Here is a 265,388-nt window from a genome sequence, read left to right on the forward strand (position 1 = left end):
ATGTAGGCTGAGGCCTTACCGCACGGCCTGGGGTCACGCTGAGGCCTTCCCGCGTGGCCTGCCTGGGGTCCAGCTGAGGCCTTACCGCACAGCCTGCCTGGGGTCCAGCTGAGGCCTTACCGCACGGCCTGCCTGGGGTCCAGCTGAGGCCTTACCGCACGGCCTGCTTGGGGTCCAGCTGAGGCCTTACCGCACGGCCTGGGGTCCAGCTGAGGCCTTACCGCACGGCCTGGGGTCCAGCTGAGGCTTTAACGCACGGCCTGCCTGGGGTCCAGCTGAGGCCTTACCGCACGGCCTGGGGTCCAGCTGAGGCCTTACCGCACGGCCTGGGGTCCAGCTGAGGCCTTACCGCACGGCCTGGGGTCCAGCTGAGGCCTTACCGCACGGCCTCTCCTTTCCTGTCAATTTATTTTGTTTTGGGTTAGGAAATTATCTAAATAAAGGCATATAAAGCAGGAAATATTGCTAAAAAGACAACCTCAAAAGACAGGGAGGGATGCATATGACTGTAGCTCAGAATGTGTTGCATGATGATGGAAGATTGTGTTCCTGTTTCAGATCTGCGTCCCTGCTCCAGCCCTGTTGGCTGACATCAGGACAGAGTTCACCTACTTCAGATCCCTAGGCCCATTCATGGCCGTCGTGATGTCATTTATTCTTTCAAAATATACAAAATATTTGTGTTTATGTAACAATATGCCAATATTAATGTATGTATATCGAGCCATTATAAACGTACTGAATCTCAATGAAGATCCACAAAGTTTATTTCAACACATCATTCAGTGATACATGACTGTCCATAAATGCAGCTCAGGTATGGAACATGACAACAACTTAGAACAGATTGTCGTCATGCTACATAACACCATAGTCCTCACAACTTGTGATATAAGATCTGATATCTAATAATTCCTACATCAGCTTGAATATTAAACCTAAGACTATTTACAATTAAAAACTATTTCTTTAGAATTAAGTAAATTTAGTTCAAGTACACAAAGACAGTTCTATATGGAGCTTATGGGACCATAGACTTTGCTGCTTGGTGTTCAATGGAAAAAGTGTTATGTAAGGACCAACAAAGTGCACTCAAAACTGTACATCCAAACATCCTGGTCAAACTGCATTCAAGCCTCTTGGCTTTAACAAAGACCCAGCACAATATATAGATACATGTTACTCAACATGAAACATGATACTCTCGCTCATGATTACAAATTTGGCAGCATTTTCTCATTCAATAGAAAACGTGCATACACGTCTTTCTCGCAACACAACATTCCAGAAAACAGTCAATAGAACAAACTCCAACTGCATTTTCAATGACAGTTGGAGGAAAATGAGGTTTGTAGGATACAGTTCTGGTTTATCAATAATTGCCCTTTATGTTTGACAGCAATCAAATTAGAAGTCATGAACTTTGAAAATCAGCTTCAGTAACAATAGCTGTTTTAAGATTTACCCGTGAAGAAGATGATAAACTACTTATTTGCGATCAACAGGTGCCGTGCCTAGCGTCAGGAATGTTACCGCACTTTAAGCAGTGATGCAAAAACATTCGGCCAAACGAAAAAAAGTCTAGATGTGACAAGTCCAGGCAATCCTGTCAAAGAATCCATACACACATTCATTCTGGCATAGCCACTGTCCTTGAGTCAAATCTGCATTTGGCTTTAAAGAGAAAACAGTACATCATGTTTTCCTAAACCTGCCCAAATTTCAAGTGTCTCAGAATATGCACTTCAGGAAAGAATTTGGTTTGGAGTTGAATTGAGCACCTCAAAATGATGTTTCAAGTGACTTTTTCCCCGTGGTCAAAACCACAGCCTGCTCACTAACGAAGTTGATGAAGTGCGTAATTTGAAATTCCGACCCAAAAAATTGTGAAAGGACTGAGAGTATTAAAATGAGACCACTGGCTAGTTTTTACCGTCAGATATGAATATGAAATAAAACAGAAGCAGTAACATAATGACCAAGTTTAAGTGTAGCTGCTAAAACATAGAGATGGTCCATGGTTGGAATTCCCAAACGCTCAAGCCTTTGATCAAATGTTAAATATATGATATATGATAGGCTACTTATCACTGAATTTGTCTATATATCCTCAAAATGTATTTTGCTATCAAAGTATTCGCATTTGGACTAAAATCCCTGACTTTGAAAAAGAATTTAGCCTCATTCCCATTCCGCTGTGTGAGCTGCACACTAAAACAGTGCTACAAGTTTGCATAGAGCCTAAAACCCAACCATAACCTTGTCAAAGTAACCGGACGAAAAAAAAAAAAAAAAATTCTCTGAACAATTATATTTCACTCTTTGTAATTCCATTAGAGGCATATCATTTTTTTGTTTAGAATTACATTTGTTTACATGTAAACATGTTTGTTTACAACAGTAACTCAATGTTGCTTGAGGCAAATATTTAAGGAATGCTCTTTTTAAGAGATAAAATGGTGTGTAGTGTTTTAAGCAAAGTGTTGTTTTCAGTACCACCACAGACATGAGCAGACCAGGAGGTGCTTCACTGTTAACCACTGTCCTTCAGGCACACACAACAGGACTAAAGAGCACATATTTTATTAAGAAGCACAAAGAGTGAAAGACACGTTTCAGAGATTAAAACAATCAAACAAGGAGGTACAGGAGGACATGTCCATATGTGTGTGTGTGGCATCGGTCGTCTCCCAGTAATAAAAGAGTAAAACACTATCCAGTCTGGGGGGGAACCTAAAAGTTGTGGTCGCAGAATTCCACTTTAGCTCGCAATTTTCTCAATTTCATCCAGATCGTCTGTGTCCAGTTTCTCAATCTTCTTGTCTGTGGAAAGCGTGGAAATGGAGAGTCAGAGCTTCTGAAAACACTTCCAGTGAATCTAGGCAGCTGCCTGGGAAGATTCTGTTTCCCAACCAACACACAGTAGTCCCCTTTCTACCAACTACATTTCACTAAAGTTGCACTCTTGTAAACACTAATACGCTTCACACAGGAACGAACACAGAGTTCTCCTAGCAGCAACTAGCTTAAGTTTCTACTAGACTAGCTGTAACATTATTTTAAAATTAAATAATAATAATAATCAGTTGGCCATTACATCAAACATTAGGCCTACATTGGGAATATTAATTTGAACTAAAATATAGCTAACTTAAAGGTATGTCATATTAGCAAAAGGTAACTTCACGTCTTGATGGCAACCAATATATCTAAAGGTTTGACAGTAATATGACATTCTGACATCTGTGGTCGTACATACTGTAATAAACAGGACCAATGATGAAGGGGTACCCTGACTATTGATTGGAAGGGCTAGCTGTCTTTAACCGGCCTGTGCGCACTCTGCCCCTCCACTCAATGCTCGTTACTAGGGCTGGGGGGGGAAATAGATTCGCGATTCAGTGTTCTAGCTATTCATATCGATTCACATCTTCAAAAATCTCGAGTTTACTAAACTGCAAGAAAAACTATACATTAAGGTTTTGATTAGGGGTGGAATGGTACACTGAACTCACGGTTCGGTACAATGGAGGGAAAAGCAAAACAAACCAGGTTCCTCTAGGAGTGAATACGGGTGCATTGAAGATGACGTAAATTCCGATTGCTTCAGTGATTTTTTGGGCCCTGTTTGTAAGTGTATCTAAAGGCTGGTTAAGCACTGTAGGGAGGAGAAGTTGGACAGTTTTTTTTGTCTCTTTCCAGTGATTGGCACACCTGGGTGATGGCGTCAGATATTTTTGGTCATTTAGCACACGCTCTTATCCAGATGTGTTACATGTGTTAGCATGTTAGATGTATTTCCACTCACATACCCCACAACTGCTGAACAACGCCGACACACAGTGCTTGTCTTATCCACCACTCTCTCGCCTGTACTACTGGAACTGAATGGGAAACCTACGTTTTTCCCAAACTTGCGATCTTAAAGAGGCCGGTCGGTCCTCCATCTCTCGTGGGTCGCCACCACTCGCCATACTCGTCCTTAGTGCTGCTAGCCTACCTCTGACTAACGACGGCCCAATCAGAGCTTCAGAGCTTAAGCGGGGCAAAAGGTTAGGTGTCCCTAAAGAACACGAGTATCTAACAGTAGGTCCACATTACATTAATTAAATTGCACGCAACTTTATTTTTATATCGTGTATTCTCTGTGTAATTTCATGCACCGAACCGTGACGCCCGTACCGTTTCGGTTCAATATGAATACATGTACCGTTCCACCCCTAGTTTTGATGCATTGGGATTTTTTTCTTCAACACTTAACTGCCTATCACAGTCAAATAGAAACAAGTAACACTAAACAGCAAACTGGAATCAAATGTAAGCATATATTGAATCGAAATTTGATTACGAATTGAAAAAATCAGTTTTTTTATCGAATCGTGACCCCAAGAATCGAATTGTGAGGTACCAAAAGATTCCCACTCCTACTCGTTACTGTAGTTTCATGGGAGTGGCTTTGAAGGGAGGAGGTGGGATATTTCGGTTTGAATCATGTCAAACAGAAGCAAAAATAGCTAGCTTCCCGCAACTTGCCTACCCCCTGCCTTTAACGTACGCTGAAAAATGCATGTAGAGGAAACACTGAACACAGTACAAATAAATGAGTAGTAATTAAAAGCTATTTGCATTTGCTCTTCACAATGTATGCTTCATGTTTTGGCTACCCGCAATGTTTTTGAAGCCATATCGTTGTTTATGATCAGTGACCTATGCACTTTTGTAAAGCTCTCTCTTGGAAGTTGCTTTGGATAAAACCGGCTAAATGAATAAATGTAAATGTCTAGAAGGCTCATGGTTGTCTGGTTAATTTGGTTAGGGGTGTGTGGAGGCTGTGTGTGGAGGCTGTGTGTGGTCAGGGGTGTGTGGAGGCTGTGTGTGGTCAGGGGTGTGTGGAGGCTGTGTGTGGTCAGGGGTGTGTGGAGGCTGTGTGTGGTCAGGGGTGTGTGGAGGCTGTGTGTGGTTAGGGGTGTGTGGAGGCTGTGTGTGGTGGCTGTGTGTGGTTAGGGGTGTGTGGAGGCTGTGTGTGGTTAGGGGTGTGTGTGGAGGCTGTGTGTGGTTAGGGGTGTGTGGAGGCTGTGTGTGGTTAGGGGTGTGTGGAGGCTGTGTGTGGTTAGGGGTGTGTGGAGGCTGTGTGTGGTTAGGGGTGTGTGGAGGCTGTGTGTGGTTAGGGGTGTGTGGAGGCTGTGTGTGGTTAGGGATGTGTGTGGTTAGGGGTGTGCGGAGGCTGTGTGTGGTTAGGGGTGTGTGGAGGCTGTGTGTGGTTAGGGGTGTGCGGAGGGCTTACTGAAGTGATCCTGGATCCGGTTAAGAATGTTCATACTGAACTTGCTGTCCACCATGTTGATGGCCAGCCCCCTTTTCCCAAAGCGGCCCGTACGTCCAATCCGGTGCAGGTATGTTTCGTTGTCTGGGTTACCATCCCGGTCCACCGGCAGGTCAAAGTTGATTACCACAGAGACCTGCTCCACATCGATACCTGGAAGTCAGGTTCAGGGTTAGCCTTGGTAAACAGGTAAAGCCTTGTTTCTATTGCAGCCATTTGTGCTCAGCCATGTTTAGTATCTATCTAATCTGTTCTGTTGTCAAATACTAAGAGGGGAAAAATGCTCTGTTGTGGTTAACCAATCAGATTTGTCACTTTAAACTGCCACTGTGAACAAGACTTATCATCTTGTAGTTCCACAAAACTGTCCAACTCAACCCATTACACAAGCTGGACATGTAATGGTTTGGTACGTGTACATAATTTAGAACATACTAGTTTACTGAGCATTATTATTAGCATTTCTATAATAACCTGTATTTGAGGTCATAGGATTACATGAGGTGCCAGCAGGCAGTTTTTCAGAGCAGAGCACCAGGATGTGTCCAGGAGCAGGCAGTACCTCTGGCACAGACGTTGGTGGTCACCAGCACCTTCTCCTTGCCGTCGCGGAAGCGGTCGATGACGGCGGCCCTCTGCTCCACCTGCATCTCTCCACTAAGCAGCGCCACCTGGTGGCCCTCCCTGGACAGCTCCCCAGCCAGCCAGCCGGCAGTCTTCCTGGTCTAAGACAGGAATGGACAGGTTCACACAAACTCTGGACAACTTTCAGAAGCTTTTTTTTCAGCAAACTGAGTAACACAATAGCTGGAAAATCACAACCACCCAGAACCACCCGTAATTCAGGCTGACTTGCATCCAATCAAGAAATGAACAGGTGAAGACAAACAAACCTGACAACACAGAACAATACCCCTGCCCTCCCTACCACGCACGCAATCTCACACACTCACATGACAGAAGATCATAGCCTGAGCGATAGTGATGGCTCCGTAGATGTTGCAGAGGGCTACAAACTTCTCCTCCTTGCTGTTGCAGAGGACGTAGTACTGCTTGATGGTGTCCAGGGTCTCCTCCTCGCGCTTCAGCTTGATGATGTTGGGGTCGGGGACGATCCGCTGGGCAAAGTTCCACACCGTCTCCTCGAAAGTGGCAGAGAACAGCAGCATCTGGCAGACCTTGGGCAGCATCCTGGAGAACCACACGTCACACCCATCGGGGACGGCTCATGCATCAACTGCACACCTTTTAACTTTTATTATTCTATCTTCTGATCAGTGAAAGGAAACTCGGCTTGATATACAGGGTCAGTGTGTCAACAACAAATGGTTTGTTCTTGTTGACATGATGTATGAGAGACGTAAGATACATTAAGCACGTTAGGTTGTGTGGGCTGAGACATTAAGCATGTTAGGTTGTGTGGGCAGAGACATTAAGCACGTTAGGTTGTGTGGGCAGAGACATTAAGCATGTTAGGTTGTGTGGGCAGAGACATTAAGCATGTTAGGTTGTGTGGGCTGGTGCTCACCTCTGGATGCGGATGCTCTGGTCCTGGTGACCCTGTGTGGCGATCATCACATCAGCCTCGTCCAGAACAAACACCTTGATCTTCTTGGGGTCGATGAACTTGAACTTGAGGCACCAGTCCAGCATCGTGCCGGGGGTTCCTATGACGACCTGCTCCTGCAGCTTGACTCCTCTCTGTACTGGACGAGGACAAGGATGGACTGACATTCTCTCCATGCCAATTCTCTCCCGTCACCATTGTTATGACGATCATAGCTAGTTACACATGGCTGCTACTGTTCACACACAGCAAATCCTCCACTACACCAACATACTGAACATCCTCAAAAGAAGTTACAATGCATAAATAATAAAAGTGCTGTTACGTTTGTTGCCTCTGATAGCGTAGACCAGCTGAACCTCAGGGTAGAACTTCCCCATCTGCTCGATGACCTTGCCAGTCTGCAGGGCCAGCTCATAGGTGGGTGACACACACAGGCACTGAGGAGAGAGACACACACTGAGGAGAGAGACACACACACTGAGGAGAGAGACACACACTGAGGAGAGAGTTACACACACTGAGGAGAGAGTTACACACACTGAGGAGAGAGACACACACACACTGAGGAGAGAGTTACACACACTGAGGAGAGAGTTACACACACTGAGGAGAGACACACACACTGAGAAGAGAGTCACACACTGAGGAGAGAGTTACACACACTGAGGAGAGAGTCACACACTGAGGAGAGAGTCACACACTGAGGAGAGAGTCACACACTGAGGAGAGAGTCACACACACTGAGGAGAGTTACACACACTGAGGAGAGAGTCACACACTGAGGAGAGAGTTACACACACTGAGGAGAGAGACACACACACTGAGGAGAGAGACACACACACTGAGGAGGGAGACACACACACTGAGGAGAGAGACACACACACTGAGGAGAGAGTTACACACACTGAGGAGAGAAACACACACTGAGGAGAGAGACACACACACTGAGGAGAGAGACACACACACTGAGGAGAGACACACACACTGAGGAGAGACACACACACTGAGGAGAGAGACACACACACTGAGAAGAGAGTCACACACACTGAGGAGAGAGTTACACACACTGAGGAGAGAGTCACACACTGAGGAGAGAGTCACACACACTGAGGAGAGTCACACACTGAGGAGAGAGTCACACACACTGAGGAGAGTTACACACACTGAGGAGAGAGACACACACACTGAGGAGAGAGACACACACACTGAGGAGAGAGACACACACACTGAGGAGAGAGACACACACACACTGAGGAGAGAGTTACACACACTGAGGAGAGAGACACACACACTGAGAAGAGAGTCACACACTGAGGAGAGAGACACACACACTGAGGAGAGAGTTACACACACTGAGGAGAGAGACACACACACTGAGAAGAGAGACACACACACTGAGGAGAGAGACACACACACTGAGGAGAGAGTTACACACACTGAGGAGAGAGTTACACACACTGAGGAGAGAGACACACACACTGAGGAGAGAGACACACACACTGAGGAGAGTTACACACACTGAGGAGAGAGTTACATACACTGAGGAGAGAGTCACACACACTAAGGAGAGAGTTACACACTGAGGAGAGAGTCACACACTGAGGAGAGAGTCACACACACTGAGGAGAGAGTCACACACACACACACACTGAGGAGAGAGTTACACACTGAGGAGAGAGTCACACACACTGAGGAGAGAGTTAAACACACTAAGGAGAGAGTCACACACACTGAGGAGAGAGTCACACACACTGAGGAGAGAGTTACAGACACTGAGGAGAGAGTTACACACACTGAGGAGAGAGTTACACACACAGGCACTGGGGAGAGTTACAGTCAGGGGTAAGGCTCACCTGGGGCCACTTGTTGTTGGGGTCAACATGACTGAGCATGGCCAGGACGAAGGCAGCTGTCTTGCCCGTGCCAGACTGGGATTGGGCAATCAGGTTCTGAGGTCTGTAACACAATAGGAGACCATGTCATGACAAAGGGGGCAGGGGGGGAATAGAAAGTGAGAGAGATGGAGAAAGAGAAAGAAATAGAGAAGGAGAGAAGCAGAAAAAAAGAGCTCCAGAAGTGGATGAGCATTGTATCTCCTGCAAGCATGTGGCATTATGTCCTCACGGTTCAGCGAGCATCATGGGTAAAGCGTTCTCCTGGATCTTGGAGGGCCTGTTGAAACCCATGGCATACACACCTTTCAGCAACTGAGGTTTGCTGTTGAGGAAGAAGATCAATAAGAGAAGAACAAGAAGAAGAATAACCAGCTAAAGGAAGAGGATTGTCAACGATTCAAAATAATCTTTGTATCAACAGGTGGACATTGTTGCAGGGCAACTCACAGTCTCAGTTCCTCAAATGACTTGACAGAGTAGAGAGGAGAATTAGGATCCCTCTGCAGCACTTCCACCTGATTGGTTGTGTTGACCAGATTACTGCGTATCAACTTATTCAACAACGACTGTGCTGCCTTGTCATCTGAAAATAGAGAAACAAGTGTCATTTTGATGGTACATTATTACAGATTTGTTATACTAAGTAATTACTTCCTGACATCAGCTTTAATGAATCACAAAATTTGGAGAAACCTCCAGAACTCTCAGGAATAACCTTTATCATCCTCCTCCGTCTTGTCTCCTTCGGCTCTGTCTGGCTTCGCAGCGCTGCTTGCTTCCGTTGAGGTCTCTGTTGTTGAGGTGCCTTTAGAACAATGTTACCCATTGACAATTATTGAGGGACTTGTTGGCTAGTTGTAAATGATTTAACTATTTGTACTAGCTGTGAATTATATTATTGTTGCTTGCTTTCCTCCAGGTACACTAGCGCGTTTGATGATCATGTTGATTCATTTTATTTTGTTTAACTGCATGTTCCTCTGGTTCTACCCATTTACATTTACATTTAGCAGACGCTCTTATCCAGAGCGACTTACAGTAAGTACAGGGACATTCCCCCCGGGGCAAGTAGGGTGAAGTGCCTTGCCCAAGGACACAACGTCAATTGGCACGGCCAGGAATCGAACCAACAACCTTCTGATTAACAGTCTGACTCCCTAACCGCTCAGTAATCTGATCCCTGCTTGGATACCCATTGGCACTTTCACAATGTATGTTTCATGTTTTGGCTACCCGCAATGTTTGGGGCTGTCTCGCTGTTTATGATCATTGACCTATGCACCTTTTGTAAAGCTCTCTTGGAAGTTGCTTTGGATAAAAGTCTGCTAAATGAAAACAATGTACTGTTACCCATCAACTCAGGCTACGGCTAGTTCAGGGTAAGTTCCTCATTTACTTTTGGAATATAATATATCATGTGATTTACTCTCACCATTTTCTTCTGGCTTGTCGTTGATTTGAAGGGTTCCAATCTGCAAAAGAAGTACAGAGGCTGTTAACTAATCTCCTCAAAAAAGGTTTGGAAACGTTATTTTAGATGATTATTCCTCCCCTTCAGTAATACCAATTGGTATTGTTATGTATATGGTTGGAATGCCTGATTAGTCAACTTTACAACGAGGTACAACTTGTAAAGATTGTGCATTCATGGAATGAGCAACACAGCTAACCGTGTGGGTAGTGGCCCAAACAAATTGCCCAAATCCTCTGCAATATAGTTGGTATTCACTCTGGTTTTAAGCTTCAAGTGGGATCAGCTTGGGCGTGCTGTATGTGCCATAGTGACCAACGCAAACATGTTGAATGACTTGTGACAATTCCTGTTTTAGGAATGGGATGCCATCCCACAGCGGTGTGTGACCAGGCTGGTGACCAGCATGAGGAGGAGGGGCCAAGCTGGTGTGGCTGTGTATGGACCTTCCACACGCTACTGACATCCCTAACAGTGTAAAATGAACAAAGTGTAAAAATGGCCAACATGGGTTGTTTTTTCCTTATTACTGTGGGAGAGTGCAATTATCCAATCCACCAAGTAACTTAAAACGAAAGTGAACACCAACAGAAAAATATTGCAGAGGATTTTGGCACATTTTTTAGGGCCGCTACCCGCACGGTTAGCTGTGTTGCTCATTCCATGAATGCTCGATCAATACAAGTTGTACCTCGTTGTAAAGGTGACTAATCAGGCTTCCCAATGATGTAAAATACAATACAATACCAATTGGTATTACTGAAGGGGAGGAATAATCGACCGAAATAACGTTTCCAAACTTTTTTTGAGGGGTTTAGATTTGAGGCGACGTCCGATGTCATGATTGATGGGACTCGCTGTAATGTCCACATGTTGTGATTGCATGCAACCTAGTAGGGCTGGACACGAGTCTTGTGTCAGCGTGCTGGCTTTAAAGCGATGTATAAAACATTTAAGTTAGAGGTTATAACTAACACAGACGGCCTGGGTTAATTGGAATACATTGGGTCAAGCCAAAAAATACTCTTAAGCCAGCAAACTCACGTTAGTTAACGACACTGATTAAAGTTAGTTGGATAGCATGCCTATTAGCTAGCGCAGCCACTGCTGCGTCAGCAAGCTAACCTAGTTTGCTATAAGAGCAAATAAATGACAGAGACAAACACTTCAGGTAGCTATAATACGTTGAATAACAACCTAAATAAATTGCAAGTGGCCACACAACGGGCCCATGGTCAGACACATTTCACAAAGACAAGTTCGGCTTGTACGACTTACTGATTCCGCCGCGGCTTCCTGCTCGTCCACCGCCAGGGCCCAAGAGTCTGTAGCCATGATGCCAGCTGTTCTCCGTGTGCCAATGCTTCAATTTCTCCACCAAAACTGCTTTCGCTTCGGTGCAACCAGATAACCTCGCTAGGAAGCCTAGCTATAAGTTTCGAAAGTCTGTGAAAGAAACGAATTTGTACAATGGCGTGACGAATTCAGCTCCGAGTGCCCCAGTACCACCGGCCAGCCTTCCGGGTGGAGAGACGATACAACATAAGATGTGTTCCCCCTGAAAAGCGCTTCATCCTTTCTCACGACAATTATTTAAAAAAAAGTCTGTTTACGGTTTATTTTAGAATCCAATAGTTTGTAGCAAATGTTTTATGCATTTAGATGTATATCAATATATTTCTATTTTATATTTGGGTATTTTAGGACATACTTCTTAGCAGTGAGAATACCTGACTCGGTCTGTAGATGTCGCCCAAAACGTCAAACCTGAAGAACTCTTTCAAGAACTATTTCATATCTGCAAAATTGCATAGAATGCAGTGTAGCGAGTTAAACGAACACCATAGTCCCGAATATTGGGGAAAGGTCTGGTGGATTCAACAAGAAAGGAGGATGAATGCCAATTTACTATTATGTAACATCCTTCGACATGTTCATGAATCTCCCGTTCAAGGACAAGGGCATTCCTGATCATGAATAAATCATGTTCAATAGAATGCTTACTTTAAATCTCAAATAAAGGTAACGTAACTCTCTAGATTGCCCCCAAGGTAATGCTCGGTCTTTAACCAAGGCCAACCAAGACTATTCTGAACCGTATTAGCTAATCCCAACGTTATAACAAAATAAGCCATGTTCTTGCAAATAGCGCACTCCCCCCCCCCCCCCCCCCCCCCCCCCCCCCCCCCCCACCCCCCCCCCCCCCCCCCCCCCCCCCCCCCCCCCCCCCCCCCCCCCCCCCCCCCCCCCTCAAGAGCCCCTGGAGGCCGGAGGACCTCGTGCCCTGCATTGACCAGGTCTGCATCAGTTAAGGACGGGAGGCCCAAAGGTCGCCTCTGTAGCCAGACTTGCGCTCCTTAATTAAATCCAGAATTGATTTCACACCTTCCCTGCGTTCCACTGTGGTGGATAGATAGATGATGACAGTAGCTTTGGATTGTGCTGAGGAAGATTACATTGATCTCTGTTCCGCTGTCACTCGATGACAATCGTGTGAGCGGGTGTGTGTGAGCGGGTGTGTGCGGGCATGGGTGTGTGCGTGCGTGTGTGTGCGGGCGTGGGTGTGTGTGCAGATGTGTGTGTGCGGGCGTGGGTGCGTGTGTGACCCAAGGAAAAAAGGAGACTTGTCAAGCTTCAGTTTAGAGACACAGTTGTCTAATGTTGCTTCCAAATCTGCTGCTTTGCTGGAGGTATCCATGGCAACTAAAAGCGTAAAAGTAAGGTTTAGGTCCCCTGAGAGAGATATAACACCAGAAGACTCATTTGAAGGATCGAATAACACGTTAAAATACTGTGTGGAATCGTGACAGAGTAAAGGTTATCTGTAAGTTAGGCACAGAGAGAGAAACCATATATATAGATGGTTGCCAAACTGATTATACAACATCATTTCATATTAATGAAAACATGATTTATTATGAATGCAACAATACTATTCCAATGTTCCTTTCTTCACACAAGCTTTTAACCAACTGCCTTTTTCTCTGTATGCCTGAGAGGTGATGTAGCTTGGTGTAGATGTGGTGTAGATGTGGTGTAGCTTGGTGTAGATGTGGTGTAGATGAGGTGTAGCTTGGTTTAGATGTGGTGTTAGCTTGGTGTAGATGTAGTGTAGATGTGGTGTAGCTTGGTGTAGATTTGGTGTAGATGTAGTGTAGTTTGGTGTGGATTTGGTGTAGATGTAGTGTAGATGTGGTGTAGCTTGGTGTAAATTTGGTGTAAATGAGGTGTAGCTTGGTGTAGATGCGATCATTGCAAAGTAAATGTTGTTACCTTTTACTGAAACATGTCTTTCCTTTAATGCACATGTGTCACTCATCACTACCACTGTTACCCCCCCCACACATCTTCTCATGATGTAGTTGCCACACAAACAAACTGCATTTATTCCACTCTGGGGTTACATTTGTGAGTGTGTGCAAGTGTGTGTGTGTGGCACTTGTGGCAATACTAGAGCCTTAGAATGTACACAAACCTATGTGGAACACTTCAACCCCATTGGGTTCCAGTCTGATCCCCTTCTAAGACGTAGAGCCCTGGTCCTTTGTTGCTTCTCGTCCGCTAATTAATCAGAATCAAAGCAACAGACTTTGGGTCCCTGAGCAGACAGGGAGGGGGATTAGGGCAGATTCTCCCCAGACCCCTGCTCTCCTCCTCCTGACAGTCATTAAGATTCAGCCCCATGAGGCTGTTCCCTGGCTCCAGCACTCCCACGCCACAATTAAAATGGTGATGCAGCACTTGTTTTCTGTCTTTGGGAAAAGAGAGGGAAAAAGAGAGAGAGATGGCGGAAGAGGGGAGAAAATGAGAGAGGGGGTGAGTGGGCAGCAAGAGAGAGAGAGAGGTGAGGAGAGAGGGGGTGGTTGGTATTCCTGGGGCTTAGCTGGCAAACCAACCGATTCAGAATAGACACCTTCTGGAATTACAATGGGCATGAAACAGTCCTGCTATTGGTTCATAGTCCTAGGCCAGACCAAGGATTTATGGGATAAGGAGACCCTTAATGGAAGTCTATGTACCTGAGGGTTCATTGGATGTGTGAAATAAAATGGGTAGTGGGGTTATCCTTGTCGATGACTTGGACCATAATATTATGGACTTACTACACAGTACCTTTCTACAGGGTATAGGGTAAGGGAGAGGGGTGGGAGAGAGGGGGTGAAGGTGGGAGAGAGAGAGAGGAAGGGAGAGGGTGGGGGTAGGGGAGAGGATGGGGTAGAGGGGGTGAGGGAACAGTTGAGGGGGAGAGGAAGGGAGAGAAGGTGAGGGTGGGTGAGAGGAAGGGAGAGGAGGTGAGGGTGGGGGAGAAGAAGGGAGAGGAGGTGGGGTGGGGGAGAGGAAGGGAGAGGAGGTGAGGGTGGGGGAGAGGATGGGAGAGGAGGTGAGGGTGGGGGAGAGGATGGGAGAGGAGGTGAGGGTGGGGGAGAGGAAGGGAGAGGAGGTGAGAGTGGGGGAGAGGAAGGGAGAGGAGGTGAGGGTGGGGGAGAGGATGGGAGAGGAGGTGAGGGTGGGGGAGAGGATGGGAGAGGAGGTGGGGTGGGGGAGAGGAAGGGAGAGGAGGTGAGGGTGGGGGAGAGGATGGGAGAGGAGGTGAGGGTGGGGGAGAGGATAGGAGAGGAGGTGAGGGTGGGGGAGAGGAAGGGAGAGGGGGTGGGATGGGGGAGAGGAAGGGAGAGGAGGTGAGGGTGGGGGAGAGGATGGCAGAGGAGGTGAGGGTGGGGGAGAGGATGGGAGAGGAGGTGAGGGTGGGGGAGAGGATGGGAGAGGAGGTGGGGTGGGGGAGAGGAAGGGAGAGGAGGTGAGGGTGGGGGAGAGGATGGGAGAGGAGGTGAGGGTGGGGGAGAGGATGGGAGAGGAGGTGAGGGTGGGGGAGAGGATGGGAGAGGAGGTGAGGGTAGGGGAGAGGATGGGAGAGGAGGTGGGGTGGGGGAGAGGATGGGAGAGGAAGTGAGGGTGGGGGAGAGGATGGGAGAGGAGGTGAGGGTGGGGGAGAGGATGGGAGAGGAGGTGAGGGTGGGGGAGAGGGAGAGGATGGGAGAGGAGGTAAGGGTGGGGGAGAGGATGGGAGAGGAGGTGGGGTGGGGGAGAGGGAGAGGATGGGAGAGGAGGTGGGGTGGGGGATGGGAGAGGAGGTGAGGGTGGGGGAGAGGATGGGAGAGGAGGTGAGGGTCGGGGAGAGGATGGGAGAGGAGGTGAGGGTGGGGGAGAGGAAGGGAGAGGAGGTGAGGGTGGGGGAGAGGGAGAGGATGGGAGAGGAGGTGGGGTGGGGGATGGGAGAGGAGGTGAGGGTGGGGGAGAGGATGGGAGAGGAGGTGAGGGTGGGGGAGAGGAAGGGAGAGGAGGTGAGGGTGGGGGAGAGGATGGGAGAGGAGGTGAGGGTGGGGGATGGGAGAGGAGGTGAGGTGGGGGATGGGAGAGGAGGTGGGGTGGGGGATGGGAGAGGAGGTGAGGGTGGGGGAGAGGATGGGATAGGAGGTGAGGGTGGGGGAGAGGATGGGATAGGAGGTGAGGGTGGAAGGACAGGCAGGCTGACTGCAGGCTCAATATTCAAGCAGCACAGAGCCATCGCCTGGCCCCTCCAGTCAATAAACAGCTGGATTATTCCGTAACCATCTGAGGAGAGGGAGCGAACAGAGACTGGTCCTTGGGAGAATGAGGGTGTTCAGGGCTCAGACTCGATCCCCGCCAAATTTAAATTCCCTCATAATTTATTGATGCGGGCAATCAAATTGAGTATCAATAATGTAGAAGGGCTCAGAACAGTGTTGATACAAAGTACCGTGCTTGTGTTTATTCAGATCTGCAGACCTGCAGACATATGTGCTATGTTTAGTCACATGTGCTCTCTCTCTCTCTCTCTCTCTCTCTCTCTCTCTCTCTCTCTCTCTCTCTCTCTCTCTCTCTACCTCTCTCTCTCCCTCGCCAGCACACTGATGCATGATTTATGTCTGCATCAGTGAGTAGTAGAACAAGACCTCTATATTGCTTCAGAAATGTCTCTTGTCTCCGATGATTTTCCTTCCATAGATTTATGCAGAATAAACCTCCCTGAGGTGAATAATCCCATTTTAGAGGGGCTGTGAAACAGTGCAGTACATGCAATGTAACACATCTGTGGAAACCGTGGAAACCGTGGCTGTAAGATAGAAGAGAGATGACCAGGAGACATCGTGTCACAGCAGAAGATCAGTGACAGTTTTGACGTGGAAGAGCGTTCTGTCCCTCGACTCCTCCGCTGGAAGGGGGAGGTCAGCAGACGATGGGAACAGCTGTCCAATGACATACATGACCACCTTTAATCATGCCTCATTGGATGGTACACTGTTGTGTTTGGACGCGGGCCAATCACGCATGTAGGACAAATTAAGTGACCAATGGCGGATTTCCATCTAGGTCACCATATTTTATTCAGGAGGCACACGTACACAGTTACATGCCATCTCGCCTGGGGGCCTCATGGAGTCCCACTCCGCCATGGAGACACGCGCCTCCATTTTGTTCTGTTTTGAAAATGATCTCCATGCATGAGGGAGGCTGGAGGGAGACTGTAGGGAGGCTGGAGGGAGACAGGAGGGAGGCTGGAGGGAGGCTGGAGGGAGACTGGAGGGAGGCTGGAGGGAGGCCGGAGGGAGACTGGAGGGAGGCCGGAGGGAGGCTGGAGGGAGGCCGGAGGGAGGCTGGAGGGAAGCAGGAGGGAGGCTGGAGGGAGGCTGGAGGGAGAATGGAGGGAGAATGGAGGGAGGCTGGAGCGAGGCTGGAGGGAGGCTGGAGGGAGAATGGGAGGCTGTAGTGAGGCTGGAGGGAGAATGGAGGGAGAATGGAGGGAGAATGAAAGGAGGCTGGAGCGAGGCTGGAGGGAGGCTGGAGGGAGAATGGAGGGAGGCTGTGTGTGTGTGTTTCCTTGAATGTTGGAAGGGGGGATGTCTGCTCATTGCAAAACGGAAAAGGATCTTTGTGGAGATTCTCATTTTCTGTATGGGAGGCTAGAGGCTGTCCTAGAGGCTGTCTGTCCTAGAGGCTGTCTGTCCTAGAGGCTGTCTGTCCTGGAGGCTGTCTGTCCTAGAGGCTGCCTGTCCTAGAGGCTGTCTGTCCTGGAGGCTGTCTGTCCTACAGGCTGTCTGTCCTAGAGGCTGTCTGTCCTAGAGGCTGCCTGTCCTAGAGGCTGTCTGTCCTGGAGGCTGTCTGTCCTAGAGGCTGCCTGTCCTAGAGGCTGTCTGTCCTGGAGGCTGTCTGTCCTAGAGGATGTCTGTCCTAGAGGCTGTCTGTCCTAGAGGCTGTCCCTCCCTGACACAGCATCCATCAACAGAGCCACTGACCCAACACAGTTGTCCTGGCACAGGAGTGCTTTTTCTCAACAATCAACAATGAGTCAAACAGTAGAAAACAAACTTACTAACTAACTCTCAGGTACAGCTGTTCTGGTACACATATTACCGTATTTTAAAGTAACTGCAATAAGCGAAGACAGAACAGTAGAAGAGTCTAGAAGGTCTGTGGTGATGCCCCTCGTCTCCCTCCCAGACTTCACAGCAACAAAGCCGGCAAGAGCCGGGAACGGTTGCCATGACAACCATCCGGTGGGTCTGAACTGTTTCTCTCTGGCGCACGTTTCAACATACAGAGTCTGGATCCCTCTCTCTCTCTGTCTCTCTCTCCATCTCTCTCCTTCCGTCTCTCATTCTCTCTCCATCTTTCGCTCTCTCCCTCCATCTCTCTCTCTCCCTGTCTCTCCCTCCATCTCTCTCTCTCTTCCTCCATCTCTCTCTCTCCCTGTCTCTCCCTCCATCTCTCTCTCTCCCTGTCTCTCCCTCCATCTCTCTCTCTCCCTGTCTCTCCCTCCATGTCTTGTCTCTTCCAGTCCCTCCCTCTATCTGTCTGTTCGTCGCTCTCTCCTTCTCTCTGTCTCTGTCTCTCTCTCCATCTCTCTCCTTCTCTCTGTCTCTGTCTCTGTGAGCTCCCCTATATTCCTGTTTGATGATAACACACTGTGGCCTCTGCCTGCCTGTCTGTCTGCCTGTCTGTCTAACTGTCTGTCTGTCTGTCTGTCTGTCTGTCTGTCTGTCTGTCTGTCTGTCTGCCTGTCTAACTGTCTGTCTGTCTGTCTGTCTGTCTGTCTGTCTGTCTGTCTGTCTGTCTGTCTGTCTGCCTGTCTGCCTGTCTGTCTAACTGTCTGTCTGTCTGTCTGTCTGTCTGTCTGCCTGTCTGCCTGTCTGTCTGCCTAGTATCCGCAGCAGTATAACTGGTAGCTAGTATCCGCAGCAGTATAACTGGTAGCTAGTATCAGCAGCAGTGTTACTGGTAGCTAGTATCCGCAGCAGTGTTACTGGTAGCTAGTATATGGAACTATTCCCAGGTAGCTAGTATTTATGGAACTATTCCCAGTATAATTTCCATCCAAACCAGACTTTCCGAGTGCGTAGCAGCAGTGAATTCCCTGCCTCGCTCCTGCTGAGCAGAAGGAACAGCTGATTAGCACACAGGCAACCTGCAGACACCAGACACCAACATTTATATGCAAATCTGTTCACATGCAGCTATTTGCATGCTCCACCTCGCCATGCCCGGAGGACAAGCTGCCAGGCCCTCGTCCAGTCTGCAATGACTGTCTGTCTCTCTGCAACGCCTGTCTGTCTATCTGTCTGCAACGCCTGTCTGTCTGTCTGCAATGCCTGTCTGTCTGCAACGCCTGTCTGTCTGCCTGTAATGGCTGTCTATCTGTCTGCAACGCCTGTCTGTCTGTCTGTCTGTCTGCAACGCATGTCTTTCTGTCTACAATGCCTGTCTGTCTGCAATGCCTGTCTGTCTGCAACGCCTGTCTGTCTGTTGGCTCACAGGTGACAGCTTAATGGGATGTTTTAGAAGTAGTGTGAGTTTGTGAGCAGAGCATCAGGGTCTGTTTTTGAGTTTTTTATTGAAAAGTCTGAATGTCACATCATTGTTTGTGTGTCTCTCATGCCAGAGTGAGGTTCCCCTCATGTCAGACTGACCTCTGAACGCTCTCTCTCTCCCCAGCCTGTCTACCTGTCACAGCTTACATAACCCGACACTGATACACACTCCTGCCAGCCCTCTCAAGAGTCCAGTGATTGCACTCTTCTCAGAGTCCTCCAACACAAACCATTAACTACACAATCACCCAGATTACAATGGATTCTTTTTAAAACCCTCCAATTGCAGAGTATCTCAGTGCAAATCCCGACCCTTTAAATAAGCTCAATCATTCCATTCCTTCTAAACATTAGAGCTGTTCACTGGTAGATCTCTGTCATAGATGGCAGTTATCTACCAGGGAGTAAATGGCAGTGGAGCTGAAGAGAGAGGTGGATGTGAAGGGGGAGGGTTGAGAGGGAGGTGAATGGGGGAGAAAGATGAGGAGGTGAAGGGGGAGGTGGGCCATGGAGGGAGAACTGTTTGTTAAAGAAAGAAGGAACGCCAGGTACCGGAGACTTCCACCAGCTCCGCTCATAGCGGTGTGTTGGAACTGTGGGATGAGGGTGGAGGGAGAGGGATGTTTACCAGGACAGAAGAAGGAGGAAAACATTCCAGTAAAGATCCAGATGGTATTGAGAAGCCAGCGCTCCGCTGAAGCGTCTGGTGAACACAAGGTGCATCCGTTACCATGGCAGCCAGCCCAGACAGCTTCTTTCATGTCTGTCAAGACTGGAGAGAGAGGAGAGGAGAGAGGAAGAGATAAGAGGAAAGAGGTAAGGAGAAGAGAGGAGAGAGGGAGAGAGGACAGGAAAGAACAGGAGATGAGGAGAGAGGAGAAGAGGAGGGGAGAAGAGAGGAGGAGGAGACACAAGAGGTGAGTGGTGAGATGAGAGGAGAGAACCGAAGCTGAGCCAGCCCAGGTGAATGTGCTGTTGTGGCCTACAGCAGGAAGAGGACTACTGTGAGAGACAGAATGTTCCTGGTATCTACAGCAGGAAGAGGACTACTGTGAGAGACAGAATGTTCCTGGTATCTACAGCAGGAAGAGGACTACTGTGAGAGACAGAATGTTCCTGGTATCTACAGCAGGAAGAGGACTACTGTGAGAGACAGAAAGTTCCTGGTATCTACAGCAGGAAGAGGACTACTGTGAGAGACAGTGTTCCTGGTATCTACAGCAGGAAGAGGACTACTGTGAGAGACAGTGTTCCTGGTATCTACAGCAGGAAGAGGACTACTGTGAGAGACAGTGTTCCTGGTATCTACAGCAGGAAGAGGACTACTGTGAGAGACAGTGTTCCTGGTATCTACAGCAGGAAGAGGACTACTGTGAGAGACAGTGTTCTTGGTATCTACAGCAGGAAGAGGACTACTGTGAGAGACAGAATGTTCCTGGTATCTACAGCAGGAAGAGGACTACTGTGAGAGACAGTGTTCCTGGTATCTACAGCAGGAAGAGGACTACTGTGAGAGACAGAATGTTCCTGGTATCTACAGCAGGAAGAGGACTACTGTGAGAGACAGTGTTCCTGGTATCTACAGCAGGAAGAGGACTACTGTGAGAGACAGTGTTCCTGGTATCTACAGCAGGAAGAGGACTACTGTGAGAGACAGAATGTTCCTGGTATCTACAGCAGGAAGAGGACTACTGTGAGAGACAGTGTTCCTGGTATCTACAGCAGGAAGAGGACTACTGTGAGAGACAGTGTTCCTGGTATCTACAGCAGGAAGAGGACTAATGTGAGAGACAGAATGTTCCTGGTATCTACAGCAGGAAGAGGACTAATGTGAGAGACAGTGTCCCTGGTATCTACAGCAGGAAGAGGGCTACTGTGAGAGACAGTGTTCCTGGTATCTACAGCAGGAAGAGGTCTACTGTGAGAGACAGTGTTCCTGGTATCTACAGGAGGAAGAGGACTAATGTGAGAGACAGTGTTCCTGGTATCTACAGGAGGAAGAGGACTAATGTGAGAGACAGTGTTCCTGGTATCTACAGCAGGAAGAGGACTACTGTGAGAGACAGTGTTCCTGGTATCTACAGCAGGAAGAGGATTAATGTGAGAGACAGTGTTCCTGGTATCTACAGCAGGAAGAGGGCTACTGTGAGAGACAGTGTTCCTGGTATCTACAGTAGGAAGAGGACTACTGTGAGAGACAGTGTTCCTGGTATCTACAGGAGGAAGAGGACTAATGTGAGAGACAGTGTTCCTGGTATCTACAGGAGGAAGAGGACTAATGTGAGAGACAGTGTTCCTGGTATCTACAGCAGGAAGAGGACTACTGTGAGAGACAGTGTTCCTGGTATCTACAGTAGGAAGAGGACTAATGTGAGAGACAGTGTTCCTGGTACCTACAGCAGGAAGAGGACTACTGTGAGAGACAGTGTTCCTGGTATCTACAGCAGGAAGAGGACTACTGTGAGAGACAGTGTTCCTGGTATCTACAGGAGGAAGAGGACTACTGTGAGAGACAGTGTTCCTGGTATCTACAGGAGGAAGAGGACTACTGTGAGAGACAGTGTTCCTGGTATCTACAGGAGGAAGAGGACTACTGTGAGAGACAGTGTTCCTGGTATCTACAGTAGGAAGAGGACTACTGTGAGAGACAGTGTTCCTGGTATCTACAGCAGGAAGAGGACTACTGTGAGAGAGTGTTCCTGGTATCTACAGCAGGAAGAGGGCTACTGTGAGAGACAGTGTTCCTGGTATCTACAGCAGGAAGAGAACTAATGTGAGAGACAGTGTTCCTGGTATCTACAGGAGGAAGAGGACTACTGTGAGAGACAGTGTTCCTGGTATCTACAGGAGGAAGAGGGCTACTGTGAGAGACAGAATGTTCCTGGTATCTACAGGAGGAAGAGGACTAATGTGAGAGACAGTGTTCCTGGTATCTACAGGAGCAAGAGGACTACTGTGAGAGACAGTGTTCCTGGTATCTACAGGAGGAAGAGGACTACTGTGAGAGACAGTGTCCCTGGTATCTACAGCAGGAAGAGGACTAATGTGAGAGACAGTGTTCCTGGTATCTACAGCAGGAAGAGGACTAATGTGAGAGACAGTGTTCCTGGTATCTACAGGAGGAAGAGGACTACTGTGAGAGACAGTGTTCCTGGTATCTACAGGAGGAAGAGGGCTACTGTGAGAGACAGAATGTTCCTGGTATCTACAGCAGGAAGAGGACTACTGTGAGAGACAGTGTTCCTGGTATCTACAGCAGGAAGAGGACTACTGTGAGAGACAGTGTTCCTGGTATCTACAGGAGGAAGAGGACTACTGTGAGAGACAGTGTTCCTGGTATCTACAGCAGGAAGAGGACTACTGTGAGAGACAGTGTTCCTGGTATCTACAGGAGGAAGAGGACTACTGTGAGAGACAGTGTCCCTGGTATCTACAGGAGGAAGAGGACTACTGTGAGAGACAGTGTTCCTGGTATCTACAGGAGGAAGAGGACTACTGTGAGAGATAGTGTCCCTGGTATCTACAGGAGGAAGAGGACTACTGTGAGAGACAGTGTTCCTGGTATCTACAGCAGGACAAGGACTACTGTGAGTATGTTCCTGGTATCTTGGTGGGCGCAGCTTACTCTGACAGATCACATGAATCACATCACATGAACCATTCAGTCTCCAGAGCCGAGCAGAACGTCAGGTCTCATCATGCTTCCCTGGGCTGCAGGTCAGGGTGCAGCGCTGCAGGTCAGGGTGCAGCGCGGAGTTAAAGAGAGGAGGAGAGAGGGGCTGAGATTGCAGTTCACAGCAGGAGCTGGAAACGCCTTGACTCTTTTTCCTTTGGAACAGGAAAATGGAAGACGCTTTGTGGGCCTGAAGAGTGAGACGTCAGAGATGCAGGTCTACATACATGACCTCACATTAACTATGAAGGACTCTATGGCGAGAGCCAACACCAATTTGTACATTTTGTTAACTCAATATCCTGTCATGACAACCTTATTCCTCCAGTCAAATCATTTTTTGTTTCTTCTTTGTAGAAACAGGAATTCATGTTTGTCACAGAGAAACCTGCTGACTCGCCCCCTCTTGCTGTCACACACAAGCTGCCAGTCTGGGGAACAAGGATGGGGTTTATATCATTCACATGGAGTCTGATTTCCTTCCATTCTTCCCTGTCTTTCCATTTCATGGTTTTTTTCTCAGCATTTGGGAGACATCAGCATGCAGTGCGGACCACAATGAACACTGTAAACTGTAAAATAACGTCTTCAGATTCTTTATTTCAAGGTATTAGGCTACTGTACAAATAAGTGAATAGGTACAGTACTCAGTATTAAGACTGATCTCGAGGTTTGTCATTCAAAGCTGTATACGAGGTGTTTCAAACACAAGGTTTTCACAACGCTTTGCTGTGCATGCCTGATCCCACTAATTTGCCATGCATGAGCTGGTACTTTAGTGTGTTAAGAAAGAGCCCTGAAAAATGGCAACGCCCCCAAACAAATAAAGTGTACAGTAAATGTATAGAAAGCACAAAAGAACAAGTTGCAGGTATATCTCCCCATGATATTTGGCACACACGATAATATGCAATGCAATATAAATAGTTTTATGAACAGGGTGTATCAGTTTCAGTCCAGGCCTTGGCCTTGGAAGCTTACCATCCTGATGTACAGAATATAAACCATCCTGACGTACAGAATATAAACCATCCTGACGTACAGAATATAAACCATCCTGATGTACAGAATATAAACCATCCTGATGTACAGTATATAAACCATCCTGACGTACAGAATATAAACCATCCTGATGTACAGTATATAAACCACTCTACAGGATGGTAACAAAACACTCAGGCAACATCAAAATTCATCAGTAAAAAAAGGAAAATCCACTTTCATTCTCTACATAACAAACACACGCTCTCAGACCTTGAGCACTGCAAAAAGATGTATCCCAAGGATCAATAAATATTGTCTTCTATACAGACGGCTTGTGACTAACCATTTTTCTGTTTTCCACTTGTGCAAGGAAATGTGGGCTACTGTTTCAATATTTACAAACTTGGTTATGTCGTATTTAATTGCACTCGTCAAACTCAAGGGCAGAAAAACATGGTAACATGATTTGATTTAGTGTGTGCTTTAGTATCGAACGTTTCATATCCTATCTATCCTCTCCCTGACTATTGTAGCTGAGTTTCCCCCCGCTGCAGGAAGCCTTTCCTCTGTGTTCTTCAGGTGTTCTTCAGGTGTTCTGGAGGTGTTTGGAAACAACATGGATGAGGCGCCCACCCGGGTATCCCTCCGCTCCTCCTACCTGCTCTACCAGGCCTCCTCCTCCCACCTGCTCTACCAGGCCACCTCCTCCTACCTGCTCTACCAGGCCTCCTCCTCCCACTTGCTCTACCAGGCCACCTCCTCCCACCTGCTCTACCAGGCCACCTCCTCCCACCTGCTCTACCAGGCCAGCTCCTCCCACCTGCTCTACCAGGCCACCTCCTCCTACCTGCTCTACCAGTCCACCTGCTCCCACCTGCTCTACCAGGCCACCTCCTCCTACCTGCTCTACCAGGCCACCTCCTCCTACCTGCTCTACCAGGCCACCTCCTCCCACCTGCTCTACCAGGCCACTCCTCCTACCTGCTCTACCAGGCCACCTCCTCCCACCTGCTCTACCAGGCCACTCCTCCTACCTGCTCTACCAGGCCACCTCCTCCCACCTGCTCTACCAGGCCACCTCCTCCTACCTGCTCTACCAGGCCAGCTCCTCCTACCTGCTCTACCAGGCCACCTCCTCCCACCTGCTCTACCAGGCCACCTCCTCCTACCTGCTCTACCAGGCCAGCTCCTCCTACCTGCTCTACCAGGCCACCTCCTCCTACCTGCTCTACCAGGCCACCTCCTCCTACCTGCTCTACCAGGCCACCTCCTCCCACCTGCTCTACCAGGCCACCTCCTCCTACCTGCTCTACCAGGCCACCTCCTCCCACCTGCTCTACCAGGCCACCTCCTCCTACCTGCTCTACCAGGCCAGCTCCTCCTACCTGCTCTACCAGGCCACCTCCTCCTACCTGCTCTACCAGTCCACCTGCTCCCACCTGCTCTACCAGGCCACCTCCTCCTACCTGCTCTACCAGGCCACCTCCTCCTACCTGCTCTACCAGGCCACCTCCTCCCACCTGCTCTACCAGGCCACTCCTCCTACCTGCTCTACCAGGCCACCTCCTCCCACCTGCTCTACCAGGCCACCTCCTCCTACCTGCTCTACCAGGCCAGCTCCTCCTACCTGCTCTACCAGGCTACCGTCACAACCGGGAGGTCTGCTGCCGCATGAAAGTGCTTATATACAGTGTCTTTGGATTAAAACTGTTAATATTGAATAAAAAATTATGTATTTTCAGGGAGTGTGTGTGCGTGTGTGTGATGGAGGGGGGGGGGGGGGGTAATGGTTTAAGAAAATGTGTGAGGATGGGGAGGGGGGGTCATGGTTTAAGCCTCTGGAGGGGTCTTCTCTGTTCCATTTTTCTGTGTGTCGTCAACGTTCTCGTCCTCGATCACAACTGTGAGTGGCAGGAGAAAAGGTTAGGGTTAAAGGTCATGAGGAGCTGAGCCAAGTCAGCAAGTTAGTTTTCACACGCCATGATAACCCTGTGTGTGTGAGGGGGCTGTATGTGTGTGTGGGGTGTGTGTGTGTGGAGTTGTGTGTGTGGGGGGGTTTACTGTACAAGGACCAAACCTTAGGACAGTTATCTGTAATACACTTGAGTAAATTCTTTGAGATGTGTCATTAGTCATGCACGACACACACAAACATGCATGTGAGCCCACACGCACTTGAAAAACGATTGTATGGCGCTCAATAATAGGTTGCATTTTTCATATTCATAGATTGACATTAACTAATTTGCAGCAACCATGCATTTGTTATAGGGAGGTAGTCAGCACGACTTGGGCATCATTCGCATTTGGAGGCAATTGCACGCACGCACTGCGCATTCAATTGATGTTGCATTGCGAATAGAATTCGTGTAAGCCATAGTTTACATATATTATCAGAAAAACAGATTTTTGCGTCATTTCGCCAAACTGTGGTTGGCTGTGTAAGGTGAAGGTGTAGGGTTTCATCTGAGTGGTCCTACATCCATATGGTCCATACAGACATTGAAAATACCATCATGAAAACATGATAGTTATAGTTACCCCGTTTGCTCCTGCCTATTTGTCCGAGTTTCGGCGGGCGTTTGCCATTCTGTGAGCCACTGAAGAAGTTGTTGGTGTCTTGAAGGCGACAGGTGAAGGAAAGGTGTCCCTCGTCGCCCTCATTTCCATAATGACTCATTTTTTCTTCGTTGAAAGGCAGCACTTCCGACATTTCCAACGGCGTCTTTAATACCAAGGCGCACAAAGGCAAATAGATGGTTGACGTCTAGCCCTTTTGTGGTAAATAAACCAGAGAAAAAAATAGAACGTGCTGACACGATCTAGCGAGCCCTTTCTGTTTACCTCGAAGGCACGTGTCTCCGTTGATGCGCAACAAAACGTGATTAAAAAGAATTTCTTCAATTTCCCCCTTCGCCAAGATTCGGCAACATTATTCAAGATTTCCAAAGGTTTCTGTGCTTATATCTTTGGAAATGAAGTCGCATGTAGAACAGCCGTGATACGCCCGTTGATTTCGAGCGGCTGGATCGTCGCTCGGAAAATCTGAGTGAGAAATGCAAATTGGGGAGCGATGCAAAACACGGATCCCAGGGAGACCTGGGGAGAGAGCGCGTCACGCGGGCGAGCCGGGGCTTTTCTGGTGCAGCCCAGAGAAACATCCAGTTGTCCTCGGGCTGGCTGGATGTTCCACTCGCCAGGATCTGGTATTTTTCTAGCCATTAACGTGTCGACAAATTTAATTTTTTTCGTATTTTTGCAGGAACATTCCGTGATTACCAATAAAGACTGGGAATGGCCAAACTGAAATTGGGGAACCCAAACTCAGATTTGATCTCTAACTAAATATATCTGTTGGTGGAAATAATGTTTTGGAATGTAGGCAACATGGTATGGTCCCGATGTTCTCCTCTGAGAAGCCATAAACCGCTGTTCCATGGACCGATGAGAATACGCATGACGCCTAGCCAGATGATGGCAGTATTTTCTCAGGTTAAGACATGACTTATTTGAGACACCAGCGAATACCTTCCAATTCCCAAGTCAATTTAAACGTGCACCTGTTATCCACGATAGCTTAATTTTTGTTATTTCTTCTCCTGAGGGTTGAGACAATATAGATGAGTATGGGAAGGGTCTGGGATCAAATAGAAAGGAGTGGTAGAAAAGGAGAGATGGAGCAGTGTGACTATGTCGTCACTCTCCTCAACCTCATCTGATTCACTCAGTGAAGTTTTTAAGGTTTTAAACACAGGCTGAGTAAAAACAGAATAGGATGACTCTTGAAACTTGCAGTGTTCAGTGCCCCAGCTCCATGCACAGGGTTAGGGTTAGGGCAGTGTTCAGTGCCCCAGCTCCATGCACAGGGTTAGGGTTAGGGCAGTGTTCAGTGCCCCAGCTCCATGCACAGGGTTAGGGTTAGGGCAGTGTTCAGTGCCCCAGCTCCATGCACAGGGTTAGGGCAGTGTTCAGTGCCCCAGCTCCATACACAGGGTTAGGGCAGTGTTCAGTGCCCCAGCTCCATACACAGGGTTAGGGTTAGGGCAGTGTTCAGTGCCACATCTCCATGCACAGGGTTAGGGCAGTGTTCAGTGCCCCAGCTCCATGCACATGCGGTCAGCAGTGACAGAGGGTGGTGTCTCTCACTGATGATCTCACAGTAGTTCTTGGGAGAAGCTGAACATCCAATGTTGGGCATTTAGTGTTGATGTAGTTTCACCTGGTGACAGAACAGTAGCCTAGTCAGGCCCAGTGTAGCCCACTCACACGGAACAGGTTGTCCAGGTGGTCACACTCCTGTCAGACCCCAGCAGGAACAACAGTTCAATTAAAGATTTTGGCTGAAGCCGTTGCAGAAATCAGAGTGTCTCCTTCTTACGGCCCCTCTGGGCTCCTTTGTGTAGGAGCAGGTGTAGCGTGATGGGCTTTACATGACATATAAGAGATCGGGTGTTCATCCCTAAATATAGTTTCTCACAGTCTCTGTCTCCAGAGATCTTCTTACAGAGCCATGTCAAAGATGATGAAACGAGACACCTGTACAGGAGCCAGTGTGGACACGCCCCTGTTCTCACCTTAGGTACAGCTGGGACACACCCTGTTCTCATGGAGCTTCAGGTGGAGAGGTATAAGGCCTCCATCCTTCCTTCTCTCTCTCTCTCTCTCTCTCTCTCTCTCTCTCTCTCTCTCTCTCTCTCTCTCTCTCTCTCTCTCTCTCGCTCTCACTCGCTCTCACTCGCTCTCACTCGCTCTCTCTCTCTCTTTCTCTCTCTCTCTCTCTCTCTCTCTCTCTCTCTCTCTCTCTCTCTCACTCTCCCTCTCTCTCCCCCTCTCTATCTCCCTTTCCTTTTCTCCCTCTCTCCCTCTCTCTTCCTCTCTCTCCCCCCCTCTCTATCTCCCTTTCCTTTTCTCCCTCTCTCCCTCTCTCTTCCTCTCTCTCCCCCCCTCTCTATCTCCCTTTCCTTTTCTCTCTTTCTCCCTCTCTCTTCCACACAGACACTCACAACACTTTTCTATATCAATGTAGCACTACTGTGTAACACCATTACGACAGCACTTTGTAGCATGTAGTCTGGTATCCCATTCATAATAGAAGCTGTTTATATATTCTTGGTGTGATACTGTTAGGTTGTGCAGTCATGATGATCATGACATCAGGGCAGTGAGTGAACCCTTAATGATTCTAATAAATCTTTTCAGTTTAGAACCAAGCTGAAAATTCACAAAGATAAAAAATGTGGCAATTTATTAATATTAAATAATGGTATAATATTTCAAATCAAACCGATAAAAATCACAACTATTTTTGATTTGTTGTTTAAAAGATAAAGAACATCTAACTAATAAAACATATTTGATTTAGCTTTGGAAACATTTTTAAATATTTTCAACACAAGTAGGTGGTTTTTCTCACTGTAGTTGAGCTCTGCTGATTCAGAGAGACAGATGAGAATGACTTAACACAGACTATCAGTTTAATATGCTCTGTTTTAGGCTTCTCTCTTCTTCTCTCCTGTCTTCTCCTCTCTTCACTGAGAGTTTCAAAAGGTTGAAAAAATATTTGCGAAAATAGTTTTTGAAAAAAAGTTCGGAAGGTTGAAATCTTAAAAGGTAACCAGTAACCAGGTAAAAAGGATTCCTGTGTCCATAGTGTTTTGTTGTATTCATGTATTATAATATGATGTGAGGTCCAGTTACCAGTCTTTTTAAACATGAGTATCTGTACTACTTGAGTGAAGGATGTGTGTGCTTTTGCCATCTCTGACATGCTTCTCAGGAGTGTCATACCCCCTCCTCTTTACTGGGATTGTCCCATGGAAAGCTGAGCAAAGTTGAACTACTGGGGTGGTTTTGGAAACAGTGATGGGAGGTGCTGTATGTGTGTGTGTGGAGTACATTAATACTTCATGCAGCGTGTGTACTGGGTGTAGATGGTTCTGTCGATCCAGTGGCGGAACTTGGACACCGCTGTGTAGACTCCTGGAAACCTGGCATCCCCACAGCCATTGCCCCAGGAGACAACGCCATAGACACGCCCCTCGCACACCAGCGGTCCTCCGGAGTCTCCCTGGAATGACAAGGCCCCGCCCATCCCTCAGTACTGAGGTCTGTCTCATGGAAAGTTCACTAGTGTTAGGAGTGCCAGGTGAGGTAAGTGGTTTTGGAGACAGAGTTTAGAAAGCTCTCAGAAAGAGATGTAAGTATGCAGACAGGCAGACAGACAGGCTGACAGGCAGATAGGCAGACAGGCAGCCAGCAGGCAGACAGACAGACAGGCAAAGAGATGTAAGCATGCTCGTTACAGAAGCATATTTGACACACAAACGTGGGTTCTACGCTTCAAAAGTTGTCTAAAGACTGCACCGCAAATACATCAAAACACACCACACTTAGGGAATCCAAAAGTAAGTATATCTTTCATAAAGGAGCTACTTTAGTATCCATTTCCGAGTCCTGCTGAATGTCAGTGGGCCGGGCAGTAAGCCCAGGACCGTACCTTGCAGGCATCGCGGCCTCCAGATTTGGACCCAGCACAGATCATGTTAGCCGTGATACTCCCGTTAAAAGACTCGCTGCCGTTACATGTAGCCGTGGAGACGATGGGAAGCTTAACAGTTTGGAGGGTGGGGGGTGTATGGCCGCCCTCTGGGCTGGTGTGGCCCCACCCAGACACCCGACACACCCTCCCTGCTGCCACAGCCCAGCCCTGGCGTGGGAGCGGGGCCAGGGACACCAAGCTGTTCAGCACCATCGGCACTCGCAGCTGCAAGGAAGCACAGAGCTGATGGCACCACTTCACTCCACTAGCTGCTTCAAGCAAAGAGCTGTCACCACTTTACTCCACTAGCCGCTTCATTTTGAAGCGGCTAGTGGAGTTTGACCAGGGACTGGGGTTGCAAATTAGCCGTTTGGCTAAAAACCTTTTTCATTGTAAGCATAGAGACAGAGAGCTTGTGGGAGAGTGAGGCAGCAGTATTCTGCAGTGTACCTTGATGAGCATGATGTCTGCGTTGTTGGTGCTCCTGTTGTAGAGCGGGTGAGGGATGAGCGTGTGGGCTTTGGAGTACTGCTCCATCCCCTGGTAGCTGCCCAGAGCACGGTCTGCTGCCACCACCATCATGTGCTCTGGCCTGAGGACACGCCGGGAAACACTGCAAATTTTTGTCCAAATAGCAGGTTGGACAACCAAATAGGTTGCCATTACCCCCAAGGACAAACATTCCCAAGGTATATTCTACCCATTTCAACCCTAGGTCCCCCCCCCCCCCCCCCACAACAGAATATATTACCATGAATTGTGTTGGGAATCACAATCGGTGCAAACTGGTGGATGAGTAGCACAAGTGTGTGTGAGTGTTTGTGTGTATCTGAGGGGGCACAAAGGGGGCCTTGTGTGAGAACTTGGACAGAATGACAGTATCTGAGTCCTGCTTCCTGCAGTCACCTGTAACACACTCCACAACGACACAGCAAGGTCACCTGCCAGCCCACCTGCTTCCTGCTGCCCCCCCACAGCTTGCTGTCTGACACAACATGACCCAGCAACATGAAGACATCTGTGGCAACATCCCTCCTCTGCAGTGGGGAGTTGTGTGTTTACATGCATGATTATCAAGTATCAGGTCAACATAGCTTCTAGGAGTCGTTCATCCCTCTCCATTCACTTCACACGTTCAGTTCATCACTGAAGAAATTCCCAGAAAGTACACCTGTTTTGACATCTGTTTTGACATAAATTTTCCACTCGATGACTGGCTTGAAAACAACTGTGTTCTACCAATGCAACACCAATTCTCAACAAGGCGACAAGGAGAGTGGCTTTCCCTGACTGTGTCCAAACATCCAATCAAATTGAGAGCAGAGACCAAAATCCTCACCACCCTCTCTTGCACACCAGTACCTGTTGAGTAGCAAACATACCCAATGTTGCAGTGAGCCGCGGTCAGCACCCAGTACTTGTGGACCAGTGAGCCTCCACAGAAGTGTTGTCCTTGGGAGCTCTGGAGCGACACCATGTACCTCAGGGAGAGTGGGGCGGGGGGGGATCCTCCAACCACTCGCCCCTGCCCCAGGCTCTGGCCTCCCTGCCCCAGGTTCTGGCTTCCCTGCCCCAGGTTCTGGCTTCCCTGCCCCAGGTTCTGGCCTGCATGGAAAGAAAAACAGTGTCATTACTGACCGCCGATGTCAAGGGTGAGAAAGTGCGGAGTAAGGTTTGGGAGGTTGGACAGTGTTTCCTTTGAGCGATATGTGCTTTAGAGACTCAACAAGTGAATTCCAATGAAACGTCCATATCAAATGTATGTTTTTGTATATGTTTTTATGGAGATAGAATCAGGCTTGAGAGAAGTCGGTCGCAGCCTAGGTCATTAAGCTTTCACTTCAGTTGCAGTTCGAAACTTATTAATCACAAACAACTGAACGCTGAACAGGAAAACCCAGAAGCGTGTCGACTGTGTTGTAAAATGCTGTAGGACCACATGATAGGATGGCGTATTCATGCTTTTTCACGGCCATTGACCATTGGCCATTGTGTCATCTCCATGGGTTGGCTGTAATGAAGAGAATCCTACATGACCTGACCTTCTGTCTCTGTCACATCCCAGAACACTGGAGAGGGTTTGCCCTCGCCGCGTTACGCAACCACAAACTACTTTCCCCCAGGCTACAGACAACAACCACAAACTACTTTCCCCCAGGCTACAGACAACATGAAAGAAAGAAGTTTAGAGACAAGAGGAATTAAAAGCTCAGTCATGTTTATTCCGCAAAGTCACAATTAAAATATTCAGTGATTCTTGTCAGTTGTCAGGCTGTAATGATGGTGATGACAATGTGTGTCTATATCTGTTGTTTGTATTCGTAACATAGATTTTTTGGCATAATGCTTAAGCGATAGAAATTGATTTGAGATGTCTGCATTGGAGCTTTCAAAAGCCTATCTGCCAATGTCAGCAAATTTACACTGTCAATGACCTCATTGTCAATACAAACATGTACTACGCCTAATATAATAATACCATTACGTAAGTTAGAAGCCAAGCAAATCATTATTCTATAAACATGTGAACCAGTCTGGGGAATACTCACAGTTGGCAGCCGGAAGCTCAATGACCAGGCAGAGACACAGGAGGACCAGCATGCTAGCAGAGAGCATTTGTCTGAAGGCTAAGCTAAGCGCCCAGGGACCAGGAGGACGACAGTGTCCTACAGCAGAAGTGACTGTCTGGCTGCTTGAGGCTGACCCACTCTCCTGTCTGATCACAATCCACATCATCACGTTTCATCCAAAACCATGATTTCACTCTACAGGATCCACTGAAAAAAATGATTTTCATCTCAACAGTAAAGGATTGAGATTCCCCAACAAAGTGCACCTTTATTCAAGTCCAGACATGCACACCCACACACACACACACACACACACACACCCACCCACACACCCACACACTCAAACACACACACACCCACACACACACACACACACACACCCTCCCATTCCTGACCCTCTGTCAGAGGGCCCTTACGGCGTTGCCATGGTAACACCCACAGCGCCACACTCACTCTTCTCTATACCATGCTCTGTGTCATCGGCAAGCAGACAAAGCTTTGTGTGTGCCCGTGTGTGTGTGCGCGCGCGTGTGAGCGTGTGTGTGTATGAAGGAGGGGGTTATTAAAAACTAACAAGGTGCATTGAGGAGACAAACCAGCTAAGAAACCTGTATGTACAAATCAATATCACAGTTCTGTTTCTGTATATGTTTCAACTGGTGGAATGATCGGTGCTCCTTGTGGTAACTGGACTGATACAAAAGCACTCCACAGGAATTCTTCCTAACATGTAAGAAGGAGTAACGACTCACCCCTCACACATCCTCAGTAGAGGATCTCTGTTGGCCTCTCTTTGTCCTACGTTTAGGAGCAGCTGAATGGCAGGAGTCTGGCTCCTCATGGCTTCCTGTGACACGGCGTTGCTATCAGTGATGGGCTGCTTTACTTCCTGTGACACGGCGTTGCTATCAGTGATGGGCTGCTTTACTTCCTGTGACACGGCGTTGCTATCAGTGATGGGCTGCTTCACTTCCTGTGACACGGCGTTGCTATCAGTGATGGGCTGCTTTACTTCCTGTGACACGGCGTTGCTATCAGTGATGGGCTGCTTTACTTCCTGTGACACGGCGTTGCTATCAGTGATGGGCTGCTTTACTTCCTGTGACACGGCATTGCTATCAGTGATGGGCTGCTTTACTTCCTGTGACACGGCATTGCTATCAGTGATGGGCTGCTTTACTTCCTGTGACACGGCATTGCTATCAGTGATGGGCTGCTTTACTTCCTGTGACACTGCGTTGCTATCAGTGATGGGCTGCTTTACTTCCTGTGACACGGCGTTGCTATCAGTGATGGGCTGCTTTACTTCCTGTGACACGGCATTGCTATCAGTGATGGGCTGCTTTACTTCCTGTGACACGGTGTTGCTATCAGTGATGGGCTGCTTTACTTCCTGTGACACGGCGTTGCTATCAGTGATGGGCTGCTTTACTTCCTGTGACACGGCGTTGCTATCAGTGATGGGCTGCTTTACTTCCTGTGACACGGCGTTGCTATCAGTGATGGGCTGCTTTACTTCCTGTGACACGGCGTTGCTATCAGTGATGGGCTGCTTTACTTCCTGTGACACGGCGTTGCTATCAGTGATGGGCTGCTTCACTTCCTGTGACACGGCGTTGCTATCAGTGATGGGCTGCTTTACTTCCTGTGACACGGCGTTGCTATCAGTGATGGGCTGCTTTACTTCCTGTGACACGGCATTGCTATCAGTGATGGGCTGCTTTACTTCCTGTGACACGGCGTTGCTATCAGTGATGGGCTGCTTTACTTCCTGTGACACGGCGTTGCTATCAGTGATGGGCTGCTTTACTTCCTGTGACACGGCGTTGCTATCAGTGATGGGCTGCTTTACTTCCTGTGACACGGCGTTGCTATCAGTGATGGGCTGCTTTACTTCCTGTGACACGGCGTTGCTATCAGTGATGGGCTGCTTTACTTCCTGTGACACGGCGTTGCTATCAGTGATGGGCTGCTTCACTTCCTGTGACACGGCGTTGCTATCAGTGATGGGCTGCTTTACTTCCTGTGACACGGCGTTGCTATCAGTGATGGGCTGCTTTACTTCCTGTGACACGGCGTTGCTATCAGTGATGGGCTGCTTTACTTCCTGTGACACGGCATTGCTATCAGTGATGGGCTGCTTTACTTCCTGTGACACGGCATTGCTATCAGTGATGGGCTGCTTTACTTCCTGTGACACGGCATTGCTATCAGTGATGGGCTGCTTTACTTCCTGTGACACTGCGTTGCTATCAGTGATGGGCTGCTTTACTTCCTGTTACACGGCGTTGCTATCAGTGATGGGCTGCTTTACTTCCTGTGACACGGCATTGCTATCAGTGATGGGCTGCTTTACTTCCTGTGACACGGTGTTGCTATCAGTGATGGGCTGCTTTACTTCCTGTGACACGGCGTTGCTATCAGTGATGGGCTGCTTTACTTCCTGTGACACGGCGTTGCTATCAGTGATGGGCTGCTTTACTTCCTGTGACACGGCGTTGCTATCAGTGATGGGCTGCTTTACTTCCTGTGACACGGCGTTGCTATCAGTGATGGGCTGCTTTACTTCCTGTGACACGGCGTTGCTATCAGTGATGGGCTGCTTCACTTCCTGTGACACGGCGTTGCTATCAGTGATGGGCTGCTTTACTTCCTGTGACACGGCGTTGCTATCAGTGATGGGCTGCTTTACTTCCTGTGACACGGCGTTGCTATCAGTGATGGGCTGCTTTACTTCCTGTGACACGGCGTTGCTATCAGTGATGGGCTGCTTTACTTCCTGTGACACGGCGTTGCTATCAGTGATGGGCTGCTTTACTTCCTGTGACACGGCATTGCTATCAGTGATGGGCTGCTTTACTTCCTGTGACACGGCATTGCTATCAGTGATGGGCTGCTTTACTTCCTGTGACACGGCATTGCTATCAGTGATGGGCTGCTTTACTTCCTGTGACACTGCGTTGCTATCAGTGATGGGCTGCTTTACTTCCTGTGACACGGCGTTGCTATCAGTGATGGGCTGCTTTACTTCCTGTGACACGGCATTGCTATCAGTGATGGGCTGCTTTACTTCCTGTGACACGGTGTTGCTATCAGTGATGGGCTGCTTTACTTCCTGTGACACGGCGTTGCTATCAGTGATGGGCTGCTTTACTTCCTGTGACACGGCGTTGCTATCAGTGATGGGCTGCTTTACTTCCTGTGACACGGCGTTGCTATCAGTGATGGGCTGCTTTACTTCCTGTGACACGGCGTTGCTATCAGTGATGGGCTGCTTTACTTCCTGTGACACGGCGTTGCTATCAGTGATGGGCTGCTTCACTTCCTGTGACACGGCGTTGCTATCAGTGATGGGCTGCTTTACTTCCTGTGACACGGCGTTGCTATCAGTGATGGGCTGCTTTACTTCCTGTGACACGGCATTGCTATCAGTGATGGGCTGCTTTACTTCCTGTGACACGGCGTTGCTATCAGTGATGGGCTGCTTTACTTCCTGTGACACGGCGTTGCTATCAGTGATGGGCTGCTTTACTTCCTGTGACACGGCGTTGCTATCAGTGATGGGCTGCTTTACTTCCTGTGACACGGCGTTGCTATCAGTGATGGGCTGCTTTACTTCCTGTGACACGGCGTTGCTATCAGTGATGGGCTGCTTTACTTCCTGTGACACGGCGTTGCTATCAGTGATGGGCTGCTTCACTTCCTGTGACACGGCGTTGCTATCAGTGATGGGCTGCTTTACTTCCTGTGACACGGCGTTGCTATCAGTGATGGGCTGCTTTACTTCCTGTGACACGGCGTTGCTATCAGTGATGGGCTGCTTTACTTCCTGTGACACGGCGTTGCTATCAGTGATGGGCTGCTTTACTTCCTGTGACACGGCATTGCTATCAGTGATGGGCTGCTTTACTTCCTGTGACACGGCATTGCTATCAGTGATGGGCTGCTTTACTTCCTGTGACACGGCATTGCTATCAGTGATGGGCTGCTTTACTTCCTGTGACACTGCGTTGCTATCAGTGATGGGCTGCTTTACTTCCTGTTACACGGCGTTGCTATCAGTGATGGGCTGCTTTACTTCCTGTGACACGGCATTGCTATCAGTGATGGGCTGCTTTACTTCCTGTGACACGGTGTTGCTATCAGTGATGGGCTGCTTTACTTCCTGTGACACGGCGTTGCTATCAGTGATGGGCTGCTTTACTTCCTGTGACACGGCGTTGCTATCAGTGATGGGCTGCTTTACTTCCTGTGACACGGCGTTGCTATCAGTGATGGGCTGCTTTACTTCCTGTGACACGGCGTTGCTATCAGTGATGGGCTGCTTTACTTCCTGTGACACGGCGTTGCTATCAGTGATGGGCTGCTTCACTTCCTGTGACACGGCGTTGCTATCAGTGATGGGCTGCTTTACTTCCTGTGACACGGCGTTGCTATCAGTGATGGGCTGCTTTACTTCCTGTGACACGGCGTTGCTATCAGTGATGGGCTGCTTTACTTCCTGTGACACGGCGTTGCTATCAGTGATGGGCTGCTTTACTTCCTGTGACACGGCGTTGCTATCAGTGATGGGCTGCTTTACTTCCTGTGACACGGCGTTGCTATCAGTGATGGGCTGCTTTACTTCCTGTGACACGGCGTTGCTATCAGTGATGGGCTGCTTTACTTCCTGTGACACGGCGTTGCTATCAGTGATGGGCTGCTTTACTTCCTGTGACACGGCGTTGCTATCAGTGATGGGCTGCTTCACTTCCTGTGACACGGCGTTGCTATCAGTGATGGGCTGCTTTACTTCCTGTGACACGGCGTTGCTATCAGTGATGGGCTGCTTTACTTCCTGTGACACGGCGTTGCTATCAGTGATGGGCTGCTTCACTTCCTGTGACACGGCGTTGCTATCAGTGATGGAGCTTTACTTCCTGTGACACGGCGTTGCTATCAGTGATAGGCTGCTTTACTTCCTGTGACACGGCGTTGCTATCAGTGATGGGCTGCTTTACTTCCTGTGACACGGCATTGCTATCAGTGATGGGCTGCTTTACTTCCTGTGACACGGCATTGCTATCAGTGATGGGCTGCTTTACTTCCTGTGACACGGCATTGCTATCAGTGATGGGCTGCTTTACTTCCTGTGACACTGCGTTGCTAAAGGTGATGGGCTGCTTTACTTCCTGTGACACGGCGTTGCTATCAGTGATGGGCTGCTTTACTTCCTGTGACACGGCATTGCTATCAGTGATGGGCTGCTTTACTTCCTGTGACACGGCGTTGCTATCAGTGATGGGCTGCTTTACTTCCTGTGACATGGCGTTGCTATCAGTGATGGGCTGCTTTACTTCCTGTGACACGGCGTTGCTATCAGTGATGGGCTGCTTTACTTCCTGTGACACGGCGTTGCTATCAGTGATAGGCTGCTTTACTTCCTGTGACACGGCGTTGCTATCAGTGATGGGCTGCTTTACTTCCTGTGACACGGCATTGCTATCAGTGATGGGCTGCTTTACTTCCTGTGACACGGCATTGCTATCAGTGATGGGCTGCTTTACTTCCTGTGACACGGCATTGCTATCAGTGATGGGCTGCTTTACTTCCTGTGACACTGCGTTGCTATCAGTGATGGGCTGCTTTACTTCCTGTGACACGGCGTTGCTATCAGTGATGGGCTGCTTTACTTCCTGTGACACGGCATTGCTATCAGTGATGGGCTGCTTTACTTCCTGTGACACTGCGTTGCTATCAGTGATGGGCTGCTTTACTTCCTGTGACACGGCGTTGCTATCAGTGATGGGCTGCTTTACTTCCTGTGACACGGCATTGCTATCAGTGATGGGCTGCTTTACTTCCTGTGACACGGCGTTGCTATCAGTGATGGGCTGCTTTACTTCCTGTGACATGGCGTTGCTATCAGTGATGGGCTGCTTTACTTCCTGTGACACGGCGTTGCTATCAGTGATGGGCTGCTTTACTTCCTGTGACACGGCGTTGCTATCAGTGATGGGCTGCTTTACTTCCTGTGACACGGCATTGCTATCAGTGATGGGCTGCTTTACTTCCTGTGACACGGCATTGCTATCAGTGATGGGCTGCTTTACTTCCTGTGACACGGCATTGCTATCAGTGATGGGCTGCTTTACTTCCTGTGACACTGCGTTGCTATCAGTGATGGGCTGCTTTACTTCCTGTGACACGGCGTTGCTATCAGTGATGGGCTGCTTTACTTCCTGTGACACGGCATTGCTATCAGTGATGGGCTGCTTTACTTCCTGTGACACGGCGTTGCTATCAGTGATGGGCTGCTTTACTTCCTGTGACACGGCGTTGCTATCAGTGATGGGCTGCTTTACTTCCTGTGACACGGCGTTGCTATCAGTGATGGGCTGCTTTACTTCCTGTGACACGGCGTTGCTATCAGTGATGGGCTGCTTTACTTCCTGTGACACGGCGTTGCTATCAGTGATGGGCTGCTTTACTTCCTGTGACACGGCGTTGCTATCAGTGATGGGCTGCTTTACTTCCTGCGACACGGCGTTGCTATCAGTGATGGGCTGCTTCACTTCCTGTGACACGGCGTTGCTATCAGTGATGGGCTGCTTTACTTCCTGTGACACGGCGTTGCTATCAGTGATGGGCTGCTTTACTTCCTGTGACACGGCGTTGCTATCAGTGATGGGCTGCTTTACTTCCTGTGACACGGCGTTGCTATCAGTGATGGGCTGCTTTACTTCCTGTGTCACTGCCTTGCTATCAGTGATGGGCTGCTTTACTTCCTGTGACACGGCGTTGCTATCAGTGATGGGCTGCTTTACTTCCTGTGACACGGCATTGCTATCAGTGATGGGCTGCTTTACTTCCTGTGACACGGCGTTGCTATCGGTGATGGGCTGCTTTACTTCCTGTGACACGGCGTTGCTATCAGTGATGGGCTGCTTTACTTCCTGTGACACGGCGTTGCTATCAGTGATGGGCTGCTTTACTTCCTGTGACACGGCGTTGCTATCAGTGATGGGCTGCTTTACTTCCTGTGACACGGCGTTGCTATCAGTGATGGGCTGCTTTACTTCCTGTGACACGGCGTTGCTATCTCGTTGCTAGACATGCTCAGACAGGAGACAGGGTCGGATGGGACTGGGGACACACTGCTCACCAATTCTTTCCTCCATATTAAATCACAAGTTGGCGCAAAACCAAGATACAAAAACCCAAAGCAATCAATCTAATCCCTGAAACTTTTGTCCCACAACTAGTTAGCAGCCAACAAACGATCATATAAGACTAGAGCACAACAACAGCACGTCTGGAGATACTTGTTCAGGATGGCTATCCCCTCAGTATTAACGACGGATAGGATTTCACCTCCCTTGAGATTCACTTTCTTCCCACTCATAGAGGAAGCATGAATATCTGTACTCCACTGTAAGATAAGCTAGAGAAGAAAGAGGGAATGTAATAAAGAGGGTAGATGGTTTTTCTTTTGTGAGGTACTAGGTCAGTCACAGCTTTGTCTATCTCTCTCTCACTCCATCTCTCTTTTCTGTTTATCAGAACAGTCATGTGGTGGACAATGGGAGAGACAGTATAGAAAAGAGCAGATATGGTGACAGTATAAAAGCAGGGGCAGGGTCCCTGGTGTCTGGGTTTGGGAGGTGAGAGAGTGAGTGTGTCTCCGATAGAAAGACGGATCCTGATTATAGTGCACGGCTCGGTTAACTATTGGTACATCTTTAAGAAGGTGAGTCTGTAAGTCAACGCTTTTAGAGGGAGCTTTTAAGTGAGACATGATTAGTTAGTTTTTCTGCTTTTCTACTATTTGTGATTAATACTTATATGGGTGGAGAAATGGCTTTATGGGTGGTTACTATTCTGTTGATGACATGATGTCTGGATATGCTCATCTACTCACTTGTAGAGTCATTGATTAATACTCATAAATCATGGACGTTTATTGAGATTGATAAATAAAGTTTATGAGTAAAAGGAGGACATGAATGTTTCAAATGTTGATCCATGTTCAGTTTATGGGTTAATTTAGCTGAAATGTCCACGTGTATATATGTCAATGATTTTGGCCCTTGCTGGAGGATTTACAGACAATCAGCTGGTTACAGTTAGGATATGTACTTAAATGTTTGTTGATTGAGCACAGATTAGGTTTTGGTTGCAGGATTATAAAAGTTCATTCAGGGGTGAAAATAGTTCTCAACATGGGATGGGTCCTGTGGTATAGTGTATATATATAGGGCTGGGTCCTGTAGTATAGTGTATATATATAGGGCTGGGCCCTGTAGTATAGTGTAGGCTGGGTCCTGTAGTATAGTGTATATATATAGGGCTGGGTCCTGTAGTATATTGTAGGCTGGGTCCTATAGTATAGTGTAGGCTGGGTCCTGTAGTATAGTGTATATATAGAGGACTGGTTCCTGTAGTATAGTGTATATATAGTGTATATATTTAGGGCTCTGATTGGAGCTGGAAATACAGATATAAATACTTCTTGAGAATCAACAAAAGTTCATATTTACATGAGTTAACATTTCTGTATAAATGAAAGTGTTTGACTGTTCAGCCTTTACTCTCTACCTCTCCAGAGACCAGATGATCATGTCTCCAGTCCTACAACTGTCTCTGCTCTTCCTGGCTCTCCTCAGCATCAGAGGTAAACAACAACAGAACAACAGTGTTTCTATTAACCATGAAAACACCTCAGGAGAAGCTGAATAACTGATGTCTCATTGATCACCTTCCCCCCCAGGAGGGCAGGGCCAGCGGATCATCGGGGGTAAGGAGGTGGAGCCGTACTCCATCCCCTACCAGGCCTCCCTCCAGTACAACAAGAACCACTTCTGTGGAGGCACGCTCATCCACCCCCAGTGGGTGGTGTCTGCTGCCCACTGCTGGAGACCGTAAGTACTGCAGCAGGATCAGCGTGCAGGTTAGAGTGTGAATTGACTTGTAGGGGCCCATCACTTTTTAACTTTTAAAATCACCTCTGCCTTGATTCTGGTAATTATCATAATAATGATCAAAAGTGAGGAGTTGGCTGATGACAGTGTTTTAAATCTTTTTCATCTTACTGGCTCTGAGCTGCAACATGTCATGTTTCTCTTGATTTGAAAAAGCTCCATAATCTCTGAGACACAACTTCTGCTTCTTTCATCTGGATCTTAAAATCAACATATTAAATTCGACCATTATGTTTTATTTTCATACACAGACTGATGGACAGATGTAGGTTGCCAGATTGGTGGTCAACCCCCCTTTCCTCCCCCTTTTCACACACACAGAAACTACCTGATCCAGGTGGTGTTGAGTGAGCACAGTCTGACCCGTGTGGAAGGCGTTGAGCAGGAGTTCAACGTCACCATTGTCCTGGTCTACTACATGTACAATTACCGGACCTTCGACAACGACATCATGCTGCTCAAGGTGAGTTTACAGGTGTTAGATGCACAGATAAGGGTTAGGGTTAGCTAGATAAGATGTGCAAACTTGAAGTACTGCCTGTTCTGAATTCTCCAAACCTAAATTAGATCAGAAATCTACAATTCAAAGTAAAATATTTAAAACGTCCAAGGTTATTAACTAGAATCTGACTTTTGGGTTGGATGAAGTTAATACGTCAGTGGCCTGATGGTGTTTTACGCAGTGGTCACTCACCCCTCCCCCCCCCCCCCCCCCCCAGCTCAGCCGGCCTGCCACCCTGAACAGCTACGTGGCCCCCGCCAGCCTCCCGGACGTCAACACGCCGCCGCTGAGCAGCAGCACATGGTGCACAGTGAGCGGCTGGGGCGTGACGCAGCTCTACAACAACTTCCTGCCCCCCGCGCTGAGGGCCGTGGACGTGGACGTGATCCTCAGCTGCCAGTACTACTACTACTTCAGGATCACAGACAACATGCTGTGTGCCGGCTCCCGCTACGGCGGCAAGGACTCCTGTCAGGTGAGCCAGACGCTCTACATCATGTCTGTGGGAACGAAAGGTGGTTTGGTTGTTGGAGAGGGTTTAGTCGGTGCTGATCTGGCAGCTGTGATGGTCTTTGTGATGCTGCCGAGTCAGAATTTCCTAGAGCTGCCTGAAGGCTGACTGTGAACCAGCTGAACCTGAAGGCTGACTGATAACCAGCTGAGCCTGAAGGCTGACTGGGAACCAGCTGAGCCTGAAGGCTGACTGGGAACCAGCTGAACCTGAAGGCTGACTGATAACCAGCTGAACCTGAAGGCTGACTGTGAACCAGCTGAACCTGAAGGCTGACTGTGAACCAGCTGAGCCTGAAGGCTGACTGGGAACCAGCTGAACCTGAAGGCTGACTGTGAACCAGCTGAACCTGAAGGCTGACTGATAACCAGCTGAGCCTGAAGGCTGACTGGGAACCAGCTGAGCCTGAAGGCTGACTGGGAACCAGCTGAACCTGAAGGCTGACTGATAACCAGCTGAACCTGAAGGCTGACTGTGAACCAGCTGAGCCTGAAGGCTGACTGGGAACCAGCTGAGCCTGAAGGCTGACTGGGAACCAGCTGAACCTGAAAGCTGACTGGGAACCAGCTGAACCTGAAAGCTGACTGGGAACCAGCTGAACCTGAAAGCTGACTGTGAACATTTACATGTATTCATTTAGCAGACGCTTTCATCCAAAATGACTTCCAAGAGAGAGCTTTACAAAAAGTGCATAGGTCAAGGATCATAAAGAATGAGACAGCCCCAAACATTGCAGGTAGCCAAAACTTGAAGCATACATTGTGAAAAGCAAATAAGTGCCAATGGGTAGAACCAGAAGAGCAAGTAGTGAACCATCTGAAGTGGCCGATGTCGGTTTCAGTAGTGCAATTTTACAGTTTAAAAAAAAAACGACTGACTCCATCGTCAAAGTATAATTACAGCTGCATTTGTCCACTTCAGATAACTGTTCTTGGGCTTGCTCTCGCAGCTAGATACCAGACTGAGGCCGGTTCTGCTCGACTGTCTCTGAACAAAAAGACTAAAAGCATATCTTTAAAACAGATGATTGTTCTTGCGGTCAGCTTGTGTTTGTTGTGACTTGTGCCCCTCAGGGCGACTCAGGAGGGCCTCTCATCTGCAACGGAAACTTTGAGGGCATCGTCTCTTGGGGCATCAGCTGTGCTAACCCATACTTCCCCGGCGTGTACACCAAGGTCAGGAACTACGCCCAATGGATTAACTGGATCATCCAGAACAACAGCTAGTGGGCACTGCCACCATCCCACCATGCTAACAAGCCACCCTGCTAACATGCTACCAGGAAATGACTTCAGCAAGGAACAAGTTGCCAACACTGTAAAGACCACCATATTAGTTGGCTGCTGTGAAGTGTCCAGTAACTTTTAAATTAAACAATTAACATGTGGTCAACATGATCAGATGTTTATTAACATGAGGTCAACATGATCAAAAGCTGTTTATTAGGAGAATGTACTGTACTGACCTTTCCTCCTCTGAAAAACATACGGGAAAAAAAAACGAGGATTTTATTAAATAAAAAAATCTGTATATCAATGGACCTTATTCAACGCACTGTTGGGGATATTCTTTTTTTTTTATAAAATGTTCAAATATTCATGTGTTATACTACCTATACTTCTTTCTATATATATTTTGTAATCCACGACGCCATCTGTTGTGAGCTCAACTGGAGAGACACACGCCTCCTCAGACTGCAGGAGCTGCTGCTCCCTCTGGAGAGACACATGCCTCCTCAGACTGCAGGAGCTGCTGCTCCTTCTGGAGAGACACATGCCTCCTCAGACTGCAGGAGCTGCTGCTCCCTCTGGAGAGACACATGCCTCCTCAGACTGCAGGAGCTGCTGCTCCCTCTATAGGGACACATGCCTCCTCAGACTGCAGGAGCTGCTGCTCCCTCTGGAGAGACACACGCCTCCTCAGACTGCAGGAGCTGCTGCTCCCTCTGGAGAGACACATGCCTCTTCAGACTGCAGGAGCTGCTGCTCCCTCTGGAGAGACACACGCCTCCTCAGACTGCAGGAGCTGCTGCTCCCTCTGGAGAGACACACGCCTCCTCAGACTGCAGGAGCTGCTGCTCCCTCTGGAGAGACACATGCCTCTTCAGACTGCAGAAGCTTTATGAAAGCAATAAAGATTAATGTTCTGTAAGTCACACGTGCAGCTAATCAGTCCATGTATCAGTGTGTATTTTCCCCACGCACAGCAAGCCTGGCTTGGTGAACTTTATACATGAAGGGGATGATGATTAAGCTATTTGGATGGTCACAGAGTGCTGTTCAGCATGTTCACCCCCCCCAACAGAGTATTGTTCAGCATGCAATGTTCACCCCCCCCCCCCCCCCCCCCCCCCCCCAACAACATCCCTTGCCAGGCGATAACAATGTGGGAGTTAGGGGCGGACATCAAAGCCAACACGATTGGCCGGAAAAAAACAGCAACTCCCCCAACACTGTTCCCGGTTACAGGAACTGAACTCATTCAACCAAAACAAGCACACATACGCTCACAAACACACACAGTCTCACATTCAGGAGAACCACATAGTCTAACAGCCGCTATGGGAGACCTGGATGTGATGCCCCAGGCCAAGGCCCAGGGTGTGAGGATAGCCTGCCCAGCCAGAGGGCCCCAGGTGGGGGTGAAGGAGGGGCTGGTGGCTCGGTCCCTGGAGGCCAGAGGGCCCCAGGTGGGGGTGAAGGAGGGGCTGGTGGCTCGGTCCCTGGAGGCCAGACAGTTTGCCTACTGCCCCTACAGCAGCTTCAGGGTGGGAGCAGCCCTCCTGACTCCCGATGGCTCCGTGTTCACAGGTGAGATGGCAGCACTGGCGTTACATTTTTGTGAAATGCTCCCTTAAATGTATGAAGTTGCTATATGTAATATTATAAAACATGATTATATGTCACTATGCATGCTCTCTTTTTCTATGTTGAAATTAAATCAATGTCTGTTCCGAGATAACCACTAGACAAACATTTTGTTTTTGTTATTATAAGTTATTTACTTATTTACTATTCTTAACAGGACAGGATTTTATTGATTCCACTGACGAGACTGACAAAAGTCATCAATAGAGAACTAAAGACGGAAATAATCCCTTATATCGTCATCTGAAAACAAAATATAACTAGACGTTTTTTTTAAGTTCTGTTTTAAACAAGATACTTCTGGATTCCGCTGTGCAGCGTAGAAGCACACAAGATCAATGATCACATCTGACTCAGTTCAGAAACAAGTTACTGATTACCAACAGCAGGCCTACAGTATGTCATCACTTTGGACTTGAGACAAGATTTCAGAAAAAAAAAATTCACATAACATTTATCACTGTTAACAGAAATCTTGTTTCATGGTTTGAAATAAATGAATGTTAATCAATGTTAAGTTTGTTAACCAATCACTAAATAATTTACCCAAAATACATTTACTAATACATTTTTTATACTTGTATTATATGTTGCTTCAAATTTGGCTGTCATTGGGAGAATATTTTTGAAAAATAGGATCTGTAAATCTCTGAATGTAGATTTCAACAACCTTGCATTACAGGGACATTTCCATCATGACTCAATCCTGTCCAGGTCACACTGCAAGTGTGTCAACAACCACACCTGACCTCCTCGCTTTAGAAACCACTTCCTGATAGCTAAAAACATTGCTGTCGTGTTTCAGGGAAAAAAACATGTAACGTTAAGACAAAGAGGGAGAATGTGGAGGGATGACAGTAATAATCTTGATTGTGATATTGACATGAGGATCTCAGTTACTGGGTCTCTGTGGGGGAGGTGAGGAGGAACAAACCAAAGACTATATTAACTGAAAGACAACACTCGACTCAGCAAGGCTTGGATGACTGCTTTATGTTCCTGTCAGGGTGTAATGTGGAGAACTCCTGTCACAACCTGGGAGTTTGTGCAGAGAGGAACGCCATCTCTAAAGCTGTCTCAGAGGGCTACAGGAACTTCAAAGCAATAGCCATTGCCAGGTACAGGTCCAGGGGCCAACACTTTAGTAAAGAACAATGTTTTCATTATTATTGAATATTTAAAAGTTATATTACTTTTACTACGTGTGTTAGAACAACTGTGACATTAATTATGGAATCGAAAACTCTGTCAAATGACATCGCTGATATTCAAGTGCTCAGGTCTAATCCAGAATCCACATCTCAACCTTTCTAATGCTTCTCCCTGGTGGTGATGCAGAAATGTGACATTTCTCAATAAAACTATAAACATGTCTGAAATAAGTCCAGGTCAGAGTTCATCTCCTTCGGATGCTGTGACGAGACATTTGTGTGTTTACAGCGATCTTCAAGACCAGTTCATCTCCCCCTGCGGAGGCTGCCGACAGTTCATGAGCGAGGTCAGTCCGAGTCTGGACCTCTCTGACCACTGACCTCCAGTAATCTGAATCTCCCTGACCCCTGACCTCCAGTAATCTGATTCTCCCTGACCTCCAGTAATCTGAATCTCCCTGACCACTGACCTCCAGTAATCTGATTCTCCCTGACCTCCAGTAATCTGATTCTCCCTGACCTCCAGTAATCTGAATCTCCCTGACCACTGACCTCCAGTAATCTGAATCTCCCTGACCACTGACCTCCAGTAATCTGATTCTCTCTGACCCCCTGACCTCTGGTAATCTGATTCTCTCTGACCCCTGTACGGTGGCCCTGAAGTGCAAACCACACCCCCTAATATGAGTACATCCACCAAATGAAAATACTACCCCCCAATACGAGTCAACTCCCCCCAAAACGGATGACTTGTTCACCTCCCCCCAATACAAAAACCTGTTCCCCCCCAATAGAGTCAACTCCCCCCAAATCGGATGACTTGTTCACCTCCCCCCAATACAAAAACGCGCTCCCCAAATGGAAAACGACATTACATTATCTCAAAAACACATTACATTAACTCTGAACGGAAAGGGTAGGTACTACACTTTAGCGCTGATTGGATGCAGTAGGCTAACTAACAAGAAATAAGAAATTGATCGACAGAAGTACAAAATGCAATAGCCTGGCAGAGTTACGTGCACCAGAACATGTGTTTGGCTATAGAAGAATGTAGCAAATAGTAGGCTACTTAGGCAAAAGTATTTCGAGTTAAATGTAAAAATCGATAGCCAAACAACTATCCTGGTCCACGTTACTCTGTCATTGTGGCATTTCATTCTTCTGTAGTGGACTATTAGTTTTTTCTTCTGAAAAGTCCTGCTTCCTTCAACTGCGTTTTTAGCGTGCGCATAGGCTACATATTGTGAAACGTTAACAGCAGATCTAAGATTATTTCATAGGAATTACCCTGATTAAAATAAAGAGTAGTGTAATGACTCTGAATTGTAAACATTAATGTTTCCTCTTTCCTTCCAATCAAAACGATTAAGTTCATGATAATGACTGATAATGAGTTACTTGGACTAGTTGTTTGGCTATCGATGTTTACGTTTAACACTGCAATTTATGCTTTTGCATACATAGCCTATGCTACATGCTTCGATACCCAAATAAATGTTCTGGTGCACGTAACTCTGTCAGGCTATTGCATTTTGTACTTCTGTCAATCAATTTCTTATTTCTTGTCAGTTAGCCTACTGCATCCAATCAGCGCTAAAGTGTAGTACCTACCCTTTCCGTTCAGAGTTAATGTAATGTGTTTTTGAGTTAATGTAATGTCGTTTTCCATTTGGGGGAGCGCGTTTTTGTATTGGGGGGAGGTGAACAAGTCATCCGATTTGGGGGGAGTTGACTCGTATTGGAGGGGGAGCGCGTTTTTGTATTGGGGGGAGGTGAACAAGTCATCCGATTTGGGGGGAGTTGACTCGTATTGGGGGGGAATATTTTCATTTGGGGGATGTACTCATATTAGGGGGTGTCATTTGCACTTCAGGGCCACCGTACCCCTGACCTCCAGTAATCTGATTCTCCCTGACCTCCAGTAATCTGATTCCCTCTGACCTCCAGTAATCTGATTCTCTCTCGTCCCTGACGTCCAGTAATCTGATTCTCTCTCGTCCCTGACGTCCAATAATCTGATTCCCTCTGACCCCTGACCTCCAGTAATCTGATTCTCTCTCGTCCCTGACGTCCAGTAATCTGATTCTCTCTCGTCCCTGACGTCCAATAATCTGATTCCCTCTGACCCCTGACCTCCAGTAATCTGATTCTCTCTGACCCCTGACCTCTGTCTCCCTTGCTAGTTTGGGACGGACTGGGAGGTGTACATGTCCAAGCCTGATGGCTCCTTCCTGGAGACGCGGGTGAAAGACCTCCTGCCCCTCTCGTTTGGCCCAGAAGACCTGAAGATGAAGAAAGAAACCCCCAAGGAGTTCTGACTGTACACCTGTCCTGTTACACACCTGTCATACACCTGTAGCCTCAGTAATTCATCCTGCCATAGACCTATAGCCTCAGTAATTCATCCTGCCATAGACCTATAGCCTCAGTAATTCATCCTGTCATGGTCAGATATGGCATCAGGCATGGCATCCCACAAATATTGGAATTTATATTTACAAAAATATAAATTTATATAAACGTATGACTATTTATCTAATGATGCAGCATTAAGTCATATATTGTCAATAACATAATGTACTTTTTAATTGGTTTTATATTTAGATTTTATTTATATTTGGAATGGATAGAATCTTTAATCACTTGAGCTAAATGTTACAGGTAGCAACTAGAATGGTGCTAAGGAAACCACTTAAAGCTAACTTGACCTAACTCAGTGTGAATTTGAGAATTATTTGTGTATATTCAGATATGTGCTTTGATGGTTGTCGGTTAATAATGTTACGGTTTTATGTTCATGAATCATTTCCTTGAGTTGTATTTGTTGACTGTAGCTTTGGTTTGTAACGTGTTTTAGTCCTGCTCCAGTTCTCTCCCTCGGCAGTTTGTCTCCATGGTAACGAAGTAGTAAGTCAAACCTGTAGTGCGAATCCAAACGAAAGAACAATTTAAATCAACTTAATTTTATTTGTGTTAAGAAGCACATGAAAAACAAGAAATAAATATCTTACAACACTTTATTCTATATTATCGACAACTTCATAAATATACCTTACGCAGACGTTTTCAAAAATTGACTTGCTACCGATAATTTCCCCTTTCAACACAACATTTCAAACCTGACAGTTTTGTTTTCAAAGATGTTGAAGGTCCAGTAACCGTCCATTAACATGATAATGAGACAGATATTGTGTATCCATTTAGTAAGCAGCAAATCATTCAGTAAAGACAGTGGATAAAAGAGGCATTTTACCTATTTATTAACAGCGTCAGCTAGTATAACGAATAGTGTACCGTAAAGTTCTGCTAATCTTCCATGCATTAAGATACGTAGTGGTTAAGAGCACTGGCTGGAAATGAAGGATGAGTGAAAAAATTCAAAGATATTGGGAGATGGAACCATCTAGTCTGATTAAGACATGATAACAGAAAACATATTCTGAAGAAATAAAAACAAAACGCTGTTGAGATCCAGCCTGATAGCTAGGTCTGAGCAGAACTTGTCCCAGTTCAATCACAGTCAAGTTGCCAGGTTTTATTATTTTAAATAATCTTGTTAAACTTTTACAATTTAGTTCACAATTCTCCCAAATCACCCCTTCACTCAGAAAATGGTAATCTGAGAATTGGGAGGATTTTTTTGCAAGCAACCTGGCAACCTACATTGATTGAAAAGTGACCTTTACACTCTGAACAGCTCCAGACAGAGTCAGTGCATAACAGTGCAGCGGGTTCACATCCCTGAAGCCCAGAGACACTAACCAGCATCAGTGCAGCAGTCAAGCCCAGAGACACTAACCAGCATCAGTGCAGCAGTCAAGCCCAGAGACACTAACCAGCATCAGTGCAGCAGTCAAGCCCAGAGACACTAACCAGCATCAGTGCAGCAGTAGCAGTCAAGCCCAGAGACACTAACCAGCATCAGTGCAGCAGTCAAGCCCAGAGACACTAACCAGCATCAGTGCAGCAGTCAAGCCCAGAGACACTAACCAGCATCAGTGCATCAGTCAAGCCCAGAGACACTAACCAGCATCAGTGCAGCAGTCAAGCCCAGAGACACTATCCAGCATCAGTGCAGCAGTCAAGCCCAGAGACACTAACCAGCATCAGTGCAGCAGTAGCAGTCAAGCCCAGAGACACCAACCAGCATCAGTCAGTGTGCAGTGACAGGACACCACCTGCCTGCACCCTATGTTATATATTAAACGGTTGCCTATGCTGTTGTCAGAGATCTCCCTCATTGTACCATTACTAAGATCCGTCTCCCTTTGCTAACATGAAGGCATTGTAAGGGCTAGATTCAAATCAGTTAAGTTGGAAAGTCACATTTCCTGAAATTCAGCACACAACGGAAGGTGTCTGGTCACCAGGTTGTAATGAAGCCTGCAGCTCCAGGAGGCCACATCTCAACAGACTGAAGCTGTTTACTAGCCTTGTCCCCTGCCCTTTATCTACAGACAGGTTTGAAGAGAGAAGCCTGATGTGTAGAGGTTGGCACGCAGGTAGGACTCTACCATGTACCCTTCAGACCTGTGAGGCCCATGCAGAACAGCAGGACAGGAAGCTGGAGAGAGCAGCTCACTACTGGTGGGTATCTGGTGGAGGTGGGGTCAGGGTTTCAGGTGGAGGTAGTGGGGGGTTGGTGTTTCAGGTGGAGGTGATGGGTGGGGTATCAGGTGGAGGTGATGTGTGGGGTTAGGGTCAGGGTCTCAGGTGGCAGGATGGTCCTCCAGGCTGGGCCAGGCCAGCACATGCAGCCTGGGCAGAGTTCCCTCAACCAGCCTCTCCATCCACAGACCCAGCCGGTCCAGCTTGTGCTGCACCTCCAGGCTGGTGGCCCTTCCCGCCCTTCCCCCTTCCTCCCTTGACCGGGACCGGGAGCGTGAGCGGGACTCTCTGCGGGAGGATCCCCCGGTGTAGGCCAGGCCCTCACCCGCCTCCCCGGTGAACACGGGCCGGAACAGGCAGAAGTACTTCTTGTGGCCGTTGAGGGCGAGCACGTGGCCGGTGTAGTCTCTGGGCCGTCTGGGTGTGGCGTTGCTCCCCTCCTCCTCCTCCTCCTCCTCGTCCTCCTCACCGTGGCCCCGCGCCCTGTTCGGGGAGCGGCTCAGCAGCGAGGGCAGCCAGGAGTGGTGCTTGTCGGCATTCAGGAAGGAGAAGTGCAGCGTGGGAGTCCTGAAGGAGGAAACAGCGTCAGGGGTGGAGCGAACAACTGAGGTGCTGAGTTTCACTTGATCAACTGAGTTTATTGTCCAAAAGGCACAGAACTATGACACTTCTACTTGCAAGTAGCTCTCAACAATTACAAACAGAAAATAGTTAATATGATGACAAGCCCCACGGCTGTATGGATTACTTAAACCTAGACCCATGTCAGAACGTCAAAATGCAAAACACAACAATTTTGGGACAGGTCAAGTTCAGTTTGGGACTGTTAATTTTGCACTTCGGGACAGTACTGGGACAGTGAGAGAAAAAGCTAGTTGCGAGCCCTGTGTGAGGGTGTGTCTGTGTCAGGCCTCACCCAGAGAAGGAGAACACCTCCTTGGCGTACTTCTTGAGCAGGGCGTTCTTGGAGGCGTTGGAGAGCACCAGCACCACATTGATGTGGCCGGGCCGCAGCTTCACCAGGTTACTGCTGTAGGTGATGTCAGTCAGCTCCGTCACCTCCACAAAGTCCTTCTTTGGGGGACGACTGGAAAAACAGGGAGAAAGAGAAAGAGAGAGAAGGAAGGAAGGGAGGAGAGTTATCAAGAGGAAACACAACAGCATGCTGAGGGGAACTGTCCAGCTTGACAGTATGGTGACAGCAGTTTACAATAGAAAGACTAAGATAAACACCCCAAAACTAAGCCCTCTTGATAATACTGACAATATTCCCTCTGTCTTGCTACCTGGAGGTGTCTGGGGGCTACCTGGAGGTGTCTGGGGCTACCTGGACGTGAGTTGTCCGGGGGCTACTTGGAGGTGAGTTGTCTGGGGGCTACCTGGAGGTGAGGTGTCTGGGGGCTACCTGGAGGTGTCTGGGGGCTACCTGGAGGTGTCTAGGGCTACCTGGAGGTGAGTTGTCTGGGGGCTACCTGGAGGTGAGTTGTCTGGGGGCTACCTGGAGGTGTCTGGGGTCTACCTGAAGGTGTCTGGGGTCTACCTGAAGGTGTCTGGGGGCTACCTGGAGGTGTCTGGGGGCTACCTGGAGGTGTCCGGGGGCTACCTGGAGGTGTCTGGAGGTGTCTGGGGGCTACCTGGAGTTGTCCGGGGGCTACCTGGAGGTGTCCGGGGGCTACCTGGAGGTGTCCGGGGGCTACCTGGAGGTGTCTGGGGGCTACCTTGAGATGGCTGGGGGCTACCTGGAGGTGAGGTGTCTGGGGGCTACCTGGAGGTGAGGTGTCTGGGGGCTACCTGGAGGTGAGGTGTCTGGGGGCTACCTGGAGGTGAGGTGTCTGGGGGCTACCTGGAGGTGAGATGTCTGGGGGCTACCTGGAGGTGAATTGTCTGGGGGCTACCTGGAGGTGAATTGTCTGGGGGCTACCTGGAGGTGAGATGTCTGGGGGCTACCTGGAGGTGAGTTGTCTGGGGGCTACCTGGAGGTGAGGTGTCTGGGGGCTACCTGGAGGTGTCTGGGGGCTACCTGGAGGTGTCTGGGGGCTACCAGAGGTGTCTGGGGGCTACCTGGAGGTGTGGTGTCTGGGGGCTACCTGGAGGTGTCTGGGGGCTACCTGGAGGTGTCTGGGGGCTACCTGAGGTGTCTGGGGGCTACCTTGAGGTGAGGTGTCTGGGGGCTACCTGGAGGTGTCTGGGGGTTAGCTGGAGGTGTGGTGTCTGGGGGCTACCTGGAGGTGTCTGGGGGCTACCTGGAGGTGAGGTGTCTGGGGGCTACCTGGAGGTGAGTTGTCTGGGGCTACCTGGAGGAGTGGTGTCTGGGGGCTACCTGGAGGTGAGGTGTCTGGGGGCTACCTGGAGGTGAGGTGTCTGGGGGCTACCTGGAGGTAAGGTGTCTGGGGGCTACCTGGAGGTGTGGTGTCTGGGGGCTACCTGGAGGTGTCTGGGGGCTACCTGGAGGTGAGGTGTCTGGGGGCTACCTGGAGGTGTCTGGGGGCTACCTGTGGTGTCTGGGGGCTACCTGTGGTGTCTGGGGGCTACCTGGGGTGTGGTGTCTGGGGGCTACCTGGAGGTGTCTGAGGGCTACCTGGGGTGTGGTGTCTGGGGGCTGCCTGGAGGTGTGGTGTCTGAGGGCTACCTGGAGGTGTGGTGTCTGGGGGGAGCTTCCGAGGAACCCTCAGTCTTGGGGGGCTCCTTGGCCATGGGTTTCTGGGGCTTGTCCTCACCAGAGTCACTGCACATCCAGGGGAGAGAGATTACATCCATCTTAACTCTTATTTACTGTCACCCTTCTACCGTCGACAGTCACAACAGGAGCTGACAAGGTCTCACCTGAACGCTTGGATGATGACAGTTCCAAACAGGATGAACAGAGCAGAGAAGATCAGGGACAGGATAGGCATCATCTCTCTCCTGACAAAATGTAGATGTTGAAAAAAATTCTAAAGATCAATAAATATATATTAAATAACAGTTTATTCTTTTTTTTTTTATAGATTTCCAACCTCAAAATCTATTTGGTTGATTTACATCCTTGGTATATTGACAACATGACACATTTCCCCCAGTTTGATTAGAGATATTACTACGCATCCACATGGATTCTCAGTAAACATGATAGTATTACCAATTGGAGTACAGCAAGTCATCATAGATCTGAAGGAAGTAATCTGAAGCTGTGTACATCCACTGGATGAGGAACACCTGGAAGAGGCAGGGAGAAGGGAGGGATGGAGTTTTTGGAGGATTTCACACATTAACCCTTCATTGGTTTTACTGCAAAAGACTGGGGACCCTTCCCAGATGGGTCTGTGTCAGTCAGTAAGTGAGTGAGTGACTGAGTGTGTGTGAGTGAGTGTGTGGTGTGTGTGTGAGTGAGTGTGCGCGTACTCACCGGGGCTAGCTCGTTGTTGAGCTGGGGTAGCGTGGTGTCATAGCTCAGGTAGGCGGGGTCTCTCTGCAGGAGCTCCAGCTGATCCTGGAGGCGGAGCTTGTCCTCCTCGCTGCCGTTCCAACCGCCAATCACAGAGCGATACATCACCCTGCCTGTCTGGCTCCGCCTCTCAAGCATTACCACCTGTTGGACATGGACCAATCGCATTTGGTGTAAAAACTCAACCAATAGTGTGTGTGTGTGTGTGTGTAGTGAATGTGTGTGTGCGTAGGGAGTGTGTGTGTATGGGGTGGTGAGCTAGCTGACCTGAGGTGTCAGAGAGGCCTGGTTGTTGAGCAGCACCTGGCAGAGCGCCTGCTGCTGGCGCTGGTGCACATAGGCAAAGCGGAGCACTTCTTTAGAGTTGGCCGCCGCAAACGCCAGGAAGGCCTCATTCCCTGGGACGAACGTCGGCTCCTCCCCGGTGATCAGCAGGACACAGAACCTGGGGAGGGGGGGAAGGACATCAGCGTCGCACAGGAACAGGAAATGTGGACGAGTGAGATGGTAGATTAAGGAGGTAGCCGTTTGAATCCTTTCCTCACAAACTCACCAAATAAAAGAAACAAATATTTATCTTATGTTTAAAAGGCAAAATCATATTTAATTAGGGACCAGTGAACCCTGACTCTTACTTCCTGCGCCTGTGGAACTGCTTGATGGGACAGAGTTCATCAAACAGCTTCTGGTTGAGCAGCCGGGGCACCTGCAGAAACTTGTTGTTGGAGACAAACTCATCCATAATCTGCCTCTTCATCCCTCTGGCCTGGGGGAGAGGAGAGGGCCGGATGAAAAAAAGGATGGAGAGATGGTGTGTGTGTGTGTGTGTGTGAGACTGTGTGAGTGAGACTGTGTGAGTGTGCTGACCTGGATGATGTCAGAAGGTTTCTCTGTATTTTCCTTGAACAGCAGCATGGTGGGGGCGTAGGTGTTGATGTTGAACTGGCGCAGCAGGCGGGACGTCTGGGTCAAACCCTGGTCTACGTAGCCAAAACGCACGTAGTCCCTGAAGGCAAACGCTGTGAGCTGGGGAGGGGAGGGTTAGAGGAGACGGTTAGAGGAGAAGAGAAGGGAGGAGGAGAGGAGATATTACTCTGGCTCACGCCACAGCTTTTGCTTCCATGTATATCATGTCTTCCTCCATGCACAAATCCCTCAGCATGCCATGACAGTAAACAAAGTGACTCATAGGTGAGTCAGTGGGGGGCGTGTCCTGGGATGTTGTGGTTCTCACCTTGTACATAAGGGACACAGCAGGAACCTGGTCAAACAGTAGCACGCTGGGCTTGTTCTCCACGCGCCAGCCACCCAGGAACGCCTCAGAGTTCTCATCTGTGATCTGGGAATGGGGATAGAGAATACAAAAACTACGATTAAATAATCCTTTTAATAAAACGTTTTTTTGACTGAGGCACCAAGATAAGACGTCACTGACATCAATCAGACACAGGTCACTTACTGTAAACAGATACTGTCAAATACTCAACTATACGTTTTATCCCACGCACAGCTACGAAACCAAACGCTTATTCCCATAACTGCAAATGAACTAAATCAAATCCAAAGTCTGGTGTATGTGATCAGTCAGTAGTTAAGGTCCCTACAGCCAGAGAGGTCTGGTGTATGTGATCAGTCAGTAGTTAAGGTCCCTACAGCCAGAGAGCTCTGGTGTTTGCCCCAGTACCTTCTCCACCTGCCTCGGGGGCAGCAGGTCGTGGATGAACTGGCGGAGGTTCTCGCGGACCACGGCCTGGTGGAAGAAGGTGACGCGGCCGTTGAGCAGGCCCAGGACGGAGGGCGCCCGGTGGGCCCCCAGCTGGCTGGCCAGGCGCCGCTCGTACCCCAGGTCCACGATGCCGATGCCGATGCCTGGGAGACGGGTCAACACATGGGGACATGACAGTATCAGAGTCTATAAGTTGTACTAAACGCCAACAATCAATCAATAACTCATGCACTGGAAGTTAGCTAATGTATGCAGGTAAATCCCGCTAATAAAAAGAATTAATACAGAATCACGCGGAGGCTGATAATTTGTCTGATCCAACTGGTAATGAGAAAGCATTTGACATCACTTCCTGGGAGGAGCTTCTCCTCTGACCTACCCAGTGCCTCCAGCTCATTAACCGTCTCCTTCCACACCGGCTCGATGTGAACACAGGCGAAACACCACTCGGAGGTGACCTTGATGAGGTAAGGCCTCTTGTAGCTGTCGGCCAGCACCTCGCTGTTGTACTGGGCGTGGCTCAGCAGGTATTTGCTGTCGGAGAAGTCGCGTCCCGACCGGGGGAAGTGGAAGAAGGACTCGTCGAAGTAGAAACTGTCGTGGAAATGTCTGAAGCCCTGAGGCTGCTGGCCCATCGGCTGGCTGGCGTCCATCTTGCCGTAGCGGTCGTAGTTGGACCTGCGCTCCTCATTGGACAGGATCTGAGGACTCAAGGGAATTAGAGGGAGCAGACTGATCCTGATTGGCCAGGATCTGAGGACTCAGGGGAGTTAGAGGGAGCAGACTGATCCTGATTGGCCAGGATCTGAGGACTCAGGGGAGTTAGAGGGAGCAGACTGATCCTGATTGGCCAGGATCTGAGGACTCAAGGGAGTTAGAGGGAGCAGACTTCCTCAAACACACGTTGTTACAGTAAACTCATCGTGCCAGGGATTGATGCTTCCTTTTGATGTATCGCCACATGGTTATATACTACAGCCCGACCGATAAAGGATTTTTAAGGCCGATACTGATATGAATATTTGGCGATTTAAAAATCAGATATTTGGCCAATATATTTAAAACAAATGTGTAACAAAACAAACTTATTTCCTAACATTAGTTATTTGTAGTTTACATTTTAGTAATTTTTTGCAGACTCTCTTATCCAGAGCGACTTACAGTAAGCAAAGGGACATTCCCCTGAGGAAAGTAGGGTGAGTGCCTTGCCCAAGGACACAACGTCATTGTGGAATCAAACCGGCAACCTTCTGATTAATAGCCCGACTCCTTAAACGCTAAGCCATCTGACACCTGTTATTATTTATAGTCCTAGAGTCCTCACTAAAGTAATATGATAATGCAGTTTAAAAATAAACTTGTTTGCTTTATTGTCACAACAGAACAGGGGAACATCAAAATATATTAACGATCCCATGACATGCTGTTTTTGGATGTTTTTATATAGGCCTTATGCTGTATCTGAAGTTTATTTCCCGAAATTCAGCCTTAGTGCAGAATTACAGCCACTAGAGCAGTCCCACAATGAACTTTCCTCAGGACGTGCTGTTTCTGTGTCTGTAGCAAATACTTTGAGGAAGAAAGAGGCGGGGCTAACTGCCATGCTTCGGTCGTTTGCGAGCCATGATGTCTCGAGGAAAAACCAATGTTGTAGTAGCTCATTTTTTCATTGGTGGGACAAATTCTCTGTGTGGGCAATGCATAGAAAGGGGAGGTAAAATTCGGTTTTATGACATCATAAAACCAGCATTTTCAAAACCGAGTGTTTCAGCTTTCATTTTCTCAAAGACGGAGAAGAATACCCAGGGCTTGGTTTACACCTATCAAAAATTCTAGCCACTGGGGACCAAAGGCAGGCTAGGGGGACTCATTTTAATGTTAAATAACCTCCTAAAGTGAACATTTCATGTCATGGGACCTTAGAAGTTCTGATAAATAAAATGTATAAAAATACAAACTTAAGATATGAAACTTAAAGTCCTTTGAACAAAAACACAATAACAAAACAAAAAAATAATATTCATTTATCGGCCATTATAAATGCCGATACCTATGGTTTGGAAAATGTCTAATATCTGCCAATCACATCGTCCCGCCGATATATCGGTCGGGCTCTATTATAAACCACTCACCTCATAAGACTTAGTGATCTTGATGAACATGTCCTCTGCTCCAGGGTCTTTGTTCTTATCTGGATGCCTACAAGACCAAGCAAAGGTGATCAGGTATATCTAACTAGGAAAAGGGATTCCAGTCACAACATTAATGAAGTGGAGAAACTCTACCACTCTGCTTTATGTGCGTGTCCCTCACCACTCTCTGACCATACGTTTGTAAACCTTCTTGATGTCGGTCTGGCTGGCACTCCTGCTCACACCGAGGATCTTGTACGGTTCCAGCTCGGGGCCACTCCGCACCTGGTCACCAAGCAGCAGCAGCAGGAGGATGGGGACGATGGTAGAGGTCCACCGTAGTCTGCAGAATCCCTCCATCTTATTCAAACGAATACGGCTAGCTAGATAGCTAGCTATTTAGGCACTGGCTAAATAGCTAGCTATCGCCACTCTAAATTAACACAGAAAAAGAAAAAAACAAATGAGCAATTATAGCTTTGTTGCATTAATAAAAGCCTTAGCTTATAAGGCCTTATAAAAGTCAACTAGCTAGAGATACTGCTGACCAGATCACTCAGCAAGCCAGCTCTCTGGCTGGTAGTAGCTAGTACAGTAGCTAGAGCTAATTGTGATGGAAGATAAATTCAGATGGCGGATTTGCTTTACATATGATCTCAAACACATTCAAATTAAATCAGGAGGCTTCTCGATTAACTGGCTTGAGAAATTAGCCAGGATAGCTAGCTAGCAACTACTAGCCTAGAAGCTAAACGTACGTAGGTTTAAAACGTGTCGACCGGGTTACAGTAGCTGTCATTGAGCTAGCTAGGTCTTCTAAGCTTTATTATTGGTAAAACAACAACACATTACAGATAACGTTGTGTAAATACCTCAAGTCTTTAAATTCACGAAGTCAGTTTACCACCATGTCGAGTAGTAGCCAAATGCCAAGCCGAGGCAGGGCATAAGAGGACAGCTTTGAGAGGTATGTTTGGAAACTACAACTCCCAACACGCACTGCGCAAAGAAGCAAGCGCGCCTGGACCAATGATCTGGCCACGTCACGTCGTCATTCAAACACACAGGATTGTCTGAGCTACTTTATGACCGCTCTTCGTTTTAATAAAAACAATTTAACAGTTTTTTCTCTGTGTAAAGATATGGTAAGTCTGCATGACACTTCTGTCCAACGTGTAGTTTCGTCAGAGTTATAGTTAAAGTTTTATAACGCAGAAGTGACAATTATACTATGGGAAAACACAGGCAGTACTAGCGTTAATACGTCGACAGTTGCTGGACGCCAGTTCGCTAGCTGGATAACTTGACCAGTGCTTAGTTGGGTACATGCTTATTTAAGTAACGTTAAGTTTTTAATAGTTAACTGTGTTGGTGAATTAGTATTCTGTTCATATGTCTTTATTATTGCGTAGTGTTAGTGTAAAAACATTAGTGTTATATCTACCTCTTGTTGATGGGTCATGTAGGGTTAATTATAAATTCATTTGGGGTGGCAGTGATATCCGTCGGGCTCGTGAACCTGTCAAGAAAACGAATATGACCAAGTTATCCATCTCAGAGCCTCGAGTCTACGGCTATGTGAGAGTCACATGTGGTATATTGACTCATCTGGCATGTGTTGCCTTCACGGCGTTAACTGCTGTAGTTTCACGACCAGGAAGTAGTAAGTATTGATAAAACAATTTTAGTAGCCTAGGCCTACATTCATGTGGTTCTCTGACTAAATTTTTCCTCGCCACTCTTACAATGACATGGCATTTACTTTTCAGGTTTGTTCTCTTGGCATCCCTTCTTCATGACACTAGCTGTAAGTCAACACTTCTCACAGCACAAAAACCTTGTCTATGATCACTCACCTCACAGCTAGCTCTTCGACAGTGCAGTATGTATACAGAGGAGTGAGTTTAACCAGAACAACAGTTAAACATGTTCTTCTCTTCCATCAGTTCTCACTGCTCATGACAGAGGCCATCCTCGTGTTCTCTCCCTCCACCTCTCCGATCTGGAAGCTTCCACACAAAACCAAGGGCCGCTTCCACTGGCTCCTGCAGGGGCTCTGTGCCACCTGTGCCACCCTGGGCGTGGCTGCCATCTGCTACAACAAGCACCTGAACGGCAAACCCCACTTCCGCTCCTGGCACGGTCTGCTGGGTGTGGTGACGGTGTGCGGTGTGGTGCTGCAGTCCCTGGCTGCCCTGCCCCTCATCTACACCTCTCTGGCCAAGGGCTGGTCCCTCGCCAGACTCAAGAGGTACCATGCCACCTGTGGCCTGGTGGTTTACCTGTTGGGCAGTGCCAGCTTGTTCCTGGGCACCTGTTCAGCGTGGTTCACAGGCTCCGTGGTGGGGCACACCTGGTACCTGGCCGCCCTGTGCCCCGCCCTCTGCGCCCTGGCCGTCATGAGCCAGGTGACCGATGCTTACATGGCCAAGAAACGCTTCCAGTCCTGATCAAGGCTCCGGTCAGCTTCACTGAACATGACCATAATCAGTTGGGTTACAACGGATTTACTTTACTGTAAAAGCGCCTAAAATGATTAACCTTTTATGCATTAGCAACCAGCAAACTTGCTGTGTATGTCTCAGTTTGTTTGTAGAAATTATTCTGCTCATTTAAATGATTACTTGAATATTATAAAATGTCTTGTTTTGAACATTATGCTGTTGAGTGTCCATGTAAATAGATTATGGAAGACTAAAAGTAATTCAGTTAACTGTGGCAGCAATTGTTCCCAAAGCTGCTTGATTACTGGATTGAAGCTATAATTATTTTTGTAGTGACCAATGCATTTTTCATTACATGTATTTTTTTTATTAAAAAAAATGTACCTAACTGCAAGAGAAGTGTTTTTATTCTCTGTTAAAATAACATTAATAACACAATTTTGATTCTCCTCTACGTGAAATACATGGGATGACTGAACGGCCAGGCGGTCTGGATATCTGTTCTCATCCTCAGTCAGTCATCATGAAGAGAACAGCATAAAAAACAGTGTAATGTACAAAAATAAAAACTGATGAATTAATCTTCCATCTTAAATAAATAATTTTGGTAAATCCATACATCGAAATAAGGAACCAACTACAAGAGGTGTGTTAACATTATTGAGAAGTTATAAAAGAACATTACTTAGAAAAAAAAGTCTTTATGACATTTGAAATTATACGTACAGTAACAACAGAGAAATAGCAGGTCTTCGTCCCCAAGTTGTCATGATCGAAGCGCCTACATAAAAAAGACATAAGAAAAACTGAGCTGATTGTCTGAATCACTCATGGATACAAAAACACAGTGAATCTGGTCCCCCAGCTAGGCTGAACACTTGATTGGACCCAAGATGGGAATCAAGTTCATCTGCCAAACTGTGAAACCAAATATCACCACATTTTCCAATCCATCAATGATTCAGCCAAATCAAGCAAAAAGCATCGAACGGTTTAGGAAATGAGCCTGACAGGAAACACAACTGTAGCCTGAGCAGGTGTTTCTGACAGAGCAGGTGTTTCTGACTGGACAGGTGTTTCTGACAGAGCAGGTGTTTCTGACAGGACAACAGTCAAACTAAAGCATGTGACGTTCAAGAGAGACTGACCATGATGTCATCACCAGAAATAAAAGCACACCGGATGTCGCTATATCTGGAACTAATAGTTAACATGTTATTTTTGCTCAGAACTTTTGAATGGGGGAAAAAAAAAATCATCTGATGGCATCAGCAGGTGACACCATGGTTGGGGACCACAGGGAACAGCAAGAGACACACCTACAGCTCTGTGAAACTACATGGACTGTACAGAGAAGCTACTTTACACTGCAGTGCTGTCAGGGGCACTGCTGCTTGTCATTTGGGTAAGGCCATTGCTCTCCGTTAGCACAGTCCTTCGTGTTCAAATAGAATCTGGTCTCCTTTTGACAACAGTGACAATGGTGGCTACGTACTTCTACCATGCTATACACTGAGACCTATACTATGAACACCACAACCTCAAAAAGAAGTGTGACCATGTTTGATCAAGAAAACAGCAGGTGTCTGTGGTGTTGGTGGACAGCAGCCGCAGGGTGGTCTGGGCCTCAGGCTTGGCGCCGTCTGGATGCTCAGGAAATCTGCTAACAAAATGAGGGCTGAGCCTTCTGATATAAACGCACTCAAGACCCTTTCCCGTGTCACTTTAAGGCTATACAAACGAACGAGTGTGTCCGAACCCTTGTTCCAGACCCTGTTATCAAAGGCTGACAGGAAAGTACATTCATTGAGTTTTAAGGTCTCTGAAAACAAAAAAAGTAACATTGCCCAGTAGAGGGTATGGTTTATCATCTTTAACTTGATCAGAATAGCGCATCAACTGACTAGGAACCTTTCCCTTGAACACCTAGCCAAATTTTCAATATAAACAATGAATGATTATAACCATCATTTACACAGAAAAAGAAAAAACTATAATACAATATTAGTTGTATTTGATCAAAAACATCCATGTCACATTTAAGGTCCTCCTTCTCCAACAGGGGGATGCTACAATGTCAAATATCTAACAACCACTCAAGAAGAAGCTCTTAAAGGAAAAGCTTGTTGTTGATATTGTTGTGCCACAATTCCAAACTGACAATAATCCAACAGTTCCTCTATGTCCATTGGTTTAAATGCAAGGCCAATCAAGTAGGAGAGGCCATGTTTGGTGAAGCCCAAGACCATCACGGTCACTGGGTCTTCTCTGTGTACAGGTACTTCACTCTGGATATTCAGCATAAGGATTTGATATTTTGTAGTTTGGGTAAGCGCTCCACGGTACTGCTTTGCTGTCCTGTGTCCACCCAGGGCATGGGAGAGCCCATGTGTGTTTAAAGAATGTGTCAGTGTGTGTGTGTTTAGGGGGCCTCCCTTGAGGGTCGAACCAAACAAAGGGACATCTCCTAGAGGGTGACCCCCATCAGATTTACACCCGTCATGGTCCCCACCCCTTTACTGCCCCGTCACCTCTATGACATCATCGTCCGAGCTGCTCCCTCCATTCTCGGCGGCAGCGAGATCATGGGGGTAGGAGTCCGGCTGGCTCAGCGCCGCCCCCAGCAGGCTGGAGGGAGAGCCGGGGTAGTGGGCCTGGTAGGAGGACACTGTGGAGCTGGGGGTGGCTGACGACAGCATCCCAGCCCCTGGGAGGTGCATGGAGCCTGGGTACATCCGGGGCTGGGACTGGCTGTAGGTGAGGGGGAAGCCAGACAGGAGACCGGCCATGCTGGGGTTGAGGAGGTAGGGAGGGAGGGAGGAGGAGGAAGCCGGGGGTAAAGAAGCCATGGTGGTTGTGGTGGAGGAGAAAGCTGAGGTGGAGGAGGAGGATGAGGGCAGGTGTCCGTTGCCTGTGGCTGGGCCCAGGAAGTTGGTTCCTGCGGTGGGGAACATGGCCTGCAGGTCACACAGTGCGTGTCCCGGGTTCTGGAGGTAGGAGGAGCCACTGCTGCTCCCGCCTGCAGCATCACCCCCACCGGCCCCAGCACCCATGAGCATCGGGTGGCTCATGTGCCCCAGGGCCCCCATCAGGGATCCCGGGTTCAGGCCCCCTGCCTGGGGGTAGCTGAGCCCCCCAGACAGAGACATGCCGGGGTACCGGGACACTGCAGAGCCACGCTTGCCTCGTTTGCCGCCTCTCTCGCCCACGGGTGCCACTTTGCGTTTGCTGCCGTGCACATCCAGAGGGGGGATGAGGATATCCAGGCCCCGGCTGAGGTCCACCATCTGGCCATGGCGTGAGTTGCCTCCAGTGTCTCCGGTGGCTGTGTTGGCAGGAGCTGGGTCCAGAGGAGAAGGGAGGTGGCTTCCCGTGGTGCTGCTGTCGGTGGGGGGCACGGGGTAGCAGCCCAGCTCTCTCAGGATCTCAGGGCTGTCCGGCGGGGACGGACGCTGCCCGCTGTTGGGGCTCTGCTCCGCGGGGGAGGAGCAGCCGTTGGAGTGGAGCAGGGAACCCTGGGAATCTGACGAAGGAACAGGTTGGAACTACACGACACCAGGCTGCCCATGGACACTTCCCATGAAACTTTCGAGATAAAGTAAGTCATGTTCTAGCACACCGTATACACTTTTTAGCCTGCCAGGATACCTTATGTATCTGAGGGTGTGGTGGAGTGCTGTTGATATGAACAGTACCTCTGGAAGAGGCTGATCCTCCATCTGCAGGCCGGCTGATCTTCCCTGAGCGGATGGCGAAGATCCTCCCGTCACTGGTCCTGATGTACGTACCTGCAGCAAAGGTGGAGGGTTAGCCAGGGTTAGGGTTAGCCTAGCTAGCCCAGGACACCAAACACCACCTCACACCACACAGCTGAGTGAGGGTTAGCCAGGGTTAGCCTAGCTAGCCCAGGACACCAAACACCACCTCACACCACACAGCTGAGTGAGGGTTAGCCAGGGTTAGGGTTAGCCTAGCTAGCCCAAGACACCTCACACCACACAGCTGAGTGAGGGTTAGAGGACAGGCCATGGGTCACAGCCATGCTGTGTGCTGTGGTGACTGATGTTCTCCTGACCTTTGGAGCCCTTGATCACGTGGATGCTCTCTCCCGCTCCGATGCGAGCCTGGACGTCGGTGGTGCTGTTGGCTCCAGGGATCACTATATCTGAGGGTTCAAACACAGGTCACACCAAGTCAACAACATCCAACTGCATGGCACAGCTGTGCCGTTACATCAAGTGTGTATCAGAGAGAAAGAGTGTGCTGGCGTGTGTGTGTACCAGTGGTGGTGACGATCCTCTGCACGTAAACGCCAGCCTTCTGCAGGTAGTTGACGGGGAAGGTGGAGCTGGAGCCAGCGTGCACCTGCCGGGGCATCATGGGCACGGGCGTGGCCTGGACCGGACGCACACTGGCCACCGGCTTGTCGTCTCCCCGCCCTGTTGGACGCCTGGGGACACGGGCAGTACAGCAGAAGGATCAGAAGGGTGGAGTTCTATTTTTTAGGAGTATTATTTAGGAGTATTTAGGAGGTCAGAGTCGAGGTGTATTTATTGGCAACTTCTGAGGTACCAGGCTACATGTGATGGACCTTTTGGTCCACTCGATTGGTCATACACTGATGACCTCCAGTACAGATCCAACTACAGCACAGACGTGTTCTTATCTACCCAATGAGGCCTTTTGAGAAAATAGGATAACTGCACAGTATTTCCCACAGAATGTGATTATATTTTTGTCAGTTGGCCGGGGAGGAGCCAGACGTTGTAAAAATGTTGGGCTCAGCCCAAACCTGTCCTAGTATCGGTTAGATGTGAGTGTAAATTGGGACTTCAACAAGTAGTGCAAGCGAACAAGAATGTTATTTTTCATTAATTTGAGTGCAGAGAGAGAGACAAAGAGAGAGACACAGAGAGAGAGAGACAAACAGAGACACAGAGAGAGACAGAGACACAGATAGACACAGTGAGAGACAGAGACCGGGGCAAGAAGGGGACACAATGCACAACTCTACAATGTTAAACAGGAAAAGAATATATGTATACTGTGTTTATATATATATATATACACATTACATTTGTGAGACAATTTTGAATCATGGCGGGCCACCACAAATACATAATGTATGGGAAACACTGCTTCATTTCTTCATTCTGGCCCATGAGCCGTTTATCAATGTTCAGGTTAAAGATCACTCTAGGAGACAGAAACAGTAGAAAGCAGGAGCATGGACGTGAGCTGCTGGGAGGACGGACCAGTTGCGCTGGCTGAAGGCGGGGATGTTGGTGAGGGGCTGGTCGCTGGTGGGGTAGTAGTGGGCGTAGGAGGGCCGGGAGTAGGGCACCGACGCCCTCTTCTCCTCCTCGTAGCTCTTCTTGGCTGCTCGCTTCTCTGCTTTGGTGAGCTTCATCTCCTTCCTGTCCACCAGCAAGGACTCGTGGTGGAACGGTGGCTACAGGAAGAACAGAGGGGAGAGGAATTACACTCTGACTATTATACAGTGTAAGAGGAGAATTATTACACAGTGTTTACCCAAGGATTCTTTTCAGGGAGTAAAGCTAATTATTAGTATTTAATGTTTAATCATCATTTGTTTCCGTTTTTGTGTGTGCCCCTCTGATTAAACACTGGCCCCCCTTGGGCCCCTCAGTAACATTTGTCTAGAACTGCCACTGCCTTCCATTCACTTTCAATGGAAGTCACGCGACAGCAGTGTGACACAACCCTATTTCAATGCATTTTTATGAGCATTTGTGGACAAGCAATGTCAGTATGTTGCCAGTCAAAACGAAACTAGCTAGCATAACACAGCTAGGACCATATATGCAAGGAAGTGAATGCTATTCCCAGCCCCACACAGTCTCTTCCAGTGGATCTAGTCTACTCATTGACAGGCGATCAGGTGTAACCAGGGCAATGTGTGTGTGTTACCTTGGTGATGAGGTGCGGGTACAGCAGGCAAGCTTGCTGCAGGACAGCCTCCGTGCCAGCAGGGGGCTCCAGGCTGGCGCTGGCTGGGTCCGGCTCCTCCTCCACAAAGTGCAGCAGAGACTCCACCTCCTTACGGGTGAAGTTCAGCACGGGGTTCAGGTCATCCACCACCCGGTCTGAACACACACACACACACACAGGTTAATTATAGAGTTTGCTACAGCCACACACACAGTCATAGACACACACACACAGTACCAGACTGGACAGGACTGTAATACAGGCATCCCACCCATCCCCAGATCTGCTGTCTCTCACCTGACATGCCCTGTTTGGAGACCTGCCGGTCATAGATCTTCTTCTCCAGGGTGAAGTCACACACCAGCCGGTAGATGTGGCAGGGCTTCCTCTGGCCGTAGCGGTAGACGCGGCACACGGCCTGGGCGTCGTGGCACGGGTTCCAGGAGGCGTCGAACACCACCACGCGGTTCGCCCCGATCAGGTTCACCCCCAGACAGCCCGCCCTGCACACAAACACATGTGGTTGTGTATCCTAGTGGGGCCCGACCAGTCCACAGTGTTCTCTAACCACTAACCCCTGACCCTAACCCCAAACTAACTTAGTTAAACAAGACCACACACACACACAAGATACACTTTGGTATGAAAAGGAGCATAAATCCGGCATGTGTGTCTGTATGTGTCCATGCAGACTACTGCTCCTGGTTTGCATGTTGCTTCCTAAAAGAGTAAACGGCTGAACTGAGCGGAGGGTGGTACCTGGTGGACAACAGGAAGACCCAGGCCAAGCTGTTGTTAGGGTCATTGAAGTGGTTGATCAGCCTCTCTCTCTCCGACGCTGATGTGCTCCCGTCCAGTCCTGTGGGATCACACCAGACTCTGACACCCCAGTGATGGAGCGGTGGAACTGCAGCGGTCATGCTGCTCACCAGTGAGGCTTCCTACTGATCTGCCCCCTACGTCCCCCAGGGTTCAAACTCAGGTCCTCTGATTCACAAACGCGACCACCACTTTAACAAACACTGCTTCAAACATTTGCACCACCAAAAAGCTAGCTCTACAATGAAGTGGGTTGGCGGTGTGAGTTTCAACTTGGTTACACAAGAATATCATCATGAACAAGAGATGGCCACACCCATGTCCATGGTAACGGGATGGTTCTTACTGTAGTAGTTGAGGTTGCGGACCCACGTCTGGCTGTAGTTGTAGTCGGCGGCACCACAGTGAGGCAGCGGCCGTTTGGACAGGAAGTCCTCGATGACTGTCAGGGTAGACAGACTCTGGCTGCAGGGTCAACACACACACACACACAAAGACTTTAGGAAACTGAAAAAACCTTTGTTGTCACGGACTAGTATTGGAAAAGGTTTCCATCTCTGCGAGGTGATTTACTTCAGTAAAGTTGTAGTATTCCACATCTCTTCAATATGACCTGAACACCAGGACCTCCTCACCTGAACACCAGGACCTCCTCACCTGAACACCAGGACCTCCTCACCTGAACACCAGGATCTTGTCTCCAGCACGGACGCTCTCGTCGATGAGGTGAAAGAGCAGCAGCATCTTGGCAGAGTTCTCCAGGACCCCCATCTGGTAGTTGGTCATGATGTCTTTCGCCTGAGGAGACAGACACAGAAGAGAGAACTTCTGACTTCAGGAACATTATATTTCTTTCTATCCCATCAGTGACATACTTTTACCCGCATATGTGGGACACCCACTAAATACAACCAAGTTTGACAGGCCCCTACTTCAGATGTTTTGGTTACTGGTGTTGGGGGTGCATAGCAAGGCGTACCCATTCGTAGGTGATGGTCTGGTTGGCCCTCTCCTGGATGGGGTTGAGTGGTGGCAGGGTGGTGGCGTTGACACGGGCGGCGGCATCGCCAGCCTTGGCCCTGGAGGCACAGCGGGCTGTGGAGGAGCTGAGGTCATCCAGGTCCAGGTCCTGCTCATTAGCCAGGTTCTCCTTCTGCAGGGTTTCATACAGAACGTCTGGATGGTTCCAGATCTGGAGGGACGGATGGGAGAGACAAGACTCTGGTCACCAACTGAAGGCCAGCTCACATGACCCCAACAAAGTCCAATGAACATCAAACATTGTGCTGTTGGCTGTTGATGTTTGTTGGTATTTGTTTGGGCAGTGTAAACTGGCCTTGAGTGCATCATAGTGTAAACTGGCCTTGAGTGCATCATTTATTTTGGAAGTGTACTATCTAAGTAGATACTTGAAGACATGTACTTTCTAGTAGGGCTGCTCAATTATGGCAAAAATCATATATCATAAATCAGGATTGGTCAATATTGAGATCACAATTATAAAACACAGGACATACATTTTGTTTTTTGTTCGTCCATCATTGGGTCATAAACCACTTTGTAATTGAACTTCAGATGATGAAACACATTGGTAGCATTTCCTACTCTGAATCCTCCCTTTGAATCCTCCCTGAATCCCAGAGGAACACTGTGACTGTACTGCACAGCAAAGACACCAAGCCTGTTGGGCCTCCCCTGGTGCTGGCTTGTGACAGGCCGGCTCCTGCTCACCTTGCAGCACACGCAGAAGGCCTTGAGAGGGTTGAGGCCCAGCCAGCCAGAGTTTCCTGCCTCTCTGAAGCGGTTCATGAACTCTGTGTAGAGCGCCCTCTGCAGGGGGGACAGCCTGACCAGGATCACGTGCTCGTCCTTGGAGGGCAGCTGGTCCCTCAGCACGTCATGACCACGCCTACAGGAACCACACACCACCATCAGTACACTCAGAACATGGAACTAACATGTTAGGGTTCCCTGTCAGGATGTCAAAGGGCGAGATTTAAACAAGACAACCCGGTTGGGAAGGAGCAGATTGGCCCTCACCACCTCCTCCTCCCCCTCACCTCTGAACGAACCCCTCCAGCAGGCTGTGCAGTACGTGGCTGCGGTATCGCATCAAGCGCATGTCCTGCGGCGTGCTGTCCATGCACTGGCCGTTCAGGATGGGCCTCTCGAACATGTTGCTGAACTCCTGCCGCGTGCCCAGGAAGTCGGGCCTGACGAAGTCCACCATGCACCAGTACTCGATCAGGTTGTTCTGCAGCGGGTAGCCGGTCAGCACCACGCGGCGCCGGGAGCGGATGTTCTTCAGGGCCTGGGAGGTGCTGGCGTGGTAGTTCTTGATGCGGTGGCCCTCGTCGCAGATCACCACGTCTGGGCCGGGACGCGCGATGGCCTTCTCGATCCCTGGAGAGGAGGGCAGAGAGAGACCAGACTGAGACTGAGACCAGTCTTCATGAAAGACTGACATGAAGGAAATTCAAACAGATCTGAATCAACCTCTTTTCCCACTCTACTGTTGTTCCAGGTCTCTCTAAAAGGGTTTCCAATCAATCCCTCAATACTGTATACTGCATGTCCAGTAGTCTGCAGGTGCATCCAGAGAACCAGTCCTCCCCCCCTCACCCTTCATGAGCTCCTGCTGCCTGTCCTCCTCATCCAGGTCTATGATGATTGGTCCAGTGGGCTTCTTGGACTTCCTCTTCTTGCCCCCCACAAAGCTCTTCTTCAGGGAGAGCAGGCGGTACATCTCATAGCCCATCAGCAGCACCCCTCCATCCCTGGACCAGTCCTCCACCACCCTGGCACGGGACACCGTGGTTCTGGAGACACACACACACACACATCAGCCTGGTGGTCGTCAGAGATGGGAAGTAACATAGCACAAATACGCTGTTACTGTTTTAATGTATATTTGTTGGCATGATCAATGTTTTTTTTTGGGGGGGGGGGGGGGGGGGGGGGGTTGGGAAAAAATATATTTTTTAATGTTTTGAAAAAAACATTAAAGGTAGAATTCTTTTTGAAAAAAAAAAAAACAACAACAACAAAAGGAGACAGCAGACAGGAGGGAGCAGACAGGAGGGAGCAGACAGGAGGGAGCAGACAGGAGGGAGCAGACAGGAGGGAGCAGACAGGAGGGAGCAGACAGGAGGGAGCAGACAGGAGGGAGCAGACAGGAGACAGGAGGGAGCAGACAGGAGGGAGCAGACAGGAGGGAGCAGACAGGAGGGAGCAGACAGGAGGGAGCAGACAGGAGGGAGCAGACAGGAGGGAGCAGACAGGAGGGAGCAGACAGGAGAGAGCAGACAGGAGGGAGCAGACAGGAGACAGGAGGGAGCAGACAGGAGACAGGAGGGAGCAGACAGGAGACAGGAGGGAGCAGACAGGAGAGAGCAGACAGGAGGGAGCAGACAGGAGGGAGCAGACAGGAGAGAGCAGACAGGAGGGAGCAGACAGGAGAGAGCAGACAGGAGGGAGCAGACAGGAGGGAGCAGACAGGAGACAGGAGACAGGAGGGAGCAGACAGGAGACAGGAGGGAGCAGACAGGAGAGAGCAGACAGGAGGGAGCAGACAGGAGGGAGCAGACAGGAGACAGGAGACAGGAGGGAGCAGACAGGAGGGAGCAGACAGGAGACAGGAGGGAGCGGACAGGAGGGAGCAGACAGGAGACAGGAGGGAGCAGACAGGAGGGAGCAGACAGGAGGGAGCAGACAGGAAGGAGCAGACAGGAGGGAGCAGACAGGAGACAGGAGACAGGAGACAGGAGGGAGCAGACAGGAGGGAGCAGACAGGAGGGAGCAGACAGGAGGGAGCAAACAGGAGACAGCAGACAGGAGACAGCAGACAGGAGGGAGCAGACAGGAGGGAGCAGACAGGAGGGAGCAGACAGGAGGGAGCAGACAGGAGGGAGCAGACAGGAGGGAGCAAACAGGAGACAGCAGACAGGAGACAGCAGACAGGAGGGAGCAGACAGGAGACAGGAGACAGCAGACAGGAGACAGGAGGGAGCAGACAGGAGGGAGCAGACAGGAGAGCAGGAGAGCAGGAGACAGGAGACAGGAGACAGGAGGGAGCAGACAGGAGGGAGCAGACAGGAGGGAGCAGACAGGAGGGAGCAGACAGGAGGGAGCAGACAGGAGACAGGAGACAGCAGACAGGAGACAGGAGACAGGAGACAGGAGGGAGCAGACAGGAGGGAGCAGACAGGAGGGAGCAGACAGGAGGGAGCAGACAGGAGGGAGCAGACAGGAGGGAGCAGACAGGAGACAGGAGACAGGAGGGAGCAGACAGGGGACAGGAGGGAGCAGACAGGAGACAGGAGACAGGAGACAGGAGACAGGAGACAGGAGGGAGCAGACAGGAGACAGGAGGGAGCAGACAGGAGGGAGCAGACAGGAGGGAGCAGACAGGAGGGAGCAGACAGGAGGGAGCAGACAGGAGGGAGCAGACAGGAGACAGGAGACAGGAGACAGGAGGGAGCAGACAGGAGGGAGCAGACAGGAGGGAGCAGACAGGAGACAGGAGACAGGAGGGAGCAGACAGGAGACAGGAGCAGACAGGAGACAGGAGACAGGAGACAGGAGACAGGAGGGAGCAAACAGGAGGGAGCAGACAGGAGGGAGCAGACAGGAGACAGGAGACAGGAGACAGGAGGGAGCAGACAGGAGGGAGCAGACAGGAGGGAGCAGACAGGAGGGAGCAGACAGGAGGGAGCAGACAGGAGGGAGCAGACAGGAGACAGCAGACAGGAGACAGCAGACAGGAGACAGCAGACAGGAGACAGCAGACAGGAGACAGCAGACAGGAGACAGCAGACAGGAGGGAGCAGACAGGAGGGAGCAGACAGGAGGGAGCAGACAGGAGGGAGCAGACAGGAGGGAGCAAACAGGAGGGAGCAGACAGGAGGGAGCAGACAGGAGACAGGAGACAGGAGGGAGCAGACAGGAGGGAGCAGACAGGAGGGAGCAGACAGGAGACAGCAGACAGGAGACAGCAGACAGGAGACAGAAGACAGGAGGGAGCAGACAGGAGGGAGCAAACAGGAGACAGCAGACAGGAGGGAGCAGACAGGAGGGAGCAGACAGGAGGGAGCAGACAGGAGGGAGCAGACAGGAGGGAGCAGACAGGAGGGAGCAGACAGGAGGCAGAGAAAAGGCCTGGGAAAGGTGCGTACTTGTGTTCGTCGTTGAGGATGTGGACTTTGAAGGAGCGCGGGGTGATGGAGGCCGGGTCGCTGTCTGGGGGCAGTGCTTCAGGGGCGGGGAGCCACAGGTTAAACTCAGCCAGCCAGTTCTGCAGCGTGTTCACCTGAGACACACACAACTGTTACTGTGTGGTACACCTCCAAATACACCATACACACACCAGACCAGTTCAACTTGCCCCAACAAACACCAACAGCTGTCTGTGTTGGTTTGGTGTGATGTGCCTGCTGGTGTTTATTGGGGAAGAGTGAGAAGGACAGTTCTGATCTTTCTAAACATCCTAAACCCAACAGTAGAATGTGTGGTGTTTATTGGACATTGTTGGGGCTGTGTGAACTGGCCTATACTCACATCTCCCTCTCTTCACACACACCACACACACCACACACACCACACACACAGAGCTCCTGTACTCACAGGGACGATGGCCAGCACGGTGTGAGCCTGGGTGTGCTTCAGCAGGATGTCTGTGAAGGAGATGACCTGCAGGGTCTTGCCCAGGCCCATGCTGTGGGCCAGGATGCAGCCAAACCCAGAGCTGCTCCTGTAGCGCTCCAGAGACTCCACCAGGTTATCATACAGGAAGCGTATCCCTCCCACCTGGGGGGGGGGGGGAGAGGAGGGGGGGAGGAGGAGGGAAGAGGAGGGGGAGGAGGGGAAGGGGAGAAAGAGGGACATAGATGAATGTAACGAGTGGATGAGCAGGTTAGGAAAAACTGGATTTGGGACCGAATTCTCACCATGATACACAAAAAATGTGTGTGTGCGTTTCTGTGTGTGATTGTATGGTGAGTGTGTATGGTGTGTAAGAGTCCAACCTGATGGGGTTTGACGGCCCGTGCCAGCTGGGGAGCCAGGAACAGGTCGTCCTCCTCGGCAGGGTGGTTGATGTTGACCAGGACTCGGCCCTGGGCGTCAGGGAGGTTGTGGGTGTCGTTGATGTGGGCACCACTGCTCTCCATGCCCCCCGCCCCCTCCACATCCTCCTCCCCAGACTCACTGCTGATCTGCAGCGCATCCTCGTCTCCAGAGCTCAGCTCGATCACGTCTGGAGGGAGAGGAGGAGGGCGAAGAGGAGGGAGAGGAGAGAGAGGAGAGGAGGGAGAGGAGAGAGAGGAGAGGAGGAGGGAGAGGAGAGGAGGAGGGAGACAGGAAGAGGGAGAGAGGAGGGAGAGAGGAGGAGGGAGAGAGGAGGGAGACAGGAGGAGGGAGAGGAGGAGGGCGAAGAGGAGTGAGAGGAGAGCGAAGAGGGAGAGGAGGGAGAGAGGAGGGAGAGGAGGGAGAGAGGAGGGAGAGAGGAGGAGGAGAGAGGAGAGGAGGAGAGAGGAGGAGGGCGAAGAGAGGAGGAGGGCGAAGAGAGGAGGAGGGCGAAGAGGAGGGAGAGGAGAGAGAGGACGAGGTAGAGAGGAGGAGGGCGAAGAGGAGGGAGAGGAGAGAGAGGAGAGGAGGAGGGAGAGGAGGAGGGAGAGGAGGGCGGAGAAGAGGGGGGAGAGGAGAGGAGGGGAGAGAGAGGAGGGAGAGGAGAGAAAGGAGAGGACAAGGTAGAGAGGAGGAGGGCGAAGAGGAGGGAGAGGAGAGGACGAGGTAGAGAGGAGGAGGGCGAAGAGGAGGGAGAGGAGAGAGAGGAGAGGAGGAAGGAGAGGAGGGCGGAGAGGAGGGCGGAGATAAACATTTATATTTACATTTAGACATTTAGCAGACGCTCTTATCCAGAGCGACTTACAGTAATTACAGGGACATTCCCCCGAAGCAAGTAGGGTGAAGTGCCTTGCCCAAGAACACAACGTCCATTCGCACTGCCCGGAATCAAACCGGCAAACTTCTGATTAATAGCCCAAGTCCCTAACCCTGCATGTTTGGGTTAGATTATAAGGTGATCGAATGGTAAAATTGTGAAGCTGCTTTGTAATCTAACCCAAACATGCAGGGTGTGAAGTGAGCATTTCTCTGCGGAGGGTTTATCAACAGCTCTGGATGGCAAGTCTGACGCAAGCCTTCCTCAGAGAGCGAAAGACTACAGCTGACCAAGATTTGGGGTATAAAGGACATTTCTGGTTCACTGGACCAAAGCAGGCTGCTCTGCAGTCTGCAGGTGTGGACACCTTTAACACTTCAGCCGTCCTCTCCTTCAACTTACCGCCTCCGATGAACGGGGCTGGGGGCTTGGTGTCCTCCTCCTCCTCCTCCTCCTCCTCCCCCCCAGAGCTGCTGTTGCTGCTGTCCAGACAGATGACTTCCTCTCTGGACAGGAAGCCAGACACCTCCTGGGACACATCCTCTGACTTGCAGGCTGTCTCTTCTGGAGGTGAGACAGGGGAGGAAGGAGATACTGACAGATGTTAATCGGTGGCCAATCCATTGTTGCATTCCCAGAACACACAAATCCAACCTGATGACCTGGATGGAGGGAGGTGTGGAGGCTAACCTGGCTGGGGCTCCATTACAGGTACAGGTGGGGGCAGGGGCGGAGGCGGGGGGGCAGGGAAGTCCTTCCTCTGTTGCTCCAGACGGCGGCGTCTCTCCATCTCCTCCTGCTGGGCTGTCTGAGTCACTGCCTCCAGCTGGTGCTCTTTCAGCAGCTTCCTGTGGGTCAAAGCAGAACGTCAGTCTGAGTGTGTAAGAGAGTGGGTGCGTGTGTGTGTGTGTGAGTGAGAGAACACAGGGTGGATGTTTGATCTGGACCCTGTCCTGAAGCAACTCCATGAACTTATCTATTATCACTAGGATGGCTTTAAGCAGATCTATTATTACTACAATGGGACTACAGTCAACCCACCATAGAAGGTTTTTAACATGTGTTACCTGATATTCTTCCTCATGTGAGCTGGCTTGGAGAGCTTGGAGGGTTTAGATGATTTGGACGACTTTGAAGATTTGGAGGACCTCTGTTTCTTAGGCTTGCCCGGTCGGGGTTTGTCTGGGCAGTGAGAGGGGGTGTGGGGTCTGGAGGTTGGCTGGGAGTGAGAGGGGGTGTGGGGTCTGGAGGAGGGCTGGGAGTGAGAGGGGGTGTGGGGTCTGGAGGAGGGCTGGGAGTGAGAGGGGGTGGTGGAGGTGGGCCTGGACGGAGGCTCAGACGAGGAGGGCTCTCCGGAGGGTGAGGTAGCTGAGGGAGAGTCCAGGCCTCCCCTGGAGGCATCAGCGTCCGACTCTGCAGCACTGGTCTGGCCACTGTGCGGCCGCTCTGTGAAGGAGGAGAGAGGGAGGAGAGGGGGAGGAGAAAGGCAAGGAGGAGGGAGAGAAAGGACAGGAGGAAAGAGGGGGTGAGGGAGGAGAAAGGGAGAGAAAGGACAGGAGGAAAGAGGGGGTGAGGGAGGAGAGAGGGATGGAGGGAGAAACACAGAAATGAACACAAGTGATTTAAGCAATAAGCCCCAAGAGGCCGTGGTTTACGCTGATTTTAGAACAGGTAAGGGGAGTTGTTAAGCACGACGCGAAGCGGAGTTTTAGAATCATAATTAAGTAATGATGCAGAGATTAACCAATTTTTTATTATCCGCTTTTTAAAACGTCTCAGTTTTGTAAACATAAAGGCTCAGCTACACCCAGTGTTTCTGTTCTCACTCAATAAAGGGACATTATGGTACATTATCTTTCTATGAACAACGGTTGTACACTGAGAAAAAATGTACAAACATATCTAGAGTTTGCAAACAGTTCTGAAGAATTCAATTCCCGTTTCTCCTTCAGCGCGCCTGCTCAAACAAACATTAACTAACATTGCGTATTTTAGTTAGTGTATCTACTTTCCATCAGAATAACGTACATTTCTTCATTGTTTGTTAGTTAATTGCAGCTTTAAAGTATAGAATGCATAGTTTTCAGATGTTTTATTTCTCAATCACCAATGACTCAACAGCCAGATGTACATGCTAATATTAGCTTTCGCTTGTTTTCAAAAGGTGTAACAGCTAATGGCTGCGCCTAGCGTAGCCTAATTTACAAATGTATTTACTAACGACAGTGACAGGTATTTTTGAGAAATAATAGGCTAGGTCTGGTACTTCCGGTGAAGTTACAAATGTCAAATCAAATCAAATCAAATTTATTTGTATAGCCCTTTTTACACGCAAGCATGTCACAGAGGGCTTCACATGCGCCCATAGAACTGCCCCTCAACCAACCTAAACCCTCAAGGAAGACAAGGAAAAACTCCCTGAAAAACTCCCACCGGGAGAAAAAATGGAAGAAACCTTGGGAGGAGCAATTCAGAGAGGGATCCCCTCCTCCAGAGACGGTTGGTAAGAGAGAGGAGCAGAACACAAGCTAAACATAGTCATACAGTGTCAATGGGTTTTGAAACACCAAAATCCATTGTTCGGCTTTATAGACGTTGGATGGGACCGGGAAACTCGCTGTAGGCCGTCATGGAGACTGGATTCCGGGTGACGACCTGGTTCAGCGTAGGCAGACCGACGACCAAGCAGGTCCTGACAGCTCAAACCCCCCACACCACAAACCCCCCCACACCACAATTACCAATGTAATTTTGCTGTTCAAATCTGTTAGCTACTAGTGATTGCTAGCTACTTTTACTGTGTGAGTTAGATACACCTTACCTTCGTAATTGTTGATGTAGCTCGAAACGTACAATTTAAACCCCTTGTCCCTCTTGTTTGAAGGGCAGCAACATAAAATCCTATGTACATCGTTAATTGTCGTTTTGAGCGGATCAACTAAACTCCTTGTAAGAAACTGCATTTTGTGTGAGAGAACTTGCATAACTGCTAGCTAACGGAAGTTGTTTACCTAGCTTACGCAATATGTGGAAGTGATGCGTGATTATAGTAAATTAGAACTGAAAATGCCTGGTTTTCCAGGAGCATTCTCTTGTTCGGACGGTCGTTTATATTTTAGTTAATTTTTAGCAGGAGGTTCATAGCTAGGCAGCAGCTTCATAACTAGGCAGCAGCTTCATAGCTAGGCAGCAGCTTCATAACTAGGCAGCAGGTTCATAACTAGGCAGCAGGTTCATAACTAGGCAGCAGGTTCATAACTAGGCAGCAGCTTAATTGGCCAAACCCAGCGGCCACAGGCAGACATCACTGCTCCTTCCTCACTCACCAGCAACGTCATCTTCATCGTCTCCATCATTGTCATCATCATCATCATCTTCCTCCATCTCCTCCTCCGCTTCGTCTTCCACATCCTCCTCCTCTTCCTCGCTGTTGACACTGGGTTCCAGGTCACTTCCTGAGATCGCCTCTTCTGACATGGCGTCTCGCAGGGCTCCCAGAGCACTACCTACACATCCTCACCGGGGTACCTGAAACAGCACAACACCATTAGACACATCCTCACCAGGGTAACTGAAACAGCACAACACCATTAGACACATCCTCACCAGGGTACCTGAAACAGCACAAGACCATTAGACACATCCTCACCAGGGTACCTGAAACAGCACAACACCATTAGACACATCCTCACCAGGGTACCTGAAACAGCACAAGACCCAGTGTTTCCCACAGATTTGAAAACTATATGTGGCGGGGGGGGGGTCGAAATAATTCACTAAATCAACAACAACAAACAAATAATTTCTGCATATGCAGGTAGTGACGCTGCATACAGGGTGCTAAATAACTATTTAACTGGTCGGCTCCATGACGCCGGGTAAGTAGCTAGCTCTTGAAACTTCTCACCAAAAGAACGAAGGGGAACCTTCGATTAAGACGTGTCCGTCGGTACCTAGCGAAAAGTAGCCTCAACTTTCCTAGACCTTTAGCTACGGCACTAATGCTGAAGGCTCTCTGATGTAGCTGTCGGTCTCACTAGAACGGCGTATGCATTGTTGCTAACGTGTGCTGACGTAGTGACTGTGTGTGTATGTGAGAAAGACGCGTGCGTGAAAGAGACGGAGGGAGAGCAGGGAAAGGAAATGCAGCTGAACGAATACGCTGCGTGTTTTTACCTAAATAGCGATAAAAAAAATGTTTTACGAAACGCAATGTGTGGCGGCCGGTGTTGATTCTGTGGCGCACCGCCACAAATTAGTCTATGTGTGGGAAACACTGAGACCATTAGACACATCCTCACCAGGGTACCTGAAACAGCACAACACCATTAGACACATCTTCAGCCTTAGGCCAAATCCCAATACTCTGTTTTACCCCAACTCCTTACCCCTAGCCCTTAGTTTACCCCTAGCCCTTAGTTTACCCCTAGCCTTGTGTCTCGAAACTGAGGGGTAAGGGCTACATAGCCCTATGAAATGAGACACCACTTGGTTATGGTTACGTATATCGATGTCTCCAAAGCAAGTAGTGTTATGCACTGATATCAAACGAAAAGTTTTATTTCCAGACCAATTGAGTTGAATTAAAACTGTAGACAGGCATGGAGTCCATTCAAGGCTAATCAGAGAAATGCGAGACTGCAATGTAACGTTAGCGCAGCAAACTAGCGATTTTTAAAACGTTTCAATTAAGAACATATGTTCAGGACTGTGTAGAGCACAAAACAAGACTGTCATAATAATGTTATCAATTATTCAAGCCAAAAATATTACATTTATGGGACTCTCTGGATGATCATGAGCATGTGTTGCAGGTAGCGCAGTATTAACATAGCCCTAGGTTTCAAGTAAGCTCCCGATGCTCACTTGGTTTTAAAGGGTGTATACCCCTTCGTCTTAGCCCTAGCCCTCAATCAAAAAGAGTATTGGGACACCACTTACTCTCACGGGAACGCGCAAAACTAAGGGCTAGGGGTAAGGGCTAGGGGTAAGACAGAGTATTGGGATTTGGTCTTATTCACAAGACCATGTTCCTAACAGAACCATCTTCTCTACATATGTAAACCTTCCTCCTCCCCCTTCTCAGTCAAATGTCAGAGAGCTGATTTGGATCTTAATGTAAAAATATGTCTGGCCAGAGAAGCAGCTCCATTATACCTCTGGTAGATATGGATGCATGAGATCTCTAAGCCACAATCCCAAATATGTTACAGTTACACACAATGTAGACTGTACACACAATGTACACTGTACACACTGTGACTAAAGCAGACAATGATTCAGAGACAAACTGGTGGAGGTTCGTGTGAATGTGAGTGTGTGTGTTTGTATGTATGTATGTACTGTATGTGCAAGTCAAAACAAAAGTGAGATTACCAATTACATAAGTGCTCAGTTACATAACTTCCAAGTGCCACTGGGCCTAGTAGCTGATACATTGTAGTTTAACCCATCAGACTGCAGGTCTCTGCATCAGTCTGCAACGTCGCTCTACAGACACAGCTTCCAGCCCTACAGACACAGCTTCCTGCTCTACAGACACAGCTTCCTGCTCTACAGACACAGCTTCCTGCTGTACAGACACAGCTTCCTGCTCTACAGACACAGCTTCCTGCTCTACAGACACAGCTTCCTGCTCTACAGACACAGCTTCCTGCTCTACAGACACAGCTTCCTGCTGTACAGTTCGTCTCTTCACACTGTTACACACTGCTGTGACAGGTTGTCCAAGTCACAACCTCCTCAAGCTTTGCGCTCTGGGTTACCCACACACACAGCAAGAGTCTCTCACACACATTAAGCAATGCTGGCAGAGAACTGGGAGCCAATTCTAAGCTATTTTTCATTCCATCCATTGTTCTTATAACAAAAATGAGGACCCGTAGGATGAAAATGCTGTTAGAACTATAATTTTAAAATAAATTCCTGTTCTGCCCGTGCTGATAGAAAACTTCAAAAAATTCAACGAAGATACATCGGTTTTCAATAATACATGCATGTCCAGTATCAAATATTTAGTTCCTTCAGCATTCGTTTATGAAACATTAACCGCATGTCCACGACACTGTGCAGACTATACCATACGATTCCCACTCGTCTACCAATTCATATAAACACACGCACGCTCTCCAAGCTTCCAGATGGATAGCAGCTACTTTTAATGGAAAATTAAAAGATAACTAGAATTTGAAGCTAGCACATGCGGACATTAAAATGATGTAGTCGTGACTTCTACTTGATAAACAACGCACAATACACTAATGCCCTGGCTTTTGCCAATAGCTAACAATTACATAACTGTTTGCTGGCTTGCCAATTCGAAAGCAATTCCTTTTACCCAAGCAACAAGCTAGACGATAACAACGCAAATTATTTACGAGCAAGTTTAAGTTGTGCTTTGGGCTCTCATAGCTAGTCTCGCTACATGATATCTGGACATGTTTATGTTGCCAGGCTAGCTAACGCCATTATTTATCACGGCCACACCACACTGCTAGCCAGCTACCAGCAAGGCTACCAAGCTAGTGATGGTTATCTAACGTTGCATGTTGATTTACGATTTCACAATTAACGTGTCCACTGGCGGACTTGGCTAAATAAATGGTTGAACACAGATCCAACTCAATCGCTCATATGCTATCTAGAAAATAGCTGGTAACACATTCAGCTTTCAACCAACAAAACTGAATTAGCTAGGCAAGCGTTACCCAAATAGTTGGCTAGCATAATGTTACACGGTCTCTTGCTAGCTAGCGCTATTCAGTAGCGTCTATTGTCCAGGGAAGGGGTCGGCTAGTCACATTTTTCCGCTTGCCACATAAAAGTGCCAAGATTAACTCGTGAAATCAATTAAATATATGCCTACCTGTAGCATTCCCTTTTTTAAGTCCAGTCGCAATGTGCAAACGACAAATGTATTTTAAACAAACTGTGTTATTATTCCATTTCCCTTCACAGTTTCTTCAATGGTAACAATTACAAACGTCCCTCACGCGCAAGGAAAAATAGCGTAAATGAAAGGTTCCGGGCAGGCACTCCACCGTCAGCACAACAGCGAAAACGGATACGTTAGCTCCAACGTTTTTGATAGCAGGGGGCGTGTTAGATGGTACTTTAAGCACTTGTGCACCTTGTTATTAGAGTGAAATGTGTCCGAGAAGCCACCTCAGGCATTTGAAGATGTTAGCCATGTTGGTACGGTGTGACAGTGACATACGTTTTAGGGTCACACGGTGCTTTTGGTTGTGGTCAATGCACCTTCCAATGCATTTTATAATATTTTTTATGTATTTAAAAACAGTGCACGCACACGAGCGTAAACACAAATTACTATATTCACCATATAAATATTTGTCTGCGTTTTGGTACACCACCTTTGACAACCCTCTCTGTCATGAAACCTCAATTCGACGACGTAAACGTCGCGGACTGATGACGCACAAGACACGCGTTTGCAGCTCTTTTGTGTTTATTCCGAAAATCCACAATCCACTTTCAATGTGTCATGTGTTTTTGTCTGTCTATAGATTATAAAGCAATGCGTTTGATCAACCTAGTAATTCCTATCGATGCGAACCGAGAGAACTCTTAGCCAAATGCAAAGGACAGCGCAAATATGAACAAAGGGTGGCTTGAACTCGAAAGTGATCCGGGTAAGAAATCAAGCCAATCTAGCTAGCTAGCTCGTTAGCTCACTATGTGTTAGTAACTGCGACAGCACTAACTTTGGCAATGTATCCTCATGCTAGGTTGCAACGTTGGCAGTAGAGTAGTTTGCTTGATTGTTTACTATTCTCTGAATTGTATGCGACTCTTCTATTGCACTGTAGGTGTAGCTAAGGGTGGCTGGGTCGTGTCTCTTGCACCGTTTTGTCAGTACCGAAGAGATACTGTTTCCAGCTATCACCTCACAAACGTATGATCTGTTCTCATTAGATTTTTTTGTCGGTTGCAGGGCTGTTCACACTTTTGGTGGAAGATTTTGGTACGTACATTCAGCATTTTGCCCAAAGAGAATGGCATGGTTGTTCCCATTTGGGTCCCAGAACCTTTACATGTAGCGTCTGCTTTCTAGGTGTGAAAGGAGTTCAAGTAGAGGAGATATACGACCTTCAAAGCAAGTGTCCAAGGTATGAAGCAATCGAACTTATTTTGTTGTCTGTAGGCTTTGTATGCACTGTAACCTGGTTAGTATTGTTAGGCTTTATACCACTGCATGTTTTGATTAGTCGTCACCATGAAACTGAGTTGAATTCTTTAAACTCACTCCTTAGTATAAAACTGCCCACCGTGCTATTGAATAGCTAGCTTTTCGGTGGCGCAGCTGGTTAACCGGTGTTTAACGGGAGGTGGTCGTCACGAGCGACGCAAAGACATCTGCTACACATGCATTCATCATGTCACATGCATTCATCATTTCACATGTATTCATCATGTCACATGCATTCATCATGTCACATGCATTCATCATGTTTTCATCCCGTCTAACCCCTCTCATCCTCTCCAGCCCCGTGTATGGCTTCATCTTCCTGTTCAAGTGGATTGAGGAACGCAGGTCCCGGAGGAAGGTGTCCACCCTTGTGGACGAGACCTCGGTTATTGACGATGACATCGTCAACGACATGTTCTTTGCCCACCAGGTGAGACTTCTCAGTCAGAGGGGGGCAGGGTTAGGGGGCCAGGGTTAGGGGGTTAGAGACTGCAGGGTGAACCACGAAAAGTCATTTAGAAAATGATTCCTGCTCCACAGTCTGGCATCTACACAATCTTTAGCTCATAAAAAAGAACGAGTCGTGCTAACCTACCAAAAAAAAGTTTGTCGCTGAAATTACAGTCGATTGTCGATGCGTCTGTTTTAGCTAGAACTAGTTTCTTCAGAGCGTAATAGGATTTTGGTGGCACGGTTTGACACGTGATCGTTCTACACCAATAAGGTAGCTGCTTTTTGTCAACATGGATGGATATGGTTGGCAAATAGAGGATGGGACCTTGCACGTCACCTGGATGACCTGAAATTCGGATTTGGGATGTCCCCCCCCCAATATGTATTATGATTACGGCCATGAAAACAACACTGATCAATCTTCATGAAAAATATGAAATATGATATATAAAACGGTACAAAACAGAATAAGTATAACAGATTAAGGACACTCAGTCCTCAATGTCAGTGTCAGGACAGTTATCTTCCAGTTCCTCAGTTTCTTTTGTTTTGGCACAATTACAACAACGACAGGAGTCGAGGGGGACAACATGTGTGTGTGATAGATGGTGTGACCCATCTGTACTCTACGTTAAACGCTATGATCCTTTAAAATGCATAGCTAAACTGGCATATGCCCTGCCCTAAATCAACCCCTGGTTCAGTCCTAAAGACCTGCGTCCTTGGCACTCTGAAAGGATTGGTCCAAAACTAAGCAGCAACAGTAGGAAATTTAGACTATCACATAAACTTGTCTCTCCTGCAAAGTACTGGATCTAGATTTGGGATTGATACTGAGCGCTTCATGCCAAAACTGATTTCAGCACATGTTCTCCTTTGCTGCACAGGACAGGCTTAGAATGTTTGCTTTTGACGTGTGTTGGTGGTCATAGTTTCCTACAGTTTGAGTATAGAGAAAGAGCCTCCATTCTTTTCACAGTGGTTTTTAAACAAGTCTTTGTTAGTGCTAAATGCAACAACATGTTATGTCACTGTTATTGTCAAGAGTTTAATACATTGTACTTTAGGGGTGTAACGGGGTAGACCTAGCTGTAAAACTAGCCTGGTGGGATAATTACTTGTATGTGAGCAGGCTTGTACAATAGCAAAGGTTTTACAATCAAGTTTTTATTATTTAGAATATTATTATTACTACAGATTTCTACCGGTATAAGTGAGTCAAAGACGGTCTTAATCTGTTAATATTTCATCTAACTGGCTGGAAGGGTAGTCCCTTCTGAGATGGCGCCAATCATAGCCTACACTTAAACGAACAACATAAGTCTGTGCATCACAGTCCAGCAGAAAAACAGGAACATCTGCCTGTCTCACAGGCACTTTTCCAGCCGCAGTGTATCACACTCAAAACACTGTCAGGGGCCAAAAATTCTGGTCATCCAGGTGACGTGCAAGGTCCCATCCTCCATATCCATCCATTCATGGCCAACCATATCCATCCATCTTGAAAAAAAGCAGCTACCTTATTGGTGTAGAACGATCATGTGTCGAACCGTGCCACCAAAATCCTTTTACGCTCTGAAGAAACTAGTTCTGCATAAAATATAGACTCATCGAAAATCGACTGGAATTTCAGCAACAAACTTTTTTTTGTTAGCTTAGCACGACTCGTTCTTTTTTATGAGCTAAAGATTGTGTAGATGCCCGACTGTGGAGCGGGATGAAACGATAACAGGGTTCACCTTACGGCCTAACAGGGTTGGTATTCATTGAGACCAACAGAAGAGATCTTAACGTTGGATATGTTATGTCATAATGTAACCCCAAGGCAAAAATGTAAGGCTATCTCAGGAGTTCCACAGAAGCCCATGCTACATGAGACCAGATTCCATGTTGTACCCAGTGCTACATGAGACCAGATGCCATGTTGTGTCCAGTGTAACTGTGGACTGCCATCAGCCTAATGGAAGCGAGCCCTGTGTTTCAGCTCATCCCCAACTCCTGCGCTACCCATGCTCTACTGAGCGTGCTCCTGAACTGCAGTGGGGTGGAACTGGGCACCACCCTGAGCCGCATGAAGGCTTTTACCCAGGGCTTCAGTCCTGAGGTGACTATATACACACACACACACTTTCTCTCTCTCTCCGTCTCTCTCTCCGTCTCTCTCTCCGTCTCTCTCTCCCTCTCCGTCTCTCTCTCTCTCTCTCTCTCTCTCTCTCTCTCTCTCTCTCTCTCTCTCTCTCTCTCTCTCTCTCACACACACCCACACTATGTACAGACGTTTAAATGTTGCACTTTTCATATTTTTGCACTGAGAAGTCCTGACCAACTGTTTCTTTTCCTGTTAGAGTAAAGGTTATGCTATTGGCAATGCACCAGAATTGGCCAAGGCACACAACAGCCACGCACGGTAGGGGTCTCTTATAGTTCATGTCCATTGCAGAGAAATGTCATGTTTGTAGAAGCTTCAATGAAAACATCTTCATTCATGACTCATGACTAGCAGTAGTACAAGTCACCCTCCACTCGGGTATTACATCAAACTAGACGGTATGATAACAACTAATTGAACGTAAAAAATACGCTGTTAAGCTGCTGGTCTTTTTTTAATGCAAAAAATAAAGATGGAATGTAGCATCTCTTGTCAGTTTCTTAAGTCTTTGTTCGTGTTCCTGTTTCCATGGAGACCGGAGCCCAGGCACCTGCCTGAGAAGCAAAATGGGATCAGTGCTGTGAGGACCATGGAGGCCTTCCACTTCGTCAGCTACGTGCCAATCAAAGACCGGCTGTTTGAGCTGGACGGACTCAAAACATACCCTATAGACCACGGTAAGGAGGCCCGGGGGTTGTCTGTCCTCAGGGTGTAAAGGGACAGTGTGTTCTCTGTCCTCAGGGTGTAGAGGGACAGTGTGTGTTCTCTGTCCTCAGGGTGTAGAGGGACAGTGTGTGTTCTCTGTCCTCAGGGTGTAGAGGGACAGTGTGTGTTCTCAGGGTGTAGAGGGACAGTGTGTTCTCTGTCCTCAGGGTGTAGAGGGACAGTGTGTTCCCTGTCCTCAGGGTGTAGAGGGACAGTGTGTGTTCTCTGTCCTCAGGGTCTAGAGGGACAGTGTGTGTTCTCTGTCCTCAGGGTGTAGAGGGACAGTGTGTTCCCTGTCCTCAGGGTGTAGAGGGACAGTGTGTGTGTTCTCTCAGGTCAGACATGGTGTTGAATGTGTGTTTGCTTCCACAGGGCCCTGGGGAGAAGAGGAGGAATGGACAGACAAGGCTCGGCGGGTCATCATGGAGCGGATCGGACTGGCTACGGCCGGGTGAGTCGGGGCAGAGTTAGAGTCAGGGAGCAGAGGGGCTAGCTAAAGTAGCTGCTAACTTCAAGGATTGGCACGCGTGCTCTAACCCCCTCCCTTACCCCTCTTCCTCCTCAGAGAGCCATACCATGACATCCGCTTCAACCTGATGGCGGTGGTTCCAGACCGGAGGGTGAAGTATGAGTCCAAGCTGGAGATCCTGAAGAGGAACCGGCAGACTGTTCTGGAGGGACTCCAACAGGTCAGCCTGGCACACACACACACACACACACATACACACACACACACACACACACACATATACACACACCTACACACACACACACACACACCTACACACACACATACATACACACACACACACACATACACACACACGCCTGGCATACATACAACACCACCCACCAGTGGCGGGACAGGAAGATCAGTGTTGTGTGACAGACCGGAATGTTCTTCCCAGCTGATCCGACTCACACAGCCTGAGCTGGTTCAGGACAAGAAGCCACAGGACTCCTCCCCCTTGGGGGACACGCCCACCATCAAGAAGGAGGTGGAGCCTGAGCCTGTCACCTCAGAACAGACTCATTCAGGTGAACGAGTAGTCAGGGGGAGGGGTAAATGGGGAGGCACGGGGAGGGAGTCATGCACATGATGTTGTCAGGTACACAGCCTGCCCAGGGTTGACTCCCAGATCCAGGCTGATGTGTTGTGTGTCCAGGCCCAGGAGAAGGGCAGGTGGCCCAGGCCCCGCCCCAGGCCCCGCCCCAGGCCCCGGCCCCGCCCCAGGCCCTGCGCAGCTCCTCTGGCCGGGCCCGAGCCGCAGGGAAGATTCCCGGACCTCCAGCAGGTCCCCCCGCCAGCAGCCCCCACCCCCTTGTCCAGCGCCTCCCTGCCTTCCTGGACAACCACAACTACGCCAAGTCCCCCATGCAGGTGTGTGTGTGTGACACCTTCTAGGTGCATATGGCACCATGCAGGTGTGTGTTTACAAGAGTTCTGAATATGAGAATCTAACAGATCTAAACCAGAAAGTGTGTTGGGATTGGCTGGTCTGTGTGACTGACAGGAGGAGGAGGACCTGGCTGCAGGGCGCTCCCGGGGGGTGGGGCCTCGGGGGGCGGGGCCTCCACAGCCCTCGTACTCGGACGAGGAGGACGACTACGAGGAGGAAGAGGAGGAGGAGGTGGCGGGTGCAGCTGCCATGCCCAGCAGGTTAGCATCTGTTAGCATCCGTGCATAGCTATATACGAACAATATACAACTGTTAGCATCTCTGGATCGCTATATACCTACAGTAGGTACTGTTAGCATAAATAGTATATATGGCTAAATACCAACAGTATATACTTTTACCATTTCTGAATAGCTGTTAACCTACAGCAGAGATGGAAAAAGAACACACATGCTTCACTCAAGTAGAAGTACAGATACTCGTGTTTAAATAGACTGGTAAAAGTTTAAGTACCGTAACTTTCAGACTATAAGGGGCACCTGAATATAAGCCGCATCAGCTAAATTGAATGATGTGTACATATATAAGCCGCACTGGACTATAAGCCCCAGGTGTTTTAATGTTTACTTACCATATGTAAGGGTTTGTGCACAGAGGGGATTGTCGGGAAAGAGATGGATGCTAGAGGAAGCTCCCATGTATTAACCGTTAGCTGTAAAAATCCATAGATTAGCCGCACCGTTATATAAAAAACAAAATGACAGAAAATGACGGTACACTTTTTCACTTAAGTTAAATTAAAGAAGTGTGGCTCTGACATATACTTCAGTAAAAAGTAGCCATGATAACTACCTGTTTTAGTGTCACGCGGTAATTGGACCTCACATCATATACATGAATACAAAAATACACTATAGACACGCAGTGCATTCGCCAGGAATTATTTTTGATCCAGACAATTTCAAACCTCTCCCTCATATATGGCCATGGGTGATCAGGAATGTCTCTATTCTCAGTCATGTCCACATCGCCTCTGTCTCATCCATAGCTTACTTTTTTTTTCACAAATATTTTTCCAACCTTTGAAAACGAAAAACTACATATTTTTTTCCAAAACCCTTTTTCAAAAGAAATTTCCAACCTTTTAAAACTTTCGAATACAATTGTTTTCATCGCACAACAAATGTAAACTAATCAACTAAGCTATCATGGATTTTTCTGTTGCCTTCTGCCTTGCTCCATGATTAGCTTCGTAGATTAGTTTACATTACAATATGTATACTGTTATCATCTCTGCAAAGCCCTATACCTACAGTACAGTGTATACTATTAGTGGTACAGTTGCCCCACACCACTAATGATTAGCTGTCTCCTCTGGATGGGACCTGTCAGGTTCCGGCGCAAGGCTGGCCTGCGTCCGCGGCCTGGGGGGGGCCAATCGGGGGGCCCGCTGGCCCTGAATGTCCTGACGGAGAAGTTGAAGAAGGAGGTGCAACTGCAGGATGCCATGACCACGCCTCTCTCAGTCCGCACCGAGGGCCGCAGCGGCGGGCTCAGCATCACTGCAGCATCGCAGCCCTCGCCTACACCCAGCAACGAGAGCACCGACACCGCTTCTGAGATCGGCAGCGCCTTCAACTCCCCGCTGCGGTCCCCGGCTCGCTCGCAGGCTGCCACGCGACCCTCCAGCCCTGTGGCGTCCCACCTGACCCGCGTGCTGTTTGGGGAGGACGAGGGCCAGCGGCTGGATGCCCGGCACCACCGCGCCGTGCGAGAGCTGGGCCCCTCCGTCTGCACCGCCCTGCTGCACCTGCAGGAGAACGGAGTACTCTATGCCCTGCCTCCACCTGGTACATATGCCCTGCCTCTGTACCCTGCCTCCACCTTGTACACATGCCCTGCGTCTGTACCCTGCCTCCACCTTGTACACATGCCCTGCGTCTGTACCCTGCCTCCACATTGTACACATGCCCTGCCTCTGTACCCTGCCTCCACCTTGTATATGCCCTGCCTCCACCAATATTCATAACTCCTTCATGTTCCTCCACAGCAGGGATGTCATCAGACGAGCCCAAGGCAGCCCCTCCCCCAGAGAAGAGGGAGCAGGAGGGAGGCCCCGGAGCGGGGGAGGGAGGGGGAGGGGAGGGAGGAGGAGGGCAGGGGGAGGTGAAGGAGGAGGACAGCAAAGAGGGGGTGAAGGTCAAACCCTGCAAGGTTGTCTCCATGGAAACCACAGGAAGCAGCAAACCTTCTGGGGAGAAATACAATCCTAAAGTTAGTCTGGTTCTGTCTTGGTCTTTTTCTGTTATCACCTTCAAATATTAAAATGTTCTTAATAATTTTGCAAGGATAATACACATCATAATCACACGTATTACATGCTGTGTTATTATCAGAATAATGTCTCCTCTCTCCCGTGAGAACAGTCTCTTCACTTCTCAGTCCTGTGTCTGACTCCAGCTTGAGAGTGAGGCAGTGCTAGTTAGAGGTCTGACTCCAGCCTGAGAGTGAGGCAGTGCTAGTTAGAGGCAGGACTCCAGCCTGAGAGTGAGGCAGTGCTAGTTAGAGGCAGGACTCCAGCCTGAGAGTGAGGCAGTGCTAGTTAGAGGCAGGACTCCAGCCTGAGAGTGAGGCAGTGCTAGTTAGAGGTGTGACTCCAGCCTGAGAGTGAGGCAGTGCTAGTTAGAGGTGTGACTCCAGCCTGAGAGTGAGGCAGTGCTAGTTAGAGGCAGGACTCCAGCCTGAGAGTGAGGCAGTGCTAGTTAGAGGTGTGACTCCAGCCTGAGAGTGAGGCAGTGCTAGTTAGAGGTGTGACTCCAGCCTGAGAGTGAGGCAGTGCTAGTTAGAGGTGTGACTCCAGCCTGAGAGTGAGGCAGTGCTAGTTAGAGGCAGGACTCCAGCCTGAGAGTGAGGCAGTGCTAGTTAGAGGCAGGACTCCAGCCTGAGAGTGAGGCAGTGCTAGTTAGAGGCAGGACTCCAGCCTGAGAGTGAGGCAGTGCTAGTTAGAGGCAGGACTCCAGCCTGAGAGTGAGGCAGTGCTAGTTAGAGGCAGGACTCCAGCCTGAGAGTGAGGCAGTGCTAGTTAGAGGCAGGACTCCAGCCTGAGAGTGAGGCAGTGCTAGTTAGAGGCAGGACTCCAGCCTGAGAGTGAGGCAGTGATAGTTAGAGGCAGGACTCCAGCCTGAGAGTGAGGCAGTGCTAGTTAGAGGTGTGACTCCAGCCTAAGAGTGAGGCAGTGCTAGTTAGAGGCGTGACTCCAGCCTGAGAGTGAGGCAGTGCTAATTAGAGGCAGGACTCCAGCCTGAGAGTGAGGCAGTGCTAGTTAGAGGCAGGACTCCAGCCTGAGAGTGAGGCAGTGCTAGTTAGAGGCGTGACTCCAGCCTGAGAGTGAGGCAGTGCTAGTTAGAGGCAGGACTCCAGCCTGAGAGTGAGGCAGTGCTAGTTAGAGTCAGGACTCCAGCCTGAGAGTGAGGCAGTGCTAGTTAGAGTCAGGACTCCAGCCTGAGAGTGAGGCAGTGCTAGTTAGAGGCAGGACTCCAGCCTGAGAGTGAGGCAGTGCTAGTTAGAGGCGTGACTCCAGCTGCTGTGTTTCTGCTGCAGGAGCTGCTGGCCCTGCTGCGCTGTGTGGAGGCCGACATCGCCAGCTACGAAGTCTTCCTGAAGGAGGAGGTGGAGAAGAGGAAAAAATACAAAGTTAGTTTGCATATCAACTCTTTTGTGTCACTTTGCTGGTGGTGTGTGCTTAAACACGTGTTAATTCAAACTCACAGGTTGACTGCCACATTAAACATGATAATGTATGAAACATGTGAGCCAGATATGAAACAATATTGGATTTTTTTAAATATAGATAAATGCATAGGGCTTTGAACCTAATGATGTTTTGACTCCTAGATTGATGACCAGAGGAGAACACACAATTATGATGAGTTCATCTGCACCTTCATATCCATGCTGGCCCAGGAAGGTAAGCTGACCCCCTCTCTCCTCCAGGCTGTTCCCTTCCTGTGCCCCCTCCCCCTCCGGCCCCCCCTCTCCTCCAGGCTGTTCCCTTCATGTGCCCTCTCCCCCTCCGGACCCCTCTCTCCTCCAGGCTGTTCCCTTCATGTGCCCTCTCCTCCAGGCTGTTCCCTTCATGTGCCCTCTCCCCCTCTGTCCCCCCCTCTCCTCCAGGCTGTTCCCTTCATGTGCCCTCTCCTCCAGGCTGTTCCCTTTATGTGCCCTCTCCCCCTCCGGCCCCCTCTCTCCTCCAGGCTGTTCCCTTTCTGTGCCCTCTCCCCCTCTGTCCCCCTCTCTCCTCCAGGCTGTTCCCTTCATGTGCCCTCTCCCCATCCGGCCCCCTCTCTCCTCCAGGCTGTTCCCTTCATGTGCCCTCGCCTCCAGGCTGTTCCCTTCATGTGCCCTCTCCCCCTCCATCCCCCTCTCTCCTCCAGGCTGTTCCCTTCATGTGCCCTCTCCCCCTCCGGCCCCCTCTCTCCTCCAGGCTGTTCCCCTCATGTGCCCTCTCCCCCTCTCTCACATCCCGATGTCAGACCGTTGTTTCCTGAGATCAGGGAAGGAAGAGGCCTTATTAGTATGAGCTCATGCCGTGTGTGCTGGAGTGTCAGGACAATCGATGATTTGAGTATCAAACTTCTCTTGTGGCGTTTTTATTTCTGTCTCAATCAGGCCTAACCTTAACCTTATCAGTGGGTTAGGACCTCTCGAGTAACAAACCTCCCAATGTAAACATGACTCCAGCATTTTGGGTGTAATCCCAGAGTGGGTGTAATCCCAGAGTGGGTGTAATCCCAGAGTGGGTGTAATCCCAGAGTGGGTGTAATCCCAGAGTGGGTGTAATCCCGGCCTTCAGCCAGGCAGTGGGGATGGAACGCATCAGCAGCCCAGTGCTGCTTTTCTGTGGAAGCATTTTAAACATGCTTTTCCACGTCTTATGAATTTTTTTTAGTTCATGAATATGGATGTGCTGTTTTACAAATCTATGAAGCGCAACATTGTATCTGTTCTTCCTCCCCCATCTCTCCTCCCTCTCTTCTTATCCCTTTTCAATTTCTCTCCACCTCTCTTCCTCCACCCCCCCATCTCTCATACCGTTCTTCATTCTTTCATTTGATATCGCTTCTCCATCCTTTCTCTCCCATTCTCCCTTCCTCTTCCTCTCTCCCCTCCTCCTTCTAATTTCTTGATGTCTTCCTCTCTCCTCTCCTCCTTCTAATCTCTCCCGTCCTCCTCCTCCTCTGCAGGTATGCTGGCCAGCCTGGTGGAGCAGAACATCTCTGTGCGGCGACGTCAGGGAGTCAGCATCGGCCGACTGCACAAACAGAGGAAGCCAGACCGCAGGAAGCGCTCGCGACCCTACAAGGCCAAGCGCCAGTGACCAATCACAGCCCTCCGTACTGTTGGGGCTACTCATGCGTTAGGTAGAGAACTAAGCTCTCTGAAGATACAGGACGCGGCTTCTCTAGGATCATGTGTACCGTTTCTATCATGTTGGTCTCCTTGGAAACATCCGGTTCTCCTGTGCCATGATGATCTGGAGGTTTGGGAGGATCTCTCCTTCGCCCTGCTTCAGGGACGTTTGCTCCTTTATGAATGTCTTAAGTAACAACTCTCAATGGTGAGATGTCATTCAGATTAGACGTATTTAAAGGACAGGATCCGTTGGCTCAGAACCTGTGTTGAGAGCTTTGTCAGAAAGGATGAATTTTGTGGTTTTGTATATATGAACTTGTTGGTGTTATCTCTGCATTGTAACTCTTGTACCATGGCCGCACAGTGGTTCTCTTCAAACCACGTCACGTATAATTCCAATAAAGTCCACTTCTGCACTGCTGACTTAATATCTCAACATCACAAGGTTGTTGGTTGATTGATTTGAGGTACACTTCAAATAAGAACTTGTCGACTGGATGTAGTTGATGTTATTTTAGCAGTCTGTGGCTGACAAGCTTGTTCATTTGGGGAATACGAGCTACTTTTTGACAGAATGGATCCAATGATTAGTCATGTAATTTGGTACAGCAGTCACTAGGCTTGTCCCGGATGTAGTGACACTGTGTCCGCTAGATGGAGCTGCAGCACCAGGAGATGTTCACGTGCAGCTATATTGTCGGTATCTATGGTGACACAGTCGATATTCGAGGCCCAATACAGCTGCTTTAAACTGGTATAACTTCAGATGTGTCTGCAAATACTATTACATTTGCATCAAATAATGTATTTATCTTTATGTCATTCATCGATCATATGTCATGTGTGTATGCGTGGCACAGTGTGTCTGCATACATGAATATAGAAGCACTTATTAACGCGTATAGTTGGGTGTCACTTATATGGCATGACACCCGGTGTCAGCAGTTTTTGTCAATTGTGTCTACAGTAGGCTATAGCTACACATTGATCTTGCCGCCTGCACATAACGCTATTAGACTCCCAAGTTGAAACCCCGGTGTCCAGTCATAGCAACCAGGCCTAAGCACAGTATGTTTGATTTGTTCTGTATAATTTAACGTTGAGATGTATGTGTTGGCCGTGTCTTATTGGGATGTGAATATCAATCAACGATGAGGAATCATCTTTTCAACAAAAAATGTATAAATGATTGCATGTATAAATGATTGTCATCGTGCAAACTGGTAACCCAGTTTCCGCGACGCCGGGTTCCACTACTGTGATTCTTCATGGTGAAGGTCTTTAACCAGTGAGCTTGTCCTGCTGCTTCAGTTTGACCGTCTAATCTCTTTTAACCCGACGTCGCTGTCACACCACCAGCACAGGAGCTGATTGCTACAAGTGCAGCCAAAGGCAAAACGTGACGGGGCTGACTTTGCACATAAGGTTTCAACGGTTCATATGGCTTGTATTTGTGGCTTCAATGAATGTAAAACTTATCAAGAGTAGATGGGCCGACAGACATTTAAATATTATTGCTTGCATTTTTTGGGTGTCACAACTAATATTTGGTGCCGGTTTCTCCGTCTCCAGTCTAACGCGCCTGGCCCTGGGGTCTGGCTGATCTCACACTCGGATGTAGGGCACGCGCACGTAGAATCACTCCCACTCCTTGCGTCAGCGCGCGTGCTCTGTCACCCTTTTCCGCGCGTGCTCCGTGGAGGATGCTGAATTGTAGGTGATGATGGCGGAAGGAAAAGCAGCGCTGAGTTCTATCTGAGTGTTTTATACAATAGTAGAACCCTCTTCAACATCGTTTCTCGCCTTCGAATCATCTCCAGAAACGATGGGGAACGAAGCCAGCCTCGAGGGAGAGGCCCAGGCGGGCCAGCCCGGCTCCGCTGTCCCGGCTACCGGGGCTTCGGCTTCCATTTCAGCACCACCGGGCTCTGGACAGCTCATCAAGCCCAGCAATGGAGCGCCAGCCGGAGGAACGGGCCCCGGAGCCGGGCCCGGGATTAACAGGTAGTCCACTATGTAGGACAGTTCTGTGCAGAACTGTGTCAGTGAGACAATACGATTTTATTCCGCTGAAACATCCTATTCTGGTGGATATGATGTAGCAGGGCGGATCTTAACGGGATCGTTGGAGTGTCTGTAGAGTAGCGGAGAGAAAATGCAGCTGGTGCGTTAATTATTTATTTTTAAATCGTTGTCACCATATATTCACCAAACAAATTATTTAAAACAGATTATTGGCTTTTATTGTGTATGGTGCAATATTTTATAAATGCATAGCGTGAACACCAGACAAGCTTTTATGGGCTAAAATAATGATGGTAATCTGGTTAAACTAGGTTGACATTTTTTATCCTAAAAAGGCATTGTGATGTTTCTTTATTTCTATATTCTCTATTTGTGTTCATATCCGTCTGAAGTCACTGATAGAGAATTCCACGCCTGCAAAAGGCAACGCGGAAAGAGTGGGGCAGCAGATCGTAGAGACGGTGGGGGTGGGGGGGGGGGGGGTTTGCCCCCTCCTGATTTTCTGATAACGATTGTCAGATATTACTTTATAGAAATGTTAGCCCGCTGAATGTCTGGTGTGTCACTAAAGCTGCTGTAATTCAGATTCATGTGATAAAGGCATACACAAAAAAGACTATAAAAGGCTATTTGTCCGCGGTTGGGAAAATGTGTACATTAAGGCTATAAAGATTCAAAGTCGACTTGATGGATCAATTGCCCATGTAAGTGCACGAGATGCTATCATCATATATGTCAGTGATTGTGTCTGCCACACCTTCTAAATGTCGCTGAAGCCCAGCGTTGTTGACATAAATGCCTACATGGTTTAGGCTTTTTTTTCCCATCAAGACAGAATTATTAACATATTGCGGGTGTGCAACCTAACATAACAATGCGTATCTGGTGAGTAGTAGCGATACTATAACGCTAAGGAGAACCCAGTCATATCATATGCCACCTGATCTACCGCTAGGGTTTGCTGATGTCAATGTTATCATTTTACCCATGAGGACACACACCCTTCTCTCTCCTCCTCTCTCTTCTCCTCTCTCCTTCTCTCTCCTCTAAACGGGAATTTGAGAGGCACATATATATATAGCTTACCATCTCTAAATACACAATGTGTATAGATGACCTGTATGTGATGTGTTTTGCTGGGTGGTGTCACATCCCAAGGCAGGCATCAGCTGGGCCGTATGGATGGTGTGACGGTTAGTGTGGTGCTCTCTGCATTTTATGGTGGCAAATCTGACAACGAGATCCGGATATTGAAATCTCAGCCCAGACATTCCAATATATCAGTCAACCGCCGACCCATTCTAATCAAGCAGTGTGTGACAGTGTGACACACTGTGTGCCTGTGCAAGCATGTTTGTGCCTGCCTGTCTGCCTGCCTGCCTGCCTGTCTGCTTGCCTGTCTGCTTGCCTGTCTGCTTGCCTGTCTGTCTGCCTGCTTGCCTGTCTGCCTGTCTGCTTGCCTGTCTGCTTGCCTGTCTGCTTGCCTGTCTGTCTGTCTGCCTGTCTGCCTGTCTGCTTGCCTGTCTGCTTGCCTGTCTGTCTGCTTGCCTGTCTGCTTGTCTGCCTGTCTGCCTGCTTGCCTGTCTGTCTCTGTACCCTGCAGATGGCTGAAGCTCCCTGTTATCACAGTGTCACATTCCTGACTTGAGCATTAACAACTTCAGAACGTGTGACCCCCATGCAGGGCTCCAGCCCTGAGTAACGTCCCCCTCTCAGTCCTGTAGCGTCACCATGGCTACCAGGAATCCGCCTCCTCATCAACCTCAAGGTGAAGGAACGGGCTGGAAAAGAGAGGCTGTAAATGTGCATCATCATTTCACAGGAAGTGGATGGTCATGAACTAGGAAGGAGGTAGACCGACTTCATGTAGAGTAAGGAAGAAGTGTAGTCTTGGATATTCATGTGAAACAGTCAGACAGGCAGGATCTGGATTGCTCTAGTGAACTAAGCTCCTTTAATGTTAATGTTATACCTCAACATATTTTACACTGGATTGTTGTAGTACTGGTAGTGTTTATATGTTCTGAGTTGTACCTGTGCAGAGATCTGATTGAGACGGTGGCCATGATGTGTTTTGTGCAGGCATACACACGCTCTGTGCAGGCATACACACGCTCTGTGCAGGCATACACACGCTCTGTGCAGGCATACACACGCTCTGTGCAGGCATACACACGCTCTGTGCAGGCATACACACGCTCTTTCTCCCACACTGTTGTTATCTTTCACACTCGCACACACACACAGACACACACACACAGACACGCACACAGACACACACACACACACAGACAGACACGCACACACACAGACACACAGACACACAGACACACACACACACAGACACGCACACACACACAGACACGCACACACACACACACAGACACACAGAAACGCACACGCACGCAATAAGAGCGCTACCCACAGAGGATTGCCTGATGCTGTTGACAGTACACTCACTATGATGCTCACTGGTAGCTTGCTATACCGATAGGCATGGTCACAATCAGAGTGTGAATTATACAAGGACCAACGGGGGGGTCAACTTCTTCTCCGGGCGTTTATCGACCCACCCAACCTGTTGTTCTTACCTTATTTGGGGCGGTCCAAGTCTTAATTAGGGGGGTCATACCCCCCCAAACCCCTCGTAATTCGCACCCTGGTCACAATGCTAAATGAGCCAAGCTTGTGTTTGCGTGGCCTGGTTCTGAGTGGGAGCAGTCTTTAAACAGGACTGTTGAGCAGCGTAGCTTGTTAAGCAGTACCGTGCTCCATTGGTTTCCTGTAGCTGCTCCAGGAACTGTTGCCATTCTGTTGTTTCTGAGTGAACTACAGTATCTTGCATCTCCTGTTGGATCTGTAAACTTCTAGGTCTTGTTTACCTGCTGCATGTCTTGCACTATTTGTACGTTGCTTTGGATAACTAAAAGTATAAGTATAAATATAATGTAAATGGGACATGCTACAGGACAACCGAGTGTATTGTCTTTGTTCACCAGATAAGGGGTGGATGCGATTGCTCACTGTAGGCGAGTAATGTCTCCATCTTCAACTACACCCACTCTCTTACTCCCACATAGCCACAACTCTATCACTCGGATTCTCACCATCCCTCTCTCTCTCTCACCATCTCACCATTCCCTCCTCTCTCTCTCTCTCTCTCTCTCTCTCTCTCTCTCTCTCTCTCTCTCTCTCTCTCTCTCTCTGTCTCTGTCTCTCTCTCTCTCTCTCTCTCTCTCTCACCATCTCACCATTCCCCCCCCCCCTCTCCCTCTCTCTCTCTCTCTCTCTCTCTCTCTCTCTCTCTCTCTCTCTGCTCTCTCTATTCTCCCTCTCTTTCTCACAGACACACACAAATGCAATTTTCCATCATCACTTACTCCCTCTCTCACACACTCAGCCCCACTTCCCTCTATCTAACACACACCAATTATGTCTCTCTCACACCCCCCAAATTCTCTCTCTTTCTCCCTCACAGTCTCAGCACATGTGAGTTCTCCTTGGACAGATAAGGGAGGTATGTGTAAATCTATGGGAGACTAATCTCTATAAGGTGGGAGATATCAGTCAGGAGGGAAGAGAAGAGAGGGAGGATATAGAGACTGGAGGGAAGAGAAGATAGGGAGGATATAGAGACTGGAGGGAAGAGAAGAGAGGGAGGATATAGAGACTGGAGGGAAGAGAAGAAAGGGAGGATATAGAGACTGGAGGGAAGAGAAGAGAGGGAGGATATAGAGACTGGAGGGAAGAGAAGAGAGGGAGGATATAGAGACTGGAGGGAAGCTTGCAGAAGAGATGAGCTCTGAGCTCTGCTGCTGAGGTCTGGTTGAATTCAGCTGCACTGACCACACTGAGAGGAAACGGAAAAGGCCTGTTCCATTTCTCTGTGAATGTTACATATTTCATAGTTAAAAGCCCCTGATCAGGATGTGATTAGTCTTCTGTCTGCTCCCTGGGCTGCAGTTTGTCCAACTCTCTCCTCATACTTCTGATAGTTCTTTCTCTTTCTCTCTCTACCTCCACCTAATGCTTCTACTTCTCTCTCTCACTTTTCATCCCCTCCTCTCTCGTTCAACCATTCCTCGTGTTCCTCCTCTCCCTCTGTCACTTTCTTAGAAAGACCGTGCAGCTCCTCCGTGTTTCCGCCGTCCTCTGAGGGTAGAAGCTGGGGCAGCAGCAACTCTCTGTGTGTGTATTTGTGTGTGTGCCTCTGTGTGTGTGTGTGTGTGTGCCTCTGTGTGTGTGTGTGTGTGCCTCAGTGTGTGTGTGTGTGCCTCTGTGTGTGTGTGTGTGTCTTTATGTGGGTGTGTTGGGAATGCATCTGTGGGCTCCCTGGAGTGGAGTGGGTCTGGAGTGGGTCTGCGGAGCAGGAGGGTGTGTTCTCGCTAGCTGAGCTGGTAATAATGCTGTAGTTGTGTGTCTGGACTGTGAACACTGTGGTATCCTGTAGTCTCCTCTTTCTTTCTCTGACAGAAACGTGTCTACATGTAGCAGATGGCAGAGCTAGCTTGGTACTGGCTAGTGTGCAGTATGCCAACATAGAACCTGGAATCGTAATAGCATGGTGAGCCTAAGTCCCGGTCGGACATTGATTTAAGATCTGGGAGACCATGCAGGGCTTGAATCCTGCCGTCACTCCTTGTACTGTGATTGGGTGTTTCTGCCAGAATCCTTCTAGTCATGTGACAGGAGTCCTCACAGCCACACAGCTCCCTAAGAGAAAGAACTGCCTGGAACAACAGAGCCACACCTCCGAGGCCATCCTCGTCATACAGCACTCATCCAGCACTCATCCATCCCTCCATCCAGCACTCATCCAGCACTCATCCAGCACTCCATCCAGCACTCATCCAGCACTCATCCATCCCTCCATCCAGCACTCATCCATCCCTCCATCCAGCACTCATCCAGCACTCATCCATCCCTCCATCCAGCACTCATCCAGCACTCATCCATCCCTCCATCCAGCACTCCATCCAGCACTCATCCATCCCTCCATTCAGCACTCATCCATCCCTCCATCCAGCACTCATCCAGCACTCATCCATCCCTCCATCTAGCGCTCATCCATCCCTCCATCCAGCAATCATCCAGCACTCATCCATCCCTCCATCCAGCACTTATCCAGCACTCATCCATCCCTCCATTCAGCACTCATCCATCCCTCCATCTAGCGCTCATCCATCCCTCCATCCATACCTCCATTCAGCACTCATCCATCCCTCCATTCAGCACTCATCCATCCCTCCATCTAGCGCTCATCCATCCCTCCATCCATCCCTCCATCCAGCACTCATCCATCCCTCCATCCAGCACTCATCCATCCCTCCATCCAGCACTCATCCATCCCTCCATCCAGCACTCATCCAGCACTCATCCATCCCTCCATCCAGCACTCATCCATCCTTCATGTATCTCTCCATCCTTCATGTATCTCTCCATCCAGTACAGGGAAATTCAGCTATATTTTAAAATTAATTTTATCCAATAAAATAGCTTCTCACCCCCCCGAGTTACGCGGCCAAGCTAACAGCTAACAAGCGGACAGCTAACAAGCTAACAGCTAACAAGCGGACAGCTAACAAGCTAACAGCTAACAAGCGGACAGCTAACAAGCTAACAGCTAACAAGCTAACAGCACAGATGAAAACCTTGGCGGTGCTGTTCCCAAGGAGCCCTGAAGATCTGGGCTCTTCTGTGACTGTCATGCCTGTCGCTCGGTGTGTGTTTCCATCCTGGTTTAGCGTTGGGCTCTGTACAACCACAGGAGGTTCCTCTCAAGGTCTTTGTTGTTCTAATCATTTGTTTTTTTGCGTCACAAATCTCTTGCTCAGATTCCCCTTTGATCTCTCTGTGGAGCAGGGATTTCTAGCATGCCATGGATAGAGGCAGGTTAAAGGTCAATTGCAATGCTAGTCAGATGCAAAGGTGTTTGTTTGGTTCTTTGCCATTTCGAAGTCAAGATGGCATGAAAGCAGCCTAACGCTCCCATCTAACCCTATCTAACCCTAACCCTAACGCTCCCATCTTCCTGAGAGGATTTTCTTGGGATGAATAGATGATTCCCAGGGAGAGGGAGAGAGGTAGAGAGATGGGTAGAAAGAGAAAGGGGGAGAGGTAGAGAGGGGGAGAAAGAGAGAGAGAGAGGTAGAGAGAGGGGGAGATGGAAAAAGGGAAAAGGACAAGAGTACTAGCTGGCCTTGACGGCACTGTTTCAATTTGCTGTCTGTTCATTTTTATTCCCCAGTCCCCACCATCATTGAAGCAATAGGTCTCTCTCTCCCCCCCTCTCACTCTCTCTCTCAGTCTCTCTCTTCTATCTCTCTCTCCCCCTCTCTCTCCCTCTGTACCCAACCTTTGAGGCAGGACAGGTCTATCTTCATCCCTCCCTTACTCTCACTCAGTCTTTGAAGCAGATGAAAGCTATAAAACAAGACTGTTGAGTCAGAGTGAGCCAGCCCTCCGTGCTACTTCCTGTTTCCTGGCACATAATCCCAGGGATGGCTGGTACTTCCTGTTTCCTGGCGCATAATCCCAGGGATGGCTTCTACTTCCTGTTTCCTGGCTCATAATCCTAGGGATGGCTTCTACTTCCTGGTGCACTGCCAGCCTCACTCTTCTGCTTAGGAGAGATATGAGGGCCGGCCATCAAGGTGAATACTGTATGAGTGTGTGTGTGAGTGTGTGTGTAAGTGTGTGTGTAGTGTGTGTGAGTGTGTGTGTAGTGTGTGTGTGTGCAGCGCTCTAGACACCACAGTTCACTGCCTGTGCTGTGTGACTATTCTTGCCTTACTAACCAGCTGTGTGTGTGTGTCTTTGTGTGTGTGTGATTAAACACATTAGGCGCATGTGTGTGCATGTGTAAGCGAGTGCATCTCTGCATTCCCACGCCAAACAGTGGTGTCAACCAAGCTAGTGATTTAGTGTGAGAGGGAGAATGAGAGAGAGAGAATGAGAGATAATAAGAGAGAGAGGGGGAGACTTGAGAGATAGTGACAAAGAGAGCGAGAGAGAATGGGAGAGATGACTTGTTGAGCTGCACTTGTCTCCATCTCCAGAGCTCTACAGACATGGCTCTCTCCTTTCGCCAGGGGGGACAGTGGACTGGGAGAGGAAGAGGAGGACAGGAGGAGGAGGGGAGGAGGAGGAAAGGAGGATAGGAGGAGGGAGAGGGGAGGTGGAGGACAGGAGGAGGAGGGGAGGAGGAGGACAGGAGGATAGAAGGAGGGAGAGGGGAGGTGGAGGAGAGGAGGAGGAGGGGAGGAGGAGGACAGGAGGATAGGAGGAGGAGGATGATAGGAGGATAGGGGGAGGGGAGGTGGAGGGGAGGACAGGAGGACAGGAGGAGGAGGGGAGGATGAGGACAGGAGGATAGAAGGAGGGAGAGGGGAGGTGGAGGGGAGGAATTAGGTTTTAACGTAACAGTCGTGGCAGGCCTGACTGTAACCTCTCTGATGACATCATGGTTGTTATGGTTATCATGGCTTTATGATTGTATAACTTACCATTTATCTTGGTTTGTACTAGGGCAGGTGGGTGTTTCTATGTAGTTGAGGGTGTTGTCACCAGGTTCTACTGAGCTATCTGTGCACAGTGAAGCCCATCTGCACCTACTCTGAAGGCATCACCTCAGTGGAATGCTAAAATTGGACCGCAATAGGATCAATACAGTATTTCACCAAAACAGCTTTTCTTTGCCTGCAAGTACCCGTCTCTCCCCTCTTTCTTTCACCTCTATCTTGAACTTATTTCCCATCTCCCTCATTTTTATACATTTGTTTCCAGGTGGGTTCTCAGAATCAGAAGAATTTTATTCGCCATGAATGTTTGCACAAACAAGGAATTTACTTTGGCAGGGAGGTGCATGCATTAAACATATAGGAATATTGAAACTTAAATATGTGGACTAACTATACAAAAGGAGCAAAGTCTAGCTAATACTAAGGGGGGTCTAGCTAATACTAAGGGGAATAAAAAATAAATATAAAATATAAGTGGCCCTAATTTACAATCTAACCTAAATATACAGATAGTGCAAACGATACAATAGTTCTAAGCCTCTCAATACATTTACAATCATTTGTGACTTGTGTGTGTGTGTGTTCGGCAGCGTCTCCGGCAGACCCCCCCAGACAGACCCTGGGGGGCCCAAGGTGGGGGTCCAGAGTGGGCTGGGGACGGGAGACCGCCTGGCCTCTCACGAGAGCCCCCAGCCCCCCTCCGGCCAGCCCCCCTCCGGCCAGCCCCCCTCCGGCCAACCCCCCTCCGGCCAGCACGCGGCTCGCAGGAGCCTACAGGTGGACGTTGGCAGCAGTGGGCCGGGCCGCTCCCCCTCTGTGTCGCCTGACCGGGGCAGCGCCCCCACCTCGCCCTACTCCCTGCCCCAGATCGCACCCATGCCCACCAGCAGCAAGCTGTGCCCAGTGTGTAAGACCACCGACCTCATGGGCACCACCGACGACCAGCCAAACTACAACACCTGCACGCAGTGTCGCAGCATGGTGTGCAGCCAGTGTGGCTTCAACCCCAATCCACACCTCACAGAGGTAGGTGCTGCTGTTGGGGTGTGCGGGGTTGGGATTGTCTGTGGTCGTGGTTGACTGTAGTCAGAGTTAGAGAGTGGTTGTGATTGTCTGTGGTTGTGGTTGACTGTAGTCAGAGTTAGAGAGTGGTTGTGATTGTTTGTGGTTGACTGTAGTCAGAGTTAGAGAGTGGTTGTGATTGTTTGTGGTTGTGGTTGACTGTAGTCAGAGTTAGAGAGTGGTTTTGATTGTTTGTGGTTGTGGTTGACTGTAGTCAGAGTTAGAGAGTGGTTGTGGTCTAAGATTGGAATAAGACATTGTGGTGAGGGTGGTTGGGTTTGTGCTTACAGACAGTAATAGGCCATTACAAACGTGTTGATGTGTGTGTGTGTGTGTGTGTGTGTGTGTGTGTGTGTGTGTGTGTGAGTGTCAGAGTGTGTGTGTGTGAGTGTCAGAGTGTTTGTGTGTGTGTGTGAGTGTCAGAGTGTCAGAGTGTGTGTGAGTGTCAGAGTGTCAGAGTGTGTATTACAGAGAGAGTGAGACAGAGAGAGAGAGAGAGAGAGAGAGAGAGACAGAGACAGAGAGAGAGAGAGAGAGAGAGAGAGAGAGAGAGAGAGAGAGAGAGAGAGAGAGAGAGAGAGAATGTGCATGTCCAAACACAGTCAGTGCGGCACTAAAGGTTGTGAAAGTACCTTCCAGACTAGCAGCAGAGAGGAGGAAGGATGGAGGAGGGGAGGGGGGGAGGAGTTGTAAAAGAGATATTGAAGGTAAGTGAAAGGGCCAAAGCACTGCAGAGTGCTGGAGAAAAAGACACAAGGAGTAGGGAGAGAGAGAGACAGAGAGACAAAGAGAGACTGGAAGAGAGAAAGAAAAGGAGAGAAAGATGAACAGGGTGTGTTTTTGTGAGGGTGTGCTTTTGTGAGTGTGTGTATTTGTGTGAGTGAGTGAGTGTGTGTGGTGAGACAGAGACAGGTCTTTCAGTCAGAGGGCTAAAAACAGCTCTAAGTGAAAGTGACGATGGCAGGCTGGTTGTAGGTGGGTGAGTCAGGTGTTCCAATAATAACACACTCTGCTGCCATCTACAACCCATGGTTCCCTAGGGAAGAGAGAGAGAGAGAGAGAGAGAGAGAGAGAGAGAGAGAGAGAGAGAGAGAGAGAGAGGGGAAAAGAGAAGAGAGGAAAGAGAGCTGAAATGCAAGACAGAAAGAGAGAGACTGTAGAGAGGGACAGACATACAGACGGATAGATGGAGGAATAGGGAACAAGAAGATGATGTACAACGAAAGAGAGAAGGAGGAGGAGATGGAGAGACAGAGAGAAGGAGGGAGGGAGGATGGCAGGGAGGAGGAGATGGAGAGACAGAGAAAGGGACGATGAAAGATAGGATGGAGGAGAGACACGAGGGATGGATAGAGGAGGAGAAAGAAGTGGATGGAAAAATGGATTGATGGCAGGATGGATGGAGAGATAGAAATGACACACTCAAGAAGTTTCCACCCAACACACAGAAGGAGGATACTCTTTCTGATTGGCTCTCTATTTATAGATCCCCCCCCTCTTTCTCTCTCACATTCTCTCTTTCACTCTCTTTAGCGATCTCCTGGAGAAAGAGAGACAGCAGAGAGACACAGCGACTGTGTCTTGCCTCTTCTGCGATGGGCTCTGTAGTGTGTGCTATCTCTCCCTGGGCATCAGAAACACTCATGATATTAAAGCCCATTTCAATTGAACTGAATCCAATTGCGCCAAAGAATAGCCTGGAGATGAGACAAAACAAAGCAAAAAAATGAGAAACAGGCAGAGAGAGAGGGAGACACACCGAGAGAGAGCGAGACACACCGAGAGAGAGCGAGACACACCGAGAGAGAGGGAGACACACCGAGAGAGAGCGAGACACACCGAGAGAGAGGGAGACACACCGAGAGAGATCGAGACACACCGAGAGAGAGCGAGACACACCGAGAGAGAGAAACAGAGAGAGACAGTAAAAATGAGATTTGTGTGAGTCAATATGAAATTAAATGACAGGGTGAAGCCATAGAGACATCTGAATTTAGAGTTTCACATGAGGGAATTCTACCAAAGGACAGCTATAATTAAATTAGAGCAAGAGTTAATAATTGATTAAACTGTCAAAATCAAGCGTGCTATCATGAGCTGATGGACTTAACATGAACACTGAATTAGCAGCCAACTAAAATGTACCACCAAGAAGAAGCTACTTCTACCAATACACTTGACTACCAAGATAAAATCATTTTATAAGCTATACTGAGCACACCCCGAGCATTTGACGGTATTACCATAGTATTTGATCCAGTTCTGATGCAAATACTTTGTAACATTGTGATTACAATCCAATATAATTGTTATTTGTAACCTGACTGACTGTGTCCCAGATAACAGTTGTACTAATCCATCTAGAGATGCTAGACATGCCAGACATGCTAGACATGCTAGACATGCTAGATATGCTAGACATGCTAGACATGCTAGACATGCTAGATATGCTAGACATGCTAGACATGCTAGACATGCCAGACATGCTAGACATGCTAGACATGCTAGACATGCTAGAGATGCTAGAGATGCTAGCCTCGCTAGACATGCTAGAGATGCTAGCCATGCTAGACATGCTAGACATGCTAAACATGCTAGACATGCTAGACATGCTAGACATGCTAGACATGCCAGACATGCTAGACATGCTAGACATGCTAGACATGCTAGACATGCTAGAGATGCTAGCCATGCTAGACATGCTAGAGATGCTAGCCATGCTAGACATGCTAGACATGCTAAACATGCTAGACAAGCTTGAAGGCTGCCTGGTAAAAGTCTTGGCTGTATTGTCATGGTGAGGACCCCCACTGTCCACAAGGCCCAGTTTGAATTAAACACAACGACTACCACACTCAGACCATGATACACAACTACAACCATACTCCAATGATTCATGCGTTCTAACAGTGTTCCATGCTCAATGAATGAGCATTGGAGGAGGAATGAAAATGAGATGGTAAATTCCTGCACCTTGAGCTCCAGTTAGAGCAGAAGCTAGACTAGTCTGAGCCTCTTCCCTCTCCTCTAACTAGGACAAGTCTCCAACTGAGAAACAACTTCGAATTTTACATCTCTCGGAAAAGCAAACTGCAGCGATGTTCTCCAGATCTGTCACCTTCCTCCAGTTTGGGAGTTGGCAGTGGGGACCTCTCAGAACATCATAACCTCTCAAAACACCATAACCTCTCAGAACATCATAACCTCTCAAAACACCATAACCTCTCAGAACATCATAACCTCTCAGAACATCATAACCTCTCAGAACATCATAACCTCTCAGAACATCATAACCCCTCAGAACATCATAACCTCTCAGAACATCATAACCTCTCAGAACACCATAACCTCTCGGAACATCATAACCTCTCAGAACATCATAACCTCTCAGAACACCATAACCTCTCAGAACATCATAACCTCTCAGAACACCATAACCTCTCGGAACATCATAACCTCTCAGAACATCATAACCTCTCAGAACACCATAACCTCTCAGAACATAATAACCTCTCAGAACATCATAACCTCTCAGAACACCATAACCTCTCAGAACATCATAACCTCTCAGAACATCATAACCTCTCAGAACATCATAACCTCTCAGAACATCATAACCCCTCAGAACATCATAACCTCTCAGAACATCATAACCTCTCAGAACACCATAACCTCTCGGAACATCATAACCTCTCAGAACATCATAACCTCTCAGAACACCATAACCTCTCAGAACATCATAACCTCTCAGAACACCATAACCTCTCGGAACATCATAACCTCTCAGAACATCATAACCTCTCAGAACACCATAACCTCTCAGAACATCATAACCTCTCAGAACATCATAACCTCTCAGAACATCATAACCTCTCAGAACACCATAACCTCTCGGAACATCATAACCTCTCAGAACACCATAACCTCTCAGAACATCATAACCTCTCAGAGCATCATAACCTCTCAGAACATCATAACTTCTCAGAGAATCATAACCTCTCAGAACATCCTAACCTCTCAGAGCATCATAACCTCTCAGAGAATCATAACCTCTCAGAGAATCATAACCTCTCACAACATCATAACCTCTCAAAGCATCATAACCTCTCAGAGCATCATAACATCTCAGAACATCATAACCTCTCAGAGCATCATAACCTCTCAGAACAGCATCATAACCTCTCAGAACATCATAACTTTTTTAAGAACATTATAACCTCTCAGAACCTCTCAGAACATCATCATAACCTGTCAGCTCGGTAGAGGCAGGCAGAGTCAGAGCTCTGACGGAGAAAAAACTCAGATCCTTTGATCCCCTGTCAAAACACTCCAAGATTTCACAGGATCACACATAGTTTATAGTTTGTTCACATACAACAGTTGATCGTGTGTCTGGAGTGTTCTTGGTTATCTCTGCTCCTGGGTGGAGCTGTGTAAATCAAATCAAATCAAATTTATTTGTATAGCCCTTTTTACACGCAAGCATGTCACAGAGGGCTTCACATGCGCCCATAGAACTGCCCCTCAACCAACCTAAACCCTCAAGGAAGACAAGGAAAAACTCCCAGAAAAACTCCCACCGGGAGAAAAAATGGAAGAAACCTTGGGAGGAGCAATTCAGAGAGGGATCCCCTCCTCCAGAGATGGTTGGTAAGAGAGAGGAGCAGAACACAAGCTAAACATAGTCATACAGTGTCAATGGGTTTTGAAACACCAAAATCCATTGTTCGGCTTTATAGACGTTGGATGGGACCGGGAAACTCGCTGTTGGCCGTCATGGAGACTGGATTCCGGGTGACGACCTGGTTCAGCGTAGGCAGACCGACGACCAAGCAGGTCCTGACAGCTCAAACCCCCCACACCACAGGGAATGTGTGGGGGGGGGACAGAGAGGAGAGCAGGGATTAGAAAATGCCAGGAGCAGCTAACAGTTACAGTCATAATAGAATGAGATCCCCACCGGTCAAGTGTGGACTAGTGCAGCAATTTAACAGAGCAAAAAGGGTATTTGATGCAGCCCCACACACCAAAACAACGACAGCCCCCCTCAGTTGGAACATGAAATCTGTTCCAGGGGAAAGAACTCTAAAGTAGGTTATACTTATACGAATAAGGATGAAAACAACCAGTCCCCCGTTGTCTCCAACTAGTAATAAAAACTATAACAGTAACAATATACAGCAACGGAACTATAATAATAATACTTACAATATACAGTAACAGGTTTACTTTATTTGTAATATCTAGCTGGGCAATGTGAACATAAGCTATAATTAAAATTTAAAAGTTACATGTGATACACACATAGGCAAGCACACACCCCAGGTTTACATAGAAAGTACACACATACTTCCCTTTAACAATCATAGAATTGACTAAACAAGAACGTTTTTAATCTAGTTTTAAATGTCGAGACAGTATCAGCTTCCTTAATTGAGATGGGTAATTTGTTCCAAAGAAGAGGTGCTCTATATGAGAACGCCCTACCTCCAGCAGTTTTTTTCTTAACTTTGGGTATTACCAGATAGCTGGCATTTTGAGATCTTAGAGTCCTTGCGGGGCAATAGGGTGCAAGGAGACCGGAGAGGTACAGTGGTGCCAATCCATGCAGAGATTTGTAAGTTAGTAGTAGAACTTTGAAATCAGCTCTGGCTTGGATAGGGAGCCAGTGTAAAGAGATAAGAGTCGATGTTATATGATCAAACTTTCTAGTTTTAGTCAATAGTCTAGCAGCAGCATTTTGCACCCGCTGTAAGTTTTTTAGGTAGGTAATTGGGAGGCCAGAGAACAACACATTGCAGTAGTCCAATCGGGATGTAACAAAAGCATGTATTAGTTTTTCAGCATCATCCTTTGAGAGGAATTTTCGTATTTTGGCAATATTACGTAGATGGAAAAATGCTGTTCTGGTGATTTGCTTAATATGGTACTCAAACGAAAGGTCTGGGTCCATTGTGACTCCCAGATTTTTTACCAGCTGGCTTTGAGATACTTTGACGCCGTCTAAGTCTAAGGTTAGATGGGATAAATTATTTCGGTGTTTTTTCGGACCAAAAATTTGAACCTCGGTTTTATCCGAATTAAGAAGAAGGAAATTTGCAGTCATCCAAGTTTTCAACCCGGAAACACAGGTTTCCATAGCATGTGTAAATTCTCCCAGCTTTATAGACATGTATAGCTGAGTATCATCTGCATAGCAGTGAAAATCTACCCCAAAACTTCTAATTATGTTTCCTAAAGGCAACATATAGAGTGAAAATAACAGAGGGCCTAAAACTGAACCCTGTGGTACTCCGTATTTTACAATGGAGCTCCTGGATGAGCAACCATCATAGTGGACATATTGTGATCTATCAGATAGATACGATCTGAACCACTGAAGTGAAGTACCAGATATCCCAACATAATTCTCCATACGTTCCAGGAGAATCTCATGATCTACAGTGTCAAAAGCTGCACTTAGGTCTAGAAGAACAAGGACAGAGCTAAAGCCCGCGTCAGAGGCTAATAATAGATCATTGACTACCTTGGCTAATGCAGTTTCAGTGCTGTGGTGAAGACGAAATCCAGACTGGAGAGGTTCATAGAGCTGATTTGAGGAGAGGTGCTCAGTGAGCTGTTTTGCCACAGCTTTTTCCAAAATTTTGGAGAGAGATGGCAAATTTGAAATGGGCCTGTAATTGCTAAGACAACCTGGATCCAGGTTTGGTTTTTTAAGAAGGGGCTTGATAATAGCTTGTTTGAAATCGTCAGGGACTTGTCCAGTTACAAGAGATTCATTAATAATACTAAGCATGGGCGGTCCAATAATATGGAGAAGTTCCCTACAAAGTTTGGCAGGGAGGGGATCGAGAAGGCAGCTAGTGGGTTTCGAGGAATCTATCAGCTTGATGAATGCTTCCATAGAAATAGGGTTAAAGTGAGTGTAGAGGCTACTGTGCAGCAAGCTGGGGCTGGTGAGAGCGTTAGGGTCAGGTGGTCAGAGGGTCAGGGTTTGATTTGGGGTTGGGTTTAGATTTAGAAACACGCTATCTGTGTATGTGTTTCTGTTTGTGTCTGCGTGTGTGTGTCTGTGTGTGTTCCTGCGTGTTTGTGTGTGTCTGTGTGTTTCATTGTTTGTGTGTTTCTGTGTGTGTCAGCGTCTGTGTCAGTGTGTGTGTGTTTTGGGGAGGGCACCTGCAGTGTTATTCCCTCAGGACCCGTCTGTGTCTGTAAACTCGACAGCACGCTGCATTCCAGTAATCAGCTCTCAGGTGTAGGATTCTGTGTAAAGCGTCCTGAGACATATTCTTTAGGAGACTTAATACCAGCATTCAGTAGCGAGCAGAAGCCTGCATAGAGAATGTGTGTTGGGACAGACTGAGATGGTATGTTTGGGACAGACTGAGAGTGTGTGTGTGTGTAAGACGATCTGAACGTGTGTGTACTACAAAGCCATCGGAGGGCTGTTTGATGTGTCTTGGCCCAGTTCTGTGTGAAACGCCTTGATAAAGCGCTGCGCTGCAAATCTCTGTTTCCCTTCAGCAGCTTCCTGGAGGGCAGGGCCATACTGCTGTGGGACGCAGAGAGCTATCTGGTCGTACGTGTGTGTGTGTTTTTGTGTGTGTGTCAATACTGTTTGGATCATTGTGCATGAATGTGTCTGTGTCAGTGTTGAGTTGCGAGTGTGTTTGTTTGGCAGGATACATTATTTGCTGTCTATATACTGTACATAGATGATGATTGTAGTTCAGATCTGGATAAAAGTTAAATCTGTAAGAAATATATTTTGGTGCACTGGTCATTTAGTACTAGTCACTGTATAATGTAATCTGTCTCAGTCAAGGAAACTCACGCACCAAACTCACGTACCAAACATACATACCAAACATATGTACCAAACATACATACCAAACACATGTACTGAACACAGGGGCTTTTGATTAAACTAGGCATCTGTTCTCTGTCCTTGGCAGTGGGCATTTGCTATTGTGCCTCCGTTCTGTCCAAATCAATTCTCACTCTCTCGCTGTCTCTCTCTTTCTCACTCACTCTCTCTCTGTCTCTTTCTCTCTCTATCTGTCTCTTTCTCACTCTATCTCTCTTTCTTTCTCTCTCTCTATTTCTGTGTCTCTCTTGTTATGAGGCAATCATGAGGATCTTTATGAAATCTGATCTGGCTTGGGGAAAAGCCCAACACACAGGAGAACATCTCTCTTGATCTCTCTCTCACTGCTTCGCTCTTTCACACACACACACACACACACACACACACACACACACACACACACACACACACACACACACATTTCATTTGTAGCCTAGACCCTAACCCTCCATCTTGTTGGTCCTCTTTTATCTCCTTCCCTCCTTCCCTCCTTCTCTTCATCTCTTCATCTCTTCATCTCTCCATTTTTCTTTCTCTCCTTCCCTCCTTCCCTCCTTCCCTCCTTCTCTCCTTCCCTCCTTCCCTCCTTCTCTCCTTCCCTCCTTCTCTCCTTCTCTTCATCTCTTCATTTCTTCATCTCTTCATCTCTCCATTTCTCTTTCTCTCCTTCCCTCCTTCTCTCCTTCCCTCCTTCCCTCCTTCCCTCCTTCCCTCCTTCTCTCCTTCCCTCCTTCCCTCCTTCTCTCCTTCCCTCCTTCCCTCCTTCCCTCCTTCTCTCCTTCCCTCCTTCTCTCCTTCTCTTCATCTCTTCATTTCTCTTTCTCTACTTTTCTCCTTTTCTCCTTTTCTCCTTTTCTCCTTTTCTCCTTCTCTCCTTCTCTTCATCTCTTCATCTCTCCATTTCTCTTTCTCTCCTTTTCTTCTTTTCTCCTTCTCTCCTTCTCTCCTTCAGTCCTTCTCTCTTTCCTCTTACCACCCATTCCTGTTTCATCTCTATCAGTCTATGTGTGTGACTGAAGAATGGCTTTAACTGACGTCATGCTGATGGACCTGCTTCAGGGTCCGGGCGCCTGAGCGTTTCCCTGTCATGAATGGAGGTTTGCTTTCATCGATGTGAACTGACATCTGGAAAAGGAATGGTCCACTTTGGTGTCCAGTAGCAGCTCTGCGTGTAGTCAAATGTTAAACGTTGATCAGCAAGCAGAGACATAGTAGGATAGATATGTTGTGGAGTCAGCTGTGAAATCGCCTCAGAGCTGAAACAACATAAGAAGAATAATGATTCCTATTAATGAATAATGATCAACAATTACTACCGTAGACTAGCGGGAGTGTGGGGGCGTGTACAGAAAACAGGAAAACAAGCCACAGTCATTAGCTTAGGTCTCCCTTAACAAATGAGAAAGTTAATTAGGGATGGACACGTCTGAAGCAGTCAAACCCTTTAGACCATAAGCAAGGGGCAGATCATCAGGTTATTTACATACATATCAGGTCCTCAGTGAAGGGGCAGGCTCACATCATGTTTGCGTGGTGCATGTTGTGTTTGCGTGGTGCATGTTGTGTTTGAGTGGTGTTTTTGATGTTAAGAAATTGGGTTTGAATGTGTGTATGTGTGTAACTATTTATGTAAGGGTATGTTTGAAGTCTGAAAAAGAAAATCCTGGTTGCCTTCTCATTGGGATCACAGGCTACCACGTATTCACCCATTCATTGATTCCCCTCACCACACACACACTAACACATGTACAGTGAACACACCCACACACTGTCTAATGGCATTAGGTGTCATGTGGAAGTGGAGAGACAGGGTGTAACAGCTGCTGTCAGAGCGCTGGACTGATACACCCTCTATCTGCCTCTCCCTGTCCAAAGAGAGGGAGGGAGGGAGAGAGGGAGAGACAGAGAGAAAGGGAGAGAGAGAGAGAGACAGAGAGAGGGAGGGAGGGAGGGAGGGAGGGAGGGAGGGAGGGAGGGAGGGAGGGAGAGAGAGAGAGAGAGAGAGAGAGAGAGAGAGAGAGAGAGAGAGAGAGAGAGAGAGGTGACAGTGTTCAGGGGGCAGTTAGGGAAGATGGAGGGGTCTTCTGGAGAAACCAGGGGGAGATAAACCGAGGAGAGTAGAGTAAGACATGAGGCGTGAATGAAACATAGAGCGATAGACAAGGAAGGAAAATAAGAAGGAGAGGGTGATAGAGGGTTTTAATCAGGGGTATCCATCTTGTTTTATTGATGCCCAAAGCTCAGTTCATCCTGAGCTGCAAATATAATCATTTATCAGACTCCCAGTTTACCAACAAGGTGTCACACTCTCTCTCATACACACTGTCACACATACCCATTCACAAACACCAACATGCAACACATGAACCCCTTCCCCACATTGCTCTAGTAAGTTGCTCTAATATGTGGTTTACCCTCCTGTTCTATTCCGAGGCGGGGAGTTTATACTCAGAATACAATCACTCTGCAACAGACAAACCTGTCATCAGTATATATATATATATGGTTTCATGAATATCATAGTCCTGACTGACACAAGGTTGAATGTGAACTCAGTGCGTCAGACTTGGCCATCCTGGACCAGCTCTGACACCTCCTCTGGTTTTTGTGTTTTCCCAGGTGCAGGAGTGGCTGTGTCTGAACCTCTGGTTGTTGTGTTTTCCCAGGTGCAGGAGTGGCTGTGTCTGAACCTCTGGTTGTTGTGTTTTCCCAGGTGCAGGAGTGGCTGTGTCTGAACCTCTGGTTGTTGTGTTTTCCCAGGTTCAGGAGTGGCTGTGTCTGAACCTCTGGTTGTTGTGTTTTCCCAGGTGCAGGAGTGGCTGTGTCTGAACCTCTGGTTGTTGTGTTTTCCCAGGTGCAGGAGTGGCTGTGTCTGAACCTCTGGTTGTTGTGTTTTCCCAGGTGCAGGAGTGGCTGTGTCTGAACCTCTGGTTGTTGTGTTTTCCCAGGTGCAGGAGTGGCTGTGTCTGAACTGCCAGATGCAGCGAGCCCTGGGGATGGACATGACCACGCCACGCTCCAAGAGCCAGCAGCAGATCCACTCTCCCTCCCACCAAGCCAAACCAGAGCCTCAGACGCAGGTCCCCTCCCCCCAGCCACAGCCAGAAACCAAGCCCCCGGCTCTGACACAGGCCCAGCCACCACCAGGCCCCGGCAGACAGACGGGAACCTCAGGTCCTGGGCAGGGCCAGGGAGCGGCCCAAGGCCCAGGGCAGCAGAGGGTTCCAGGGGGCCTGGGGCCCGGCCTTGCCCGGCTTCCCCCAGGAGCGGTCCCCCTCCCGGGCATGGCCAAGGCCCCGTCCCAGCCTGACCTGTCCCGGGCTGGCCCCGTCCAGCCGGCCCAGCAGCAGCGGCAGGATCAGACCCGCAGTGCTGGCAGCTCCCCCTCCCGCCAGCCCCCTCCCCCGGAGCAGCCCTTCGGGAAGCTGTTTGGCTTCGGGGCCTCCCTCCTCAATCAGGCCAGCACGCTCATCTCAGACAGCCCCCTGCAGACCCAGCAAGCCCAGCCCCCCCAGGGCCCCCAGGCCCCCAAACCTGCTCCCAAACCTGGGGGAGCTCCTCCAGGGCAGGGCCGGGGTGCGGGGAGACCCCCAGGGTCCTCAGGGCCCCAGGCAGGGCAACCCCAGGCGGGGCCTCCCCAGGCGGGGCCTCCCCAGGCGGGGCCTCCCCAGGTGGGGCCTCCCCAGGTGGGGCCTCCCCAGGGCCAGCCTACCCGCCAGGACCCGCCAGGACCCAAGTCCAGCTGCCCGCTGTGTAAGACTAGCCTCAATGTGGGAGTCTCGTCTGAGCCGCCCAATTACAACACCTGCACACAGTGCCACGCCCAGGTGTGCAACCTGTGTGGATTCAACCCTACTCCCCATCTCGTGGAGGTAAGGACTGGGATCAACTGTTTACAGTGTATGTGACTGTGTTCATGGTTGTATGTGACTGTGTTCATGGTTGTTTGTGACTGTGTTCATGGTTGTATGAGACTGTGTTCATGGTTGTATGTGACTGTGTTCATGGTTGTATGTGACTGTGTTCATGGTTGTATGTGACTGTGTTCATGGTTGTATGAGACTGTGTTCAGGGTTGTATGTGACTGTGTTCATGGTTGTATGAGACTGTGTTCATGGTTGTATGAGACTGTGTTCATGGTTGTATGAGACTGTGTGTGTTCAAATACACATTCAAATACTTTGTTATTGTACTAGTAGATTTTTCTGGTATCAGTACTTTACTTACTGAATACACTCTTTATTTTTTAGACAACTTTTTACTTTCACTCCTTACATTTTTGACACAAATATCTGTACTTTATATATCTTAAATTTTCAAGCCAGGCTTGTTACTTTAGTCTAAATCTGTATTTGGTGGCATGATCTATATTATTTATGGTCATTGTGCGCTTTGTAAAATGTCCTGGCTATCACGCACAACAAACGTAAGCTATCTACAGAACTACCATGAAGCCTGTTGGACTCTGCTTTGCTTTCATCTACTCAGTGTTATGAAAAGAAAATTAACGAAAACGTTTTGAAAGGTTGCAAAAAAAAAAAAAAAAAAAAAAGATTATACAAAAAGTTTTGAAAGGTGGAAAAATACTTTTTTCTTTAAAAAAAGTTCACAAACGTTCAATTTTTTTCCGAAAGGCTGCAAAAATGTTTTTTTTGTTTTTTTTTGTTGAGGGTTAAAATTTTTTGGGGGGGATCATCATAAAATAGGTTTGCATCATTGATGAGTACTTGAGGAGGACTCTGCTAAACTCTACAGTATTCTATTGTACTCTCTATTGTACAGTATTCTATAGTGACTCACCTTGTCAGACTGCCCGCCCCCTCCCCTCAATGGCCACCCTCTGTGATTGAAAGACAAATTCAGCCAATTAGAAACCAATGTTACTTCCTCATTTGTTCTAATTGGTCTGTGATTGTACCTAAGGACATTCTGCCTGGTATCTTCTACCTATAGTGACCTGAGGGTTGGCTAGACAGACTCCGCCCCTTTCAACCATAGTCAAACTTTGTCTCTTCTGTCTAATTAGGGATAGAGAAAAGACTTAAAGAAAAGCGAGGCTCGTTGTGTTTTCAGCAGCAATCAAAAGGAGTTTAATTATGCAAATTGGGCCCAATTGAATGATGGGAGTAATAACCGGTTTGCAATAAAGAGTTTTTTTCCCTCGCGGTCGACAGGCTCCTCTTATTCTGAGGCATGAGGCTGTCACCGCACAGACGACAGACCTTCATAGATTGCTATGGCAACGCTGTGTACCCGCACCCGGTGTTTCCACGGCGTCTTCACGCCTGGCTGGAGGAGCTTGATGAGACAAGGAGACGCTTCAAGAAATGGCACCTGTGATGTTCCTGCCTGGTGGGCTGACACACTGGTGGATCTCTCTCTGTCTCTGTGTACCTGCCTTTCTCCGCCTCTGTCTGCCTCTGTCTGACTCGCTCTTCCTCTCTGTCTGCCTGGAGGCCTGGACACAAGCTACCGTCTCTCAGCCCAGAGAGGAGGGAGGAGGGGTGAGGAGTGGTGCAGAGGGGGAGGCCTGACTGTGGGACAGACTTCCAGGGTTATTTGTAACTTGTGGGCAGGTGATGGTGTATCACTCCACCTGGTAGGATCTTCTTGATTGGACACTTTCAGTGTGTTTTTGATGGACTTCTGTCAAAGGTAGTGATTAGTAAATATGTCTGTTTGAGGACTGAGGAACAGCTTTTGAGGAGGATAGCTATGTTGCTGTCCAGTCTATTGGGAATTCTGTGTGAATGTGAGGAGGGGAATTATTGAAATACAATGCCTTTCAGCCCATAAAAGGCAGAATGTATCATTCATCCACAGTCAATAGGTTGTGCTGTACCATAGCAAATGAGCTTTCAGCAACCATTTTAATCTGTACATTTGCTGAGAGGAGGGAAAGAGGGAGGCTGTGTGTGTTTGCCTCAGTGTGTGTGTGTCTGGGAGTGTGTGTGCATGTGTACGTGCATGTGCGAGAGAGGGAGAAAGGAGTAGGCAATGTAGATGATAATGAGTGAAAGGTGGCTGTGTTATAAAAGTGTGTGCGACTGTGTGTGTGTGTGTGTGTGTGTGTGTGAGTGTGATTGGAGTCTCTCCTCGTCTGAGGGGTGCGTCCTCCCAGGGATAGAAGCACCAGTCCCTAGTCATCATTCTCTCCTCCGCAGAGCTGGCTTGTACATACGACCTGCCCCCTTATCTCATTTCCATCTCTGTTTTGATGAGTGTGTGTTTTTGTGTGTGTTTGTTGGGGGGGGTGGGGTTAGTGTATTTGTGTGTGCAGTGAGATACAGTTAGTAAGTGTTTGTTTTGAGAATTAAGCTAATATGAATGTGTGTGTATGGGGTCCATTGAATTATATTACTTGAGTGGCTTATAATTATAAGGACAGTTTTACACTCTTGAATAGCAACATTTCTAGGAAGAAGATAGATCCATGTTTTAATCATCCATTTGGTATAAATCAAGGATGTGTGATATCAAAGATGGCTGTGTTCAGTGTGGGCGTGTGTGGGCATGTGTGATGTTCCTGTCTCTAGCTCAAGTTTGTGCGTTTAACAAGAAAGTGTGAAGATCTCTAGGGCTGATTGTTCATCTAGACTAGGAAGCATGTGACTCAGCATCTTACATTACTGTGGTAAATGATGATTATAATCATTTCCTCCCAGGAGCTTGCTAATGGTTGACAGTAGTTCTTACAAACAATTTTCGGACTGCTCATGACTAGGAGTAATGACTTGAACAATATCACAAAGAGAACAGAGAGAAAGAGAGAGAGAGAGAGACAGAGAGAGAGAGAGAGAGAGAGAGAGAGAGAGAGAGAGGGAAACAGCAAGAGATGTTAGGGATGGAGGGAGAGAGAGGAAAACAGAGGAAGGGCGAGATAAGGCGATGGAGAAAGAGAGGGGAGATAGAGAGAGAAAAAGAGAGAGCATAGCCAGTGAAATGATGGGTCATTAGTGAATAGGACGGAGTCTCTCTCATAAAACGGTTAGAGGGAAAGTGCCGAGGCCTAGAAAATAGAACTCATCAATTATTCATAGAGGGAGAACAGTATAAATAGTTCATGAAATGTGGAACAGCAAGAGTTCCCTGTTTGATCCTCTGTGTCGTTTAAGGTCATGTAGGGCTTGTATCGGCCCATGTGCGGGGCCCCTGGGCTGGGCTGTGGTGGCCCTGTGCGGGGCCCCTGGGCTGGGCTGTGGTGGCCACGTGGGGGGCCCCTGTGCTGGGCTGTGTTGGCCCTGTGCGGGGCCCCTGTGTGGGCTGTGTTGGCCCTGTGTGGGGCCCCTGTGTGGGCTGTGTTGGCCCTGTGCGGGGCCGCTGTGTTGGCCCTGTGCGGGGCCCCTGGGCTGGGCTGTGTTGGCCATGTGCGGGGCCTCTGGACTGGGCTGTGTTGGCCCTGTGCGGGGCCCCTGGGCTGGGCTGTGTTGGCCCTGTGCGGGGCCTCTGGACTGGGCTGTGTTGGCCATGTGCGGGGCCTCTGGACTGGGCTGTGTTGGCCATGTGCGGGGCCTCTGGACTGGGCTGTGTTGGCCATGTGCAGGGCCTCTGGACTGGGCTGTTCTCAGGCACTGAGTGAGAAGATGCTCTTTGCTGCTTCCTCTTGAAAGCAGCGTTTCTCAGAGTTCAGGAACGCCAATGTGTGTGTGTGACATCTCACTGGAAAACCACTTCTAGCAGTACCAGTCTAACCAGTACCCACATCAGCACACACACACATACACACACATACACACACACAATACACAGCAGTCACACAGTGATATGCATTAAACACAATGCAAGTGATTACAGTTGTCTTGTAACACTCATGACACAGCATGGGTCACTACTGACCAGTGGCAATTTCTTTAAGACTGCCTAATATTTCAAAATGTTCAAGGTCATGGTCAAATATTTACTGTGGTGTTAACATTTTAAATGCATTAGAACACGTTCATATCGAAGGCGAGTTCTTTCAGAATCAGCTACATATATTAGCAGGTCGACTGACGGATTTCCGTCTCATACTTTCCCGTAGCGCCACAGTGCATTTCCCTGTGGAAGCTCAGCTTCCATGGACTTCAATGGTGCTGCTGTGAACAGTTTTTTTCAGTGCTTAGAAACTATATGGTCATTGGATTAATGCTGCGATTATGTCCCACCCTGGACGCTCAGCGCCTCTGTGGGTGAATGGAGGAGTGGGCTGGCCTGGACGCTGGGCTTCCGCGTGATGATTGGAGGGTCTGTCACAAGACTGCATCTCCTTTTGATTGACAGTAATTTTGTACTATAAAAAGTCATAGAAGCTATTCAAGCTCAGTCCCATCGCAGATTTTGCAACTGTAGTTGAAAGACAAACTACAGCAACCTATTTCTTGGTATTTGCTTGGCGAAATTGCCAACCAATTTTCATCACACATTTCATACAATTATACACCCAATTATACATTCCTTGTTTCAGTTTAACCTCATTTCCACATTTCCTCCTTCGAGATTAATATTGTTTTGTTAGATTGTTCGTTCATTCATTAATTCATTCAGTAGGTTAGGCTAATGTCGAAAGGGTGACAACTAGCCAGTGAACTAGCCAAATAAATGGAACGTTTTTAGGATGTAGGTCGAAAATGAGCTTCCCCTCTCTAAAAGACCAGCAGCCGCCACTGCTACTGACTAATATTTAAATGATACACACATTTACACACGTTTACACACGTTTACACATGTTTACACACGTTTACACACGTTTACACACGTTTACACACATTTACACACGTTTTTTGACCCCCCCCCTTTTCTCTCCTGAGGGAGGGAGGGTTATCTTAGAAAAACACCACAAGCTCAGAGTTTGACCTACATCCAATTGTCCAACTCCATTATAACATTTACATACTGTCGTCTAATGGGTTACCTCATAAAACATTATTAAACATGTTTCATGTTTTTAACTATTTTAACAAAAAAACATAAGTATGTATATATGAGAGAACATAAACATTTTATAAATTTCTTCTAACATGAGCATCATGACAAACATGATGTCAGACATCATGAAGAGTCCCAGTTCTGCCCCCAGCATGCATTGCTCTGCTCCCAGCATTCATTGCACACAACCTTGACGGCTGACATCACGTCTCCCCTACAAACATGTCCAGACGCTCCACTCCCTGCCCTGCTGCCAGGACACGCCCCCCGCCCACGCCCCCGCCCATGCCGCCACGCAGCCTGGTGGAACATGTCGGAACGCCTGGCCCAGGGCCACCGGGTGGTGGGGAGCCGTGGGCACCGCGGGGGCAGGGGGCAGGGGGGGGGGGGGGCAGGAGCCAGATGGAGGCATGAAGCGCCTGATCAGACACTCCCGCTGCACACACACACATCTATACCAACCTCTCCTTTCTTCTCCTCTCCTCTCCTCCTCTCCTCCTATCCTCTTCACTCCTCCTCTCCTCCTCTCCTCCTCTCCTCCTCTCTCCTCTCCTCCTCTCCTCCTATCCTCTTCACTCCTCCTCTCCTCCTACCCTCTTCTCTTCTCCTCTCCTCCTCTCCTCCTCTCCTCCTCTCCTCATATCCTCTTCACTCCTCCTCTCCTCCTACCCTCTTCACTTCTCCTCTCCTCCTCTCCTCCTCTCCTCCTTTCCTCCTCTCCTCCTATCCTCTTCACTCCTCCTTTCCTCCTCTCTTTTCTCCTCCTCTCTTTTCTCCTCTCCTCCTCTCCTCCTCTCTCCTCCTCTCCTCCTCTCTCCTCCTCTCTCCTCTCCTCTGCCCTTCCTCTCCTGTCCTCCTCTCCTTCAGGCGGAAAGGGCTTGCTGTTGACACATTGATTGAATTGCCAATTACTGACTGTTCAATTGCTCACAGTTGATGTTGCAACATGTGCACAGCTTTCCTGATGCTGCACCCGCACTGTTAACTAGCAGCAAACACAGAGAGAGAGGGAGGGAGGAAGGGGAGAGAGAGGGAGGGAAATAAATAAAGAAAGAGAGGAAGGAGAGAGGGAGAGAAACATGAGGAAAACATGAGATGAGATGAAAACAAACTTGAATGTAGATAATCTACTGATGGGTATGCATATGTCTACTGTGTGTGTGTGCATGTGTGTGTGTGGATTACAATGTGGCACCCAGCACAGATGTTGGCTGGTTTGGAGGGCTTAAACACCAACCCCCCTTTTTAACACGGCATCCAGTGTGTGGGCATGGAGACTTCCTGACAGGCTAGGGGTCACTAGCACAGAGTCTATGCTGGATTCCAATGGTTTACTGTTATAACAGAGCTGCTGTTGATAGATACAGTATATATTTAGATATACAGATAGAGAACACACTCTCTCTCTCTCTCTCTCTCTTCTCTCTCTCTCTCTCTCTCTCTCTCTCTCTCTCTCTCTCTCTCTCTCTCTCTCTCTCTCTCTCTCTCTCTCTCTCTCTCTCTCTCTCTCTCTCTCTCTCTCTCTCTCTCTCTCTTTCTCTGCTTAATTACATCTTCACCAGCCATCATTGTCAAACCCTAGTGGCCGTGCTAATGAGCTCCAGCCGTGCTACACCCCCTCCCCTCTCTACTGTATGTACTTACAATATCGATCATTATTGATATAAATATAGGTGCTCCTGTCTCGATCAAAATACAGCTTTTACACGGCATGATGCAAGGAATCAGATACGCTGACTGGATGTTGCATGATCGAGTCAACTAGGCAACATTCGCTACTGTAGGTTATGGCCACTACACATTTACTGTATGGCTAGCAAGTGATTGCCAACCAGTTTCAACGTTGAATGTCAATCGTGTGCCGGGTGAACTAGACTAGCTAGACTACAGTACTGTAGTATACAGATAGCACAGAAGAAAGTTAGAGTATGTAGCCAGCTAATGTAACACACCAGGGACACCGACAACCTCGGCAACCTTGCGCCAGGTATACAGTGCCCTCCAAAAGTATTGGAACAGTGAGGCCAATTCCTTTATTTTTGCTGTAGACTGAAAACATTTGGGCTTGACATCAAACGATGAATGTGAAACCAGAGATCAACGTTTCAGCTTTTATTTTCAGGTATTTACATCAGGATCTGATGCACAAATTAGAAAATATCACCTTTTTGTTCGAACCCACCCATTTGTCACGTGAGCAAAAGTATTGGAACATGTGACTGACAGGTGTGTTTTGTTGCCCAGGTGTGTCCTATTACATACATTATTCAATCAATAAATACCACTGAATGTCTACACTCAGGTTCAGATTGGGTAAGATAGGTTTTGTCTATGCAGACTGTATTCAGAGGTGAAAACAACATGAAAACCAGAGCGCTGTCTTTGGGTGAAAAACAAGCAATTGTGAGTCTTAGAGAAGATGGAAAATCAATCAGAGCCATTGCAGAAACATTGGCCATAGCCAGTACAACCATTTGGAATGTCCTGAAGAAGAAGAAAACTACTGGTGTACTAAGTAACAGACGTCGAACAGGTAGACCAAGGAAAACATTAGCAGTTGATGACAGAAACACTGTGAGAGCTGTAAAGAAAGACCCTAAAACAACTGTTAGTGAGATCAGCAACAACCTCCAGATGGCAGGAGTGAAGGTATCACTATCTACTGTTCGCAGAAGACTTCATGAACAAAAGTACAAGGGCTACACCAGAAGATGCAAACCACTCATTAGCAAGAAGAATAGGAAGGCCAGGCTGGAATTTGCCAAAAAGTACAGAGATGAACCTCAAAAATTCTGGGACAAAGTTTTATGGACTGATGAGGCAAAGATTAACTTTTACCAAAGTGATGGAAAGGCTAAAGTTTGGAGAAAGAAAGGAACTGCTCATGATCCCAAACACACAAGCTCATCTGTGAAACACGGTGGAGGTAATGTCATGGCTTGGGCTTGCATGGCTTCTTCTGGGACGGGCTCATTAATCTTCATTGAGGATGTAACACATGATGGCAGCAGCAAAATGAACTCGGAAGTCTACAGAAACATTTTGTCTGCCAATTTAAGGAAAGATGCAACCAAACTGATTGGCAGAGCCTTCATCATGCAGCAAGATAACGACCCAAAACACACTGCCAAAACAACAAAGGAGTTCATCAGGGGCAAGAAATGGAAGGTATTAGACTGGCCAAGTCAATCTCCAGACTTAAACCCTATAGAGCATGCATTTTACCTGCTTAAGAGGAGACTGAAGGGAGGAACCCCACAAAACAAACAACAACTGAAAGAGGCTGCAGTGAAAGCCTGGGAAAGCATCAAAAAGGAAGAATGCAAAAGTTTGGTGACGTCAATGGGTCACAGACTTGCTGCAGTTACTGAAAGCAAAGGATTTGCAACTAAATATTAAGTCTTATTCACTTAAATATGTTTTAAGTATATCTGTTCCAATACTTTTGATCACATGACAAATGGGTGGATTCAAACAAAATGTGATATTTTCTTAGTTGTGCATCAGATCCTGATGTAAATACCTGGAAATAAAAGCTGAAACGTTGATCTCTGGTCTCACGTTCATTATTTGATGTCAAGCCCAAATGTTTTCAGTCTACAGCAAAAATAAAGGAATTCGCCTCACTGTTCCAATACTTTTGGAGGGCACTGTATATTTGTTGTTAACGTCTCTTTAATCGTGCAGAGGCGTATAAAACAAGACTGGGTGTGTAGACACATATACGATAAGTTTCTCCTACATCTTGAAACCTTGAAAATGTTTGCCTTGAGCAACGGTTGATACGTTACAAGAAACAGAAAACAATCCAATTGGCCAAGGCTAGCGTTTTCACACTACTCATTTACATAAAGTTGAGAAAATCCAACTTGCAACGCTCCGCCTGCCTTCCCACGATGCCCTATGCGAGCGTCAGAGAGAGAAAGAGGGAGAGGGAGAGTGGGAGAGGGAGAGTGGGAGAGGGAGAGGATTGTGTCTCTGTGAGGCAGCTCTGTGGAGAAGGCAGCTCTGTGGAGGATGCAGGGCAGAATGAGGGCCTGAATTTTCTGAATGAGACTGTCTATTTCACTTAAAAGCTGGCTCTGGTTATATCATTTATCATTTTCATATTTGCTGATATCAGATGGTTTGCATTAGAATAGATCTTACTCACCCCCTATGGAAATATACATCCTTTCATGACTGAATGCACACTTGAAATAGAGTTCCCATCATGATATAATTGATCTTGAAGCTACATTGGGGTGCATTGGACATAAATAGCTGTCTTACTGTGGTCATGTGATCCAGTCAGCTTAACAAACCAAGCTACACCCCAGCACTGTGGTCAGCTGACCTGCCCCACTGTGAAGCTCTATCAGGACAGGGGGACAGGGAGACAGGGGGAGGAAGAGAGAAGGAGGGAGGGGAAGAGGGAGAGAGAAATGGAGAGGGAGAGAGAGACAGATAGAGGGGGAGACAGGGAGTTAGGGGAAGACAGAGAAGGGGAGAGAAAATGGTTTGCTAACTTTGCTGTTTGTGTGTCTGCCTCTGCCAGCTCCTCTCAGGTGGAGATGAAATATTAATAGGTAGATTAGTGAGACCCCCCCGCTTCCCTCGGTGCATGTTGAGAACTGGCTTAACACAGGGTCTGATCTCTGGCTAGCTAGCATTCGCTGTCAGAACCAGAGGAAGCTTTATTTTTATCATCTGCTGCACCCTGCTCCAGTATTTCCTCTTAATTGCCAATAATCTCACCCTTTGTGTGTGTGTTTTACCCCAGAGCCAAGCTACTATAGACGGTTCCATTAATAATGATAAATCAGTAAAATGTTCCTTTAAAGACCCACCAGGTAGGTCTCCGATGTATTGTTGTCAGACGAGACCATGTGAATTTTTCTCCAGCCTGCCTGTGTTCCTAATGTCTGTGGATAAATCAATCCTGTTGGTTCATTCACCTATTGTGAGATCGTCGTGTTCCTGTAAACTTCTGTTTTGATTGCGTAAAGAGGAAATGACATCATTCTGACATCCCATCAAAGGGCCAGACACTTTTTGTATGCATGCAAGCGTTAGAACACACTCACACACTCTCACACACACCTTCACACACATACACTTTCACACACACCCACACACTCACACACACCCATGCATATGCACTCTCACACACACCTACACTCACATGCACTCTCACACATACCTACGCTCACATGCACTCTCTTACACACCTACACACACATGCACACTCACACACACCCATGCACATGCACTCTCACACACACCTACACTCACATGCACAATACAGAACGTTCTGTTCCACGTTCTGGGTCTGTGTGAACGTTCCGCACACACAGACCCAGATGGCAAGTCTCATTTTCAAACACACTCACTCACACACTCTCACACACACATACACTCTCACACACTCACACACTCTCACACACACATACACTCTCACACACTCTCACACACACTCACACACACATACACTCTCACACACACTCACACACACATACACTCTCACACACTCTCACACAGACATGCACTCTCACACACACTCACACACACATGCACTCTCGCACACACTCACACACACATTGTGTAGAGTTGGTGGATTCCCTCCCTGGGAACTTCCTGGCCCTGTCAGCGTTTAACCTCACTTCACTCTGATTGGCCTGTACACAGCAACCTGATTTGGCAGTCCATTTTTCGCTGGATCCCATTGGCTGGCACTTCAGCCATCATTAAATACAACTGTGGAGGTGTGTGAGCTGAGTAAAGGATGGCTGATCAAGTCTGGTACAAAGAGAGAGAGACCCGAGAAACTGTGGAGGAGAGGATGGAGAGAGAGAGACCCCAGAGACTGGAGGAGAGGATGGAGAGAGAGAGGCATGATGGAGGAGACAGGAAAGAGGGATTTGTGGAGGAAAGAAACAGGCTCTCTCCTCTAGTTTCAGTGCAGAGACTGACTGATGGGATATGAGAGGACGAGAGAGAGAGAGAGCGAGAGAGAGATGTTTCAAGTGCTAATCTGAGCTGCTCTGTGTGTCAGTATTTCCTGGCTTTGTGACTGAAAGGAATAAAGCCTGTCATTCATACTTTCACTAATTATCAGACTTGACAGATTGACCTTAATACCACAAGCAGGAAACACAGCAAAGACAAAGCAAATTGGCGTCACTGACTTTGTAGAAGTTGTATTGTGGGGATGTGCGTGTGTCTGCACGCGTGTGTGTGTAAAAAAGGAAAACAAAACTAGAGATGATTGTACAGTGATGTATTCTTGATGACTCAAGGAAGCAGCCTGGAGAACAAGGCCACTGAAGCCAGCCTGTGTTAAAGGTCGACCATACTGGTGAAGGAGAGAGTGAGAGACAGAGAGTTGTGTCCTCTTCCTAAACAGGAGTGAGAGACAGAGAGTTGTGTCCTGTTCCTAAACAGGAGTGTGAGTGAGTGAAGGCTGGGTCCTCTTCCTAAACAGCAGTATGAGTGAGTGGAGGCTGGATCCTGTTCCTAAACAGGAGTATGAGTGAGTAAATGCTGGGTCCTCTTCCTAAACAGGAGCCCATGATCGGGTCCTTGTTGCTGCTGAAGACAGACCCTGCTGCTGTCACCATGGTGACAAACACAGACAGACAGAGAGGGTAAATAAAGGGCAGTAAACAGGAATGACCCCCTGAACCCCAGCCCCAGGGGCCTCGCTGCACACACACACACACACACACACACACACTCAGACACACTCATGAGAGACTGTTATCCAGAAGTGATACATGTGTGCACTTTGAAACATTGAAACAAAACAATAACAATATCTTTAGTGCAGAGGGTTTAGTATGTCAGTAGCTGGAACCGTGTGTCAGTTCAAGCAGGAGGTAAGGAGGAGAGCGCTATGTCGCCCCCCGCAGGCTGGTCTGGGAGAGACGGCCCCTCCATCAACACACATGCACGTTACAACAGACTTATATATACATACAAATATATATTTACGGAGCCCAAATGGAATTGGCATGCGTTCGAATAAATACATTGATATTTGTATTCAATTCAGAAGGTGGATTTTCTCTGCTCCCACATCACCAGGCCTGGCTTGAAATTCTAAAAAGCCTAGTTGCCGTAGCAACATTCCTCCTCCACATCATCCATCACCCTGATTACTGAGCGGACCCGTAGAGACAGGAAGTACTGTCAGCTAATCCCCCCACCCCCAAACACCTGGGTAATTCTGGGTAATTTAGATGTTTGTACACATTACACATGCAGCGTGTCTAAGAGAGTAACGACAGCAGTCAGACATCCGCTTGCCCTGTCACCGGGCTTAGAAATGTCTCACACACACACAGCTGCACACACACACACAGCTGCACACACATACACACACAGCCCCACATGCACACAGGCAGGCATGTGTGTTGAAACACACAACATTATTGAAAGTGTTCTCGTTGGAATAGTGACTCGGAGACAGTCAGACCTTCAGCTCCTGACTGAGTCAGTCAGAGACCCATCCTCGCTTGACGACATCAACTCAGGCGTTATCAGACAAAACGCAAAAATTAACTGTTCTTTCTTATCATCGTGTGCTGATGTGCTTCTCACACGCTTATATGTTGCTTTGGATGAAAGCACCTGCTCAATTATTATATTGTCGATGTCATGTAAAAACCATAGCACAGTGGAACACTGCTACAGTAGAGGGATCCATGTGAACTCGTTGACGGAACAGAAAGGACACTGGAAAATGATGATGGCCAACACCAACAGGTTCCTCTAATGCGTGTCTCTTATTGAAAACTGCCGGGTTTTTGACAGATCATAGTGACGGATGTGCTTTAGTTCTGACAGTGACATTAGAAGTGTGTCCCAGGAGAACAGGCAGGAGGACAGATCCTGCACAGTTAGAGAGGGAACAGAAGAGGCTGAAGGGGGAATCTGACATTTCGTTCTTCCTGTGTGATCCTGCACATCCCTGGTGATCCCGACCTGACTGACAGGGAAGCATGGATCAGAACCCACACACACACACACGCTTGTGTCTGTGTGTCTGTTTACCTGTTAACACCTCTGTGCGTGTGTGTGGCTGTGTGTTCCTGGCTATGAGTGCTGGAGAACAGTAAAACAGTAGTGTGTAAGCCGTTCTAAACTGGAGGCTGTAGCGGGCAGTCCAGTGAGCCTGGCTCTAAGGACCCTGGAGAGCTGAATGGTCCTGCATGAACACACAACACAGTTAATGGTCCTGTCATCTGGCCTGCTGTTTGGTCTGGGCTTTAGTGTTGTAGTTCTACTGATGGTGCGAGGGCCGCATGGTGGAGGGCTGCATGGTGGAGGGCCGCATGGTGGAGGGCCGCATGGTGGAGGGCCGCATGATGGAGGGCCGCATGGTGGAGGGCCGCATGGTGGAGGGCTGCATGGTGGAGGGCCGCATGGTGGAGGGCCGCATGGTGGAGGGCCGCATGATGGAGGGCCGCATGGTGGAGGGCCGCATGGTGGAGGGCCGCATGGTGGAGGGCTGCATGGTGGAGGGCCGCATGGTGGAGGGCCGCATGGTGGAGGGCCGCATGATGGAGGGCCGCATGGTGGAGGGCCGCATGGTGGAGGGCCGCATGGTGGAGGGCCGCATGATGGAGGGCCGCATGGTGGAGGGCTGCATGATGGAGGGCTGCATGATGGAGGGCCGCATGGTGGAGGGCTGCATGATGGAGGGCCGCATGGTGGAGGGCTGCATGGTGGAGGGCTGCATGATAGTGCAGGCCTGAGTCCTGCTGGCTCTCATGGATGATCCTTCATTTCCTCTCTAATCCTGCAGGCCGCACCTTGTGGCCGCCAGGGAAGGAATCCCGGGGGATTGACCCACATACCTGCTGACTCCGCCCGATCTGTCAGCATGGCTTGTGTGTGCGTGTGTGTGTGCGTGCGTGTGTCGTTGACTGCTACTGCACCAGATATGAGTTGTTAATTATTTGTTACAGTAACACTGCAAAGTAGCTGAGTGTGCTTGATTCGTGTCACTCACCGCTGTGGAGTCAACTGGGAAGGGAATCCTTTGCATCTCTCAAATACTTTTATAAATAAATATTACATGTTTTTTTATATAATTTAAATAATTGTTCACCTGGGTTTGCCTGTAGTCGTGCTGTGCAGGTTTATGTACTGAATGATGACACAGACCCTACAGTCAGTCTGCACATACAAACAAGAGAAGAAGAGTTAGGATTTTCCATGTAGGTGCTAAGGGGAAAAGCTAATCTTAAAGAGAACAGAGTACTTTAGCATTGTGTTAGGTCGCTATACATCCGATTGGATTTACCATCCACTAATACTCAGTCTGATTGTTTGGCAGCTGGCAGCTCTGTGTGTGTATATATCTGTGTTTGTGTGTGTGTGTGTGTGTGTATGCTTGTATGTATCTGTCTGTGTAGTGGTAGACTGCCCCCCTGGGCCCCCCAGGGCCCCCCAGGGCCCCAGTCCCCCCTGGCCCATCCTGGCCCCTGGGCTCATCGCCCCCCTGGGCCCCCCTGGGCCCCCCTGGGCCCTCCTGGGCCCCCTTGGGCCCCCTGCACGATTGTGTTAATAATTCACAGTGACCCGCTCTGCCTCTGACCTTCAGTTTCTAGTCGTTAATTACGACCATGTTTCTTTACTGGCACTTACTCACCAGCTGTGTATGGATGTGTGTGTGTATGTGTGTGTATGTGTGTGTGTGTGCAGAGATGGGAAGTAAAGAAGTACAAATACTTTGTTTCTGTCCTGAAGTAGATTTTTCTGGTGTAAGTACAGTTAATATTTCAGACAACTTTTTACTTTCACGCCTTACATTTTCAAGCCAGGCTCGTTACTTTAGTTTTTATCTGTATTTGGTGGAATTATCAATATTATTTATTGTCATTGCACGCCTTTTTTCATTTCTTGGCTATCACTCATAACAAACATAAGTGAGTCTACGAAGCTATCATGGAGCAAGACAGAAAGCATCAAAAAGAAAATAAAAATATGTATTTGTATCTAAAACAACATTTGCATAATTGATGAGTATTTGATGAGGACTTTTTGGAGAGAAAAAGTAAAACAAATATATATACGTTTTGAAAGGTTGAAAAAATATTTTTGAAAAAAGTTTTGTAAGGTTGAAAAGTTATTTTCGACCAGCTTAAAATAAGTTTGCATTATTGATGAGTATCTGAAGGGGACTTTACTATACTCTACTGTACTCTGCTCTACTGAACTGTACTGTATAGCAGAGCACTCTACCATGCTCTGCTATACTCTACTCAGTTTTAGGCATCTATGTTCTCCTCTCCTATCACTGTGAGAAAAAAAAATCTGTTTAGAAAAAATAACTGGTTTATAAAATAAAGTAAAACTTTATGCCAAAAAATTACATCTGTTTTTAAAAAATACTACAAAAACTAAATACAAAATCAGTTTTGAAAAATAAACAAAATATGTTTAAAAACTTTTTTCTTTAGAACTTTTTTCTCTCTTCCATTTGGAAAAATATGTTTATTTCGTTTAGAAAAAAGTTGAAAAGGTTGAAAAAACGTTTTGGGGAAAACATTTGGAACGGTTGAACACTTAAACACATATTTCTAAACTTCGTAGTCAGCACTTCAACTTTTACCACAGTCTTTTTAAACATGAGTATCTGTACTTCTACTTGTGTGAAGGATGTGTACTTTTGCCATCTCTGCCATATGGTCTCAGCTGGATACTGCAGTGATAGTTATGACTGGTTTGGCAGATAAAGCGGCGGTTTTTCATTGATTAGAACCACCAGGGAATTAAAACAGTCTGAGAAAAGATAAGGACAGTTTTTGCATCCTTTGCATCCATAGAAAAACTACAACTACCAGCTGATTGTATTGTTAGCAAAAAGACACTCAGTGTCCCCGAAAATCTCCAGTTCTGTTTACATTTAATTTGTCACGTATCCACTTCCTGTGCATATTGGATCATACACGACACATGCCTCTACTGCATTGATGCATATATAACATACACCATGTTCACATACAGTGGATGTCTTTAAATATGATCAGAGTTTCTTTGGGATAAGCGAGGCTGTGTTGACCGGAGGATGAGTAGTCACACATACGGCCCCCTGAGCGAGCAAGGTCGAGGAGCGTACGAGATCAGGAGGAAGAGAAGCTCAAATATGAGCAGAAATCTTCCTGGCTCGGCTGGTGGTGCTGTGTCATTTAACGATGCCTGACATTTCCTGCTCCCAGCAGGGGGCCCGGGGCCCAGTGGAGAGAGACATGCCTGACTGACAGGCACAGGGAAGTGTGTGTGTGTGTGTGGGGGGGATATGAGGTATGTGTGTGTGGTGTAAGAGGTGTGTGTGTGTGTGTGGTGTACAAAGTGTGTGTGTGTTTTTACATTATGCCTCCTTCATACAGAGTCTTAAGTTACTAACTCCATGCTGGAAGGGTGGCTACAGGGGATAGTTTGTATGCGAGGCCGTCATCCTCTCTGTTTCCACTGGGTTCTTCCTGCTGAAGGCCTCTCCTCCCTCCCTCCCTGCTCTCTCTGGCTCCCTCTGTGGGTGGCTGGGGGCTCCTACCCTGGCATTCACTGGAGTGTAACTCTTGTAACGTTGGAGGACTCACAATGTCTGGAACAGGTACAGGGAACAGAGAACCCTGTCGTATCCTTTACCCCTATAGTTGCTGCAACAAATACATAACAAAAAACTGTTTTGTTTTCACTCACACACTCTCACACACACTTACGACCAGGGCTGGGTTGAGCGACTCAGTAGAATTCCCTGTGTGAGAGTGGGATCAATCCATCTGACCATATCCCTGCAGCTAACCTGCAGCCTTCTCACCCTGCAGCTAACCTGCAGCCTTCTCACTCTGCAGCTAACCTGCAGCCTTCTCACCCTGCAGCTAACCTGCAGCCTTCTCACTCTGCAGCTAACCTGCAGCCTTCTCACCCTGCAGCTAACCTGCAGCCTTCTCACCCTGCAGCTAACCTGCAGCCTTCTCACTCTGCAGCTAACCTGCAGCCTTCACACTCTGCAGCTAACCTGCAGCCTTCACACCCTGCAGCTAACCTGCAGCCTTCACACCCTGCAGCCTTCACACTCTGCAGCTAACCTGCAGCCTTCATACTCTGCAGCTAACCTGCAGCCTTCTCACCCTGCAGCTAACCTGCAGCCTTCTCACCCTGCAGCTAACCTGCAGCCTTCATACTCTGCAGCTAACCTGCAGCCTTCACACTCTGCAGCTAACCTGCAGCCTTCATACTCTGCAGCTAACCTGCAGCTAACCTGTAGCCTTCACACTCTGCAGCTAACCTGCAGCCTTCATACTCTGCAGCTAACCTGCTGCTAACCTGCAGCCTTCACACCCTGCAGCTAACCTGCAGCCTTCACACTCTGCAGCTAACCTGCAGCCTTCACACCCTGCAGCTAACCTGCAGCCTTCACACTCTGCAGCTAACCTGCAGCCTTCATACTCTGCAGCTAACCTGCAGCTAACCTGCAGCCTTCACACCCTGCAGCTAACCTGCAGCCTTCACACCCTGCAGCTAACCTGCAGCCTTCACACCCTGCAGCCTTCACACTCTGCAGCTAACCTGCAGCCTTCATACTCTGCAGCTAACCTGCAGCCTTCTCACTCTGCAGCTAACCTGCAGCCTTCTCACCCTGCAGCTAACCTGCAGCCTTCTCACTCTGCAGCTAACCTGCAGCCTTCTCACCCTGCAGCTAACCTGCAGCCTTCTCACCCTGCAGCTAACCTGCAGCCTTCTCACTCTGCAGCTAACCTGCAGCCTTCACACTCTGCAGCTAACCTGCAGCCTTCACACCCTGCAGCTAACCTGCAGCCTTCACACCCTGCAGCCTTCACACTCTGCAGCTAACCTGCAGCCTTCATACTCTGCAGCTAACCTGCAGCCTTCTCACCCTGCAGCTAACCTGCAGCCTTCATACTCTGCAGCTAACCTGCAGCCTTCACACTCTGCAGCTAACCTGCAGCCTTCATACTCTGCAGCTAACCTGCAGCTAACCTGTAGCCTTCACACTCTGCAGCTAACCTGCAGCCTTCATACTCTGCAGCTAACCTGCTGCTAACCTGCAGCCTTCACACCCTGCAGCTAACCTGCAGCCTTCACACTCTGCAGCTAACCTGCAGCCTTCACACCCTGCAGCTAACCTGCAGCCTTCACACTCTGCAGCTAACCTGCAGCCTTCATACTCTGCAGCTAACCTGCAGCTAACCTGCAGCCTTCACACCCTGCAGCTAACCTGCAGCCTTCACACTCTGCAGCTAACCTGCAGCCTTCACACCCTGCAGCTAACCTGCAGCCTTCACACTCTGCAGCTAACCTGCAGCCTTCATACTCTGCAGCTAACCTGCAGCTAACCTGCAGCCTTCACACCCTGCAGCTAACCTACAGCCTTCACACCCTGCAGCTAACCTGCAGCCTTCACACTCTGCAGCTAACCTGCAGCCTTCACACCCTGCAGCTAACCTGCAGCCTTCACACTCTGCAGCTAACCTGCAGCCTTCACACTCTGCTGCTAACCTGCAGCCTTCTCACCCTGCAGCTAACCTGTAGCCTTTACACTCTGCAGCTAACCTGCAGCCTTCACACTCTGCAGCTAACCTGCAGCCTTCACACCCTGCAGCTAACCTGCAGCCTTCACACTCTGCAGCTAACCTGCAGCCTTCATACTCTGCAGCTAACCTGCAGCTAACCTGCAGCCTTCACACCCTGCAGCTAACCTGCAGCCTTCACACTCTGCAGCTAACCTGCAGCCTTCATACTCTGCAGCTAACCTGCAGCTAACCTGCAGCCTTCACACCCTGCAGCTAACCTGCAGCCTTCACAACCTGCAGCTAACCTGCAGCCTTCACACCCTGCAGCTAACCTGCAGCCTTCACACCCTGCCACCATTTTCCACATCTCATGATTGGCTGTCAGAGTGGCTAAGAATAATGTGGCTAAGACTAATGGACACATTTTGATTGGATGAAGTATTTGTAATGATTGGAGGTTTGTTTGATTTGCTTGAGTGTGTGCCCATTTGGGACTTGGGTTTCATTGAAGTGAGTTTACCTACAGAAAATATTTGACAGTATTTGCTAATAGCGTTAGAACTTTTCATTCAGCTCAGGTCTGTTGTCTCTACATTTGGTTCAGACCCTTTTTTTACAATGTGTTCCTTGTTAGGGATATCCCAGAATATAAAACATGCATACCTTATGTTTTCCCTGGTGTGCGTGTGTGTGTGTGCGTGTGTGTGTATGCGTGCGTGGGTGCCTGCATGTGTGCGTGTGTGTGTGTGAGAGGTTGCATTTTTCCTTATTGAGCTGACCTGTGATGCCAAAAACCCTACTGGGCGGTGAGGTTAACTCACTAACAAGATGATCTCACTAAGATACTGAGCCCACCATGTCCACTTGAGTACACACACACACACTCACCATTTACCTGTTCCCCCGTTCCACGATTGTTAGTGTCGTGGGCCAAAACTGTATGAAATGACCATTACTGAAACTAGTCGGTTGACCTGACGTAAACTGGGTCTCCCTCCTCCACCCTGCCCGGTGTCCCTCCTCCACCCTGCCCGGTCTCCCTCCTCCACCCTGCTGGGTCTCCCTCCTCCATCCTGCCTGGTGTCCCTCCTCCACCCTGCTGGGTCTCCCTCCTCCACCCTGCCCAGTCTCCCTCCTCCACCCTGCCTGGTGTCCCTCCTCCACCTTGCCTGGTCTCCCTCCTCCACCCTGCCCGGTCTCCCTCCTCCACCCTGCCTGGTCTCCCTCCTCCACCCTGCCTGGTCTCCCTCCTCCACCCTGCTGGGTCTCCCTCCTCCACCCTGCCTGGTCTCCCTCCTCCACCCTGCTGGGTCTCCCTCCTCCACCCTGCTGGGTCTCCCTCCTCCACCCTGCCCGGTCTCCCTCCTCCACCCTGCTGGGTCTCCCTCCTCCACCCTGCCTGGTCTCCCTCCTCCACCCTGCTGGGTCTCCCTCTTCCACCCTGCTGGGTCTCCCCCTCCACCCTGCCTGGTCTCCCTCCTCCACCCTGCTGGGTCTCTCCCCAGGGAGGCTACCCTGCCGCTAGCTAGCTGCTGTGCAATGCTAAAGCCACTGTCAACACGGAGAATTCCCCCTCTTCCCTTCCCTGGTTGTTCTATGCTATCTCCCTCGGCTTCTACCCCTCTCCCCCTCTCTCTCCCTCTCTTTCCCTCTCTCTCCCTCTCCTCCTTTCTCTCCCTCTACCCCTCTCTCTCTCTCTCCCTCTCCCTCCCTCTCCCTTTCCCTCTCTCTCTCCCTCTCTCTCCCTCTCTCTTCCTCTGTCCCTCTCCCCCTTTCTCTCCTTCTCTCCCTCCCTCCCTCCACACCCTTCCTCCTTTCTCTCTCTGTCTTTCTCTTTGTCTCTATCTTTCTGTCTCTCTCAGTTTCCCCCATGCTCCCCCCCCCCTCCCATGTTGTGACATTGCACTGATCTAGTAACAGGTTTGCGAGGGAGACTGGCAGCGTGACATGACAGGAAGTGATAAGCTTCAGTGGGAAAATGGACACTTAGTGTTCATTCAGCATCCTGCCTGTCAGCACAGGGCCTCAGAGCCCACAGGGCCTCACAGCCCACAGCACAGGGCTTCACAGCACACAGGGCCTCACAGCACACAGCACACAGAGCACACAGGGCCTCAGAGCCCACAGGGCCTCACAGCCCACAGCACAGGGCTTCACAGCACACAGGGCCGCACAGCCCACAGCACAGGGCCTCACAGCACACAGGGCCTCACAGCCCACAGCACAGGGCTTCACAGCACACAGGGCCGCACAGCCCACAGCACAGGGCCTCACAGCACACAGGGCCTCACAGCACACAGGGCCTCACAGCACACAGGGCCTCACAGCACACAGCCCACAGGGCCTCACAGCACACAGGGCCTCACAGCACACAGGGCCTCACAGCACACAGGGCCTCACAGCCCACAGCACACAGGGCCTCACAGCACACAGCACACAGGGCCTCAGAGCCCACAGGGCCTCACAGCACACAGCACATAGCACACAGGGAGGAAGGAGGAGCCTGCTGGCTGACATGTTGTTAGCAGGGAGGGATGGGACAGTCACACTGGAGGACTTGTCATCTGACAGGATTAGTCCCTGGTGACAGGGCCATGTGTGTGTCACACACTGTCTCCCCAGGCCCTCTCCACCATGTGTGTGTCAGTGTGTGGCCCAAAGGTGTGTGTGTGTGTTTGTGTGCGTGTGTGTGTGTGTGTGTGTTTTTGGTGTGTCCTATTTGAGATGTCAAGATGTCATTCAGGCCAACATGCACTCCTAGCTCTGACTGTGCTCTCCTAGGTCTGAACAGGAAGAGTACGGATTCCTGAATGTTGTTTTGCTGTACTAGAAATCCTCTGTCTAATAAGTTTCCCTCATCGACCCCCCCCCCCCCCCCCCCCCCCCCCCCCCCCCCCCCCCCCATTCTCACACACCAATAAACACACACTCGGACAGACTCCACTGTATTGTTCCATCTCATTAAGGTTGCAGACAGCACAGATGGTGGCTTCTAAGATAACTGCACCTGGTTATATTTAGCTCCTCTGTAGAGAACTTGAGGGGGATCAAAACAAAGCTGGGGTGTCTGCCTGGCGTGCCAACGCCGCCCTCCTCTCCCCACACACTCACGCTCCAGCTGCCAGCAGAGTTGGGAGGATTCAGGAAGAATTAGCAAGAAAGAAGTCTTCCTCTGGCCTCCAGAGCTGTGGTGTATAGCACACCCCCTCCCTCCTCCACAACTTGTGTTGTAGGAGGTTTGTGTTTTGCAAGGTTCTGCAGTAGGGAGTTTAGATGATCATGTGTGCGGTTGTGGCCAACTCAGCCGTAGATCTCATGGTCGTCCTGTCTTTGTTTGATGAGTAGAATCTCACGTCCTTGAAAAGTCTTCACACTCAGCTTTCTGCCTCTCTTTTGCCAAAATTTTGAAAACGTCTTTTTTTTTATCTCCGTCCAGCCCCTCTGCAACACTCTCCATTCCTGTCTCTCTCCCTTCTGTCTCTCCCTTCCTGTCTCTCTCCCTTCCTTCCTGTCTCTCTCCCTTCCTGTCTCTCTCCCTTCTGTCTCTCCCTTCCTGGCTGGAACACACTGTAATTCAAACTGATTATTTTAATTCTGCTAATTGTCCAAAGCAGCATTATAATGACTAAATGAGGCGATTGCGTAATTTGTCATGTCACATGGGGCACATGCAGCCTGTAATTGATTTACATTTAGTCATTTAGCAGACGCTCTTATCCAGAGCGATTTAATGAAAGGTCACATAGACAATATGCTGTGTGGCCATAATAGCTAATGTTATAAAAGGCTGTTCTGTGGAGAAGCATTGATCCCTCCCAGTCAAAGCCAGAGCTGCACATACAGTAAGGAACAGCTTCATCAACTCCCAGTCAAAGCCAGAGCTGCACATACAGTAAGGAACAGCTTCATCAACTCCACAGTGCAGCACCAGGAGCATGCTGACACAGACTCAAACACACACATACTTGTTGTACATAATGATTACACTAATGCAAAATGATGAGTTAACCAATTCAGACACATCTCTCAACAAGTACTCATTCGCCATAGCTGCTCCCACGTACTGCAATTTCTGTGGACCAATCGAATGACCAACCAACCGACAAAGCAAGCTCCAGAGCAGCTAGCTAGAGCTAAAAAGGAAAAATGGATTTAATGAAGAGGTAAGGGAGAGTGTGTGTGTGTGTGTGTGTAGGGCAGTGTGTGTAGGGGAGTGTGTGTGTAGGGCAGTGTGTGTAAGGCAGTGTGTGTAGGGGAGTGTGTGTAGGGGGGAGGGAGGGAAGGAGGGAGAGAGAGAAAGAGAGAGAGAGAGAGAGAGAGGGAGGGAGGGAGGGAGGGAGGGAGGGAGAGGGAGAGGGAGAGGGAGAGGGAGAGGGAGAGGGAGAGGGAGAGGGAGAGGGAGAGGGAGAGGGAGAGGGAGAGGGAGAGGGAGAGGGAGAGGGAGAGGGAGAGAGAGAGAGAGAGTGTGTGTTCAGCGCACCTGCCAGCTGTGTACTAGAGTCCTCACTTTCCATCACCTGACGTTACACAACCGGAGCACATCCCCAAGGACACACACACACACAGGCCTGCTAATGAGCCCCCCCCCACACACACACACACACCCCCACACACACATGCCTGCTAATGAGCCCACACACACGCAGAGATTCCAGGAAGAGACTAAATGGGTTTGATTTATTCATCACCCATTCCCACATAAACATTACCAAGCAAACATCCACACACAGACTCAGCCCTCCCATCCACGGCAGGTTTGAGCCCTCACACACACTCACGGTGCGTGTCCACTACAGTAGCGGCCCCATAAGGTGTTGTGGGAAGGCGAGCAATGCAAGGTGACATTTTTCAACTTGATGTAGATGAGGAGCATGAAACGCTAGCGTTGGCCAATCGGATTGGTTTCTTGTTTTTCTTGTAATGTAGCAACCGTTGGTCATGGTAAACATTTCAAGGTTTTTCCTATTTCAAGATGGAAGAGTAACTTATCGTATGTGTGACCTGCACACCCAGTCTTGTTTGATGCGTCTCTGTACGATTACACAGACGATGATTACCAAAAAATGATGCCTGGCGCAGGGTTGCCGATCTTGTCGTCGTCCCTGGTGTGTTTTTTGTACTTTTAAATTCAATCTCGTCACATTACGTAACTTTCTTCTGTGCTAGCTGCATAGTCTAGCCAGCTCATCCGGAACACGATTGACATTCAACGTTGAAATGCTGGCTGGCAGTGACTCGCTAGCCATGGAGTAAATGTGTAGTGGCTAGCCATAATCTAGCAATTGATTTTATAATACACAAACTGCAACAGTGACCGTAGAGAACTACAACTCTGAATTAACTTGTCTGACAGGCCCTCCGAGCGTGGTGCACTGTGGAAAGGCAAGCGGTGCAGAGCGTTAACAAATGCTGTAGTGGACCGTCACACTCACACGCACAGGGTGTACAGTAGGCCACAGACCACACTGGGGGCTGGTAGATGAACATCACTGGAGACTAGTGTGTGAAGCCGTGCTCTCTGGGGACTGATAGATTAACATCCCTGTCATGCTGTCAGTGTTCTCCTCCGGGCCCTCACACACCAAACACAACGCCGCTAAATGATCTGTCCGGATTGGACTCTCCCTTTTACAGTGGCTGTGCTCTGTAAGCCTACCTCTTCTGTTACATTATCCGTCACCTACGGTCTTCTTCAGACAACCGCCTGGTGGTCCCACCGCTCAAGACTGCCTGGTCCCAACACAAGCTCTTCTCCTGTCTGGCCCCCCAATGGTGGAACCAGCTACCCACCTCCATCAGAGACACTGACTGTCTCCCCACCTTCAAGAAAAGGCTCAAGACGCACTCGTTCCGGGAGTACAACGGCACTTAGGAATGCTTGATTGGACCTGATGTTAGTTTCCTCCAGGATCACAATGACTCTTATTGAGAGACTTGTTGGTCTTGTAGGTTAGTTATAATGAAGCTAACTCTTAAACTCTCATACTCGCTGTGAAATATTTTACTGTTGATTGTTCTTCTACAGGTACAGTCTTGCACTTTTTGGGGTTCATGTTGTTTTAATTTGTAACTTGTATAATTGCATGCTCTTATGGGTCTTCCCTTTGGCACTTGTTTAGTTTTTCACAATGTATGCTTCATGTTTTGGCTGCTTGCAATGTTTGGGACTACCTCGTTGTTATGATCAGTGACCTATGCTCTTTTGTAAAGCTCTCTCTTGGAAGTCGCTTTGGATAAAAGTGTCTGCTAAATGCATAAATGTAAATATTATGGAATGGAATGGACTGCTTTTATGTAGTGCTTTTCTACCTTACTGGCACTCAAAGTGCTTAACATTGTTTGCCTCTCATTCACCCATTCTACTCACACTCATTCATTCAGACACAGTCAAACCGATATGATATGATCTCTGCTTCTCTCTGCTTCTCTCTGCACTGCCTACCTCTTCTGTTATATTATACATATGATCTCTGCTTTTCTCTGCACTGTAGGCCTACGTTCAGAAGGGCACAGGATCTTCAATGGGATTCTGATGTGGCTTACATTTGTTGTTATAAATCTGTTGAATCCTATCCTAACACATTATTAGATAAATGATAGAAAGGTCATGGGGCATTCAAAATGTTTCAGCTGAGTGCTGGCTGTGTTGTGGCCGTTGAAGGGCTCAGGCGACTGCAGCTAGATGTCCTTTACGATAGCAGCATTCAACACCTGGACCTGTTTGTTTACCAGCTGCGCATTTGCATGGCCGGTTTATCGCCGTCGCCCGCGTTTCCTGTTTTGAGGGTTACAACAATAACAGACATGATTTATGGGAGAGATGGTAATCAGCCACTGAGGTGTTTATGAGGTCGTTCATTATTGACTTTGTTTTCTCTTTGTGTGTGTGTCGCGGCCGAGACACAGATGCCATTTTCTCTTGAAGCAGAGGATAATCATAGAAAACTGAGCAGCGTGTGTGTGTGTGTGTGTGTGTGTATAAAAGTGTGAGGCCTTTGCTGAGTAACTAATACGGGGCTGTCATCTCTCCTTTCAGCCTCCATAACCACCATATTAGAAGCATTTCTCTATCGCTGAAAGATGTCATCGATCTGCCCCCCTTTAGATGTGAAATAGAATCTGCTACGACTAATATCCTGCCGCTGATGTGCTCTCCACATTCTCAGGCATGTGTGTGTCAGGATCTATTCTCCAGCAGTATTGCAGTGAGGCGCAGGACTGTGATGGAGGAGAGAGCTTCTGCAGAGGCATATTTACAGGAGGGATACTGCCTAGAGTCAGGCGGAGGCATTATTATCTTCCCCAGGTTACTCCCAATTGGCTTTCCATGACAGCTATAAACCTTTATGTTGTGCTTGACCCCTCCCCATACAGTGAGGATAGCTTGAAGGCTTTAAGGAGTACGGATGTTATCAATGTGCTGTGGCTGGATGGGTGAATGACATGAGAGTGCGGCACCTGGCCACCAAGAACTTATATTTAATCATGGGAAAGTTATTATTATTTTTTTTTTTAATCGAATGTATGATTTTAGTGGTAGTTTAGTATGATTAGGTAGCGAGTTGTTAGCCAAGTGGCTAACAACTAGCTAGCTCTCATCTTAGTGCTACTTAGCTCACGGCTAGCTGTCATTAATCTGGACAATGTTCTTTAATGTCAGATGCAGGGCTTGACATTAACAATTTACATTAACAATTAACATTTTGAGGCACTTAAATTCCATGCACAAAAGTCACTTGTCCGAAACCTTGGTATAAATAGCCTGACCTAGTGAAACGGGCAAACGTAGCGTGGCTAAGAGAGGACGCTTTCTCATGCAAATGACGAATGAAACAGGCTCGGTTAAAGAAATCCAAGATTCTGGCTATCTTTGGCAGGCTCGTATCTACAAAAAGCAGTCCTCCCTGACGTTTTTGGTGTAGAATGGAGTGAAATACAACATTGTGAACACTGCCAGTGAGCGCCTGAGTCTGACTCTGAGGCTAACGTCAAAACACGGGGGGCCAAGGCATGGCTGTCGCCTATTATGCGGGCGACGCATTCTCACTCAAATGTCAAGACTTTCGTGACCCAAATCAAAATTCTGATGCGACAAATCAATGGGGAATCGCATTCTCTCTTAAAGGCTGTCCTCCTCAACCTTTTTGGAGCAGAATTCACGAGATGAAATTATCAACTTAACCGAAACAGAGCAAAAAAACTAGCAACTTTAAAATCGGTTAAATAGTCTGTCCAGGGAAAAGTCAGCTGTGCGTTGGGTGCAAAAACGGAATGATACATGCGTCGGTGTACAATTGCGCTGGGTGCAAGATTGGGCCCTCAGTCTGTATGCTGTAATATAGTTCCAATTCATTGCAAACCAAAAGTTGTATATATAGTGTCTGTAAATATATTTTATATTTTATAAAGATCTCATCTTTGGCTTTATCTTAGTTGTATCATGTAAAAGTACTCTGTACTTTGGGCTGAGGTCACTTGCTTTTATGAGCTTCTCTCATGGCCAGAAATGTAATTATGCCCCTTAAAGATATCAAATTTTCACCCCCGACTTCACTCCTAATCCCTCACACCAGACACACCTCACCCATCTTCTGTCACACATGCTGCCTGACCCACCTGTATTCATATCAGCATTGAGGTCAGTGTTGGGCACCTTGTCCACTCTGTTCAGAGTCAGCATATTGCTTGTTAAAAGCCCTGACTGTGTTTGGCCGACTGCCAGAGTTGAGTCTTTCCTATACAGAACTTTACAGCTGAGCTTGAACACATTATTTCAGCTCAGCCAACGAAAGGGTTAGGGTTAGGGACCGAAACAGAACTGCCAAAACGTTGGAGGCCGCTGTCAAATTCAACCTGATTTACCAGCAGTGACATAGCCTTCCACACAACCTGATTTACCAGCAGTGACAAAGCCTTCCACACAACCTGCTTTACCAGCAGTGATCCACACAACCTGCTTTACCAGCAGTGACATAGCCTTCTACACAACCTGCTTTACCAGCAGTGACAAAGCCTTCTACACAATCTGATTTACCAGCAGTGACATAGCCTTCTACACAACCTGCTTTACCAGCGTGACATAGCCTTCTACACAACCTGATTTACCAGCAGTGACAAAGCCTTCCACACAACCTGCTTTACCAGCAGTGATCCACACAACCTGCTTTACCAGCAGTGACATAGCCTTCTACACAACCTGCTTTACCAGCAGTGACAAAGCCTTCTACACAATCTGATTTACCAGCAGTGACATAGCCTTCTACACAACCTGCTTTACCAGCAGTGACATAGCCTTCACACAACCTGCTTTACCAGCAGTGACATAGCCTTCCACACAACCTGATTTACCAGCAGTGACAAAGCCTTCCACACAACCTGCTTTACCAGCAGTGATCCACACAACCTGCTTTACCAGCAGTGACATAGCCTTCTACACAACCTGCTTTACCAGCAGTGACAAAGCCTTCTACACAATCTGATTTACCAGCAGTGACATAGCCTTCTACACAACCTGCTTTACCAGCAGTGACATAGCCTTCCACACAACCTGCTTTACCAGCAGTGACATAGCCTTCCACACAACCTGCTTTACCAGCAGTGATCCACACAACCTGCTTTACCAGTACTGATCCACACAACCTGCTTTACCAGTAGTGATCCACATAACCTTCCTTAAGCCTAAGGCAACTGATTTATGAAGGCAAATGTGTCCATTATATCGTGTTGAATAAGACATGATGGTTTTGGTGTGTGCTTGTGTATATGAGTTTTTCTGTCTACATGAATGAATGTGTGTGTATGAGTTTGTTTTCTGCATATGAATGTGTGTGTGTGTGTATAAGAGTTTGGTTTATGTGAAGAAGTGTATTTTGTGCACACGTAGCATTTTCTGATTCGATTTTTGTGTTTTTCAGAAGAAAGAATGGCTCTGTCTCAACTGCCAGACCCAGAGAGCGTTGTCCGGGAGCCTGGGTGATGCCACACCCCCTGTTCCTCAGCCAATGGGATCCCCACGCCACCCAGCTCCAGCCAATCAACAATCACCTCAGCAGAGGGGGTCCAATCAGCAAGCAGGACTTAGGCCCCCAGGCCCCCAACAGCAACAGAAACCTTCAGGTGCCCAAGTAAGTGGCCCTCCCTCCCCAGCCAAACAGCCAGGGGACTGCCCCCAAGCAACAGGCCCCACCCACCCCTCTCCTCAGCCCAAGGGCCCCACCCACCCCTCTCCTCAGCCCAAGGGCCCCACCAAACCTTCCCCCCAATCCAAAGGCCCCACCCAACCTTCCCCCCAATCCAAAGGCCCAGCCCAGGCCTTCCCTCAACCCTCCCCTCAACCCAAGGGCCCCACCCAACCTTCCTCCCACCCCAACGGTACAACCAAACCTTCCCCACAACCCAAGGGTACCACCAAAACCATCGCCCAGGGTAAAGGCCCTGCCCAGACCAAGGGTCCAGTCCAACCCTCCAGCCAGAACAAGGGCCCTGCCCAGCCCATCTCTGGTAAGGCAACTTCCACCCCAGCCAAGGCTGGAACCACCCAGGCCAAGACCACAACCACCTCTGCTAAGACGACCACACCCCAGGTGAAACCCTGCGGTACCAGCCAGAACCGCAAACCCCAACAGGGCCAGGAGAAGAATAAAGTCACTACTAAATCTCAGAAGGATGCAGATGTCAAAGCCACACCCAAAAAGGGAGCTCCGGAGGTAACAGGCTCTAAAGAACAGAAGAAGACGACTGACAACTCCCAGAAGTCAAGACACCATGAAGTGAGCTGCCTGCTACCTCCTCACCTATACCACTCTTCTTTGGTTGTTGTCTTTTTGATTTTTTGACGGATGTGTTTTTGTTATCAGCCGGGGGTATCTTCATCTTTGTGGTCTATTAGATGTTGGATGATCTTCATCACTCATCATCATCCTGCTGACTCATCCCCATGACCAGCACGGTCATCTTGATCATCATCAACCATCAAAAATCATCATCTTCATCATTTATAATTTAGTTCTTCATGCCTCAATTCCTCCTTTATAATTCATCACATCCTCATCCTGTATGATAAAAGCTCTTCATTATCATCACTGCACATCAACAACATCCCTTACAATCCTTTATCATCATCATCATCATCATCAATATCATCATCATCATCATCAGCATCATCAATATCATCATCAGGGTGAATCATCACTGTTACCCCCGTCCTGCCCCCTTTCCATCTCCCATCCCTCCATCCATCGGTTAGCTCCATATATCCATCCATCTGTTAGCTCCATCCATCCTCCCATCCATCCATGTGTTACCTGTGTACCAGGTGGCTGTGTGGAGGCATGTTGGTACACCAGCAACACAGTCAGCCTTGATCTGTTGAATCAAAGTGAAACACACAACGACATCATTTACATCATTATTTAAGAATTTAGATTAATTTTTGCATGATGTTCATTCTCTACCATTATTTGTATGACAAGGACAAATGAAAAGACAAATCAGTCAAGCATGTATCCAAAATGTTTTTTTGGTTTGTTAAACTGTTGTTGTTTGTTTGTTTGTTTGTTTGCTTTATTCTTTGTCTTAAATTCACATTGTGTCATCTGTGTGTACATTATATCTTGTCTTTGTGATTTGTCAATGACTGAATGCAAGAATACTGACTGAATGTATCTCAGTAGTTAAATTCTAAAGCCCTATCATCTGTGAAAAAAAACTGATAAAAGTGAAAGAGTTTGGAAAAGTGATGGGATAGAAAGCGAGCAGTGATGCCATGAATGAACTCAGAACACAGAGGCCAGCAGTAATGTATCTGACCTCCGTCTCTCTCTCTCTTCCCTCACCCCTCTCTCTTCCCCTTTCTCTCTTCCTTCACCCCACTCTCTTCCCTCCCCCTTTCTCTCTCCCCCCTCTCTCTCTCTTCCTTCGCCCTCTCTCTCTCTTCCCTCCCCCCCTTTCTCTCTCTTACCTCAGGACTCCAACAAGTCCAGCACACAGAGCCTGAGCGATACCGGCTACTCCTCCGATGGGATCTCCAGCTCCCAGGGTGAGATCACCGGACAGATCCGTGAAGAAGGGATGAAGCTGAACGAGAAAGGAGCCTCCAGCCCCTCCGAGATCACCAAGCTGGAGAGCTCCATGCGTCCTCTCCTCGAATCCAAGACCACTTTAGACCGGCACAGGGAGGAGAGGCCTCACTCACTGTCCATTGGAGATGGCCGGGATTACAACTCTGACGAGGAGGCAGCCAGGGACGAGTCGTCGGACGAGCTCAGCTGCAAGCTCCGCCATGACTATGTGGAAGACAGCAGTGAGAGCGGCCTCTCGCCTCTCCCACCCAGGCAGAAGAAGTCACACAAGGAGCTGACGGACGAGGAGTTCATGAGGAGACAGATCATGGAAATGAGTGCGGACGAGGACGAGCTGGAAGGGCTGGAAGGGGTGGAAGGGGTGGAAGGGTATGCACACCAGAAAACTAAAAAAGGACACAAGCACAGCGGGGAACTGGCAAAAGAGAAACGACGTCTCACTCACCATTCCAGTAGCTTTGAAGAGGACACCAAAGGGGCTGATGGTGCGGACGATGACGGGATGATGGCTTCCCAGGGAGGCCTGCGGCGGTTCAAGACCATCGAGCTGAACAACACCAACAGCTACAACCGCGAAATGGAACTCGGCACTGAGCACGATCTGAGAGAACCAGAGCTGGAGATGGAGAGTCTGACTGGGTCGCCAGAGGAAAGGTCCAGGGGCGAATATTCCTCCACCCTTCCCGCCACCACTCCCAGCTATACCTCCGGAACTTCTCCCACATCTGTGTCATCCATGGAAGATGACAGCGACAGCAGCCCCAGCCGCCGGCAGAGGCTGGAGGACGCCAAGCAGCAGAGGAAGGCCCGGCACCGCTCCCACGGCCCCCTCCTGCCAACCATTGAGGACTCGTCGGAGGAGGACGAGCTGAGGGAGGAGGAGGAGCTACTGAGAGAGCAGGAGCAGATGAGAGACATGGAGCAGCAGAGGATCCGCAGCACTGCCAGGAAGACCAAACGAGACAAGGAGGAGCTGAGGGCCCAGAGACGCAGAGAGAGGTCCAAGACTCCCCCAAGCAACCTCTCTCCCATCGAGGATGCCTCCCCCACGGAGGAGCTGAGACAGGCGGCCGAGATGGAGGAGCTGCACAGGTCGTCCTGCTCTGAGTACTCCCCCTCCATGGATTCTGAGGCCGAAGGGTTTGAAATGTTGGGTTCCAAGCTCTACAAGTCAGGGAGTGAGTACAACTTGCCAACCTTCACGTCAATCTACTCCCCCACAGAACGACCCACAGCCACCTCCCCATCAGACAAGACACTAAAAAGTGCAGAGGAGGTTTACGAGGAAATGATGAGGAAAGCAGAGATGATGCAGAGGCAACAGCAGACACACCCAAGACAGACATCCGGGGCTACACAGCCGGCAGGGAAACACCTAGAAACAGGAACAGTTTTAACCCCTGGTTCCAGCCCCACTCAAACAGCTGCTCCTGTCTCATTCTCTGGAAGTGACTCAAGAATCCCCGGGATTCGTGTAACTCAGCATCTATCAAAAGAAACCCAAGACAGGATGAGGACCCAAACTGCCAAAATAGGAGGTGTCATTCCCCCTTCTACCACAATAGCATCGTATGGGGTGTATAGCGCAGCCACAACTTCCCCCACCCATGTAACTACAAGCCAGTCCCAGGCGCAGTCACGGCCAGCTGGGAGCGTGGCAGCTCAGGGTGTTCCCCAGGACCCCGGAGCATCCTCCCTCACATCCAAAGTCTTCTCTTACTTCAAAGGCCCCAGCCCACCAGTTTCCCCCTCAGCCTCCCCCACACAAAGCCCCACTCACGCCCAGTCGCCCAGGCCCACTAGTGCGAGGGGCCAAGCGCTGTCTTCCCAAGGCAGCGCTGGTAGCCTGACCTCCCCTATAACACCCCACGGAGTCCCTCAGAGGGCAGTGTCACCACGCCTGGCACGGCAGCAGTCCTCCCAAGATTCACCGGTGATGGGGATAACCCTAGGGTCTGAAACCACCTCTCCTGCGAAGCCCCTGACTGTAAACTCCTCAACATCTCCTCTGTCCTCACCAACACAGGTGATCCGCCAGCCCTTATATTGTGCCCAGACCCCCACAACAAGCTCGCCGACATCCCCGCAGAAATCACAGCAATCACCTCAACATGCCTTGCAGAGGGTCCAAACAGCAGAGAGGGTGAATGTCGGTATGAGCACAGTGACCACCACAACCACATACAGTCGTGGCTCCATGTCTATGGAAAATATTTCTTTGTGCAGGATCTCCAATGTCCCTGGCACATCAAGGGTTGTAGAACAGAGCCAAATGCACCCTAGCGGGAATGTCGTGGACCTGAGAGCCCCATTGAAGCCTACCCCAATCATCATGACAGATCAGGGCATGGATCTAACATCTCTGGCCACTGACACAAGGAGGTACTCCTTCGGGTCGGAGCAGACCTCCAGTAGACACACAGCTGTGCAGCCTCTCATCATGAACCTGAATGCACAAGAGCAGCCACATGTGGCCATGTCAACCCCGACAACAGTAAGTGTCACAGTCGCAGCCTCGATGTTCATATCCCAACCCAAGCAGCCGGTGGTCTATGGGGATCCTCTCCAAAACCGCATGGATCTTGGGCAAGGAGTGGGAGCAGCTGTGTGTTTGACCCAGACAAAACCTCCTGTCACAGATCCGTCCATTCCCAAAATCGATGCGTGTCTGGAGGACCTTGGCATCCAGCAGCATCAGCTGCAGCTGCAACAGCAGAAGCTTCTACAGCAGCAGCAGCTCCTAGAGCAGCAGCTCCAGCAGCACCAACAGTCATCCTTTGCTCGTTACAATCTGGCAAACCAAGTCCAGCCGTTATTGTTGAAGAAAGACCTTATAGTGAGTCAGACGAGCTCTGGCACTACCCAACCTGTAGTAAGTGTCAGTGCCATTCCTAGAATATCTCCCCTCCCTCCACAACCAGCTGCAGGAGCTACTCAAAACACCAGTACACATGACATCTATGGAGGGGTGGCTTTAGAGTTAAAAAACAAGCCCACGGTGATGAACCTGTCCACAGGCAAGCCCCATGTTATGATGGTGCAGCTGGATGAAAGCAGCTCGTCACAAGGGGCCACAGTTTCTCATCTGGTGAAACGAGAGGAGCCTCAACCTCCTCCTCCACCCCAAGTCTTGGATCTCACCGGGCCAATCAAACCTGAGAACCAAGTGGCTTGTTGCGACGTTGTGTACAAACTTCCCTTTGGCGGTAGCTGTGCCGGGTCCTTTGCTCCAAAGTCCACAACAGCAACACCCGACAAGACCCCAACCACTGATCCTTCCCAAGTGTCCCGCCCTCCCCCTGCTCCGCATTACACCGGCCAGCAACAGCAACAACAGGCTGGACAAACTGGAACAGATGGTTACCAGGTAGCAGGCATGCCAGGGATGCCAGAAGAACGAAAATCGTTCACCTTACCTCATCCAGAAAGGATTCAATCCTCCTTGTCTGACAACAAACTAACAGATGCAGCGCTTCAGTACTATCAGAGGACCGATCCAGAGGACTTGGCCGTGGACCTGAGCACCATAAATCAGGCCTATCAGGGTGGGTATCTTGGCATGGGTGCACAGTATGGATCTTACACTGACCTGCGCCAGACAGGTGATGTGGCAGGCCCTCCGCTACCCTTGAGGAGATACGGCTCCATGTCCAACATCAATGCAGAGTATGGCTACGGTCCACGTGAGCTTGCAGGCGTACAGGACTCCAGCTTGGCCCAGTACAGTGCCACAACTGCAAGAGAGATCAGTAGGATGTGTGCAGCTCTCAACTCCATGGACCAGTTTGGGAACCGGTATGCTAACAGCCCTGAAATGATGCAGTTTGGTGCAGGACGAGGTGCAGGACCTGCAGGAAGGCTACATCTACAGCAAAGCTTAGCATCAATAAGAGCCAGCCTACTGTACGGCCCAGATGGAAGACCCACATCACACAACCATGCCCTAACCAATCTAATAAATGCCAGACAAGCAAGTATACGGGCCTTATACCCCACCGCTATAAGAGGAGCTGATGGAATGATGTACTCAACCATCAACACCCCTATAGCCTCTACCTTGCCAATTACCACCCAGCCTTCCTCTGTTCTGCACCCCATGCCAAGGGGAATATACCGGCCTTATCCTGCAGGTGTGACTGCTGTACCACTGGCCAGCCTCACCAGGTTGCCTCAAGTGACCCCAAGGATGCCTCTGTCCACACAGGGACCCTACCGGTACCCTTCTTCCACTAACCAATTCCCCACAGTAGCCTTCGGGCCTGACAGTGTCGCTAACGCTTGTACCTCCAGTCAGGAGGCTCCAGTGTACCTAGGGAAGCCTTCAGCAACCGTAGTGGCACACACCTCTGCAACCTTTCCGCCAGCGCAGCCCGTTACTCAACTGGGCACACAAAATGTACCAGTGGCTGGTGTCCGCACTACTGCAATGCCAATTCAATCCACAGGAGTTCCTGCAAACAGTGAGATACATAAGTCTCCATTAGTCCCTCAGGCCCAATCTCAAATTCAACCTCAAATGACTCAGCAGATGCAAGCGCAGATACAGTCCCAGATGCAAGGGCAGATACAGTCCCAGATGCAAGCGCAGATACAGTCCCAACAGCAAACTCAACAGCTACCAGTTCAAACTCAAGCTCTATCCTTGACTCAAACTCAATCTCAGCCTCAACCAATAATTCAACCACAACCCCAAGCTCCAGCCCAGCCCCAAGCTCCAGCCCAGCCCCAAGCTCTGGTCCAGCCCCAGTCCCAGCCCCAGTCCCAGCCCCAATCTACTTCCCAAGGTGCTCCTCTAACGGCAGCCAGTACAACCAATGCTGCTCCTGTCGACCTGGAGAAGGAGAAGGAAGAGGAGCGTTTGCGACAGCAGCAGGAGCAGATGCTGCAGCTGGAGCGAGAGCGCGTGGAGCTGGAAAAGCTCCGCCAGCTGCGCCTGCATGAGGAGCTGGAGAGAGACCGCATGGAGCTGCAGCGGCACAGGGAGAAAGAACAGCTGATCGTGCAGCGTGAGATCCAGGAGCTCCAGACCATCAAGCAGCAAGTCCTCCAGCAGCAGCAGGCAGAGAGGGAAACACAGCTTGTCATGCAGAGAGAACAGCTGGCTCAGCAGAGGATGCAGCTCGACCAGATCCAGTCCCTGCAGCACCAGCTGCAGCAACAGCTGGAGGAGCAGAAGAGACAGAAGACTGCAGTGGTGGAGGCTGCAGCAGTGGCCGCTGCAGCAGAGGCGGCTGCAGCTTCTGCAGCCGCTGCAGCTGCAGCAACAGCAACAACTACCCAAGGAGCCATACAGGGGATGGTGGTCGGAGGGGGAGCGACTCCGCAAGGTTTCATCATCTGTGACCAGAGCGGGCGAGTGATCCAGCAAGACGGTCAGAGTGTCCAGTTCTGGCAGGACGGCCAGGTGGTCCAGGCTGTGGTGGCCGCGAGGCCCATTTCCAGCTCCGCCTCTGAGATGTCCTTAAGGAGCGATGATCAGTCAGAATCCAGGGTCATGAAGAAGCAGAACTCAATGCCTCGGCTGAGAGATGGCTCAGAGGAGGAGCCAGTGAGGAGGATTACAGACAGTTGTGTTCAAACAGACGATGAGGACGGCGAGGACAGGTACATGAGCCGGCGTAGGCGGACCAGACGCATAGCAGACTGCAGTGTCCAGACAGACGACGAGGACCAGGCAGAGTGGGAGCAGCCAGTGAGACGCCGGCGTTCCCGCCCTGCCAAGCACTCTGACTCCAGCGCAGAGAACAAACCGGATGGTTCCTCCAAAGTGTCCTCCTCTAGCATTGCCATTCAGACCACCAATGACTCCTCTTGCCAGACTGAACCAGACCAGCTAGGCCGGGTCTCCCCTGCAATCCACATCACCATGGCTGAGAGCAACAAGGTGGAGCTGCTCCACTACATCTCAGCTCCAGAGAGGACCCAGAGAGGAGAGAGCCTGGCCTGCCAGACCGACCCAGAGGCCCAGTCTCAGGGCGTTGTGGCCCCTCAGCTGAGCGTGCCCACCACCATCAGCCCATACTCCACCAGTCTACAAATGGTGGGCGCTTCCCCAACTGATCCGGCCTCCACGCGTTTCCAGGGGGTTGCCAAGTTCGAGAGACGGAAGCCAGACCCCCTGGACATCGGTTACCAGCAGAATGAGTCTCCGTCCCGCCAGCCTCCCAAGTCTCCGCAGGTGCTGTACTCCCCCGTCTCCCCACTGTCTCCGCACCGCATGCTGGAGACCACGTTCGCCTCCCAGGAGAAGCTCAACAAGGCCCACGTCACGCCCCAGCAGAAGGCCTTCACTGCTGAGTCGCCCCAGCGCCACCAGACCCTCCCCAGGCCCATCAAGAGTGTCCAGCGCTCCATGTCAGACCCCAAGCCCCTCAGCCCCACCTCGGAGGACTCTGCAAAGAACAGGTTTTCCCCATACCATCAGCAGGCGCTCTCCAACACTCAGGTATGTCATCTAGCATCATTTTTATGTACTTATCTTTTTTTATCCTCTCAACAATCCTGTCAAAGACATGCATGGTTGTGGTCTCTTTTGAAAGGTGACACTCTGAATGTTATTTCCCTGTTGTCAGAATCCCTCTAAGTGCTACTAGTTTTGAGTACTACAAGCTTGAACACAATGAAATAGAACGTTTTTATTTCCACCTAAATCTAGTTTTTCATACAAAGGCCTGCAGATACCTTTAGGTGGGAGGTATTAGCTGGAAGACACAATGGGTACCACAGCATGAAGCCTTAACTAGTCCAGTCAAAAGTTGAATATAATACCACAATAAATGGTTTACACACGTTTTTCTGAGGGTACATTCAGGTGTTTTCTATACGTGCCCTTTGGGGACTCCAAAAGTACTCTTGGTAAACCATGGTCAAATACTTAGAAAACACTTAGGATAAAAAAGATATTACTTTTCATGATTGTTGTCTCTAATGAAAGGTAGTAGTTTTAGCTCTCATATCCCATATCCAAATCCCCCATTAGTGTGCTGACACAAAGCAACTGAAGCATGAACACATTAGAGTGCTTTATCTGGTTAACGCAGAAAAAGGCCTGCTTCTGTGAGCCATTTTGCACAAGGACTTTTAAGTTGAAAAGTTCCAACGCTACCCCTAAACCTGTATATTGCCTCCTTCAGAATTTCATTGGCTATATGGTCACAGAGTTCATTTGTGAAACACTTGAAGTGTCATTTTTGAACCCAAACAAAGCTGATGGGGGTGAACACACATATTTTGGGATCCATCTGGTTGGCTTTAGAAGGCTGTGGAAAGGACATGGAAGCTCCTATTGTGTCAATAGAAAGGTCAGAGTGCAGTGGCCATTTTGACACCTTTGGAAAATTCAGAATGGAGCCATAACAAGGTTATTATCGAGTGTAAGTGAGTGACCGTTGCATCCGTCGGCAAACTTACATTGATGCAATGAGTTCATGGCTGTTTATGGATGTAATACATAGTTTTGGGCAAAATACTTGGTTAAATAGTTTGGACCTTTGGGAATGTAACCAGACCATTTTTGTTGGGAATGACAAAGACGTTGATTGTACCTGCTGTTTGCTACTTGATCTTGAAATTGTTTATATCAATAGAATCACAAGAATTGTAGCTTTCCAACGGTATATGGAATGTGTAGCAGTCTAAAACAATCCCCCATCGCCCCCCTCACCCCCAAAAATAGGGCTAAGAGGATATGTCAGATTCATTGATAACTCTTGGTTTTAACAATACATGATGATCTTATATATTTTTCTCCAGTGTGTTAACACACTCAACAATTATGTAAGTATGTATGCATATTTGATGGGAGGGTGTCCCAGAGAACAGAGAGAGCAGGATGTTCAGTTGTGAAGAGAGAGAGTCTTGAGTGCAAACACAGATGCACCACACAGGGCTTGGCATCAAAATATGTGACAGAATGTTCTCAGGAGAGCAGATGGCAATGCCAGGCACCAGGAAAGCTTCCTCTCTCTCCTCTTCTATTTCAATAGCCTGCTTGCTTTTCCTCTCAGCTTTTCCCTCTCTCTCTCTCTCTCTCTCTCTCTCTCTCTCTCTCTCTCTCTCTCTCTCTCTCACTTTTCTTTCTGCTCTTCTGCTATCTACCCTTGCTCTCCCTAATGGGATCACCCTTCTCCCCCCTTAGATCCCATTTTCTCATTCACTCATTCTTTACATCTATATTTCTCACTTCCCTTCCACTCCATACTCTCTCCCTCGGCCTTTCCTCATTTCATCCCATTTTCTCTACATCTCTATCTCTCTATCTCTCTCTCCTCCCTGCCATACTATTCTTTGCCTTTCTAAATCTGGCAATGCCCTCAGAGAAGCCAGGGGGAACAAGCAGTGTGGAGGCACCCTGGTACAGTCCTGCTGTCTTCATCCTGGCACGGTCCTGCTGTCTTCTGGCTTGTTAGCAGCTGGTCAAAGTGTAGTGTGATTCCTCTGCACTCGGTGCAAAGGCAGACCTGGGAACAGACACATAGAAATCACAAGAGGATTTCAGAGATGTTTGGCTTCATTGGCGCTGCCCCTACATCTTTACTGAGAATATGGCTCTGTCATGGATACACATTACATTCACTATGGGTCTACACAACTCCTAAATTGTAAGTAAGAGGGTTCTAATTGTGTTCCATTTTGTGGTCAATTTGTTATATTTTCTATAGTGCATGCTATAAGGTGAGGGGTGTTTTTTAGACTTGTTTTGTATTTTTTATTCTGTAACGCTTGGAATAAGATTGCAACAAAAATGCTGTAGTCTTGAAGCAAAGATAATTGCCTCTGCACCATTCTCTCTCTCTCTCTCTCTCTCTCTCTCTCTCTCTCTCTCTCTCATGTAAATAGAATCCCACAGGAATTGTTACATTTTCACGTTGAGTATATTTTTAGAACACTTATTTTTTTTAAATTATTATTCAGCTCATTTTTCCATAACATTTAAATAACATCTGAACAGGACTGTCAAACAACACAAGATTGCAAAACTTCATCTTCACATTAACATTGAGCTTTCTGAAATAGACAGCCTTATGCAGCCTATTCACACAATTTAAGAGATAAGTAGAAAAGGGGAACTACAACCACAGAGTATTATTCCACTCGGTGCAATTAGTCTGATTAACATAACGTCCTGGTGTGTCTGCCTCCTCTCCCTCCAGATGGCCTCCCTGCAGCAGCAGCAGAACTATCTGATGAGGAAGGTGAAGAGGACCCTGCCCAGCCCCCCTCCAGAAGAGATCCCCCTCCCCATTGTCACCCCGGCCATGTCGCACTTGTACGGCTCCCCAGGGATGCCGCAGAGAGTGATGCCTCGCCCCACCCAGGGCGTCACCAAGGCGGGGCTTCTCAGCGAGCTGAAAGCCGTGGAGCAGGAGTCCACCAAGCTGCGCAAGCAGCAGGCCGAGCTGGAGGAGGAGGAGAAGGAGATCGACGCCAAGCTGCGCTACCTGGAGCTGGGCATCACCCAGAGGAAGGAGACACTGGTGAAGGAGAGAGAGAGGAGAGAGCTGGCGTACCTGCGCTGCATGGGGGACCCCAGGGACTACATGTCGGACACCGAGCTCAACAACCTGAGGATGGTGGCCGCCTCGGGGACGTTCGACGGGAACGGTCACCTGACCAGGCCAAGCACTGCGCCACTCAGCCAGTTCACCAACGACCTCAGCACCTCCCAGTATCCCTCCACCTCCTCCTACATGTCCTATCCCTACCCCCAAAGTCAGCCCACGCCCACCCCCCAGCCAACAGCGGCCTACCAGCAGATAGGCTTCCAGCCCCCTCAGTACCCCACAGCCTCCCAGCCCCAGCCCGGCACCTTCCAGCCCCACCCCCCGGGTTACCCCACCCAGGGAGGCTTCCCCCATGGCTACGGCCAGTCGTCCTACCAGACAGACCTGGGCCTGCAGCAGCACGGACACCCTGTTCCTCCCCTGCCAGGCCAAACTCTGCCCTACCCAGGCCACAGCTCCTACCAGCCTGGCCCAGGCCTGGCCTTTCAGCCCCAGGCAGAGATCCTCAGCGTTCACCAGAGGCCCAGGCAGACGTCCCTGGCTGATCTGGAGCAAAAGCTGCCCACCAACTACGAGGTCATCAGCAATCCCTCGGTATCCATAGCGACGTCGGCTCCAGACGCAGGCTACGGTTCCATCTACTCCTCCACCTCCGTGCCCAACGCCTACACCCAGTATCGGCCCCCTGAGGTGGGGTTGACCCACTCGGTGGACAGCCCCACCTCTGCCTACGCCGCGGATGCTCTGTACACCTCCAACCTGGAGCAGAACATCCCCAGGAACTACGTCATGATTGATGACATCAGCGAGCTGACCAAGGACAGCGGAGGGCAGCCCACGGACGCCCTGGGCCATCCAGCGGGACGCTATGCGAGCGAGAACGGTCCCGCCCGCGGGGGAGTTTACGGGGAGGAGACCGTGGATGCCTACGGGAGGCCCACAGGCATCACAGGCTATCACCAGCAGGGGCCGGTGGACAGCCGAACCAGTGCCACCGTGAGCGGTGGGTCATCTTATTACTACGACGACTACAACAAACACCCGGGAACGCGCACCGGCTCCGGGACCCAGAAGCACCCGTCAAAAAACCTGGCTCCCGCTGTGGTCTCTTCGTCCAAGCGCAGCAAGCACCGCAAGCAGGGTATGGAGCAGAAGATCTCCAAGTTCTCCCCCATCGAGGAGGCCCGAGACGTGGAGTCCGACCTGGCGTCCTACACCATGACCACCTCCACCGGGGGAAGCTGCACCGTGGTGTCTCGCTCCAAGAAGATGCAGGACGACATCACGTACGGCATGAAGAAGAACGTGTACGACCAGCAGAAGTACTACGGCTCCAGCAGGGAAGCTCTGGAGGAGGAGGAGAGGACGTACGGCTCAGGCAGATCCAGGTCAACAGGGTACGGCATGGACAAGATCTCATCCCGGGACGCCCCAGGCTACAGGAGCAAGTCGTATGAGAGGGATGCCATGGAGCGGTCCCAGAGAGGGAGTCACGCCCGCGGGGGCCGTCCGGCCATCAGGACCCAAAACTCGGAGGAGGAGAGCCCGCTCAGCCCGGTGGGGAAGCCTGTGGGGATTGGACGAGGGTCCGGGGTCCCTGACCCCAACGATGTGAGGAACCAGTATGGCTCAAGCCACTCGCTGCCGGATGTCCAGGATCATCACATGAAGGACCTGCCTAGGAGTCATGTCTACAAGCCAGACGACCCTTACCTGGTCGACGACATGCACTGCGCTGTTTCAGACAGCGAAGGTAACTGGTGCTGAAAGCAGACTGCTGCCTGACTGCTGGATGTTGGTCGTCATTCTCGTCCTCTGCTTGTCACAAACTGCATGTCTTGTGTTGAAGTCTTGAGAGTGTCATGTGACACTTTTAGTCCTGTCTGGTGAACGAGACTGGGAATGTTGTGCCCAATGCATGAAAACCACAATTGCCTATGTGTTGTTTATTTTTATTTTTTTGCATGCTGTATTTATTGTAATTTTCTATGTGTGACCTGGTGATGTTTTTTGATTTTACAAAACAAAACTTCCGTTCTTTATTTTTTTTGCTGTTTGTTGTGAAATACTTTTCTTTTCACGTTTTTGGGATCTTAATGGACATTATTTCCAGTGCTCTGCATGGCTTGAGTCTGCATGTCTCCACATGTCACATGACAGAAACAGAAGGAAGTTGTTGATAACCACTCTCTCTCCGACAAGCTTATCACCTGGGCCAGGAGGAGACAGACTGGTTCGAGAAGCCGAGAGAGGCTCGCTCCAGGCACCACGGCGCTGGCGGCCACACCTCCACGGGTCGGCGGGGCAACGTGAAGCACACCTACCACGACTACGACGAGCCCCCGGAAGAGGAGCCGTGGCCCCAGGACGAGTACGGCCAGCCCCGCCAGCCCTCCTCCCGGGACCACCGGCACCACGGCAGCGCCGGCTCAGGGAGACACTCCTCTCGCCACTCTTCTGAAGAACCCCGGCCCTTGCGCTCCTCCAGGTCGCATCCCAAAGACCCCTCCGGCCGCTCGGAGGAACGCGGCTCGTCCTCCGCCCCCAGGAGGGGGGCCTCGGAGGCTCGCTCCTCCCAGGGTAGCCACCGGGACTCTGGGGAATTCTCCAGGGACCCGGCATCTGGACAACACCACGGCTCCAGTAGTCGGGGCCAGAGGCAGCCAGGTTCCTCCTCCAGGAGACAAGATCCTGCTGCAGGACCAAAGCAGCAGCAAACCCAGGGTCAGGGCCATAGCCAAGTCCAGGGTCAGGGTCAGGGTCAGGGCCAGGGTCAGGGTCAGGGTCAGGGTCAGGGTCAGGGTCAGGGTCAGGGCCAGGGTCAGGGTCAGGGTCAGGGTCAGGGTCAGGGTCAGGGTCAGGGTCAGGGTCAGGGTCAGGGTCAAGTCCAGGGTCAGGGTCCTGCCGGGCAGCCTCGCCCCGGGGGCCAGCCCCAGCAGTCTGGCAGGCAGCCAGGGGCCCTGCAGCAGGAGGGAGGTCCTCTGAGCCAGAACGCAGTGCAGGGACCAGGCCAGTCAAGGACCCAGCAACAGACTCACAGCCAACCTGCCCAGAGCGTCGCCCCACCTGGAGGGGCCCAGCCCGCCGCAGGCTCCCCTGGCCCGGGAGCAGGCGTGGGGCCAGCCCAGCAGCAGCAAGCCAAGTCTGGCCAGGGTCCGGCCCAGGGCAGACAGCCAGGGGCCCCAGGACCTGCTGCAGCTCAACCTGCAACAACGGCCGTGAGTACAGACAGAACACTGGAGAATAAAAGTCCATAGCCGAGAAATGTAGTCCATGTAAAGAGTAATGCCATATTTTAGAGAAAACATTTCTAAGTTGGTGTCCCTCTCGTTTCATAACAACAGGCCAAAATGGAGGTGGCTCCTGCATCAGGCCTGGGGGCGGTGAAGCCAGCTGCAGCAGCACAGCCCGCCAAGGCTGCCACCCCCCCCCTGACTGGCATAGGTGAGACTCCCCCCCCCTCTCTCTATCACACACACATAACTCTGTCGCCCTGGTGATGACTGTGTCCCTGGTGATGACTGTCTCCCTGGTGATGACTGTGTCCCTGGTGATGACTGTCTCCCTGGTAATGACTGTCTCCCTGGTAATGACTGTGTCTCTGGTGATGACTGTCTCCCTGGTGATGACTGTCTCCCTGGTAATGACTGTGTCCCTGGTGATGACTGTCTCCCTGGTGATGACTGTGTCCCTGGTGATGACTGTCTCCCTGGTGATGACTGTCTCCCTGGTAATGACTGTGTCCCTGGTGATGACTGTCTCCCTGGTGATGACTGTGTCCCTGGTGATGACTGTCTCCCTGGTAATGACTGTCTCCCTGGTAATGACTGTGTCTCTGGTGATGACTGTCTCCCTGGTGATGACTGTGTCCCTGCAGGCTCCAAAGCTCCTGTGGGCATCGGCAGCAGGCCAGCCGGCATCGGCAGCGCCGCCCCACCAGGACCCCCCCCCCGCTGAGGGGGATAGCGTTCTGGGCAAGATCCTGCAAGGAGGCGCTGCCGAACAGGCGGGCAAACTGGGAGACGGTGAGGGGGGAGGGGAAATAGGGGGAGGTCGTACAGATTGAAGTTAATTGTAAAAACATATTTTTTGGCCACATTGCCTTAAAAAGTTGCCAGTATACCATGATTGGTTATTTTTCTAACATGCAGTAGACTTGCTATCAAATAATGTGGAACATACAGAGTCTTAGTACAGAGTTGTATTTTATTGACACAGCTTCTGTTGAACCAGCAATCTTGTTTGATGTTTGACGGGTTATAAGTTGTGATGTTGTTTCTCTGCTGTGTCTCCACAGCCGTGTCTGCCCTGGGCAAGAAGTTCACTTCATTCTGGTGAACTGAAGAGAGGAGGGTAAATCAACTGGATTTGTTTGTTGACACAATGGTTGGATGCTGGCCACTCCACTCAGGCTAACGCCTTGTGTTGATGTGCTGGTGTGGGTAAAAATAAAAGAATTCTGTTTATGTTTCTCCAGGGAACAAGGAGTTGAAGGGAGGAAGGAAGATTGGACTCTTTGTACTGGAAAAACCTATGAATCTGTTTCTGGCATTTTCTACATTTCACACAACCACAGGGAGGACGGAGGAAGGATGGGGTGGGTGGGGGGCGATTCGGAGTGCATCAGTGAGTATCTTACAGACCACAGAAATGTGTATTCTGCTTTCCTTTTGTGCTGTGTAGAATGTACTTATTTTTTGAACACTTAATTTATTGATTAAGGGCATTTCCTGTCCATATAGCGTCTCAGGTCGGTAAGTGCGTGCGCAAGCTAGGAAGCGCTTCGTCAGTTCCAGGTCGTTAGCAAACATAACTTAAATGATATATATATTTATTCTTGGTTAACTTAAACTATTAGCTAATCATTAACGGGGTTTTTTAACTCTCAGAATGTGGAGTGGCTAGCTAAATTCTAAGGAGAAACAGTGATGACATCAGCGCCTTTCTGAAAAGTATAGCCGATGTTCAACTAGCAGACACGTAAAGAAGGCAGACGCTCAATGCAGCGCTTTCTCTCTAGGCAGCGTCATACTTAACGTTGGAACAATTGTACAAAGACGGTATAAGGACCCACGCCCTCATGACACATTCAGCACACAGGCTACATGGATTTGTGCTGAAAATATTCAATTTCAGTCATTTCGTAAGTTTTGTATTAAACTATTAAGAGCATTAGTAATATTTTAGACAGTTAGAAGGTTGTATTGCGTTTCTGGCTGTGAGAACGTGATACCACCTGTTACCCTGTAGATTGATGACATATGAGGGCCATATTTGCATTGATTAACATTCAGATCCACATCAGCATAATGAAAGGCCAGGGGTGAAGTGATGACTCATTATGTTGCTTTGATCCTATATTCTGACTGATTTCTTTCTCTGGCCGGCCAGGGCCTAAATCAAAGGATGCCTCGTCAATACTGAACTCCCCAGGAAGGAAGGATTGATTGATTCAGGGGGGGTTGGGCAGGGGTGCCTGCCTTGTCAGCACAGGGGTCCCCAAGCAGAACCTGAAGATTGAAGAGAGAAAAAGATCTTCTGAAAGAAGGCTGGATGGAAGCCTTGTCACAACTGATGTCCCTCAGGCATGAGCAGAAGATCACAGAGAGACTTCTGCTTCTCCGTTTTTGCCGGCGGTAAGCAGGGATTACATCCTCTGTCGTCTGTGCGTCTCTCTGTGTGTCTTTACGGGACTGCATCTGTATGTGTGTAGGCTACTATCATGCATTATATCCATGTTACTGGTGGTTTACCATCTTGTGGCCTTTGCTACCGTGCGTCATGTCTGGATTCTTTGTAGCATGCACAGGTGAGTCGTCAAAAGATGTAGCAGAAAGGGTTAGCATCTCCCTCCCTGGAAACTGGGTCACGACCAGTGGGCTATAATTAGCCAGTGGGTGAGCTGGCTAACTGTGGCTTTGATGTTCTGCCCATGCACACACACACACACAGACACAGAAAACGTGTACACACATGCACACACATACACACATTCACACACACAGTGCCACACCATAAGTCTCCATATCAAAACTGTCTTAAACAGTGGTAAAGGGACTATCCTGCTGTAACCCCAGTGACTCTTGGTGTAAAATCACCAGCTTTGCCAGTCATCCCTGACTGGCTGTCCCTGCCCAGGGATCCGGTGAGGGATCTGGAGATAAACTCATCTCACTGGCTCTTTGGGAAGCAGGCAAGCCCTGCTCAGCCCTAGGGATTACCACCAATCCCAGAGGCCCACTGATTGGCTGTGTGGAGCTGTGAGGTCACAGAGGGAGGGGAGAGGCAGCACATGCCCATCTCAGGGTGATGATGACGTTGTTAAGAAAAGGTGTGGCCTGGGAAAGAGGTGTCATGGTGGGTGTGGTTTATGAGCAGGTTGACACAACTGATGTGTCGACACAGCTGCAGTTTAGTCAGTACTTTACAGAAAATGTAAATACAATTGTAATCATAAAGTACTTGATTTGGTCCATGTGCACTTCCCGGGACCTGAGGTATTTACAGTGCGTTACAGCAGCCTTTTCACACGTCTATCTGCACACCTGCACCATATCCAGCCCTACTCTGTGTATCTCTCCAGGGTGTAGCAGCATTGCCACAACACTGGCCATGTTACATACTTCATGTCCGATTTTTTTTATGTGTGACGAAAGCACTCCACAATGCTTTCCCTCTTTCTAGTGGTGCACAGGCTCCATAGGAAGAGAGGTTTCACATCTCCACGATTAAAACAGGGATAAACTAATCTCCTGAAGAGACCTACTGACCCCAAACACTCTGGTCTGTCAGACTTGGAACCTGGCAATAGATTTGACCAAACAAGGTCTGTGTGTAATCCAGGGGCATAGCCAGAATAATCTTTTTGGGTAGGCCCAGAAAAATATGGATAGGCATCTTTTCCATTTTTTTACTTATTTACTTTGCGATGTGCATCCGGTGCATGATTTTTCAGTTATATTTTAGTGTTTGGGTAGGCCTTACAACAAATTTGGTAGGCATGTTCCTACCTGTGGCTACGCCTCTGGTGTAATCTAAGGATACAACATTACACTCCCACACGCACGCACTCCTACACACAAACTCTGAAACACACACAATTTCAGCCCGCAATTTACATGCTTGTGAAAAGCATTCATGTTGTTGAGATCTCCATGGTAATTGTTTGGTCTTTTTCTACCTCCTTAGATGAACCAATGTCTGCCTCAGCATCTAGAAAGGCAAGGATGGAAGGAGACAGAGAGAGAGCAGATGCCAGCTCAGAGGGGGAGGGAGAGAGAAAGATCCCTCAGTGAAACCTTACACTCCTAACATGTTCAGAGAAGCAGCAGAAGGAGGCTCCTCGACCTGAAACTCCTTCCTCCTCCTTACGTCATGAGGAATGAATCAAGGCTGGCATCTACGATCACTTCCTGTCTCCAAACTGGAGTGTCGCACTGCAAGACGGAGAGAGAGGGTAGTGACCGAGGCAGGGCAGCTTGCTCAGAGCGCCCTCTGCAGGACATCAGGGGAACACCACTCACATTTGAGGAGTTCATGTCTGACAGGAATCGTTTGATTCCACATGTTTTAATCTCAGAAGGCCTTTTAAACCACCACGAAAACAAAGAGGAGGTACAGACAGGAGAAATACACGCATTTCATAGGTTTTACTCGTACCAAAGAGACTTGAGAGAACAATTACGACACCACTTACCAGGAGAAGCTGATACCTACCACCATTACAGCAAACTAACAAACTGTCCCTTCTATAATCCAACTGACCCTTCTATAATCCTTGAATGCTTCGTTTCTATGATCTTTCAACATTCCAGTGTAGGGCAAAGACGACCCTTTCTTTGAATGTGTAATTATTTTCTCAACTTGTTTTTGATGTCTACCGAATGCAAACGTGTAAACGACATGGGAATGCACGCACAATAATGATTATGAAAAAATAAGTAAACCCATATTTAAACTCTTTTTTTTTGGTCCACCACCTCTTCAAGAGGCCAGGAGACTGGAGGACTTCAAGGTTGGGGGGGGGGGGGGGGGGGGGGGGGGGGGGGGGGGGGTCTACCAGTGTGCCCACAAGAGTCACATGACAGACAGAAGAGTCACATGACAGACAGAAGAGTCATATGACAGACAGAAGAGTCACATGACAGACAGAAGAGTCACATGATTGAACCAAACGAGCCTGGATCGTGGCTCTGCCTCCTGAAGCCATCACCTGTCAAACCCAGAGCACTAAGGGACTTGTGTCATTGTTATTAGTTGTGTTTATTTCAATGTTCTTCTTTGTAGTTAATTTTTTGCTAATTCTTTCGGAAAAAAGAGCCTTATTCAATCTTTTTGGTTTGTTTCGTTTTTTTACTCGTATACCTCATTATGTTTTGAAATATCCATATCATCCTTATTTATGATTTTTTTTGCACAATTGTATACTACTGTATGTACATACATCAGTGATCATGTAATTTACTTACTTTTATTTTTATTCTTTCATTTTTTTTCCTTTGGTTAGGGTTAGGAATGAACTATTTGTATTTAAATTGTGTATGTTTGTCACGTATATGATCCTGCATTCCATTAATTTTCTTGTTGATTTTTAAAAGCAATAGCATGCAGAAAATGGTATATAGCACAATGGTGTTCATGTTATTCAAATGATAGATTGGGAGTTGGAGACCCACATGTGGATAAACAGTAAATGTACAGCTGTATGACGGAGGGGTTGTGTATCCATAACCACACCGTCATACACACACTGAATACTAATGCCTGTCTACCTGCTGGTGCACATAGACACGCAGGGCTACACGCACACACACACGTAAATCCTGAAACCACATTTTTAAATTTGCATGCAAACACACACGAACACACACACACACACACACACACACACACACAGGGTGATTGAAAGAAATTGTCAATTAAAATTTTCTATGCAATGATTCATTTTAATAACTGGAAAGAATTCCTAATACACAGTTTATTACCTACCGTGACCATTGTTAACTTTGAGAAATTCTACAAAATTGTGAAACCGAAACATAAAAAAAAACTTATGAACTGTTTGTACTTAGCAACTTGTACGTGTGTACGGATCTGACTATGGAACTAGAGTTCTTTTTTATTTCTGTGGCATGTTGTTTAGATCCCCATCACCCCCCTCCCCTCAGGGGGAATCGTTGCCAAAGTCTGTGTAGACTGTCAGTCTTGAACCTCCATCGTGTTGCTTGAAGCATGTGGGTTTGCCTGGCTTCGTCCTCATCAGCTCGTCTGTGTCGTTGGCTGACCTGGGCCCTCTCGTGTTCAGCTTTCAGTGAACTGTCTGTGCTGCCATCAACCTTCGACGCAATTGGTCTGAACCTCTTCATTCCCCCAGTGCACAGTGTCTGTATTGGTGGTAGGGTGTCCATTTTGTTGGGGGCTCACGTTAATTGGCTATTCCTTGGTTGGTCCGATCAGTCAACATAAAAGACAGAGAAAGCCCTGTTGTCTTTCACTGGGTGTTTCTCTTTATACTCTTGTGTGGCATGGAAACACTACAAAACCTATTAAGTCCTGTTCCCCATATCCTTTATAGATAAACCCTAATTCAGACACAGTAAGCAGACGGCCACCAGTGTTTGATGTGAGGACCCAGAGAGACAGAGACCCACTTAACCCTGAACCTCTAAACACGTCCGTTAGCACCTAACGGGGATATGGATTGAGCATTAGCATAGCTTAGCATAATCACGTTTGGGGTTAGCAGCTGGAGCGGGAGATCAAACACAGTGACAAGGAGATGTGTTATTGATCTTAAGGAAGGTAGAATTTGTTATCTGTCATACCAAATGAGAGGAGACGAAGCGTCCTTAGGGGGTTTGATGCCGGTGAGAAGCTACACCCTCACTGATACCGGCTGTATGCCAGCTTCCTGGTCCCCATTTAAAGAAGTGCATGAGAAAGACCACTGCAGCCGTCCAGACAGACACACACACACACATTCTTACTGTAAATACAGATGGACTCTTCTGTACAGCTTTTGAGTTTGAGTACTGCCGTCATGTGCATCCCCATGGCGTACCTGCTGCCAACTTTTGTGCTTTTGTGTATAAAACAATATTTATTATGAAGATGATGATGATTATGAAATAAGAATTATTAGTGTATGTGGCTGGCTTGTATTGACTGTTGACAACAGTGGAACAAAAATGTGTATTAAGAAACATATCCGGTCTCTGTAGAGTTTCTATACATATTGTGTTTGTAAAAAAAAAAACTACAAAGAATAAGGAGCTTATAAAATCACTCGTCCTGGGTAGAACCCAGCCCAGGGCATCCTCTGTCTACACTGTCAGGGGGGTTCAAAGATGAAGTGACAGGAGTAAATGAAAAAGGAAATGATGAAAAATGCTAACAAAATATCCAGATAATGTCATTCACTGTTGTAAGTGCAATGGGCGAAATGTCAGTCGTGTATCCTTTGTGAAACCTTGTGTTCTATTCAGTGTATTCCTGTAAACAGATCGAACATTTTGGTGCATCATGTAACGTGAAAATACCGACCCTGCAATTTGTTTCCGATCAGGAAAAAAAGAATAAAGAGAAAATATGAATATCTCTTTCTCTCTCTCGTTTTTCTACCGTGTATTCACTGGAACGGACATGTTTGTTATCTGAGTAGTCACACTTCATGACTGCCATGCGCCTGAGGAATACATGCTGCTGTTGGGCACGTCTCCAGACCGGAAACGCCCAAACCACAAATGTCAGCCTGAGCTTCAGCTGTGGAAACAATCCCTCAGGCCTATGAGATGGAAACACAACATGGTTTGAATGGTTTGATATTCTCTCTCATTTATATTTATTATTATACATGTTTTTTCCCTATGGAGTTAGATTACTTTCATAATTCAAACAAACAAACGTAACACGATTCAAACAAACGTAACACGATTCAAACAAACGTAACACAATTCACAAATGTATTTCATGATTCACAAATAAATGTAACGCAATTCACAAATGTATTTCGTGATTCACAAATGTAATGCGATTCACGAATAAATGACCCCATTAAATTTGTTTGCAACCTGAAAAACAGAAGTTACAAAACGGAGAACACGTGTTACAAATCGGAGAACACGAGTTACAAATCGGAAAACACGAGTTACAAATCCCTGCATTCGTTGGTGTGGATTTTTCTACAGCTGGCCGTTTTCGAATCGATCTCACGGTACTTTGATGGCGACGTCACAGTGACCTAGCCTCGGCGCCGTCTCGAGTCGGACAAAAAGTCTAACCAGAATTCACTCTCTCAAGTCAGCCGCCAGCGCTGCATGAAGTCAGTACATTTCGAACGCACCTAATGGTATCTAGCCACGGTCACATCAGGACGTCACACAGTGTTCCAGACCGCTCCGGGTTGTATCGTTTTACCGGCTTTCGAGTGGCAGGTAGAACGGCAAACGATATGGCTTTGTTCTTCTGATTAGCAGTCCCCCACATTATCTAGTTAGCTCTACTCACCCCGGCATGGAGCGGTGTATTACGATAGCAGCCGGTGCCGTCCAGGTGAGCATAAATAATATTACTAATATATCATGTCTGCTAGCTGTTACCAGAAGTGTTAGCTAGTGTTAGCGCAGTCGTTCTCTAAGTGTGGTCCGCGGACCACTGATGGTCCGCCCCTACCCCCGTACTGGTCCGCGACGGCCACAAGTAAATTATTGCGACATTTCTAACATACAACTCAGAAAGAAGAAAACACAGTCAGTAGTAGCCTAGTAAAATGGACTACACACGTTCTGCATTCTGACATCGCAGCCTCTGCATGGGTTTTACCAGAGCCTTTCTGGTTGTACCGTGTGAGGGAGTTCTCCCCTCCCAAATAGAGTTGGTTGGGTCCATAGCCTGTCTTTCCTAAAAAGTTTTCTCAGATAGGCTACCGATTGCTGGGCCAGGCGGCCCAACCCTAACGATACGCGTCAGGGAGGATGGATGGGAGCAGGGCCAGAGTGATGGCATCACTAGACAAGGTTTTACCAATTGAAAAACGGCTTTTGATTTTACATAAATCTCCAAAAACTATTTTGCGCTCAAATAATGGCCAAACATTTTATGTGGAAATCCCTATCTGCATCACATCAAACCCATATGTCCTCTGTTTGGGCTAGATTAACACTCGGATCATTAAGCAGTCTCAAAACTTTCTTAGCGGAAATTATAATTAGCAGAAGAGCCTACATTATCCGTTAGAAAATCATGTGCCGCTAACAATTGTATGGTGCCAGGTCTGGAGGCATGTTGTTCTGGGGATATAGCCTACTCTCTAGTTAGATGGTCCGTGAGTTTTTATTTATTGGCCAAGTGGTCCTTGGTCTGAAAAAGTTTGAGAAACTCTGTGTCGGACGGATTGGTTGAATTTATACTACTCCGACGGCTCTGCGTGCTGAAAGCAATTCACCACCAGAACAGTAGGTGGCGCTGCACTGCGATGCTAGCTAGGTTATCGAAAAGTCGGAGCTAATGTACAAATTAGCCGTTTCATCAATAAAAAAAGCACATTTTCAGCAACTACACTGCCCATTTCTTGTCACATTTTAATTCAGTTGCTGATTTACATGTTCTGTTTAGCTGAAATACGAATTGTAAAAACTTACAACAATGGCGGTCAAAGGATTCTGTTCTCTTGTTGGTCATGGCAACCCCGCCCCTGACGCAAGCGGTTCTACCATTGTTCCCATATGGTATGCGGCCTATATTCCAGTGCGGTTTATACTCAGATTTACAAACACAAAGCTTCCATTCTGGTTTGGTGCGGCCCTTTACAATATTTCTCGAAAAATACGGTAAAGTAGGGTCCTCATCAAGTACTGTGAGTCAGATGGCTGAGCAGTTAGGGAATCGGGCTAGTAATCTGAAGGTTGCCAGATCAATTCCCGGCCGTGCAAAATGACATTGTGTCCTTGGGCAAGGCACTTCACCCTAATTCCCTCGGGGGGAATGTTCCTGTACTTACTGTAAGTCGCTCTGGATAAGAGCGTCTGCTAAATGACTAAAATTTAAATGTAAAAGTACTCATCAATGATGCAAACCTTTTTTGTGAAAAAACATTGTTTCATTCTTTAGAATTTTTTTTCAAAACTTGTTTTTCACACTTACAGTGAAAGGAGAAACTTCAGTGAAATCTTTTTTTTCATTGTTTAGAAACTTTTTCAAAAACTTTATCAACAAGAGTCATTGTGAACCTGGAGGAAACTAACATCAGGTCCAGCCAAGCATTCCTAAATGCCGTTGTACTCCCGGAACAAGTGCATCTTGAGGCTTTTCTCAAAGTACAAGCCATTCCCGACATGCCCAGACCCACTGACAAGAAAGGTGTACGACGCGTAACGGGTATGGTAAACTTCATTGGCAAATTCATTCCAAATCTATCTTCGAGGACAGTATGCCTCAGAGAACTTTTACATCTAAAAAATTAGTTTCAATGGACTGCTAGACATAAGAAAGAATGGCAGCAGTTAAAAATAACATTGACAACAGCACCGGTACTTACTTTCTTCAATGCCAGCTGTAAAGTAAAAATATCCACAGATGCATCCAAAGATGGTTTAGGTGCAGTATTGCTTCAAGCTACTGAAGATGATGACTGGAGGCCAGTGGCATACGCGTCAAGGCCTATGACAGAGGCCTCTAGGCCTAGTGTTTGGATGTGATAAGTTCCAGAGCTATGTGTACGGCTTACCAACTTTCACTGCGGAGACGGATCACAAACCCCTGATTGCAATAATCAAGAAGATCTTGAACGAAATGTCTCCTCGTATTCAGCGCCTGATGATGAAACTACAACGCTATGACTTTGATCTAATCTACACGCCTGGCAAGTACATAGTGCTAGCAGATGCCCTGTCCCGAGCGCCTGTAGCAAACACAGTCGGTGAAGTGAGCTCCACTGAAGAAGATGTGGATGTGAATATGGTGGCTGCTGGACTACTTGTGTCAGACCTGAAATCAAAGCAGATTGCAGAAGAGACAGCAAAAGACACATTGCAGACAGTAATTGCAAATCTTCATCACGGCTGGTCCAAAGGCTCATGTGCACAGTACTACCAAATCATGTCAGAGCTGAGTGTTGTAAATGGATTACTGCTCAAATAAGACAGAATAGTGATACCATTGAGTATGGTAAGCTCTCCACTGGTGTCCCACAGGGCTCCATCCTTGGACCCCTCCTCTTCTCCCTGTACACCACCTTGCTTGGACCGATCATCACCTCCCATGGCACTCCACTGCTATGCTGACGACACGCAGCTGTACCTGTTCTGATCCGTAACTGATCCGGGTATCTCAGCTAGGATCAAGGCCTGCCTCACAGACATCTCCGCCTGGATGACCAAGCACCACCTCCAGCTGAACCTCGCCAAAACAGAACTCCTCATCATCCTGGCCAAACCCTCCATCTCCCACGATCTCTCAATCACCCTGGGATCTGCGACGGTGACCCCTTCATCCTCTGCCAGGAACCTCGGGGTGACCATGGATGACAAGTTCTCCCTCACAGCCCACATTGCTGCGGTCTCCGGTCGTGTAGATTCACCCTCTACAACATCCGGAAGATCAGGAGATACCTGTCTGAGCATTCCACCCAGCTGCTAGTCCAAGCACTTGTCCTCTCAAAGTTGGACTACTGCAATTCGCTGCTCGCCGGTTTCCCAGCATGTGTAACCCACCCTCTCCAGAAGATTCAGAATGCGGCAGCCCGCCTGGTCTTCAACCTACCCAGACGCTCCCATGTTACCCCGATCCTCATCTCCCTCCACTGGCATCCCATCACGGACCATATCAGATTCAAGACCCTGTTACTGACCTGCCGAGCGGTGAACGGGACTACACCCGACTACATCAAGTCTATGCTCCAGCCTTACACCCCCACCCGCCACCTACGGTCTTCTTCTGACAACCGTCTGGTGTTCCCACTGCTCAAGAGCACCCGGTCCCAACACAAGCTCTTCTCCTGCCTGGCCCCCCAATGGTGGAATCAACTCCCCACCTCCATCAGAGACACTGACTGTCTCTCCACCTTCAAGAAAAGGATCAAGACGCACTTGTTCCGGGAGTAGAACGGCACTTAGGAATGATTGGCTGGACCTGATGTTTCCTCCAGGATCACAATGACTTTTATTGAGAGACTTGTTGCTCTTGTTGGTTAGTTGTAACTGACTTAAAACTATTGTTTCTTGCTATGTTATATATTTTTGTTACTTGCTTTTTTCCACAGGTACACTCTTGCACTTTTAGAGGTTCATGTTGTTAAATTGTTTAATTGTAACTTGTTCAACTACATGCTCTTATGGTTCTTCCCTTTGGGACTTATTTAGTTTTTTACAATGTATGCTTCATATTTTGGCTACCCACAATGTTTGGGGCTATCTCGTTGTTATGATGCACTTTTGTAAAGCTCTCTTTTCGCTTTGGGTAAAAGCGTCTGCTAAATGCGAAAACGTGATGTAATTGTAGCAAAGTTGTGCTGAATAAGGTGAAGCCTGTATATTTTGTTAAACCTGTTGTAAACTGCTGTAGACCTGTCTGACCAGGGTTGGGAGGTGGGACTTCCTGTGCGAAACACACTGATTACTTCCTGTGGGGGACACTCACTATGACTGCTTCCTGGTGTCATTTTGAGTGTAAAGTTGACACTGTTTGGGATGTCTTTGTTATGACAGCCTGACATCAACCAAGACAACATAAGCAGACAGGAGACTGGGTTAATAGTGGCCCTCACAGAGAAAGGCCGTCAACAGTTTTATGGGATGTCATGAATGTTAACATTGTTAAATCCATGCTGCCTGTTTGGTGGTTTTATAAGAACCGGTAGCTTTTGTCTTTCCCTTCAGAGCTATGGTCCCAGTAGAGGATAATACAGCTCTCTCAACAGGTGAGCTGGATCTCTTAGCTAGTCATACATTTCAAGTACCGTATTTTTCAGAAATTAAGTCACGGTTTATACCCCAATTTTACATTTTTCTTTTGGTAGTAGGGCTTATATTTCGATGCGGCTAGCACGTTTTCATAACAAAATAACAGTAGAAACACTTTTTTGCATGCTATTATGCTAGCTAACTTAGCACGGAAGCTAACTAAAGCTAGCCGACTATGGTTTCGGAAAAATGTGGGGACCGTCGGAAATATTTAAAACATACATTATGCACTTACTTACTTTCCTTTTCGAAGTGTGTTACACAACGGCATGCTGTAAGATCGCCTATACTCGTGCATTGCTTGGTATCATTGTTCCCGTATCAAGTGCGGCATATATTCCATTGCGGTTTATACTCAGATTTACAAACACACACACACACACACTCTATCGCTCACACACACACACACACACACACTCTATCTCTCTCACACACACACACACACTATCGCTCTTTCTCACACACACATGATTTCCCTGAATCCAAATGCCAAGTCATCCATTAGTTCACCAGTGAATGTGTGTACGTGTGTGTGTGTGTGTGTGACTCAGCAGTGACTGGAGAGGTAACTGACAAGAGATGGAAGTGGAAGAACCAGATGTCCCCTCAGAGAGAGAGAGAGAGGAGGACAAGGAGAGACCAGTCACCTTGGCTGGTGCTACATCACCTCCCTTCCTTTCCCTCTCTCGCACTCACTCTCTCCCTCCCTCTCCCTCTCTCTTGCTACCTCTCCCTCCCTCTCTCTTGCTTACCTCTCTCTCGCTCTCTCTCCTCTGACTTCTTTCTCTCTCCCGCTCTCTCTCTTGCTCTCTCTCTATCTCCCCTCTCTCTCTGTTGGATAGAACAAGACTGTGTCGCCATGACAACCTGTGCATAAGACTCATAAAGATCTGAAAGTGGTTTTGTGTTCATGCTGTGATTGGCTGGGCTGGAATCGGGTGCACAAAACTAATGGGATCGTCCCAAAAGCACCATCTCCCTTAATCTGTACCCCTGGGAGCTACTGTTAACACAAACTGTTGAGTCATTTAAAGAGTGTCTGACCCCCCCTCTTAAGCTCCACAGGGCAGGTCAGTCACTGTTCTCAGAACCAGACTCAAATGTCAGGAAGTAGGAACTCCTCTCTTCTGCTCCCGGAGGTTTGGCGAAACACCTTTTGACCCAAGTGAGAAGCATACATTCATCATGGACTCTGGTTACATCGTCTGTGATTTGAGATTCAACGTCTATGTTAAGAATCATATTCAGAGTCTGTTCAAGTTTTATATTTTGCTGTGTCCACACCAACCACCAGAGGTCGCTAGTGAGCTGTTCACGCCTTCTCAGCCCCTGGATGCACAGATGAATCACTTTCTCTTATCGAAGGAACCACAAAAGAACACAGTCTGGCCAGCATTGGCCCTCTCCGACTCTCCTTTACGATCTGCCACTCTCAACCCTAAAGCGCCTACTTGAGGTTTCAACCGACAGCACGATCCATAAAGGGTGCTTTGATAATTAAACAATCCTTCACCAGTTCAGGCCCTTCATTCTTTAAAAGGGATTGTTGAAGTTTTTTTTCGGTCCACGGAAATGGGAGTTGTAGCAGTCTGGCCTCTGCAGAGATCAATGGCAGAGTATTGATTGCCTATTTCAGGAAAGGAAAAATAACCAGATTAAACGGGTTGGCAGAGAAAGGCAAGGGAGCATTTGTTCTGGCTTCCTTTCCTCTTGCCTTTCTCATCGGACTGTTGTATTCCACCCTGTGGGATTATTGGACTGTTGTATTCCACCCTGTGGGATTATTGGACTGTTGTATTCCACCCTGTGGGATTATTGGACTGTTGTATTCCACCCTGTGGGATTATTGGTTACCTTGTTACTCATGGAGGAGTGCCTGATTTGTGGCCTGGCTATTGAAATTGATACAGATTACAGTGAAGTTTCCTGGAGACATTTCACAGTCATCTGAATACACCTATCTGGAGGGTTAAAGTTAGGGGTGTGGGCACAGGGTTAGGGGTGTGGGCACAGGGTTATGGTTAGGGGTATGGGCACAGGGTTAGGGGTGTGGGCACAGGGTTAGGGGTGTGGGCACAGGGTTAAGGTTAGGGGTGTGGGCACAGAGTTAGGGGTGTGGGCACAGGGTTAGGGGTGTGGGCACAGGGTTAAGGTTAGGGGTGTGGGCACAGAGTTAGGGGTGTGGGCACAGGGTTAGGGTTAGGGGTGTGGGCACAGGTAGACGTACATTATGTTTATTTAGTATGTGCATGTGCATATGTGTGTGTGTACTGCTGAGGTTCTGTTCCCCAGGATAAGTTAGGGTTAGCCCCAGCCCCACACAGTGTGAGTGCAGGCCAGGGTTAGGGTTAGCCCCAGCCCCACACAGTGTGAGTGCAGGCCAGGGTTAGGGTTAGCCCCAGCCCCACACAGTGTGAGTGCAGGCCAGGGTTAGGGTTAGCCCCACACAGTGCGAGTGCAGGCCAGTGTTAGGGTTTGCCCCAGCCCCACACAGTGTGAGTGCAGGCCAGGGTTAGGGTTAGGGTTAGCCCCAGCCCCACACAGTGTGAGTGAAGGCCAGTGTTGGGGTTAGGGTTAGCCCCAGCCCCACACAGTGTGAGTGCAGGCCAGTGTTAGGGTTAGCCCCAGCCCCACACAGTGTGAGTGAAGGCCAGTGTTGGGGTTAGGGTTAGCCCCAGCCCCACACAGTGTGAGTGCAGGCCAGGGTTAGGGTTAGCCCCACACAGTGTGAGTGCAGGCCAGGGTTGGGGTTAGGGTTAGCCCCAGCCCCACACAGTGTGAGTGCAGGCCAGGGTTAGGGTTAGCCCCAGCCCCACACAGTGTGAGTGCAGGCCAGTGTTAGGGTTAGCCCCAGCCCCACACAGTGTGAGTGCAGGCCAGTGTTAGGGTTAGCCCGACCTGTGCTGTAGGGCCCAGTCATGTGAATTTATGCTTCAATACAATGTATCAGGCAACATCAAACATGTCTTTGTCCTGACACTGAGTACAATTGAGTGGAGTTTATTTTTATGAGTACCTCTGAGCTGGCATTTATCTGCATCACTGGTCATTTAGTCGGTCTGAGGCACTGGTGTCGACATTTATGCTGCTTATCATGAAAGGCAAGACAATTGTGTTTCATTATGACAAGCCTATCCCTCTATCATAAACAAAATCGTTGTCAGCCAATCAGAAGAAAAAAAACAATCTCTATCCCAGTTTCTAAAGTGCCGACCCTGGGGAGTGGTTATGCAGCGACACGACTGTGATTCCTCTAGGTTTGATTCTACAAAGTAGCCTGGCATCTCAAGCGAGCAGTCTCATCCGCCTATTATGTACTGACACTGCTGCTCCTTGACGTCTAGCAAGAGAGGAGGAAAGCGCGTGTCCGCTACCCAATGACAGCGCAGGATGCTAGGAGACTGGTGTAAATTGAAGCTGGAAGACGTTCCCTCGAAACGATGATGGAGAGGAATTAACATTAGAAAAGGTAAATGTATTCTTATTTATTTGATATACAATCACAGCCAATTGGAAAATATTTTATGAAATGCTTTGTCATGTAGCAAAGCATCTCACGTCTCGTGCGTTTAATGCTCGACGGTTCTAGGAAAGGCATTTTTGTGTTAGTGGTCGTTGAATATCCTACATGAGCGAAATCATGAGTAATACAGTCAGCTCGTTAGGTGTAGCTCAAGAAATCTATTTTTATCAAAATGTTCACGTGTTTCATTCTGAAATTATTGGAAAACACGCGGTACGATACAGTATCCTATTGGACGCGTGTCACGCAGAGAAAAGACTATCGCCTCCTATCTATTACGTTATATATCCCAATTTCGTTTAACAGATTTGTGGAAAATAACAGCCGTCGACCTATTATGAGTATTTGATGCTGGAAACATGTGTATTAATACGGAGTACTGTGTCCAGATGATCGTATTTATCCTACCACACATGTACATTCTCCCTTCCCGATATCTTTGTAAATCTATACAAGTCTATATGCTTTCAGTTCAGGCCGTGAGGCAATATTCTTGTAACTGTAGAAAACCAGGCCCATCTCTTATATTTTATAGAGCACTGAGAGTAGCCTAATAATCAATTTACTGTTGATGATTATTCACATGCAGCATTATAATACACAGTCTCATAATCTGTTGGAACTAGCTACATGTAGCTCGAGTCACACGGACCAGTTATCAATTGACATTGCATAAAATATGTCAACCGTATTGTACAACCTGATCTGATCAACCAATCAATGAAGGCTGTGGGAGGGGCTTACGTTGTGCGGTTGGGTGCCACAGTCGGGGCCAGTCTGAATGTCTGGCTTGGATCTCACCAAGCTGTCCATCAAAAGCCTGTGCTATACAGAGTCTCAGAGTGCATCTTTACAGCCGGGTGTGCATGGATTGCGTTGAGGACACATGAGAAGATAAATTCACTGACTGAATTTCAGCACACTTTGATTCCACTCCTGTATGACCACGCCTGATTCACCCGCTCATCAGTGACACGCATAGCCCCCAGCTCCTTAGCATAAAGACCGGAGAACACTGGCCCAAACAACATGATGTTCTAGTTGACAGAAGGATAATGGCATGGCTTTATACGAACAGGGGCGTGCAGGGCACAGGGCGTGCAGGGCACAGGGCGTGCAGGGCACAGGGCACAGGGCTTGCAGGGCGCAGGGCACAGGGCTTGCAGGGCGCAGGGCACAGGGTGTGCAGGGCACAGGGCGTGCAGGGCACAGGGCGTGCAGGGCACAGGGCACAGGGCGTGCAGGGCACAGGGCGTGCAGGGCACAGGGCGTGCAGGGCACAGGGCGTACAGGGCACAGGGCGTGCAGGGCGTGCAGGGCACAGGGCGTGCAGGGCGCAGGGCACAGGGCTTGCAGGGCGCAGGGCACAGGGTGTGCAGGGCACAGGGCGTGCAGGGCACAGGGCGTGCAGGGCACAGGGCACAGGGCGTGCAGGGCACAGGGCGTGCAGGGCACAGGGCGTGCAGGGCACAGGGCGTACAGGGCACAGGGCGTGCAGGGCACAGGGCGTGCAGGGCACAGGGCGTGCAGGGCACAGGGCGTGCAGGGCACAGGGCGTGCAGGGCACAGGGCGTGCAGGGCACAGGGCACAGGGTGTGCAGGGCACAGGGCGTGCAGGGCACAGGAAGGAAAAGTCCTGTTTTCAAAGCCTCTGTATGTTTGCCTCCTCCCTTCCTTATCACTCGTGTGTGAATCCCCAGCAGTTGTTACCTCAGTGCATCCTTACTGCTGGTGTTCTCTCCTTAGTGCTGGTGTTCTCTGCTTACTGCTGGTGTTCTCTCCTTACTGCTGGTGTTCTCTCCTTACTGCTGGTGTTCTCTCCTTACTGCTGGTGTTCTCTGCTTACTGCTGGTGTTCTCTCCTTACTGCTGGTGTTCTCTGCTTACTGCTGGTGTTCTCTCCTTACTGCTGGTGTTCTCTCCTTACTGCTGGTGTTCTCTGCTTACTGCTGGTGTTCTCTGCTTACTGCTGGTGTTCTCTGCTTACTGCTGGTGTTCTCTGCTTACTGCTGGTGTTCTCTGCTTACTGCTGGTGTTCTCTGCTTACTGCTGGTGTTCTCTGCTTACTGCTGGTGTTCTCTGCTTACTGCTGGTGTTCTCTGCTTACTGCTGGTGTTCTCTGCTTACTGCTGGTGTTCTCTGCTTACTGCTGGTGTTCTCTGGTGCTTCTGCAGCCTCGGGAGCACATTCATGAAAACTGTGGCACTTTGTTTTATCAGTGGCTTCTAGAAATGTCACTAAATGTCAAAATGTGTAGGATTGAGTGGAGGAGTAGGATAAATTAGTTAAGGGTCAAACGGGCTACACAAGGTCACAAGTAGGTCACAAGTAGATTATCAGACATCATGTTATTCAACATCTCAAACCTGTAAGATTTACATTTATTCATTTAGCAGACGCTTTTATCCAAAGCGACTTCCAAGAGAGAGCTTTACAAAGTGCATAGGTCACTGATAATAACAACAAGATAGCCCCAAAGCATTGCAGGTAGCCGAACTGGAACTGATCTGGCAGTGCCCTGGTGGAACTGATCTGGCAGTGCCCTGGTGGAACTGACCTGGCAGTGCCCTGGTGGAACTGACCTGGCAGTGCCCTGGTGACACAAGTCTTTTATTTGTTCTTGTTTTAATTAGCCGAGCTTCCCTCAGAGGAGCTGTTTCCTCCAGTGCACCACCTCCATCTCTCTCTCCCTCCACCTCTCTCCATCTCTCCCTCCAGTACACCACCTCCATCTCTCTCTCCAACTCTCTCTCCATCTCTCTCTCCATCTCTCCCTCCAGTGCACCACCTCCATCTCTCTCTCCCTCCACCTCTCTCTCCATCTCTCCCTCCAGTACACCACCTCCATCTCTCTCTCCAACTCTCTCTCCATCTCTCTCTCCATCTCTCCCTCCAGTACACCACCTCTATCTCTCTCTCCAACTCTCTCTCCATCTCTCTCTCCATCTCTCCCTCCAGTACACCACCTCCATCTCTCTCTCCAACTCTCTCTCCAACTCTCTCTCCATCTCTCCCTCCAGTACACCACCTCCAACTCTCTCTCCATCTCTCTCTCCATCTCTCCCTCCAGTACACCACCTCTATCTCTCTCTCCATCTCTCCCTCCAGTACACCACCTCTATCTCTCTCTCCATCTCTCCCTCCAGTACACCACCTCTATCTCTCCCTCCCTCTCTCCTTCCATCTCCAATCTGTTATGCTGAATGCAAACGCACATCCTGTTTGTTTGGTTGAGAGGTGTGTGTGTGTGGGGTTCACACCATGGGCAAGCAGGCAGGCAAAAGAACAGTCCCGGAAGGGCTTGTGGCCATCTTGTCGTCACCCTGGCATGGGCCACAGGAGTGGCACAGATGACCACGCCATCTGCAGTTCTTCTCTTTCAACCTCATACACACCGGAATTAACTACAATGCCAGAATAAGTCCTTGGCTTGTGACAACGTCTTAGTTGTCATTATGTAAAACAAGCAAGGTGTTTAATCTCTGTAAACCTAGACACGGTCACCATGACAACCCAAGAAGCCGGTAGAGCCCGGAAGGAACTAAGAAACAACGAAGGAGAACCACCTCCACCCTCATCCTCCTCACCTCCACCCTCATCCTCCTCACCTCCACCCTCATCCTCCTCACCTCCACCCTCATCCACCTCACCTCCACCCTCATCCTCCTCACCTCCACCCTCATCCACCTCACCTCCACCCTCATCCTCCTCACCTCCACCCTCATCCTCCTCACCTCCACCCTCATCCTCCTCACCTCCACCCTCATCCTCCTCACCTCCACCCTCATCCACCTCACCTCCACCCTCATCCTCCTCACCTCCACCCTCATCCTCCTCACCTCCACCCTCATCCTCCTCACCTCCACCCTCATCCACCTCACCTCCACCCTCATCCTCCTCACCTCCACCCTCATCCTCCTCGCCTCCACCCTCATCCACCTCACCTCCACCCTCATCCTCCTCACCTCCACCCTCATCCACCTCACCTCCACCCTCATCCTCCTCACCTCCACCCTCATCCTCCTCACCTCCACCCTCATCCACCTCACCTCCACCCTCATCCACCTCACCTCCACCCTCATCCACCTCACCTCCACCCTCATCCTCCTCACCTCCACCCTCATCCTCCTCACCTCCACCCTCATCCTCCTTACTTCCACCCTCATCCTCCTCACCTCCACCCTCATCCTCCAACTCCACCCTCATCACCCTCATCTTCCTCACCTCCACCCTTATCCGCCTCACCTCCACCCTCATCCGCCTCACCTCCACCCTCATCTGCCCCACCTCCACCCTCATCTGCCCCACCATCATTCCATCTTTGTCTGTCTTCCTGAGCTACTCCCTGTGATGAAAACATAGATCCGCTTCTGTAAAAGGACAAGATGGACCGGATGCTATTTTTAGCTGTGAGTTGTGGGCAGAAATGTGGCTGCCATTTTGAAGTCTCCAGTGTTTAATGACCACCAGAGTTCAGCTCTTCCCACACCTCCCTGCTCAACCTTCTCAGCCCCTGAGCTGGTACTGTGTCACAGTCATTCACCAGCAGCAGGCCTACCTTATGTCAGGGGGAAATTTCGTGTTTTTTGTAGCTCGCTCTTGTATGTGAATATGTAGCCTGCTAGCTAGATAGCTATATAAGATAAGCGTAGCAGGAAAGCAACACACATAGTCTCAATGAAAACCAGAGCAAACCTTTAATTTTAGATTGTAATTCAAGGACTATACCAGGCTGTGTCATTAAGGGCTGGTTAACCAGGTATACTTGATAAATCCAAGCCTAAGCTAAAAAAGAAATGATTTTGAAAGGCTGACTTAGGTGATATAAAACCAACACTGCTGTCAAACAGAGGGTTGCATGGTAGTGTGTCCTGTGTGCTCTGTATGCTTGGGGACCGGGTCAGGGCAAATGGGGAGGGGAGGAGGGCCTGTCTGTGAGAGGGAAGCCAGCAAGATGCTGGGAGTCCCAGTGGGTTCACTTACACATGGAATCCCTTCATGTCCACAGAGAGGGTGACTCATCCACCCCTGAAGACTGAGCAGAGAAGCTGCCCTGTGTGTGTGGGGGGGGGGGGGGGGGAGGGGGGGCGGGATCTGTGTGCTGCCCTGTGTGTGGGGGGGGGGGGAGGGGGGGGCGGGATCTGTGTGTGTGTGGGGGGGGGGGGGGGGGGAGGGGGGGCGGGATCTGTGTGCTGCCCTGTGTGTGTGTGGGGGGGGGGGGGGAGGGGGGGCGGGATCTGTGTGTGTGGGGAGGGGGGGGGCGGGATCTGTGTGTAATTTAGCCACGCCTCGCTTCGTCGCCATCGTCGATGCAGTACTACATGCCTCGTCTAATGTCCTGTACACTGTCAGGACACTCATGTCTCACAGCCACGCTGACATCGTCTGCTCAGCGGGGTCTAGATTGTCGATGTAAGCTGGATGGCTGTACGCTTTCCCTGGAAACTGAAACAGAGAAAACAGGACCAAGAAATCCCAATGATCCATCTGTCCCCCCTGTTAACTGTACTGGACTGAGACTGTTAGATAGTTAACTGTGCTGGATTGAGACTGTTAGATAGTTAGTTAACTGTGCAGTGCATTCGCCAGAAATCCTTTTTGATGCCAACAATTTCGAACATCTCCCTCATATATGGCCATAGGTGATGAGGAATGTCTCTTTTCATTGCTAACCCTCCCCCTCTCAACTTACCCTTTTTTCAAAAATATTTATTTAACCTTTCAAACCTTTTTTAGAAAATATTTATTTAACCTAAAATAATACTGACAACTGATGATCATTTGCATTAATATAACAGTTTTAGCTGTGGTAGGCAGATGGGGGATGTGGAGTGTTTTTACCATTAATGCCCTTTGTAAAATCTCTGATGTGAATTCCTTAAATTAACATAATTCAATTGCAGCATCTAAGATGTGTCTGTGCAAGCTTCTGTATATTATGTGTATGTTCACGATCCTGCACTTTTTAAAGAAGAGATTGTGCATTGTTGTCCCTTTTAGGATTCTTTATTTACTATTATGTGACAGCAACAGTAAAACATCCTTGGTTTCCGCTTGACAGCTTCTTCCCTATTTTTCCCAGATCTGCCGTTGTCGAGTCATTTCTCTCAGGCGTGCAGTACCACCTCTCCACCACCAGGGAACCCTGCTGCCCTCCTTCTCCTCCACCAGAGAACCCTGCTGCCCTCCTTCTCCTCCATCAGAGAACCCTGCTGCCCTCCTTCTCCACCACCAGAGAACCCTGCTGCCCTCCTTCTCCACCAGAGAACCCTGCTGCCCTCCTTCTCCTCCACCAGAGAACCCTACTGCCCTCCTTCTCCACCAGAGAACCCTGCTGCCCTCCTCCTCCACCACCAGAGAACCCTACTGCCCTCCTCCCCCACTGGAGTACCCTGCTGCCCTCCTTCTCCACCAGAGAACCCTGCTGCCCTCCTTCTCCTCCATCAGAGAACCCTGCTGCCCTCCTTCTCCTCCATCAGAGAACCCTGCTGCCCTCCTTCTCCACCAGAGAACCCTGCTGCCCTCCTTCTCCTCCACCAGAGAACCCTACTGCCCTCCTTCTCCACCAGAGAACCCTGCTGCCCTCCTCCTCCACCACCAGAGAACCCTACTGCCCTCCTCCCCCACTGGAGTACCCTGCTGCCCTCCTTCTCCACAACCAGAGAATCTTGCTATCCTCCTCCTCCACCTTAGCGCACCCCAGGTAAGGACGTCCCCTTCCATCTAGCCTCTCCCTCCACCCCTCCTCACCGGGACATGTACGGCAGTGCCAGAGCCGCCAGCCACATCGACAGCAGCCCCTCCCGCTCGCCACGCCTGCCTCGCTCGCCCCGCCTCGGGCACCGCAGGGTCCACAGCGGGGGGGGGCGGCGGGGGCGGCGGGGGGGGGGGGCAAGACGCTCTCTATGGAGAACATCCAGTCTCTCAACGCCGCCTACGCCACCTCGGGGCCCATGTACCTGAGCGACCAGGAGGCTGTGGGCTCCACCGCCACCTACCCCAAGGGCACCGTGACCCTAGGCCGCGCCTCCAACCGGGCCATGTATGGAGGCCGGGTCACCGCCATGGGCAGCAGCCCCAACATTGCCACAGTGGGGCTGGGCCACCACCATGCCGACCTGCTCTCCTACAGCGACCTGGGCTCCCTGTCCATGCTGCAGCACCACCACCACCACCAGCAGGGGCTGCCCTCGGCACTGCTGCGGCAGGCGGTGCGGGGTGGGGGGGAGCTGTTGGAGATGCAGGCCCAGCTCAGGGACATGCAGAGGGAGAATGAGCTGCTGAGGAGGGAGCTGGACCTGAAGGACAGCAAGCTGGGGTCCTCCACCAACAGCATCAAGAGCTTCTGGAGCCCCGAGCTGAAGAAGGAGAGGGTGATGAGGAAGGAGGAGGCTGCAAGGACCTCCATCTTGAAGGAGCAGATGAGGGTCACCCACGAGGAGAACCAGGTGAGATCAAGCCAACAGACTGCACACTCTCACCAACACTCAGTGCAGCCCGGCGCACCCTGCATGTGTCTCTCACCCTCACAACAGTCCAGAGGGTTAGGGTCTGTACCAGTCAGACTCTCTCTCTCTGAAGCTGCGCTTGGTATGTCCTTTTGTCCAGAGGAATCGACTTTGTGCTTTGGTTTTTCAATTCATGCGGAAACCTTTCTGGAAAGAGGTGCTGGCATTCATGAATGTTTTAACATACATTCAAACGCGCTCTTAACCTCCTTCTGACAATAGCTGGTCTCTTTCAACATGAATGAACAAATATTGAGGACAGCTGTGGATAATATGAAATGTCCATCTGGAAGAATGTGTTCCTATGACTATGTTAAGCGTTGAGAATTTGAGGTGTTTTATCGTGGTAATAACCATCAGACAGTGTGATGAGGCAGTTTTATAGGGTTCACTGCTGGCTACTTTCACTGATATCTCAAATACTCATCTTGACAGCTTTTTATGATTCATTTCAAAGTAACTTTTAGAATCCCACTGCATGAGGGTGTGTGAGTGAATCCCACTGCATGAGGGTGTGTGAGTGAATCCCACTGCATGAGGGTGTGTGAGTGAATCCCACTGCATGAGGGTGCGTGAGTGAATCCCACTGCATGAGGGTGTGTGAGTGAATCCCATTGCATGAGGGTGTGTGAGTGAATCCCACTGCATGAGGGTGTGTGAGTGAATCCCACTGCATGAGGGTGTGTGAGTGAATCCCACTGCATGAGGGTGTGTGAGTGAATCCCACTGTATGAGGGTGTGTGAGTGAATCCCACTGCATGCGGCCGCCTAAGCAACACACGGCTGCCACCTTAACTACGTTGTGTTTTTATAGCGATATCCTCCGTGCTACTCTGTCCTGTTTTCTCCCTTCCATTCCAAAACGCCAGTCTCCCTTCTCTGCAGAAAGCATTAGTCTATGGCACGAAGAAGCCCCCCCCCCCCCCACACGGTCTGACCTTAGAAGATTAAAAAAATTGTGTTTCATGGCAAAATCAGTATGTCCTTGTCCTGAAATATGATGTCAAATGATGGTGAGCAGTTGCTGATAAATATTCAGTGAGTTGAAGATGTGGGTAAGCAGTGTTTAACTTGTTTGTTGAGGTGACACACATGGGTTGCCTATAGTGTGGTGATGTGTGTGTATCTGAAGGTGTGTGTATGTGTAAAGTCGTGGCCTCGTTAAATCACTCTCTGAGAAGAGAGGAGAAGAGAGGAGAAGTTCAAAGCCTGGAGAGGAATGTCAAGGACATCGTTGTCTGCTCTCTCTCTCTCTCTCTTTCTCTCTTTCTCTCTTTCTCTCTTTCTTTCTTTCTTTCTTTCTTTCTTTCTTTCTTTCTTTCTTTCTTTCTTCCTTCCTTCCTTCCATATCTTTAGTAGTTTTCCCCTGGGCACCATATGGGATTCCTCTGACATACATACATACATTCATTATCAAGTGAAGGTTCATTAGACAAGAGTAAATGTGTATGTATCCAATTAGACTGGCAAAAACAGAGAATGAAAACTGCTTCTAGAGCTGGGTTGTGTCTGGGTAAGCAGAATGTCTGTATGAGAAGGCCTGTCAGCATGTGAGAAGGAAGCACAGGCCTTGATAGCCACCTGTATGGATCTCTGTATAGCATGTTTGTGTCATGCAGGTGTGTGTTTGCTCCTCTCACATAGCGCGTGCAGGTGTGTGTGCCTGGACAGGTGCACCCACCCTGGATCGTCTGTTATCTTTGGCTCGGCCGTGCGGGAAGAGGAGATGCACACAGCCACACACGCACATACACACACACACAAGTGTAAACACACACACACAGACGGTCATGCTGTCTCGGATTGTCTCTCTGCATGGGGGCTTGTGCATTCCTCTCGTGCATTAGGTTTTTGAAGCTGCCTGGCTCGACGTAGTGAAGCCAGCCTGTGGGAGTGTGTATGGGAATGTGTATGCGTGTGGGTGTGTGTGAGAGAGCGTGTGTGTCTTTTGTGGATGAATTGTGTGCGTGCAAACTGTAATTGAAGCGTGCTAATCTGCTGTGTAAAGGGGCTGTGTACTAAGATGTCCTCAGGGTTTCTCTCTGTCACCAGTGTGTAGGAGGCACACTGTTTGTGTGTATTCGTGGTTGTGTGTTTGTGTGTGTGTGTATGGTCATGATTGTGCCTACTCATTTTTCATGTGTGATGTCTAAACTGAAACATGACCAGCAGAGTTCCATGCCATTTGAGATGCGTGTGTTCTTGCAATGACTTCTGGGAAATCAGAGGCGTTCTATCTGTCCAAGTCACCATCCGATGCATCCTCGATAAAAGGGGCGGATCAAGAACAATTCCGGGTATTTTTTAGTACCATGTACCTGCAGAGCCGGAGAGCTCCAGTTTCAGGACTGCAGTTTCAGGACCGCAGTTCTAGGACCCTCGTTTTATCTGACAGCGCCACCTAGCCAATTGGATAAACATGGACCGGAACAAGATCGTCAGTATTTTCCTGCAGTACTGAATGTAGGTTACGGCTCGACATTAAATTATAACAAGAAGAAGAAGAGAAAGTGATGTATCTTGTTTCATAACAAGATGGACAGGAATCAGTGGAAGTAGCTAATTGAATCGCATGGGGTTATGTATAAAACAATTTTGTTGTCTTGAATTGGACAATAAAGTTGGCTATCTAACTTCAACTTTGCTGTCGAAATCATTTCACAAGTGGTTTTATACATAACCACACGTAATTCACATGAGCTACTTTTACCTATGAGCTACACTGATTGCCAAACATACAAACATACAACTGTTAACAACCAAGTTGAAGACAGAAAGTACTGCTTTGGTCACTCTCTCTTTGGTGGTTGGGAAAATCTAGAAATCCTTCAAAATGTTGCTCTCAAGAGTGGTTGATGGGGTGGAGGGAATAATGAAGCGTTGGATGGAGCGATGCAGGTGTATTTGGTGGAGGGGTGGATGGATGTGATACTGCAATTATTATTGTATATATGTTTTAAATTTATCCATATCTAAATAATCAAATTCCCCAGTTTTCCTGGTTTCTTGCTTCTCTCAAACCATTCAAATAGCTTATCTTGTTGCGATTTCTTGATGACTTGTGTTCTTTGGATTGGAACCATACTCGGGCAATCAAAGATGACGTCAAACGAGTTTGCAAGAACACAAGAACGGAACGAAACCTGGATTGATGAAAGGCCACTGTTTCTCCAAAAGCAGGAAGTGTTAGGCGAGGAGAAAAGGGGTCACTGAAGATTAAAGGATTTGAGGAAAATAACTCAATTAAGGGCAAGAGTGTAGTCTGGTGAAGAGGAAGACTTTCTGGACTGAAGGTGAAGAGAGCAGAGAGAAGCCAACCCTTTGAAACTTTGAAGCATCCTGTCCCGAAAGTGAGAAAGGATATCTGGAGAGACAAAGAGCCATACAGGAGATGGGAGGCCGGATCAGTGACAGGATCAGCCGTTGTGGATAAGTCATAGTCTATGTGTGTGTGTGTGTGTGTTTGCTCACTCATCTCCCACCAGCAGCGAGGCGGAGCAGCGAGGAGGCAGTGAGACGTGAGCAGGTTTAGGTTATTGATGGCCGCAGGTTCTCCCAGCGCCCCCTGGCCCAGCACTAGCCTAACAAGGTGGACTGGAGCTGTCAGCGGCTTGTCTCCCGGGACGCGTCAGTCCCCGGCCCTCCAGCCACGGCCAGTCTCCCCTGGGAGAAAGACCCAGACAGGCTGCGGCTGGAATGGAGCGACACGGTGACTCTCTGGGAGTTTAGTGAGGTGGTCGCGTTGACTGACAGAACGACTGGACATGAAGTTTGACTTGCTGCTGATCAAATAGTGGAGCACATTGATTCAAACAAAGCAGTCTAACAGCCAGGTTTTTTCCCCTTGTTTGATGTGGTGCTGTCTTTGGTACTGTGTGTAGGAGTCAAGGAACAGGGAGACAGAGACTCATTTCCTTTTAAGATGAGTCCCTGATTTTCTGGACACCGTGGAGAAGCAGGAGAGACTCCAATACTGTAGGAAAGACTCCTGTACTGTAGGAGAGACTCCTGTACCTAAGGAGAGACTCCTGTGCTGTAGGAGAGACTCCAGTGCTGCAGGAGAGACTCCAGTGCTGCAGGAGAGACTCCTGTGCTGTAGGAGAGACTCCTGTACTGTAGGAGAGACTCCTGTGCTGTAGGAGAGACTCCAGTGCTGCAGGAGAGACTCCTGTGCTGCAGGAGAGACTCCTGTTCTGTAGGAGAGACTCCAGTACTGTAGGAGAGACTCCTGTGCTGTAGGAGAGACTCCTGTGCTGTAGGAGAGATTCCAGTACTTTAGGAGAGACTCCTCTACTGTAGGAGAGACTCCTCTACTGTAGGAGAGACTCCTGTGCTGTAGGAGAGATTCCAGTACTTTAGGAGAGACTCCTCTACTGTAGGAGAGACTCCTGTACTGTAGGAGAGACTCCTGTGCTGTAGGAGAGACTCTTGTACTGTAGGAGAGACTCCTGTGCTCTAGGAGAGACTCCAGTACTGTAGGAGAGACTCCAGTACTGTAGGAGAGACTCCAGTACTGTAGGAGAGACTCCTGTACTGTAGGAGAGACTCCTGTGCTGTAGGAGAGACTCCTGTGCTGTAGGAGAGACTCCTGTGCTGTAGGAGAGACTCCTGTGCTGTAGGAGAGACTCCTGTACTGTAGGAGAGACTCCAGTACTTTAGGAGAGACTCCTCAACTGTAGGAGAGACTCCTGTACTGTAGGAGAGACTCCTGTGCTGTAGGAGTGACTCCAGTACTGTAGGAGAGACTCCTTTACTGTAGGATGTATCAGGAGAGACTGTACTGTAGGATGTATGTGAGTCTGTCTGACTCATGAAGTTGTGACTCATCAAGTCCATGTGATTGTCACCCACCTATGTTCACTGACGCACAGAAGGGGCTACGGTGCTCCAGCAGGGGGGTGCGACATAGCACCGATGTGGTGAGAGAAGGAGGGAGGTGCGGAGAGAAGAGTGAGTGAGTGAGTGTGTAGACTGGTGGAGAGCCCTTGTCATTGTGTTAATACTTTTTAACTGCCTATGAGCCAATTTTGTGTGTTTGTGCCTGTGCGACCAACAGTCTGGGTGTTACTTTCAACAAAGGTGAAATTTGCCTTCAGTGCAAGACAGCTCCTGTGAGCTCTGCTAGCCTGTCTTGTCGAGAGACCAGACATCATGACTCCCCGTACCCCTAGAGACTGCTGAGTCACGACATACAGCAGCCCTCCAGCTCCCCTCACAGACCCCTGGTCTGGGCCCTCCAGCTCCCCTCACAGACCCCTGGTCTGGGCCCTCCAGCTCCTCTCACAGACCCCTGGTCTGGGCCCTCCAGCTCTCACAGACCCCTGGTCTGGGCCCTCCAGCTCCCCTCACAGACCCCTGGTCTGGGCCCTCCAGCTCCCCTCACAGACCCCTGGTCTGGGCACTCCAGCTCCTCTCACAGACCCCTGGTCTGGGCGCTCCAGCTCCTCTCACAGACCCCTGGTCTGGGCCCTCCAGCTCTCACAGACCCCTGGTCTGGGCCCTCCAGCTCTCACAGAACCCTGGTCTGGGCCCTCCAGCTCCCCTCACAGACCCCTGGTCTGGGCCCTCCAGCTCCCCTCACAGACCCCTGATCTGGGCCCTCCAGCTCCCCTCACAGACCCCTGGTCTGGGCCCTCCAGCTCCTCTCACAGACCCCTGGTCTGGGCCCTCCAGCTCCTCTCACAGACCCCTGGTCTGGGCCCTCCAGCTCCCCTCACAGACCCCTGGTCTGGGCCCTCCAGCTCTCACAGACCCCTGGTCTGGGCCCTCCAGCTCTCACAGAACCCTGGTCTGGGCCCTCCAGCTCCCCTCACAGACCCCCGGTCTGGGCCCTCCAGCTCCTCTCACAGACCCCTGGTCTGGGCCCTCCAGCTCCCCTCACAGACCCCTGGTCTGGGCCCTCCAGCTCCCCTCACAGACCCCTGGTCTGGGCCCTCCAGCTCCTCTCACAGACCCCTGGTCTGGGCCCTCCAGCTCCTCTCACAGACCACCTGGTCTGGGCCCTCCAGCTCCTCTCACAGACCCCTGGTCTGGGCCCTCCAGCTCTCACAGACCCCTGGTCTGGGCCCTCCAGCTCCCCTCACAGACCCCTGGTCTGGGCCCTCCAGCTCCTCTCACAGACCCCTGGTCTGGGCCCTCCAGCTCCTCTCACAGACCCCTGGTCTGGGCCCTCCAGCTCTCACAGACCCCTGGGGCCCTCTCCCCTCACAGGGTCTGGGCCCTCCAGCTCCTCTCACAGACCCCTGGTCTGGGCCCTCCAGCCCTGGTCTGGGCCCTCCAGCTCCCCTCACAGACCCCTGGTCTGGGCCCTCCAGCTCCCCTCACAGACCCCTGGGCCCTCCAGCTCCTCTCACAGACCCCTGGTCCCCTCCAGCTCCCCTCAGCTCCCCTCACAGACCCCTGGTCTGGGCCCTCCAGCTCCCCTCACAGACCCCTGGTCTGGGCCCTCCAGCTCCCCTCACAGACCCCTGGTCTGGGCCCTCCAGCTCCCCTCACAGACCCCTGGTCTGGGCCCTCCAGCTCCCCTCACAGACCCCTGGTCTGGGCCCTCCAGCTCCTCTCACAGACCCCTGGTCTGGGCCCTCCAGCTCCTCTCACAGACCCCTGGTCTGGGCCCTCCAGCTCCCCTCACAGACCCCTGGTCTGGGCCCTCCAGCTCTCACAGACCCCTGGTCTGGGCCCTCCAGCTCTCACAGAACCCTGGTCTGGGCCCTCCAGCTCCCCTCACAGACCCCTGGTCTGGGCCCTCCAGCTCCTCTCACAGACCCCTGGTCTGGGCCCTCCAGCTCCCCTCACAGACCCCTGGTCTGGGCCCTCCAGCTCCCCTCACAGACCCCTGGTCTGGGCCCTCCAGCTCCCCTCACAGACCCCTGGTCTGGGCCCTCCAGCTCCCCTCACAGACCCCTGGTCTGGGCCCTCCAGCTCCTCTCACAGACCCCTGGTCTGGGCCCTCCAGCTCCTCTCACAGACCACCTCTGGGCCCTCCAGCTCCTCTCACAGACCCCTGGTCTGGGCCCTCCAGCTCCCCTCACAGACCCCTGGTCTGGGCCCTCCAGCTCCCCTCACAGACCCCTGGTCTGGGCCCTCCAGCTCCTCTCACAGACCCCTGGTCTGGGCCCTCCAGTTCCTCTCACAGACCCCTGGTCTGGGCCCTCCAGCTCTCACAGACCCCTGGTCTGGTTCCTCCAGCTCCCCTCACAGACCCCTGGTCTGGGCCCTCCAGCTCCCCTCACAGACCCCTGGTCTGGGCCCTCCAGCTCCCCTCACAGACCCCTGGTCTGGGCCCTCCAGCTCCTCTCACAGACCCCTGGTCTGGGCCCTCCAGCTCCTCTCACAGACCACCTGGTCTGGGCCCTCCAGCTCCCCTCACAGACCCCTGGTCTGGGCCCTCCAGCTCCCCTCACAGACCCCTGGTCTGGGCCCTCCAGCTCCCCTCACAGACCCCTGGTCTGGGCCCTCCAGCTCCTCTCACAGACCCCTGGTCTGGGCCCTCCAGCTCTCACAGACCCCTGGTCTGGGCCCTCCAGCTCTCACAGAACCCTGGTCTGGGCCCTCCAGCTCCCCTCACATACCCCTGGTCTGGGCCCTCCAGCTCCTCTCACAGACCCCTGGTCTGGGCCCTCCAGCTCCCCTCACAGACCCCTGGTCTGGGCCCTCCAGCTCCCCTCACAGACCCCTGGTCTGGGCCCTCCAGCTCCTCTCACAGACCCCTGGTCTGGGCCCTCCAGCTCCTCTCACAGACCCCTGGTCTGGGCCCTCCAGCTCCTCTCACAGACCCCTGGTCTGGGCCCTCCAGCTCTCACAGACCCCTGGTCTGGTTCCTCCAGCTCCCCTCACAGACCCCTGGTCTGGGCCCTCCAGCTCCCCTCACAGACCCCTGGTCTGGGCCCTCCAGCTCCCCTCACAGACCCCTGGTCTGGGCCCTCCAGCTCCTCTCACAGACCCCTGGTCTGGGCCCTCCAGCTCCTCTCACAGACCACCTGGTCTGGGCCCTCCAGCTCCCCTCACAGACCCCTGGTCTGGGCCCTCCAGCTCCCCTCACAGACCCCTGGTCTGGGCCCTCCAGCTCCCCTCACAGACCCCTGGTCTGGGCCCTCCAGCTCCTCTCACAGACCCCTGGTCTGGGCCCTCCAGCTCTCACAGACCCCTGGTCTGGGCCCTCCAGCTCTCACAGAACCCTGGTCTGGGCCCTCCAGCTCCCCTCACATACCCCTGGTCTGGGCCCTCCAGCTCCTCTCACAGACCCCTGGTCTGGGCCCTCCAGCTCCCCTCACAGACCCCTGGTCTGGGCCCTCCAGCTCCCCTCACAGACCCCTGGTCTGGGCCCTCCAGCTCCTCTCACAGACCCCTGGTCTGGGCCCTCCAGCTCCTCTCACAGACCCCTGGTCTGGGCCCTCCAGCTCTCACAGACCCCATTCAGTAAGTGGATAGGTGAATGGGTGGATGACAGTAGGTGGATAAAGGTGGATGAGAATGGAGGGGTGGATGAGGGTGGGTTGAGGGAGGGATAAGGCTTGGTTACCGCTTCTCCAACCACCATGAAAGGACAGAATATTGATCAGAGGGAGAGGGAGGGGTTGGGGGAGGGGGAGGGCGAGAGGGAGAGGGAGAGGGAGAACAGTGGGAAAAGCAATGAGCCTAACCCTAATGACAAATTAAGAAATGTCCTCAATGATCTCCTTGCAGGGAGAGACAGAATTTCTCCTGCAGATTTTGTGTGAACCTGGCTGTGGTTCGGGGAGTTCATTGGGCTGAATGTATGCCATTGGAGGAAGAATACAGTTAGTTTTACACATCAGCTGTACTGTAGTATGTTCTATACTACTAACAGATATACAGTATAAATCTGTATTAGGGTTAGGGTTCATCTATATTTGTGTTAGGGTTAATCTATATTAGGCCTAACTCTTCTGTATGTTGAGAGAGATGAGCAGAGAGATGAGCAGAAGACAAACATAACATCTGATCCTCACCAGCAGAAACCCTCCCCCCCTCCTCTCCTCCCCCTCCTCCCCGTCTCTTTTCTCCCCCCTCTCCCCCGTACTCCTCCTTTACCATTTCAGTATGTTCTACTTTTTGTATTTTGATCAAACAACATGACAGAGGTCTTTGTGCAGGAGACTGTGTGTGAAGATGCTCTGAAGTGACAGACTGCTGCCAGGTGGTTTTAGTGCCCTGGCCTGATGTGTTACGTAAGCCCCGAGCCCAGAGCAGCAGGAGTAAGATGCTGCTCTGGCTCCAGCACACCGCTCCTCAGAGCTCTGTCTGGGGACACACTGCCCCCTGCAGGACGGAAGAACACACTGCTCCCTGCAGGCTGGGGGGACACACTGCCCCCTGCAGGACACACTGCTCCCTGCAGGACACACTGCTCCCTGCAGGCTGGGGGGACACACTGCCCCCTGCAGGACACACTGCCCCCTGCAGGACACACTGCCCCCTGCAGGCTGGGGGGACACACTGCTCCCTGCAGGCTGGGGGGACACACTGCCCCCTGCAGGCTGGGGGGACACACTGCCCCCTGCAGGCTGGGGGGACACACTGCTCCCTGCAGGCTGGGGGGACACACTGCCCCCTGCAGGCTGGGGGGACACACTGCTCCCTGCAGGCTGGGGGGACACACTGCTCCCTGCAGGACACACTGCTCCCTGCAGGCTGGGGGGACACACTGCCCCCTGCAGGCTGGGGGGACACACTGCTCCCTGCAGGCTGGGGGGACACACTGCTCCCTGCAGGACACACTGCTCCCTGCAGGCTGGGGGGACACACTGCCCCCTGCAGGCTGGGGGGACACACTGCTCCCTGCAGGCTGGGGGGACACACTGCCCCCTGCAGGCTGGGGGGACACACTGCCCCCTGCAGGACACACTGCTCCCTGCAGGCTGGGGGGACACACTGCTCCCTGCAGGACACACTGCTCCCTGCAGGCTGGGGGGACACACTGCCCCCTGCAGGCTGGGGGGACACACTGCTCCCTGCAGGCTGGGGGGACACACTGCCCCCTGCAGGACACACTGCCCCCTGCAGGCTGGGGGGACACACTGCTCCCTGCAGGCTGGGGGGACACACTGCTCCCTGCAGGCTGGGGGGACACACTGCCCCCTGCAGGCTGGGGGGACACACTGCTCCCTGCAGGCTGGGGGGACACACTGCCCCCTGCAGGCTGGGGGGACACACTGCTCCCTGCAGGCTGGGGGGACACACTGCTCCCTGCAGGACACACTGCTCCCTGCAGGCTGGGGGGACACACTGCCCCCTGCAGGCTGGGGGGACACACTGCCCCCTGCAGGACGGAAGAACACACTGCTCCCTGCAGGACGGAAGAACACACTGCTCCCTGCAGGCTGGGGGGACACACTGCCCCCTGCAGGACACACTGCCCCCTGCAGGCTGGGGGGACACACTGCCCCCTGCAGGACACACTGCTCCCTGCAGGCTGGGGGGACACACTGCTCCCTGCAGGACGGAAGAACACACTGCTCCCTGCAGGACGGAAGAACACACTGCTCCCTGCAGGCTGGGGGGACACACTGCTCCCTGCAGGACACACTGCCCCCTGCAGGCTGGGGGGACACACTGCCCCCTGCAGGCTGGGGGGACACACTGCCCCCTGCAGGCTGGGGGGACACACTGCTCCCTGCAGGACACACTGCTCCCTGCAGGCTGGGGGGACACACTGCCCCCTGCAGGACACACTGCCCCCTGCAGGACACACTGCCCCCTGCAGGACACACTGCCCCCTGCAGGCTGGGGGGACACACTGCCCCCTGCAGGACACACTGCCCCCTGCAGGCTGGGGGGACACACTGCCCCCTGCAGGACACACTGCTCCCTGCAGGCTGGGGGGACACACTGCCCCCTGCAGGACACACTGCCCCCTGCAGGACACACTGCCCCCTGCAGGACGGAAGAACATACGTCATTAAATCAGATGTATTCATTAGGGGTGGGGAGAAAAATCGATTCACATTTGAATCGCGATTCAGTCTTCTAGTGATTCACATCGATTCACAAATGTTAAAAAAGATTGTGAGGGACCAAAAGATTCCCACCCCTAGTAGTCCTATTTAAAAGCAATGTCACAGAGGATTCCAGTGTTACTGGGACACCTCTAGCCCTCAGCAGTGCAGTGAGGTGCACATGCTGCACAGTGAAGGGTTCAGTGTCTCCAGGAACTGTGTCTCCAAGAACGCTGTCTCCGGGAACAGTGTCTCCGGGAACAGTGTCTCCGGGAACAGTGTCTCCGGGAGCAGTGTCTCCAGGAACAGTGTCTCCAGGAACACTGTCTCCAGGAACACTGTCTCCAGGAACACTGTCTCCAGGCACACTGTCTCCAGGAACACTGTCTCCACCAGTGATGGTTCAGAAGTGTCTCTGCCTCTTTCCACAAAGGTTTCCCCCGGAAACTGGAGATGTCAGGTGTGATCCAATACTTTCATCATGCATTTCAGTTTTACACCAATTTCAGGAAGGATGAATGGATGGTTGAAAGATATTTGTATTTATTTTTCTCATGGGTACTGCTTTCACCACCCATCTCGGTTGTGTATATGTGTGTGTGTGTAGGTGTGTGTCTGAATGTGTGTTTAGGGGTGTGTGTAGGTGTGTGTGTGTATAGGTGTGTGTGTAGGGGTGTGTGTAGGGGGTGTGTGTAGGTGTGTGTTTGTTCTGACGCTGTGTTCATTCTCTCTGTTGGCTCCGCCCTCTCTCTGTTGGCTCCGCCCTCGCTAGCTGCTGGACGCCCGCAGGACCAAGGTTTGTCTGCTATGTTTGCCTCTCCTGACGTGGCACAACATAGAGTCTCCCTCAGGGTGTGTTCCCCCCGCCCCCCACTCCCTCGCCCCCCCGCTCCCCACTGCCCGCCAAACCCCAGGGTCCTCAGACACCTGGCTGGTTGTCCCCCCTCCCTCAACACACACACGTCCTCAGATGAGCCCAACACTACAGAGAGGTGTGTGATGTCACCAGACCCTGTACAGATGCTGTTGCTTCTGACACACTCTGTCACCTCAAGTGTGTACGTACCCCTCCGTGTAATCCTACCCCTGACAACACCACCCTTTCTCCTGCCCCTTCTCCTGCCCCTGTCTTGCCCCTCTCCTGCCCCTTCTCCTGCCCCTGTCCTGCCCCTGTCCTGCCCCCTGTCCTGCCCCTTCTCCTGCCCCTGTCCTGCCCCTGTCCTGCCCCTTCTCCTGCCCCTGTCCTGCCCCTGTCCTGCCCCCTGTCCTGCCCCCTGTCCTGCCCCTTCTCCTGCCCCTGTCCTGCCCCTTCTCCTGCCCCTGTCCTGCCCCTGTCCTGCTCCCTGTCCTGCCCCTGTCCTGCCCCTGTCCTGCCCCCTGTCCTGCCCCTGTCCTGCCCCTGTCCTGCCCCTTCTCCTGCCCCTGTCCTGCCCCTGTCCTGCTCCCTGTCCTCCCCTGTCCTGCCCCTTCTCCTGCCCCTGTCCTGCCCCTGTCCTGCTCCCTGTCCTGCCCCTGTCCTGCCCATTGTCCCGCCCCTGTCTTGCCCCCTGTCCTGCCCCTTCTCCTGCCCCTGTCCTGCCCCTGTCCTGCCCCTGTCCTGCTCCCTGTCCTGCTCCCTGTCCTGCCCCTTCTCCTGCCCCTGTCCTGCTCCCTGTCCTGCTCCCTGTCCTGCCCCCTGTCCTGCCCCCTTCCAACCCTACTCAAAGTACTCACGGTTTTTGTGCACTGATGGCCTAACTGCACGATGCGTACACCTCCCCCTATGAACACCTCCCCCTATGAACACCTCCCCCTATGAACACCTCACCCTATGAACACCTCAACCTAAAAAACGTTTTGCTCCTCTTTTCTGTTTGTGCCCAAAACTCTCTACTTAAGCAATAAGCCCCGCGAGTCCGTGGTTAACGCTGATTTTAGAATCAGCCCTTACCTGTTCTAAAATCAGCGTAAACCACAGACTCGCGGGGCTTATTGCTTTTCTAAAACTGTTACTACAAATATTTGATATGGTTTCATCAATAAAAACAATTAGAAACAAAATAGTTTAATAATAAACCGTCATTCTTCCGCTACTACGAAGTATAGTTCCAACATAAATCGTTGCCACGCAACAGCCAGATGGACACCTTTGCTGTCTTTTTCAATTTGAAATATTCGATGCGCAGTAATGTGGAATGTTAAAGAATGCTATGAGGACAACCTGTGAGGTTATGCTGGATTTTACAACGGCATGGAACGCGATATAGCCAATCACAATCAAGGATGGGAACAACCAGTTTTAGAATTCTTTTTTTAACCCGTCGTAACAAACACTTTTTAAGTGTTTCAATAGGTTTTGTTATTAATGAGTCACTCATGTAAGGACACCTTTCCTTATCCAGACACCACATCCTGAGCCAAGCAGACATCATGACATCCTGAGTGTTGAGCTAACAGGTCTCAGTCAAAGTTTTACACAGACCTTCCCACCACTTCAAGCTATCTAGTGACATGATCTCCTTCCTTAGTCCCTCATGATCATACACCCGTTTGTATTTCTTCCATATGTAGACTCCTTATTTGATCGAATAAAGAGACTATTTATTTTGTACAGGACAAACTTCCTGAGTCTTATGTGTTTTACAGCTACCTTCCTTTCTCTGAGAAGGAATCCTGCATCTGATTAGACTTGACTAAAGTATGTGTTTTCACCTACTCAGTCCTTAAATCAAAGATGGAGGAGAGACGAGAGCCTGTAAACGAGGGTGAGTCTGCTGTTTGATGCAGGAGAAGCTGTCACAGCAGGTGCTCTCTGTTTGGATCTACCAAACACACGGCAGTTCTTCCCAGCCATCCCATCATCTATGACAGCATTGTTCCTCTTGGCCTTTTCATTTAATTCCAACAGTTGGAGTAAATCTGTCCAGAGTTTTAAATGGTCGACAGACATTTGTAGCTTGTTTGTACAAAAATAGTTACCAGATAAACAGTCAATGGATGCTTCAGCAGACAGGACATACATTCACGTCTGTTTATTTGTTTTGGCGCCAAACAATTTTGTATGTTTTTTTTTTTGCTTTTTCCACATGCTCTAGTGTGGTAAGTTTCTTTTTTAATCATGTTCAGTATTTCCCATACTTCGTGTGTGTGTTGTGTACATGTGTGTGTGTTCTGTACACCTAAACTCCTCCTTCCACAGAGCCATGAACAGCTCCTCAGTACCCCACCTCCTCTGGTTTCTGTAGTGTTCCCCGTCTGTAGGATGGTTGTATAGCACCAGAGTAGGAGTGATCAGTTCACCCTGCCTGTTGGAATCACCCTAACATCCCTATGCCTCCCCCTGCCCTCTCTCCCCCTGCCCCTTCTCCCCCTGCCTCCCCCTCCTCTCCCCCTCCTCCCCCTGCCTCCCCCTCCTCTCCCCTGCCTCCCCCCGGCCCCCTCTCCCCCTCCTGCCCCCTCTCCCCCTGCCTCCCCCTCCTGCCCCCTCTCCCCCTGCCTCCCCCTTCTGCCCCCTCTCTCCCCCCTGCCCCCTCTCCCCCTGCCCCTCCTCCCTCCTGCCCCTTCTCCCCTCCTCCCCTCCAGCACCTCCAGCTCACCATCCAGGCCTTGCAGGATGAGTTGCGTACCCAGAGAGACCTGAACCACCTGCTGCAGCAGGAGAGCCGGCTAGGCTCTGACCACTTCACCTCCATCGAGCTCAACGAGGACAACTTCCGCCGGCTGCAGGCGGAACATGACCGTCAGGCCAAGGAGCTGTTCCTGCTGAGGAAGACCCTGGAGGAGATGGAGCTGAGGATCGAGACCCAGAAGCAGACTCTGGGCGCCAGGGATGAGTCTATCAAGAAGCTGCTGGAGATGCTGCAGAGCAAGGGCCTGCCCCCAGGGCTGGGCCGGGGGGCGGAAGAGGAGGAGCAGGAGCGGACGAGACGCATCGCGGAGGCAGAGGCTCAGCTGGGACACCTGGAGGTCATCCTGGACCAGAAGGAGAAGGAGAACATCCACCTCCGAGAGGTACGGCCCTGTCTCCTCCCTCTGGTGTCCAGGTGTGCCTCCAGGTGTGCCCCCAGGTGTGCCTCCAGGTGTGCCCCCAGGTGTGCCTCCAGGTGTGCCTCCAGGTGTGCCTCCAGGTGTGCTGCCAGGTGTGCCTCCAGATGTGCCTCCAGGTGTGCTGCCAGGTGTGCCTCCAGGTGTGCTGCCAGGTGTGCCTCCAGGTGTGCCCCCAGGTGTGCGTCCAGGTGTGCTGCCAGGTGTGCCCCCAGGTGTGCGTCCAGGTGTGCTGCCAGGTGTGCCCCCAGGTGTGCCCCCAGGTGTGATGCCAGGTGTGCCTCCAGGTGTGCCTCCAGGTGTGCCCCCAGGTGTGCCTCCAGGTGTGCCTCCAGGTGTGCTGCCAGGTGTGCTGCTAGGTGTGCCTCCAGGTGTGCTGCCAGGTGTGCCTCCAGGTTTGCCTCCAGGTGTGCTGCCAGGTGTGCCCCCAGGTGTGCCCCCAGGTGTGCCTCCAGGTGTGCCTCCAGGTGTGCCGCCAAGTGTGCCTCCAGGTGTGCCCCCAGGTGTGCTGCCAGGTGTGCCTCCAGGTGTGCCTCCAGGTGTGCCTCCAGGTGTGCCGCCAAGTGTGCCTCCAGGTGTGCCCCCAGGTGTGCTGCCAGGTATGCCTCCAGGTGTGCCTCCAGGTGTGCCTCCAGGTGTGCTGCCAGGTGTGCCTCCAAGTGTGCCCCCAGGTGTGCCCCCAGGTGTGCCCCCAGGTGTGCCTCCAGGTGTGCCTCCAGGTGTGCCGCCAGGTGTGCCCCCAGGTGTGCCTCCAGGTGTGCCGCCAGGTGTGCCCCCAGGTGTGCTGCCAGGTGTGCCCCCAGGTGTGCTGCTAGGTGTGCCTCTAAATGAACTATACTAACCCTAATACTAAAACTTCCTAAATATACAGATAACAATAAATAATACACTATACTAACACTAAATGCACATAAAACCTATTACAACCCTATAACCTATTCCAACCTAGGTGGAGTACAGTACAATAGTGCAAAATTGCAGATCAGTGACCATTTCAATGACCATACAGGAGCCTGATGGCGAAATACAGTGAGGTACAGTAGTGCGATGTGACTGATAATGCAACCAGTAGCTGAATGTGACAGTGTTTAAAGTGACAGTGTGCAGTGAATCAATGCCCATATCATTGTCCATTCAGAAGCCTGATGGCCCTTGGGTAGAAACTGTTGTCTGGTCTGCGTGTGCGTGACCGGATGCTGCGGTAACGCCTGCCAGAAGGCATCGGGGTAAAGAGACCGAAGGATGGGTGGTAACATGGGTGGAGCATGTGTCCATGCCTTCACACCTGGGCTCTCTGGCTGCTCTGAACCAACATCCTGACATCCGCCAAACACTTGAACACTGGCTTCCTGTTCTCAAGTGACTGGGTGAGACCACAGCTCTGCAGGTTGGTTTGTTGCCCCCCGTGTGACTTGAGCTGTTGTGGGTTCTCCAAGGAGCTGCACAGGAGGAACCAGCTGCACCAGGACCCAGGGAAGACCAAGGCTCTGCAGACCATCATAGAGATGAAGGTGAGAGGCACAGCAATATGACATCATAGAGATGAAGGTGAGAGACACAGCAATATGACATCATAGAGATGAAGGTTAGAGGCACAGCAATGACATCAGAGAGATGAAGGTTAGAGGCAGAGCAACATCACTCACATTTAGTTAAACCATAAAAAAATTTTTTTACACACTAACATTAAACTATTTTATATAACACTATTTTGTACAACAGCATATGTACTACAGTGTATAAATACTGTTAACTCAGATGGAAGATACTACTAACCCTAACCTATTACATACAGTAGTATTTCTGATTGTGTTTCGCAGTAACCAGTGACCCAGATAAACTCCTGTTATGCAGTATATATACATGTAGTATATATACATCAATTAGCGATGATATCAAGCATGTCATACATACATGCAGCATATATACATGCTGTTTTATCCTAACATGGTATGAGGACATACGTATATGGTTGTTATGTCGTGTCACCTTCAGGTGTTCCTTTGATCCTTTGCTCCAGTCTTACTGGTTACTCTTACTGGTTATGTTGTTGCTTCTGGCCCAGCAGCCAGGACAGGTGTGGTAGGGTTCTGGAACGTTCTCTAGGCTACATGCTCTCAGCAGGTGTGGTAGGGTTCTGGAACGTTCTCTAGGCTACATGCTCTCAGCAGGTGTGGTAAGGTTATGGAATGTTCTCTAGGCTACATGCTCTCAGCAGGTGTGGTAGGGTTCTGGAACGTTCTCTAGGCTACATTCTCACAGCAGGTGTGGTAGGGTTCTGGAACGTTCTCTAGGCTACATGCTCTCAGCAGGTGTGGTAGGGTTCTGGAATGTTCTCTAGGCTACATACTCTCAGCAGGTGTGGTAGGGTTCTGGAACGTTCTTTAGGCTACATGCTCTCAGCCTGCATTAACAGCACGATTTGGCAAGTTTGAGCAAAAACGTCATTTCAGGCGATACAGGATTGCAATTTGAGTTTTCTGCTTGCGGTGCATGAATGTGATTCGACCAGATGATCAACGTCAGCCAGCTAGCTAGTGATGATGTAATCGACCATGAAGATGAAGATGGGACTTCTGATGTTGTTTTGTTAAGTTGTTTTAGTTTGTCATTGGCCCTTTCACAGAAATTGTAGACTAAATTAGCGATGATATCAAGCGTGTCTTGTAATGACATGCTGTCATTTTCTGATCATGTGTACTTCTGGATGGTATAGATAGTTATGCCAATACATACTATCATTGGGGAGTGGGTGAGGGGCTCTCCAGAGGTAAATACATAAATGAAAAGGACATAATAATGTTACCAAAACACATCATATTTGGTGATAATGTTTTACAAAACAGCATCACCCCTCTCTAACGCTAAGCCATAACTGCTACGTTGCTCTGTCATTAATGTACACCACACATGAATGCCCACCTGTAGCTGTAGAAAGTGCTGTGTGTAATGGTGATGCGGGACAGATGGAACACAGCGTTGTAGAGCCGCTCTGCTGTAGCAGCAGCTTCAGGTACAACCACACAACTGCCTCACTGTCCGCCTCCCATCTCCTCTGCAAAGCCATGACATCACTTCCTAAAAATAAATCATGACCTCACACCAGGCCTGACACACACAGCCCGTGCAGGATTGAAGCGCTGCTTGCTCGAGCGGTATCCCAGCATCCCTCAGCACGGTCATGTGACCAGCACACCACTGGGTCCCAGCGATCAGAGCAACACCCCCCCCCCCCCCCTGCTCTGGAGGATCTCCCTGCTCCTCTTCTTGTCTCCTGCTGTCTTCCTCCTTTCCTCCTCTCTTCCTCTCATCCTCCTCCTCTCTTCCTCTCATCCTCTTCCTCTCCTCCTCTCCTCCTCTCATCCTCCTCCTCTCCTCCTCTCCTCCTTTCCTCCTGCACGGCCATGTCGATGCTGATGGCAGCATGAATAATTCCCGCCCCCCCCCCCCCCCCTCGCCCGCTAGAGACAACATAACGCACTGAACCTGCTTGACTGCTGCTACCATGGAAACAGGTGTGGTTGTTTATAACAGGCAGATACAGAGAGGGAAATGAAAGGGAGCCAGCCTTCCGAGATAGCGTGAGGCGGACTCTGATCAGGTGGTGCCGAGATAGCGTGAGATGGACTCTGATCAGGTGGTGCCGAGATAGCGTGAGATGGACTCTGATCAGGTGGTGCACCGAACGGACAAGAAAGTGTTGGCCCGGCTGAGGTATGGTACCATCTCCTGTCGTATTGATGAGCAGCAACGCTTTCTGAGGTGGTGTTCATGAGGTGGTGTTCATGGGCTGGTGGGTAAAGAGTCTGGCGAGGCAGGTGTAGGCCCCCCTAGCTGTGGGTGTCCCAGGACATGTGCCCCCCCACTCTGAAATATAATATCGGGCTTGGTATGAAGCGAGAGAGACGGGGGGGGGGGAGGGAGGAGATATAAACAGAGAGAGAGAGAGAGAGGAGGGACGAGATATTATAAACAGAGAAAGAGAGACAGAGAGAGAGAGAGAGAGGGAGGGACGAGATATAAACGGAGAGAGATAGAGAGAGAGAGGGAGGGATGAGATATAAACAGAGAGAGAGGTCCTTGTTTGCTCAGTACTCTCTGCAGGAGTAGGAGATGGACCATGGCTAATCTCGAAGACGTTGGATTATTTATTTAAAAAGCTGCAAAGTTAAGGCTGTGCGTAGCGCTAGCAGTTCAGAGAGCTTCTGTACCGATGTGTGGAGGACTAGTGGGCATCACGTCTGGTCTCTCTGCTCCTCGTCGTGTCTCTCCCTCCTCTGGCTGGTTTCTCCTCTGGCTGGATGTCTGCTCAGTATTATCAGATGGTAATTAATCTTCAGAGACAACGAGAGAGAGAGACTGAGGGAGATGCTTTTGATTTCATCCATGAATATTTCAGTCACTCTCAGGCTCACAGCTACATCCAGCAGCTTTGTTCTCTCTCTTTATCAACTCTCTTTTACTCTCTCCCCATTTCTTGTGCTTTTGAACATGGGTTGTTATACTGGATCATGAGCTAGGCCTGATCATCCGTGTGTGTTTGTGTGTGTGTGTGTGTAGGATACCAAGATTGCGTCTTTGGAGCGCAACATTCGGGATCTGGAGGACGAGATCCAGATGCTGAAAGCAAGCGGTCTTCTGAACTCCGAGGACAGGGAGGAAGAACTAAAACAGATGGAGATCTACAAGAACCACTCCAAGTTCATGAAGACCAAGGTACACATACACACATCACACACTCACACACACACTTCCCACAGTCATCCAGACATGGAGCATGGACACACAGACACACGAAAAAATGACACCCGACTGACAGAGGCGCCCAGATTCACGTAGCCCAAAACGTTGCTAAAAGACTCATTATTGGCACCTCTGATGTCTAGAGACTTGACTGGGCTGACTGTCAGGCTGAAAGGAGCTAGCTTTAGCGCTAAACGACCTGCTGGCTTCAGCAGTGCTGTGCTGACAGCTATCTGAGATGCTGGTTTGTTGATGCTCAGCGTTTAGCATGAGAGAGTATAATTTATTGATAAACAAAGAATTTTGCAAGGCAAAGATATAAGATAATGTAGGGCTGTTTTGGCAGCCCCTTTGTCACTGGTCACCCAGACACTCGTCTGGGACAGTCGTTGATTTACATGAATGCTAAAATGACAATCACACCTTAATGACACACCTCTGGAGAGGTGGTCTCAACAGTTGAAGAGGAAGACTGAAATTATCATTAAAAGTTGTGTTCTTGAAAATAAGGTTCTAAACAGCTTTTAATGTCATGTTTGATTTGCTTTTGTTTCTTATTTTATGTATTACATGCTTGTAATAATTTGAATACTGTAACATGTCATGTACAGGGTTTACAGAGTTTGTGCCTACAGCAGACCAACATGTGTTTAACATATTCCCCTGTCTTGCAAGGGAACCACTTGGTCTACTGTAGCCTTGATTAATGATCCAATTTGAATTTGTATGCGTTTAGACTACTTTTCAGTCATGTGACCGGTGTCCCCATTTTAGTCAGGTTTGGGTGTATATAGGAAGAAGTTTTACCAAACACTTCGAGTTTGGTTTACGATACAGCTCCGGTGCGTTAGGCGCCTAGTCTTCATTGTGACATACCTTTGTTAACCATTGCTCTGAAGGTATGTTTTGTATTTGATGATATTTCATTATCATTGTATTGATTATCTTGCTATTTAGATAATAAACTATTATTGTGCATTTTGACGTTACTTGTTCTCTTTGAAACGTATCTATCAGGCTACGGCGGTGAAAACTTAGATCTTGTATGGTTGATGCGGCTAACTGATTATAAACATAGACTTTTGAGTAGGTTTTAACTTAAGGCCTCTGAGTCACTTACAGTGGATCTCCACGCTCCGAAGGAATTTACCGGGGCCTCTGAGTGATCCTACTAGGTCGACTATGGTTAAATCTATATTATAGTAGAGATAAACGACTGTTTAGTGAACACGCATACTTTAGGGTCGGTGCTCTGATCAAGCAGACGATTTTTACCTACGTCAGAGTTTCATGTCATTAACTGTTTAGCGCTCGAGGTTACAGGTAACGCACTTGTGCACGTGTCTTAAAATTGGAGTCAGATATTAACGAGTCAATTATCTCCCTGAGAATCTAACCTAAGGTGAATTGTGGTTCCCAAGCCAGGGACGAACACCAAGCGTCTCTGGCCTTTCGATTCACCGACTACAATTACAGCACAGAAATATCATGATTAGAAACTGTGTTAAGCATGTACATAACCAGGGAACGCATCCTCACTGTGTGTGTGATTGTAATTGGTTGATCCGGCTCCGCTCAACTTCAGCCGTCTCTGATTGGCTCTGCCACAGTGCTTGCTAACACAGTTACCTGGCTAGGCCCGGTTAGCATGTCTAGCTCGTCTGTCTGGTCTGTGATCTTCTGTGAGTCCAGGTGTGAGATGTCTCGTCTGCCTGGTTATCCTCACGGCAGATTTGTCTGTTTACGTCCACTCAACACCAGTTTGGCTGTCTTATATTTAGAAGCCTTTTCATCAATCATAGATCAGGGTGCTGGATAATGTATGAAGCGTACAGGGGAGCCAGTCTTGAGTGCATCTTTAATGAGAGGAAAGACAGGACTTACTCTGGGCCACAAGCAACTCTCCCTCACATAACCCCCACAGAGGCTGTTAGTCCAAGGATCAACCAATCACAACCACACACACGTTGATGACCTGGTCATCCTGGTCCCTTCCTGTCCATCCATCCTGCTGGCTGTCCTGTGATGTGTGATGCTGCTCCAGTCACTCTCCCCCAGCCCTGTGGCTGGAGTTAAACTGACATTCGCCAACTTGGACCTGAGTTGAACTTTGAATGTCTGTGTTTCAACACCCATTGGCACTTTTTTTGACGCATGACTATGTTTAGCCTGTGTTCTGCACCTCTCTTTCACCAACCGTCTCTGGAGGAGAGGATTCCTCACTGAATCACTCCTCCCAAGGTTTCTTCCATTTTTTCTCAGAGTTTTTCTGGGAGTTTTTCCTTGTCTTCCTTGAGGGTTAGGGTTGTTGAGGGGCAGTTTTATGAATGTATGTGCGTATGTGAAGCCCTCTGTGACATTGCTTGAAAAAGGGCTATACAAATATTTTGAATTGATGATGCGCCCCCTAGTTTTGGTTTAAAACTTATCACAGTGTCTCATGTTGATATTTCTGTCCTGTTGACCGTGTTGACACTGTTGGTCCAGTGTCACTGTGCAGGAACACCCCCACACAGTAATAGGCTTGCCTATCACTCACACACAAACACAGTACTGTGGTGTGAAGTTGACAGTGTGTGTGTGTGTGACAGATCGACCAGTTGAAGCAGGAGCTGTCTAAGAAGGAGTCCGAGCTGCTGGCTCTGCAGACCAAGCTGGAGACGCTGAACAACCAGAACTCAGACTGCAAGCAGCACATCGAGGTGCTGAAGGAGTCGCTCACTGCCAAGGAGCAGCGAGCTGCCATCCTGCAGACAGAGGTAGACTCACACACACGCATGCACACACAGGACAGATACACACACACAGGACAGATACACACACACACAGGACAGATACACACACAGGACAGATACACACACACAGGACAGATACACACACACGCAGGACAGATACACCTATACACAACCAGACCCAGATGTGTGGGTGGAAGGTGTCTGGTACTAACAGATGTGACATCATCCCAAGTCAGCAGGCCTCGTATGGACAGAACATGGAGCGGGTCAATATAAACAACCAAGGAACATCTAAAGACACAAGTGTTCTGTCTCCACCTCTCTCTTCAAACCTTGCTCTTTTATTCATGTGTTTGTGCACATGTGTGTTTCTATTTACATTTACTCATTTAGCAGACACTTTTATCCAAAGTGACTTACAAGAGAGAGCTTTACAAAAGTGCATAGGTCAATGATCATAAACAACCAGATAACATTGCTGGTATCCAAAACATGAAGCATACATTGTGAAAAGCTATGTGATGTGTGTGTGTGTCTGTGGTGTTTGTGTGTCTCTGTGGTGTGTGTGTGGTCTATCTGTGGTGTGTGTGTGGTCTGTCTGTGGTGTGTGTGTGGTCTGTCTGTGGTGTGTGTGTGTGTCCCTCAGGTGGACGCCCTGCGTCTGCGTCTGGAGGAGAAGGAGTCGTTCCTGAACAAGAAGAGCAAGCAGCTGCAGGAGCTGACGGAGGAGAAGGGCTCCCTGGCAGGGGAGATCCGGGACATGAAGGACATGCTGGAGGTCAAGGAGAGGAAGATCAACGTCCTGCAGAAGAAGGTGAACGTCCCTCCCAATCTGACGTGTTCACATCAACAGTTCTTTATCTTGGATGTGTTCAGAAACGCCCTCCATAAAGTTTGAGGCGATCGGACTGTGGTTCCCTTGCTGTAGTGTAGGTTATAAACTAGGGGTGGAACGGTACACTGAAGTCACGGTTCGGTTCGTACCGCGGTTCAGACATCACGGTTCGGTACGAGTTCGGTACAATGGGGGGAAAAGCAAAACAAAAATGCAGAAGCAGGGCTCCAGAATAACTACTGTACATGCAAGTCTTAGCTAGATATATGATGCGCTTGTCGATCAGTCCTCCTACACCACGACAGGCTACTAGCTAAGCAACAGCGCAAACACAGGCAGGGATACAGTAGCAGCAACGCCGGCCCTGGTCCCTTATATATACAACAAAACACAGACGTTGATGGAGCGCGAGTTGTCAGCTGCACCCTCCGTTTCACTAACGACTGATGGTTGGACTTCTCGTGCTACCGAAAGCTACCTCACGGTGACTGCTCATTTTATTGACTGAGTGGGAAATGAAAGCGTCAGTTCTACAGACACAGCCCCTGTATGAGCAGCACACAAGCACTCACCTAGCTGAGAAGCTACAGAAGGTCGTGGCAGAGTAGAAACTAGAGAGGCCTGGAAATTAGGAATTTATTGGGTGTGTACAACATCAGCACACGTTAGCAACAACTCATAGATACTACGCTCCGGATAAAAGCGTCTGCTAGACTAAATGCACGTTCTAGTAAGACAGCAATATCAGCGAGCCCTCAGCATTAGTAGCGCAGCTAAAAGTCTAGGAAAGTTTAGGCTATTTTTCGCTATACTTACACTACGAACATTCATATTTAGCACTAGCGTTGCATAGGCTATGTCTTTAGTGTTGCTGCTGCTGCTAGCTATCTCTGACTCGCTCAGGCACAGCTCAGCTACACAGGTGGCGGCGCCAATCAGTTTCAGAGCTAAGGCGGGGCTACAGATTGTCCTTAAAGAACACGAATATCTTACAGTAGTTCCGCATTACATTAATTAATTTGCACGCAAGTTTTATTAATTTTTATACCGTGTATTCTCCGTGCAATTTCACGTACCGAACCGTGACGCCCGTACCGTACGGTTCGGTAGGAATACATGTACCGTTCCACCCCTATTATAAACATATACATGCTCTTCATCACCCTGTCCTCTACTCTCCCTCCCCCTCTGCCCCCCCCCTCTCTCACTCTCTCTCGATCTCCCCGGTTCTCTCTCTCCCCGGTTCTCTTTCTCTCTATTTCTCTCCATCTTTACACTCCTATTTTTTTATCTGAACTTCCTCATCTTTACCTTCATATGTGTATATTTCTGTCGCATGCTGTTTGGAGGGAGTTGAAATCTTTCCTGAGCATCAGGTGTTCAGGGCTCTAAACCGTGAAAGGCCTGAACAGGAAATGAGTTGTGTTTCAGAAACTGATTGACAGCGAAGGACACCAATCCTATTGATAAGGCCAAATGTTTTAATGTTTATGTGCAGTTTTGACCTCACGGTGTATGTCCCTGACTACCCCCCTCCCAAACCACCATGCTTGTCCTGACCTCCGTCCCTGGTCCTGACCTCTGCCCCCCAGATTGAGAACTTGCAGGAGCAGCTGAGGGACAAGGACAAGCAGTTGTGCAGTCTGAAGGACCGGGTCAAGTCCCTGCAGACGGACTCCAGCAACACGGACACGGCCCTGGCCACCCTGGAGGAGGCTCTGTCTGAGAAGGTGCTCCCCACACCTGCAGCTCTCAGAGCACCAGAGGATGCACTGCTGAACTTACAATACAGCAGCATTAGGACAGGAGTTGTGCTAAACATGAGCGAGTTGCCGAATGTTTTCTCAAAAGCCCTGAATCTGAAGCTTACACAAGCCAGGCTTGTTACTTTAGTTTTAATCTGTATTTGGTGGCAAGATTAATAATTTCTTGTCTCTGCTTTACTCTTCTTGGTTGTAGGCGTCTATGTTCTCCTCTACCCTCTCCTTTCACTTTCACAAGTTTTGAAAGGTTGTTAATTTTCCGCAAAGAGTTTTGAAAGGTTGAAAAAGTATTTTGCCCTAAAACTAAGTAGAGTAAAGCATAGCAGAGTACAATAGAGTACTTATTTTTCAAATTATTTTGGGGAAAATACTTTTTCAATTTATCTACCCTTTTGGGGATTTTATTTTTAAACCTATGAAAAACTTTTTTCAAAACTTTTCGGCTTCGATGTTCTCCTCTTTCCTCTCCTTTCAAGTTTTGAAAATAAAGTTTCAAAAGGTTGAAAAAATAAATAATTTGTTTCCTCAAAAAAGTTTGGAAAGGTTGAAAAAATATTTGCCCCAAAAGTTTCAAAAAATTGACATTGAAATTTTCAATTATGAATTATGAATTAATTCACTATTGCACGCATCACTTCCGCATATTGCACAAGACAGGTCAACAACTTCCGGTAGATAGCAGTTACGTAAATCATACAAAATGCCATTTCTTACAATGATCCTTGAGTTTAGGTGATCTTCCCTAAATGACAATTAACGACTTACATAGGATTTGAATGTTGCTGCCCTTCAAGCAGGAGGGAAAAGGGGTTGTAGCCTATGTTTTCGAGCTACATCGACAATTAAAGATAAGGCTTATTAACTCACACAGTAAAAGTAGCTAGCTATCACTAGCTAGCTATCGAACGGATTTGAGCAGTAACATTAGCTAGGCTAGCTAGTATTTTTTTTGTTGCTACATTATAATGTACTCAATCATCTGATTATCAGCTTACTTGCAAGTCGTTAATGTTAACAGATTAATAATTGGTCGGAATAAGGTTACGAACGTACAAATTGACGTATAACTGCACAGAATAACAATATGGGTCCAACGTAATGTTTATATTACATTATTTTATGCTCAAATTAATGCAATTAAATGTGTCTAGCGCACTCGCATCAACTGTGGAAGTCTTTATTTAAGCTCCATATAAAAACAGGTCCTAGGTTGGGGCTAAGCCCTGATTGTTGACAACATCTGGCTCCGCCCCTGGTGCTACAGTTACTTTTGATTGTTGAGTCATTTAGCCAATACTTTCATCCAAAGCAAAATATAAATAGTGCATCTAGAGAAGATCAAGGATCAGAAGTGCAGAGCTTGAACAGTGTTTTGGTGGTCTGAGTCAAGGAACGGTCTGTATGTACTGCTAACATCACAAAGTTACCTCAGCTACCAGGGATGGTGAGCAATGGTGTTAATGCATTTGTTTGTGTGTGTGTGTGCTTGCATGTGTGCGTGTTTGTGTGTGTGTGTGCTTGCATGTGTGCGTGTTTGTGTGTGTGTCAGGAGAGGATCATCGAGCGGCTGAAGGACCAGAGAGAGAGGGAGGACAGGGAGAGGCTGGATGAAGTGGAGTCCTACAAGAAGGAAAACAAGGACCTCAAGGAAAAAGTCAACAGTTTGCAGGTGGAGTTAACAGAGAAGGAGGTCAGTCGTGTGAGTGAGTGTGTGAGTGAGTGAGTGTGTGTGTGTGTGTATTTTAGCCGTCCTCAACATCTAAAGGGTGTATGCATGTCAGTTTTGTGTGTGTTTGCTTGGTATGTCTGATGCTGCTCACCATGTGTGTGTGTTTGTGTGTGTGTGTGCTCCAGTCCAGCCTGATAGACCTGAAGGAGCTCACCATGTGTGTGTGTGTGTGTGTGTGTGCTCCAGTCCAGCCTGATAGACCTGAAGGAGCTCACCATGTGTGTGTGTGTGTGTGTGTGTGTGTGTGTGTGTGTGTGTGTGTGTGTGTGTGTGTGTGTGCTCCAGTCCAGCCTGATAGACCTGAAGGAGCTCACCATGTGTGTGTGTGTGTGTGTGTGTGTGTGTGTGTGTGTGTGTGTGTGCTCCAGTCCAGCCTGATAGACCTGAAGGAGCTCACCATGTGTGTGTGTGTGTGTGTGTGCTCCAGTCCAGCCTGATAGACCTGAAGGAGCTCACCATGTGTGTGTGTGTGTGTGTGTGCTCCAGTCCAGCCTGATAGACCTGAAGGAGCTCACCATGTGTGTGTGTGTGTGTGTGTGTGCTCCAGTCCAGCCTGATAGACCTGAAGGAGCTCACCATGTGTGTGTGTGTGTGTGTGTGTGTGTGTGCTCCAGTCCAGCCTGATAGACCTGAAGGAGCTCACCATGTGTGTGTGTGTGTGTGTGTGTGTGTGTGTGTGTGTGTGCTCCAGTCCAGCCTGATAGACCTGAAGGAGCTCACCATGTGTGTGTGTGTGTGTGTGTGTGTGTGTGCTCCAGTCCAGCCTGATAGACCTGAAGGAGCTCACCATGTGTGTGTGTGTGTGTGCGTGTGTGTGTGTGTGTGTGCTCCAGTCCAGCCTGATAGACCTGAAGGAGCTCACCATGTGTGTGTGTGTGTGTGTGTGTGCTCCAGTCCAGCCTGATAGACCTGAAGGAGCTCACCATGTGTGTGTGTGTGTGTGTGTGCTCCAGTCCAGCCTGATAGACCTGAAGGAGCTCACCATGTGTGTGTGTGTGTGTGTGTGTGTGTGTGTGTGTGTGTGTGTGTGTGTGTGTGTGTGTGTGTGTGTGTGTGTGTGTGTGTGTGCTCCAGTCCAGCCTGATAGACCTGAAGGAGCTCACCATGTGTGTGTGTGTGTGTGTGTGCTCCAGTCCAGCCTGATAGACCTGAAGGAGCATGCATCGTCACTGGCCTCCTCTGGGCTGAAGAAGGACTCCAAGCTGAAGACCCTGGAGATCGCCATCGAGCAGAAGAAGGAGGAGTGCAGCAAGCTGGAGACACAGCTGCAGAAGGTGGGTGTGTCCTCAGCTACGCCCCTCCAGAACACTGCAGGTAGACTACAGAACACTGCAGGTAGACTACAGAACACTGCAGGTAGACTGTACACTACAGAACACTACATGTAGACTGAAGCAAGTGGATCTTGAGGTTAGAGGACGACTGAGGAAGACAACTGAGGAAGTCGACTGAGGAAGACGTTGTCTGGAGATTGTGGTGGTTTCAAATTAGAAGTTTACAGTAACTGAATTTTAACAATTTACCAGTGTTGTTTCTGCTATGACATAGAAGGAAAGTTCTGAAAGAAATGATCTTATCGACCTGTTGATTTCTAGGTTCATTTGACTGACTGGTAAAGTTAATTTCCTGGATGTTTTGCGTTTCGACCCTTTAATCCCTGCATGCTGCTGAACTTGGTTTGAGTGCATGAGTCATGTCCTTCATGGCAGATATTAAGACTTTATCTTACAGCCTCATTTGAAAAATACTGTCGGCTGCTCTCAAAAGAATAAGTAATTAGAATCTTTTGGTAACTACTCAATGCCAAATGATACCACGTTTGGTTGCATCTGTGATTTATTTACTGTAAATGATGGGCTGTGAACTAAAGTCTCTCAAAGACAAGGACTGAATCCTTGTTTTCTTGATCATAACTAGCACCCCATCTTCACCCAATGTGCTGTTCTGTTTTATGCTGTTTAGAGGACAATTGTTGTTATAATATTGTGAAAAACCAAAACAATATAGTAATTGTTCCTAATACTTACCATGCTTAACATGCTGTAATGAAATTAACAGAATGTGAAGAAAGAATTGAAGAAAAGTATGAAAGTATAAAACTTAATATCTGCGTTCATGACGTGTGCGCTGAGGAGATATAGGTGGTCCTGTCTCCTGTCATACCGTCTCTGCCCCGGGGGAGTTACATTCCAAGAGGTCATCCCCCCCCCGGTCTCCCCCTGATACCGCTCCTGCCCCCGTCCCCCTCCTGCCCCAGCAGTCCCCTAAGGAACATATCAACCTGTCTGCTGTCTGACCTTCCTTTAACATGTACCATGTAACACATCTACTTCTGTCCTGATCCCACTAACGCTACAGTACATGCTAACAATCCTTCCCTTGGGTCTGCTCCCTCCATCCCCCCATCCCTCCATCCCTCCCTTCTTTTCCCCTCTCCCCCCAAACCTTTGCTATGTAGCAAGCTGAGCAGCTTTTCAGTCAGATGAACAACCCTGTAAGTGTTCCTCCCCAGCTGTCTGTGGTCGTGTTAAAGCATGAGGATCGTGTCTGACTCCTGGAGTGTTTGTAACGTGATAGTGTGGTTCTCACGAGCCCACGCTCTGACACCTACATGCATGCTGGTCTTGGCACTCTGCTGGCCCCTGTTAGACCTGCTCAGCACACATGGACATGGTTAGCATTAGCATCATTAGCGTTAGCATTTTTATAAGATAAGACATGGTTAGCACTAGCATCGTTGCCGTTAGCTTTTCTTTATCAAGGAAAATCCGTTTGAGCTATAGCTATAGCATTAACATTAGCCATTATTCAGCATGAGTTGTAGCTTGTGATGTTAATTAGGAATGTTTGGAGTGAATGTCATCTTATTAAATTCTCCCGACAGACAGTGCTGGCCATGTCACTGACGGATGAGGCTACAGTATGTGTACTTTTGTTGTGGTTACAGAAGAATGAGTTTTAGAAAATTTTAGCTGCTTAGCTCCTTGTGATAGAGAAATCCCAAAGCTTTTGGGGGAAGAAGAGTTCTTAATCAGAATAGTCTTTGCATTTATATACAGTATAGTATTGTCTATAGAAGAGTAGATCGTCTGTGTTATCTGTAGCATGAGTATCTTACAGGATACGTATATATCCTCAGCCATCAGATGTGTGACCATGACCTTGTTCCTCATGCTTCTGATATGTAGCTTTGTGTTGACGTGGTGAAACGGTCCGACCTGAGAACAGGAGGCATTTAGAATGTCCTCCTGTCAGGGTCCTGCATGGGTGGGGCTCTACACTGCATGCTGTCCGGTCACTGTGCCACGCTTGAGTGAGTGTGTGTGTGTGGTCACTGTGCCACGCTTGAGTGTGAGTGTGTGTGGTCACTGTGCCACGCTTGAGTGAGTGTGTGTGTGTGTGTGGTCACTGTGCCACGCTTGAGTGTGAGTGTGTGTGGTCACTGTGCCACGCTTGAGTGAGTGTGTGTGTGTGGTCACTGTGCCACGCTTGTGTGAGTGGTCAGTGTGTCATGTTGTAGGTGAGGTCCCTGTGGTGGTGGGTGTGGTCAATGTGGTGGTGGGTGTGGTCAGTGTGGTGGTGGGTGAGGCTAGTGTGGTGTTGAACCTCCGCCTCTCTTGCTGCGTCATGTTGCCCTAGATCCTTATAGATGATGTGTTGAAATGATGTTGAAATGTTCAAAATGGGTTTTTGACTTCTGAGGTGATGGTAAGAAGATGAAGTGTTGATCTACTCTGTTGACACTGGGAATACAGGGCTGCCGTTATACGTTCACTTTTTCCAGTGATTCACTGACAAACTGTAAAATACTGTAATTTAAAATGAGCACAACAGGGGTGCAGAGATAAGATAGTTTGTGTTGGTATCATCAATGCGCTCAGACACATGCACTACTTGCAGCAGTCTGGTAGTCTCAGAGGGCTGTTAACGGGATGAATAAAAGGTCTGTTAAACGTAATGAGCCGGCAACCGTGATGGTGCTCCTGTACTCTCACAGCTCACAACACAGTCAAGGACTACAACTGTGTGTGTGTGTGTGTCTGTGTGTTTGTATGTGTGTATATGTGTGTGTGTGTGACAGCAGAAGGCCCATGAGGTGGAGCAGCAGGGGGGGTCCCGGGGGGCACCAGAGTACGGGGAGCGGGTGAAGCAGCTGGAGAAGGAGCTGTCCTTCTACAAGGAGGAGTCAGGCAAGGCCCAGGCGGAGGTGGAGAGACTGCTGGACATCCTGAGGGAGGTGGAGACAGAGAAGACCGACAAGGACAAGAAGATTGCAGAGCTGGAGAGGTGGGGGTGCCCTAATGTACCTACATGTGGTACCGTCTTTCATTTAGAATGTGTCTTAAATTGTAAATGTGCTTCTCCTCTGACTTCTCATACTCATGAAAATGTCTGGAATGATTCGAGAGATGTAGGTTTGGGCTCTGATGATTCGAGAGATGCAGGTTTGAGCTCTGATTGTCCATAATTTACACATAGAAGCAGACCATTGATCTTGTTTCTAGGTTTGTTTGGTAGTCTTCATAGTCTGTGCATTCTTAGTATCCCTGAACACGCACTGCCCAGAAAGGTCACTTCAACAGCCGTTCACAGCCTGAAGTACTAGTTTAGTCACAGCAAACCAAGGTATTTTGGATGAACGTCTCTCTGAAGAGTGTTGGATGAACGTCTCTCTGAGGAGTGTTGGATGAACGTCTCTCTGAAGAGTGTTGGATGAACGTCTCTCTGAAGAGTGTTGGATGAACGTCTCTCTGAAGAGTGTTGGATGAACGTCTCTCTGAAGAGTGTTGGATGAACGTCTCTCTGAGGAGTGTTGGATGAACGTCTGTCTGAGGAGTGTTGGATGAACGTCTCTCTGAAGAGTGTTGGATGAACGTCTCTCTGAGGAGTGTTGGATGAACGTCTCTCTGAAGAGTGTTGGATGAACGTCTCTCTGAAGAGTGTTGGATGAACGTCTCTCTGAAGAGTGTTGGATGAACGTCTCTCTGAGGAGTGTTGGATGAACGTCTCTCTGAAGAGTGTTGGATGAACGTCTCTCTGAGGAGTGTTGTTGTGTAATTAGTTTATCTCCATCCCCACGATCTTGCCGCTCTAATCGAGAACGTTCTTCTCAAGAACTCGAGTACCTTATTAGCGTTCTGCGGATTGATAAACCACCCGTTTATGTGGTGGTTTACCCTGTGAGGTGAGTTTGTGGAAACGCTACCACCCCCCCCCCCCCCCCAGATTTTGGAGGCTGTAGTAGCCAAGCTCTTTTCAGGAAAGTTTATTTTGTACGTTTAGAGAACAAAGACCCAACATTAGGAGTGTTTGTGTGTGAGCATGCAACTACAAAGGGTCCAGATACAGGAGTGCTGCACCTGGCGCCCCCTGCAGGAACAGAGAGGCACTGCACTCTAGTGTCTCCACTTTGTTCGGCAGCAGCTGTGTTTAATCAACTCTGTGTTTCTGTCCTTCTTTGCCATCCTCATCCAAATGTTCCTCTATCCTGTTTACATCTCACCCTCCTCTATCCTGTTTACATCTCACCCTCCTCTATCCTGTTTACATCTCACCCTCCTCTATCCTGTTTACATCTCACCCTCCTCTATCCTGTCTCCCTGCTTGTTACCTGTTCTGTCCTTCTTCTTCCTCAACCACTCTATTGTTCTCTTCACTCCTTTCTGTCCACCTCCCCCCCCTCCTCCCCCCCCAACCCCCCTCCTCCCACCCCTCCTCCCCTCCCCCTCCCCCCCTCCTCCCGGTGGGCCGCTCCCCCCTCCTCCAGCCCCCCCCTCCCTGCCCCTCAGCCCCTCCCCCGTCCTGGAGGCAGGGCCCCCCCTGACCCCGCCCCCCAGCAGATAGGGGGGATGGTTTGGGACTTCCTGGGAAAGTGAGTGCTCTGCCCCCTGGATCTTCAGCTGGGCTGCCTGGTCCCCTAGAGTCGGACTGGCCCAGCGACGCATCTCTGCCTGTCTGTCTGTTTGGGTCTGTCTGTCTGTCTTCCCTGTCGGCCTGTCTGTCTGTCGGTGTCTGTCTTACCTGTCGGCCTGTCTGTCTGTCGGTGTCTGTCTTACCTGTCGGCCTGTCTGCTTATCTATCCGTCTGCCTGCCTGCCTGCCTGCCTGCCTGCCTGACCTGTCTGCCTGGGTCTGTCTGTCTGCTTGTCTGCCTGGCCCTGTCTGTCTGCTGTTGGTAGATGCCTATATCAGAGGAACGAGCTTCAGCTGTGACAGGAGTGGATCATCCTCTGGATATGGAGACTGCTGGATCACACCAAGTCTAGTGAATGTCTGCATTCGTTCATTAATCATTTCAGTGGGAATCACTGAATGCGTGCAAGTGACTGTTAGACTGTGTCACTGAACCTGAGTAGTTCTGAGAGCATCTTGTGTTGTGGCCTTCTTCTGCAGCTGTCAACAGATGTTCTGAATACAGCTTCTCCATCTGTCTGTGAAGCATGAGGAATGAGTCATCTGAGATGATCTGAGATGCTTCAAGCATCAAAGGTCTAAAAGAAATGTGTCCCTTTATGACCATGAACTAGAGGAATGAACTAGAGCAGGGGTACCCAAACTTTTTTCTGTGTGGGCCAGATCATTTTTCCTTTCTTTAATGTGGGTTTGGGTAGAAAATAACATGGGCCGGATTTTCTTGCTGGCTCGCGTGCACCTGCTCGATCACGATGGATGTTTTTGTTTAATGTTCTTTTCTGTTGGTGGGTGGATCTAACAAATTATTTGTTTACGTTAATAATTATAGTTAATAACTAAGAGACATTTTGATAGGTAATAACTAAGGGAAGTTTTAGTTTGAAAGCCAACCTTCATTATCAAGTACAGATATGATATGATTAAAACATATAGACCTATTACAATAAAACATTTCTTAATATGTCTCTGGCATTGTTCAGAGGGCTGGTCCAAATGTGTGGGCGGGCCGTATTCGGCCCACGGGCCGTAGTTTGGGGACCCCTGAACTAGAGGAATGAACTAGAGGAATGAACTAGAGGAATGAACTAGAGGAATGCTTGGTGTGATGTGATGTCTCCTGCTCATCTGTGCTGAACTCAGTTGTAACTACAGCTTTACACATGAAACACAGACATATTACTGTACCCTCCTGTGGGGGTCTACTCCATCTCAGTTGTAACAAACGTGGTTTCGCTTGTTATACAGCTGTTTACACACACCAGTTTTCTTCTGTGTCTTTGTGTGTGCTGGCTGTTTGATGTTGCTTTCCTGATGTGGGAAGGTCTTATCTTTAGAGAAACTGAATTCTCCTCCTGCTCCTTCTCCCCCCTCCTGCTCCTTCTCCCCCCTCCTGCTCCCTCTCCTCCCCCTCCCCCCTCCTGCTCCCTCTCCTCCCCCTCCTGCTCCCCCTCCCCCCTCCTGCTCCCTCTCCTCCCCCTCCTGCTCCCCCTCCCCCCTCCTGCTCCCTCTCCTCCCCCTCCTGCTCCCTCTCCTCCCCCCCCTCCCTCCTGCTCCCTCTCCTCCCCCTCCTGCTCCCTCCTACTCCCCCCTCCAAACCCCTAACCTGTTTTGGGACAGTCAACGTTGTAAAGCACTAAACCATAACATTGTCAGCCTGCTTCCATCGTAGTCTGAACACAAGCAGGTACCAGTGACCAGCTTGCAGGCAACAATAAAGAGCTGCAGAGTGAAGATTAAGTCTTATCTAGCTTTCATCATTCTTTACAAAGCAGCTCTACTAAGGGTCGTAACTCAGGTAAACTGGTACCCCTCCTTTCCTAACTCAGGAGATGTTGTCAGTTAACCTAGACAGGAACATTCCTATCCAAATCTCTGGAGCATCTACAGATCAGGCATCAAATAAACAGGAACCATGTTGGCTCAAATCAGAAGCCAGTATTAGTTTCAAACTCATCCACAGCTTCACAACCTCAGCCTCACCTCAGCCCTCACCCTCCCTCAACCCCCCCGTCCTCCCCAGCTGACTGGACCAGATGTTAAAGGAATGTGCTCAGTCTTAGCGGGCCTGCATGCTTAGAGCAGAGGGGTTAGACTAGGTAGGGCTCAGTCTGAACTGAATCAGGGAGTTCAGGATGTGTGTGTTTTTAGTCCCTCCCTCCCTGCCTCCCTTCCTGCCTCCCACCCTGCCTTCCTCCCTGCCTCCCACCCTGCCTCGCTCCCCGCCTGCCTCCCTCTCTCCCTGCCTCCCACCATGCCTCCCACCCTTCCTCTGTTCTCACTGACTCCTGTCTTGATGGTCCTATTGCCTAAAAGTGAGACAGTAGTCTCTCTTTTTCTGTCTCTCTCTGTTTCATTTTTTTTCAACCCCCCCTCCCCTGCCCCCACCTGTCTGGGCTGGCTGTACCCCCCCCCCCCCCCCCCCGCCCGTTTGACTGCATGTAGAAACACCCCCCTCTCCCCCCTTGGTTCTACAGCTGACACACACACTACACACATGCTACACACACGCTACAAACACGCTACAAACATGCTACACACACACTATACACATGCTACACACATGCTACACACACGCTACAAACACGCTACACACACACACTATACACGCTACACACACGCTACACACATGCTACACACATGCTACACACACACTACACACATGCTACACACACGCTACACACATGCTACACACGCGCTATAAACACGCTACAAACACGCTACACACACACTATACACATGCTACACACACGCTATACACACGCTACACACATGCTACACGCTCCGTTGCTGTCAGCTTGGGGAAAAGAGTCACAGGGTCTCCCGGTCGCTGCTTCATGCACAAACTACCAGTGGTCCGTCTGGGTCCAGTAGAAATACTGCAGTATGAGACTGTTCCTCTGTTCGCTCCCCTGGCTGGCTGCTGTTGTATCCAGCCTGCGGGTGAAGCGTCTGGGCCCTGTATGATGAGGATCATGTCAGGGCTGATCCCAGACAGGGCTGGACAGGCTGGTGTTTTGTGGATCTTCTTTTTGTTGTTTCTGTCCAGGTTTTAATGTCTGTGTGTTTCTTGTATTTGCTATTTCTTCCTCTTGTCCTACCATTCCTCCTCCTCTTCCTCCTCCTCCTGTCCTTCGTCTGTAGCCTGGCTCCCAGGTAAGGAGCGTTTTTTCACCATGACAACTGACCCTATCCTGACACCAGCATGACCCCTCCACCCCAGCATAACACCCTGACACCAGCATAACCACTGACCCCAGTATAACACACTGACCCCAGTATAACACACTGACCCCAGTATAACACCCTGACCCCAGTATAACACCCTGACACCAGCATAACACCCTGACACCAGCATAACCACTGACCCCAGTATAACACCCTGACACCAGCATAACACCCTGACACCAGCATAACCACTGACCCCAGTATAACACACTGACCCCAGTATAACACACTGACACCAGTATAACACCCTGACCCTAGCATAACCACTGGCCCCAGTACAGTGGCCTGTACTCATCAGGGTCCCCAGAATTAAAGGAGCCCGTACTGTCGCCTTTAATTCTGGGGACCCTGATGAGTACAGGAAGGCCAGATACGACCTTCTGAAGGCCATCAAAGCAGCGAAAAGGGCCTACAGGACCAAGGTGGAGTCCAGCTACCATGGCTCTGACCCCAGGCGCATGTGGAGTGGACTTAAAGCCATTACAGAATACAAAGGGAGAGGCTACAATGAGACCCAGTCTTCTGTCCTACTGCCAGACGAGCTGAACTCCTTCTACGCTCGCTTTGAGAGGGACAGTGAACCCCCTGCAGTGGAGCTACCTGAAGGCCAAGCCAGTGGTGTGCCTACACTAACTGTAGCTGAGGTGAGGCTATGCTTTAAGAAGATCAACCCTCGCAAGGCACCTGGCCCAGACGGCATATCAGGTAGGGCCCTTAGGGGCTGCGCTGACCAGCTGGCAGGGGTCTTCAGTGACATCTTCAACCTCTCCCTTAACCTGTCTGTACTCCCCACCTGCTTCAAGAGGACCACCATCATCCCTGTGCCCAAGAACACCAAGGTCACATGTCTGAATGACTATCGCCCAATAGCACTGACCTCTATCATCATGAAGTGCTTCGAGCGGCTAGTCAAATCATTCATCTGCTCCTCGCTGCCCCCCACACTGGACCCTATGCAGTTTGCATACCGGTCCAATAGGTCTACAGACGATGCCATCGCTCTGACCATGCACACCGCTCTCTCCCACCTGGACAAGGGGAATACATATGTGAGGATGCTGTTCATTGACTACAGCTCTGCATTCAACACCATCATCCCCTCCAGACTGGTCTCCAAGCTTGTGGACCTGGGACTAAGCACCTCCCTCTGCAAGTGGATCTTCCACTTCCTGACGGGGAGGCCACAGGTGGTGAGAATCGGTGACCGCACTTCATCTGTACTGATCACCAACACAGGCACCCCCCAGGGCTATGTGCTCAGCCCTCTCCTGTTCTCCTTGTTCACCCACGACTGTGCGGCTACGCACAGCTCCAACCTCCTCGTTAAGTTTGCTGACGACACAACCATCGTGGGCCTCATCTCTGACAGTGACGAGTCAGCCTACAGAGAGGAGGTTGACACCCTGACATCATGGTGTCAGGACAACAACCTCTCTCTTAACATCAGCAAGACCAAGGAGATGATTGTGGACTTTAGGAGGCGGCAGGAGGAGGAGCATGCACCCCTATTCATCAATGGATCGGAAGTGGAGAAGGTCAGCTGCTTCAAGTTCCTCGGGGTGAACATCAGCAATGACCTCACCTGGTCTGTTCACACGGACAAGGTGGTCAAAACGGCCCGTAAGCGCCTCTTCTTCCTGAGGAGACTGAAGAAGTTTGGTATGGACTCAGTCATCCTTACTAACTTTTACAGATGCACTATAGAAAGCATTCTGACTGGTTGTATCACAGTGTGGTATGGGAGCTGCACAGACCGGGACCGCAAGGCCCTACGAAGTGTGGTCCGTTCTGCTGAGTTCATCATCGGCAGGAAGCTCCCAGCCCTACAGGACACCTACCACACACGTTGCCTTAGGAAAGCCAGCAGGATTCTAAGAGACTGTTCCCACCCATCCTTCAGTCTCTTTACCCCGTTGCCTTCTGGCAGGCGTTACCGCAGCATCCGGTCGCGCACACGCAGACTGGACAACAGTTTCTACCCAAGGGTCATCAGGCTTCTCAATGGACACTGATATGGACATTTTTACTGCACACTAGTCACTTATACACTGTCACTTTCAGCTACTGGTTGCTCTTTCAGTAACATTGCACTACTGTACCTCGCCACCAGGCTCCTGTTTGGTCATTGACAAAGTCACTGATCTGTAAATTTGCACTACTGCACTGTACTCCATTTAGGTTAGATTAGTTTATAGGGTTGTAACAGTTTTTTTTTTTTTTTTTTTTTGTGTATTAGGGTTAGTATAGCGTACTATTTATTGTTATCTGTAATTTAGGAAGTTTTAGTGTTAGGGTTAGTATAGTCGTTTATTTATTGCTATCTGTATATTTAGGAAGTTCACTTATCTAAGCTCAGCATAGATGTAAATTTGTTCTGTGTACTTATATGTTATGTTATGCCAAGTGCTTGCGTTGTCTTGTCTTAAGAATTTCAGTGCCCAGTCTAACCTTGTGTTGCTCTGTGCACCTGACAAATAAAAGACTTGAACAGTATAACACCCTGACCCTAGTATAACACCCTGACCCTAGTATAACACCCTGACCCTAGTATAACACCCTGACACCAGTATAACCACTGACCCCTCTACTCTAAATCCATCTCCCCCCACCTCTACCTCATTTTACTTACTAATAAAAAGATGACACACAAAACAGGAAAGTCTGAACACTTTTGATACAGGATAAAGAGTTACACTTTTAACTTTTCTAACAGCGAACTTGAAGGTTGCATGCAGGGTGCGAATTACGGGGGTGTTTCTGGAGGTCTGATGCCCCTAATTAAGACTTGGACCCCCCCCCCCCCAAAAGAGGTCAAAACTAAAGGTCGGGGGGATCGACACGCCATGGAGAAGAAGTTGACCCCCCCGATTGTCATTGTATAATTCGCACTCTGGTTGCATGGCTCATGTCTCATCATCTAACTTTTTCACTAAAGCATAATTTTTTTAAAGCTTGAATTCCAGTTTCTATAGTTTAGTACACAGGTTGTATGAGGTTGTGACTGTAAGGGCTGTAGGACTGACACTCACAGTCATCATTATTACAGAAACAGGACTGTGCAGAGAGCTAACCCAAAGAGAGAGGATGGTGTTAGGTCAGATTGAGATGTATTATCTGGAAAGCATGTCATTTGTTTGTCTTCACAGGCAAGGCAAGGACCAACTAACCAAGAAGGGTCCAAACATTAAGCTGGGACCTCAAGGGGAAAAGAAAATCATAGGTCAAGACCCTCGCAAGGACAACACCATGGATAGTAGCCAGCACGTGAAGGTGTGTTTGAGTTTGGGTGTGGATGCGCTGGAGTTTGAGAGAGCCAGGAGAAAGGGTGTGGTAGTGTGGAGACAGTTGGTGCATGTTGGGGTAGGGCTGGATGATAAAAAAACATTTTGGTCGACTACCTACATAAACTACACACAAACAGCCTATTCTCCTACTACTACTCCCGGACCACACACAGCTAGCAAGCCAACTTCTACTACCAGGCCACACACAGCTAGCTAGGTAACTTCTACTACCGGACCATACACAGCTAGCTAGCTAACTTCTACAACCGGGCCACACAGCTAGCTAGCTAACTTCTACTACCGGGCTAAACACAGCTGGATAACTGTGTGTGTCTGCGTGCATGTGTGTGTGCATGCATGTGTGTATGTGTGTGTGTGTGCATGTGTGTCTGTGTGCATGTGTGTGTGTGTGTTTCAGCTGGAGGAGCTGATGAACACGCTGGAGAGGACCAGGCAGGAGCTGGAGGCCACCAAACAGCGTCTCTCCTCCACGCAGCAGTCCCTGCATGAGCGGGATGGCCACCTGACCAACCTGAGGCAGGAACGCAGGAAACAGCTGGAGGAGATCCTGGAGATGAAGTGAGTCCATCCTGGGGCGGGATGACGACAAATCTGGCACAACTACTTTTTATTTAGGGCCGCATACTCAAAAAAAGCTGACTCAGTCACTTTTGAAAACAAACTTAGCTCTACGCAGAGCCCTTCTTTCTATGTCTCTGTGCCTCTGGAGGAACGATTCGCCCCCAAGGCCTAGCCCGATCAGTTTCTTATTTTTTTTTCTTTTGTCTCAAAACACACTGATATAGTACAAGGGCGTATTAGGGCTATTGTAGGTAAAAAAATATTTGGAGCCTGGGGCATTTTCTCGCAAAATAACTTTTTTCTCGAAAAATGACTTTAATCTTGCAAATGTGTGACTTTATAATCTCAGAGAAACTCCAAGTTTTTTCCCCCAGTAAATTACTAGTTTTTTCTTGCAAATCTTTGACTTTAATCTTGTAAATTCAGACTTCTTTTCTCGCAAATGTACAATTTCTTTCTCTGAATATGACCCCCTTCTTACCTACAATGGCCCTAATACGCCGTTGTAGATATAGACTTGCTTTTACCCGATTATTTAAATTTTTACTTTAGATTTTACTGGATTGTTTTGTTCTGTTTGCTATGATTAAGTTGATCAGTGTACATGTACTTTAACTTTTACTCTTGTACTAACTGTTGTCTTTACTGTGACATATATTGTGTTTTCTCTTTGAGTTAACAAAATAGCTGGTTGTAGGTTTCAGTTGTTGCTATGCTAGGCCAGCTATGTTACTGTGTTTATGCTAAGCTAGCTCGTTATTCTGCGTTCCCCAGGCAGCAAGCCTTGCTAGCAGCCATCAGTGAGAAGGATGCTAATATTGCCCTCCTGGAGCTGTCTGCTTCCAACAAGAAGAAGAGTCAGGAGGAGGTGCTGGGGCTGAAGAGGGAGAAAGACAGACTGATGCACCAGCTCAAACAACAGGTAGCAACAAGCTCTCTGCCTTGTGTGACTGTGCTGTGACTACCCTTACGAAAAAAACAGTATATGAAAGTATTCTCTTAGTATACTAAAATGGATAGTATACTTTATACATATATACAGCTTTACTGTATATGGTTACCTAGCTTGCTACCCTTAAAATGTGGCTGTAACATTAGCTCTGCAGCTAACAGCTGAGTTACTGTTGCTAATGTAAAAATAGATGGCATAAAGTATGTGTATGAACGCGAGTGTTGTACACTACTTTGTTATTTGGATAACCGTTCTGCTGTTGGTGTTATGGCGCGCGATATCTGCCTTTCTCTTCATAGAAATGACTAAGAGTGTGCACCTCTGCAAACCAGGGTTATCAGATTAGAATGGCTAAATTCGAGGCATCTTACAGCAACGGGGGCTACGAGCCATTGCGATACATCCGTTGTAAACATTAGCGCATGTTGCCGCCCCTCTCCTCCTCATTAGCATTTAAAGCTACAGACACCAAAACAGCGCGTTCTGAAGAAAGCTCATTGTGGGACTACTCGTAGTGGCTATAATTCTGCACCATGGCTGAATTTCGGGAAAGAGACTTCAGATACAGTATTAGGGGACCACTAAGGCCTATATAAAAGCATCCAAAAACAGCATTTCATGTCTCCTTTAAAGTGTACTAAATAAACAAAAAAGTGGGCCAATTCAGTTTACTTAGTATAACAATTTATTATAAATATTTATATAAATAAGTACACTGCTAGTATACTTTAAGTGCCACGATAATAAAGTATACTTTTTATACTTAAGTATACTTACAAATTAAACTTGAAGTATACTTTTTTTGTAAGGGTAGGACTGTCTCTGTTTGTCCTACTTGTTAGCTAGCTAGCTAACTATATCTGTTAGTTGGCTAACAACCAGGAATATCTCTGTGCTGTTAGTTAGCTAACAACTAGGACTATATGTAATGTTAGCTACAGCGCTGTACTTGCAGCTAGTGTTTGGGTGGCTAAACCAATATTCCTCCTCCGGACCACAGACCCAGAGCAGGATGAAGCTGATCGCTGACAACTATGAGGATGACCACTACCACCCCCACTCTGCCCCCCAGCCTTCCCAGCCCCAGTACCCCCAGCCCCAGCAGCAGCCCCCATATCCTCATGCCCCCCACCCTGGACACCCCCAGCCCCCATCCCAGCACCCCCACCCTGGACACCCCCAGCCCCCGTCCCAGCACCCCCACCCTGGACACCCCCAGCCCCCGTCCCAGCACCCCCACCCTGGACACCCCCAACCCCAGCACCCTCACCCTGGACACCCCCAGCCCCCATCCCAGCACCCCCACCCTGGACACCCCCAGCCCCCGTCCCAGCACCCCCATCCTGGACACCCCCAGCCCCCGTCCCAGCACCCCCACCCTGGACACCCCCAACCCCAGCACCCTCACCCTGGACACCCCCAGCCCCCATCCCAGCACCCCCACCCTGGACACCCCCAGCCCCCATCCCAGCACCCCCACCCTGGACACCCCCAGCCCCCGTCCCAGCACCCCCACCCTGGACACCCCCAGCCCCCGTCCCAGCACCCCCACCCTGGACACCCCCAGCCCCCTCCCCAGCACCAACATGGAGGGCCCAGACCACAGCAGTCCCACCCTCAACAACAGCACCCCCAACAGCACCCACATGCTCAACAACAGCACCCCCAACAGCACCCACACCCTCAACAGCATCCTCACCCCCAACAACACCCTCAACAGCACCCCCATCCTCAACAACAGCACCCCCAACAGCACCCCCATCCTCAACAGCAGCATCCGCACGGGCAGCCCCCCCAGCAGGGCCCACATCCCCACCACCCCCCTCACGGACCTCCTCACTCTCAGCAACCACGCCACCCGCCCCCCCATCACCGAGGAGGCCCCGCCCGAGGACCCCCCCATGCAGGGCATCGCCCCTCCCCTGACCAGGTAAGCTCTCATCCCTCCCCTGACCAGGTAAGCTCTCAACCCTCCCCTGACCAGGTAAGCTCTCATCCCATCTCTAGCCTCTCCCTCCCTTTGTCATGCCGTAGGTCTAATTGAAGGGTGATTTTATTTCGGCATTATTATATACAGTTAGCTATTAGAATCTATGCATATCTGTGTGTCTCCACCCTTCTGTATCACTTTTCCTCATTCAGACCTGCTCAAATAAATACTTATAAAACACAAATATAAAACATTTGTGGGACTAAAAACTAAACTAACACTTTTAGTTTTCCTTCAATCTGCTTTTTATTTGTTTAAATTTGAACTTGGATCTTCTACTAACTCCAGTAACATTCTGCTTTGTACTGAACGCTGCCCCCTGCTGCTATGCTGTAACACCAGGATGATGAGGAGGGGATCTGGGCATAATCCTTGTCTATGACAACCAAAGCTTTGATGTTGTTCTGAGGGGTGAGCTGTCTCTTCCTGCATTCATGTTTCTGACCTACCCCCAGATAGTCTCTATCTGTGTCTCTCTGTCTGTGTCTCTTTCCATATCTCTCTCTCTCTGTCTCTCATTCAAACTCTTTCTATCTCTTTCACTAACTCACCCTCTCTGTATGTAATAGGATTTGTACTATTCTTCAAGATAACAGTATCTCTCTGGCTCTCCTCTCTCTCTCCCTCTCTCTCTCCCTCTCCCTCTCCCTCTCCCTCTCCCTCTCCCTCTCCCTCTCCCTCTCCCTCTCCCTCTCCCTCTCCCTCTCCCTCTCCCTCTCCCTCTCCCTCTCCCTCTCTCTCCCCTCCTCTTCTCCATCTCGTGCAGATGATTTAGTCACCACTGGAGCAGCACAGGCATGCCATGATGCTGAAACACATAGAGTACCTGACCAAGTCTTTGTTAGCACCACTAATTCCACACTCTACATTGGGGCCTTTATCTTTACTGAAGAGGAGGAGGGGGGGGGGGGGCTCAGGCGGGAGTGCTGGGCGAAGAGGCTGACCGCTGAGCAGGTACAATGACCTTCTTTGGTGGAATATCAAAAATTGTGTTTCCTGTTTTATCTCCTTCTCAACACACATTCTATTGTAGGAATGTCAAATATATATCTCCAATTAGAAATGTTAATAAGGAAGGATATCGAGATTTGGGGCAAGATAAATTGATGAGTGATGTGCTGTCTGACTGTGATGATGTGATGTCTGACTGTGATGATGTGCTGTCTGACTGTGATGATGTGCTGTCTGACTGTGATGATGTGCTGTCTGACTGTGATGATGTGCTGTCTGACTGTGATGATGTGATGTCTGACTGTGATGATGTGCTGTCTGACTGTGATGATGTGCTGTCTGACTGTGATGATGTGCTGTCTGACTGTGATGATGTGCTGTCTGACTGTGATGATGTGATGTCTGACTGTGATGATGTGCTGTCTGACTGTGATGATGTGCTGTCTGACTGTGATGATGTGATGTCTGACTGTGATGATGTGCTGTCTGACTGTGATGATGTGCTGTCTGACTGTGATGATGTGCTGTCTGACTGTGATGATGTGCTGTCTGACTGTGATGATGTGATGTCTGACTGTGATGATGTGCTGTCTGACTGTGATGATGTGCTGTCTGACTGTGATGATGTGATGTCTGACTGTGATGATGTGATGTGTGACTGTGATGTTATGACCGTGATGTTGTGTCTGCAGATGTGACGAGAGCCCAGCTGACCCCCTGCCCTCCTGCCTGGACACTCAGCAGCACGACCAGCCTGGGAGCCGGAACAGGAAGTGACACATCAGGGGCCTGCAAGCTCAGACTGTCTGACTGTGGATTGGACAGACAGACAGACTTATCAGCTGGCCTGTCAGTTGTCAGGATGATAGCCCAGCTCCGCCCCCACTGGCTTCTGGTCACACTGCTTACCTGAGCTGTCTGTCAACATCTGAGCGAATCATGTACATCGCCTCACACTATTCCTGCGTCCACATCTCTACCGCCGCCCTGCTGGTCTCCCAAGGAACTCTGATGGGTTCACCATCATGCCATTTCCTGTCTAGAAGGCCACCTTATTGGTTGACCTGCCAGACTATGAATGGCTCACAGGCTTCTCCTGCCTGTGATTGGTTCAAACGTATGGCTTCCTTCTCTAATTGGCTTGCATTCCTGCCTTCTGCCTGTGATTGACTCAGCTGTACTAGTTAACTGTTTTCCCTTAACCTTTTAAGAATAACCTGTCTCAGTCTGTTCCTGGTGTTGTTGCTGACACTCTTGTTTTGCGCAGCAGAATCACAAACGATTCTTACTCGATCATTGTGTTGTTCATTTTCTCTTCATTCTGGGGCCAAACCTCACCTGCTGTTTATACAATCAAGTGCCACACAGTTGCCACTTGTGTTTACTGCCATCCTCCTGGTGGGAGCTCTTTTACTGTGTCTCTAAAAACCAACTAGCGGCCATCTTCATGTCCTGTTGTTGAATACTGGAACACTGGTGAGCAGGTTCAACACAGGACTGCTGGACTTGGGTGTCAAGTCCGTCACTGTTGGGCAAAACAAGCCAAGCTTTTCACACAACCGACAGAAGATGTCTGTCTCTGTGGGTCCCTGGGGCCAGTCGGGGCCTCCCTGGGGCCTCCCTGGGGCCTCCCTGGGGCCTCCCTGGGGCCTCCCTGGGGCCTCCCTGGGGCCTCCCTGGAGTCTCCTATCCTGAGAGGGCTGTGTTGGGTCTTTGGGGTGAGGTGCCATTTGTAAAAATCATCATTACCTCATGAAAAATCAGAAGCCGTCCCATATTCAATCTATGCAGATGTCAGAGTCAATGCAGCTTCGTTTCCAGTCACTAATCAAGGGCACTGCATTCCTATGCATTTCTCAGTTGCGCCAGTCCAATCAGAGTGGTCCATCTGAGTGGTTGAGAGAGTATTCATCAATGAGACGACTGTGTTTATAAGAGTACGCACCTATGCACCTCCCACTCTTGTGCAGGGGAATTTCTATTGGTGCTTCCACTGGTGCTCACACAACAAGGAGGCAGATGACAAGGAGAGACACGGCCATTGTCCAATAATATCACAGATACAGGGTTTGACCTTTGACCTGGCCGAACCGTGGGAGACCTGTTAAATGTACATAAGGATCTAATAAGGTGGAACTGCAATGATCAAGACAGGCAGTTACGATGATTTTCTATGTATATTGTCACTATAGATACCATTATAGACTGACATGGTATTTAATAGGTGTTTAGTAGTACAAGTGTATCACCCAGTCTATTGAACACCAGTTTCAGACGTTGCTGTAATCACCCTCAGTCTTCTTCTTCTCCTCCTCTGGAGGTCCACCTGTCTGTCCTCCCCCAAAACACAAACATACTGACCTTTCACCTTTCCCTCTGGATAAACAAGGCATGGACCTCATTTAAAATTTGTATACATAATATAGATATATATATATATATATATATATATATATAGAGAGAGAAAGAAAATCTATAGAGTGTGTCTATGTGGTCATGTATATTGTGTAAAAAAAGAGCTGGACATTAGAGTCCTGTTATCTAGTGTGTCGAGTGCTGTGACCCTGTTTTGTACGTGGCAAGAAAAATAAAGTCCTAAGCAGCAATCAACATTGTCAGATGTCCGGTGCAGGACAGGACGGCCTGTCCAAGCTCAGCTGTTGTGAGACACAGAGCAGCCATCTGACCGGTCTGCTAAGAGCTAACGTTACATTCCTAGCCCTAACCCTAGCACGGTGTGAGAACGTCTGGATGTCACACTGATGCTTCATGAGGTCTCGAGGCTACGCCTGGTCTCCGGGCTACGCCTGGTCTCCCTGCAGAGGGGGAGACGCTGACCACCTTGTTTTTGCTGCTCACAACCAGAGCAGCAGAGAGGTTATGACCCTGTAGCCTAGCGAGGTTATGACCCTGCAGACACGAGCAGGGCTCACAATCGCACCTTCCCTCTCCTGTTGGGTTTTCCTTTTGGCTGTCCTTGTGTGTAGACGTAGTGACATTCGTGGTTGTGACCGTGAGAATGAAACACAAACCCTAAGATGACCAAACCCTTCAGGCTGTTCCTGCCTCCCCCCCCCCCCCGCTGTGCCTAGAACCAAACCTTTCAGGCTGTTCGTGATCCGCCCCTGCCCCCCCCCCCCCCCCCCCCCCCCCCCCCAGCTGTGCCTGTGTGTGTATCCCTGTGGACGATGTCGTTACTCGTCGTATAAAAAAAAGTGTCCCGTATCCCATGGAAACCTACGTCGTGGCCAAGAACAGACCTTTCCTCCTCCGGCCCTCCAGGTGTCAGACCAGGTGACCTCGCTGAGGAACCACCCCGCTCTGCCCTGATGTCCTTTGGTGTTTGGGTTTACAAACATCAGGAAAGCGGTCATGATTTCACAGAAGAAGAAAAAAGGCTAAAAGACAGGAGGCAGAATGAAAGTCTCTTCACCATCAGGGTTAGGGAGTGTGAATCCTTTATTTTCAGGTCCTTATAAATACCGAATACTTGAAGTAGGGAAATCTCCTACCATGACATGTAAGCTAATACTTCACATGGTAGAAAACTTGGAACACGTCAATATTGCTCACACATGGTAATGTTTATGTGATGTGCCAACGGAGCGTGTTGATGTTATCAACGCTGGGTCATTTTCTGAGGGAGGATCTCCTGCCATCCAAGCAGAGAGAGATCTTCAGGTGGATTTAAATAACTTCAGACTCCTAAGAGGCCTAGCAGTTAGGGCTGTATTACTGGAATTAAGACTAACACTAATCAGAGATTACAAATATGTTTAATTGAAAGTCTTCTGTGAAAGTGTGATGTTCCTGTGGTCCAGGGCTCCTCTGTGTCCGTGACCAGGAAACAGGAAGACCGTAGAACACAAGGCCTGCAGACTCTCCAAGACTTTGGGAAAGTGATCGGTTATGTCTGTTTTCCTTTGAACATTTCGTACTGTAGCAATAGCTACAGCACAACCAACCATCTGTCTAGTTCAGACATTATTTTGCTGTGAAATCTTGCCTAGAATAGTATAGATCACTTTAAGCCTTTTTTCTGTTTGCATATCACATTTTATCTAACTTTGTAATCGGATGATATCGCATGACTTATCACTTTCCCAGCGTCAAGCTACCGAGAGAGTTCATGGCCTGTTCTTGCTGATGGGAGCGGGATCAAAGTGCACATTTTAACATCCATTGTTGTGTGCAAGTTGCATTTTATTTATCTTATAATGTTGAAAATTCCCTTTGGATCTAACAAAACACTGTGACCAAAGCAAGAAACATTTTGTTCAACTGTTTTTACTTTTTTTATTAATTGTAACTTTTTTGTTTTGTAAGTCGTCCTTATTCTTTCCCAGCTGTTTGATCTTATTGAAAATGTCAGTTTGGAACTAAACTATTTGTATGAGTAAATGAACTTGTTGCTAAGTCGTAACTGTACAGCAGAAAACAATGTGAGTCTCCAGCATGCTGAATGAATATTTGTATGAACGTTGGTTTAATATCTATACATGCATATATCTGCAATATATGCATCAATCCCCGTACATGAATTGCATCTGCATCGTGCATTGTGGCGGTGTGATGTGTTTGAGAGTGGTGTCTCCGCACCCCCACCCCCCCTCCAGTAGGCAGTCAGTGACGTTGGATGAGAGGCAGCATGTTTTGGGGAGTTTTGCTGGTCTAAAAGAATTGAAGTGATGGTTGAATGTGTTGTGCGTATGCATGTGAAGCGAGAGAGAGAGAGTGTGAGACCGAAAAAACAAAGTTGAACTTAATGCAGGGAGTCCCAAAAGAACGAGTTGTGAGTTGTGTGCAGCATGGATAACTCCGTGTCATGTTTGGTGTTTTTCAACCCTATAGGAGGCTGTCTTCACTGCCCCTGAGGTGTGATACTGGATGTGCTATATCAGAATATTACTATTGTGTTGGCCAGCTTGTTTATATCCATGAAAATAAAGGTGACTTTCTTTACGCTTTTGTGTCCTTGTATCTAAAATTCATTTTAACATGCATACGACATTCCTGATGTAAGTTGTAATGGTCAATATACGTACATCGCGACAATCCAATAGAATAAAAGTCTCACAAGTGCTGTAATATTTTCACCTCAATTTTTGAACTTGCGAATCGCGATACGGTCCTTACAGCGTTGTTTTTTGTATAGAGGGTTTTCACCGACGTCACGTTCTGGGTGGTAACCCGGATGCGCGGCCATATTGGAGGCACTCGGTGTAAACAACTGAACGGAGTATAACCAAAGAACAACAACTGTACAACTGTAGCCATGTCTAAACGACCGAAATGGTCTTCAAAACGCGTCCAAGATCCAAAGGCATATAGGGAAGGACTTGGACCACAAGAAAAGGGTCGATATTTTGAGAAATTAGGATTTATTGGCGGTGCAGATCCCTACCAGTTAGCTCCCTCTACTTGGATCCGTGACGACCCGGTGATTCTGCCTTCAGTTGGATATCTATCTGGACTATTTAAAATATTATCATTACAATGGAAAATTTGTTTTGAGCCACTGAAATAAACATTTCACAATACCTGACAAGAAATGTGCCGAACAAATCCGTATGTTGTCCAGATTTTTCCCTCTAGATCTTGGTTGACCTTTGCCAACCACAAGCGCCTCCTTTCCTCTGACAATCTCTGGCATTCCTTTCTCTGGTTTTTAAAAACTTTTGGAAGTCGATAAAATACCAAATGTTTTTCACGATCTTTCCTATATGTACAACCTGAAACACGGCAATAATTCACAATTTTTCTTGGCGACGTTCAGGATGTACTTCAGTGCCAGTGCTTTGTTGTGATGCGGAGAGCCTCCAAAATGGCGACTTCCGGTCTGATGACGCGTCGGTGAAAACCCTCTATAGGTTATTGCCAGCAAAAATATAATTGACAATAGTTAATTACACTGAATTCGTTTTTCTCAATCACTCAGGCCCACCAAATGTGTACCCTATAGTAACACTGCCTCAAAACACCAGGCTAACAATTAGAGAAGGTTATGGAAATCATGCTACTCCCAGCTAGGACTATCGGAGATTGGAAAACAGGACGGACGGACGTAGAATAACAAACCTATTTCGCTACATCTCCGCTGCTAGCTAACGTTAGCATTAAGCTATGTAGGCAAAAGTAACTACTAGGTAGGGAATCCAAGTTATGATCAACGTAATCTCAAAAATCAGGAGTTTCAAGCTTTTCCAAAATCCAAGTTGAAAGTTTTAAATGCAAGGTGATACACAATAGTTAAAATAGGGGGAAAAAAATTGAAAAAAAACTATATTTTTTCCGGGGGTGAGGTGGAGAGGAGAACAGAGAAGCTTGGAGCAGAGGAGTCCTCGTCAAGTTCATCAATGATGCAAACTTTTGTAGAATTTTCGGGTCGAAAATATATTTTCAACCTTTTCAAAACCTTTTTTTTGCAGAACAAGTTTTTTTTTTCTACCTTTCAATAATATATTTTTCTGCCTTGGTCCATGGTAGCTTCGTAGACTAACTTACGTTTCTTGTGCATGATAGCCAGGATAAAAAAAGGTGTGCAAAGAATTAATATTGATCATGCCACCAGATACAGATTAAAACTAAAGTAACAAACCTGGCTTTGTGGAATGTAGAAAGTACAGATATTTGTGTAAAGAATTTAGGGGGTGAAAGTACAAAGTTGTCAGAAAGATTTATAGCGAAGTACTGACACCATCTACTTAAGTACAGTGACAAAGTGTTTGTACTTCTTTACTTCCCATCTCTGGTGTTTGGTCACCCTGTATAATTTTTTTTGTGCTATTTTAAAACTATTTTGCTCCTGTTTCTGTAAAATTGCTAAATTACTGAGAGCTGAATTCCAGATATACTGAAATGCCTGCTGGATATAGTGAACATTTCTTCACACTGTTACATTCTCAAAGCTTCTTACTCATCCTTATGAGACTTGAGTGTTTCATACGAGTGTACTAACCCTGTGAGTGTACTAACCCTAACCCTGTGAGTGTACTAACCCTGTGAGTGTACTAACCCTAACCCTGTGAGTGTACTAACCCTGTGAGTGTACTAACCCTAACCCTGTGAGTGTACTAACCCTGTGAGTGTGAGTGTACTAACCCTGTGAGTGTACTAACCCTGTGAGTGTACTAACCCTAACCCTGTGAGTGTACTAACCCTAACCCTGTGAGTGTACTAACCCTGTGAGTGTGAGTGTACTAACCCTGTGAGTGTACTAACCCTGTGAGTGTGAGTGTACTAACCCTGTGAGTGTACTAACCCTGTGAGTGTACTAACCCTGTGAATGTGAGTGTACTAACCCTGTGAGTGTACTAACCCTGTGAGTGTACTAACCCTAACCCTGTGAGTGTACTAACCCTGTGAGTGTGAGTGTACTAACCCTGTGAGTGTACTAACCCTAACCCTGTGAGTGTACTAACCCTGTGAGTGTGAGTGTACTAATCCTGTGAGTGTACTAACCCTAACCCTGTGAGTGTACTAACCCTATGAGTGTACTAACCCTAACCCTGTGAGTGTACTAACCCTAACCCTGTGAGTGTACTAACCCTAACCCTGTGAGTGTGATTCACATGCGTCTGTGCCAGCATTTCATATGTATATGTAGGCCTATGTAAATGTTCAGCAGAATGAATACGTGTCGAGTGTGATCGTTTCATGTGTTTGTGGAAGGACATTCTGAATTATTTCCTAAATGGCCGCTCATTCAATGTTTGATTCAACAGAGAATACGTGTTTGCATTTTTTACTTGGAGAGGGTGAATACAATGTATACAAATATAATTATAGCTAAAAAGCAACCTTTACCACCGCAGGGTGTGCCAGTAACCCTGACCGGAAGGACGATGAGGAATGTGTTACCATGAAAACATAGTTTGGAAATAAGTCAAGAAAACCTTCAGTGCCTTCTAGCTGTTACCAGGGAAACCGAAATGTGTGTGTGTGTGTGTGTGTGTGTGAGGGAGAAAGACATTGAGAGGCAATGTGTGATCATCTGGCTTCAAAGCAAGTTTAACCCCTGCTCCCTCCCTCTTTTTACCACAAGGCCTCCAGCTGCTTAACATACACATACATGCATGCATGGAAGCAAACACACACACACACAGTCTAGAATCTTAGATCTTCTCAGAGAGAATCTGCCCTGTTGTGAATGACTAAATGTCTTCTGTCATTGTGGAAAAAGTTGTGCACCCAAGTGTCTATCTGCTTGAACTTTCCTTTAGTCATCATTTACACACACAAACACACACACAAACAAACACACATACAAATACAGGTGTGCACACACACGGTGGGACATTGATAGTAAATGATTTTTGGCCAAACACGGTACGTTTCGGGGAACATGAACAAAGTGATTGATTTGGAAGCATTACTGTAACCCATTAGTCTGCCCCACCTCACCGAGTACTGACAGCTGGTAATGAATGATAGAATAGCCCCAGATGATCAATACACACCTGTTCCTCAGACACTGGGAGGATATGGGGAAGGGCAAACACTTGTCTCTTTTTCTCTCCTCCAATTCTCTCTCTCTCTGTCTCTTCTTCTCCCCCTCTGTCCCCCCTCCCCTAACCTAACCACAGAGACAGGAGGACCCCCTACCCTTCACCTCCCGTTGCTGTGGAAACAGGAAGCTTTCACAAGGTCTGGAAATGAAATGATGTTGATGTGTCTGAACGTACAGTAGGATGGACCAGCTGTACTAGTACCCTACAGGCATGGTAGCACTGGAATGAGTTGTGGGTGTGGCCACCATACGAAAGGTAAACACACACAAACACTTACGTTAACAGCACCAGTTCATCCCTGTTCCTGGAGGGCTTCATTCTGAAGCTTTTTACTCTGATCAAACGCACCCGGTTGTAATATTTCTCCTCTTGTTCTGTTTGTCTCTCCCACTCTCATGGGGGAGAGAGGAGGAGGAGGAGAGAGGTGTTTACCAGGGGGGAGAGAGGAGGAGGAGGAGGAGGAGGAGGAGAGAGGTGTTTACCAGGGGGGAGAGAGGAGGAGGAGGAGGAGGAGGAGGAGGAGGAGGAGGAGGAGGAGGAGGAGGAGGAGGAGGAGGAGGAGGAGAGAGGTGTTAACCAGGGGGGAGAGAGGAGGAGGAGGAGGAGGAGGAGGAGGAGGAGGAGGAGGAGGAGGAGGAGGAGGAGGAGGAGGAGAGAGGTGTTAACCAGGGGGGAGAGAGGAGGAGGAGGAGGAGAGAGGTGTTAACCAGGGGGGAGAGAGGAGGAGGAGGAGAGAGGTGTTTACCAGGGGGGAGAGAGGAGGAGGAGGAGAGAGGTGTTTACCAGGGGGGAGAGAGGAGGAGGAGGAGGAGGAGAGAGGTGTTAACCAGGGGGGAGAGAGGAGGAGGAGGAGGAGAGAGGTGTTAACCAGGGGGGAGAGAGGAGGAGGAGGAGGAGGAGGAGGAGAGAGGTGTTAACCAGGGGGGAGAGAGGAGGAGGAGGAGGAGGAGGAGAGAGGTGTTAACCAGGGGGGAGAGAGGAGGAGGAGGAGGAGGAGGAGGAGAGAGGTGTTTACCAGGGGGGAGAGAGGAGGAGGAGGAGAGAGGTGTTTACCAGGGGGGAGAGAGGAGGAGGAGGAGGAGGAGGAGGAGGAGGAGGAGGAGGAGAGAGGTGTTAACCAGGGGGTAGAGAGGAGGAGGAGGAGGAGGAGGAGGAGGAGGAGGAGAGAGGTGTTAACCAGGGGGGAGAGAGGAGGAGGAGGAGGAGGAGGAGAGAGGTGTTAACCAGGGGGGAGAGAGGAGGAGGAGGAGGAGGAGGAGAGAGGTGTTAACCAGGGGGGAGAGAGGATAAGGAGAGAGGTGTTTACCAGGGGGGAGAGAGGAGGAGGAGGAGGAGGAGGAGGAGGAGGAGGAGGAGGAGGAGGAGGAGGAGAGAGGTGTTAACCAGGGGGGAGAGAGGAGGAGGAGGAGGAGGAGGAGAGAGGTGTTAACCAGGGGGGAGAGAGGAGGAGGAGGAGGAGGAGAGAGGTGTTAACCAGGGGGGAGAGAGGAGGAGGAGAGAGGTGTTTACCAGAGGGAAGAGGGGAGGAGAGAGGTGTTAACCAGGGGGGAGAGAGGAGGAGGAGAGAGGTGTTTACCAGGATGGAGAGAGGAAGAGGAGGAGAGAGGTGTTTACCAGGGGGGAGAGAGGAGCAGGAGGAGGAGAGAGGCGTTTACCAGGGGGGAGAGAGGAGGAGGAGGAGAGAGGTGTTAACCAGGGGGGAGAGAGCATGATTTTTGTTAGTATTACCCTCCGAAGCAGAGAGGACGGAGAGAGAGAGAGGAAAAATGTAGGGAGAAAGAGGAGAGAGATGGGGGAGGAGAGAGAAAAAGAAGCAATTACAGCCACTGAGTGTCAAGCACACCCTTATGCAAATCAAGTCTACCCAGGAGCCCTGGGGTGGGGCCCTGGGGTGGGGCCCTGGGGTGGGGCCCTGGGGTGGGGCCCTGGGGTGGAGCCCTGGGGTGGGGCCCTGGGGTGGGGCCCTGGGGTGGGGCCCTGGGGTGGAGCCCTGGGGTGGGGCTCTGGGGTGGGGCCCTGGGGTGGGGCCCTGGGGTGGGGCTCTGGGGTGGGGCCCTGGGTCCTTTTGAGCGTGTGCAGCACCACAGCCTGGGTCCTTCTGAGCGTGTGCAACACCACAGCTGTTGAGATCCTGGCAGCAGACCAGAGCTGCAGTTCCATCCAGGATCCACCAGAGGCCCCTAGAGGCCAGTTACAGGAGGATGCACCAGAGGCCCCTAGAGGCCAGCTGCAGGAGGATCCACCAGAGGCCCCTAGAGGCCAGTTACAGGAGAATGGACCAGAGGCCCCTAGAGGCCAGTTACAGGAGGATGCACCAGAGGCCCCTAGAGGCCAGTTACAGGAGGATGGACCAGAGGCCCTTAGAGGCCAGTTACAGGAGGATGGACCAGAGGCCCTTAGAGGCCAGCTGCAGGAGGATGCACCAGAGGCCCCTAAAGGCCAGTTACAGGAGGATGGACCAGAGGCCCTTAGAGGCCAGTTACAGGAGGATGGACCAGAGGCCCTTAGAGGCCAGTTACAGGAGGATGCACCAGAGGCCCCTAGAGGCCAGCTGCAGGAGGATGCACCAGAGGCCCCTAGAGGCCAGTTACAGGAGGATGCACCAGAGGCCCTTAGAGGCCAGTTACAGGAGGATGCACCAGAGGCCCCTAGAGGCCAGTTACAGGAGGATGCACCAGAGGCCCTTAGAGGCCAGTTACAGGAGGATGCACCAGAGGCCCCTAGAGGCCAGTTACAGGAGGATGCACCAGAGGCCCCTAGAGGCCAGCTGCAGGAGGATGCACCAGAGGCCCCTAGAGGCCAGCTGCAGGAGGATGCACCAGAGGCCCCTAGAGGCCAGCTGCAGGAGGATCCACTTGAGGCCCCTAGAGGCCAGTTACAGGAGGATGCACCAGAGGCCTCTAAAGGCCAGCTGCAGGAGGATGCACCAGAGGCCCCTAGAGGCCAGCTGCAAGAGGATGCACCAGAGGCCTCTAAAGGCCAGCTGCAGGAGGATGCACCAGAGGCCCCTAAAGGCCAGCTGCAGGAGGATGCACCAGAGGCCTCTAAAGGCCAGCTGCAGGAGGATGCACCAGAGGACCCTAGAGGCCAGCTGCAGGAGGATGCACCAGAGGCCCCTAAAGGCCAGCTGCAGGAGGATGCAACACACATCATCCTTGCCCTGGGAGAAGAAGACTTCCACCTGTTCACTGGTTGAAAGTCTGTGCGAAGCTGACCAGACCAGTCCATCCCTCCCTCCCCAGCCTCCTCCTCCCCTCCTGTCAGTCAGCCTGCTCTGGCAGAATCACCACGCCTGCGGTGAACGTCTTCATTTGTGCCGTGTCTCGTTAGCTGAGAGGAATGTCAATGAGCAAAGAACATACTTTGTGTTGTGGCTTGGGATGGCGATGGTGGTGAGCTTGTGAGCGTGTTGTCGCCGGGAAGGATGGAGGAGTTATGGCTGACATTTAGGAGACGGGCTGGAGAGGAGACAGACGCACACCCGAGGCAGAGGCTACTCTGTTCAGTGTCTGAGGACAGACAGTCCTAGAGCTCCCTATTTACACCGAGGATAAGGGGGAGTGTGTGTGTGCATGTTTCTTTGTACATGCCCCCTAAAAGTTGAGAGGGAGTTCATCCCAAACACTTAGCCCCTCCTTGCTGAGCTGCTGGTTCTGTCAAAAGACTTTAAGAGGTTCTACTGTTAAGACAAATGGCTTCCCTCTTCTGGCCCACTTTGCTGAGGTTCATCCCCAGAGATACTGGGGATCTGGAGGTTGTATGGCTGCTTGGCTGAGGTCTTGGTGGGGTGGAGAGAGATGACGGCCCTGGTCTCAGATCCATGCAGATCTGGTGCAGATCAAGCAGCAAGGGGGGATACACATGCATAATTCATCAGACAGGCCTTTGAGCTGCCCTCTCTCCCTCCCTCTCTCCTTCTCTAACTCCCTCCCTCCCCTCCGTATTCTATCTTTCCTACTGTACATCTTTCCGTTTCCCTCTCTCCTTCAGCAACCACATATTCTTTCCTCCACTCCCTGTTCTATCTGGTCTGTCCTCCCTCCCTGTCTCCACCTACTCTAATTGACTTCCTGTTCCTGCGTCCCTCCCTCACGGCCCATCCTACAGGAGTCATGCAGATTCTGCTGATGCTGCAACTCTGCTGTGGGTACAACCCTCTATCCTTCTCTTTCTCGTTCTCTTTTTCTCCTTTCTGTTTGTCTCTCATCATTTTAATGAATTCAGAATACAGAACGCAAGCTGCGAAAATGCACCAAAATAGCCACAACAAAAAAATGCCACACCATAATCTCTCTGACTCCTTCTCTGCCTCCCTCCCTCCAGTCTGGGCTCATGACAGAGGTGGCTCAAGGGTGAACAGGCAGACTGGGGCTATCACTTAACCTTCAACCCACAATGCGCCTGGAGTATACCACACTCTGTCACCATGACAACCGTGGATGGGGCGAGCCCTGACACCTGCTAATGTGGACAGATGAGAAACTCAGCGCTCTCCTCTGCCCTTCCTCTCCTGTCCTGTCCTCTCCCCTCACACCTCCATCCCCTTGCTCTCCCCTCACACCTCCATCCCCTTGCTCTCCCCTCACACCTCCATCCCCTTGCTCTCCCCTCACACCTCCACACCTCCATCCCCTTGCTCTCCCCTCACACCTCCATCCCCTTGCTCTCCCCTCACACCTCCATCCCCTTGCTCTCCCCTCACACCTCCATCCCCTTGCTCTCCCCTCACACCTCCATCCCCTTGCTCTCCTCTCACACCTCCATCCCCTTGCTCTCCTCTCCCCTCACACCTCCATCCCCTTGCTCTCCCCTCACACCTCCATCCCCTTGCTCTCCTCTCACACCTCCATCCCCTTGCTCTCCTCTCCTCTCACACCTCCATCCCCTTGCTCTCCTCTCAGATCGCTGGGGGCCAGGGTGCTTCCTCTCCAGGGGTCCCGTCAGGTCAGTCTGCTTGCCTGGGAGTCCCACGGTGTGCAGGCTGGCCAGTCTGATGAAAGGTCAATAGAATTGCCAATATTCACATTGCCACAAAGCACCCAGATCAACATAGTCGATATGCCAGACTATATGCCGGAATTTGCAAGGCCAACAACTGACACGTTATTAAAACAGGCTCAGGCAAGCAGTCATGCCAGAGTCACTAGCACTTTACTTCAAGGACAAAAGCAGAATAAGAAAAATCGCCTGTTCAAACAGAAAATCCTCTCAGGCACACTGAGATGTAATAACACAGATTCTGTTATTCTGTGGAGAGCGAGCTAACATGGCCCAGCTGTAACAGTTCAGATCAGAGCAAACTAACCCTAACCCTATAATGCCATTGCCCCCCCTAATGGAATGCTGTGCCCCCTCCAAAAATAAGAGCCGACCCTGCACCTGCTCACACCAACACACACCTGCTCACTGTTGTCTGCCCCCCTGGAACAACCGGAACACTCCTAACTGCTGCATGTGCTGCTGGATGAACTGCACATGAGACTGCGTTCAGTTTCATTGCGATGTTTGGTGGATGTGATGGAAGGGTGGATGTGATTGAGGGGTGGGTGAGAGAGAGAGAGAGAGAGAGAGAGTGTTGCGTAACACAGAACGTGGGTTTAACCAGCGTCTAAATCAAGTGTGTGTCCACTCAGCTTGCTGGTCTGCTGTCTCTGTCCAGAGAGATCGATGTCAACCACACCATACACCTGGGATGAACGGGCGTGATTGATGCGCTCCATGAATCCTCCCTGCGGAGGGGTTGAGCATGCGAGTGTAAGCAGGACAGCTGCACCATGGCATTAAATAAACGTGAAGTGAGTATTGGGGAGCGATGCCGTGGTACGCAGGAGTAATGTCTCCCCTCCATCAAGCCACCCTTCTGTCCTCCGGACAGTGAACTGCATCATGTGGGTTGTTGATGCACCAGCAGCATGGCTGTTCTGGGCGTTAATACACAGCACTAATATACTGGAGAATGTTCCTGATGTTACGTTACATTCTAGGCAGTTCTCTAGTGAGGATAACACATCCCACAATTTTAACCTGCCCGGAAAACACTCACACAAATGCTCACACACCCCTTTCTGCTCTCCTTTTTCCTCTCCTCCCCATCTCCTTTCCTTTCATCCCCTCCTCCCCTACTCTTCTCCTCATCCTCCCCTGCTCCTCTTTTCTTCTCCTCCCTCCTCCCCTTCTCCAGCTCCATGGATCGTTGTCTCAGTGTAATCTGGGCTGAGCCGGCAGGGCTGCAGGGATATGGGCTGCAGGGAGATGGGCTGCAGGGAGATGGGCTGCAGGCGGCAGGGCTGCAGGGAGATGGGCTGCAGGGAGATGGGCTGCAGGGAGATGGGCTGCAGGGCTGCAGGGCTGCAGGGAGATGGGCTGCAGGGCTGCAGGGAGATGGGCTGAGGCGGCAGGGCGGCAGGGAGATGGGCTGGGGCGGCAGGGCGGCAGGGCTGCAGGGAGATGGGCTGAGGCGGCAGGGCTGCAGGGCTGCAGGGAGATGGGCTGAGGCTGCAGGACTGCAGGGAGATGGGCTGAGGCTGCAGGGCTGCAGGGAGATGGGCTGAGGCGGCAGGGCTGCAGGGCTGCAGGGAGATGGGCTGAGGCGGCAGGGCTGCAGGGCTGCAGGGCTGCAGGGAGATGGGCTGAGGCGGCAGGGCTGCAGGGCTGCAGGGCTGCAGGGAGATGGGCTGAGGCTGCAGGGCTGCAGGGAGATACAGTTACACACGTAAACCCTGTGTAACTGAATGACAACTTTGACCTGCAGAAAATACACCCAGAAGTCCAGAGACACAGCAGAGGAACCAATGAGATGAGACCAGTGAAGATGTACACAACATTCATGTTCAGAACATTTACGCAGAGACAAACACAAGCTGGGGTGAAGTGGTGAATTATCACACATGATGGCCAGTTTTACTGACAGATGATGCCCATAGGCAGTCATAAAATGTCATAATCATAATGTGATTCCTCTCGTATACATCTCTGATGGGGTGCGACTTGAGGTGAGGTCTTTGCTACCTAGCAACACACTCATCCGTATTCACAAGCTGTACTCTGAAATGTCAAGCTATGATTTCTGGAATTGCGTTCCATCAATGAAACCACTCTAGTAATCAACAATGTGTGTGTCTGTGAGAGTGTGTGTCTGTGAGAGTGTGTGTGTGTGAGAGTGTGTGTCTGTGAGAGTGTGTGTGTGTGGCGGGGGGGGTCTCTTCACCAGGTGTGTCTCGTCTATCACCTCTGGAGACCTGGGGGCGTCTTCATCCTGCTGTGGTCGTGATGCTCTGAGACATGGCGAAGAGGTGCGTTGTGGTAAGGCTGGGCAATAGCTACAGGAGGACTTTGGTTAACCACCAAAATGTAATAAAATATAAGCCTGCAAATCCTGAAATGTCCCAGAGCTGTAGGTTAGGTGTGTGGCTGGACGTTGAGGAAGCTCACAGGCTGGATCAGAGGTCCACCAGGCTGGGCACTCAGGGGGCATCAATTGCTTTGGCCAAACCAATCGATTTGTCATTTAGCTAGAAAGGCAGGACCATTATATATAAGGTTGTTTACCTCTGCCCAGCAATGATTTGATATTGCAGTGTATGAGAACACATTTGTGTCTAACCAGAAGATCCATCTCTCTATGCTGGAGCCCCCAGTATTGATCAAGAGAGGGGGACAGAGAGGAGAGAGAGGGAGACAGTGAGAGGAGAGAGGGAGACAGAGAGGAGAGAGGGAGACAGAGAGGAGAGAGGGAGACAGAGGCGAGAGAGGGGGACAGAGAGGAGAGAGAGGGAGACAGTGAGAGGAGAGAGGGAGACAGAGAGAGGAGAGAGGGAGACAGAGAGAGGAGAGAGGGAGACAGAGAGGGGGACAGAGAGGAGAGAGAGAGGGAGAGAGGAGAGAGGGAGACAGAGAGAGGAGAGAGGGAGACAGAGAGGAGACAGGGAGACAGAGAGAGGAGAGAGGGAGACAGAGAGGAGACAGGGAGACAGAGAGAGGAGAGAGGGAGACAGAGAGGAGAGAGGGAGACAGAGAGGAGAGAGGGAGACAGAGAGGAGACAGGGAGACAGAGAGGACAGAGAGTGAATGTCATATCCATTGAAACGCATCATCAGGAAAGGAAATTAGAATAAAACCGATATTAACAGCTCCATCAAATAACCAAGAGGTTACATTGAGAAGGAGGTAGCCCTCATATATGGGACCAGCACATGCAAGAGCAGCACGTTTCTGCCAATACAACAATGGTGCTAAACAGACTGTCGGCAATTATCCTTCAATTCTCTCGTTACAGACAGTGCTTCACGTGATTATTGGCAGACAGCGTTAGAGTGGATGGAGATTTTGATTGAGTGGCTATTATTTGTGTCTTGTCGGTAGTGCTGGGAGTTGCTCGCGTGTGTACGGTGCATCACCGAGAGCTCTGTGGGGATGAAAGCACGTGACAGTGACAGCGTATTTTATTCGATGTAAAAGAAAGGAAAGATAGTTCAGTACCGTACACCGTATCTTCGCTGATACATCGAAAGCGGGTTGGCCGTAGCTCAACGCGCGCTCTGCCATCTGAACTGCTGAATAGAGAGAATTCGAATATCTTATTTTTATCGAGTCTAATGCCGGTATTCTTAAGTAATTTTCTGCAAATGTTGATGTGTTGAAAAAACAAAACAAGGTATCTCCCCTTACTGATTTCACCTGCCGATAAGCTTCAGCACCGTAGTGGCCGGACCTCGGGAACGCACCGCTCCGGCTACATCAGTCTAGGCACCGCTTCATACGGTAAGTAACACTACCTATTTTTTACCCCGAGATTGACACTTTTATTGACCTAGGTCTTTTTGACGTTCTGTGGCTTGCGAGGAAACGCATTGGCTTCGCGAGTGTTGTGTTTGGAGGGGGTCAGTTTCACTCACATCTTGCTGTGTCCATAACCAGGGTTAGAACTATCGGCTGTTTCGTTGATCGTGTGAGGTGCCTTGCTCTGCTGATACGAATATGCTCTGGTTGACTGAAGGACAAAATATTCTAGGAAAGACTACCTCACCTATATGAATCCTTGTCAGTCAGACTAAGTTACCCATAATGTAGACTTCAAACTGCCCCCATCCGTTAAACACGAATAGTATTAGACCAATCCAAAGGGACACTATAAAACAACACAAACTAAAAATAGTCACGCACCAATGTGACAAAACAGGGTTCAATCCCCGGTCCCTGTCTCCTACACCAGTGATGCGCGAGTGATGTTGGGGTAGGTGTGTGTGTGGAAGGGGGGGGGGGGGCTGTTTTCCATCCAAACACATCAGATGTATGCAGATGGACTATTCTCACCACCAGTGGAAATCAGACATTTTCCTTTTCCCTCAGCTCAGATGCTACCCTCCTTCTCTGTGTCCCAAAGGAAACCTCAGCCGATGAGCATTTGATTCAACATTGATGTCATTTAGTCTTTAACCCGTCTGTGCTACAAGTGTCTCTCTGTGATGCAAGTGTTTCTCAGGAACCTTGACGTTCAGAAATAAAATCCCCCATAATTGTATTTGCTTTTTGAGTGAATACCACACACCAGACTGCAGACTTTCGGGCCAGATGGACATCTGCTTGCCAGTGCATCGAGGCCAAGGTCCTTCAGTGATTTGTTGACTTTCCAGACCTTCCCCCCCAGACCCTCCAGACCCCAGACCCTCCAGACCCCCCAGACCCTCCAGACCCCCCAGACCCCCCAGACCCTCCAGACCCCAGACCCCCAGACCCTCCAGACCCCCCAGCCCCTCCAGACCCCCCAGACCCTCCAGACCCCCCAGACCCCCCAGACCCTCCAGACCCCAGACCCCCAGACCCTCCAGACCCACCAGACCCCCCAGCCCCTCCAGACCCTCCAGACCCCCCAGACCCTCCAGACCCCCAGACCCTCCAGACCCCCAAACCCTCCAGTCTTTCACAGGAAAGTGAGAGACTCTGGGCCCGCTACCTTCGTCTGCTGGTGGGAAAGCTTGGTTAGTGTTATACTCCAGCCTGTCAGAGCTGGTAAAGTTTGTTCCTTGCGTTAATTCCTACAGAAGATTGGTTTTCTGGTATAGTGTGTGTTTGTTTACCAAACTATTTTATCTACAGCAGCATTTCAAAGGGGGATTCGAGTCTGCAACCTCTTTATATGCAGTCAAATGCTCTAACCACTGAGCTGCACTCAGTGACCCAAACGTGGCGATGAGGCAGAGAACACTGTAGATGTGGGTGATTTGTCGTGACTGTGTGTTTTCGACGTTATTAAATGTCGTCTGAAAGTTCCTTGGCAAACTGCCAAGCCTGTTTGGCCCTGGCTGCCATGGCTGGAGTTCGATTGGAGGGTTTTGGGTTAGTTCTGTGTGTGTATGAGAGTGTGGTGTGTGTGTGAGAGAGTGTGTGTGTGTGTCTGAGAGAGTGTGTGTGTGTGTCTGAGAGTGTGGTGAGAGGGTGTGACAAGACTTAGCTACATCTCATTCTGCAGCAGGGTGCATTTTCTCATCTGCCAAAATAACAAGCCTTAAAAAAAGATACACAGTTGTGAGCTTTGGCTTTAGATGGGCAATTGAAATTCCATCATCTCAAAGTCCCCGTTCTGACACTTGCTGTTCTATAGGAATTTTAATTATAGCCAACATCAAGCTGTTAATTATTAATATCAATTTAAAGGGGTCGTAGACTGCAAAACCGAGTTTACCTTGTCATAGTTGAATAACGACAGTTTGTGGGTAAAATGGACATAGAGTGAACCTCAAAGTTCATTGACACCTGTTGGAGCCGTTTTGTAAGTTAAGTTTCCAAATGTATCTGAATTGTTAATGTTGAAAAGTTTAAGTTAAGTTAATGAAACATTCGAATTATGGTTTAAAGTTATGCAAAGATGAAAACTGTGATTGCCATGTTCTGCTTGGTCAACTGCCTGGCCGTGATTGAATAATTGACACACGTTTAACTGACCTGTGATATAGGGCCGTGGCAGCGCCGAGCCCGGTAGAGCGGAAGTGTATTTTTTTTTTCAACTGCGTTAATGTGGTGGAGAGCTTTTGTTTGAGACAACCAAAATACAACCAAAACCCTCTATAATTGAAGATGCCCGTTGACCGGATTATTCCGCTCTCAGAAGTGGCCGCTGAAAAGCTCCCCCTACTTGCTGTGTAATATAATTTTGTTGCTTGCTTTTTTTCCCACAAGTACACCCTTGTACTTTACAAGGTTCATGTTGTTTAATTGTATCTTGTTTAACTACATGCTCTTATGGTTCTTCCCTTTGGGACTTATTTAGTTTTCAAAATGAATGCTTCATGTTTGGTTACCCGCAATGTTTGGGGCTATCTCGTTCTTATGATCAGTGACCTATGCACTTTGTAAAGCTCTCTTTTGGCGGTCGCTCTGGATAAAAGCGTCTGCTAAATGCATACATATCAATGTATAACACCTCTTTCCTGTGCAAATCTCACAATTTAAAACTGCCGCTGTAAAACGGTCGGTTTCAAAATCCCATCTTTGTGACGTCACAAATGTGGCTCCACAATTTTTGGCTCCGGTCTGTACCTTTGTCACGCCCCAAAATGTACGGTCGTAACTGCAGTGTTCCAGGCTGTACAGGGAATGCTGACACTTTTTATAGTCTTCCCAAGGAACCAAACACTCGACGGGCATGGCTGATGTTTGTCTATGAGAAGATCCCTGTGAAGTTTGACACTTAATTATTCATTTGCTCGAACCATTTCACCAAAGATAGTTTTGAAAAACTTGGACTATATAAATCCGGATTTGCTAAACTGCTGTTGCTGAAAAGAGGTGCTGTTCCAACCGTATGCTCATCACAACCGCAAGTTGTAAGTATGATTTTGTCGCTAACAGTTATTAGCAATGCTAATGTAGCGGTGGAATATTGTTCCCCTAGATTACGCACTGGATTGCACACAAGGACCAAGTCAAGTGGGTCAAATTGGGAGTGGGAGGTTGATCATTTGGTGGTCATGGTAATATTTCAATGTGTTAAAAATAATAATAATTACAGATGCAAATCTAATGTACATTTTTGGTGTACAAACATTTATCAAACATCTATGTTTGCAAATGTAAAAATACACAATTTTCAAAAAAAGTATTTGTATGTTTTGGTTTGAGCCATCGTGGGTTATCTGTGTTCTCACAGTTCTATCATTCTTTTCGACCTGAACTCCAGCTAGCGAGGTATGTTGTCTTTGAGTCTGAGAATTGTTAAATTGTTAAGCTGTGGTAAAATGTCAAGGTTATATTCATATTGTATATAAGTTTTGTAACCAAGGGGATACTGTAAAATGTACAGTAATGTCATATTTACACTGTTAATATTACGGAGCTCGCTGACTACGGTGCCGGTTGTGATTCGTGAGGACGATAGTGGATGAGGAAGTGCTCACTCAGGTGGCCGAGAGCTGGGAGAGAGGTGCACAAAGTTAGCGCCGTGTTGCTGAGCTAGCTAATGGTTGTTTCTTCGTGCACAGCGAAAATAAAACCTACTCCAGATCAGCATCTACAGTTATGGCAGTGTCTTCAATCAATCTACACAACGCAGAGTGAATAACGCTACACTAACGTATACTGGATCTAGCATAGGTAGAATGTGTGATGATTTAGTTTATTGGCAATGGGGCTATCGTTATTTCATTTTCCTGACTGTGTTTTATTCGAATAAATAACCTATGTTGTCCTGTAAATCTACAATTAACAATGCATGTTTGGCTATGTTGCGTCTTGGCTGGAGGGCATGCAAGCACACACAAACCCAAACACCTCCAACAGATGAACCCTCAGGTTGACTCACTCTTAAGTGGGTCACCGGAAGATGTTTTGAATCTGCATCCTCCAGGAGGATCTGATTGGTCGGGGACAAAGACAAACACTTTTGATTTGGTGACCTCGGGCTGGGGCCAGTACTATCTGAGCGCAAGGCTCAAAATAGTGTTGACTCAAGTCTACATGCGTCAGTGTCTCAGTCTGCCTCAGATCACCCAAGACTGCCTCAGACTGCCTCAAACTGCCTTCGACCATTGAAATACTGTTAGAACGCATTTCTGATCCTTGATTTTTCTACTTTCTGCATCCATTTTTTGTATGTCGCTTTGGGGTGGAAGCGTCGGCTAAATGAGTAACATGTAGACTTTCTTGACGCCTGTGACAGGTTGAGGAGAAGTTCCTCCAGCATATCTAGTTGTTTATCTGGGGCTCAACTGTCAAAATGTCAGGTTCCCTGGTGTCTTCTCTCACCTCCAGTCTTAGGTAAAAATTAATAAAATGTGTCTGTTGGAACCACTGTATGCTGTAGCAACCATGTCAACCGGTTTCTCTCTCTCTCTGTATATATACTCTCTTTCATTTCTCCTCTTTCTCGCACTCTACTCTCCCTCGCTCTCTCTTCCACTCGGTCTCTCTCTCTTTTCCATCCATCTCTTTATTACTGAGTCTCTCTCTTTCCCTCCATCACTTTATCACTGTGTCTCTCTTTTCCCTCCATCTCTTTATCACTGTGTCTCTCTCGCTCCCTCATCTTGCTGCTAAAGAACAAAGTACCATCCCACTTGGCTCTGAAATATGGATTAAACCGTCTCAGCCTATCTGTCAGAGGGGCTTGATTATGTCTCCAATACTATGAGCTGTAAGGTGGTGTTCCTGGGTGAGATGTAAGGATGTGTTCCTGGGTGAGCTGTAAGGACATGTTCCTGGGTGAGCTATGAGGACGTGTTCCTGGGTGAGCTATGAGGACGTGTTCCTGGGTGAGATGTAAGGGTGTGTTCCTGGGTGAGCTGTAAGGATGTGTTCCTGGGTGAGATGTAAGGATGTGTTCCTGGGTGAGATGTAAGGATATGTTTCTGGGTGAGATGTAAGGATGTGTTCCTGGGTGAGCTGTAAGGACGTGTTCCTGGGTGAGCTATGAGGACGTGTTCCTGGGTGAGCTATGAGGACGTGTTCCTGGGTGAGATGTAAGGGTGTGTTCCTGGGTGAGCTGTAAGGATGTGTTCCTGGGTGAGCTGTAAGGATGTGTTCCTGGGTGAGCTGTAAGGATGTGTTCCTGGGTGAGCTGTAAGGATGTGTTCCTGGGTGAGCTGTAAGGATGTGTTCCTGGGTGAGCTGTAAGGTGGTGTTCCTGGGAGCGATATGGGGAAGTCATGATTTGCGATGCTGATGGAATGTAGTTCTTCTCGTGTATAACAATACTCAGCATTGTTCTATACTACCCTGTTCTGTACTGCTCTACTCTACCCTGTTTTACTCTGCTCTGCTCTACCCTTCTTTATTCTGCTCTACTTTACTCAACTCCACTCTGCTCTACTCTACTGTACTCTGCTCTACTCTACTCTACTCTACTGTACTGTACTGTACTCTGCTCTCAGGGCTCGAAATTGGCACCTGCCAAGCGCCATTGGCGTGTAGATTTTTGGGCTGGCGACTAAATTGTGTCCGATGCTCCGCCATTTGGCGAGTGAAATTTGGTGAAATTTTAAAACACCAAAGACTACATTTCATATCGTTGAACATAGCGCTGTAGTCTGAATAATTTCATCTGCGCTGTCTATGGTCTGTGACCCTCCAATCAATGCGTTGCGGCAGCGACGACACCAGTCAGGATCCACGAAGTAGCCTATGTAAACACACATTGTGGATTAGCCTACCTGTTCGGAATGGATTAATTAGCCATGAATATCATCTGATTTTTTGAAGAAACCATCGAGAGCTCCCACTCCCACAGATGCCCGCAAAAGGCCTCAAGTACAAAGTAAGATCAATTCACGTTTGTAAACGTTGTTTTGATTCGCACAACATCGCATTAAGACGGGAAAAAACGGCGGCTAGCCTACTATTAATAACGTGATTTCAAATTTTTACTCTACCCTGCTCTGCTGTACTCTGCTCTGCTGTACTTTACTCTGCTCTGCTGTACTTTACTCTGCTCTGCTCTGCTGTGCTTTGCTCTGTCACAGGCTCCTGGACAGTGCCCTAAATCCTCGTCTGTTTGTGTGTGTCAGCTGAGGAGCACAAGGAGTAGTACCCAGCAGAAGCAGGAAGTACATAGCAGGAACAGGAAGTACATAGCAGGAACAGGAAGTAAACAGCAGGAACAGGAAGTACATAGCAGGAACAGGAAGTACACAGCAGGAACAGGAAGTACATAGCAGGAACAGGAAGTACATAGCCGGATTAGAGAGGAGGGAGCTCTCTATTGACCATGTGAGACTGTCCCCTGCTGCTGCTGATGGCAGGAAATCCTTAGTCTCACTACTCACACCAGGTTCAAGTTCAAGTCTTTTATTTGTCAGGTACACAGAACAACACAAGGTTAGACTGGGCACTGAAATTCTTAAGACAAGACAACGCAAGCACCTGGCATAACATAACATATAAGTACACGGAACAAATTTACATCTATGCTGACCTTAGATAAGTGAACTTCCAAAATATACAGATAGCAATAAATAAACGACTATACTAAACCTAACACTAAAACTTCCTAAATTACAGATAGCAATAAATAGTATGCTATACTAACCCTAAATGCACAAAAAACCTGTTTTAACCCTATAACCTATTCTAACCTAAGTGGAGTACAGTGCAATAGTGCAAATTTGCAGATCAGTGACTATGTCAATGACCAAACAGGAGCCTGGTGGCGAGGTACAGTGAGGTACAGTAGTGCAATGTTACTGAAAGAGCAACCAGTAGCTGAAAGTGACAGTGTATAAGTGACTGGTGTGCAGTGAAAATGTCCATTGAGAAGCCTGATGAACCTTGGGTAGAAACTGTTGTCCAGTCTGCGTGTGCGCGACCGGATGCTGCGGTAACGCCTGCCAGAAGGCAACGGGGTAAAGAGACTAGAGGATGGACACCACTAAAGGATGGGCACCACCAAAGGCACCACTGATACCATAGGTCTGGTGTCATCACCTGTCCACCTAGATAGAAACGGCTACTAGTCTTCTCTTCCCCCCCTACTCCTCCACCTCCTTCTCTCCCACCCCCTCCTTCTCTCCTACCCCCTCTCTCTGTTTCTCCCCACTCTCTCTCTGTCTCTCTCTCCCTACTCTCCTTCCCCTCCTCCCCCCCCTCTCTTTGTGAACCACAGGTAGTAATCTTGGATCATTGCTCTCAGGTGTCCATACTCATCTGATTGGTCCATACCCTTCCAGATGATTAAAGGGCTTGAATCCTCCTGCAATCACCCCCCAGTTTGAGACCTCATGTCACACTGTAACAGGAGACCAAGGGCAGCGATAATCCTGCCTCATTTAGATTGCTCATAGGCTGCCTGATAAAAACTCAATGAGTTGAAAGCTATCAAATAGATGCAACCACTTGAACGCTGTAATTTGCTTCAAATACTCACCAAATTGTTGGTGTTATTGTGTGTTATCGTATTTTGCCAGATCAATGGTGGTTTTGTACAGCTTTACTGAGTTTGCTCACAAACCTAAATAACAGTGACATTTTGTGAGCTTAAAGGTTGTTGTTCGCTGCATTGAGCGTGGAGATAGACCTGATAGTAAATTGCACTCTGATTCTAGACAAGCAAGCAATTAAACATGATCATTAAACATGATCCATCTCTACCATAAACTGATACAAAATGATCCATCTCTACCTCTGTCCCCCTCCGCATCTTCCCTGCTCTCTCTCTCTCTCTCTCTCTCTCTTTCTCTCTCTCTCTGTCTCTGTCTCTGTCTCTCTGTCTCTCTCTCTGTCTGTCTGTCTCTCTGTCTCTCTCTCTCTGTCTCTCTCTCTCTGTCTCTCTCTCTCTGTCTCTCTCTCTGGCTCTGTCTCTCTCTCTCTCTCTCTCTCTCTCTCTCTCTCTCTCTCTCTCTGGGTGTCTTACCCTTTCTCTCGTTCCAGTGAAGTGCATACTGTGTAACTGTACAAATAGACTGTACCTTGTGTTCGCGCATGTTTGTAGAACTACACACTTCTTATCCTCGATATTGTGCTGTACTTTATAAATGGACTGTTTGATCGTCGTTTTGGACGAAAGCATCTGTTAACAGGATTTTTTTTTTTTTGATGTATGTCTTTTGTAAAGGAGCCTGGCTTATTTACTGTATTCTCCTGCTTTACAACCTTCTGTACCCCAGAGCTTCTGTGACATCATCAGCACTGGCCCCGGCCCTTGGACTGGTACTGTACATCATCTTAACACCCTTTCATAAACCTACAACGCTAGTTAACAGCGCTATGAACACAATATTGATTTAAAATATATGTTGGATATGCATCCAGCAACACAGCTCAATTAACATGGCCAAGTCAATCACTGAAGAAGGCAAGCCATAAAATACTATAGACGGATACACTGAAAGTAGAATGACTCATAAATCCAGATTCAATGGAACGTGGAAAACATACATTCATGTTAATCCTGAATATGTTTTATTTTAAATGAAACTAGACTCCCATAAGATATGCTATTTATGTTGTATTGTGTTTATAAGAAGTCTGAGTTTAAAGGTTTGGTCTATTTATTTACCAGAAACGAGAGATGGGAAGTAACGGAGTATAAATACTTGGTTACTGTACTTGATTAGATTATTATGGTATCAGTAGGTATCACTGTTTATTTTTCTGACAACTTTTTACTTTCACTAATTATATTTTGACCACAAATATCTGTACTTTCTACTGGCATGATCAATATTATTTATTGTCATTGGCACCTTTTTTCATTTCCTGGCTCATTTACCTACATAAATAAATACATGTACTCATTTCAAAATAAAGTTTTTGTATTGTAACGGGTGTGAACCTGTGAAACTCACTCCTCAGGTATGTAATGGGCTACCCGCGTCAACGAATAGCTAGCTTTTCTTTGGCGTAGCTGGTCGTAGTTGCTCTTGGCAAGTCAGAGGTTGTGCGTTCGGCCCAGCAAGTGGTGACCGACGCCTTGTAGTGGCGGAGCGTGGCCACGTCCGTAACATACCATCACATAATGACGACATTTGTTGTATAGTGACTCTGTCCTTGCTGGTTGTTGTGTAGTGACTCTGTCCTGGCTGGTTGTGTAGTGACTCTGTCCTGGCTGGTTGTGTAGTGACTCTGTCCTGGCTGGTTATGTAGTGACTCTGTCCTAGCTGGTTGTGTAGTGACTCTGTCCTGGCTGGTTATGTAGTGACTCTGTCCTAGCTGGTTGTGTAGTGACTCTGTCCTGGCTGGTTGTTGTGTAGTGACTCTGTCCTGGCTGGTTGTGTAGTGACTCTGTCCTGGCTGGTTGTGTAGTGACTCTGTCCTGGCTGGTTGTGTAGTGACTCTGTCCTGGCTGGTTATGTAGTGACTCTGTCCTGGCTGGTTATGTAGTGACTCTGTACTAGCTGGTTGTGTTGTGACTCTGTCCTGGCTGGTTGTTGTGTAGTGACTCTGTCCTGGCTGGTTATGTAGTGACTCTGTCCTGGCTGGTTGTGTAGTGACTCTGTCCTGGCTGGTTGTGTAGTGACCCTGTCTTAGCTGGTTGTGTAGTGACTCTGTCCTAGCTGGTTGTGTAGTGACTCTGTCCTGGCTGGTTGTGTAGTGACTCTGTCATAGCTGGTTGTGTAGTGACTCTGTCCTAGCTGGTTGTGTAGTGACTCTGTCCTGGCTGGTTGTGTAGTGACTCTGTCCTAGCTGGTTGTGTAGTGACTCTGTCATAGCTGGTTGTGTAGTGACTCTGTCATAGCTGGTTGTGTAGTGACTCTGTCCTGGCAGGTTATGTAGTGACTCTGTCCTGGCTGGTTGTGTAGTGACTCTGTCCTGGCTGGTTGTGTAGTGACTCTTTCCTGGCTGGTTGTGTAGTGACTCTGTCCTAGCTGGTTGTGTAGTGACTCTGTCCTGGCTGGTTATGTAGTGACTCTGTCCTGGCTGGTTATGTAGTGACTCTGTACTAGCTGGTTGTGTTGTGACTCTGTCCTGGCTGGTTGTTGTGTAGTGACTCTGTCCTGGCTGGTTATGTAGTGACTCTGTTCTGGCTGGTTGTGTAGTGACTCTGTCCTGGCTGGTTATGTAGTGACTCTGTTCTGGCTGGTTGTGTAGTGACCCTGTCCTGGCTGGTTGTGTAGTGACCCTGTCTTAGCTGGTTGTGTAGTGACTCTGTCCTAGCTGATTGTGTAGTGACTCTGTCCTGGCTGGTTGTGTAGTGACTCTGTCATAGCTGGTTGTGTAGTGACTCTGTCCTAGCTGGTTGTGTATTGTGTAGTGACTCTGTCCTGGCTGGTTGTGTAGTGACTCTGTCATAGCTGGTTGTGTAGTGACTCTGTCCTAGCTGGTTGACTCTGTCCTGGCTGGTTGTGTAGTGACTCTGTCCTAGAGTGACTCTGTCAGTGACTAGTAGTGACTCTGTCCTGGCTGGTTGTGTAGTGACTCTGTGCTGGTTGTGTAGTGACTCGGTCCTGGCTGGTTGTGTAGTGACTCTGTCCTAGCTGGTTGTGTAGTGACTCTGTCCTGGCTGGTTATGTAGTGACTCTGTCCTGGCTGGTTATGTAGTGACTCTGTACTAGCTGGTTGTGTTGTGACTCTGTCCTGGCTGGTTGTTGTGTAGTGACTCTGTCCTGGCTGGTTATGTAGTGACTCTGTTCTGGCTGGTTGTGTAGTGACTCTGTCCTGGCTGGTTATGTAGTGACTCTGTTCTGGCTGGTTGTGTAGTGACCCTGTCCTGGCTGGTTGTGTAGTGACCCTGTCTTAGCTGGTTGTGTAGTGACTCTGTCCTAGCTGATTGTGTAGTGACTCTGTCCTGGCTGGTTGTGTAGTGACTCTGTCATAGCTGGTTGTGTAGTGACTCTGTCCTAGCTGGTTGTGTAGTGACTCTGTCCTGGCTGGTTGTGTAGTGACTCTGTCCTAGCTGGTTGTGTAGTGACTCTGTCATAGCTGGTTGTGTAGTGACTCTGTCATAGCTGGTTGTGTAGTGACTCTGTCCTGGCAGGTTATGTAGTGACTCTGTCCTGGCTGGTTGTGTAGTGACTCTGTCCTGGCTGGTTGTGTAGTGACTCTGTCCTGGCTGGTTTTGTAGTGACTCTGTCCTAGCTGGTTGTGTAGTGACTCTGTCCTGGCTGGTTGTGTAGTGACTCTGTCATGGCTGGTTGTGTAGTGACTCTGTCCTGGCTGGTTGTTGTGTAGTGACTCTGTCCTGGCTGGTTGTTGTGTAGTGACTCTGTCCTGGCTGGTTGTGTAGTGACTCTGTCCTGGCTGGTTGTGTAGTGACTCTGTCCTGGCTGGTTGTGTAGTGACTCTGTCCTGGCTGGTTGTGTAGTGACTCTGTCATAGCTGGTTGTGTAGTGACTCTGTCATAGCTGGTTGTGTAGTGACTCTGTCCTGGCAGGTTATGTAGTGACTCTGTCCTGGCTGGTTGTGTAGTGACTCTGTCCTAGCTGGTTGTGTAGTGACTCTGTCCTGGCTGGTATAGTTGTTTGTTATGTCCTGCTGTTTTGTGGCTCGTTGTCCACAGCAGCTGTTGAACTGGCGCTGACTCCAGCAGGGTGTTTCTCTCACAGGCTGGGGACACACTGTGTCACTAATTGTGCCCTTTTCACCCTCTCACTCTCCTCCTCCCCTACCTCTTCCACCCCCTCTTCTACTCAATCCCCTCCCTCCTCCACCCCATTCCCCCATCATGGAAAGTCACCCTGCAGAGATGGCTGGGAGGGTGGATGGAGGGGGAAGTGTACAAGTGTGTAAGATGACACTTCTCCAGTTATAAGTGTGTGTGTGTGACTGTGTGTGTGGGTTGATGGGCTGACTCTGTCAGGGCTGGTAGATGGTACTCTGGGAAATGGGTGATGGGAGATGGGTGAAAGTACTCAATTTCCCGCTGTAACTCCTGCATAGGTAGGCGGAGGCTTCAGAGCAAATCTCTTATTTTCTCTTCACTCTTCTGTAGACTGTGTGTGTCTATGTGTGTGTATTTGTGTGTTCATTGTATTTCTTTGTGTGTGTGTGTATTTACTGAGTGTATGTTTGCCGTATTGCAGATTTCCGTGTGCATGTCTAGCTGTGTGTATCTTTTTGTGTGTGTATATTTTTGTGTAGTCCATGCCTTGCAGACATGTTATAGCTTCCTCTCTCAGTCTGAGATAAAGACTCTGAAGAAACAAAACATCCTGCCTCTGACTAGTTCTGTGATTCTGCTTCTCCCTTACCTCAGTCAACGCTCTTGTGTGTGTGTGTCCCAGACCTGTGACAGTTACCCTTAGTGTGTGTGTGTGTGTGTGACTTAAACACAGAGCAGCCTGTGACTGTGTCAGTCGCTCTGTTCCATCTAGCATCCTAGTTTTCTAGAATCCTAGTTCCCTTCCTCCCTATTCCCTCATCTCTCCACCCTTCTCCCTCCTCAGTCTCCTCTCTCCTCCTCTCTTTTCTAACTCTCTCCTCCTTCTTCCTCTCTCCTCCCTCTTCCCTCCTCTTCTCTCCTCTATCCTCCTCTCTGCTCCTCTTCCCTCTCAACCTGATCATGTGGGTGGTTTCCTGTGCAGCTCAGGTTCATTCCCCTGTGACTGATCTGAACATGAGCTTACTGACCCCCGCACTGGCAAACACTGTCCACCGGGTCCTGAGGGAGGAAGGAGGAGGACGAGAGAAGGAGAGATATGAAGGGAGACAGAGAGGGAGGGAGAGAGGGAGGGAGAGAGAAGAAAGGGTAACAGCATCAGCATCTGGTAAAGGTCAGGTAAGATAGATGAATGAGACGTCATCGTGTGTTTGCTCTGAGGCAGTGACCCCGCTGGCCCTGCCAGCCAGCAGGGAGACCAGGGGCCCAGCAGAGGGACCAGGGGCCCAATAGGGAGACCAGGGGCCCAGCGGGGAGACCAGGGGCCCAGCGGGGAGACCAGGGGCCCAGCAGGGAGACCAGGGGCCCAGCGGGGAGACCAGGGGCCCAGCAGGGAGACCAAGGGCCCAGCAGGGGGACCAGGGGCCCAGCAGGGAGACCAGGGGCCCAGATAGGGGTAGAGAAAGAAGAGATAAGTGTGTGATGGAGGATGAGGAGAGAGAGAGAAAGTGTAAGTCCTCCTCTCCCTCTTTCTTCCTCCTCCCCCTCTCCTTCATCTCCTGCTTCCTCCTCTTCTTCCTCCTCCTTCTCTCCTCCTCCTCCTCCACACTGCTAGAGGTGGAGCAGAAGACTGCAGGATGTATCTGTGCTGGCTGGTTGATCTGGCAGTTGTGAGGTTCTATCTGCAGTCTCTGAATAGTGGTGTTGGAGAGATGGTCGCAGTTCACTTCAGAATCGACCTCCAACATCTAGGACACTCTGCTCTTTGAAGAGCACACACACATATTCTCTATCTCTTTGCATCTTTCTCTGCTCCCTCTCCTCCCGCTCCCTCTTTCCAGCAGGCATGTTGAAGGAAATGTGGAGGAGAGAGGAAGAGCAGGGCGGAGGAAAGAGGTGGAGCGGGACTCTCAGGCTGGAGGAGAGAGGAGGGGCAGGGTGCTCAGGGTGGAGGAGAGAGGAGGGGCAGGACTCTCAGGGTGGAGGAGAGAGGAGGGGCAGGGTGCTCAGACACGATTGATCACTACTGAGGCTGGCGCCTCCACCTTCAGCTGCCTGGAACAGATGGGTGAAGGTCTACCTTACCTGCCTCTGGTTCTGCTAACGCTAGCTCTGGAGAGTCTGATGTCAGACACAGTTTACTAACACATCACCCTCCAGCATCTCTCTCTCTCTCTCTTCTATGTCTCCTCTTTATTTCTCTCTCTCCTTTTATCTAAATTTTTCGCGCTCTTCTTCCAAATGTCTGTTCAGCCTGCAGCTCACCATGACATCTGCCCTCCTCCTTCTCCTCTTCCTCCTCTTCCTTTTCCTCCTCTTCCTCCTCCTCTTCCTGCTGTTGTTGTCTGTGGGGCTCCTTGGGGTGTGTTGTGGGAGCGTATCGTTAGAAACACTCCTGTTCTCCTTCTCCGTCGTCTACTGTGTTGCCTGGTTGTCTGTTCCATTTGTTGTATTTAGCTTCTATAAGTTTTAAGACTAAAGGCATATAGTCCGTTTGTGTGGAAAGACCTCCCCTCCCCTCAACCCCCCCTCCCCTCAACTCCCCCCTCCCCTCAACTCGCCTCCTCTGCTCTTCTCTGTGGGTTGTAAAGAGAGGGTCATAGGGTTCCAGTGAACTGTCTCTGTGCAGGTGTATGTGTAGGTGTGTGTGTGTGTGGTGTGTGTGTCTGGTGTATGTGGTGTGTGTGTTTGGTGTGTGTGTGTGCTGGGAGGACTCTTGTCCGAAGGCGTTGTGTAGGTGGAGGATATGTTCCAGGGCCTTCTAGTCGGTGTTATTTCTGTCCAGCGTGTCAGGTGGAACACATACCAGCAGATAGACTGCAGCTCTTCTGGAGGGAGGGAGGGAAGGAAGGAGGGAGGCTGAAAGAACGAGAGATAATGATGGAGGGTGAGAGGGTGAGAGAAGGAGAGAGATGGGTGAGAGGGGAGAGAGAGGGGGAGGGAGGGAAGGATAGAGAGAGAGGGGGGATAGAAGGAGAGAGGGGAAGAGAAGTATACATTGGACCCTGTCACCCATGATTGCTGTAGAGGGACATTAGAGATAATGAAGGTGACCCCAGACAGTTGCAGCCATCCCCAGCATGGTCTCATGTCATGGAGGGAGGAAGGGTGGGGGGAGTCTGGTAACAACACATCACTCCCATTCTCTAATCTCTACACTGGCTGCCGTTCTACACCGCTCCTCTCTACCTGTCTGAACTTCTTCATCCCTACTCTCCTATTAGAAGTCTTCGCTCATCTGACCAGGCTATGTTAGTGGTTCCCCGTGCACGGCTCAAGCGTAGAGGAGAGCGTGCCTTTTCTGTGGCCGGCCCTAGACTATGGAACTCCCTGCCACTAGAGACTAGGATGGCACCCTCCATATCTAGTTTGAAGTCCAGGCCTTTTTATGATTGCTCTGGGGTTTGTTTGTTTATAATTTATGGTTTATATTTATATAACTATCTTTTTTAATAATTCTTATTTTAGCTCTTTGAACTCTATTTTATGCTGTACGTGTGTATTTTTGAGTGTATGTGTAATTGTCAAACGCACATGTGAAGCACTTTGGCCAGCCATGTGGCTGTTTGTAAATGTGCTATATAAATAAAGTTGAACTTGAACTTGAACTTGAATTAGGGATTCCAGATGGAGAAGCAGAAAAAAGTGAAATAAACGCACCAGTCAGTGGAGAGCAGAAGGGGCTGAACAAACGTGATTGTTTTGATCCTGTTCGTCAGATTCTCTCTTATGTAGAGGTTATAGTGGCATATTGATTTTTTTAAAGAGAAGTTGCCTTTCAGAATTTCTGCCTGTCTCTCTGCCTGTCTCTCTGCCTGTCTCTCTGCCTGAATACCTGCCAGTGCCAGCATACCTGTCTCCCTGCCTGACTGTCTGTCTCCCTGCCTGTCTCTCTGTTACTGATGGCCAGGGGGCGGGGCGGGGCGGGGGGATGGATAGCTGGATCAGTAGAGTGGAAGGAGGTTTCTGTCTGGTCCAGCAGGTGGAGCTGCAGCCATACTGCTTCTCCCACCTGGGTCTGCTGGAGTTGAACACCTCTGTTGACGTTAACCAACTTTAGCTGCAATTAAAATGCTTGATGTGTGTTCATGCAATTCATTATAATAGGCCCAGGGTGAACTGTATCCATGCATGACTCACTGCTAACTACGTTGATTAGCCTGGGGATTTACAATTCAGTAGATAATGAATGAGGACCATTAGTTTTAAATCCACTGTATACATTAATGGGGACTTAATGTAGTGGAATGTAAATGTATTGAGTACACACAAAGTGATCTCTCTGTCGCTCTCTGCCTCCCCTCTCAAGAGAACAGACTCAGATAACCAGTTTTATATCATATGGTTCTAACCATGTCTACAGACATTCCAACCTGCCTCCGTTCTGGCTCATTTTACACTGTCACCTTGCCAGCTGGCCAGCCAGTCAGCCAGTCAGCCGGCCAGTCGGCCAGTCGGCCGGCCAGCCAGCCAGTCATTCAGTCAGCCAGCCAGCCAGTCAGCCAGCCAGCCAGCTAGCCAGCCAGCCAGCCAGCCAGCCAGCCAGCCAGCCCTCCATATCCCTTGCAGACGAGCAGAGAGCTTGTTTTCTCCCAGTGGCTGAAGACAGCTCAGGTGACTTCCTGTGGAGCAGGAAATGGTTGCAGCCTCCACAGGCCTCTGAGGCCATATGCAGGGCTTTAGCCCCCGCTGTCTCGCTCCCCCCCCCCCCCTCAGGCATGATGCCATTTGAAGCAGTCAGGTTGCGTCCCTCCCCCTCTCTCTCTTCTTGGCTCTGCCCCTCCCTTTACCCTTTCCCTCCCCTCTGTCTCCCCCCCCCTCTCCTTGGCCTGTCTTCCTGTGGTGACATGTTGCAGGGCTGGAACAGTGTTGGGATGTGAGTCGGATCTGTCTGCAGGGCTGGGAACGGCACAGGCTGAAACAGCAGCTTCCTGTATTCCTACATGCTGCGGATGTGATGCTCTGACCAGACCTGTCTGTTGTGGTGATGCAGCAGTGGTGCTGAGTATCCTCTCCTCTGAGGAACCTTCTAGCTGCCTGTCATGTGATCCTCTCCTCTGAAGAACCTTCTAGCTGCCTGTCATGTGATCCTCTCCTCTGAGGAACCTTCTAGCTGCCTGTCATGTGATCCTCTCCTCTGAGGAACCTTCTAGCTGCCTGTCATGTGATCCTCTCCTCTGAGGAACCTTCTAGCTGCCTGTCATGTGATCCTCTCCTCTGAGGAACCTTCTAGCTGCCTGTCATGTGATCCTCTCCTCTGAGGAACCTTCTAGCTGCCTGTCATGTGATCCTCTCCTCTGAGGAACCTTCTAGCTGCCTGTCATGTGATCCTCTCCTCTGAAGAACCATCTAGCTGCCTGTCATGTGATCCTCTCCTCTGAGGAACCTTCTAGCTGCCTGTCATGTGATCCTCTCCTCTGAAGAACCTTCTAGCTGCCTGTCATGTGATCCTCTCCTCTGAGGAACCTTCTAGCTGCCTGTCATGTGATCCTCTCCATTTCATGTTTAATGACAGTGAGAGACAGGACTTCAACACTACACATGCTCCCTCCCTCTCTCAGTTGGAACCACCTCCCCAAGCAAGCAGAACTTCACATTGCTGGGAAACTGGCCCTGTCATGCCTCCAACAGATCCTTCTGAAGACGGGGAGAGCGGTGGATTGAGAGAAGATGAGGGGAGAGGTTGGAGAGAAGAGGGAGAGAGAATTCACCTCCTCCCATCTCTCTCTCTCTCTCTTTCTCTCTCCTTCCCCTTTTCTCTCTGTTTTGAAATAATCTAATTTTGGGCTCAGCTTGATGTTAAGGACTTTCTCTGGGGAAATCCGGGCTCTCTGAAGCAGCTTTAAATGACCTCGGGGGAGGGGGGGGACAATCCACATCACAGGATCTGGGGGAGCCAGTAACCCATCCAGTAACCCTCCCTCCCTCCCTCCCTCCCTCCCTCCCTCCCTCCCTCCCTCCCTCCCTCCCTCCCTCCCTCCCTCCCTCCCTCCCTCCCTCCCTCCCTCCCTCCCTCCCCTCCCCTCCCCTCCCCTCCCCTCCCTCCCTCCCTCCCTCCCTCCCCTCCCCTCCCTCCCTCCCTCCCTCCCTCCCTCCCCTCCCCTCCCTCCCCTCCCCTCCCCTCCCCTCCCCTCCCCTCCCCTCCCCTCCCCTCCCTCCCTCCCTCCTCCACCCAGGCAGTACCCCCCCCTGGGGCAGGACCTGGTAATTGATGGCAGACTCTTAACTCTGCTCTCCAGCTCTAATGTCTTTTAGGAAGTGTCCTGGTGCTCCTCTGGCCTGCATTAACACATCTACAGTCCCATCTGAACAACACTATGGTGACATTTCATTAAAGCCCAGAAGAATCACTGGGCTGGTCCAGGGGCCTGCTGGTCCGCACAGGCACGCACACACACACACAGGCACGCACACACACACACACAGGCACACACACACAGGCACGCACACACACGCACACACACACAGGCACGCACACACACACACACACACAGGCACACACACACAGGCACGCACACACACACACACACACAGGCACACACACACAGGCACGCACACACAGGCTTGCACACACACGAGACTCACACACACACACAGGCTTGCACACACACACAAGACTCCCACACACACACATGCACAGGTGCTCACACAGTCTGTGAAGGGGTTGGGAAAGGTGTGACATGTGGAACAGTGAGAGAAGCTGTAATTCAGCCTTGAGCAGAAAAATACCATTATAATAAAATAGGAAGTGATGGTGAGTTAACCTTTCAGGACCTCCCTCACCCTCCTCCCCCCCTCTCCCTTTCCCTCTCCCTCTAACTAAATTATTAGTATAATATTAGCAAGGCTTATACTTTAAAATGTAGTGAAACAATTTGCCCTTGGGAAAAAATTGACTGTAAGCCCAGTTAAATGCTTGTAACAGTAGGCAATTTTATGTTACAGGAGGGGGGGGGGGAGAATCTGTCACCTTTTCACCCCTGATGAGTTTGCATCCCTGTGTGTCTCTCTCTCTCTCTCTTTGTCTCTCTTCTGTCCTCTCTCTCTCTCTTTGTCTCTCTTCTGTCCTCTCTCTCTCTCTCTCTCTCTCTCTCTCTCTCTCTCTCTCTCTCTCTCTCTCTCTCTCTCTCTCTTTGTCTCTCTTCTATCCTCTCTCTCTCTCTCTTTGTCTCTCTTCTGTCCTCTCTCTTTCTCTTATATCTCTTCCAACTACCTCTGCCTGCATATCTCCCTCCTCTCTCCCTCCTTCCTCTCTCCCCCTCTCTCTGTCCTCTTCTCCTGTCTCCAATAAGCAGGAGAGTTGTGTCAGCCAGCCTGGAGTCTGAGGAGTGCAGTTTGCTGTGTGTGTTTCTGAGCGAAGGTGGCAGTGAGTAAGGAAGCTCTCAGGGTGCGTTAGAGAGGGATGTTACGCCTGGCTGACCGCCGCCTGCACATGCACAAATGTTATGAACATTTCCTGTTTTTGCAAATGCCTTGTTTTCCCTGACCCATCAGTCCTTTCTGCGTAGGGGGGAGGGGACAGGGGCGGGGTGTGTGTGTGTGTGTGTGCCTGGGGCTGTGCTGGCAGCTGTACACCAGGTCTGGGAGAGGAGGGTTCATGCCAGAAGGAAGAACAAAGAGAGAGAAAAAGAGAAAAAAAAGAGAGAGAAAAAGAGATACAAAGCTATATATAGAAATAGAGAGAGAGATGAAGAGAGATTTGGGGCGCAATGTTTGGCGCAATGTTTTGGGCTATCTCGTTGTTATGATCAGTGACCTATGCTTTTTTTTTTAGCTCTCTCTTGGAAGTCTGGGAAATGTGTAAATGTAATGTAAATGAGAGAGAGATGAAGAGAGAGAGATGCTGGTGTTTGAAGGACTATGAGAAAGGCAGGGCTATCTGCAAGAGACAGCTCAGAGATCAGACCAACCCACACACACAGTCTGACTTACACACACACACACACTCGGCCAAGGGCACAGATGAGTCTAGGGTACACAGGCCCAGTGTCAGCTTGTTAATGAGGAGATATGGGACCTGGGTTGATGCTGGGGGAAAGGCTGCTGTTTCTGTTGTTGTGAGACGAGAGAGAGAGAATCTGAATATGAGAGAGAGAGTATGTCTGTATGTGAGTGTGGATGTGTGTTATTGTGTCTGAGTCTGTATGGAGGCTGTAATTGAGAGGTTTGGGGTCTTCCAGACTATTGCTGCTCTCCATGGTGCTGAAAGGCCTTCCAGCTCCACTGACAGCCCAGACACAGACAGGCACATTGCTGGGAAACTGGCCCTGTCATGCCTCCAACAGATCCTTCTGAAGACGGGGAGAGCGGTGGATTGAGAGAAGATGAGGGGAGAGGTTGGAGAGAAGAGGGGGAGAGGAGGACGAAGAGGGAGAGAGGATAAGAGGATGGAGAGAGAGAGGGAGAGAGGGAGAGAGGGAGGGGGGAGGGGGGGGGGAGGGAGGGGGGGGGGGGGGGGGGGGGGAGGGAGGGGGGGGGGGAGGGGGAGCTGTCTAAACTTATTACAATTCATTTTCACACAAACATCGACTGACATTCTCAGGTTCAAATCCCCCCTGTTGTCTCGCTTTGGATAAATAATACATTATTATTATAATCACATCCACTTTCATTCTCTCTCACTCTCTTCCGCTCTCTCTCCCACTTGCTCTCCCTCTCTCTCCCGCTCTCGCTCTCCCTTTCTCTGTACCTCTCTCTCTCCAGCTCTCTCTCTCCAGCTCTCTGTCTCTCTCTCTCCCTCTTTTTCTCTCCCTCTTTTTCTCTCCCGCTCTCTCTCATTCTTCATTGGGCCCTATTAGCATTAAGGAACAAATGTTCATATTGCCAAAGCAATGTTTGAGTTACGAATTATGAAGATCGGTCTATGATTAATGTTGCCTCTCCCCATCTCTCTCTACTATTCCATGCAGGAAGCTTGATCTATGTCAGACAGACTGAGAAGATTGTGTTTGAGTGTTTGTGTTGGGCTTATCTGCTAGGGTCTGACACATGTCTGACACATGTCTATAGTGTGGCTTCCTTCTCTGCCAGCTGGATGAGACACTCAGCCGTCAGTAAACAGAGTGTAGTTCGTGGGACGGCCACCAGAGGGAGTGTTGTAGCGCTTCTGTTCCTCGTGTCACCAACAAGCTTCAGACACTGACCCCCCTAAACAGGCCTTGTATGTGTGTTGTGTGAGAAAGTGTGTGTGTGTGTTTCAATTTATGTGAGTGTGTGTGCATTTGTGAAAGCGTGTTGTGCGTGTGTGTGTGTGTGTGTGTGTGTGTGAGAGCCTGTGTGTGTGTGAGAGCCTGTCGTGTGGGTGCATGCATGTGCACAGACTGCGACACTTAGACATACACCCCCTCCACACTGGCCGGTGAGCAGGGTGGGCAGTGGAGGATTCAACATGTTAATGTCATGAGAATCAGTCAGTCAGAGACAGACAAACAGGCAGGGAGCCAGACAGGCAGACAGACAGACAGACAGGCAGGCAGACAGGGAGACGGACAGACAGACAGGCAGACAGGCAGGGAGACAGGCAGGCAGGCAGGCAGGAGAGGCAGACACTGTCCTTAGAGAAGCAGAGTCAGTCTGAAGGACAGAGAGAGCTGGTGTCCTAGAGAACGAGGGCTGAGCTGAAGGACAGCCAGCCTGCCAGCCAGCCTGCCAGCCAGCCTGCCAGCCAGCCAGCCAGCCAGCCAGCCAGCCAGCCAGCCTGCCAGCCAGCCAGAGCTCTGGGAGAGATGGGGTGTCTGGGATGACAAGGGCTCACAAACCCAAGGAAGGAGACAAGCTGCTGCTTGTCTGTCTACCTGTCTACCTCTCTGCCTGTCTGCCTGTCTGTCTACCTCTCTGCCTGTCTGCCTCTCTGTCTACCTCTCTGCCTGTCTGTCTACCTCTCTGCCTGTCTGTCTACCTCTCTGCCTGTCTGCCTGTCTGTCTACCTCTGCCTGTCTGCCTGTCTGTCTACATCTCTGCCTGTCTGCCTGTCTGTCTACATC

General features: G+C 49.2%; 12 protein-coding genes across 19 annotated transcripts in view; 7 read left to right on the forward strand and 5 right to left on the reverse strand.

The window, feature by feature from the left end:
- pusl1 (pseudouridine synthase like 1) overlaps positions 1–949 on the forward strand; it is an 8,219-nt gene extending 7,270 nt beyond the window's left edge. For 3 of the 4 annotated variants that reach the window (XM_047025250.1, XM_047025254.1, XM_047025252.1), the window contains one exon: positions 1–350. This exon is cut by the window's left edge and continues 231 nt beyond it. Coding sequence is in view for 1 of the 4 variants with exons in the window: in XM_047025251.1 (XP_046881207.1) it covers positions 559–590 (32 nt within the window). In the remaining 3 variants the exon portion in view is untranslated. Of the gene's footprint in view, positions 351–558 lie in introns of those variants that run through there. The other variant, XM_047025251.1, reaches the window with a different exon arrangement.
- A 1,618-nt stretch (positions 950–2,567) lies between these two features.
- Positions 2,568–11,788, reverse strand: ddx19b (DEAD-box helicase 19b). The gene is made up of 12 exons (XM_047025249.1): positions 11,538–11,788; positions 10,221–10,260; positions 9,504–9,593; positions 9,236–9,371; positions 9,018–9,110; positions 8,747–8,849; positions 7,216–7,330; positions 6,852–7,029; positions 6,277–6,514; positions 5,886–6,048; positions 5,285–5,476; positions 2,568–2,823 (listed from the first exon to the last, which is right to left on the reverse strand). The coding sequence occupies exons 1-12, from the start codon at positions 11,592–11,594 to the stop codon at positions 2,762–2,764; spliced, it is 1,467 nt and encodes a 488-aa protein (XP_046881205.1). The 5' UTR covers positions 11,595–11,788; the 3' UTR covers positions 2,568–2,761.
- Positions 11,789–25,062: 13,274 nt separating this feature from the next.
- camk2n1 (calcium/calmodulin dependent protein kinase II inhibitor 1) lies at positions 25,063–26,855 on the reverse strand. Of its 2 annotated transcripts, XR_006956498.1 has the most exons (3): positions 26,346–26,843; positions 25,432–25,705; positions 25,063–25,189 (listed from the first exon to the last, which is right to left on the reverse strand). XR_006956498.1 is itself a non-coding variant. In XM_047025615.1 (2 exons), exons 1-2 carry the CDS (start codon positions 26,515–26,517, stop codon positions 25,635–25,637), a joined length of 243 nt encoding a protein of 80 aa, XP_046881571.1. In that variant the 5' UTR covers positions 26,518–26,855; the 3' UTR covers positions 25,063–25,634. The 2 variants fall into 2 exon arrangements, 1 of the variants encoding a protein (XP_046881571.1); XM_047025615.1 differs by having other exon boundaries at positions 25,063–25,705; positions 26,346–26,855.
- Positions 26,856–29,071: 2,216 nt separating this feature from the next.
- LOC124471236 (trypsin-like) lies at positions 29,072–33,188 on the reverse strand. The gene is made up of 5 exons (XM_047025657.1): positions 32,892–33,188; positions 31,725–31,947; positions 30,793–30,934; positions 30,301–30,567; positions 29,072–29,871 (listed from the first exon to the last, which is right to left on the reverse strand). Exons 1-5 carry the CDS (start codon positions 33,076–33,078, stop codon positions 29,701–29,703), a joined length of 990 nt encoding a protein of 329 aa, XP_046881613.1. The 5' UTR covers positions 33,079–33,188; the 3' UTR covers positions 29,072–29,700.
- Positions 33,189–40,557: 7,369 nt separating this feature from the next.
- si:dkey-33m11.8 (trypsin) lies at positions 40,558–44,383 on the forward strand. Its single transcript, XM_047025340.1, has 6 exons — positions 40,558–40,641; positions 41,498–41,565; positions 41,662–41,812; positions 42,194–42,335; positions 42,592–42,849; positions 43,959–44,383. The coding sequence occupies exons 2-6, from the start codon at positions 41,505–41,507 to the stop codon at positions 44,109–44,111; spliced, it is 765 nt and encodes a 254-aa protein (XP_046881296.1). The 5' UTR covers positions 40,558–40,641; positions 41,498–41,504; the 3' UTR covers positions 44,112–44,383.
- A 980-nt stretch (positions 44,384–45,363) lies between these two features.
- Positions 45,364–49,916, forward strand: cdab (cytidine deaminase b). The gene is made up of 4 exons (XM_047026630.1): positions 45,364–45,695; positions 46,759–46,870; positions 47,193–47,250; positions 49,090–49,916. Exons 1-4 carry the CDS (start codon positions 45,446–45,448, stop codon positions 49,222–49,224), a joined length of 555 nt encoding a protein of 184 aa, XP_046882586.1. The 5' UTR covers positions 45,364–45,445; the 3' UTR covers positions 49,225–49,916.
- Positions 49,854–59,772, reverse strand: LOC124471955 (dnaJ homolog subfamily C member 16-like). Of its 2 annotated transcripts, XM_047026626.1 has the most exons (15): positions 59,669–59,772; positions 58,978–59,229; positions 58,797–58,863; positions 57,044–57,365; positions 56,623–56,807; positions 56,173–56,277; positions 55,806–55,964; positions 55,574–55,704; positions 55,206–55,383; positions 54,900–55,082; positions 54,633–54,709; positions 54,338–54,418; positions 54,144–54,239; positions 52,431–52,601; positions 49,854–52,081 (listed from the first exon to the last, which is right to left on the reverse strand). In XM_047026626.1, the coding sequence occupies exons 2-15, from the start codon at positions 59,154–59,156 to the stop codon at positions 51,616–51,618; spliced, it is 2,400 nt and encodes a 799-aa protein (XP_046882582.1). In that variant the 5' UTR covers positions 59,157–59,229; positions 59,669–59,772; the 3' UTR covers positions 49,854–51,615. The 2 variants fall into 2 exon arrangements, with proteins under 2 accessions (XP_046882582.1, XP_046882583.1); XM_047026627.1 differs by lacking the exon at positions 59,669–59,772 and having other exon boundaries at positions 58,994–59,074.
- A 67-nt stretch (positions 59,773–59,839) lies between these two features.
- On the forward strand, positions 59,840–61,532 carry LOC124471957 (transmembrane reductase CYB561D2). 2 transcript variants are annotated; one of them, XM_047026629.1, is made up of 4 exons: positions 59,840–59,941; positions 60,293–60,459; positions 60,566–60,603; positions 60,743–61,532. In XM_047026629.1, the coding sequence occupies exons 2-4, from the start codon at positions 60,333–60,335 to the stop codon at positions 61,244–61,246; spliced, it is 669 nt and encodes a 222-aa protein (XP_046882585.1). In that variant the 5' UTR covers positions 59,840–59,941; positions 60,293–60,332; the 3' UTR covers positions 61,247–61,532. The 2 variants fall into 2 exon arrangements, with proteins under 2 accessions (XP_046882585.1, XP_046882584.1); XM_047026628.1 differs by lacking the exon at positions 59,840–59,941 and having other exon boundaries at positions 59,948–60,459.
- Positions 61,533–61,629: 97 nt separating this feature from the next.
- Positions 61,630–81,978, reverse strand: rad54l2 (RAD54 like 2). Its single transcript, XM_047026625.1, has 22 exons — positions 81,817–81,978; positions 78,278–78,479; positions 76,019–76,397; positions 75,642–75,799; positions 75,354–75,515; positions 74,035–74,264; positions 73,634–73,816; positions 73,186–73,319; positions 70,634–70,830; positions 70,072–70,414; positions 69,743–69,920; positions 68,991–69,203; positions 68,691–68,809; positions 68,358–68,476; positions 67,952–68,051; positions 67,490–67,695; positions 67,172–67,347; positions 66,496–66,692; positions 65,521–65,690; positions 65,316–65,405; positions 64,936–65,028; positions 61,630–64,763 (listed from the first exon to the last, which is right to left on the reverse strand). The coding sequence occupies exons 2-22, from the start codon at positions 78,426–78,428 to the stop codon at positions 63,757–63,759; spliced, it is 4,605 nt and encodes a 1,534-aa protein (XP_046882581.1). The 5' UTR covers positions 78,429–78,479; positions 81,817–81,978; the 3' UTR covers positions 61,630–63,756.
- Positions 81,979–82,380: 402 nt separating this feature from the next.
- On the forward strand, positions 82,381–93,720 carry bap1 (BRCA1 associated protein-1 (ubiquitin carboxy-terminal hydrolase)). 2 transcript variants are annotated; one of them, XM_047025962.1, is made up of 17 exons: positions 82,381–82,603; positions 82,906–82,935; positions 83,026–83,080; positions 83,458–83,590; positions 85,598–85,717; positions 85,959–86,020; positions 86,297–86,439; positions 86,840–86,918; positions 87,033–87,156; positions 87,376–87,505; positions 87,634–87,848; positions 87,982–88,127; positions 89,260–89,717; positions 89,918–90,141; positions 91,468–91,560; positions 91,762–91,834; positions 93,111–93,720. In XM_047025962.1, the coding sequence occupies exons 1-17, from the start codon at positions 82,567–82,569 to the stop codon at positions 93,242–93,244; spliced, it is 2,256 nt and encodes a 751-aa protein (XP_046881918.1). In that variant the 5' UTR covers positions 82,381–82,566; the 3' UTR covers positions 93,245–93,720. The 2 variants fall into 2 exon arrangements, with proteins under 2 accessions (XP_046881918.1, XP_046881919.1); XM_047025963.1 differs by having other exon boundaries at positions 89,921–90,141.
- Positions 93,721–95,064: 1,344 nt separating this feature from the next.
- Positions 95,065–160,362, forward strand: bsnb (bassoon (presynaptic cytomatrix protein) b). Its single transcript, XM_047026549.1, is given in 16 exon segments — positions 95,065–95,283; positions 103,427–103,850; positions 114,702–114,927; positions 114,958–115,625; positions 144,098–144,952; positions 146,148–150,710; positions 150,789–150,956; positions 151,023–152,708; positions 155,416–157,519; positions 157,969–158,507; positions 158,622–158,984; positions 159,111–159,210; positions 159,644–159,699; positions 159,701–159,791; positions 160,064–160,119; positions 160,244–160,362. Coding segments are annotated over 15 exon segments (12,063 nt in total). The 5' UTR covers positions 95,065–95,104; the 3' UTR covers positions 160,105–160,119; positions 160,244–160,362.
- Positions 160,363–182,000: 21,638 nt separating this feature from the next.
- erc2 (ELKS/RAB6-interacting/CAST family member 2) lies at positions 182,001–225,852 on the forward strand. Its single transcript, XM_047025601.1, is given in 17 exon segments — positions 182,001–182,118; positions 182,121–182,692; positions 197,272–197,700; positions 199,170–199,244; positions 202,294–202,449; positions 205,068–205,235; positions 205,858–206,025; positions 207,639–207,776; positions 209,359–209,499; positions 210,672–210,812; positions 213,626–213,825; positions 221,822–221,945; positions 222,378–222,538; positions 223,316–223,463; positions 224,494–224,551; positions 225,440–225,477; positions 225,826–225,852. Coding segments are annotated over 17 exon segments (2,862 nt in total).
- The last annotated feature ends 39,536 nt before the right edge of the window (positions 225,853–265,388 follow it).

The sequence above is a fragment of the Hypomesus transpacificus genome, chromosome 9 (genome assembly GCF_021917145.1).
Source record: "Hypomesus transpacificus isolate Combined female chromosome 9, fHypTra1, whole genome shotgun sequence".
NCBI lineage: Eukaryota > Metazoa > Chordata > Actinopteri > Osmeriformes > Osmeridae > Hypomesus > Hypomesus transpacificus.

Bases quoted from the DNA above. Each gene is read 5' to 3' on its own strand.
- ddx19b (XM_047025249.1), bottom strand. From the start codon at position 11,594: ATGGCTACAGACTCTTGGGCCCTGGCGGTGGACGAGCAGGAAGCCGCG. The intron at 9,111-9,235 runs GTGAGTTGCCCT...CTTCCTCAACAG, and splicing joins TCATTTGAGGAACTGAGACT to CAAACCTCAGTTGCTGAAAG. The intron at 2,824-5,284 runs GTAAGCCCTCCG...CGCTTTCCACAG, and splicing joins CCGGATCCAGGATCACTTCA to ACAAGAAGATTGAGAAACTG.
- camk2n1 (XM_047025615.1), bottom strand. From the start codon at position 26,517: ATGTCGGAAGTGCTGCCTTTCAACGAAGAAAAAATGAGTCATTATGGA. The intron at 25,706-26,345 runs GTAACTATAACT...TGCCACTCACAG, and splicing joins AATAGGCAGGAGCAAACGGG to TTGTGATCGAGGACGAGAAC.
- LOC124471236 (XM_047025657.1), bottom strand. From the start codon at position 33,078: ATGATGTGGATTGTGATCAGACAGGAGAGTGGGTCAGCCTCAAGCAGC. The intron at 31,948-32,891 runs GTGAGTATTCCC...CTTTCCATGCAG, and splicing joins TGAGCTTCCGGCTGCCAACT to GCCAGAACCTGGGGCAGGGA. The intron at 30,568-30,792 runs GTACACTGCAGA...GCTTCCTTGCAG, and splicing joins CAGACATCATGCTCATCAAG to CTGCGAGTGCCGATGGTGCT.
- si:dkey-33m11.8 (XM_047025340.1), top strand. From the start codon at position 41,505: ATGATCATGTCTCCAGTCCTACAACTGTCTCTGCTCTTCCTGGCTCTC. The intron at 41,813-42,193 runs GTAAGTACTGCA...TCACACACACAG, and splicing joins GCTGCCCACTGCTGGAGACC to AAACTACCTGATCCAGGTGG. The intron at 42,336-42,591 runs GTGAGTTTACAG...CCCCCCCCCCAG, and splicing joins ACGACATCATGCTGCTCAAG to CTCAGCCGGCCTGCCACCCT.
- cdab (XM_047026630.1), top strand. From the start codon at position 45,446: ATGGGAGACCTGGATGTGATGCCCCAGGCCAAGGCCCAGGGTGTGAGG. The intron at 45,696-46,758 runs GTGAGATGGCAG...TGTTCCTGTCAG, and splicing joins CGATGGCTCCGTGTTCACAG to GGTGTAATGTGGAGAACTCC. The intron at 47,251-49,089 runs GTCAGTCCGAGT...CTCCCTTGCTAG, and splicing joins GCCGACAGTTCATGAGCGAG to TTTGGGACGGACTGGGAGGT.
- LOC124471955 (XM_047026626.1), bottom strand. From the start codon at position 59,156: ATGGAGGGATTCTGCAGACTACGGTGGACCTCTACCATCGTCCCCATC. The intron at 56,808-57,043 runs GTAGGTCAGAGG...CCCGTCTCCCAG, and splicing joins TAATGAGCTGGAGGCACTGG to GCATCGGCATCGGCATCGTG. The intron at 55,384-55,573 runs GTAAGAGTCAGG...CCCCCTCCCCAG, and splicing joins CAGTTCCACAGGCGCAGGAA to GTTCTGTGTCCTGCTGATCA.
- LOC124471957 (XM_047026628.1), top strand. From the start codon at position 60,189: ATGTCTTTATTATTGCGTAGTGTTAGTGTAAAAACATTAGTGTTATAT. The intron at 60,460-60,565 runs GTAAGTATTGAT...TTTACTTTTCAG, and splicing joins AGTTTCACGACCAGGAAGTA to GTTTGTTCTCTTGGCATCCC. The intron at 60,604-60,742 runs GTAAGTCAACAC...CTCTTCCATCAG, and splicing joins CCTTCTTCATGACACTAGCT to TTCTCACTGCTCATGACAGA.
- rad54l2 (XM_047026625.1), bottom strand. From the start codon at position 78,428: ATGTCAGAAGAGGCGATCTCAGGAAGTGACCTGGAACCCAGTGTCAAC. The intron at 68,052-68,357 runs GTAAGAACCATC...GTGATCCCACAG, and splicing joins CCGCAACCTCAACTACTACA to GACTGGACGGGAGCACATCA. The intron at 67,696-67,951 runs GTACCACCCTCC...GTTTGTGTGCAG, and splicing joins GTCTTCCTGTTGTCCACCAG to GGCGGGCTGTCTGGGGGTGA.
- bap1 (XM_047025962.1), top strand. From the start codon at position 82,567: ATGAACAAAGGGTGGCTTGAACTCGAAAGTGATCCGG. The intron at 83,591-85,597 runs GTGAGACTTCTC...CCTGTGTTTCAG, and splicing joins ACATGTTCTTTGCCCACCAG to CTCATCCCCAACTCCTGCGC. The intron at 87,157-87,375 runs GTCAGCCTGGCA...TGTTCTTCCCAG, and splicing joins TTCTGGAGGGACTCCAACAG to CTGATCCGACTCACACAGCC.